Here is a 280,758-nt window from a genome sequence, read left to right as displayed (position 1 = left end):
ACAATCGCGACGGCGACGAAAAAAAATCGCAAAATTTCCGTTTCCAATCCGTTTTTTTCCCATTCGGGATTCGGATTTGAGGATTAGTAAATGTGCCCCTTAGCTTCACTATATAAGGCTTCACTATATAAGGCTAACTTACTCCCAAATCTTTGACACAAGACCTGCTGAAATGGGACAAACATAATATTTCCTGGATTTGAAGAATACACTTTGTTAAAGTACAGAGCTAAAATTGGCTCATTATATACAACACCAAGCTAAACAAGGCAAGCACAACACCCTAAAGCTCAACAAGCCTGGAAACAATATGCCCAAATCCTACTGCAACCTGGAACTCTTAGCTTGGGTATACAAAATCTTCAACCAGCATTCCCCAAACAACAAAAAGCTTAACTACATGCTGAAATGGGAGAAAGACCTTAACACAACACTCTCAACACAACAATGGTCCCAATGCAGCATGATGGCTAACAAAGGGAGCACTTGCGTAACTGAAACCTCTATCAAAATTCTCCATAGAACATACCTGGTTCCATTCAAATTCTATCCGGCATTTAACCCGCAATGCTACAGATGCTACAATGTGTACTGAGAAATGTATTATGTTATTGCTTTCAACTGGCACTAGCACTTTGCATATATATATTATATTATTAGGATCGCAGTGAACCTACGCAAGCGGTCAGCTATGTAGTGTAACCAAGCCATAAATAGGTTCACATAAGCCGGAGGTACATTAGAGCCCATTCACGTACCCTGACTGTTTAAAAAAATTAACTTGTTAGCCTTGTTGCTAATTATGTGGGGAAATATTTGTTTTGGGACAGATGTCTCTTTATATTTGCTATATGCCTGTATAGGCGCGCTGCCTAGGGAATTAGGATTGCAGTGCTTATGGGAGTTAGCCGCTAGCGGCATGATAAACGATAGGCTAATGTATGCGCATGCGGAGTTTGTACGACGCAACATTAGTGAAGAGAACGTGATGTTTGCAGAAGTGATGTATGTCCTTTAGGCTGATGCCACACGAGGCGTAGGGCTGATATTTTCGGCAAGCGGAAAAATGCTTGGCGAAAATTCAGCCCTACGCCTGCTACTTGTGCCTGCACCCGAATGAATGGAATACGCTCGGGTGCAGGCACATGTAGCCGATATACGCATGAAAACACGAGAGAATGCAAAGTCTCGCGTTTTCATGCATATATCGGCTACATGTGCCTGCACCCGAGCGTATTCCATTCATTCGGGTGCAGGCACAAGTAGCAGGCGTAGGGCTGAATTTTCACCAAACGTTTTTCCACTTGCCGAAAATATCAGCCCTACGCCTCGTGTGGCATCAGCCTTAAACTCACCTGGGCCAAGTAACAGGTGTGGGCAATATAAAAATCACACCTGAAAGCAGATAAAAAGGAGAGAAGTTCACTTAGTCTTTGCATTGTGTGTCTGTGTGTGCCACACTAAGCATGAACAACAGAAAGAGGAGAAGAGAACTGTCTGAGGACTTGAGAACCAAAATTGTGGAAAAATATCAACAATCTCAAGGTCACAAGTCCATCTCCAGAGATCTAGATTTGCCTTTGTCTTCAGTGCGCAACATTAACAAGAAGTTTGCAACCCATGGCACTGTAGCTAATCTTCCTGGGCGTGGACGGAAGAGAAAAATTCATGAAAGGTTGCAATGCAGGATAGTCTGGATGGTGGATAAGCAGCTCCAGACAAGCTCCAAAGAAATTCAAGCAGAAATTCCTGCAGGCTCAGGGAGCATCAGTTTGCCAAAATGTACTTGAGTAAGCCACAATCCTTCTGGGAAAATGTCTTGTGGACAGATGAGACCAAGATAGAGCTTTTTGTTAAAGCATATCATTCTACTGTTTACCGAAAACAGAATGAGGCCTACAAAGAAAAGAACACAGTACCTACAGTGAAATATGGTTGAGGTTCAATTATGTTTTGGGGTTATTTTGCTGCCTCTGGCACTGGGTGCCTTGAATGTGTGCAAGGCATCATGAAATCTGAGGATTACAAAAGGATTTTGGGTCGCAATGTAGAGCCCAGTGTCAGAAAGCTGGGTTTGTGTCCAAGATCTTTGGTCTTCTAGCAGGACAATGACCCCAAACATATGTCAAAAAGCACCCAAAAATGAATGGCAACAAAGCGCTGGAGAGTTCTGAAGTGGCCAGCAATGAGTTCAGACCTAAATCCCATTGGACATCTGTGGAGAGATCTTAAAATTGCTGTTGGGAAAAGGCGCCCTTCCAATAAGAGACACCTGGAGCAGTTTGCAAAGGAAGAGTGGTCCAAAATTCCCGCTGAGAGGTGTAAGAAGCTTATTGATGGTTATAGGAAGCAACTGATTTCTGTTATTTTTTCCAAAGGGTGTGCAACCAAATATTAAGTTAAGGGTGCCAATAATTTTGGTGCTTAGCCCCAATTCTACCAAAGCTCATTCACAGAGATCAAGTCAGGTTTGTCCAGGGTTGCCAACCAGGAGACAACTCTAGAAGGGCAATTAATCTCATTGAAATACTCAAGAGGCAAAAAAAACCCTTTCTCTAATTTTAAGCCTTGATGCTGAAAAGACCTTTGTCAGATTGAATTGGCTCTATTTATTTACATTACTAAAACATTTAAATCTTACAGGCCCTTATCTCTCTGCTTTGCAAATCCTTTACAGCATCCCTACAACTTACCTAAAGCTACCAGGCCAATTCTGAAAACCTATCTCAATATCAAATGGAACCCATCAAGGGTGTCCCCTAACGCCTCTCTTATACGCCCTTAGTATAGAACTACTTGCAGGCGCTATTAGATTCCATCACGATATTAAGGGGGCATTAGGAAAATCAGGCCACCACAAAGTGGCCCTGTTTGCTGATGATGTTTTATTGACCTTAATCAACCCTTTGATTTCACTTCCGAATATACACCAGACCCTATCTCAATATAGTTCATTTTCTGGATACAAATTAAACTTGAACAAAACAGAAGCTTTACCATTAAATATTCCTCAAAAACACTAGAGATCCTTAAAGGAGAAAGAAAGGTAAAACTAAGTAAGCTTTATCAGAAAGGTCTATGTAAATACAGCCATAAGCACTCACAGAAATGCTGCACTGACTTCTCTCAAAAGATTTGTTGTGTCTGTAATTCATGTGCCAGAGACACACAGGTTTCTGCTCTCTCCCATCTCCTGCTCCCCCCTCCCTCAAGAATGCTAAGAACTCACTCCCTCCCCCTTAGGAATGTGGATCTGAGCCAATCAGCAGGAAGCTGACTCCTAGGGGCACATTTACTAACCCACGAACGGGCCGAATGCGTCCGATTGCGTTTTTTTCGTAATGATCGGTAATTTTGCGATTTTTTCGGTGTCTTTACGATTTTTGCGTAAAAACGCGAGTTTTTCGTAGCCATTACGAAAGTTGCGCAAAGTCGCGATTTTTTCGTAGCGTTAAAACTTGCGCGAAACGTCGCGCCTTTTAGGTTTTAACGCTACGAAAAAGGCGCGACTTTGCGTGCAAGTGTTAACGCTACGAAAAAATCGCGACTTTGCGCAACTTTCGTAATGGCTACGAAAAACTTGCGTTTTTACGCAAAAATCGTAAAGATGCCGAAAAACTCGCGTTTTTACGCAAAAAACGTAAAGACGCCGAAAAAATCGCAAAAAATACGAAAAAGTCGCAAAATGTTCGTTTCCAATCGGAATTTTTCCAATTCGGATTCGAAATCGTGTCTTAGTAAATCAGCCCCATAGTCTTACAAACTGAGCATGTACACTTGGTCTGGGTGTCGGTACAGGAGTGAGGCATTATGAGAACTTTCTTTACACAGCTCAGCGTTTTTCTTCCTGTTTGGCTTCCGATCATCTGAACAGGTGAAATATGGGAAGACTTAAGGGCACTATTGAGACAACTGAAGGTATGCCTGCAGCTTGAGATTAACTCTTTACTAGCCTTTCCTTCTCCTTTAAGACAAATTTTAACTATGAATGGCAAACAGATTTAATCACCTATTTAGGGACCCATATCCCTGCAGTTTATGATTGGATATTTGACTTTAACGTCAAACCCCTTATACATAAAACCAAAACTAATCTCACAAAATGGGCAAAGTATCCAATCTCATGGTTTGGGAGAATATGACTATATTGCCAAAGTTTTGGCCTTTCCTTCTCCTTTAAGACAAATTTTAACTATGAATGGCAAACAGATTTAATCACCTATTTAGGGACCCATATCCCTGCAGTTTATGATTGGATATTTGACTTTAATGTCAAACCCCTTATACATAAAACCAAAACTAATCTCAAAAAATGGGCAAAGTATCCAATCTCATGGTTTGGGAGAAAATGACTATATTGCCAAAGTTTCTTTATTTGTTTGCAATACTAACAGTATCAATGCCAGCTAGCATATTAAAAGATATTCAGGCCTCATTCCATACATTTATTTGGAATTCTATTAGAGACAGAATCTCCAAATAAGTAATCATGACATTGAGTAGGCGAGGTGGACTGTATGTCCCAAATATACAAAAATACTAAGAAGCTGCACCCTTAAGACAACTTTTAACTTGCTCGGCCTGGAGATCACCTACTATTTGGGGCCAAATCGAAAACGACATGCACAGTGACTTTCAACTCAACAATATGGTCCAAAAGTGAAAAATACAAACATATTCTAGAACCTCAGAACCATACAGTGCTTTCATTCCAGATTTTAAGAGACAAAGCCCCACAACTTAATCTTAAACAATTTGAATACTTTCAACTGCGACACTTCTTACTACCATATGCAAATTTTGCAAAGACCAACCATTCAACAGCATTTAAAATCATAGCAAAAAAAGGCCCACAAAAGGGCTTGATCTCCATTCTCTACAATATCCTTACGATCCCACCGGAAGGCTCTCAGGATCTGCATAAATATATGGACAATTGGGATGCAATTCTCCCACAACCATTATCTGAAACACATTGGATAAATATCTTGGATAATGCAAGAAAGATGTCCACATGTGTCAGACAAAAAGAACACACCTATAAAATATTAATGTTCTGGTACTATACTCCTAAAAAACCTCCTAAACTCTTCCCAGATCACCCCTCAGTTTGCTGGACATGCTGCGAATGCAGTGGTTACCTGCAACATATTTTCTGGGATTGCCCCATAATCCAAACCATCTGGAAAGAAATAGCAAACCTCTTAGTTCGACTATTATCCTGTGAGGTCCCTCTACATCCTTCCATAATGCTATTGGGGAAACCATTCCCGAAAATGCTCAACAGTGGTCAAGCTCTGATAAACCAGATACTTACAGCCACACAACTGGCTATTGTAGCCAAATGAAAAACATCTGCTGCACCCACTATGACTAAGATAATCAGTAAACTCCAATAGGGAATTTGAATACGGGATAGCTACTCTCCACAACAACATTCCCCAATAACTTAAAGTTTGGGATCTATGGGAACTACAGGGCTTGGCCACCTAACCTAACTAAGCCTCTATTGGGGACACCCACTCGCCCCTTACTTCTTAATTAATTTATTAAATTAATTTAATCTAATTTGCTATTTCTATTGACCCTCTGCTTTTTATACTCTTTCAACTTACCTAGATGCCTTACGATCTAGGGCAGTGAGGTTGTGGAGAGGGCAGTGAGGTTGTGGAATGCTCTTTCTAGTGATGTGGTAATGGCAGATTCTGTTAATGCCTTTAAGAGGGGCCTGGATGAGTTCTTGAACAAGCATAGTATCCAAGGCTATTGTGATACTAATATCTACAGTTATTATTAGTAGTTGTATATATAGTTTATGTATGTGATAGTATAGATCGGTAAGTATAGGTTGTGTGTGCTGGGTTTACTTGGAAGGGTTGAACTTGATGGACTCTGGTCTTTTTTCAACCCTATGTAACTATCCACCACTTAACTTGAAAGTTATTGTTATAGTTCTCCCTTTTTCCTCTTAGAGGTTACACTACTGTTGTCTACTATAATAGTTTTCTTTGACCACTCTCCTTTCCATGTTATGATTGGTAAGATTTTTATAGAAAAAGAAGGCATAATGCATATGATTTATCACTGGAAATAATATTTTATTTTTTTCCCCTTGAAGATTGATATTTAATACATGCTTTCTTACTGCACTGTATTATGTTTTTTTTTTCTGCATAAATGGAAAATAAAATATAAGTTACAAAAAAAAAATATCAACCATTGACTTGATCAGGTTTCCTCAAACAAGCTGTATAGAGGAGGCTTGAAGATAAATATAGAGCCTTCTTCAGCTTTTTCCGGTAATCCCAAAATAATAACTGCTTGTAGCAAAGTTCCTTTTCTGGCCTTCAGGCTGAGCTTCAGGCCGGCCCCCCATCCTCTTCCTCATCCCTCCCTGGGGAGCCAGGAACCTATGCTTTATAGGATTTTGGGCTTAATTCTCTTTATTAGACGTCACTCTTGTTATTATGATCGTCACTCTAAAAAAAAGTAAATCTTGTTACAATCTTCAATTCTTACAGAATATGTATAAACCCTATATTCCCAACGATTCAAGCCCACAAAATGGAATGAACTTTGCCTTCTATTTATTACATGGAAGGCAGGGTATAAAGAAAACATGGACACAACTTAGGGTGCAGTGGAGTCTGCAGACCACAACAGGGTCCTTTACTTAGCATATAATTAGTTTATGCATGGTGAAGGGACTGTTTCAGAATACAGTTGAAATGTGCTCACCATTACATATATAGGCCTGGGTTCCCCACATATTCAGCCCAACAACTTTGAATGCAATGCTCCAGAAATGCTGGATTAACATATTTTGAGCTTAGTTAAGTTATAATACTAATAAAAATGTAGGGGCCTGACATTAATTCTTAGATAATAATAATAATTCTTAGAATAACAATCCAGAAAAAATCAAATGCAGACAAACATGAATAAATCAGCCCTTTAGAATTAGTAAATCAACTGCAAACTTGCAATACAGCGTAAGGAGAAACTCACCCATCTTTAAAATAAATCGGAGTTATTTTGAAGGTAAATCTTCTGTCCACATATAACATTTAATCCTGTATTTAATAAAAAAAAAAAAAAAAAAGAATTAAAAAGTTATAACAAATTAATCTGTAGCTGATTGTAGTAGATGATGATATGCTGCATGCTGAGCCTGCAGAGGTGAAACTGTAGTGCTGGAAGCTCATGAGAGTGTAACTACTGTGGATGCCTATTCATGTATTAAAAGGATTTGTGGTATGCCTGTGTTTTACTGCATTATCATGAAGTCAATATTTTACACAATGCTACAGCAGTAAAATTGATATAAAAAAACAACATAAGACCAACATAGGACCAATGTCAAGTGTGTAAAATGAGCAATTAGGGTTTTATGTTAATAAAATCATCTAGGGTTTAATAGAAAGCAGCAATCTCCCTATACTCAACAACACTTCCAATACAGTTTATATGCCAACTATTACTTCTGGGTTGCCCCAAATAGAGCCAGCTGGTTTGTGTGGAAAAAGCAGAGTGCAATATTTTAAGTATTTAACTACTAAGTGATAAACATAAATCATTTCTAAAGTTAGTAGAGCTGCTGTATTTGATTACTGTTCTGAATAAATGTGACATAGAACTAGGGGTCGGCAGAAGAGGCACATACCTCTGCTACCTTCCTACCCCTAGTTCTGACTTGTTGATTGAGAGCAGCGATGTGCTCCCCATTACATTGTATCATTGCTTCCACTAGTCAGACCCTGCCCACTCCAACCCCCTCATCAATTCCACTCCTCCACTCAAGGGAGGCAGGTGGGCCTTGGGAACACCTCATAGTTAGCCTGGTATTAATTCCTTCTCCACTGTTACTTTCAATTTGTGACTGTAGACGGTGTAATGTGTGCCACTGTAGCATTAGTTACATAAAAAACAAAAAAAGCAATACAAACTTGGACTATGAAGCTTCAAGTTAGCTAACTCACCTTTCATTTTCTAGAACTATTTCTTCAGAAGTCAGATTTTCTTTCCATGTATATACGCTTAATCTGAAAAAAGGTAAAGCAAAAAACAAAACAAAGATCCTTACAATCTATTTAATGTGTTGTTTGGTGCAATACATCATTAGCTGCAACCTTCAGAAATATACTGTTTAAAGATCATCTCCCACCTACTGGGTGCAGTGTCAGGTTTACTTTTCTTGCCCCAACTTGGCCCAAAAACTATGCCACCCTCCCCTAAAGCCACCAGAAGCAAAAAAACATCTTTAAAGGAGAAGGAAAGGCAAAGTCACTTGGGGGTGCCAAAATGTTAGGCACCCCCAAGTGACTTGTATCGCTTACCTTTTACCCCGGGCTGGTGCCCCTGTTGGGAGAGAACAGCACCAGCCCGGGGTACCTGCAGCGTTTCCTCCTTCCTGTATCCCTGCGCGCATGCGCATTAGAGTGAAAAGCCGAACTTTAACAGAGAAGTCGGCTTTTCACTCTACTGCGCATGCGCCTATTGTGTTAGTCGCAGCAAAACGAAGCCGGAAGGAGGAAGCGCTCGCTACAAGTACCCCAGGCTGGTGCTGTTTTCTCCTAACAGGGGCACCAGCCCGGGGTACGAGGTAAGCGATTAAAGTCACTTGGGGGTGCTTAACATTTTAGCACCCCCAAGTGATTTAGCCTTTCCTTCTCCTTTAACCCTTTTAAACTTTTATAGGCCTTTGTAGCCTTTCCTACTCTTTCTCATTAGGAAGAAGAACTGGATGTCCTTTGTGATCCCAAATGAAAATGATTATGAAATGATTATGAAAATTACATTTTGCAGTCAGAAAGGCAAATGCAATCACAGTAAACTCACTTTATACTGGAAGTATCCAAAGAGATATTTGGTTTTCCTACAAATTGTGGCACTTTTGTAGTTGTTTCTGGTGTCTTTTCCATCCTAGGAGACACCTGGTCCATTGTTAAAGTCTGCTGTAATTCCCTGCACAGATAAAGGTGTTATTTTAGTCACAGTGTAAACAAACAAAAGCTGAAAAGCAGCACTTTTTATGCTGCTTTACATTTTATGCCCCAGTCTGGTTGAGGTCTGCACTTTATAGCAGCCCTGTTCTTAATAAATCATTTCTATATTAATTGGTTTTTTTTTAACCTTTGCTTTGAAGGATTCATTTTTAAAAGGCATGACATTATACATCTGAGATCTATAAAAAATCCTGGCATTTTTTAATGTTTCACACAACTAGTTGCTGTGTTTACTAATGCCCAGTAGAACAGCTAGCTGGACTATAAGCTGGATGGTGTGTATTTGAGGTGATTACGAAGACGCCTATGTGCCTCCCCCAAACCTCCCCTCTTGGACTGAACGCTGCCCAAAACAGGCAATGCTCGATTCAAGGAGCATGCCACAGGTCTTTGGGCTTCGAAAATGAAAAGTTTTTCCAGTATGGAGAAAGGAAAATTATGAAGAAACAGTTCATTAGCTTAAAGAGGGAGACAAAGATGCACAGAAACCTATTATTATTAGTCACTTATTAGTTAACTCACTTCTTAGGTTTTGCAGAGCCTGGTGGCTTTTTGTCTGTCAGCTTCTTTTTCAATTCATGTTTCTTTGTGCTGAAAAAAAGTTTTTACAGTTAACAAAAGACAAATTAAAACTAGGTTAGGTAAAAATGACAAAGACACGATTCTGACAAAAATGCTCATAAGTTTACGATATTGTGCACTTTATAGTGAATAAGGAATTTTATTAAGTCAGTATTTCCAATAATAGTGCTGTGATAGAAAAGGGCAATGTAATCTATGTAAGGTTTTCATGGTTGTGGCCAAAATGAACAAGGTACATAATGATCTAGTAATGGCCAGCTTTATAGCTTTATCTTATCACACTTACTATTCATCAGTAGTTTGTGGTTCTTCCTGAATTTTTATAGATGTTTGTGGAATCTGTTGCTCTTTTAATTTAGAAACCACTTTGTCGGATTTAAGGTCCTCTTTCTCTTCTTTATGCTCCAATAATTTAGGAACTGTCTTTGGTTTCTGAGCTATTTTAGGTTTACCAAATGGAATCTCCTTTTGAGACAGAATACTTTTAACTTCATGAAGTGGAGTTTCCTTTATCCAATTCATAATAGTAATGCTATGAAGATAAAAGACATACAGTTATGACTTGTGTGAAAATAATTCCCTTCCCTTTCTTGTTAATATTCTATTCTGTTGTTCAATGGTCAGTGAACCCAAAGAACAAATAGCAGTAACCACTTCAAGCCAAATAAAAAGCTATATTTCAGAAACAAATAAAGGCCAGTTAAATAGACCATACTGAATATTCTAGTTTTACATACCAATTTTCTTTATGCTCCTGTCTAAAATCTTTTTTAAGTGGCTTAAAATCTTTTTCAGGTGGCCTCTCTACATCATATTTCTTTTTCTTCCTTGCTAATATGCAATGCAGGATCCTGAACAGAAATTGGTATATTTTAGGGTATAAAAGGCTACTATGCAGAAATAAATTAAACATTCTTTATAATTGACTTTATAAATTACTTAATACAACCGCTGGGTTTAAATATTAGACTTACCATCCCATTGCTATTAGTCCTGCAATTATTGAAAGTATAATTATAGTAGCAATATATAAATTTTCATTGTTAACAACTTCAGTATCTGGTATTTCATTTTCCAGTTCTTCAGTCTGTTCTTCACTGCTTTGCTCATCGACTTTATCATTGTCCTTCTGGTCATCTTGTTGGCCTGGTTTTTTAATTTTTACAAATGTATTCAGGACATCGGATGCAAATTTTGCTGCAAAACAAATATGAGTAAGTTTAGTTAAGTTAATAAAAGAGTCTTTCAATAAAATAACAGCATCCCCCCCAAGTATGTCCAATGGTAACTTCACTTCAGGTGAGTATATTAAACTATTTTGATATATAGTAATATAATATAATATATATTTTTTTTTTTTTGTATTTACCTGATGCTGGGCAGAAACAATGGAGGCAGATACAATATAGGCACATCCATACACGAAGATGGATGGAAGGCATCACTGTATACAGGCTGTTCAGTATCAATAAAATCATAAGTTTTGCTGAAGGAGAATGAAAAGTTAGAATAATTAATAACATTTATAAAGAACAAATAATAAATATATAATTTCACACAGATGGCTAAAATGAATTAAAAACAGCATGTTAGGCTAATGCATTGAATACTTTAAAGAACAGTTACAATTTTGCTTTTTCTTCTAAAAACAAGTTGTAACTGGAATAACTAAAGACAGATATATAATATTTTACCATATCTGCTGAATTGGTATTGCTTTGTATTAAAGACTACAACTTACAAATTACTATGCAATTGGCTTAATTTATTTGATTGCATTTAATCTGCAGTAGTTTGCATTTTCCCTGCAAGTATTTACATATATTTTACTAGATGTGGTAAACTTTTTCTTATATAATAGAACCATTATATTAAAGGGAAAGAAAAGGTAAACTCATTAAGGTGCATACAAGAATGGTGCAAAGATATTAAGACTAGGATATTATTACAAATAATACATAAAGCCATTACTTCACTACCTTATTCTTAAATCTCTCTTAGGAGCATAAAAAAGTTACTTACTGATATATAGTAGAAATGTAAGTAATTTAGTTTTATATAGTATTAAAATCATGTTGATGTTGACTAATCAGTAGTTAGGTGAAAAATGACCACAGGCTGTGTAAGCCTTACACACAGCTGTGATAACATCAGTGATGTCACAATGTCAGTTAATTGCTGCATACAGCTGGCTGGAACAGTAGTGATGTCATAATGCTGGTTGCTATTAGTTACAGGCTAAGGATGTGGAAAGCCTGTAATAATGTCACAGGTTTAGTAACAAACTCATACTAAACAAATAGCAGGTAGCATTTACCAATAACCTGGTTAATATCCAGGTTAATAGCATTTCAACTACATAAAGCTAACATTAAAGCAAGTGTTTGTTAGAGGTGTTGAAAAGCAATTAAGATCTGTGTTAAATAAATGATAAAATCATGCCTCCCTTACAAAACTGTGCACTAATATTACGTTGAGTAGTACAGATGATTTTTTTTACTTTTTCATATATATGCAAGACATGACATTTTTACTGTACCAACTATTTAATGGGTGAAAAATGATAAAATCCTTCAGCTTTAGCTGAAACCTGATGATGGTATTGATGCCATAAAGGGGTAGCTGATGTAGCAAAAGGGGGGTCACAGGATAAAGGCAGAGGGGTAGCCACAGGGTCAGCAATCAAGAAATCTGGATGCACCATTATGTGACCAGTGCATTTTGGGAAACATTTGTGTATCAATAGCTTTTCCTTAGAACCGGTTACTGTAACTACACAACTGAAGAGAGGATATATATATGCATACTTTTATTGCCTGTATAACTGTTTACCCAATACAGGTATGGGATCCGTTATCCAGACACCCGTTATCCAGAATGCTCAGAATTACAGAAAGCCTGTCTCCCATTGACTCCATTTTAATCAAATAATTCAGATTTTTAAAAATGATTTCCTTTTTCTCTGTAATAATAAAACAGTGCCTTGTATTTGATCCCAACTAAGGTTGCAAAACAATCCTATTGGGTTTAATTAATGTTTTATTGATTTTTTAGTAGACTTAAGGTACGAAGATCCAAATTACGGAAAGACCGTAGATTGGGAAAACCCTTGGTCCCGAGCATTGTGGATAATGGGTCCTATACCTGTACCAGCATTTTTTTTGCCAGTAGCTGGCTTGCTGCAGGTTTGCAGAGGTTCAGACATCACCCAGAACACTTAGAAGTTACAATTTACATTTTACTGGTCTTTTTAGGCCACATATCTTGTGCTCTATCAATGAATAATATCAATTCACCCAGACATGTCCCGGCTTTTATGCTATGTAATTTAGTTTTTGTACCACAGAGCATGTAGGAGACAGGTGTGCCTATTTACTATCAAAGGTCATACATTGCACCAGTGCCATTGACCATAAAAAACAGATCTTTTTTTGTATCATTATGTTGGTTTGAAAACCCAACCTACTGTTCTTCGACTTTAGCTTATTCTTCCGCTTTTTCTTAGCGCCCCCCCATCTTCTAAATGCTACTCCTCCTACAGTTTTAGACACCCAGACTCTCCACACATCTTCGCCCTATAGCGGAGCAGGTTGCTTGTGCTTTTCTAAGCGATCCAGCATCCCGTCTTTTTGTGGCGCCACCCATTGACTTTAATGGGGAATTTTAAACTGCTGCCAATCTTACAGCTTTGAGGCTACACTCACCAAACTTGAATCACATAGTCATGGGCTCAGCCTGAATGAAAATATATTTGTTGGATGCCCAAAAGTGGGTGGAGCTATGAACAGCCAATCAGATTTTACCTATTGACTTTCAATGGAGGAAATTCAACCTGCTGCCATTCTCACAGTAATAACGCTGGGGTCCCCAAACTTTGCAGAGTTAGGCACTAGGTAACTGTGGTTCACAGTTAGATAAAGTGGGCGGAGTCACCAACAGGCAATCAGATTTCACCTATTGAATTTTATTGGTTTTATGCCAGGGTTTCCAAACTTTGCCATTGGATGACTACGCATTCAAGATTTTAAAAAAAGTGGGTGGAGCCACCAACAGCCAGTCAGATTTTACCTATTGACTTTCAATGGGGAAATTCAACCTGCTACAATGCTCACAGTATTAACACCAGGGTCCCCAAACTTTTCACAGTTGGTCACTAGGGGACTGCAGTTTTGGGTTTGAAAAAGTGGGCAGAGCCACCACCATCAAAGATTCAACTGGAACAACAGGTGTAATGCAAGCAGGGCTGAGCCCCTGCATGTTTATTCAAGCAAAAACAGCAAGGGGTACGAAGGGGTACGCCCCCAAAACATTGCTGTTTTTGCTTGAATAAACACGCAGGGGCTCAGCCCCGCTTGCATTACACCTGTTGTGCCGGTCAAATCTTTGCTGGACTGTTTTTGGGAGTGCCGACTCCCAGGGCTGTGCAACAGGTACAAGGATTGAAGGAGGCAAGGGTGTGCTAGTGAAAATTATTTTGTTGCAGAGCCACCACCAGCCAATCAGATTTCACCTATTGAATTTTAATGCTAGGGTTCCCAAACTTTGCACAGTCAGTCAGGGTGACTACGTATTTAAGGTTTGGAAAAGTGGGTGGAGCCACCAACAGCCAATCAGACTTCACCAATTGATTTTTTTTTGGGGGGGGGTTTAATTTAAAAGGCTACCTTTCTCACACTATTTATGTCAGAGTTCCTAAACTTTGCAGAGTCACTGGGTAACTACGTATTCAGGGTTAGAAAAAGTGGGTGGAGCCACCAACAGCCAATTACATGTCTTTAACGGATTTCAGTGGGGAAATTTTAACTGCTGCCATTCTCACATGTTTAATGTCAGTGTCCCCAAACTTTTCACAGCTGGTCACAGGGGGGCTAAGGTTAAAGGTTAGGAAAAGTGGGTGGAGCCGCCAACAGCAAATCCATTTTCACCCTTTAAATTTTATTGGTTTATATTTAAACTAATGCCATTATTTAATTATTAATTCTAATTTTGTTAAACATTGCAAAGTTAATCACTGGGTATTTGGCCGTTTAAAGTTAGAAATAGTGGGTGGAGCCACCAACAGTCAATGACATTTCACCTATTTATTTTCAATGATGAAATGCAAAATGCTGTCAGTCCCACAATTTTTACGCTTTGCAGAGTTGGTCACTGGGGGACTGCAGTTCAACAAAAGGAAAAGTGGGTTGGGCCTCTAAGAGCCAATCAGATTTCATAAATAATTAAACTTCATTGGCTTAAATATAAAATGCTGTAATCCTCACACTATTTACGCCAGGGTGTCCAAACTTTGCACAGTTTGTCACTGGGTGACTTCAACTTAGGGTTATGAAAAAGGGGCGGGGCCACCAACCACAATTAACCTATTGACTTTTATTGGTTTAAATGTGAACTGCTGCTGGTCTTTAACTGTTAATCCTAGGGTCCCTAAACTTTGCAGAGTAAGTCACTGGGTAACTGCAGTTTCAGGTTAGAAAAAGTGGGCAGAGCCACCAACCGCTAATCAGATGTCACTCGTTGACTTTCATTGGGGAAATTTAAGTTGCTGCCATTCAGACACTATTAAAACCAGGGTCCACAAACTTTGCACAGTGGGTTTTCCTATATAATTGTGGTCCAAGGTTAGAAAAACTGGGTGGAACCAAAAACAGATCAAATTTCATTCAGTGACATCACGTTTTTTAAACCAACATGATGTTTTTTCTCTAACTTCCCTTTCTAGTTCTAACTGAAATATAATAACTCAAAAATAATTCCGGATCGGGTCCTATTGCTAACTCCATTGGTGCAGTTTACCTGCTGGTTTAGCAAGTTAGCCTGTATATCTTTTTGTTGACATGTGGAAAACTTTAGCAGGTGTAACCAATATTTGGCTGTATTAGTCAAAATGTCCAGCTAGGATAGAGCAAGGGGTACATGTGACTCTGTTTCAACAGGATGGGCCTACGCAATGTGAAAGGTACTATATAGAGGGTGTTGTGTAAATACACCTCCCACTGCCATGTATATGTAGAAAGTGCAAGAATTAATAAGGTGCATGCCAGGAGCTCTTGCTGATGAACTGAATAACAGGTGTATTGATTAGAAAATGTGAAGAGGCAGGGTTCAGCAGTTATACTCACAGACCATGAGGTATTAGAGCAAGGCAGATGGTACAGATAATATAACAGACTAGTTAGGCGCTAGTGTGGAGGATCTGGGAAAGTAGTTCTTTATCCTTAGGATATTACCCTTATTTGACCGGATCCTGAACGGCCAATGATGGTTTAGGGATATACAATGACCTGCAACCTGTATCTAAACCGTGGTCCCTACAATAAGGCAACAGTGCCTGTAAAAGAGAACTAATCCTCTATCCTCCTGGATGGAGCCAGAAACTGCTCTTACTAAATAAGCTGTGTATCTCACGTGGTTATACGTGCTGTGACACAATATAGTCTGCCTAGCTGTTCCCTCATTCACGGGGTCCCTGCTCCCCGACTTTTCCAAGGGTGCTGGTCTCCCTTGGGGCCTAAACTTCTGGGCTGGTGTGGATCCCAGGCTTCAATGAGCTTCCACACAGAACAAAATGCTGCAGGCCAAGAAGGCAGAACCCATCCTTTCCTAACACTGTATGAAAGTGTGGTAAGGTGTGGTCTAGCCTTGGGCCAATAACAGGGTATATGTTAATACCAAAAATGATACACGGGTCTTTGCCCAGTAACAGGAAAAGAAGAAATGTAGGGCTTAAAGCCATAGGGGCATATTAACCCTATGGGTCCCTACACAGGTTTTTGACCTTTACAAACCAAGAATCGCCATAAAACTGTACACTGGTGGACTTAGAGGGTATGTGGTTTTCACAACCAGTTTTGTTATCATCTACATTTAATATGCTGAAAACATTTTCACTTTAAAAATGTAACTAAACATATTAGAAGCAATATATTTTTCTACAAATGCTGAGACACACTCATTTAGGCACATAGCATTGTATTACCAACGAACGCTCCTACACTCAAAGGCCACCCTAGCAACGGAGATTTGGCGCGTTGTTCCCACACAAAAGTGCATCGCTAATTTAGAGTAAACCTCGGCATGGTTTTTGCCAAAACAAAGATGGCCGCCTGCAGTCTCATCGACCGTACAGTTTCACTCTGCCAAACCCTCAGCGTCATTCCCCCTGAGCGGCCCAGAAGATGACAGCTCTCTAAGCCTGACACGGCGCGGCTCCTCCTACCTGGTGACGTAGGAGCCTGTCGCTAGTGGTGTCATGGCTGCTCAGAAGATCAATGAGGCGCTGGAGCACCTAGCTAAAGCAGAAAAATGGTAATATTAAGGCACCGGGAAGGGGACAGAGGAGCTTGTTTGTGTATTCTCAAAACCGCTTTGCCTTTTTAGTCATGGGGGATCAGTGTGAATTTTCCCGACGTGTGGAAGGCTTTAGAGGGAAGGGCTGCTGCGCTATAAGTATTGTGTTAATATAAGGGAGTAATGACTGCCATTGGGTTATGCCGCCTCATTTGTTTCTTGTCTTAATATAGGAAACATGAATTGTATAATGAGCTTAAATTACTATTCCAAATCACCTTTCCAAATTCCTTTTCTGTCAGTCTGAGGCATAGAGAGCACTGGCACCGGCAACTTATGGCCCATTAAGAGGAAATAATATTTTCTTGTGTGACAACTGTACCCCGGGACTGTACCCAGGGTATGGCACAAATAACCAAATACTAAGAATGCAGGGAGTTGCAGGAGCTGGAGAGTTAATGGTAGGATATCCCATTATTTACCCTATTCCATCAGATGAGGGTGCTAGCCTTCCAATCACCATGCTGTTGTTATTTTGCCCAGACAATAAATATGGGCATTTCTGCTAATAACAGGTTTCCTAGCAGCAGGTATCCCAATAGCAGACCTTTTGTTGTTATTCAGTGAGTGCAGGTACAGACGGTCTAGCTGAGCCAGCAGAACCATAGCTCATGAGGTCAGCAGTCTTTCCATATTATGTGCCAGCATAAGCCTGGCTTTCATTTCTGCTCTTTTCATTTTAAAGAATTAAGTGACCATTTCATTTCTAGCAATGGCATTGTCTTCCAGTTTTTTGTTTGTATGTAAATCTTTATAGGACCAGTGTCACAACAAGAAGGTCTCTGAACTTGGCTTTATAATGAAACATAAACAAATATATAGTTCATATCACACTTTGGCAACATTTGGCTCCTGATATTATTGCACAGACTGCAACAATGCAACATCCAAACAATGGCAACCTTTCTGTGTTCTGCATTATGGTTTGTCCCTATGCCTTTGCTGCAGGTTATTGGCAGAAAGAGTGGTCAGAACCATGCTCCTAACTATAGCTCATAGCCTTCCCAGAATTGTTCACAAGGAATGCTGCATGTTATAGTTTGCAATAACCAGAATTCCACAAGTTCCTAATGGCAGGTATGCTTTGTAGGGATTGCCAAACACAGCCTCCTGTAGGTTTGGGAGAACACTGGCACTGTGAAATAGATTAGAAACTATTCTGGAAATACAGTTCTGGAAATTACAGTGTATAAAAGTACAGTCATTATGGGAATTATGTGGTTACCCTGATAGATTGATATTTTAATTGCTCTAAGTTCCATAAGTTCCACAGATTTTTATCAATGTGTCTTGACATTTTAATTTAAACTGTCATTTTATTTAACATATTTACATTAATAGTTTGCATAATAACTAAACACTGGGACTGATGAAGAATTCCCTGATAATACTGAGCCAGTCTTTCCTTTAATGCTAAGCCATTTGCATTCTGGGAAGTGCCTTTTTTTTTTTTACACTAGCCCAGCTGCTCATTTCCAATCACAAGAACTTATAAACTTCATGTATTTTTTATAAGCTATGTATCTGTTTGCTGTTAGCACTTGGGAAGTTATTTTGCCCCTGCAAAGTTGAGTTGGCAGCTGCCTTTTAGGGGGACTGACAGTTTTTCATGGTGGTCGTTCTCAATTTACTTTATGTAATCTTTGTCTATGTAAATTACAGTGCACGTAGCCTATGATTTATTTATTGTTAATTTGAAGCTTGAAGACAAGTTTTTTGAAGTGGAAACCTGATTATGACAGTGCAGCCTCTGAATATTCAAAGGCAGGTATGTAAATGTTTTTTAACAAATGCTGGGGCTGCATCAATTTTTTTGATACAATATGATGCCTTTGAAACTGCTTTACACTTGTGCATAGCTGTGTTTCATAATATACTGCATCATCAGTGTCCTACTGGGCATGAACTGGGCTGCTTGTTAATCCCTTTTATGAACCATGCTGGTTGTGCACTTATCAGAAACCACAGCACAGTCTAGTCTCACTCCCCTTAGCTCGTAACAAAGGCTACAGCTGTATACAAACTATGGTGTAACACTCACACTGCTATAAGTCCAGGAGTATCCAGAGCAGCAGATACTCATTCAGACTGCAAAATTAAAAAATATATAATGATAACATTTCAGAGCCACAGCATTCTCATAATATAAAATAAACAAATACAACTTAATATTTAAATATCACAGGCCTCCCCCATCCCATCCTGCACAGCACAATCACTTAGCCCTTTCTTTACAAAATATCTTACAGATTAAAAGCATAAGAGGAAAAAGGAAACATTCAGCCCTTTTTGGTTTCAGTGTCACATGGGTATATATCAGAAAGCACTTTCTCTGTAGGATTTATTGCTCCTGGTTCCCTCTACAATTTTATTTGGGAGCATGATCAATAACCATAGTAAGAAAACCTTAAATTTGATGATTCATCTGTGTACAATGAAGAGCTAAGCATTGTTCACCCCATTTCAGGTTACCTGCTTAAAAATGCCCTGTGGGGGTTTTTATGTGACTGGTGTTCAATCAAAACAAATCTTAAACATGTGATTGGTATTCCAAATGGGTAATAAAATTTAATTGCATCTGTAAGATCTGTAAGAGCACTGGTTTTATATAGAGATAACTGTTGGGTATTTTCAAGAAGGTAAATTGAAAAGAGATGAATATCCCTAAGGTCTTCATTAATCGGTATTACTATCCCTTAGCTCTTAATTTGTAGAAATGAATCAAAAAATGTATGATCTTCACAATATAGTTATTGATCATGTTCACAAATTAAATCCTGAATGGGATCGGTAGCAACGTGTCTATTGGATATATACCCTGAGAACGTTGTAGCCAAAAGGACTTAATTATTCCTTTTCCCTCTCATGTTTCTCATTTTTATCTACAAGGTGATTGGTAAGGGCCTGTGATGTTTAAATCATTGAGTTGTATGTGGCTCATTTTTTATTCTCTGAGAATTGTGTGGCACTGAAATGTTAACAGTAGAATTTTGCAAGGAATCCCAAGTGCCCTGGAATTGTTTGCAGTTGGTTACAGGTCTGGAAGTGATTAGTCCTGTCTGGTGAGCACCATGTATAAATCATAATAACGGATGCTAAATGCAGCGATTTTCAGTCGTAAATCATTCAGATTTAATCAGACTTACAAGCAACCTTGTGGACCAGGCGATTTAAGTCTTGAAAATACTTCTGTTGGGGAGCTACAATTATCTAACCTGAGAGTGCACTTACGGATCCAGGCAAATGCTGCTGAAATTAACGGGGCATATTGACCCTGCCATCTGCACTGAGAATCATGCTTTTATTAAATTATTAAGAAAGATGCATCACTAAGTGGGTGCCAGAATGTTAGGCACCCTCCAGTAATTATAATCTCTTACTTGAGACCCCAGAACAATGCTCTTGTTTGCTGAAAACTGCACTGGCCTGGATAACCACTGCAAGAGTGCCATGCTGCCACCATCTTCCTGTTTTCGGCTCTTCTCTGTCCCGGTTTAAATTCTTATGCGCAGCACAGTGAAAAGCAGATGAAGGTTGTGATGTGGTGCTCTTACAGAAGTACTGGCCGGGGCAGTTTTCTGTGAACAGGAGCAACAGCCCGTGTCTCAGGTAAGTGAGTACCAATTTGGCACCACCCTGTGATTATACGTTTTAGTCTTCTTTTACACATTTATGACCACATTAACATTAAACCTCACTTGTTATGAATAAGCAATGTTAATAAGATAATGTTCTCTAAATAAACAAACCCATTCCTTTCCCTAATTGCTTCCTGTGTATTTGGCTTAGAAAAGGAGGACTTGTACAGGCGGTCTGTTTGTGTGAGAGAGGTAATTTAATAACTTATCCAGTCAGATGGGATCCAATATAAATTAAAAGTCTTCTTATTTTTCACTACTGTGTTCAGCATGAACTATGTATGTATGTATGTATGTATGTATGTATGTGTATCTTCATTTATAAAGCGCTACTTATGCACACAGTGCTATACAGTAAAGCAATAAATTAATACAACTGACGGGGGTATTGCAACTATAGATTTTTTGAAGTAATAAGCAGATTGGATTTCCAGCACGCTATTTATTGAAAAGTAATTTTGAATAGATATATTTTAAATACTGAAACAATAATTTTACTTTTCAGCGGTTGCCTTTAAAAATGCCAAGCAATATGATCAAGCAAGAGAAGCCTTTTTAAAAGAAGCTGAATCGTATGAAAACAACAAAGCGTATCCTTTTGAGTGTTTAACACATATACCCTAGATTAAAGGACAATAAAAGTGTAAATTACTACTGTCAGTTGTTAGGCGCCCCTTTTTGATAACAGTCACTTGTTCTCCGGAATGCAAAGGGTCTTCACATCCCAGAATCTATTACTTCACAAGGTGAAGATGGGGTTGTATGACTCTAAGGGGCACATTTACTAATCCACGAATCCGAATCCCGAATGGGAAAAAATCGGATTGGAAACGAACATTCTGCGACTTTTTCATATTTTTTGCGTTTTTTTCGTCGCCGTCGTGACTTTTTCGTCGCCTTTACGACTATCGTATTTTGCGCAATTGTTTTCATTGCCGTCGCGATTTTTTCGTATTGCGCTATAGTAAACGGCGGAAAAACCAATCCGAATTTTTCGTGACGGTGACGAAAAAGTCGCGACAATTCGCAAACAAGTCGTGACGGCGACAAAAAAAAACGCGTCAATTTGCGAAAAATTTGCGACGGCGACGAAGAAATCGTAAAAATACAGATCATTACGAAAAAAACGCATTCAGCCGCTTTCGGATTAGTAAATGTGCCCCTAAGTGTCAGTAGTAGTATTTCTATTAAAGAAAAAACAATTAAAATCAGGGTGTCTTTTACATAAGCCTAACTGAATTTATTGTAAATAACTGGGCTATATTTTCCTTTTAAGGGTTATTGTCCTGTGTCAAACATGGAGTGTTATGCATATAGGACAGCACAGGGTCCAGTGTCTGTAGGATCAGAGGAATTGTGTTGAAGAGAATGGCTCTCTACAGAGGATCGGAGAAATGTGGGGGTTTCTAGGGGGCAAAATATAGTGTGACTGTAGGAAATCTGTAGAGCCCATGGTACATTTTCAGTCCTTAACTCAATTTTACAGACTTTTCCATGCTGCTAAGTAAGTGTTATTTTAGACTGTTTTTGAATTAAATGGAAATAAAGATACTAGCACTGATATTTACTGATTTATTTATATTTACAGGATTATTACTAATATAGAGATGTTGAACCTTTACGCTGGTTCAATAAGTTTATTATAGAAAATATGGCATGTTTAGCCATATTCATTTTTAGGATTTAGTTCTCCTTTAACTTAAGAAATACGCTAGAAATGGTGCACATTATGTTTTGGGCTTATGTTCCAGCCCAAGGCAACCACAACCCACAAGATCAGTGCCTCCAAAATGCCCTAGTAGCTCCCCATCTTCTTTTCTGCCAATTCCCACCACATACTCTGTGCTGCTGTCTGTTACTGAGCTTAGAGACTGACTCACAATATACTGTATACCGTATAAGCCGAGTTTTCCAGCACTCAAAATGTGCTAAAAAAGGAATCCTAGGCTTATACTCGAGGCAAGTAGTAGTAGTACCGGCGCATCCGTTGCGCGAGCATGCTGAAGAGCCTTGTGGTACACAGAGCACGTCACGCATGCGAGGGGGGTGCAAGTCCACATAGTGACAGGGAGAGGGTGTTTCTCCATTGGAGCAGCTTTTTTTGCACGGGGCATCGTGGGAACCGAGTTCAAGGGAAGGGCTTGTAAAGGTACCCTTTAAGGCTTCATGCATCAGAAACATCTAATGCCTGTACAGCACTATGAGATAAACCAGGGGAGACTGTAATTGTCTGAATTGGCTGAACAACACACTCTGTTCTGGGTGTGTAAAAGTTGTTGCTGTAGCTTTCTCCTGATTATTGCCATCACTGCTTCCCATAGTAAAGTTGTTGCTGAGGACACCGTCACACAAACCTAAAACTGTATTTGCTGCTGCTTCTGGCTCAACAAGAGCTGGACTGCTTGTTTTGTGATATAAATGCAATATTTCTCCACTAGATAAAGAACTTGCATTTGCAGCGGCATCCCTAGATTCTCCCACATTAGTAGTGTGGCTGCACAAAGAGTTAGAGAAATCAGTTGGTGCATTGTTCAGAGACATATACAGTTCTTTCACTGGATTTACATTGCTCACACTGAGTTCCTTGTATATGTATGTAAAATTAAATGAGATATTAACCTGTACAACCTTAGCTTCTCAATAGCTGCTTAGATTGAGCATGTGCACTGTTCTGGACAGTTCAAAATGGGGAGCCCCTATGCCAACTGTAAAGACATATATTGTTACTACTATAAGCTAGTGTAGTCAGTTTAGTATAAGCATTTCTAGGCATATTCATCTTTAGGGTTTAGTTCTCCTTTAAGGCAGTGGCATATGGGTCAGATTCCAGTGTTCAGTGCCTGTGTGATTTCAAACTCACAGGGCAGGTCGTAGAATGTGTTAAATTGATCTCCATGTTCTCAAATCAGTCGGGAGATAATCACTGGAAATGCTCACTGCTGGTTTCAGAATGATAATCCCCTAAATTCTAAGCTCTGGAAATTCAAGCCAATGCAGAAGCAAAATCCCCGGATATTTTTTAAGTTAAAACACTAGACAAAAATTGTGTTTAGCTCAAGCTCCATTCATTATGGTAGAAATATATACTGCTCATTTAACACTAAGGGCTTTTTTTCATTTATTTTTTAATTGCATTTGTTTTCTGAAAAGATGAACAATTGTGTTACTGACTTGTTTAATGTGGCAGTATTCTTCTGGTTGACTTGCACAATCTTTTATATTGCCACTTATTGCCAACATATTGTGTAACAGTTTACTAAAAAGAGGCCACAATGAGTCTTGGCCTAGCATCCCAGGAGATATTGCGTGGCACTATTAAGGGATTGACCAAGGACAGAAAGTGCCAGAGCAGGGACACATTCCTTCGTTTTTCTCATAACTTGTGAAGATAATGTGCGTGTGTGTGTGATACCAGTATTGCCAATATTTTGCAGTATTGTGCAGTTTTATTAAATGTATTTTTACTGTTTATGCTTCCATATTAATTGAGGTTCTTCTTTTATTAGAGCTTATGAACAAGCTGGAATGATGCTAAAGGTATATGTGTATACATGTTATACTACAAATTCTTTTGACAAACATCTGGTGCTTTCTGCAAATGTAAAACCTTCACCAAAAACTTGCTTGTGTTGCTTGTGATTTTTTTTAGAAAGCACAAATGAGATGCCTTCATGACAAATATGTTAAACTGAGAAAAGATGAGGTTTCTCCCATATTTTGGTTTGATTCCTTATAGTTTTCTGCCCAGCACACCTGGCCCATACCAGCCTGGGCTGTCCTAAATGGTCCAGTATTTAGATGTGCTGATCATCTGTGGCAGTTGTAGTCATTGTTTTGCTGTATGTTAACACTTTCACTTCCATCTGAATATCACCTTTATTTGTTTTAAATGTCAATGAGTTTTTGAATATTTTGTGCTGTTTTTTGGTGGGGGACTTCGAGTTTACCTTTAGAGAACTACATTTGGTTTTTCATGTCAACTTTCTAAATCTTTCAGAAATTTAGTGTCTTTTCATTTCTGTAACAAGATATATGACTGCATGTATGCAAAAACATACATGTCTTGCACCAAAATACATATGCCTTTGAAAGCCCAATGTCGCTAAACAATATTTATGAAAAGAGAGATCAAAATCCCATAAAAGTAGAATACTAAATAAAAGCATTCTTAGACTGCAGGCCAAAAGTACCAATTGAAACAGTGAAAGAGATGTGTTTACATCATTGTTCATTATAAAATCCCTTTAAACAACAAAACTTTGAACCTGGGGTTCCTATGTGACAAGAGATGTGTATATATATATATATATATAGTGAGGAACATAAGTATTTGAACACCCTGCGAGTTCACCTTTGCAAGTTCTCCCACTTAAAAATCATGGAGGGGTGTGAAATTCACATTGTAGGTGCACATTGTGGGAGACAGCATTTAAAAAAAAAAAAAAAATTCAGGAAATCACATTGTATGATTTTATTTGTATTGCACTGCTGCACATACATATTTGAACACCTGAGAAAATCAGTGTTAATATTTGATACAGAAGCCTTTGTTTGCAATTACAGAGGTCAAACGTTTCCTGTAGTTCTTGATCAGGTTTGCACACACTGCAACAGGGATTTTGGCCCACTCCTCCACACAGATCTCCTCTAGATCTGTCAGGTTTCGGGGCTGTCGCTGAGCAACATGGAGTTTCAGCTACCTCCAAAGATTTTCTATTGGATTTAGGGGACTGGAGCTAGCTAGCTGGCTAGGCCATTCCAGAACCTTAATTTGCCTCTTACAGAGACACTCCGGTCATACTGGCTGTGTGCTTCGGGTCTTTGTCATGTTGGAAGACCCAGCCACGACCCATCTTCAATGCTCTGACTGAGGGAAAGGAGGTTGTGGCCCAAAATCTCACAATACATGACCCCATTCATCCTCTCCTTAATACAGTGCAGTCGTCCTGTCCCCTTTGCAGAAAAGCACCCCCATAGCATGATGTTACCACCCCCATGCTTCACAAAAAGTTCTACTTTGGTCTCATCTGACCACATGACTTTCTCCCATGCCTCCTCTGGATCATCCAGATGGTCATTGGCAAACTTCATACGGGCCTGGACATGTGATGACTTGAGCAGGGGAACCTTCCGTGCAATGCATAATTTGAAACCATGACGGCGTAGTGTTCTACTGGCAGTGACCTTTAAAAACTGTGGTCCCAGCTCTCTTCATGTCATTGACCAGCTCCTCCCTTGTAGTTCTGGGCTGATTCCTCACCTTTCTTATCATCAGTGATAAGGGAGACTGACAGTTGTCTTTAGCCTTTCTAACAATTGCTCCAACAGTTGATCTATTTTCACCAAGCTTCTTGGCAATTGCCCCGTAGCCCTTTCCAGCCTTGTGAAGGTCCACAATTTTGTCTCTGGTGTCTTTTGACAGCTCTGTGATCTTGCCCATGGTAGTAGTTGGAGTCTGACTGACTGTGGGGTGGACAGGTGTATTTAAAGAGCTCAGGCAGGTGCTACTAATTTAGATTGAGTGGAGTAGAGGTGGACTTTTTAAAGGCAGAGTAACAGGTCTTTGAGAGCCAGAATTTTTGCTAATTGCCAGGTGTTCAAGTACGTATGTGCAGCAGTGCAATACAAATAAATTCTTTAAAAATCATACAATGTGATTTCCTGAATTTTTTTTTAAATGCTGTCTCTCACAGTGGGAATGCACCTACAATGTGAAAATCGCAGGGTGTTCAAATACTTAGTTTTTTAGTAATATAGCAGTATCTGTCATTTTTCAGCCAGCTGAAATACACCAGAAGAGGAATGTTATGTTTGCCATTGGTCTTAATCTTAGTGGGTGTTTGATTCAGTCACAACTGGGGATCAGAGTTACCAAATGATCTTAGCCTATGAGTTTTGGCATGAGTTTGGTTTTAAACAGGGCTTGATCAGACAGGATATGGTAAAAACATTTTCTCATTTATGCATTTACTAAAGGAGATGCAAAAACTCCCAGAAGCAGTCCAGCTGATAGAAAAAGCCAGCATGATGTATCTGGAGAATGGAACTCCCGACACGGCTGCTATGGCACTGGAGCGGGCTGGGAAGTGAGTAACTGATGTTTATGTTCATTTTTACAATGTTTTCCATCAATCTTAATAATCCTGCTGTTTTTGTTTTATTTTAGACTAATAGAGCTTGTGAACCTGGAAAAGGCAGTTCAACTCTATCAACAATCTGCATCTGTTTTTGAGGTGGGTTTGTATAGTGTGCCCATTACTGTAAAATGGGATAATATAAGTCAGTGTGGGACGCCTGCACCCTTAATGGTAGAAGAAAATTTTATGTTTGACTCCATGTATGTTTTTTATAATGTTAGCCTTTTGTTTGGTTCTGAGCTGAACTGATCAGTTACAAGATTCTCGAAGAAAGTCTTACTGATAAAAGGATTTCATTAACTTCAATGTAATGAAACATTGGTGTGATTGCAGCCATTATTGCTTTCAAGTGGATATTTTCTCCCATTCAGAATGAAGAACGGTTACGTCAGGCTGTGGAACTTTTAGGGAAGGCATCAAGACTTCTAGTAAGAGCTCGCAGGTAATGTGTATATATAAAGTAAAAACTTAAGTATTTTCATTTTTCTCCAATTTAACAGAATTAGCTGCATCTATACTGCAGCTATAGTAAACAATAATTGTAGGTAGTATTTTATGAATAGCTTGTTTATTTACTAAATAACCACAGTCATGCATTTTATTATTTTGTTGGTATTTTTTATGAAACAAATGATGCATCATTATTGTAGCTGTCTACTGTTGAACTAACAAGGAAATATGAGCAAGCATGGTCAGCCATTGTATATAATTTAGTATAATCAACACCTATACTTCTCTGTTTGTGGGACTGATTAACTTTAAATTGAAATATATATCTGATATATTATCCTGAGATTACTTACAGCCAATGTTCCCGCGTTTATTTTTGGATTTGTGCTAATGTGCTTTGTGCTAATAAATTATCTTTGGTGCACCCTTTGTAAACTATGTGTACATAGAAGTGAGTGGGTCAACATAATTTGAACAAAATGATGTCTTTTCAAACAAAGTTCATTGTGCCCACCACAATTTGCTGTGCTTACTGGTATCAAATTGGATGTGCTTGCATAGCTTAGGGCAGTGCTGTCCAACTTCTGGGGTGCCGAGGGCCGGAATTTCTCTAGGATATATGGTGGAGGGCCACTAATGGAAGCCAGTTTTGACCACTCCCCTTTTTTTGAACCACACCCACTTCAAACCACACCCATTTTATCACAATGGTGGTAGTGCAGCAAAAACCCAAATGCTTGGTCCTCACTGCGGGGATATCAACAGTTATTCATTTATGAAAGAATTATATTATGTCATATTATGTCATTAAGACACACCCTTAAATCCATATGCCTCCTCCACCCCTGTGGATAGCACAGCAACCCCCAGCAACATAATTACACACATTAGGGACCTACACACCTTAGGGACCATTTATTGACTATTTCCAACTACTAACAAACTCCCAGAACAAACCCCTGCCAGGTTTACCTCTCACAGGCAGCATAGGGCAGGCAGAGTATGGCACACACAGGCAGCACTCTTCCTCCCTTATGCTGCCTGTGTGTGCCATACTCTGCCTACCCTATGCTGCCTGTGTGTGCCATACTCTGCCTACCCTATGCTGCCTGTGTGTGCCATACTCTGCCTCCCTTATGCTGCCTGTGTGTGCCATACTCTGCCTCCCTTATGCTGCCTGTGTGTGCCATACTCTGCCTACCCTATGCTGCCTGTGTGTGCCATACTCTGCCTGCCCTATGCTGCCTGTGTGTGCCATACTCTGCCTCCCTTATGCTGCCTGTGTGTGCCATACTCTGCCTACCCTATGCTGCCTGTGTGTGCCATACTCTGCCTACCCTATGCTGCCTGTGTGTGCCATACTCTGCCTACCCTATGCTGCCTGTGTGTGCCATACTCTGCCTCTCTTATGCTGCCTGTGTGTGCCATACTCTGCCTCTCTTATGCTGCCTGTGTGTGCCATACTCTGCCTGCCCTATGCTGCCTGTGTGTGCCATACCCTCCCTGCCCTATGCTGCCTATGTGCCATACTATGCCTACCCTATGGTGTCTGTGTGTACATACAATGTCTGAGGTGTGAACAGATGAACAATGTGGGTGATTACAGCCTGAGCCTGAGGTGTGAACACTGCAGGGGGTGAACAATGCAGAAACTAAAAGGTGTGAAAAACACAGGGGATTACATCTTCAAACAATACAGGGGGATTACAGCCTGAATCTGAGGTGAGAACCATGCAGGGGGGCAGTTAATTTCAGTTCTGATACCATTTAAAGCTTACACAAAGGTAAGCCATCAAAGCAGCCAGACAGGTGGGGGGCCACACAGAGGGGGGTCGCCCAGTTGGACAGCACTGGCTTAGAGGATATTGCTTACAGCCTATACAGAGTGCATCTCTAGGAGGCACAGTTGAAGAAAGTCATTTGCTCAGTATAGTGTCCTTGAGAGCTGTGTTTTTAATGTATTATTGGTCAGTGCCATGCTTCTATTATATTTGTTATATTTCTCTTATGTATCTGCATCTGTATGATATTTTCATTTATGCTTTTAGATTAGATGAAGCTGTAGCATCTATTCAGAAGGAAAAGAATATGTATAAAGAAATAGAGAATTATCCAACTTGTTATAAGGTATGGATTTGGATCAAATGAATAATTTCCATGTCCTCCACACAACTATTTTTATCATTTCTCTTGTATCTATTTTTCTTGCTTATATAGCTTCTATAGATTTATAAACAAGGCTTTTATTTTGTTGCACACATCCTAACACCATACATATTAAACACTTTGTGCACATTCTGGTATCTTTATTATCATTAGTTACAAGTACAGGTATCGGACCCCTTATACGGAAACCCATTATCCAGAAAGTTCAGAATTACGGAAGGGCCATCTCCCATAGACTCCATTTTAATCAAATAATTCACATTTTAAAAAATGATTTCCTTTTTCTCTATAATAATAAAACAGTAGTTGAACTTGTACATGATCCCAACTAAGATATCATTAATCCTTATTGAAGGGCAAAACAATTGTATTGGGTTTAATTACTGTTTAAATAATTTTATTAGCAGACTTAAGTTAGGAGATCTAAATTATGAAAAGACCCCTTATCCGGAAAACCCCAGGTCCCAAGCATTCTGGATAACGGGTCCCATACCTGAACCTCTTTGAGGTCCATCCTTTGGTCAGGGCTCCTTTAGGTCATAGTGCTAAATGTTGCGTACTGGCTTCTTAGACCTTTTTTGCATGACATCATGATTATTTAAACATGTTGTATATGATAACAAAGCAACTGATTAAAACAGCTGGACAGCATTGTAATAGAAGAGGTCTGACATTCTTCACATTTTTTTGTTTTTTTTTTAAAGAAAACTATTGCTCAGGTGTTAGTGCATCTTCATAGGAATGACTTTGTTGCTGCTGAGAAATGTGTCAGAGAAAGCTACAGGTGAGTGAAAATGTTCTCTGATTAAGGTGAATATGTTCATGCACCCTTTGTAATGTCTTCTCACTGCTGAACACCTGTTTTACATATTCTTTATAAATATATGATGAAGCACTACGGTATCATGCAGTACTTCACAGATGAAGGAATAGAATTAAGCTTATATAGGGGTTTATCAAGTGGCCTGCTGTAAGTGCTAGAGCTCTAAGGGCTGTCTGCCAGAAAGTACAGGGGTCCTAGTTCCTATCACACAACTTATAGGGCATCTGAGTGACTTCCAAGTTTTGCCTCTAGCAGACCCTTATGAATACAGGGCTCTACATAAATGAGCAAAAAATACGTATATATAGAAAAGTGCTGAGAATGCATGGTGGCACTCAATGAAGTTCCCTGTACAAAATTGCTTAAAATTTTGGAGAGAAGCGATCAAAAGAAGCAGATGGAAGGTGATTAAATGGATAACCTGCATCATGCAGTTCACCTGTAGAACTTCTAAGTTCTTTAAAAAGTAGTTTCTTAATGAGATTATAAATCAATTTAGTTTGAAGTCCTATTTGTTAAAAATGGATCTATTTATTCCAAAGTTGACAAAGATTGGCAAGAAGAGTTTATGTCTGCTTGTGGTTAAACGGTATATATGGCTCTAAGATGTACATTAGGGCTGACAGGCGCACTAAGACACTGTTATAACAGGGTAGTGTATTTAATATCTTAGAATGGAATTATTAAATGCATGCTGTTGTTCCAGTATACCTGGATTCAGTGGGAGTGAGGACTGCGTTGCTTTGGAACAGCTTTTGGAAGGATATGATCAACAGGACCTGGACCAAGTGTCTGAAGTTTGCAATTCCCCTCTTTTTAAATACATGGATAATGATGTAAGTTAAAATATTGTAAATATATTTTATGAATCTAGTCATCCTCAAAATGCAGTGCTTTGCAAATTATGTGAACAAATATTGGTCTTGTAACCAAGCATTCTGTAGCTAGGCATTTGTCATATCCCAAGAACAGTCATGCAAACACCAAACATGAATAAAATCATATCAGTGGTGAGCCTTACTGCTGCACTCAGTAAATGAATACTTTGGCCTGCCTACCTCAACTCATAAAATCATACTATTTAAAGGGGACCTACCATTCAGACACAAAAAACTGTTTTTATTAAAACATCCATATCTTTTATGAAGGTATTCAAAAATCTCAGCTGTCAATCATATTGCTTGCCCTGCCTTTGTGCCTCAAAATAGAGGTGGGACAGGCGATAACTTTCCCTTTTCATTCTGCGCTTGCTAGATGTCACTGCACTCCTCTCATACCCCTTCCCTCCTAATGGCCTGTAATTGTGTATCCTGTGGATGGGTATGGGCATTAGGTCCCCCATTCTGGAGCATAAGCAAGATATTGGGGTAACAATGCAAAGCTTGCCTTAATAACAGCGTCCTCGAATGGCACCTGCCTACTTACAGCAATTGTGAATTCCAAGACTTAAAGGAAACAAGATTTAAATAGATCATGTAGTGTTGTGACATTTATTTTGCTTGATAAACACAATAGAAAGGAATTTGGAATTAGGGTAACAGCTCCCCCTTAATAGTAATAGTATAATATTACATAACAATTTTAATTGTTAATTCTTAAAAAGTTGTGACCACAATTGATATAAATATAATAACCAGTTAAACTATAAATGAATGAATGTCACTAGTGGGTATATGCCACAAAATAATCCAATGTAAAAATTCTTAGCTTTGGGAAGTCCCCTAAATCACTATATTTGCTAAAATACATAGTATTGATCTTACCCGCTCCTGTGCGCTCAACAGTCTCTGCTGTAGCGGCTGCCAAGTAACATGAACAACAAGATTGCTAAATCAGTGCTTATAATGATGGCTGCTTACCAAGGTAACCACATGGGGTAAAGACCCGCTTGGTGACCTTGCCTAATGAGTGGATAGGAAGACATATGGCTGCCTTTTGACCAATTTATACAAGATCCTATAGAAGTTAAGGCTTGCTCCAGTGTTGGGCCAGAGTTGTTTAGAAATTGTACTACAACATTATCAGTGCACACGCCCCGCTCTATCTACACTGTTACCTTTGCTGAGCCCTTTGAGGGTACTGGCACACTGGGAGATTAGTCACCCAAAATAAATGTTATGCTATCATGGGTGACTAATCTCCCCGAAATGCTTTCTTACTGGTAATAATGTAAATTGCCGGTGGTAAAACATACAAGGTGCTTTGTTTTTATGAAGTTGCCTCATGAGGAAACTTCGGGTGACTTTGAAAAAACAAAATGCTGCATATGTTTTCTGACTGGAGTTTTACAATATTGCCGGCGAGAGAACATTTTCAAGAGATTAGTCGCCCTCATGTGTCATCATCCTTAAGGTCGCCATACACTGAAAGATCTGCTTGCTTGGCGAGATCACCTACGGGTGGGCGATATTGCACTAATTTGGCCCTAGGGCGACACAATTCAATTAAAACACCAGGTATAGGCGCCGTCTGTTTGGGGACTGCATCAACGAGTTGATTCAGTCCCCAATCCAACAGAAAAACCTTCCTGATCGAGGGGCCCATCAGTAGTGCCCATACACTGGCAGATAAGTTGCCAAATAGGTCTAAAGGACTGATATCGGCAGCTAAAATTGGCCCGCGTATGGCCACCTTTAGGGAAGAAATTAAAAGGTAAATAATTATCCATTCACATCCAGTGATTCTGTTAATCTAGTGCTGTCCAATTTCTGTGGTACCGAGGGCCGAAATTTTTCTAACCTACATGGTGGGGGGCTGATAATGAAAGCTGGTTTTGACCACCCCCTTTTTTTTTAAACTGCACACACTTCAAACCACACCCATGTTATCACAAGAGCTTTTAAGACTATACCCACACTAATGGTGGTAGCACAGCAAAAACCAAAATGGTTGGTGCTCACTGTAGGGATATCACATTTCATTCATATGTGAAAGAATTATATTATGTCATATTAAGCTACACCCTTAAATCCATATGCCTCCTGTGGATAGCACAGCAACCCCGAGCACATAATTACACGCTTTAGGGACCTTATAATGACTAAATAGTCATTATAAGGTCCCTAAGGCCTGTAATTATGCTAACAAACTCCCAGAACAAACCCCTGTCAGGTTCAGCTCCCACAGGGAGCATAGGGCAGGCAGGGTATGGCACTCATAGGCAGCATAGGACAGGCAGAGTATGGCACTCATAGGCAGCATAAGGCAGGCAGAGTATGGCACACACAGGCAGCATAGGGCAGGCAGAGTACGGCACACACAGGCAGCATTGGGCAGTCAGGGTATGGCACTCATGGGCAGCATAGTGCAGGCAGAATATGGCACAAACAGGCAGCATTGGGCAGGCAGGGTATGGAAAACAAAGCCATCATAGGGCAGGCAGAGTATCTCACACACAGGCCGCATAGGTCAGGCAGAGTAAGGCACACACAGGCAGGGTAGGGCAGGCAGAGTATGGCACACATAGGCAGGGTAGGGCAGGCAGAGTATGGCACACACAGGCAGCATAGGGCAGGCAGTACCTACAGTGATACAATGCTGGCACTGCTCCTACAGTCCGTCTGAGGTGTGAACAGGTAAACAATGTTGAAGATTGTGTGAACAATGCATGGGGCCAGTTAATCTCAGTACTGATACAATTTAAACCTTACACATATGTAAGCAGTCACAGCAGAAGACAGGTTGGGGGCCACTCGGAGGGGGACCATGGGCCGGATGCAGCCCGCGGGCTACCAATTGGACAGCACTGCATTAGTTTAACATAGGTATACTAGGGAATACCTTTTTCAATATTTGAATATGAATATTCTCTCTTTTCATGCTAGTATGCAAAACTTGCTTTGAGCCTTGCTGTTCCTGGTGGTGGAAACAAAAAGAAGTCTTCTGCACCTCCATCGGTCACAGAAACAAGGCAAGCTCAAGGTGGGGCTCAAGCTGCGGAAGAGGATGATGAATATTCAGGCGGCCTGTGTTAACTTCAACCTATTGCTTCAAAAATGTGTTTACAGCATCAAGTACACCATATATAAGGAAGTTGGACTCCTGTGCGATGCTATTCAGGAGCACAAGTGATCATTTGGGAAAAAAATATGCTGTTCCACACATTCTGTTTGTTGCTGATACCATTATGTAACCAAGCAAACCGCCTGGATCGATACTGTGTCGAGGGTCAGCACATAACTCCGCCCATGTATTAACTAAGAAAAGATTTTTGGACATAACATCATTTTATTAAATTATTTCATCCTAAATTTTTCTGTGCTTCAGATCAGTCCATTTGTACAAATGTTATTAGTTGTGTTATTTTGTAAATTACTGGAAGTACGTGATTGTGTAACAGCTACAAAATATATAAATCAGATGTGGTTTCTGTCTGCATATAGCTTTGGCTGGACATGTATATAAATGAGATATATATATATTTAATCTTGTATGTTATTATTGATTACACACCATATAGTGTAATGGTACCAGAACCAAAGCCTTTCTTGGCAAAGGCATGCATATTATTCTCTTATAGTGCCGTGGCACAGAGAGGGTTTGATTGGGGGCTGCTTCCCATTGACATTAGTTGAGAACACTGAGTCGAGCGCGAGCTGCAATTATCATTGGAAATTTTGGGGTAATAAATTGATCCTAAACACTTCAATATTACTGACTGTTAATTCTTCCAGTGCTAATATCCTTATCAATTATTCACATTTATTCATCTCTCTAGTAATTTAATAAGATGAATAAAATTTTCCTGAGGTCTCCTAACCAATCGGTAAATGCTTATTCCTTTTTTTTTTTTTTCTTAGGGGCTACTGTTTTACCATTAGCCACACTCATGTTATACCTGCACTAGCTAATCTTTCATTTGAACCCTGATTACCATTCCGAAAAAAGCAGTTAATTAACTTATTTGTGAATATATTTTAAAAGCATTAATAAGTTCACAACTTTTAATTTATTTAACAATATTGATCTGTTTTTCTTCTGCATTTAAAATTAAGTTTGACATTTCTGTAGCTCTACTCACAACAGAGACCAGGGCTGTCGGACTCGATGTACCCCTTCACCCCAATGACTTGTATCTCTGTTATTCAGCCCAAGGATACATGAATCATATCAATGTGTTTGTATGACCTCTTTATTTTGGTAGAATTCACCCATTAAATATATGGTAAAACAGATAAATGTGGGATAAAGAGATGACACATTACTAATGCTTGTAGCTATAAAGCATTCCAGTTTTCAGTAGATTTTATATTGTCATCAATCAGTTTGTATGCTAATGTGTGGGAATTTCTCATTAAACCCTGATAACTCAGAGGTGTTTATTGGCAAAACAGTAAGGGTCCGCATATTTTTCCATATTTAGCACTATGGGTCCTTAAAAGTTGCTTTTCCTGCTGTACGTGTGCTAGTTCTGAGGCTGGTGTTAATCCATTTATATGCAAAATTATAGCCAAGGCCATATGAGTATATGACATAAAACAGTGCAGGCTGCATGCATTTATCAGGGCACTTCAAATATTTCTGTCTGTGCAAGCTGTTTTATCCCTTTTTGATAGTATTGTGTCATGGCTTTACTTTACATACAGCAAATAGGAAAGTCTATATGTGATTAACTGTGATCCACATCAAATGTTATGTCAAAAAGGGTTGTGGCAGCAGCAACTGATATTGCGCTCATTTAACAATAAAATGGACTTTGCTTATCTAAGATTGTGTTATCTCTATAATTATATCTAAATTACACATCACCAGCAGAGTAAGGGCAGAAGAAAGAATAGAGGGTGTATAATACAGGTATCTTTATATATACAGTGGTGTGAAAAACTATTTGCCCCCTTCCTGATTTCTTATTCTTTTGCATGTTTGTCACACTTAAATGTTTCTGCTCATCAAAAACCATTAACTATTAGTGAGAGATAACATAATTGAACACAAAATGCAGTTGTTAAATGAAGGGTTACGTTATTAAGGGAGAAAAAAACTCCAAATCTACATGGCCCTGTGTGAAGAAGTGATTGCCCCCCTTGTTAAAAAATAACTTAACTGTGGTTTATCATACCTGAGTTCAATTTCTGTAGTCACCCCCAGGCCTGATTACTGCCACACCTGTTTCAATCAAGAAATCACTTAAATAGGAGCTACCTGACACAGAGAAGTAGACCAAAAGCACCTCAAAAGCTAGACATCATGCCAAGATCCAAAGAAATTCAGGAACAAATGAGAACAAAAGTAATTGAGATCTATCAGTCTGGTAAAGGTTATAAAGCCATTTCTAAAGCTTTGGGACTCCAGCGAACCACAGTGAGAGCCATTATCCACAAATGGCAAAAACATGGAACAGTGGTGAACCTTCCCAGGAGTGGCCGGCCAACCAAAATTACCCCAAGAGCGCAGAGACAACTCATCCGAGAGGCCACAAAAGACCCCAGGACAACATCTAAAGAACTGCAGGCCTCACTTGCCTCAATTAAGGTCAGTGTTCACGACTCCACCATAAGAAAGAGACTGGGCAAAAACGGCCTGCATGGCAGATTTCCAAGGCGCAAACCACTTTTAAGCAAAAAGAACATTAAGGCTCGTCTCAATTTTGCTAAAAAACATCTCAATGATTGCCAAGAGTTTTGGGAAAATACCTTGTGGACCGACGAGACAAAAGTTGAACTTTTTGGAAGGTGCGTATCCCGTTACATCTGGCGTAAAAGTAACACAGCATTTCAGAAAAAGAACATCATACCAACAGTAAAATATGGTGGTGGTAGTGTGATGGTCTGGGGTTGTTTTGCTGCTTCAGGACCTGGAAGGCTTGCTGTGATAGATGGAACCATGAATTCTACTGTCTACCAAAAAATCCTGAAGGAGAATGTCCGGCCATCTGTTTGTCAACTCAAGCTGAAGCGATCTTGGGTGCTGCAGCAGGACAATGACCCAAAACACACCAGCAAATCCATCTCTGAATGGCTGAAGAAAAACAAAATGAAGACTTTGGAGTGGCCTAGTCAAAGTCCTGACCTGAATCCTATTGAGATGTTGTGGCATGACCTTAAAAAGGCGGTTCATGCTAGAAAACCCTCAAATAAAGCTGAATTACAACAATTCTGCAAAGATGAGTGGGCCAAAATTCCTCCAGAGCGCTGTAAAAGACTTGTTGCAAGTTATCGCAAACGCTTGATTGCAGTTATTGCTGCTAAGGGTGGCCCAACCAGTTATTGGGTTCAGGGGGCAATTACTTTTTCACACAGGGCCATGTAGGTTTGGATTTTTTTTCTCCCTAAATAATAAAAACCCTCATTTAAAAACTGCATTTTGTGTTTACTTGTGTTATCTTTGACTAATAGTTAAATGTGTTTGATGATCAGAAACATTTTGTGTGACAAACATGCAAAAGAATAAGAAATCAGGAAGGGGGCAAATAGTTTTTCACACCACTGTAGATTACACATCATCAGCAGAGTAAGGGCAGAAGAAAGAATAGAGGGTGTATAATACAGGTAAAAATACTGCAAGAGAAGCAGCAATAAGGTGGCCATACACGTTGCTATCTGCCAAACGAGTGGATGTAAGGCCACCTTAACACTGGAAAGGCCAAGGGAAAAAGCCTCTGCAATGGCCAAGTCAAAGCTTTAATCTCAATCCATTTGAGAATGTTCCAGTGTAGTAAAACTGATGTGCACCAGCATTAGCCTTATAACCTGCAGCTTGGAACAACATTGCAGCTCCATTTGCAGCAATCTCAGCTTTGCAGGCATCAGCATTCTAGCAAGCAGCTGGCATATTCAGGGTGTATTTTAACTCCCACCTTCTGTATCTCTTCCCATAGGTGCCAGTAGCTTTTAGGGCATTTTTCTCTGACATTATGGAGAAGCTTTTCCCTCAGGTGCCCAATAGGGTTGAGATCTGGTGTTTGTAGTAATTCCTGTTTCCTCTCCAAGCAGGTTTTTCACAGCAATTTATGACCAACCAGAAGATGGCATGATTACCCACACACACAGTGTAACTCTGTCAGATCAAGTCGAAGCTTTTCTGTTTTGCTTTGTTTCACCCAGTATCTATATCACACCTCTTGTAGGGGCCCCATTTGGGGTCATTAACATATTAATGGGGATTAGCAGACTATTGTTAGGGGACTAGTCTCTGCTAACCCTAGAACAATAGGTGCAAAAGCCTCATTAACATTTTATAAACAAGTGAAACACTGATTAAAGGAAATGTAAAGCCTCCCAGGCAAATTTTTCGTTTACACATCAGTGCCCCCTCTTAATCACTTCACTGACACTTGCCGCAACTTATCTGTGCCCCCATAGCATGCCCAGAACTACAGAGCTGTTTGACAGCATTGGTCCCACCTTTAGCTGTGCCCCTTCTGTTCCCAGCCGCCATCTTGGTGATCAGCAAGCAGCACATACACACTGGCACCCAAACTGGGATATTGGGTTATAATGTTGGACTGGCCCCAACAGGGCACTGGATAAAATCCCTGTGGGCCCTAGTCCTGTTGGGCCCTTTTTTCACCAGACACGTTGGTTTGTGGGCCAGATTGCTGCTGACCAGTAATCAGTAGGGGCTAGAGAAGTAGTGCGGTGGTAGAGTAGTGCTGGGGGTGGGCCTTTAATTCACTTTGTCCCATGAAGAAGGTATTTAGACCCTTCTTACAGAAGTGTAATTACACAGAAATACAGAAAACGTTAGAAAGCCCAGCTTGTCCTGAAAAAAAAAATGCATAGTTTTTCTAGGCAAACTAAAATGAGCCTTTAGGAAATGCCTCTAAAGTGAAATGAAAATTCCTGCTGATAAAATCCTTATTCCAAGACTCATGTGGCTGTGGGACTGGGTTTGATGGCACCGACAGATTTACTAAAAGCTAAAGACAAATTCATAAAAAATAGTGAATAAGGTGGAAAATCCAACAAATCTGTCTCCACTTTTAGTTTTTCTGAGTATCACCACTATTGTGAATTCCTCCCATAATGTTGGACTATTCAAAAATATTTTAAAAATAATCTTTGTAATGTTTGGTAAAGTTGATTCCTTTGGAGAAAACCAATATCATTTTGGCATTTACATAGGGAAGTTAATTAAATGGCCTCCTCCCTTTTTGGCAACAAAGCAACAGTTCCCTTATAGGGCGTGATACCTTAGTATGCATAGCTGCATGAGTTTGCATCTTCAATTGAATGCATTAGTCTTAGAAAAGCCAAAAAAAAAAAAAAAAACCCAGTGGCAATCAGATCACATTCATCACATCAACAAGCCAATGTGCTCCTCGCCCCAACAGGATTTTTGAACCTGCCTGATCGACATCTGCCCAATTTTCGCCTAGATATTGGTCGGTGGGAATGCCCAAAACACTTCAGCTGTTTTATTCTTACAGAGAGTTCCTTGTTTTTAATGCTTTTTTAATAAGGTGTCCTAATCGCCTAGTATTCCAATATCGATTTTCTGTTATATTTAACTGCTTATTGTCAAAAATAAAGTATTGAAATACCGGTATATACGTTAATATAATGTTCTTGATAATATTAACGCATGCATTTTATTTACCACTAGATGGCGCAATCGGAATATATGTGAAAGGAAATTTTAAAAAGCTGTGTCAATAAAGGACCAGTAACATTAAAAGGTGAAGACACTAATATTTCTAGGCAACAAATGTCTTATTTTATATGAGAAAGGATTTTGCTCTATAGTCCTGCAGAGGGCCATAAATGGCAAATGAACCTTTATTATCTTTTTGTGCAAGAACCTAACCCACTGTATCCTACAGATCTTATCTGTTATCTCCTGGGTAATATGTGCCTTTTGCATTATTCAACATGAATGGCTGCCCCCATAGCCACGCAGTAGCTTTTTTTAGATAAACTTTTGTGCTGATGAAGCAAGCATGTTTTTTTTTAACCAGTTCCCAGGCAATGCCTCCTGTTCTCTAAAGCTGCACTGGCCCAACACCATCTCTACTTTCTGAGCTGGATGCACATGAGCTGTTGAGTAAAAAAACTGAAGTTAGAAGCACAAAAACAGCTTTTCACTCTATTGCTTATGTGTTCCCAGCCTGAGCCACAGAGAAGACCAGAGGGGACAGGCACTAATAAAAATGCTGCAACAAGTGCTGTAAAACAGAACAGGAAGGTATAGAAATGAGGAACTGTTTGCATCTCAGGCAATGATGGATCCCAAAATTGTATTAAGTTTATTAACAGTAAAGCAATGATATAAGATACCCTAAATATATAAATAAATATAAAGCAAATATGATAAACTCTCTCATGGCTTACTCACCAGCAGACCCTTCCATTAGGCGCAAGAGCATCTATTGAGATTAGAAGAAAGAATCTTTTTCCGGAAGTGGTTGTACTGGCTGATACATTAGATCACTTCAAAAAAGGGATGGATGGCATTTTAGCCACAAATACAAGGAAATACATTTTAGCAAGAAATCCAACTGCCATTTTGGAGTCAGGGAAAATTTTTTTTTACCCCTCTGAGGCAAATTAGAGAGGCTTCAGATGGGTTTTCTGCCTTCCTTTGAATCAACCAGCAGTTAGGCAGGTTCCATTTAGACCGGAAGGCTGAACTGAATGGACATGGGTCTTTTTTCATTCTATATTACAATGTTACTGTGTTATTGCTTGGGACAATTTCCTTGTTGTGGTTTCTGCTATTTTCATCCTGTTTATTTTTGTGCTGCTTACAGATGCAAGACAAGACCATTCCTTCATTCATTATATAACATTTCAGTTTATAGAATATTCTTACATAGGATATTGTGTATTTGTTTTACTCTTCTGTAAATGAAATATAAAAGGGGAATATGATGAAAATGGCAAAAAATATAGATCATTTTAATCTCTTGTGGATAATTCTGCTTCCTGGTTTGTTATAATTTTAAATAGTTTGTTTACTTATATATTGATACAGTTCTAACCCAACATTTCTAAAAATTAAAAGAAAAGTATCAGATTCATTCCCAAAAAATTAACCTGAGGTCCAGTGTATTGATTTGAGTGTCAACTCACTTTCTGAAATCTGTTTCTGGAAATGCAGTTAGTGTTTGAGTTTTTAAATGGTGGGATAAATATATTAAGGTGCCTTTTGGAAAGCGAGACTAAATGAGGCTTATATGTTGTTGAAAGTGTTTCCTATTAAATGTGTACTTTCGCAGTTGAGCTATTGCAAAAACTATTCCGACAGTACGCCACATGAATAGGGGCTTTTGTAAAACGGAGCCCGAGACCATCGGCCTCACGACTGGGTAATGAAGTTGGTTCTATTTAAAAATACTGTGAGAAATAGTCTGCTGCCGAGACATTTACGTTGGAGAAAAAACATTTCTATCCAATGTACAATTACAAATTTAGTGCAGCTCGTCTCTCTGTTAATGTCATTAGAAATGTCTCCTTTTTGCAAGCTTGCCTTTTTTCACATAAAGATGTGGCTGCTGGGTAAAATCAGTGAAATCCAAATTCAATGATAAAAGGGAATCTCTTTTCAAATTAAACATAAAAACTAAATTTAAAGAAACACCAAACTCTCCATTCTCTTTTTACAATAAACATCAGATGCTATAGGAAAAACACAAACAAAAATGTGAACGTGCACAGAGTGGTTTTAATATATCCCTCAAATATCACCTGAGTGGAACTATTAGTCACATCCAACATTGAGCCGCCATGTTTATTTAAGATTTAAAAACATTAACACCATTGTTAACACCGTGTAATGTTCTTAGACTGGCAGTCTGGGGATTCTGGCAAATGCCAGAGGGGCTGCTGTAAGATGCCACAGACAGTCACTATTTATTGGGCTGGTGGGGGGCTATTTGGGCCTCTGTGCACTTGGAATGCCAATGCCTATTTTGAATCCCAGTCCAGGCCTCAGTATAGATACTCACAAAATATAACATTTTAAGTTGCATATTGGGTAGATATATACCTTATGAAACCTGTGTTGATTCAAAGGGAAAGTACAGTATGTAGTGTTAAAATATGCCCAAATGGCTACACACTGCCACAGGAGTATAAAGACATTTAGCATCACATTTGGTTACCCGGTTAGTAAGTAAACACGCAGTGACAGTCTAGTAGCAAAGTAGAAATATAACCCATACAATCATTTCATAAAAAATCATGTAAAATTGGCTGATTTTAGAAACTACTTCCAGTTATTGAAACCATAGATGAACGTTTTGTTACCTTGTGATCTGTCCCAAAATGCCTTTGTGCCCACTTCTCCTTTTTTGGAAATACCTTCTAAATCTTGCACTTTAAAAGTCAGGATGATTGAGGCCGTGCCCCTGAGCCATAACAGTTGCAAACAAACACGCATTTAATCCTGTCCTTTTGGGTGATGCAAGTCAGTAGTATCCTTCCTAAATGGCACCCATTGGAATGGAGATAGAGCTTCTAGCATTTAGAAACAAATGGCATTTTGTTGCAGGACAGTTCACTTACTAGGGGCAAAATGAAATAAACCATTTCTGGTGCACATCACTGTTCTTAATATACATAGAACATGTATTTTTACATCCATATAAATCAGGTTTTATTGAAATCTCTTTTACATACAGAAATTCTCTACAGATCATTGTCTAAATTTCCCTCCGTAGGTTTTCCCTGTTGCAGACACAGAAAAAGGAATAAAGTTGGATTTATTGCAACCCCTTTATCCTGCAATATCTGTAGGAAAGTCATTTCTAATAAATACAGCTAATTTTCTGCTTTCGCTGAGGACTGGCTATAGACTTAGATCTCTAGTGTTATAATTTTTGTTGAAACTATCATAGATCATCATTATCAAGAACATTCTGGTTTGTAATATTAAAATATTCTGATTTAATGGATTATGTGCCATGCTGGAAAGATACTAGAATCTGAGCACCACTGCTGGATCCCTCCCCAAACCCACACAGACATTATGAGTTTATTTAGGTGCATTTTATTCAGTTCCTAATGCACCAGCGGCCGGAAGCATTTTTCTCAGAGGGAGACTACACTATTCTTTATAGAGAAACTTCCGGTGCAGTTCAAGGTGGAGCTGAAGCTCATGCTAAACATTCAGTGTCACTGGGACACACTACATTGTTATATGACATAGTAATAGCTATTGGTACCAGTTCCTGAGCAAGGAATAGATTTACCCTGCAGGGGGATATAGGGTGAAACACCCATGCGGAAGATCCCTAAGAATATTCAGCACAGGAACTATTTGTTGGGAGCAAGGGAATGTCTATGGACAAGAAGAGGCACACAAACCCAGCATCAGCATGGAAAATGCCAGACATAAGCTAGAATACTGTAAAGGTCACTGCCATTTGACAGAACTTCACATTTGTTGAGTAAAGCATTGAGTTTCATCTGGCAGATGACTTTACAAAGGTATGATAACATTTGGCAGAGGAGGGAAGTGGGCAGGGTCAGGCAGGCAGATTGTTTGAATTTGCTAAATGATTTTAATGATGGTATACTGAAGCAGTGAGCCAATTAGAAATCAAAAACATCATCGTAATGAAACAACTAAAACCTACTTAAAAAAAGAAGTATTTTAACAAATGTAGGATTTCCCATTTGCCCTACACTTCCTACACTATTGTGTTTGTTATATCAGTAGAACCACCATGGGTGAATAACAGAGACAATTCAAACAAACACTCTGGACTGCAGTTTGATAGAATATTGATTCGAATCCAATTAATGATCGTTTGCTGATGTATATTTCTTATTATTGGCAATGCTATAATAGAAGTGTTTATTCTGCTTTTTATTATTGGGCCACCAGGTGGGAATTTAATGAGCTGTAGATTAATCACCAGAGCTCATGGGAAAGATCCATAGCATTGCTCCAAATATCTGGCATGGAAGAGTTATTTCACAAGCAATCTAATGTGTATGGGGCATATGGGACACATTGCTAAGCCATAAACAGAAAGTGATGGGTCAGTTATTTTATTGCACATATTTAGTGCACTGGGCTGTAACACTGGCCACTCTGTTATTAGAAATGATCACGGTGTTTACTTATTATCCACATATGAAAATAAATGAATATTGCATGGTTAGTCTGTGTGCTATATAGAGAATCGATGTACAGTACTTTAAAACTTTGATTTCATTTAAATGAAATCAAATGAAATACACTGATCCCAGAAAACATATGGGATGTGCAATTTATACCTGTGTCAATATGTATCACATGGGTGCAGGGTTGGCACTTTCTTTTACTTTTGCACTTTATTTCGTCAGCAGAAAACAGTCGGCATCAGCATAGGGCACAGAGGAAACTCTGGATGAGTGCTCGAAAGCAAGTGCTAAGTACAGTATTCTTTTGCTCCCGTATAACCACATACTTTGCCTTCTGCAAAGTAAAGGAAGCAGTGCCATCTCAGGGCTCAGTGCCACACTCGAGGCACCCAAGTGAGGGCCTCCCCTAGTTGCAATAGTGCTCTGCACTAGAAGAGCCAATATTCCAATTTAAAAATCAGAATTTCATCTTTACCAGAAGCAGCGCTTTGGTCACTTTTTGGGGAGCTGCCACCTAAGGGAGTTTCTCAACTTGCCTTATGGCAGCAGCACCCCTGAATGTGAGTAAGGTGCAAAGGCATAGGTGCACAAACACACCCCTTAGTGCTCATTCAGGCAGCACTTTTGCACGGGTTATGACTGCACTGTGTGCCTCACGTTAGTGTTGGGTGCACGAAGGAGCATCAGAGGGTGCAATCCAGGCCTGTCCTTATTGTCTGTCATAGGGCAGGCGCTAAGTACAGGGCCCAATTGCTGATTCATGTAAACAGTTCTTCCTTCCCTTCTAATATATATTGTGTATGTACAAATGAACAATCCATTGTGGCTACACTTAGAAATGAGTTTATAGATAAGCCTCCCAGTCAGGAGTGTGCCAGATGTATGAGCCCCACTGTTTGTCCTTTGCTTTGTGTTCACTCGTTGGCTTCACATAACACTCATTACAGAACATTCTTATCATGGCCCCAGTGTGTAGGCAGGAGGGAGGCTGTGGCCGAATAAAGGCAACGAGTTGGCAGGGTAACAATAGAGAGGATACAAAGGGCACACAACTTGCCGTGAGTTCCCTGTTCAACTGAAATGCAACATCCAAGCACCAATGTGACGGCGATGTATTCTCATATTCCACTATCAGAGTATTTAGGCACAGATTATTAGTCACAGTTTCCTATGGAAAGGTATGTAAATATTAGTAAAATACAGATTTTACCCCAAAAGGAATGCTTCATTTAATCTCCCAAATAGACAAACATTCTTTTAAGGGATCAGTAGGTCACAGGTTCTGTGTATTATAGCCTACATTTGGAGGTATAAACACATTTAGTAGATAAAAGATTCTGCTGAATTTCCTGGCACTCTTGGAACAATATCTTATCTCCTGCACTATTTATATATACACTATATATACAGCACAAAATGCACATAATTTAAGTTATAAAAGCAATGAGGGAAGTGAAAACATCTGTGTTTTGAGGCCTGTAAGGTATCACTGGCAAAGCCTTAAAGAGCAGTAGATATTGGCTGTCTGTACAGACTGACCCTACAGTGGGGACTCAGGTAGAACAGAGCTTGGTTGGGAAACACTATGAGGCTCATTATATACAATGTCTCTATATATATATATAGTGTATGCCTTGCTGTTACCAAAACTGCCTATAAGAATAGAGTAATAGTGGATTTCAAGCACTTAGAATTACCAAACCTTTAAGAAAGCCCCAGATTTTTATAGAGAACCTATGAATCTAAGGGGGATGTTGTTCTACTTGTTGTAGTGGTTTCTCATCAAATAAAATTTCAAGAATATTAAAGGGGAACTGAACAGAATGTGTGCTTGTTCATGTGTGTTTCATAATCCCCTTTTGGATTATTATACACAAATTGCCATTGCTCTGTTGAGATTAGTACCTAATGGTTTACATCAGGGGTCCCCAACCTTTTTTTTTTTTTTTTACCTGGGAGCCACATTCAAATATAAAAAGAGTTGGGGAGCAACAGAAAATAAGTTCCTGTGGGCCAAACATGGGCTGTAATTGGCTATTTGGTAGATCCTATATTGACTGACAGCCTACAGGAGGTTCTGTTTGTAAGTACACCTGGTTTTAGTGCAGCTAATTCATACCTCCAAGCCAGGAATTCAAAAATAAGCTCCAACTTTTAGGTCAAGGGGTTTGTGAGCAACAGGTTTGTCCTGAGCCACTGGTTGGGGATCTCTGGCTTAGACTGAAAGCTCTATGGGTCTCATCCTTCCTTCAACACCTGCAACTTATACTGTGTGTGTATAAGTGTGTATATTTATTTGTTCCCCCTCCTGTACTATTAGTGCATTTCTATTCCGGGCAGATTTACTCAGAGTTAACCAGATATGCTTTTGTATCAGTGAACCCAGGAGCACAAATACAAATAGTATTCCGGCCTACAGAATGAGGGTATTGGCAGGAGGGAAGGAAAGAAGTTTTTGACCTTTCTAAGACATGACATGATCCTATCTACATACCTCCCAGCATTTGAAAAATGTAAAGAGGGACTTAAAGATATGATGTGCATAGCACTGCAAAATGTTTTTCGACTACGCCCATTTATGCGGCCACACCCCCTAAATACCACTCCCATTTAAAAAAATTGGAAGGTTATTTTAATTTTGAACACATTTTTGGGGGTTTGGGGTCTTGTTTTATGTGTTATTACAATTTTGCCAATGAAGGTGAAATTGCCCTTTAAGCTGCAAGTCTCAGTTCCTCCAAGAGACCTATTTAGCTTATTAGTTACAATTGTATCTCAGTGCAGGGGTTGCCTGTTAAGTTTTCTGGGATCTCTGGCAAAAGCTACTTATTTAATTAAGTTTGAGAAACTTTGTATCTTTTTTAGCATTTAGTGCGGGAGATCAAAGGGAAATGCCCTTTTCAGTCAGAATCCGGGACTGTAGGCTGAGATTTTTAAATCAGGACTGTCCTGCAAAAATCGGGACAGTTGGGAGGTATGTATCCATCATTTGAAAAGGTCAGTATAAATATTTTCTTGCTTTTGGGTATATTGACTTGTACACTGGATTTTTTTTTTACTATTTGTGCACTTGCTATGCATTATCCATTTGGGAAATAGGTTTTAATACAGGAGTTCTTCCTTTGATTGGATACACATTTCTGGAAATTCCTGCAGTCATGGAAACAACTGCTTTCTGATTGGATTTTGGTGCCATTGCTCTGCTATACAGATAAGTGGAATCTCAACAATAAAACTATCTTTTCTCTGTGAGACAAATGAACATAACCATTCAGTTGCACTGCTTTAGGCAAGCAAAAAATGACTATGATTTTTAAAATGTAAGCAAATAATTTTTCCAAACTTATTTTGGCCCTTATAATGCAGTGACAACCTCTGTAACCTGCAGCACTTAATATCCTTCTATTTGTGTCTGTAAGTTACCCTCCCACTTACCTACAGGGCAGGGATCTTCTTTCTCGTGACTCTTTACACTTAGGGGTATATTTATCATGCTGTTCAAAAAGTAGAGGGAAGCATTACCGCCCAGAGCATTCACATAGTGGAGCAGGTTAGCTGATAGCTGCCCTGGGCCCCTCAACCACTGGTACAACCTTGATAACAGTCCCCTTTCCATGCTACACAAATGGAACAAAGGTTTCTGATGTGCTTTGTTTTCTGCCAGAATAATATTTTTCATAAATGCCCAAAATATTTACTATTCTTGCCATTCCTAGAACATTTCCTTCCACTGTTTCCTGTTTTGTTTCAATAACTCTGTGAATATTGACACACACACATATATATATATATATATATATACTGAGTGTTTAGACCCTGTAATCTAAAGTACTATGTTACTATGTGCGTAGGGGCATCTATTTTTGTCTTATAATGAGGTGAAATACATTAAAAAAAACCTCTGCATGGGACAAAAACAACACACCTGTGTTAATGAGCCCTTCATTCACTCAGAAATATTCATTTTTCCAAATGGTTCTTAAACTCTGCTGCCAGGATCCTCCTGCTCTCTCCTAAGAGGGAACCTGTTCAGCCTCAACTAAGCTCACTAGCATGGCTGCCTGTCAAGCAAAGGATAGCTTACAAAATCCTTCTGCTGACATTCAAAGCCCTTCACTCCTCTGCTCCTCACTACATTTCTTCACTGGTCTCCCTGCATGTTCCTGGTCGTCTCCTCCGCTCCTCTCAGAGCCTCCGTCTCTTTACACCATCCACACCCACTGCGCTCTCTCGTCTTAAACCTTTCTATCTCGCTGCTCCTTACCTCTGGAACTCTATCCCTGAATCCCTCCGTAGGGAACACTCACTAACTCTCTTTAAGATAAAACTCAGCTGTTACCTTCTGGAGCACTAAAACATTATTTTGCCTAGTCCTGCACTTAAGGACAAATGCCCATACCTAGTGCACTCTTACCTTCCAGTTTGTGCCTGTATGTTACCCAACCACTTAGATTGTAAGCTCTACAGGGCAGGGACCTCCTTCCTATTGTGTCTCATACCACATGGCACTTAATCTCTGTGTATTTATACTTATTTATTCTATTTATTATGACACTTGTCCTCCCTGTGTGTAATTGTGTATATTGTAAGATTGTACAGTGCTGCGTACCCTTGTGGCGCTTTATAAATAAAGTTATATATACATACATACAATGGACTTTTTCTCCTCACAAGGGGTTGAACTTGCCTGTTGCGGTTAGCTATGAGCATAAGTAAGATTATGGGGCACATTTAACAAAAGTGTGAAATTAGAGTTCACCACCGTAAAATCCCCCCACTCTCTATTCAGTCTGATGCTACTTTTAGAGGCATATTTATCAGTGGGTGAGAGGTCACTATTTAATAAATACATTCCAAAAATCCCATAGAAACAAATAGAGAGTGGGTGAATTTTACAATGCTGAGCTCTGATCTCACATGTGTAAGAGCTTTATTGATGTAGGTTGTAGGGAGGAAAAAGAAACCCTTAGTGTGATACCCAAAAGCAAGAGAGAAACAATTTATTGCCTTTCTAAGCAAAACCCATTGTGAAAGATTTTTTAAACCACACAAAATATTCGGTCCCTTCAGTTTTCTGTTATCCAGTTCATGTGCAAATGGTTATAAAATGACCGTAATGCCCTCACCCATGGGACCCAGTGAGGCAGGTGTACACAGTGTGTCTGCCAGGAACAACCATCCCCAAATGGGCGCAATCCATGTCTGTTGATTTCTTATTTATGACAAATAGCCAGATTGTGAAAAAAAATTTATTTTAAAATGGTTTCGTTGTAAGAAAAAAAGCAGCCATTGTAAATGTCTCATGTTACGTAGATATTATTCTACAAACTTCATCCATTGTCAATAAAACCTTACAGCAGTTATCGGACCCATAACACCTGCTGTGTATCATGCAATTAGGAGATCAGGAATGAAAACAGGTTTTAATGTCATTTTCAAGTACAGAAAGAAAGAAGGGTTTTAGGAAAGCAGCACAGGATTACAACATTGTAACCGGCATGGCTTAAATTTAGTGGTTAAAGACATCTGCAATATATTTATCAATTAGCAACATAGGGATATTGCCACTGAAAATAGTAGGCTTTTAGGTAAGATTCCTTTGTTTCAGTGCAAAATAACATTGTCCTAAGCATTCTGGATCTTATAGGTGTGCACTAACGAAACGTCAGCTCTCGAGTTCATTCAGCAAATGCTCACACGGTACAGTGTTTTTCTTAGAATGGGAGTCGGAATGGACCAATTCCCTGTTTCTGGAAAGGATATCTTCCCCTGTGGTCTGCAAACAAATGCATTCTTTTAAGTAGCCCTTGCTGTAAGAATGTAGGAATGTAAAAGGGAAATATTTGTTGGCTGTGCATCATTTTAGTTGGTAAAGAAGGTTGCAAAGGAAAAAACATTTGGTTTCTGCAACTCTAATGCAAGGAGGGAAGGCATAGGAGAAATACTCACAGAATTCTTTATTGGCAGCCATCACTGATTTAGAACTAAAACAGTAAGCCCTTCAAGCAAACCCTAACCCTGCCTATCATTCTCTCTGCCGTTGAGCTTTGCAATCCAAAATGTCATGCTACAATGTGTGTTTTTATTTTATGAACAACCTAAATCACCTCTAACAGTAATAAATTAAGAAAGGCCTTGTCTCTGACAGGTGATTAATGATGTTCAATAATGAGGAACCTAGAAAGCTGTTTTAGTGTAGTAAAAATGTTAAGGATATTCTTGTAAACATTATTTTGTACAGTTAAAAAAACAGGAAGCAAAATGCCAATTCCTAGAAATGCAGGAAAAGGGACATACGAGGACATGCATTTTAACCTGCTCAGATACAATTTGACAATCGGGTATCCAATTGAAAGCTATACTCATGGAAGGGGCCTGAAGGGTTCCCTTTCTCATTCTCTCGCTCAATGCTTTATGATGAATTGATTTTCCTGAGAAAAAGTTAATCATAATTGAAGGAACTTTTTGGACTGTACAAAAACAAAATAAGGCAGTTAACAAGATTGTCGTCTTTTTGTGTGTTTCAATTGTGTGTGTGCCCACAGAGGCAGCAATGCATAAATTATCTGCTTGTCACAGAGCAGGTCCAGTCACTTTCACCCCTTTGAGGCAACAAGTCTCATCACAAAGGAAACTTCTCATCGTTTTGTGCCGGAAAGGTTTTCGGACCCTGTAATGCAGAGTATTGCACATTCCAAGTGATGTCATTTCCAAAGAAGCAAATAAGAAGTCTATTCAAATTCGGTTTTCCCCTCACAGGACATTCCGTAGCGGCAGGTTGCTTCTGGGTGAATTTGTCATCTTTTCTAGAGAAACTTTATAGTTTCGGACTCCTGCCTTTTGCCGTTTCTTTCTCTAGTTCCAGAGGCAACATGAAGCCCACAGTATCCCCTTACTGGGCTCTGGTGGGAGATAAAATATCTACTTCATTGTAAGGTTCCAGGCTCTCATATGAGCTCGGAGGCTATTGTGCTTTTCAAACATTCAGATGAAGTTAACTGAATTCATTGGACATCATTTATCTTTCTCTCTTGTCCATTTGATCATAGTTTCTGGGGAGCGGTACAAAAATATTAATTTGGCATACAGGTCTTCCTCCAGTTCCAACTCTCCAGTCTCTCTCACAAGGAAAATGTCTGTGCACAGCTTCAGTATACGGTCAACGTTGGGAAGCTCCTCAAACATGATGGAGTGCGAAATTCCGCTGAAAAACTCACGCACAAACTTTCCTATTACGAGAACTACAGAGGCATATAGTCCCATTATTCTGTAAGGACAAATATAGCCATACATTAGCCAGTAACAATAACCATAGTTTTCTCTGCAGTTATAATGCAAGGCCCTTCTCAGTCCAATATAAAATTAAGGAAACCTATTTATAATGATGTTTTGTTGTGACTGTTTTGAAGCTACTGTTTAAGCAAATATTCTAATCCCCCCATCTCAATTTTTCTGAAAGACAACTCCCTATTAGACTCCAAGAGGACTGAGGCTCTAGTAACAACTGCTGAAGCCACACAGACCTTTGCTACTGTAAAGAAACACTCACACAGTTAAAAAATGAAATATATAGGGCAATGCTGGTAGCCTTTCACTTTTCCTATTCCTTTTCTTTTAATAGTAATAATGGGCTTAAAAATATTGAGTTCTGTGACCCTGTAACTTCTAGCTACAACACTTTCTAGGCAAAACACATCCCAAAACACATCCCATAAAAGGGCTCATTTACAATTGGTGGGGGCAGGTTTCAGTGCATGGTGTCCGTACCATGAGTTCCCAGAGACACGGGTTTTTGTGCTCTGACCTGTGCATTCAGCAGCACTGTATTTATGAGGGGCAGCCTACAAGAGCACGTTAATATCTACCATTCCATTCAGACACACAAGTGAGGGAGCATCAGCAAGAACATAGTATATACGAGTCCTCTTCTTACTGCCTGCCCTACTCAAAGTGGTAAGGACAGGGCTGCTTTGTGCCCACAAATGTTGCACTCTAGACTTGCACTGAGCATTAATTCCCCAACACACAAGTACTAGCTCTAGCATTTATTTAACCCTCACAGTGAATCTTTTATCAATCCTATCTAAGTATCCTTTTTTAAAGCGTAGCAAACACCATTTTTGATATTCTAGCACTGACAAATATTCTACTTACCCATAGCCTGCCAAGAATCCAAGACTTGGAGGACTGACTTTGTCACTGAAAACCCATAGTTCCAGGCCATCCTTCTTAATGAACTCTTTATGGCTTTGATTCACTACCCACCATTCTCGAACCCCTTCTGATGTGTTTTCTTTTCTTAGTAAAACGCTAATATTCACAAACTCTTGATCTGTTAGAAGGATAAATCAGGAATGTATGATTGTGCAGTACATACAGTATATATCAATATATGTGCCTTGGCTAAGCCTAATAGGCTGAAGCTATAGATGCTGACTTTGTGGAGCTGTGTGCTCCACCAACTGCTACTGCCAAAGTCCAGTAAAACCTGTAGCTAACAGCATTGCTTTGTGGCTGCAATGTATCTCTGTTGAAGTGATGGACCCACTTGTTTCAGACAAAAGCCATTTTTCATATGTGTGTATGAATGTACTAATGGTTGCATGTTGTTTTTCCTGTGCTATGAATAACAAAGTTCAGCATAAAAGACTTACTCTTAAGAAGCTGAAGGATGGGTTTTGCAGTAACATCACTTGGTGCTTTTAAACACAATGGGTATATCTTTATCAGTTCCCTGGAAAACAAGAAGAAAAAATATTTGTAAGCATATATCTTACAGAAGACAAAACACACACCCTAGAGATGAGCAACCTGTGTCTCTCTGTGACTCCAGCTTCAGTTGGATGCTGGTAGCTCTAGGTTTACAGGCTCTCTCTCCAGCCTTAATCTATGCAAGTACATTAAGAAGGTCTGGTTTAAAAATCATCCCAAACAGTTTCCAGTTTTGCTACCTCCCACCTGCCTGGAGCGAATGTAACACCTCAGTATTCAGGGCACTAAAGCATTCCATTCTTTGTAAGAATGCACTATGATGATTAGAATGTTTATGTCTGAATGCTCTTTGAGTTCTGCGGGCCCCCAATGTTCCGAGCAGCTCTATAACACCCACATGGGAGTGGGTCTTGACAATGGTCTTCGAAGGAGACCGAAACGTTGGCCTGATACATTTTTAAAATTACTTAAATAAAGAATCTTGATTTTAATTTTTAAAGGTTCCTGGAGTGCACCTGTTTTTTCCTGATTTTTTGGATAACCTTGCATAATTTGGTAGCACCCAGGTCATTCGGTCTGTTGGTGTGCTGAAAACCTTTGGATTGTATATATATATATATATCTATAATGTAGTGTAAATGGCACACACGAAACAAAGTTTGTGATCTAAAAAAATGTACCAGCACTTACAGGACCTTTATCATATTATATATATATATATATATATATGGACTACATCTGGAGTGAAGAACAGAGCACTCCCTCCCCCAACCAGAGACTCACTCTCACATGTAAACAATACCTGCCTACCTGCTATAACATCTGAAATTGCCTGAAAAAATCCAGGCTACCAAGAAAGAACAGCTTTAAACATAAAAACAGTGCAACAGCAAAATAAAAGTATGGAAAAAAGATAAAAGAGCAATAGACTGAATCAGCCATTAAATGAAAAGGCAACCATGTACTGACCATATTTGTATGGACGGTGCCCCCTCAGGTAGCAATATTTAATCATCGTCGGCACTGAACAACCCCAACTCCAGGTGGAGGGGGGTTTATCCTGTATTGGTGGATGTCATACACACCCATCATCCGTAAAGTGCACAAGCCGCGTGCCATTGCTAGGCAACACATACATACCTATTTCACATATCACTAGCAGACAGCACTGCCAGACACTGTCCAGCCATATGGAAGCAAGCCTGTCCCCAGTCTGGCCCTGGTACACCCTGTGTAGGCTTTTAGAATTGGCCTTTAGAATTGTTAATACAGTTACAACTCATGTTTTGATACCTGCAGTACCATAGACCGTACATTTTCTGTAGAGAATGTATGATCAAGAGTAGCCAATGTCATTCAAATATTTTACATCTAAGACTTCCGTCATTTCAGAATACAATATTAGTTTATTGTGTAGATGTTATTAATAACTATTTTGTGATTGTTTTTTTTGTAAACAAGTAATTTACTACATTACAATACATGAAATGCATAAAAATGAATACATGAGGCATTTAGACTTACACTGTCTTATTGGGAGATGAACTATTCATCATATCCGCAAGTTCCCTCCGAGTTTGACCTGCCAGTGATATTGTATATTTTTCACCTGTTACCTCTGCCTTAGCTCCAAGACTCACATTTCTAAAGAGAAGCAAATGAAAGGAATTGAACTGATAAGTGAGAAGCTGTAGAAATTGGTGCTTTAAATGTATGCTTTAATCAGTTATAGGATCATTATATATGCATCTGCATATATAAATGTACTGGCTTGATAACAAGACAGGCAGAAACAAATATTGGTTTGATCTCACCTTCTACATATAGATCTATAAAGCACTAAGAGAAATAGTTTCTAGCCTTTGAGCAGTTGAAAAAATAAATAACATGTCAACCTAATAAAATCAAAAGAAGTGAATAAGCAGAAGAGAAAGAGAGAGGGAGAAAAGCAGCCTGTAGCCACTTGTTGAGGATGGAAACCTTACCCACCAGGTTAAAATGACTGTACATGGTTAATTCAGGCATAAGGATTTAACGCAACATGTGAATTCCAGTGTCCTGGTGGTCTGCATTTGGCATTGCTAATCTACAACCTGATGCTTTAGATAAGGGATAAGGAATAGGGAAGGCATGGTTAGAAGCTCAACATACTTGACCTCATATATCTAGTTAGCAGAAACATGGAAGATAGGTCTGTATGAAAAAGAGTTTGGCAAATTGTAAAACAGGGAAGAAATAATGTACCTTCGAATGGACCAAGAAATGACCGCTGTGAAGTCAGGTTCCTGGATAAGTCTTTCTATCATCATTGTCCTGCTCGGAGGGCTGATGGTCCACAGAGAGTTGGAATTGCCTTCCAGTCCTGCTATGGTGATGTCTTCCTGCATATAGGATTCCAGAAACTGCATGGCAGGCTAGAAAACAGCATTTTTGTCTTAAGAGAACCCTTTAAGGTTTGCATTTTTCTGTAATGCTCTTAAGTTTGGAAGTCGAGGTCAAAAGAAATAAAATAAGGCTTAATGCTAAACAGTAGTTACAGAAAGGCTTTATGAACTAAATTGCAATTGGTGAATATTGTGCCAAGCCTTGTGATTTGTATAAAGTAGACTGTATGTAGTTGTATAGAGTATGCTTCCCTGGAACAGCGCAGCCTCGTGAGGAAATGTGTTTAATTATCCTACAGATGGGTGACCCATTGTTTTGTGTTTTATAATAACCTTTAGTATAAAACTGCTAGGCTTCAGAATGTGTTTTTTCTGGACAAATCCCTGTGCCTGATATTCTAAATTGCAAACATGCAAAAAAAATTGCCATTGTCGAATTGCGGAATTTTGCAGTGAACCCATGCCTGGTAAAAAAATTTGTCACTGTTTGCCATGTAAGAAAAAAAACTGTGACAACACAGGAACACATTTTCATCCTAAAATGATCATACCATGATGCTTCATTCAGAATGTCTCTAACAGCTCATTAAGAGCTCACATAGAAATAAATGGTGTCCAAGCATAAGTTTAGAAATACATACTAATGAGTATATTGTGGCTGGCAGCAACCCAAAAGAGATGGCTTTTTCTATATTTAACTTAAGCTCTAGGAATTCTCTTTACAGCTGTCCTGCATGCACATATACACCAATTAATTAATCATTAAGGCATAAGTAAATGTTTCTGATGTGTCTCCCCAAGTTAACCAACCAAATGGCTCCCCTTCTTGTTAATGGATGTATGTCTTAAATGAGATAAACCCTTAAGAGCGCTGATTAGAAAGCAATCACTATCAAGACCATACTTAGAAACAGTATGGGACTGTGGCACCAAAGAATCTGAGGTCAAGGGCCCATCAGCCAGAGCCCAAAAACCTTTTTTATTGCTGAGAAAACCCTGTTTATTTAATTTGCCCACTAAATGCCAATTCACTGAAGTCTATGGGAAATATTTAATATGCAGGGATGTCACAGCAAGTAGTGTTCTACTATTCTATGCCTGCACCAGTGCTCTCCTGTGAGATCTATTTGTTGTGATATTGCTACACAATGGGGCACATTTACTATGGGTCGAATCCGAGTCCAAATGGAAAAAATTCGGATTGGAAACGAACGTTTTGCGATTTTTTCGTATTTTTTGCGATTTTTTCGGCGCCTTTACGACTTTTCGGACATGATCGCGACTTTTTCGTTACCAATACGATTTGTGCGAAAAAACGCGAGTTTTTCGTAGCCATTCCGAAAGTTGCGATTTTTTCGTAGCGTTAAAACTTGCGCGAAAAGTTGCGCTTTTTTCGTAGCGTTAAAACTTAAAAGGCGCAACGTTTTGTGCAAGTTTTAACACTACGAAAAAATCGCAACTTTTTGCGCAAGTTTTAACGCTACGAAAAAATCGCAACTTTCGGAATGGCTACGAAAAACTCGCGTTTTTCCGCAAAAATCGTATTGGTAACGAAAAAGTCGCGATAATTTTCCGAAAAAATCGCAAAATACCGATCATTACGAAAAAAACACAATCAGACGCATTCGGCCCGTTCGTGAGTAAGTAAATGGGCCCCAATGTATAGGATACAGACAGATGGCAGAGGACAGCACAGAGGCTCAGACAGACAGAGTGTATACACAAACCTCTTTGTGCAATGACCAGATTCCAGTATATAGTTGCTTTGACTCTTTGACCCTGTGCAAACTGTCCCTAAGAAGCCCCAGATGGCAGCCCTATATAAGTAGCAACCTCCCTGGAATCTCCTGCTTATCTGTGGCAATAAACGTGGCTTCATTTCCCTGACCCTATCGAAACTGAGACTTCTAAACTAACTCTTTCCTATCTTTCAAACTGCTTGGAATAAATGACAACAAAAGCAGAACCTGGAAATGTAAGGGCAAAGTGCCAGGAATAGTCCCGCTATCCCCCAAGGCCTGTACTGCGTACAACTGTATATATTCTAAGCAAACAATGCAATAGAATGCAAATAGTAAAAAAAAAAACAGTACTTTTTAAAGTACAGGAAACAAAGTTCATAAAAAATCTTAAAATAGTTGAAAGTTGTGAAGTACAGGAAGAACATCTTCCATAGAGTTCATTTTAAACAAATTATTTTATTTTCTCTGTAATAATAAAACAGCACCTTGTACTTGATGGTAACTAAGCTGCATGAATCCATACCGGAGGCAACACAATCCTATTGGGTTTATTTAATGTTTACCCATGAAGCCAATGCAGTAGATATACGTACAGTGAAGACAGTGGCCAAAACTTTGTTTACTCTGTATGCAATGCAGTAGACATGCAGAAATATTCTTTATATTTTGAATTAGCATAATAGAGTAACTGAAATTGGTGTGTATATGCTAAATAAATCAGGAACAACATGACCTGGTTTTGCAGGGAAGTATAACTTAAATACTGAGAAAACATTTTGTTTTAAGAAAATATTTTAAAATAAAACCTTACAAATGAGATAAGACCTTACTCATTGTATGAGTTTATCATATAAAAATGCACAATCAATATAGTACAAGAGGAGGTTGACTTACTGTATTGCCTTTATATATATTATGTAAATGCTTAAATTCATTGTCATTCAAGCCTTGCAGCTGATTTTGTTGTGCACTCATGGTAAAAATAGGCTAAAAACAAGAAATTGTATTGCTGTTAATGTATGACATTATAAACTCTTAATAGTTAAGAGCAGATTAAATAGTTTATAAGACATTTGCAGCCAACAAAAACTCAAATCTCCTAGCAAAATGTTGGAGGAATTTAACATAATAACATAAGCTGGCAAGTCTGGTCTGGGCATGACAATATATTGGCTTAACCTGAGAGCAATTTATTTTTAGGGTGAAGGTGTGTGAATGCTATTGAGGCTATTTGATGTGGCTGTTTGCAGATATAATAAAATGAATAAATACATAATGGAGCTCATTTACCAATCAAATGCTTCTAAATTAGACCCCGATAACCTTTGTGATTTGACATAGCCTAGTGGGGGAATGCTTGAAATGGCCTACATATCACTAGCAAGCACCAATGGTGGTGTGAGTAAACTGCAACTCTGTAGGCAGAGCTGTATTTGGAAGGTACAGGAGGTGGGAAACAAGAAGTAGGGATGTAGCGAACATCGCCAAAAATGTTCGCGGACCCGTTCGCGGACTTTCGGCAAAACTCGCGAATATTCGCGAACTTTGCGAACCCCATAGACTTCAATGGGAAGGCGAACTTTAAAACCTAGATTTCTGGCCAGAAAACTGATTTTAAAGTTGTTTAAAGGGTGCCACGACCTGGACAGTGGCATGCAGGAGGGGGATCAAGCAAAAATTTCTCTGAAAAATACTTTGTAAAAAAACCGCAAAAAAAACCGCAAAAAAATAACGCCAAAAAAACCGCCAAAAAATAACGCCAAAAAAAAACCGCAAGCTATTCCTATGTATACGCAAAGGCGAAAAACCGAAGCGGAAAAACGCGGCGAAAAAAACCGAGGCGAAAAAATGCGGCGCAAAAAAAAACGCGGCGAACCCAAAATGGCGAACATCGCCTAAAGTTTGCAAATTTCCGCGTTCGCGAACACCCAATGTTCGCGCAAATTAGTTCGCCAGCGAACAGTTCGCTACATCTCTAACAAGAAGGTGTATGGCATGCTGTAAGGACAGGGCTGGCTATTAACTCAAGAAAGATGTTAGGCAGTAAGATTAAAGGAAAAATATACCCCTGAACAATGAAGGTCTGCATAAAACAGCTCATATGTAAAACCCTGCTTCATCTATAATAAACCATTTTCATATAAATATATTTTTTCAGTAGTGTTGGGTATTGGGTACTCCTATTGGGTACACTAAGGGCTGCCCCCTGGGATCATATTAAGTCACATGAGCAAATGAATGGACAAAGTTCTGTTTTTTACTCCCTCATTTCTTCCTGTTACAGTTAGAGCTGCATTGTTTCTGGTCAGGTGATCTCTGAGGGGGCAAACAGACAATCACAAAATGGTGGCTCAGGGGACAAGATGTAAAGGGCAATATTAACTGATATGTATATTCCAGTTTGGTAAGATTATTTAGTAGGTTGCTTAAAATATCAACTATCTGTTAATTAAGTATTCATTCTGGGGGCATAGGTCTCTTATAAAATTCATTAACGACCTCTGAGGCAGTGTGCAAAGTGCAATAAACAGGCACACCACCTTCTGCTCAGCTACCGCTCCCTGAAATGTCTTTACATTAGCAATAAAGTAAATCACTGATGGAAAGGCATACGCATTACTTTGCAACTTTGGAAAAATTAAGCATTGTGTATGTCTCTCCATGTCTTTCCACAGGTGATTCACTTTGTTGCTGGTGGGAAGGTGTTTCAAGGAGTTGCCCATGGTAGCAGAGGTTTAACCACAGGTTACTAATCACCCCATGAGCCATCAGCCTAAAACTGAACCTTATATTATCTTACCTGATAACCTCCAAGGGTTATTGTAATGGACACATCTAGGGGCTTGTTAGTGACCCCAGCAACTGATTTAATCAAGGACATGAAGAGCAAAGGAAACCACACGATACAAATCAGCAGAACTATTATCATTCCACCCATTCCGTATTTCACAACCTTTTTCTTCTTTTGGCCTCGTGGCTGGGGATATCTCTGCAAATAAAGAGAAATCTACAGTTAATGGACAATGAAAATGCACCATTAAAAGATATTGAGGGCAGAACATTATTATTTTAGTATAGCTATGTACATGTATACCATGTATTTTTATATACTGTGTGTAATAACTTGCTTGATCCTTGTGTTTTTTTCTGTCATGGGTGGTTTATACATTTGAAACACGACAAAGAAAGCTAAATATGTGAGGCCGGGGACTGTTGTTGTTTTTAAGTAAAGGCGTCATATAAATGCTGCACTGACCTGAGTTAAAACAAGGCACGGATAATACAAACACTAAACACAAACTGCAGGGAAACTTGGAGACTATTAGCCTAGAGGTGCAGAGAGCCTCAGATTTAAGTTAAGAAGATGCAAATCTATGGGCCAGGAATGGCAAGAATACATTAGAAAGAAATCTTGCAGGACCAATTTCAAGAAATCACCACGTCCATAAAAGCAGTTTAGGGATGAAAATAGTAATCTGTCAGAATGAAGTCAGATATGTTAACAGTTCTGGGTTGTTGATTTTATCCCAGAGGGCCAACTGAAAATGTTTTTTTCTTGTTATAAATAGAGCCTCATCCCCACCTGCACAGAGCAGGAAAATTGGTATAACATCCTGCAAAGGATAAAATGGACAATGTGCCATGATTTGTTAACATTATACTCATTCTATCATACAACAGTAAGATATGCCAGGCATAAATACATACATTTTATAATATTCCAGGTTAATGGCTCCTCAAACTCAAACACAAATTTAGCAACACTCAACTTTTGCTCAGCTGCTCTCTAGATTGGGATTCTAGTTTTGCGATCTGGTTGATATTTTCCACTTTGTTTCCCTACCCTAGCAACCAGGCAGTGGTTTAAATGAAAAACTAGATGATGAAAAGGAGTGGGCCGGAATAGAATAATGATATCATTATTAAAAAGTAGCAATGGCAGTAAAATGTAGTTTCACAGCACAATAGGATTTTTGCAGCTACGGTCAGTGTCTCTTATTTAAAAAGCTGGAAAGACGCAGAAGAAAGCCAATTATACAAAAATGATAAAAAATAAAGACTAGCTGAAATGTTGCTAAAAATAGGACATTCCATAACATTCCAAAGTTAGCTACTCCTGAACTACTCCTTTAAACATTTGATAGAGTTTATTTTTCAGTGCAAAAATACATTGAAAGAAGCTTTTATAAAAGAAGCCAACAATCACTCACAACTCCAGGCCCATCATTTTAAGTGAACATCATAAATAAACAAAATGGCTTCCTGAAAAATGGCTGCCCTGTGATAGATGTTCCTTAGTCAGTTCAATATGTGATATGCAAACATTCAACCTCTTTGTCAGAACATTTAGAAATGCTTGGGTATCTGTAAATCTGGGGAAATCTGACTGAAAGTTTATAGCAATTACTAATAAAACATCTCTAATAATTCAGGTCAGTGTATTTAAAGTTGGTTCTGTACCTTTTCTGACTCCCGCCAGCATTTTAGTATAAATATATGTGCATAAATGTCCTCTACACAGATCCAGCTGGAAAGACTGAGAGTGGTGTCAGTCCATACCCAGTCCATAACAGCTCGCAGCTCCGTAAGAAATGGAACGAGGCGAAAGCTGAAACAAGAGATCAAACATGAGTGTCAGGGGAGGCACGCTCAGTCTCCAGCTCTAAATATAATCATCAAACCTCTGCAAGCCTCAAACAATTTAAGTTATTTCACATTCATGTTTTAGGCATTATTCATTTTTATTTATTTATTATTTAGACATTTTAAATCTATACATCAAATTCTGGCTAAACTGATGTGTTATGTTTCTAACTTTCCTAATGTTTCTTATAACTTGTGTAATGTACCTATCAGGGGACAAATAGATCATCCTGTTTTGGCATTTTGCAATCGTGTCTGATTTACCATGAAGTATGAGCAAAACTGTGTTAAATTTGACACATCTGCCTCAAATGAGTCAGGTGCAACTCTTTTGATAAATCAATAATTGAATTCTAGGATAAAACCTCTACAATATGGGGAAAAAAACAAGACAATTGTGTCCGAAATTGCCCTACTGTGTCTCGGTTAAATATGAGGTGGTTGTGCTCAGTGTTGCTTAGTAGCAATACTGAAAGAAAGGATTCACTAGCTAGTGTCTGTGCTGGAATGAAGTGCTCCAGTGACAAATTTAACTGTTGAATTAATATACATTAGTAATATTTCACTGAGCAGTAAATATATTATTGCTGCAGATATGGATACTTAATAAATCACCCTCTGCGTCTAACCTTAAAGGAGGGGGAAAGGTTAAAGGAACAGTAACACCAAAAAATGAAAGTGTATAAAAGTAACTAAAATATAATGTGCTGCTGCCCTGCACTGGTAAAAGTTGTGTGTTTACTTCAGAAAGTCTACTATAATTTATATAAATAAGCTGCTGTGTAGCCATGGAGACAGCCATTCAAAGGAGAAAAGGCACAGGCACATAGCAGATAACAGATAAAACACTATTGTATTCTACAGAGCTTATCTGTTATCTGCTATGTAACCTGAACCTTTTCTCCTTTTTTTACAGCTTGAATGGCTGCCCCCATGGCTACACAGCAGCTTATTATATAAATTATACTAGTGTTACTGTAGCAAACACACCAGTTTTACCAGTGCAGGGCAACAGTGCATTATATTTTTATTACTTTAAAGCTCTTTCATTTTTTGGTGTTACTGTTCCTTTAAAACCATGTAAGCTTTATCAGAAAGGTCAATAATAAATTTGACACTCACTGTGACACTGTTCTGAGTTCTCTGTGAAAAGAAACACAGCATTCCTTTGCTTCTGTTCACACATGGGCTTTGGTATCATATTTACTCACAGCATGCCTGCGCAGCTTGCTCCTCTCTGCCCCCTCCCTTCTTCCTGCACCCCCCTTCCCTCCCTGCTGTAATCTGAGTTAAGAGCTAGGAGCCAGCAGTGTGTGACAGACTCAGCCAGGCTATGGAACTGACTTCACACCAAACTAATATGGCAGTTTCTATGTTAAAGGAGAAGGAAAGGTAAAAACTAAGTAAGCTTTATCAGAATGGTCTATGTAAATACAGCCACAAGCACTTACAGTAATGCTGCACTGAGTTCTCTATCAAAAGCAACAGGATTTGTTGTCTCTTTGTTTTTCTGTGTCAGAGACACATTGCTCTCTCCTCTCTCCCCTATCCTGCTCCCCCTCCCTCAAGAATGCTAAGAACTCACTCCCCTCCCTTAGGAATGTGGATCTGAGCCAATCAGCAGGAAGCTGACTCATAGTCTTACAAACTGAGCATGCACACCAGTCTTGGTGCAGGAGCGAGAAATTATGGGAACTTTTTTTTACAGAGCTCAGCGTTTTTATTTCCCTGTGAGGCTTCTGATCACAGGAGAAATATGGGGAGACTTAAGGGCACTATTGAGATAATTGAAGGTATGCCTGCAGCTTGAGATTAACTCTTTTTTAGCCTTTCCTTCTCCTTTAAACAGAGAGCACTTCTAGGGCTAATGCCCCACGGGGAGATTAGTCGCCTGCGATAAATCTCTGTTACTGTGGCCAACTAATCTCTTCAAAAAGCCTTTCCACCGGCAATAAAGGGAATCGTCTGTGGAAAGGCCTATGCATCGCATTTCTTTTTCAGGAAAATGAAGCGACGCATATGCCTTTCCATTGTGGAACATTATCCTAAAGCATTCTACAGAATAAATAAATTATCCTTTAATAATGAAATAAATTTATTCAGTTTCATGTATACTTGACAACACTTAGGGGGGGCATTTCCTAATGTTCGTATTTTATTTTTTTATGATTCATGTTTTTTTGCACTAAAACTTGGATTTAAAAAAAACCCAATTTTTTGTGATTTATTAACTTATCAAAACTTTATTAACTTGTCAAAACCACGAAAACCATTAATACAAAACTTCACCGTCTAAAAGCTGTCATGGTCATGTAACAGTTAATAGGCAGCTGCCCTGTTTCAATTGGAAGATCTTCTTTTGCTTCATGGTATTAGAGGTTTTCGGATTTTTCAGATACTCCATTCATTAAAAAAATGATTTTTTTTTTGTTCGTGCTTTTTTTAAAAGGCTGTTTTAATAAATCTCTTGATATTCATGTTCTTAGTGGAAATGAATTGTCGTAATTTTTAAAAAACTCTAAAACCAAAAAAATGAGAATGTTGATAAATGGGCCTCTCCACATTTTCTAACTGATTATTTCAGTTTCTGCTGCTGCTGGTTTTCAGGGAGGCTTAGCCTTTGTTAACAGACATTGATGCAATACTTACCCTTGGAAAAGGAACAGGTTGACATAATTGTAGCTTTTAGTAAGGAAGTTACCAAGCACCCGAGTTGGATATCCACAACGTATCTGATATGCCGACAATCCAAAATAAATGCACTTGACAAAATACCACAGTTGGGCAACAGTGTTCTGACTAAATTTCCTGTAAAGGCAAAGGATAGATTTCTCGAGACTGGTCTTATTGTGCACAGAGGGCAAATAAAGTACAAATATGGCTCAGTATTGGATTGCTACCTTTCTGTTACCCCTGGCAAGATGAAGAACATCCAAAAATGGATTCCAAATACAAGGATAACTTGGAAAATAACTTTTCCCATGACTGTTTTGCGAAGATACAAAGCACGATCAACAACCATGGTTCCAAACTGGATAAGCACCATTACCAAAAATGCTTCTGGGACTTGGTCTTCTGATAGAGAGGATGTAATATCTGCTGCAGCGGAGTGTTTCTGCAAATGAAAATGCATTAACATTAATGATAATGGCTGAGGACCAATATAATCATTTAAACAAATATATTACATAAAATGAAGCTGTTACCCTGTGCAGTAACTGGGAAGTCTCACAATTACAAACACACAGAAGTGTACAAGAGGACCTGTAGCAAAATTGCACCCATTGGCGGATAGAGCATAGAGCAGCTGAGCTCTGTACAGCAGAGCCCTTGTGCAACTGTGCCAGTTCACTGGAAGAGACATGTTATTAACTCCTGAGCAGGCTTTAGGTACATGGGCTTAAAGGGATTCACTTAAAGGGATTCTGTAATGATTTTTATGGTATAGTTTTTAATACTAAACTACACTGCGTACATTGCAAATATTTCATTCTACCATTTAAAGTGTTATTCTTGAACCAATGTATTTTTTTAGAAGTAATACTGGTGGGTAGGCAGCCATCTCGGGTCATAGTTCCTGATCCTGTGGTTTTACAATAACTGCTGACAGATTTGCTATTGTTTCTCCTGGAGGAGTCATGGCCAGACTTGGGTGTTTTACTATTGAGTGCTATTGTCATATCTATAACTAGTTGGAGAATGGGAGCATTTTTAGCAAGGCAGGTTTCAGGGAGCTGTTATCTTGTTACCATTCCATTGTTTTGCTGATTGCTGCTGGGGGGGGGGGGGGGGGGAGGGAGGTGATATCACTCCAACATGCAGCTCAGCAGTAAAAAGTAACTAAAAAAAGTTTATCAGAGTAAGTCACATGGCTGAGGGCACCTTGGAAACTAAGAATATGTCTTGCCCTACTTCACGTTTCAAAATTAAATATAAAAAAATCCCATGACAGAATCTCTTTAATTTCAGGAAAGCATCATCTCTTTGATAAATACACTGACTGGGGCAGGTGAACTGCAGACAAAAAACATGGCCCCATATGTAATAAAAGGCACTAAGTTTGCCCAAGTGCAGTAACCCATAACAACCAAAACGATGTTTGCTTTTAAACAGGTGACCAGCTGATTGGTTGCTATAGGTTACTGCACCTGGGCAAATTTAGTCCCCCCATGGTATTTTCCTCTTTTGATAAATGAGCCCACAGTAGTAAAAAGTACAGAACAAGACAGCTTATTTTTTAGTTTCATTCTGATTGCTTAGGCTATGTATAGAATGTATATGCATAATATACTCTATCATCTAATCGCAAGATGGAAATGGAATTTTTGCATATGTTGCTTCAAGAACTCAGCTACTTACTCCAAACGCCCAAAATCCAAAAACAATAATGATGAAATCTACAGTGTCTGCCAGGAACATCAGCACATAGACATCAGTCACAGCACTGTATTCAGGATGTATAAGATTGTAAAAAAACTGTCTGATCGGGACATAGATTTGTAGTATCCTGGAAGGGAAAAAACACAAAATATATAATATAAAGAACTATTCACCATTACCACTATAGTAGATAAAGTAACACGAGAAATTGCAGGGCCAGTTCACTATGAAATTAACTATTAGTATGAGGAAGACTGTGGTACTGTAAGACAATTTGCAATTAGTCTTTTTAATACATTATGGTTTTTGAATTATTTATTGCTCTGCAGCACTGTAGATTAGATGTTAAACTGTTACAGGGTTTCTAGAATTTTACTTACCACAGGCACTAAGCATTGGGGGCATTTACTAGTCTACTGAGTACTGAAACATTTCGGCCTCAGTGAATGCCTGTTGCAAGGTGCAGAATGTAGTGTTGTCAGGTGCAGGCCACTCTGTGCATTATATTAAATGTATATTTACGATTAAACAACTTCTTGGGCCAACCATTTTTAAATAGTATGTATTATGATTTTATCTCTCTGTAATTCCTCAATCAGATCATTCTACAAATGGATAACAAAACTAACTTCTCAGTCCTATATTGAATATGATTAACATATCTAATTATGGTTATATTAAGGTTGCACCAACAGGCAGTGCAGTGCTAATGTACAAGTTGCACTGCCTGGCAGGAACTGTTCCATTTCTGTTATATTCTGATTTTTATTTGGACATTGAAGCTTGTATTTACTTGTCATGTTACTTACGTCTTGATCGTAAATGCTTTTGCTTTAATGAGCTGTTCTCTGAGTTTTTCCAGTATAAGTTCCTTTCTAGATTTCAGTTTAATACTGGGAATGCTGCTTCCTTTTTGACTGCTGTTCCGAGTACTGGTGCTGCCTTTAATTTAAAAGGAGAGAAATGTATATGTTAATAAATATATACATATGTGACATTTGTCTTTTGTTGTTATATAGCAATACACAAATTTCATGTTATATGACAGTTCAGTATTAAGATATCTCCTGATGTAATAGAGAATATACACCCTTATTTATTACAAGCACATAATAGAAGGCTTTTGTTGAAAATACATTCTGTCTATTGTTTTACTTAATAAACAATGATAAACGGTTACATTGAATAAAGTTTTACACCCAAATCCACCTCCTTGGGTTCCTTGGAGCAACTGTAAAAGGAAGCAAAGGTGGTTAGTCAACTAACCTCCTCCAGTTAAGCCATGCTATAATGAGTGCACCCTTATCTATGAGTTGGAACACAAGCAGGTCACTATGCACAAATCATTATCTCTAATTAAAAAGATTAAATGGCTCCTGATAAAACTGACCATAGTGTGTTTGAATGTAAAAAAGACCTTGGATTGTAAACTCCATTGGAGCAACGTCTGATGTTAATTATGTATAATCTCTGTGCAACTCACTTTAAAGTAAGGAATGGGATGAGAGTTTAAGATTGGACCTAGATTCCTATACACAATCACATATAATCAAATTACTGGCAATTGAGCACAAATGCATTTTTTCAACTCAAATTAACAATGTAACTGAAGCATGTAAATTCCAATTATTGAACAGCACTTCCAAGCAATATCCATAAAAGCACCTTTTAGTGCATAATCAGCGAATCACACGGAAACACTGAATGTCAGATTAGACCCTTTATCAAGCTAATAAAGGTCCTGATCTGACCTAAACCCTCACTTTGTGATGCTCTACATATGCACTTAGTTGTAATAAAGATGATTTTATGGCTATTACTTGGAAGTGCTGATCACTAATTGGAACTGATTGAGCTGAACGGTTGCTGCTGGGTAACTTGTACTTGTTTATTAAAAGAACTGACTATGCTGACTACAACGGAAACATGTAAAAGCATATTCAGAAGTGCAGTTGGGGCCATATACTCTTACTGAAACTTGTTGATTGGTGGGGTTTATTAGGGCCTGACATAAGCTTATGTGTAATGACAAACAAAAAAGGGCACGTTTAAGGAGGCAATGATATCCGGAAAAATCTCTATCGCTAGAGGCAGGCTGCTATAAATGCTACCCACTACATAGTGGGTATACTGACTAGATCAATAGCAAACTTTGTACCTTTAATATTATAATTTAAAATACTATTTAAAAAATGCTGAAGCTTTACAGGCTGATGTGCATGGGTATAAGCTGGCAATAATCAGTTTCTGTTATTGTGTAAAATAATGAAGGGGGTGCTACAATGTTTGAGTGAGTTAGCTTGGAAAGATAAATCCATATTTTCCTATTTTTTGCCATCATAAAGTGCTAATTTATTGGGCTATTTTCACTGACCGCAGCCCCCCTTGGAAACAAGGAAATTTGTTCAGAGAGCCCTGCCTTGTTGGAAAGGGATGTATACTGTTCCTTTAATATTTCAAACATATGTAAAAGCAATATATACTATTGTATAAAGAATATAGATATTTAATTCCTTGTTCTTTACAGCTTTGGGACCTTTGAATCTCTAGCATGCAATTAATTTAGAACCAGTACACATTAATGCTATGCCTCCAGTCTGCCCAGGCAAACCTCTGCTCTAACTTCACTCTGCTCCACCCCATGCCACATTTAGTGAACCCATTAAATTTTCACCATGCAATTCAGGACAGTTTTATAACAAAGAGGACAGCTGTGTTACTCCAACTAAACAGAGAATACAACATGTTTATGTCATTAACTACAAAAGCTGAGAAAAAGATACATGTCATTGTGCATTTAATAAACAAACAGACAGAATTAAACATTTTTTATAATCTTGCAACATCTAAGAATTAGATATGCTAGAAAGGCACATTAATAGTTACCTCTTTTAGACCTGTGCGAGGAATAACTTGACCTTCGGGAAATTTGCGATCCACTGCTTGTGCTTTTTCTCCTGATAGCGGTCTTTTCCTCAGGGAAGTGCACATGGACTGACTCCACAGACGCAGCTAGATTGACAGATTTCAATGAGCCAACGGAATCCCTTCTTCCTGATGCCTCTGATATCTCTCCATCCGTGTCGTCTTTATCTGTGGCTTTTTCAGTGACATCATCTTCATCCCAAAGCCCGTGGCACTAATAATAAAATGTATATATATATATTTAAGAATGATATCTGGGGCCACTGATAATACATCTGTACATCTACTCACTAGGCCAATGTAAGAAAGATCTGTCACATATTTGCACACTGAATTTGTTGCTGTAAGTTTTTATTGTTTTTTTTTTAATATCTTTCATCTCATGACCAGTGTGAATGGGGCCCATTAGGTTTCCCATTAAGTTCCCTATATTGAGACTTGTATAGTATATTCCAAAAGGGGGGGTGTGTGGCAAATGTCAACAACATAGCTACACTTAGATACCCTAAAATAATTATCTTTTCATAAAAGTCTTTTCATGCATATTTCTTTCATATGTTTTAACTGCCTATAAATAACTGTCCTCTTAGCGATTAGAGCATAAATCTAATTTTTTTGTTGTACCTTTAAAATAGATCTATGGAAAAACAGAGCAAGCAGTTGCACCAGGTCATAGTGCACATAACCTTCTTTCTTCTCAATGCCCATTATGTTAGGTGGGAAGTAAGGTTTGTCCTTTGTATAATCCACATTTTTATTCCATGGGAAGAATCCAAATTGGAAAAAATATTTAATAACAATTGTCACCTAAAAAGAAGAAAAAATTAGGAAAAGGAAAAAAAAAATAGGAAATTTGGGCACTATGTGCCAAAGGCAATTTGTTAAAGCAAGATTTTTAAGATTTTTTTTGCTGTATTTTAAAGTACTATAGATTTAAAAGCAGTAACATACTAAAGTTCATAAAGCCCTTAGTATTATTATTATTACAATTAACATTTCATAAACGTGTCCAGTTTATAAAAGTATTCCACAGAGTTGTACAGGGGTAAAGAGGCCCCTCTCAGTTCAGTTTTGCCAAAGATATTTTTTATAATTAATATTAATCTTAAATTCTGCATAAATTGGTATTCAATAAAAATATCCACTACAAATTAACAGAAGAAAACAACTGTGACTGGTTGTCATGTGATACACTAAGGGACAGATTTATCAATATATCTGCCACTGGATGTTAACATGGAGTTCAAAAGGGTGAAGGTAAATTGTGTTTGTAGGTGCACTATGTAAAGGAGAAACATCTCCTCAAGTTGTATGTTAATTCCAGTGCTCCCTAGCATCTGTGTGACCTGTAGTTTGTACATTATTCAGCATTTTTGCACTTTACAATTTTGCTTAAAGAGATACTGACACCAGAAATTAAACCTTTTTTTACATCTATCATAACATTGTCTTTGCATGACCTTTATTTTTGCCATAAAAGTATTTGCCCAATGCTTTTATATTACCTGGCTGATCCCCCATGTTACCCTATGAGGGGGCTGCCATATTTGTCCAGCAGGAGGCCGTTAGCATAAGAAGCTATAACTGACAGGCTGAGAAGGGACAGTCAGGTTGGCTAAACAGTCAGGTTTAGGAACTTCAAGTAACAATTATTTACAAAAGCAAATCTCTCAGCGAAAATCAATCAACATGACCAATAGGTAACTTTTTATGTACATTCATATTTTGAGGAGTCGTTTTTTAGTGTCAGTATCACTTTAAGTTCATAAATGGTCCCTCTACTTTCCTCTCGGTTGTGACTCACGCTGTATAAAACAGGGTTCTAAAATATTAGATGCTACCTAACAACTTCTGCATTTTATACCTCACCCTGTGCAATATTTACTTTGACCAAATCATTTTCTTTGCCATTATCAAGTAATTTAACTATTATTCTTAAATACATTATCCACATCCACTTGGCTCAATTTCTTGGCAAAACATGATGAACAGAACAAAGTCTGGTTTCTGCTTAATAACTTGTGCCTGTTATTATTTATCGCAGTGATCACTAGATGACTGGCAAATGAAGAGTTACAAAATATGAGCAGCCATACAGAATGTTTCTTTCAGTTCTACAGAAGCTGTACTTTTGATTAGCTCAATACACTGTCTACTGGTTGACACTAGAGATGCCAGTGCAGGTTTGCAAGCAATATGAAAGCACACACTGCTTTCAGCAATACCCCTTCTGCTGCCCATAATGGCTTAGTTTCTTTACTCGTAATGCAACAACACATTGAGTGGTAAACAATAATTCTTTAGATATAGTGTGATGTGTCTATACATGGCTGCTTGTGCCAAGCAAACGTGTAAAGTCGTAATAATGTTAAAAGCTAGCCCTGCACACAGCACAAATCTGCATTTTCAAGAAAATCAAAATGAATTACACATACCTCTGTATATACAATAGCTGTCATCCAAAATCTCTTACTGGGCCTTGGGACAGAAAGCATAGCCCAAAGGAATATAAGGATGGGCAGTACCAATGTGATCATAGAAGCTGAAATCATGTGATTAAGAATAATCACAAAATAGCACACCATTTCTGATCTGGCCACCAATGTATTATACAAGGCATAAATAAGCTGCAGCGGGCGTGGTTGAGTAGTATAAAATTTTTCAGAGTCTTCTAACTCTTCATCATAAAACATTCTGTGAAAAAAGTCAGTATGAATAACAGGAAGTAAGAAAAACCTTAGTATTAATCATAGAAATGTTTTGTGTCTGAAATATTTTATATATGGAGCCTATTATTTGTATTTTAATATCTGTAGACACATAAATGTTTTTTTTAGAGACTATAATGGCAAGAAAATGAGAAAATATTCAGATTCATAAAGAATATTATACATTGTTCATGGTTTTGCAAACACCACAAAAAGTGGTTTTAGCTAAAAAAGATAAAGGGATGGCCTCATGTAACAGTTTCATGTAACATTTCAATTTGTACAGAAGCTTAAATAGCAAGATATTACTTTCTGTCAGGGAAAAGATCATCAGAGACAACCTCTTTCACAAGTGCACTTACTTGTTTAGAAGCAGCTCGCTAGCAGTCAGTTCATGTGTAAGAGGTGGAAGAATATGATCATGTAGCTTATCAGTACGACTTTCATCTGGGCTTAGAACCATTAAATTGTCAGCCGAGTCCTGAGATACAAATGTAAGTTGTTCGAAGCTGCCGGCTTTACTGTACGAAGGAGGAAGATCCCCCTCTGTAGTGGCGTACAGGGGAAATTCTGTGTCCGGAGTATAGCTTGTCCCTTCCAAATCCATGTCATATTCTTCTTCCTCGGCTTCTATCTTTGATAAAGGACTTTTGCTTTCTTCCTCCTCTTCATCTTCCACTTCCTCAATAGTTTCTGTTGTGCCCTGCCGTGAGTAGACCATGGTGCACTGAGTTGGCTCACTGTAGGGCAAAATATATTCATAATATAATCAGCAGGAGTAGAGCAAATCCATGTAAGTACCTGATGGTGGAGATCCTATCTTCTCTTGTTACCTATACCTATATGTATCGTTGTTTTGATGCAATAATGTAAAATATATACATGAATTTGAATTCTAAACAGGATATAAACTTGCTACTAATTTTATATATGTGACTGACATAGTCCATTGGCTGGCCCTAATCCCCCAATCGTGCAGAGGTAATTAGTTGTACACTATAAGAGTTTACCAAAATGGTGACAGCAGGTGCTTCTTCACTTTGCAGCATGCACCAGTTTCTTTTTGCCACAGCACAATTTTGACAAACTAACACAATTGGGACAGTTGCGTAGTGACTTCACAGAGGATATGCAAATGTGTAAGGTGCACAATAAGCATATCGTAATGAAACACCTTTATATTTCCACTTACATTGTTTTGCCACCTAAAGGACTCTGTTCCTGATCTTGGTCACTATTATGTCTATCTAAATGCCTAATTCCTAATCTTGGCCTGTTCCTGACCACATCTTGTCTGCTGTTTGTCCTGTACCCTGACCTCTGGTTGTTTCATATATTCTCTTTCTTGCAAATGATGCCTGTTATTTGGCTTCTTCTACCCTATATGGCTGCTTTTACGTTTTCAGGTTAATCTCTGTTCTGCTTTCACTCAGTGTAGCTGCACTCAGGTGGAACCTGTGCCTGTCGTCAGTGCAGCTATACAGAGCTGCGGAAGAGAGCAGACTTGCTTCTCTCCACTTGCATACAAACTACAGGATGAGAGAGAATCGGAGCCAGTGCTCTGTGTGACCAGGGCCTTAAGGCTGACTATATTGTATTGTTGTGCAGCACAAACTGAATAATAATCCAGCATGTGGTGGACAGTGCAGAGTCAGAAAGTGCAAGCCAGCTCTATCCTAACTGCTTCCCTATGCTTGTGCCCTCTCCAGCTCTCTAAGTTGCGCATCTGAGTACTGTATTTAAGGGGTAGCTGCAGGCCTCTGTGCACCAAAATGGATCATGGAGAGCTATTGCAATACAGCAAAGAAAGGAAACAGTGTGCAAAGTGCAAAAAATGGCCAACTGTGGCTTTATTTTGGCAATTTGGATTCTGACTTACTTGCTATAAATGACCCCTAATATCTGCAACAACATTCAGTCACCCTAGACTTTTCTGAACTTGGAGTGGATACTGACAATAGAGAAGAAAAGGTCACAGCTGATTTTATTGGCCCTGTAGTGCTCTGTGTCATGTATATAATAAAGGGAGTGTGCATGCATGGCCAGAGCACCCAGTACTGACCAATCTGAGGGAAAATCCTTTTAATTTCCCTACACATAGTGGGAATGTAGAATGTAATGGAGCTGTACAGGCCAACTAACAGAGTCACTGTAACCCCACAATCACCAAATAATGCATATTAGCATGTTATTTTGTTCAACTGTACTTAAAGAATGGAAATTGCAATGTATTTTTAATGAGATAAAAAATGGATTACATTTTACAGCTGTTTAACACAAAGAAAAATGATTTATAAGATTTTTTCATTAATAATATTTGGTTTCTCAATTTATTGACAACAGCAAAGTCCACATACATGAAAGAACCTAATAAAACGGTTTGCAAGGAATGAATGCTGCAAAAGTAGAACTAAATCCTGGATTCAGCGCATCACTGAGACTGTAAATAACTGAAGAAATAAATCTAATGTCTGGCGTATATTTTCAGCAAGCTTAAAATCACTTGCCGAAAATAGTGCCTCCTACCTGTGCCTGCACCTGAATGAATGGAATATGCTCGGGTGCAGGCACATGTAGCCGATATCCACCAAAAAACACGAGACTTGTATCTTCGGCGGATATCGGCTATGTATTCCATTCATTCCGGTGCAGGCACAGATAGGAGGCAGATGGCGCTATTTTCGGCAAGCGATTTTCTGTGGATAATGTATCCTAAATTATATTTATCTTTGATGTTCCAGTAGTTTATGGTTCAATATTCCACTTATCATCATTCTCTATTTATTTGAAATAGCTATTGTGTATGAAGAGTAAGCAAGCAAAGTGATATTCTGTTTTTCTACACACAGAATGTTTACTGAACTTCTGATTAGAGACCAAAAAGCAGGGATGCAAGGAAGAGACTGGGACTGAGGCTGAGACTGTGAATAAGGGATCTATTTCCTCACCATATAGGATGTTTACAGTGTAATTGCTTTGAATTATAATGATTTAGACTCAGTTGACATGCTTGTATGAAGTATAACAAGCTGTAAATGTCCATTTGCTTGTTATAAATAAAAAATAAAAAAAATATCTTTTAAGGTTATCTCCGAAAGTTAAACAAAGATAACTTAATTACACATATGGCACTTCTTTTTATTAGTACACTTGCTTAGAGCAATACCTCAACAATGAAAATATATTCTGCTTTTACAAATATTTTTAAATGGAATTTTTGGACATTCGGGTTCTGGTTCACAATATTACAATCATACATTTGGTAAACTGAAAAAATGCACAGCCGATACAAGCCAAACAGTCTCTGTACCTCAGGGCACATTGGGGCTCATTTATCAATACCGGGCACACTTGCCCATGGGCAGTAACCCATAGCAACCAATTAGTGATTGGCTTTTTTCAGCCAGTTGCTAGTAGAACAATGAATGCAACAATTTGATTGGTTGCCATGGGTTACTGCCCATGGGTAAATTTACCCAGTGTTGACAAATGACCCCCTTTGTTTCTTTAGCAACTAATGAATGTCATTTTGGAAATGCTCTGTGCAGTGTTTCTAGGCATGTATCATTGGTGTACATCACCTGTTTACCTATATAAAGTAACTATTCTAGCTTAGGCCAAACAAACTAGTAGTAATCTCAGCAGATCTCAAAGTAAAGAATACAGAAAGGAGTTATTTACATGGGACTGAACAGTTCTGAAAAGTATATTTCAGTGGGATAGTCAAACTGTAGCAGTAGCACTAAACCTTGCTCATTGCAACGGGTAGCCCTCAGCATGCTATTAATTTAGAGTGCAGCAACATTTTCTGTTCACCAGGTTCTTTTACATGCAAATTTCTTATATTATTAATCCTACAGCAAACAGTTCACTAGAACAAAAGTAAAAGTTATTTTTTATTAATATTAATACTTAAGGTTATTCTGTGTAGGGTCATAGCTCCAATGCATACATCTGTATGATTACATATTGTGTAAATATAGGTATCATTTATACAATATATGTACATATTATTGTACTGATTCAATGTGCCTATTTTTGCCTGGCAGGAGCCTAAAAAGTCTGAACACATTTTTATTTCAGTCAATATTAGAATTTAAATACACTTTTCTGTGAATACAAGAATATATTGTTTGTTTTAAAACATACATTTCAAGGTTACAGGCCAGCTTATTCAGTAGATTAAATACAAAAAATCAGACAATAAATATCACTGTGCAAACCTGTCTACATAAATAATGTTATACTGATTACAGTACAATGTAAAACTTTTGGGGGGGCTGGCACAATTGCATTAATCCCCACAAATTCATACAGGACTTACCTATGTTCAGCTTCCCAGGTATTTTATGGAGCATAGGTTAAAACCTGCCCCCCATAGCTGGCCAAAATGGATTTTTGGTTGGCAGTGAGGTCTCTGTGAGTGTTACAATCTGGTAAGTACTGTCATGGAGCAGAATCTTCTTCTTGGCTATATAATCTTCTTCTTGGCTAGACATATAATCACTCCATCCAAAAACCAATCAAACATCAGCCCCCATTTTCAAAAAACTGTGAAATACAGCACTGTTATGCCCTATAGCAGTGCTGCCCAATTGGCACCCTGCAGCCCCCCTCTGTGTGGCACCCCAGGCTGCTGTGACTACTTACCTTTGTGTAAGGTTTAAATGGTATCAGTACTGAGATTAAATAGCCCCTGCATTGTTCACACCTCAGATTCAGGCTGTAAACCCCTGTATTGTTCACACATGGTTCACTTATTCACACTTCAGACTGTAGGAGCAGTGCCAGCATTGTGCACTGTACATAGTACAGTACAAACTGTTCACCCTGGAGTGGTCATGATTAGTTACTTGCAGACATGATAGGTTGCCCTGTCTCCTTCCCTACTCTGCTGCAAAACACAGCCTGTATGCGCCATACTTAGCCTACCCTACACTACCAGTGTACCCTACACTGCCTTTGGCATCTTACCTGTGTGTTGAGTGTTCCTTTCATGGATATTTAGTGGGGGTGCTGTCTCCCTATACTCTGTTAGCATCGGGTTATTTATTTTTGAGAGGACAGGTGTGCATGTACACTTACTATGGTTCCTACTCTGCTTGCCTTGCTCTACCCTGCCTCTGTGTGCCGTACTATGCCTGCCCAATACTGCCTGTGTGTGCCATACTCTGCCTGCCCTATACTGCCTGTGTGTACCATACTCTGCCTGCCATATGCTGCCTGTGTGTGCCATACTCTGCCTGCCCTATGCTGCCTGTGTGTACCATACTGTGCCTGTCCTATGCTGCCTGTGTGTACCATACTCTGCCTGCCCTATGCTGCCTGTGTGTGCCATACTCTGCCTGCCCTATGCTGCCTGTGTGTACAATACTCTGCCTGCCCTATACTGCCTGTATATGTCATACTATGCATGCCCTATACTGCCTGTGTGTGCCATACTCTGCCTGCCCTATACTGCCTGTGTGTGCCATACTCTGCCTGCCCTATGCTGCCTGTGTGTACCATACTCTGCCTGCCCTATGCTGCCTGTGTGTACCATACTCTGCCTGCCCTATGCTGCCTGTGTGTGCCATGCTCTGACTGCCCTGTACTGCCTGTGTGTGCCATATGCTGCCTGCCCTATGCTGGTTGTGTGTGCCAGGTAGGGTGTCCTTAAGGTGTTTATGTGCTTGGGGTTCTTGCACTGTCCACAGGGGAGGAGGCATATGGATTAAAGGGCATGCCTTAATATGACATAATAAACTTCTTACACATATGAGTAAAGGGTAATATCCCTGCAGTGAGCACCAATTATTTGGGTTTTTTTTGTTTGCTACCATCCTTGATGTGGTTATCGTGATAACAAATGTTTGGTTTGCAATGGGCGTGGTTTAAAAAAGGGAGTGGCCAAAACTGGTTTCCATTATTGGCCCTTCACCATGTTCACCAGAAAAATCCAGCCCTTGGTACCACAGAAGTTGGACAGCACTGCGCTATAGTGTTCTGTTTCAACAAATAATTTTGCACTTTTGTCTGTAACAGTTTTTTTTATTTTTGCAAAAATGTCATTGGTTTGTTTGTAGCTACAATGAAACCTTTATTTTAATTTTAATTGTTATTAGGGCTGGACAACTAAAAGCTTAAAATCATCCATCTAGATAGAAAAACTGTACTTACATACTGTATAATAGACTGTCAGATTGTTGATATAATTTATTATAAATGTATATATATATATATATTTTATATATAATCTAGAAAAATCAATCCTATTATTTGAAACCTCTTTTTTTGCATAGGCTACAGTTAGTGGGCTTGTAGAATCCATAAATAATACCTAATATTAAAATTTTGTTAGGATGAAATTCACAGTTTATCCTGAAATATTAGGATGACTTGGCAACAAGTTACAGCTTGAGTTGTAGTCTAGTTACAAATCATGAACACTTACAAAATATCTCACCAAAATAGGGGGTGGGTAGTTAGCCAGTATTACTGTGTGAATGGGGGGCTTCACAATAGGAAAAAGATGTTTTTGATCAGTCAGACTGGGAAATCTGTTTTATACACATTACTTGCTAGTGTGCATTAAAAAAGCAAAATTGATTTGACAGCATACAAAAGGACATATCTATCTGTTAGCTGACATTTATAGATGCAATTTAAGCAAGTGTTTGCTTGTGGACGATCTATTGAATGTTTTACACTTCCAATAATGTAAAACAAGCAACTAAAACATGCATACATGAGCTAGAGGCCCATTTATGGGCAACTGCAGAATGTTGGGATATGAATTTAAGGCAGTTTCTTAATGAGGAAATTTACTAATCTGTGCCTATGTAAAAATTAAGCAAATGCTATGTAGCGAATATGCCATTAAGACATGCTTTATGGCCAGCATTGTAGTAAAACTGTTGTATACAGCAATCACACATTATCTTCCTTGCTTTTGCCCATATTTCTTGTTGCCTTAAATGGGAAATGGAGACAGAGGTAAAAAGTGGATGTTAATTTTATTACTGGGGCAAAAATGGTCAAAACAATGCAAATGTGAGCAAATGCTACAGCTGCAGCTTCAACCTTTTCCCTTTTTATATATATATAGTGTGCATATGCTTTAACAAAATCTGCTCCAGCTGTACAATCTGGTTACAATACTTTTTATGGCAAAAACAGCAAGAATTTTGTACTAATGGGTACAAAGGCTTTGTGGAGTATTTGTTGCCTTATTATGTTACTGATTAGAAATTTCCCCATATTTTGCTACCTTTTCTCTGTCTGCTCAGGAGGAAGCCCCAGAACAGACAGAGCAGGCAGATTGGATAAGAGGCATGCTATAGAAGGTCACAGCATTGAGCTTAATACTCACATTCTAGTGCCAAGCTACTTGAATATATTCAGATAAAGCCTCTTAAGTTCGACTTTCATTAAACTTACAGGAATAGTCAGCACAAGCACAACAGATACACAGCAGACACATTTCCCAAACATTTTGCAGTCTGGCTTCTGCAAGGCTCTCTATTAATTCCTAAAGAATTTTCAAGTATAAATGGGTTTCCCCATAGGATTTAGTGTTAGAATTAGGAGGTAAGGTGAAAATATTTAATGGAATAAAATAAGACATAATGTAGCCATGCATACAGTAGACAGACAGTAGAGTGCTGGGAGTCTGTGCTAGTCTGTTGTGCGTGGAACAATTGATTAATATTTAATTTACTGCTAAGATCTGAATACATTTTTATTTGGCTGACAGACAATTATTGGGTGTGTTTTGCCAAAGGTAAGCTTTTTACAATCACTGATTCCAGATGTCTGGATAGCTGTAAATTTTTTAAAGGATAATTTTTGCTCACTTACAAATCATTTTCAATGTTTCAGAAAACCTGACTAATTCAGTGAAGGTAAAAAACACCTTAGATATGAGGGACGTCTCATATCAACAGCGCATTTTGTTTTCTGTTGGAAGAAGATAATGCTTATGGGTAAACGTAAAAAAACAAAAGAAAACATTATTTTATGTACAGTTTTGAAATGGAGTGAATAAAGCATGCATGAATTAAGCACCTTGAAGCTATACTGTCAGCAGATGAAGAAGACATGTCCATGCTGTACATTTTACGAAGCCTAGGTCGAGCACGCTCACTTGTTTTTGGTACAGAGTCTGGTCCATCTAAATCATCAAGTGTAGATTGCCTTGAGAATAGCATGGTTGCTTCAGTGCAGCAGCTAGCAGCACAAACAGTCACAAAGACAACAATAAGTAAAACACAAGCAAAATATAATACACAGACATAAGCAATCTTACAAAATGGCATGCAACAAACACAAAAGCATATAGGCACAATGAAATGAAGCATGAATGTCATTTGCAACTAAAAAACATCTTCATTTGCAAAACTATTTCAATAGAATTTCAGTTCAAACATACAATACATTTATGGGAACTTATCACTGGATACAAACACAAAAGCTGTATTAGTATAAGAACTATATTAGGAAATCTCTTCCAAATCACAATGTAGAAACACGCAAGACACAGCAGTACCAAAGCCTGCAATTCACGTTTTATTGGTGCTTATCACAACATGAATTGCAGACTTCAGTACTGCTGTGTCTTGTGTGTTTCTACAAAATGTGAAGTTTTTTTTTTCCTACACTTCAACGGTAAAACAACTTGAAAATTCTCTACGCCTCTTAAGAGCATGTGAAGTGATGGAAAGATTTTCATTGTTTTTAATTGATCTTGGCAGCTCTGAGCTCTTGAATCCTTTTTGCCAGTGAGAAGATGTGATAAAAATTGATAAATAGAAAAAGATTTAATCTGCAGGAGAAACTTTTTTTGTTATCTTTTAATAAACTGGTCCTTTAGTACAGTTTTCCTGCTAATTTGGTACAGCCCAGCATTAGTATATACACTGGGTTCAACAAGGAAGTACAACCCACAGAAAACATTTTCGCTATGTTGTTAATATTATTAAATGAATGGTTAATCTTTAAGTTATCTTTTAATGCGGAATGGGCAATTCTTAGCAACTTTTCAACTGATTTAAATTTTTTATAGTTTTTGAATTATTTTCCCTTTTCTTCTGACTCTTTTCAGCTTTCAAATGGGAGGGGTCACCCACCCTGGCAGTCAAAAAACTTTTGTTATGGTTACTTTTTAGTACTTATCTTTCTATTCAGGCCCTCTCCTAATTATATTCCAGTCTTTCATTCAAACCACTTCCTGGTCGCTAGAGTAATTTGAGACCCTAGCAACCAGATTGGTGCTGAAATTCCAAACTGAAGAATTAAACAAGAAGCTAAGTAATTTAAAAACTACAAATTAAAATGAAGACAGATTGCAAATTGTCTCAGAATATCACTCTACATCATCCTTAAAAGTTAATTTTAAGTTGAATACCACTCCCCCCAATAAAAGAGGATATTAGAAAGGTAAGTGAACCTGTGAATGGGGGAACTTTTTCTGAACATGACTCCTGTATATTAGGAAGCACAAAGAATTACCAATGTCACCAGCACAAAGAAAGGCAAAATACTGACAAAATAAAAGCACAACAAGAGCGTAAGAGCTACTACTAATCTATACATAAACTACATTCCTCCTTAAGCAGGAATAATTTTTTTGATCAGCCATGCAACACTTCAAATAACAATAAAGTTGTACATCCAAATACAAGCCCTTAGTAACTCCAGTGCTTTTTTCATCAACATATTTTTAATGCATGGACTACTTTCTCTATAGCACAGTACAACCTCCAAACTTTGGCCTTAGCTTGTTCAGAGGCGTATGTAGAATACCTGGCCTATTCATGCAAGATATTTCTCTGCCGTAGAGATAGCTCAGAAATATTTAATAGGAGGTTGTGTAAACAAACAGAAAAGGCACAAAGAAGAAAGGTTGCCAGTAAAATTGCTTCAAAGAACGCTAAGGCTTTTGTAACTTATGAAAAATTCTAAAGTATACAGCACGTACATTCTTTGTTTTCCAAAAACACTTCTTCTTTCCCACTATCTTATTTAAAAATAATGCTCCTCCCCTGGCCATTTTTAAAACACCACCTGCACCTTTGTCTACATTGGATTTGGTGGATGTGTGAGGGTTCTAGAGTCTGTTATATAATCTTGGAGCAGCCTCAATTCACTGTAAATCTAATACAGTATTCTTTGATGGGTTATCCCCTTCTCTATAGAATGGGGATGTATATTATAACAACAAAAGTATGAAAGTGAGTAAACATGGCATCACAGGTTAAAGGTTTCTCTGCCCAAATGTTTTTGCACTTGCAATAGGAAACAGTTTTTACTTTACTGCCCAACAAACATTATAATCTAAACATTATTATCTTTAAAATCAGTTTAATTCATGTCTAAGGCAGTGTACAATATACACAGCAGAAAAACACAAAATACGCTGAGTTTATAAAACAACATCTTTGGCCAGAAGTAATAACTTTGAGGTCCCAACCTAGGAGGAAAAAGGAATTGCAAAATTAGGGAGTCCAATGTAGTTGCTAGTGAGCAACCAACACTGGTAACAGACTTTGCAGAGAGTTGAAGGTCAGTACCGGCTGGAAAACCAGAGGATAAATCTGTTGGCTGTGAATAAAAAACAATGACCTTTTTTAAGCAGGCTAATACAATACAATTTGTGCTTATACCAATTACCCTTTTCAGCGAAGGATCCCCTGTAAAGTTGGGACCTGGACAAGCCCCCATTCCTTTGAAACCTAAAACAGTTCCTGATGCTAAAAGAAGAAATCCAAAAACCCTTGTACCTTGATATGCTATCATGAGATACAGCTGAGTCTGCACTGTCCATCCTTTTACTCGCCATCTTGTCATGGCTATGGTGACTGGACGATGAACCAGGTTGGTCATCAATTCTGTCAAGTCCAGACTCTCTAGAAAGGCTCATCATTATTTGATTTTGGTAATACATGTGGATGCTTTCTCGAGTAGGCACATTGCCCTGAAAAAAATCAGAAAGACGATTAGATATGTTTCTCTGATGAGGTATGCTTCACTTTACCATCGATAAAGAAATTGTTCAACTAGCTGACAAAAGTTAAACATTCTTTGTGGTTTTGTCAGTATAATTATGAAACAGTAAGAGAGTCCAGAAGAGGATCATTTTGTTGAATAAGCAGAGTAAATATCAGCACATTTTATAAGCTCCAAGCATTTTCTTGTTAATGACTTCATATGACTATGGTCTTACTACAATATACTCTTATTTTAACATTAAAGGAAAACTATAACTTCAGAATGAATACTTAACTAGCAGATAGTTTATATAATATTAGGTGGCCTATTAAAGGACATGTAAACCCCCAGAAAAAAAAATGTAATCAGTGATATTTGTTTATTTTATTCTGAATAACACTGCAGTAATGTATATGACAATAATCCTTGTCTGTATGCCAATGCATTTTGTACCTTTACACTGTACCTATCAACATGAGGTTTAAGATGTTATGTGTAGTTTATAAGGAGCTAAACACAGAATTACCTTTTTTATCTCTCTAGTCAGCATGCAACGTTCTATGCTTAGAACTTTGGAGATATCAATATGTTCTCTTGAAATGGAGTTTAGCCAAGCCGTAAAACTATCGATTGTAGCAAGGAAGAGGACCCAAGTAAACTTCAGGATGTTAAATATTCTTTTGAAGATATTGTCTGCAAATGCAATTGTGAGGCACAATTTTATCAAACACCAAATGATTTACACTTATAAAGCAGAAACACAGAGGCTATTCCTGCAGTTATGGCACCTGGGTATGACTTCCTTAGCTTAAAGTCACCCATTTTTCTACATCATTCTAAACTGTAAGCTCCTGCTAACTGCCAGCAGCGCTGTGTGCTAGAGATAATTATGTACTATTGCAATATTTTAATTTGACATGAGAGAAAGTAGGAATCACTGTCCTACTTACTCATAAACCCATAAGCACCACGTGAAGGCTGGAGTTGGCAGCTCTGTGCTAATTACAGCCTCCAATGAGAGTCAGAAGTCAAAAACTACTAAAACGCTAAAGACAACTGGTATATTGAAGAAGTTTAGCAATACTTTATTCATAACTGCCTTGCACAGATAATTAACAGAAGTCTTTAAAAGAACATCCTGTTTAAGAAAGATAAAGACTGTCAAATGAGTATTTACATGAACCCATGGTAATCAAATTGATTTAATAAAAATCTAAATGTTCCTAGCAATGCCTTCTTCTTCTACTTTCAACTCTCTGTCATTAGCTTTCTTAACTGGTGCCTTACCAACACCATCTATATATATATATATATATATATATATATACACAGGGATGAGAAAGGTCCCGATGGGGACCGAAACGTTACGTCGGCTGTTTATGCTACTTTGAATATATGTTTTGATTTTTCACAAGAAATCCCGGAGTTGCTGGTCTTTTTATACTATATATATATATATATCAATCCAAATCGTGTCCGCACTCCATGGCTCAATATTCTGCGGGGTGCTAGCCAAAATGATGTCTGTATAGAAAATAATCATCTGTGGCCAGCACACCCTTCAATGTTTCATCAAAATTTTTTATTGTAGATATATTGTTAAAACCAACGTTTCGGTCCTTATTAGGACCTTTCTCAAGGATAAAAAAAAAAATAATTTATATATATTTATATATATATATATATATAAAATAAAGATCTTCTGTTCTGTGAGATTATCTTACCTGGGCCATCTGATTTCTTTTTTCCTTGCTCTTTTTCTTCTTCTTTATCCCCACATTCTACAATAATATCACCTGAAAATAGACATTAGTTAAAAAAAATTGCTGTAAAAAACAGCTTGGTCTACAGGCTCATTAGCCACAAATTGCTAGTTTATCTAATGTTAGGCATACATAGACAGACCCAAACAATCCAACTGAATAGTGGGTCCAATAGGGGGTCTGTGGTAAACAGATTTCAGAATTGTACATCATTTTTGTCTTTAATAAATATGGCTCCTTGTCTTGAACCCTCCCTTGTGTCACCCCATTTGAGTCAACCCATGTTCCTTGGCTCACTTATTGCATTTCTTACCTTCAGCAATGCCCTTTCGCCTCATTTCCCTTGCCTTTTCTTCTTTGGCTTCCATGCTTCTTTGCTTAAGGGCTGTTTTTGGATCAGTAATCCATGCTTGGTACAAAAACTAAACAAAACAGAGTTATTTAGAAAATAAACTATATCTGCAAATATTGTTAAACCTTAGATGATATGAAAGAATCAGAAGATAGACATATGGTAGACAGACGGCAGAGGATAATAGATAGGGAGACTGAGATAGATATCCCTAGTTTCAAGTGTGTTGAGTTACCATTTTTTTAATATATTGTAAACATCATTATCACTGATTAATGTAGTCCCAGTAACGGAAATTGTGCTAAGAAGCTTTCCAACATACATTAATTACACATTTTCAGTTACAGTTATTTGGAAATATAACTGCTATTGATTCTGAATCATGGAAGAGATCAGAAGGCTTTTGATTGGCAGACCTGTAAAGATCTATGCTAGGCTGACTTCTGCTGCATTGTTTCAGAAATAGAAGCACCAGTGCAGAAAGAGACAGAGAAATACTGATTTCAATTGCAATTACATTTACAAATAACTGCAAAATGTACATTGGAATGTTACTTAGAATTACATTTCCTTTCATTAGGAAACCTGTATTTTTGAGTTTTTAATGGCATAATAACCATAGATATGGCTACTGCCTCTTCAGTTTAAGTGAAAAAAGAAAAGCTGCATTCTTTCTGGATATCAAATTAACTGACAATGAAAGAGCTATTTTGTATTCATTTAATTTTGACTGAAAATGACTAGCAGAGACAGTAGCAGTCAGATTCCAAACAACTCTCTCCTGCTCTGTAAAGTCTCTCAGTAGCACCCATACATGCATTAGACAGCACAGGTGCCAGGGATGTATTTCCATGAGGGGAACTGCTATGCACTGCCGTTTTTATCACATGATCAGTAAACAAGGCAGCTTGCAATGCAACCTAACAGCATCAGGGAAGGCACCTGGCACAGCCTCAAGTCATAGATCTGTTTCTTTAGTGAGCAAGCAGAGCAACACTTACCAGTATTAGAGGAAATATGTGAACCGCCCCCCCCCCAAGAGCCAAAATGTACCTGCCACTGCAGATCCATACCTTGGAAATGTTCTACCAGAGATCTGGCTTTTGTGCTTTTATATGGTTAAGAAGAATACTGTGTGACACCAATTAATGGGATTTCACTGGGCAAGTATTTGTAAAATAAGGAACTGGTTCAATATCTGAATAGCAAAACTGTTTAGATTTTACAAAATATCTTCAGTTTGACGTGCTTATTTGATTGTAAATGGAATTCAGTGATGTGAATCTCCATACAAAACCGGTTTGTATGATATAAAGTTTAGCTGTGCTCTGCAGTTAGCACACTATTATTTCATACACCATTTACTGGATGTGTGTGCGTGTGTATGTGTGCATATGAGTGTGTACAGTTGGTGATATTTGCGTGAGTTCAGAAAGCCACATCTGTACATAAGAAATGTGTTTAAGGAAGATCAGCAATGTCATTAGAGATCCAGTTTTCTGGTATATTATTAAACAAAACTGAATTCTACTAGTAAGCTCCAAAGAGTTTGATGAAAACATCAATTTACAGCATACCAAACATAAGAACAACACCATATTTACATTGCCTTCCATGGAAAGAAAAGATGTTTGATTCGAAGAGTATTTTCATTGGTAACAGTTTGTGAAACAGAATAGACACTTCATTTTCTTTGGAATTATCATCTGGCTCAGCAAATGATAATCCTTGTAAAAGTTATTTTTCTTTTAATTTAGCATGCAAGACAACAAGAAAAGCACATGCAGAAGACAAGCATTCCCAATAGGCATGCACTTAATGGCATAAACACACCTTGGTCTCAGGGAAGCTGGAGTTAATACTGTTAGACTTGTTTGCAGTAAGTTTCAGGCACAGGACTTTAAAGCCATGTTGTAGCATAATAAATAAAAATGTTCCTAAAATGTGCTTGCCAAAAGTGTTTAACCTAATACCTGTGCTAGCTAACATCCAGCTCTCTAGTAGTGGCAGAACGGTAATCCCCATCATTCTTAGTTATTCTCTAGATAGCAATGTATATCAGCAGCTAAGCCCAACATCAGCCAGACAACCAAATAATGGCTGCCTCTGTCATCAAGGGCAAAGTCTCTTCATCTTGTTGTACTTTAAGTATTCTATGAATTTCAAATTATACCCACAATAGTTACTGGTCAGATAAACACATGTAGATGGCCAATACGCTAAAATGCATGAGGAGTGCAGTCCCAACCAACTAGTGGGTCAGCTGATTCGAAACTAAGGCCAAATTGATTTTTTACATTTGAGCTATCATCCAAAATATCCAAGGCAATCATGTGTAATACTGATTATTTAAAATCATCAGCCACTTTAGATGTTAACTACTAAACTGGCTCATCACATTGCTATGTGCATACAAAGCCCTATCAAAATGTCAGAAAATAAATACTGAACATCCAACTAGCTGTTTCTGCTCTAAACATAGCCATCATTGGATGAGAGCTTCTTAAACGGCCTCCTATTTTCCATATTTTATCATTCCTTCCTTCCATTTGTAAAGTCCAGGGATGTGCAGCTTCAGTCATTCAGCAGTTGAAGGCCACACAACCCCCTATATAAGTTACGCTATATGACAAGAAATATCCAGACACCATTAGTGGATTTGGCTATTTAAGGTACCCACTTGCTCAGAATGGTATAGAATTAAGCATGCAGCCATGTCCAAAATCAAACAGGAGGGTGTTACTAAAAAGCTTAGTGATTTTTGCTGTGGAACCTTCTTAGGATGCTATATTTCCAACAAGTCAAATGGCAAATGTCTGTCCTATTAGCACTATGCTTATCAACCGACAACACTTTAGTTTCAGAGTGTTAAACCATAATGGGGCTTTCAAAAGCAGAGGTGCTTAAAACTGCCAATTCCTGTTGTCCAACTATTATTTGCAAGCCTAGATAGATGAGTTTCAGTGGGGGGAGGTTTCACACTCAGGCCCAATATCTCCATGAGCAAAGTAATTTGTTGGCTTGGCTTGAGTTGCCACCACTGAATGGTAGAGCAGTGAAAACATTCTCTTGAGTGATAAATCTGTCAGTCTGATGGACAAGTCTTGGTATTGTGAATGCCAAGAGAATGCTACCATAATGATTCCTGCCTGAATGTGTTACAAAAAACAGCTTATGTCTGCATGTTACAACATGGTGCTTTCTATTTTGTGCCAATGGTTTAGAAAGGGCACTTTCTCGTTTGTGAAAATGCTTCTCCAAGCAAAATCTGTACATAATTGGAAAGCTGAAATGGGCGTGGAACAAACTGTTTGGCCTGCAAATAGCTGGCTGCACATTTAGCACCTATGGACTCACTGTTGCTCTGAAGCTTGTGTAAAACCTTGTTTCTGGGTTTAGCTTAATTACTCATAACCTAGAGGCTTTTGTCTGAACTAATAAATTGTAGGTTCTGTAGTATACAGTACTATTTGCTTATGGAAAATGGAGAACCACAGTATAAGGACAATGAAGAGACCCTAGTATAAGGACAGGGTAGGAAAGAGTAGCTCAGATATTGCAAATAATGGTTTTGCTCTATGCAGCCCATTCAAGTTTAAGCAGCACATGCACAAACAGAGATATGGGCAAATACCCGATTGCTGTCAGTGTATTCTACATGATAACTAGACTACAGCTAATTCTATAGTACTGGCAGTGAATCTGGTAGCTAGAGATGAAACTGTACAGAATGTGCGTGAATGAGATACATCTCAAAACCATGCTATTTTCCTCTGTCTCCTCTGAGTATAATTTATTTTATCAAATACTGAAATGTGTTTTTCCCTAATCCCATTATATTTGTAGCGCATTCTGAGCATATGTATATATTATACCAACTAAAGTATAAATTCTTGCTGATTTTTCCTACACAAAGAAAACATGTGAAATAAGAGACTGTGGTTTGTATTTATCTTTATTTCCAACAGCATTATGCAGTTTCTGAGTGCCATACCAGCTTCCTGAGAGAGAGAAATAACACACTGCCTACCCCTCCACTGAACGCATGCAGTTTAGTTGGACTTTAACAACAGAAACAATGGTAATGTCATGGGAATGGAAATGCCATCGTCTGCATTGTCCTCTTTAATATTTCAAAATACACTGAGTGAATGGGATATGATTTCATCATAATCATCAAATTGCCTCTTTTAAACTATTTGGAAATGGTTCAGTTGAATTAGAAATAGCCAGATCATAACTTTATTCTTGTCTTATTTTACAAAGACACCCAAACACTGTGCAGAGAGGAGATACAGAGGAGGCATTGATAGAGGATACAATACACTAATATACTACTTTTTGGGTCATGTTTTGCACACACGTTAAAAATGTCTTATGAATACCTTTGCAGCTCTGATTAAATATTGAAGAATTGTTTTAGGCAGTTTAATGACAGACTTTGGCAAGGCTATAATGGCTGATGCAAACTTTCCAATAGCTCTCTAAAAGAAGGACAAAGCATTAGCAATTAGAAGACATTGAAAAACTGAATTAATACCGAGTAAAGGTTAGTGTTATGGAACAGAAAGCTACAGGAATACACAACATATTGTCATTTAAATGCACTTGTAACACTGAAAAAGATATCCACTATCCAATGAGGGCAGTTAGTTTTATTAATTACTATTCTACACACTCTATGGCCTAAGCTCAACTTTAGTTACTGGTGATTAGACCATTTTGCATCTTCATGCATGGTAACAGTTGCTCAATTTAGTATTAGTACAACAATTAGTGACGTTCAATTACAAGCTTAATACAAATTACTTTTCCTATAACAAAGCTTTTGCTTTACAAGAGGACAAATGACATTTATCTATATTAATAGACATGATTTACCTTTGGAACCCAGGCATTGCAATTCAAGACCTGTATCCTCTATGGATTGCATTGTGTTTTCAAAAAGTAAAACTAACTGAAAACTGTTTAAATTGCATTTCTGCAACCTGCACCATTAGTGTGCTAGCACTTATTTTCTCATCTGTTTAATGTTTTCATATAAAAATAAAGTTAATGAAAAACTTTATTTTTTATGTACCTTTTGCAAAATAAAAAAATAAAACCAAAAATATTTCTAACATAAGAAAAGCTTAGTCAATGCTTTGTGCAAGCCGCATTGAAACTGAATGAATCCAATTATTCATGTCAGTATTAAATACAACTAATAGAGAATAGAAAACGGTAAACGCAAGGTGCTTAACAGTTGTCCATATATGTTGACAAGCTTCTCTTTCTAGCAAAGATCTGCCCATCGTGCATTTAACAGTATTTGCATCTACCCAAGCATACCTGGAAGGCAGATTTTCTTCTAGGCTCTTCTTCTTTTTTGTCATCCTCATCTTCTTCTTCACTGTCCGTCTCAAACAAATAATAATCACCGCTTTTCACCACTAAGTGAAATAAAATAGTTACTTGTATCTAACAACATTTTGCACAGGTGCTTTTTATGCTACAACATGGTGCAAACTATCAGTAACACATATTGGTGCATAAATATTTTTTTTTTAATAAGCAAAACTTCATATATTTTAGATAACATAAGAAACTTTCTGTAATTATCTGCAAAAAGGAAAACTGTAGTCTCTGCCTAGTGTGAAGCACAGATGGGTATTACCATGTGAAATCAGTTACATGTGCACTTATGGTAGAACTCTACTATCCTTCTTAATATAAAGTATTATTTGAAAAATACTCTACTATTCTGCACAAATAAACAAATCAGTGTCAGACTGGGCCGGTGGGACCCTGGGAAAAAAGCTGGTGGGCCCTAGCCCTTTTGGGCCCCGCTGACCCAGTCCCACTCCCAGTGCTGCCTTTGGGGGCTTGGTGGTTTTTTGGGTGTTAGGTGGGCCCGACTTTGTTGCACTTACTTGATTAGCTGGGCCCCCTTGCTGTCATTGAGCTGCAGACTTCAGAAGTGAGGGTGGGAGCTTGGGTGTTGGCAAGTTCATTCCTCTAACAGGAGGAAAAGTTAAGTCCTGGTCAAAATGCATTGGGATTGAATGGAAAGTTCAAACTTCACCCATCCAGCTCTCTGGGACTGAGACTTTAGAGATAAAAGGAGCAGTATGGAAAGATGTGTAGGGAAAAGAACTTGCAAACACAGGAGCTCCTGCCCTCTCTTCCCAAGACAGGGGCCCAGCTAAACAAGGGCAGCACTACAGGGCCCTTCTTGGTTGGAAGGTTCGAGATTGGAGCGGGGGGCCCCTGAGGTGACAGCTTGGTGGGCCCCAGACACCCCAGTGCAACACTGAAAGCATAGGTTAACTGTAGTATTGTGTAAATCAAGGCCCTTAGATCAAAAAATCTTTAAACAACTGGACTTTACCCAGACTGGTATCTAATCTTGTAACTTGTATTAATTCTGCAAATAATGGAGATTACTGAAATAATTATAGCATGCTGACTGGGCCAAAGAAATATGATAAAAAATGATAATTGCAACCATAAAACTTCACATATTTATGTGAAAAAACCCAATTTAAATTTGACTTCTAAAAATATAGCACACTATTTCATGTGAAGATAATGATCCATGTTCATAAATATGTGGCTTTTGCCCATAAACTAAAATATGGTCCCCAGTAAGCAAACAGTATCAGTGCAATTCCGGGACTGTAACAATAAACCCTAACAACCTGTGCAATCATATTGTTCAGAACATTGCCATCTTTCGTTTGCTAAAACTAGCAGTATATAGAGATACACATTACACTTTCCATATGTTTTCCAAAAAGGAAAAAAGCAGATGGCAGATGCTGTTTCTCGCACTTTCTATTGCATTCACAAGTGTCATGTCATTCATATTTAGCAGTACTAAGATATTTTGTTTTCTTTAGTTTGCCTAAAAATTCAGAAAGACCTTTTGCCTCCGGGTTAGTTGTTAAGAAAAGACCTGTGCCTTGTATCCTTGAACAGAAATGATTTATTTTATGTTTTGTGTTACAACCAAGGTTTTAAAAAGACAAAAAACAACCAAAAAAAATAAAACAAACTAAAAAATATTCAGTCAGCAAGTATACAATGGATGCCACTCCGCTGCCATTTTTACCGGACACTACCAAATTAATGGTTGGATATCAGTGGTTATATTCGGATTCCATATGACAAGTGAACCTTTTGCCCCCATCATTATAAACGCCTGACATGAATAGTCAACAAAAATATCTGTACACATTGAGTTTGCAAATAATTTTGGTTAAACAAATTAATATGAATGAATATGTTGCCAAATCAAATATAGCGCCTGACAAATAGGTGTAGCTTATGATGTGAATGCATCCTCAATAGTGAACAAAATAGGGAAAGAATACATCTATAGCATGTATAGCATGTCTAGTTTACTATATAGGGTCTGATTGAACATATTACATTTGTCTAAATTTGCATCTATTAAAAATTGTACTTTCTTTTGATATTTATGTGATAAATTGTAAAATGTTTACCATTCAATCAAATTTCTAAAATGTTCACCATTCAAAAATTGTAATTTTTAGCTACATCATAATAATGAGGGCAAAATGACATAGAACAACTTGGCAGTGGAACAGAATATTATCTACCAGTAAATACTAATTATATATGGGGATCTAAAGCAAAAAATAAACTTTAATTTTCTAGGTTATGTTTATTAAGGAGATTAGCAGCAACACAGGGCTATTGGTTAAGCATCTGTTGGACAGCCATCCAAGGATGAATTTAATATGCAAGGGGCTTCTTAAATGAGAAACCTCTGTATTGTGTATTTTGCTGCCCTCTCTGGCCGATATAAAACTGTGCTAACAGGTGAGGGAAGGAGCTACTTCTCTCTACCCCAACACAGCTCACTTTTCATTTATTAGTTCCTATCAGCAATCTCATACTGACCTAGTGCTTTCATTGACTTATGTCTGGAAAAAGCACTTTTTTATTTTTGACTTTAGATCCCTTTTAACTTACTTGAGGTGAAACCTTACTTAATTGTAGAAAATAACAAACAATGTTTCTAAAATACAAATGTGACCTATATTAAATTTTTGAAAAAAATAATTCATATATTGCTCCCAAGACCAAACTTTAATTTACTGTACTAGAACGTTCCAGTTATACAATTGTCATACACATTCAATCTCAGTAACATAAGTCACATTTGTATTTACACAAATATCAGACCTTTAAATGCTAGGTTTTCTATTATTTTATAAAATTTTGAGGACACTAGCAATTAAAGGGTTCGATAATGTAATCCCATTGGCCTATATTTACTGACCAGGGGTATGCCAGAATGCCTTCCAGTGCTAAAAGAGATGTTTACAGATTTAAGTGTACTCAGGGTAGTCTTAAATTCAAATAAAATGTTCAGGGTAAAAATAATAAATGGCTTCTTAAAGCCCTGGAAGGCTGACAAATATGGGCCAATGTCAATCTGTATGATCTCATGAGAAGTCAGGTCTGTTAATGACGTGGCAGTAGAGAAATGAAATACTGGCACAGTTTCTTTGTGACTTCACAGAAATGTTTTAGTGGTCCAAATCTATCACACAATTCAGTGATGTAATAATTTCAGTTAAAAATGTATGTTGCCCATACAAATAAAAACTCTATAAATTGCATTGATTTCAAAGGCCTTTACTTTATTTGCTAGCAGACTTTCCAGAGGACATCCCTTAACACTAGAAAAGTGAGGTTTCATGTTAAGGTGTGATAATGGTTTTTAACTGTAGAATTCTCTCTATAAAGCGGTTAGACTGGCAGATACTATGAATAAAGTCTCAAGAAAGGTTTGGATGCTTGTTTAGCAAGTGAGACAAAACAAGGCTATATAAAACTTACTACAATGTTGATCCAGGGACTAGTCTGACTGCCATTTTGAAATCAGAAATAAATCCTTTTACATTTCTGAATAAAATGAATATAACTTTAGATCACATTTCTCTGCACCTTCTTTGGTACAAGGCTGAAATTGATGGGTGTCTTTTTAACTTCAGATACTACTTTACTAGGATTTACAAGACCACAATGTGAATAAATGTCATACTGCATAAATCATGTCATGCTAATACATATGTAATTAAGTGTCAATGAAACACATTGTGGTGGTTGGACATGGGAGTTAAGTAAGAAAGACCCTTGTAAAATGATAAGTGTAATCCAAGCAAGCATAAATGATGAACTGCACTATTCTCAAACAAATAAGAACAGATCCACTAAATGTATCGTGTCAGCAAGCATGTTTCTAAATAGATTGCTTACTGATGACCTAGTTCACTGCACCTCAACCCTCTGAGAAGTCACAAAGTTGTCACCATGCAGAAAAAACAAACAGATTATTCTGGTCAAGGATATAAGGGCTAAATCCGTGTATCTGACAGATGATTGAAAAAACCTACTGGAAGCATGATCAACCCAAGGTCGCCACCACTGCTTTTTTTTGCCCTTGGCTTTCTCTTTGTCTGCTTTGTCTCCTAAAATGAAATATGTTCATACATTAATTTAGCACAGTGAAAAAAAGACAAATTCACTTTATTCAATCATATAATAAGCATGGGGAAACAACTCACATACTAAAGACAAATACCAAACATTTTTTTTATTATTTCAAAGAATCATGGCATCTGTTTACTAAAGTGCAAAGACTATATAGTAACATGGCAACATTTTTAGCACCAAAATTATACCCACACATTAACTTAAGTGCTAAATTATTCTTTTGTCTTGTTATAAGCATTTAGAATATGCATACGCATAGGAATTGTCATCACCGAGAATTGTTTTGTGATGAGTTAGTTCAATGTTATTTTTGCTACACATTTGTACTACTGCCACTGCAATAACTGGTGATACATCACTCAAATTATGGCATGATAAACTGAACACCCAATATATAACTTGTATTACAGGAAAATACTCTACTAAAACAAGCATACTAAGGGACATAAAAAATAAGTGTATTTATTGAAATCTATAAACAATTCCAAAATGTATATATCGACATATATATCATGAATATGAACTAAACACATCACATTACCACTGTGTGGCTATAATTTTAGCAGTAGGTGGTATTGTGCTTTAGTAAACAAGATGATACAAATTATGAATTATTTTGTAGATACAATGACAGGCAAAAGCATTTTAGGTCACAAACAGAATAGAAGTGATAGAAGTGATTTCCGTTTAGCAAACCTGCAATAACATATTAGATTATTTTTTGGTGAAAATGATTGCACAGAGTTTTATTGTAGCAAACAGACCACATTGTGTCTTTTGTACATTTAAAATTAGTAATAATTTTCTTATATTAGTTAGTTTATTTCCATTTGAATTTATAAAAGCACTTTGACTTACAAATTAGCAAAACTGCCCACAGAAATACCTGCCATGAGAAACTATGTTTACCTATAGTATTTAAGAGCTTTTTGTAAAATTAAGAGCAACACATATTCAACCAAGACTTCCATTTAGGTTAAATTCACAGCGCCCATGTAACAATACTGCATCGCTGGTGCTGTATATAATGACTGTTGGCTCTTTCAACAATGTCACACATTTGCTTCATTTTTGTAGGACAACATGGCTTAGGTCAAAGAAGCAGACCACCACCTTGCTACTTTGGTACAAAGGAGGAGGAATATGAAGTCACCAAGAGTCTGGCAAAAACTACTACTTAACATCATTTATCAAGTTGACACTTATTGGTATTCAACTAGAAGATCTGACCAAGCCTTCTTAGCTTTGGATCCCTTTTTTGAAATATTCCAAAATATTGAATAGTTTGGTTAATAGTAGTCTATAAATACTTATATTAATGACAAAAGGGAACTTTGTCCTGTGCCCTACAAGCCTAAAAACAGGACAAAGTCATACCAACTCACTGCTGTCTGCTACCTATATAGGATCTATTATCTATGTTTGTGACATGTCATATTCCATTTAGAAAATCTTTTCATTCACTTGGATCACCATGCATTAAGTCTGCTAAAAAGATTTAAGCAATAAATAAACCCAATCAGAGATTACAGAGAAAAAGGAAATTATTTTTTAAACTTTAGAATTATTTACTTAAAATGTAATTTGGAGCTTTTTGGATAATGGATTTCTGAATATGGGGTCCTATACTTGTACTGGTAAATTATAACTATTTACATTTTGACTATGCATTTCCCTAACAATGCTGTGGAGAGCAGTCAAATTAATGGAGCATTCATAATGCTTATACGCAAGTTTAAGTTTATCATGGCAGGTCTCTTGGGTCAACAGACTGTTCCAGTTAGGTTTTTTTCTATTTTTAATTAGCTCTCTGCTTAATCTGTATCTATTTGTATTCAATGTGATGGAAATATTAGATCTTTCTTATAAGAGAGGTAGTACAAATTATGCCAAAATGCATTTTATAGAGGAAAGAATAATTTGGTATACACAAGGAAAGTTTAATTGTATTTGTTTGTGTACTATAATTTAAGAAGTACATAAAAATGGGATTAAATTATCTTTTATAAGTCACTATTTTTTCTAATGTTACTCCTACTGTGCCCACTCTATTGTAGGATATATCAGTATATTGTTAACATAATCTGCATTTCTCCTATGGCATCATAATTAAAAGGCAGGTGCTCCCCCTTCTTAACCAAACATTGAACTAGCTACATTTTATCATTCTTTAAACATTACTCAAATTACAAATTCAAAATATTTTGAGCAGAATTTATTTCTAATACTGCAGAAGCCTATAAGAGTACAGATTTCAAAACAGTTATAGTATAGTTTCCTGCAAAGTTATAACATATGTAAAAAATAATATTTATATGAACTTAACAGTTTGCTGGAATTAGAAATGCATTTACCTTCTTCATCGTCATCATCTAGTTTTTGAACTTCTTGTCCTTCTCCATCCTGTGTAAGACTCAGCATTTTTTCTTTACCTTTTTTATATTTTTCTTGCCTGGCTTTAATGTGGTCCATCCTGGTGAAATTGACAATTGTTTTAGTTGTAATAAAAAACAAATTAATTTAGCATCAAAAATTAACAGAAACTATAAGACAGCATGTATCATCATCAGCAATTACTGTATATACTCGAGTATAAGCCTAGTTTTTCAGCACCCAAAATGTGCTCAAAAAGTCACCATGGCTTATACTCGAGTCGGGTCCCTCCAGACTAGCACCCTCTGTCCTTTGTGTGCAAATTAGGCCACTCGCAACCAGACCCTCCTGTGCCCTGGCCCGCTCCCAAATTCATCTTCATCTACCATCCTCACCTGTCCCATTCTGCACTAGACATTTCACTTTATATTCTATATAAACTATATATAGTTTTGAAGGATTTTAACTCTTTGTGTTTTAGCTTGGTTGCTGATTAAGTACTCTTAAGGTATCATTGTTGATAAAACAATTGTTTTTGTCGACCCTCCACTTACAGAGCTAGTTTACAGTTTTTATTTGAAATAAATATTTAAAAACATATACCCCACTGTTGCCTCATTTAATGTAATTTTATTGGTATTTATTTTGATGAAACTTAAGTCAATAAGTTTTTCCAGTTTTCTTAGGTAAAATTAGGTACCTTCGGCTTATATTCGGATCGGCTTATACTCGAGTATATACGGTAAGTAAATTTTACAAAAAAGAAACATATAAACTTAATACAGAATAAGTGTGAGGACAGATGGATAGATAAATAGATGATAGATAGATGTAAAGTACGTGTATATGTTAAAAAGAAAATCTCCCATACTGTCTCTTGAGCTGGTCCATAGATTTTTTTTCTTCTTCAATTCTTGCTTTTACAGCTTTTACAATTGTAGCTTGGAACAGTTCAGCACCTCTGTAAAAATGTACAAAATCAATGAAAACAGTTATAAAATGTTCATACAGATAGTTACAAATGATTGCATCGACAGTAATGGTTGCACAATCAAAGAAATAATTGCTGGTGTGCTGCCATGCATGGCCACATCAGAATAACACTTATACACATACTTTGTATTGGATCAATAACACTGTTAAGATTACTTCTCTAATATAGCAGGAAAGCTAATAGTGTTTAAATAATCAATAAAGAATAATAATAATGTACTAATTTAAAAAACAGATGTTGGGGCTTTGTTACATTTTCAATATGCATCTCAGAAGTTCATGTGCATATTTCATAAGATGAAAGAATACATATTCTGCACAACACATTGCATAGGGTTCATATAATGTGTCATTTTACATAATATAACACTGCCATCAAATGGCTTGTATCTTTATTTACATTTCTCCTGAATAAATAGAAAGGAGCTTTATTTTAGTACTACATACCTTGATGCTAGAATCTGAGATGATTTGATGTCTGCAACCACATGTAAGAAGTAATAGCTCATAAACACTCTTCTTTGCAATAAAAGGAAAGCAAAACATATACTGTCCCAAATGATTCCAGCCTCTCCGCTTGGCAACTGACAGTCAGGTGTGTTTTGGGCTAAATAAAGTAGGCAAAATATATAAATAGCATCAGAAACATATTTAACAGCAACAGGATTGTCCTGGCAATGATATAATATCACTTATGTCCTGAACTAATAACACAAAAAGCAGACTTGCTACCTGCAGAAGCAGCAAAGTGCAAGTCATTTTTTACATACATACTCATATACACACACAGGAAAATAAAAGACTATGCTATCGTAGACTAGGAAAACTATAGGCAAAACTTCCCTGTGATTAGAGATCTGGATTAAGACCAAATTGGGCCATAAAATTGGTAGTGATGCGGGCCCTATTTGTCAGATTTGCAAGTATAGTTAATAAACAGATATATCAACCAAAAGCCACCAATGGCTGTAATCCAAATTGCAGACAGCTACTAACTCTAGTTCTAGCAGGACCCTAGAGGCTCTGCCTGTACAAACAAACAAAGGTACCAAACATGCCTCAACTCTGTTTTTTTTATTTTCGAACAGATTATAAAGTCTATTTCAGTGAACACAAAACAAAAACTAAAAATTGCACCAGTAAACCTGCAGCTTTACTGCCTTTCTATTTTGTTGTGAATTGCTAAATACACTTCTAAAAATCCCACAGGAATTAATCGAAGGTGAGTTTTTGTGTGGCGAGCGCTAATCTGACATTTTGATTAATCTGCCGCTAAAGGTTAGTGTCCCACAGAGAGATTAGTCGCCCGCAATAGATACTCAATAGATATTAATCTCTCCGAAATGCCTTTTCACCAGCCACAAAGGACGACTAATCTCTCTGTGGGACATTAGCCTTAGAGTTGGACTTGCGGTGGTTTATACTTTTTTTTTTTTTGCCCAGCATATTGCTGAAATTGCAGCTAGTATAGCAATGTTTTCTATCTATAACTTTGTTTAATTTTATGGGTGATAAATCAAACTCTATCTTTTGTTTTCCCTGAGAAATGGCTACAAATGTACAAGGTTGCAGAAATGACTTTTGCGCAGACACATATCACATATCTCCTAGACCATCAAGAACAAATTCAAGTGCCCACCATTAGAACATTAGGAGGGACATTTACTAATGCTAGAATTTTTTTTTTTACAATAGTTTTTTTTTGCGCTAAAACTCTAATTTTTCATTTAAGAAAAAAACAGGAATTTTTTTGTGATTAAGTAAATGTCAAAAACACTAAAACCACTATTACAAAACTTCACCATCAAAAAACTGTTGAGATCTTCTAGAAGTCAATGGGAATTGTCCTTGGCAAATTGTAACAATCTTTTTTAAAGGACAAGGAAAGGCAAAGTCACTTGTGGGTGCCAAAATGTTAGGCACCCCAAAGTGACTTTAATCACCTACCTTGTACCCCGGGCTGGTGCCCCTGTTAGGTGAAAAGCCGACTTCTCTGTTAAAGTTCGGCTTTTTCACTCTGCTGAGCATGCGCACGCGAGCGATACAGGAAGGAGGAAACGATCGCAGCTACCCCGGGCTGTTGCTGTTCTCTCCAAACAGGGGCACCAGCCCGGGGTAAAAGGTAGGTGATTTAAGTCACTTGGGGGTGCCTAACATTTTGGCACCCCCAAGTGACTTTGCCTTTCCTTCTGCTTTAAATTCATGGTTGAAGAGGTTTTCAGGGTTTTTTACTTATAAGTCCACGAAGATTCATGGAAAACAGTAAAAAACACAAAAAATTTGTTCTGCATTTTAATTTGTTCCTGGTTTTTTCAATTCAGATCTTTAAATAAATGACTAGACATTTGTAGTTTTCGTGGAAATGAGTTTATTTATGGTTTCAAAAAACTCTAAAACCACCAAAATAACAATGCTGATAAATGGGCCCCTTCCCATGCCTATATACTGTTCTACGGTGGCCAGTTGATTTGGATTTTAAACAATTCATTGTATCATGTACAGTAGAAGACCTAAGAAAAAAATTCAGGATTTTTATATTTTATTTAGTTAAATGGTTTACTTACGGATAAAATAACCTTTCACTGTACAAGAAAGACTGAATGCCTGAATTAACCAACAACTGTCTTTGATTAAATATTCAATGTAGCCACATGCTCCTATCTGCAATCAAAAAGAAGAAAACATGTAAAGTTAAAAAAGAAACATGTAAAGTTAAAATCAAGATCAAGTGAGCCTAATATATAAAGCACAAAGGATAAATGTATATATAGTCAAATACAAGGATTATATATATATATATATATATATATATATATATATATCATTAATATAACTGTAAGAAAGGAATTTAATTGCAAGATCATTGCTATTATATAATGCATTGTGCTATCTATACCTGCTGAGCTAACAAGTACATTTTAATCATCATTATATATTAAAGTCTTCATTATACAGTTGCATTTTGACTGTACAGCAGAAAGTCCATGTAGTGTGAAAAAGTAAAAGAAAATTTTGCCTCTGAAACAATTCCAACAAAACTGGACTAATGATGCATTTTATGATTCTCAGGCTTGTGTCACACAGGGCATGCTGACTGCCAAAAAGCTGCATGTCACAATTTGCTTCAATGGAAAGTGCCATGCATCACTCTTGATAACTGATTATCTCATAAATACATACTGCTGGCATTTCAGCCAATAATTATGTTGTCAGTGGGGAGTGACTGCAAGTCGAGGTCATCAAAATCCCTTATGTGGCATAAGCCTATAGTGTTGATTGCCCTCTATTTCCAACTTACAAAATCTCATGCAAATTAATTTTCTTCTTTTGCAGTTTCACATCAGGGTAAAATTTAATAGAATAAACTGGAAGCTCTAAATATAGGTGAACTGAAACAGAACACTTACTGATAATACATTTTTCATTGTAATGACAAAAACATTGTAAGCAATCAGCCAATCCCAATAGCGTAGGATGATTCTTATAGGTTTTAACAGCAAATCTCCACCAAATAATAGAAAATAGAAGCAAGCTACCAAGTAGCCCATGCAGAATATGCTGATCCGTGTAGTTCCCGTGATGAAGATGATGGTGAGCACAAACCAGAAAAGGTAACTAAACATTATAACTTTACCCATGTCCAAATAAGATCTGTAAAGCAAACAAAATGTTCAATTATTTGAAGATCTCTCCCTAGTATTTCTAAGATAACAGCATAGAAGTATTTTACAGATTCCATTTATTAAAATAGCTGAGTTATGTGTTATGGATAGGAAAGCTTTAGAGAATACTATAGATGCAAACATTATACTACAGGTTTTAAATAAAGGCAGATGCCTTAAAACAGATTTTAAAAGAGTCTGATGTCTTTATAGCAAGTTATCATATAGAAAATTATATGAGAAAAGCAGCAGGAGCTTTAATCAGAGCACCCAGTATGACACTGCCCTAACTGTGACCCATGATAAAAGAAAATACTTTTTGCAAGTAGCTTTTGTGGACAAGAGCCACAATTTGGCAAACTGCTCGTTATATAATTAATTAAAAACTGCTAAGGTTTCCAATGCAAAGCAAGGATGATTACAAATTACCAAGAGTCAGTTTATGGAACATGAAATTCCAGAAAATTTACAAAGTTAAAAAACTAGTTGTACCCCAACAAGAATCTACCAAATGCCATTAGAATTTTTGTTCAGCGCACATAGATTTAAATGCACAATTATATAAAGATTTCACAGCTTTATTGGAATTAGTTATAAAAGTGTACAACCCAATCAGTGAGGGAGGAATATTGTGGTATGGAGTACTGTGGTTGGTCTGGGTCTGCGTGAATGGCAGAAGTGCTTATAAGGTCATTTTTCTATCATATTGTATAATTTATCCTACTTTTTTAAATCAGTATAACCTCTGAATATCGCATGCTTCTAGAAGTGATTTTGTTTAGCTTTGTAACACAAAAATTAAAAAAAAAATGAAAAATGGATGTATCTTATTTAAATGATATATTTTCCATTGTAGGAGGCAATTTCAATACATTCATTTGGATTATGGCTAGCCACCCTAAACAAAATAGGGACCTGTTTATGGATCCCAATTGGCAGGTAAAGAATCCCGGCACCAGAAGAATGCCCTTTCATCTTACCTGCAGTATATGAAATCAGGTACAGGATTATGTTGGCTAAAAGATGCAGCATCAAGGTTCATGCAAATTTCTACATTGTCACCAGCCATGATTCGAACTGCTGCCTTATTTTCTTCCTCAAACACTTCTCTTTGAAGGGACGCACAAAGCAAAAGCAAAAAATCATCTGTCAAAACAAGGAAAAATATTACTGTAAATGAAATAATTAACTTAACATGGATGCATGTTTAAAAATGAGCTGTATATTTGTTAACTAGAAAAAACACATGTAGTAATGAATTTCAACCAATACTAATAAAACAGGCACCCATGGGGCCCCCCTATGCTAGAACCAACTGGCCATAATTGTGTTCATTGAGGTAAGGCAGGGCGTGTTAGGGGGAAAATCTAGCATGACAGTGGCCAGATACCATTCTTGTTGGAAGTTGATATGGGTAGATGGACCACAAACTGCAGTGCGCTGTAACTTTTCAACACTTAATCTGCAGTGTGAATAGATCTTTCAGATGTTTACAGGTATTAATAAATGCAATTAGAACAAGCCTTTGTCTTTTTCTCCAACTGCCCCATACTTCTGAAATTCTATTGCCTCAATATCTTCCCAACAAAGTCTAGCTTCTTGAAGAGCTACATTTATAAAGACATGCCAGTACTACTACTAATTAATTATTCTCCTGCTTCCTGCTAACTGTCAACCATAACCTATGCCATTCCAGAGACTGCTGGCAAGATTGAAGGACATAGAGCATTTAATGTTTTAATTTAGTTATGCATGTATACTTTTAGCAAAAGTAAGCAGTGCTTTGACCAGACATTTCTGTCAATGTTTTAAATTAGAGAGCTGCTCACTCCAACTGAAATGGAACTGCTTCCAACACTCACTGATGAGAGGATCAATCTGCCAATAAAATAAATATAGAAGTCTGTGCAATAAGTAGGGGAGTGCATAAGAGAAAGGGTGGGGGTGGAAGAAAGGGAAACCATAAGATAGCATATGAAAACTCTATTTTAGAGAGGTATAGTAGAAGAAAAGAAAACACTGGGAGAATATAGAAGAGAAAGGGTATAGAAAAGAGGTGATCACTAAAGAAAAAGGGAAACGTGGAAAGAAGAGACCAAAGGATAAAGGGAGTGAGAGAGAGAGCATCCCAGAGAAAGGAGAGAGGCAAATAAATTATGGAAAAAGGGTGGCAGAAGGGGAAAAGAAAAAGAAAAATAAGTGGAGACAAGAAAAGAAATTTGATAGTAGAAACCAGAAAAAAAATAGCATGAAGAGGATAACAATATTTGGTATAGAAGCAACAATCGTTGGCACAGAGCAAAACACAGCAAAAGGAGAATACTATATTACTGTAGCATTTCATTATAACATGCAAGTTTGATACAAGTTCCTAATAGTTAACTCCATCTGCATCTGCTTGGTTGTACCCATTACTCTAAACAGGGGTGTGCCATCTCCATTAGTGTTTATTAAAGCTTAATACCTACTTATAAGGTATGTATGTATGGACAGCAATTATTTGCACTGTGTGTCCATCGTACACATTGTTTTTACTTCAACAGAATTTACTCCCTTATTATTATAACATAGAAATGATATTAAATACATTAAAGTATTAAAGTCTACAGAAGAGTAATAATGGCTGCCCTTATAACGAATAATATGATGCCTTTAATTGACATGCCAATATGTTTTACTGCAAGAGTTTCCATCTATGAAGGTTGGCAATAGCATGTTAGGAAATGATTCTAGGATATATCTAGCATTTATCCAAACGTAACAGTTATTAAGAACTGCAAATAAAAATTAGCAGTGATGAATTTTTCTGCATTCTAGACCAAAGTTAACCAAATGTGCTACTCATACTTACAGACAAGAAACAGAGGACTAGGCCTCACAATAAAGTCTGGAAAGTATAACCACTTTATTATGTTAGAATTAAAATTGGCTCCAGGTTGTCTCCAAGGATAGTCTGCAAGGATAAAAGGATGCAACAATTCAATATTATCATTTTCTAAGTAACAAAAATGATCATGAAAAAATGTATAGGCATAAAAAAAAACCAGATACTGAAAATTGTAGTCTGACAATGTCTGAAGGGCTGCAGGTTGATATATAGGATGTGAAATAATCTATTACCTTTACATGCAGCAGGGGGGATGCCAATACATATAAAATACTGGAATGCCATAATGCAAGCAAGAAAACAGCAATATCTGTGCCAGGTTTCTGCAATCGCTTTCCTTCTGCGTCGGTATAATACGCCAAAAAGCCAAAGTGCATGAACCATGGCAAAAAAGTCCATCCTCTGACCGATTACATTTACCGACAGTAAGAAACATGTCTGCAAAAGAAAAAACAAAAGCATCAGCTGAAAAGAGTCTGTGCTTTGAAATCTTTAACTTTTTTTGGCATTCATTGCGGAATCATAATATTTTGAATTTTACATTTTTAGCATTGTTTTCCCATGATTTGGGTGTCAGAGACATATAGTTTTAACAATATATCAGATTTGTGACAAATCCTTTTAATTAAAAGCAGTGACTAATCGCTAACTAATGTGTAATAGAAAAACATCTAACCTGTAGTTCTTGACCTGTTCCTTAACTACGATTCCCATCATCTGTTCACAACCTACTATGGGTAGTTTTAGACATCCCTAATAGAGGTCACTTTGGCTTTTCTAAGCTTAATGAAAATCAGAGCTTACTGACAAATGCTATTTCATTTTAACATTGTCTCAGATCACTAATTCTGGTTGTTTTGTCCAAAACTATCTCTCAAAAGATAATGTTACAAATTTTAGAAGGGCACATTGGAATTCTATAACATCAGGGCTTGGGCCTTTAAATGGTCATAGAATATCTTGGGGCCTTCCGAAACCCGAAGTTATTTACCAATGCGATGATTCTGACTTTTGTCATGTGGAGGTGCTACACCCATATGTTTCCCCTTATGGCATGCCTCATAACCTTTTAATTGGACATGTACAGTGGTCACACATACTACCATTTCTGACATCTTTATTTGTGCTCATGTGGACAACCCATGAACATCTGGTTCATTTATAAAAACTGGGCAAATTTGCATATGAGTTATAACTTATAGCAAACAACAATGACCAATTATTTTTTTCAGCCAGCTGCATTTAGAGTAATGAAACAAAACACCTGATTGCCATGGTTTAGCACCCAGTGTTAATAAATGACCATGCACAGTCAGCAGAATGCCTCATAAGATTCTGATTCACCTGAATAGTTGGATTTAATTCTTACCAATGTTCTAACCAGGGCCGGATTTAAGTTCTCGGCGCCCCGAGGCCGCCACCGCCCCCGCCCCCCCCCCGAGTGCGCCTGCGCGAAGCCCTCTCTCCCCGAGTGCGCATGCGCGATCAACGCGCATGCGCAATCGCACATTTAAACTCCCATACGGAGCAGTGGGGAGAGGTCCCGACTGCTCCGACTTGTGCCGCCCTAGGCCCGGGCCTTTGTGGCCTTTCCACAAATCCGGGCCTGGTTCTAACCTGCACCCCTTTTGTTGCTTTTACCTGTGAGAGGAATCATACTTATAGTTTAGTAAAATCTTCTTCTCGCTAAGCAATGTTATTAAAAAAAAAGACAGCGTTCCCAGTCAACAAGACCAAAATAGCCAAACTTTTCATCTTAAGAATGCTTACATCATTTTGTTGTGTTTCTATACTGTTTACTACAAAGCCTATAACGTTCTTTATTTATTTGGAATACTATTGCTATTACCAACTGACTTTTAATTAAACATGGTCACTGTATATTAAGCAGAGCTTACTTCCAATCCAAACTTGTAGAAAAAGTAGTTCACAAAATACTTGGCACTATTTATGAGTCCATCATCCAAGTGAAGTCTTGTGATGTCATGAAAGATGGTTTTTGTTGCAGGTGTGGTGAGATTGTTTCGCAACCTGTAATACTCCTGATGCCGGTAAATGGTTACTTCAAAAGCTAACATGGCCAACATCAGCAAATTGTTCTGTAAAATAAACAGCACATTTTAGGTAACGGGAAAGAGTATAAAGCAACAACATGGCATATTAGCATGGTATTTTGGCAAGTACTGATAGAGAAGTAGGAAAACCTTTGGTTAGTGGGGTTTATAATTTTGCCAGGGCACGCAGTCTGTTTGTACACTATCTTACTTTGACACTGATTACTGACCAATCCAGGCCACATAACCTTTAAAGATGAAAATGTATAACAAGAAAGTCTAAATATGCATACATATATATATATACATATATATACAGTGGAGGAAATAATTATTTGACCCCTCACATCAGTTGCTATCTTTTATTTAAAGTTATTTTTTCGATTTTCCTTTTGATGTGCTATCTGCCACTGTTAAAATAAACCTACCATTGAAATGATACTGTTCTGAGACTTTTCATTTCTTTGTCATTGGACAAACTTACAAAATCAGTGAGGGGTCAAATAATTATTTCCTCCACTGTATAAGGTATACAAGGATTAATGACAGACTGAATCAAAACAAAATCTGTCCATTTATATGGACAGATCGAATACGGGTAGACAATAGTGAGGGAAAATACTCATATGAAATTTGTGTTATATGAAATATTCAGTTAGAAGGTAACAATTACTACAGATAATTTGCACCGATTCACCAGTAGCTAAACCCAGTAGTTCACTGATTCTTTAGCTACGGTGTTTTCAAAACAATTTTATTCTGTCTGAATACAAAGGCAGATTCTTCATGATTCTACTGTGCAGCATGCTTCAAATATATCAAATACAAATCACCAGAGGTGGAACTCCCTACTAAGCTTTTGGAGGCATCCCAGGGCAGATCTGGGTCCTTACCAGAAAGGTTTTTTTAATTGTGGTCATCTTTGTTTGCCATATAGAAAACAAAAAGGGGGAAAAAAGGGAAAAGGAGAGAAAGTATGCATAAAGAGATATCATTACCCGCAAATAAGCAAGGAGTGGAGTTGACTTCTTTAGTCCAACCCAATTAGAAGGATCAACAGAGGAATTGTAAAGCACAGAAGAATTAAGCTCAGTTTGGTTACGTGCAGTTGTTTCGTTTAGCTGTGGCTAAAATGAAAGCAAAACAAACATGTTAAACTTTAATAATATTCAAATACAGGTTTATGATCATGCTATTTGTTGCTATTGCACTGGCTTTGCATTTCAATAATTCTGCAGATATCAGGGATAAATTCACTCTCAGGGGTATCAATTAATTGCATCCTCACCCATGTGTACTAGTTATTTGTAAATGTAATAGCTAGGCTGTCTGACTAAAACACTGTAACAGACCTAGAGGAGATCTGACATATGCTACAGTTGTTTAGAATTGCTTTTTCTTCTAAATTGTACATCACAAATAAGCCTTTTTATTCCCAAGAATTAGACAAAAACAGATGATAAAAACAACTTACCATTAAACAGTTGCTGGAAAAGGTTGCAGGGTCAATGGAGGCTAGCTGGTACAACATTTTACATATGATGATGACACATGTCCAGACTGTGCAAACACTTGATGCCAATGGCCGGAATTGTGAGTAGGGCAAAGCGAAGGCCCAGGCAATAAAAAATACATAATTGAGCAGTGAAACCTACATAAAACGAGATGAGATGGTTGGATACAGATAATGGGCCAGAAAAAGAACAATATGGTTTATGAATATGACATAAAAACTTAAATTTAAAGCAAGATCCACATAATTAATACATTATGGGAACTTTTTTTTTTTTGTGTTTTATAGCAAGGCTAAGTGGCAGCCACTAAAAAGGACTTTTCATCAATAGAAAGACATCAGACATATTGAAAACATCAGTATATAAGTAATATAATTGATAAAAAGGCACTTAGGCACAGAACAAATAATTATTTGGAAAAAACAGGAACATACACTGCCACCATAGCCGAACTACACTAATTCTCTTGAGGACTCCCCACTTGCATGGTGTCTAAATGGAATTAACAATATTCCACCATGATACAAGACTTTTGCCCACTGTGTAAATATAATAAAGTTCATTTTTTAGAAAATAATACAATTTTATAAGTAACTAGGAAAATTTTAAGAAATTATTAAAATAGCCCTAACCCATAAAAACACAGCGTGAAGTCATAAAGGCCCCCTCAATGTAACCAAATATGTGAGGTATATAAAGCATATTGGGAAAATTTTGTGGTGGGGAAAAGCAGATTAACTAAACTCATTTCCACAAAAATTATTTTTTTGCTAAAAAAATTGCTAACCAGTAATTAAGATAATGTGTTTAAACTGATGATGAGAGAGGAGACGAATATAGCAGCTTCATAGTAACAAAGTGGCAGGCCATCACTGAGTGGTAAAGTGGTACGTTTGGCAAATGTAAAGTTTGCCCACTTCTAGGAACCCATAGCAACCAATCCAAGGTATATTTTCAAACATCTGACCAGAAAATGCTACCTGCTGATTGGTTGCTTGGTTGTAATTTTAGACCCATACAGCTGTCCTCTGCTGTCTGCTTAAAGTGTGAAAACCAAAAAGAAACCATGTGGGTTTTTAAATGATATACATCTGTTAAAACATGCAAAACTATCTAAAACAGGTTCTAATATCCTGAAAAAATCCTTTGCATCAAGAAAAAGTTTAGAAAACATTAAAACCAATGCAACAATAAACCAATTTATTAGCCCAATGCTCCCCAACATCTGCTGACAGAAGACATGTTCGAGGGCCAAATGATATTACGGTAATGATGTAATGAAATGAAGTCTATGGAGCCCATGGGCAGACTAAGCTTAAAGATATGAGTTTGTAACAGATGTATACGAACTGCATAAGTTAACTTTGTGAGTAAAACAAATATATTTTCCATACCTCCTTTATAGTAAGCCAAATGATGTATGAAGAAACAATCTTTATCATGTGAAGCTCCAGAAGCCACCAAACAAAGACCTGAAACTTGTGAAAATATTCCAGAAACTTTAGGAAAAGAACCGTTAAGCGATCTATCACTAGATGCCACTTGTTCCTGGACTCTGCATAGGAATACAGAAAATACCATGTATTAGTATAAGGGTGACATACACAGTAGATGTATATTGTAACTAATGGATGAATATTACATAAGTCACACTTCTGAGCGCATATATCAGTCACTTTCAGAGCCTCTGAAGAAGCTGTTCCTCAGTGAAATGCTTCAGGTGTGTCTTCACTTCTGGTTTTGGCAGTAAGTGGATGCATAGGTGAAATGCATGAGAGAGGGAGACACTGGCAGAATCCATCTCTTTGTATTGCAAAGGTTCACTTCCATTATCTGCAGCACAATACTGAAAAAAGTGACTGATATGCGCTCAGAAGTGTGATCTATGTAAGTGCAATAATAAGTTAATCAGTGCAATAATACGTTTTATAATCTTTTTAAAAATAAAGGTGAATTACACTATGGGCGCTGCTCCTGCTTTTTAATGTCTTTACAGATAAAAGGAGTACCCTGAATACTGTTTTGAAATCAGGAATCTTGTAAGTTGCCCAGAGGAGAGTGGAGAAGCCGCATACTGATTTGTGTTTTTAGAAGTAAACACTATAGCACTTTGCTTTATTTCATTTCATTTCTTAAGAAAGCACTATAGCACCTTGTTTGGTATCATTTTATGCCTGGAGAAAGCTTTGCAATAATCACTACAGCACTTTAAAACACACAGAAAAATCTGTGTACAGACTTTCTATGGTTCTAGGCACACAGCGAATTGTGTTGCAACACCCTGGTGTTTGTACTGAGTGTCAACAATATTGAGCTAGGTTCTGTTTTTTTCCATAGACTGTGGTGCTGATCTGTATTTTGTCTTGAATTGGTGATCCAGTGGAGGAACTGCAAAACAGATCAGCAAAGGAAAAGATTTTTTTTTTTGCATTTTAAACATTGGTATACATCCTCCAGATCTTGCTTCGACTTCCACAGTTCCCCTTAACTGACATTTCTTGATGACATTATAGACAATGGAAACTGCAAGCTTAAAGTGTGGTGCAATCTTGTTATAGCCCCGCTTTGTAGTCATCAGGTAGCTTTATTTTCACATCCTCGTTCAGTTGCTTACAGGAGTTAATAGAGCTGGGCGGTATGAACAAAAATTTATATCACGGAATTTTTCAAAATTATATCTGTGTCACGGTATTTGACGGTATTTTTTAAGTATATTTAATGTATCATCTCACAATTACATCTATACTGGATACTGTTCCATACATGCAGAAAGCAGCCTATCCCAAGCACAGTGGGGCATTGCATGCAGCCGGGACACAGCACAGAGAGAACCAAATTACACTGCATAGCCAGTCATTAAATACATGTAGCAAGTTATGCTGGCCACAAAGACACATGAGCACACATATACACAAGTAACATCCAAAAGGCTCCCTTGTTTTCATATAAGCAGGGCGGACGCGGTATGTGCACTGTCAGTGGATATCTGTTACGCATTATGTGCAATGACATACGTGCCTAGCAAGCTCAGATGCAGAACGAACAGCATACAACTGGATAAGTAAAGTTGCAACTTGCCGCCCAGGCGAGAAACTCACCAGAGGAGAGCAACTGGGAGCAACTGGGAGCCCGTGGCCAAGCTCCTGACCAAGCACGACCTCCATACCAGGCGGCACTCCTGGGCGGGACGCCGCACAAGGGTCACTGTAATCAGGGCTCTCATCGCGCTCAGCAATCGCATCGGCATTTTGCTGAGCGCTGAGCTCCAGGTGCCGCGCCGATACAACGTTCCGGGTCGGCGTGAGATCAGGATAGGGGAGCGCACATGTCATTGCATATTACAAATTTGCATAATGCAAATTTATATTCTCATTTGTTCGCAATTTTTTCTGTTCACAAAATTTATTATATAATAACTATTTTCTGTTTTCCTATGTTTTAAAGTTGGCAAAATGTAACTGTGCATTCCAATTTGCAAATAAGTTGTATTTCACAAACTAGTTCTTGCAGTAGTTGTGCACTTTTCAATCACAAACTTAACTAAACATGCAATTTGGAAAGGGGCCGAAATAGTGGTGTAACTTTGGGGGCTTGTGCTCTCTGTGAATTTTTTTTCTGGGCCCCCATCCTGCCCCTTGGTTGCCTGTAACGTGCACAAAATCTTGGGTGCATTTAAGCCACTGGTGAGAATTTGAATTCAACTTTGCATTTTTAGTTATGTAGAAATACTTGGAAATCTCCTAATTACCTACCTGTTGTTGTTTCTTCTTCTTCTGATTCCTCATCCTCAGCTTCATCATCAGAATGACCTGGTTCTTTGCTATCCCCTTTATCCCATTCATCATCTGAGTCTTGGTCATGAGTTTTTTTTTCGTCATAAATTTCCAACCGCTTTTCCTCAAGCATTTCAGATTCTGTTGTTAAGTTCATCATCGTTATATCAGGCAAACTTCCTTCTGGATGCACCAATCTGTAGGCAGAGTTAATTTGCCAAAGCATTACTTTCTAGAGATTTTAGTACAAAACATTGTCTCTGTATAAGATGAATAAAATATAATAAATACAGTTAATAATGTATATAACAATCTCATGGCCAAGGATTTATGGTATGACGTGCATTCACTACTCTTAGTTTTGATGTCAATACTTAAACTTGACACATTTCCCAATGGTCAGAGTTTAAGAGGCAGAAGCATGAAATGATAATGTGTCCTATAAGGAACATTTCATAGCTTCATAGCACTTACTCATTTTGCTGAATTGGAATTTTTTGCTTGATGCTGCTCAAGAGCAATTGAAACAGAGAGAGAAAAGAAGTGTGAGAATAGAAGCTTAATACAGATTGTAATATATAAGGATATCATGCAACAAGCATTGCTGAAAAAAAAGCAACTATTGGTAACTCTGTGTTAATAAAATGGGTTTCCCAATGCAAGGTTTGGCATGACTTCTGTACATGTGCACACAACCAGACTGGTTGGGCAATTTGATATCACTTTTGCAATAACACAATTGTCAGTGCGAAAAATTAACTTAGCATGAATTTTAATATAAAAAACCCATTCTCAAATTATACAGGGGGAATAATACAGATTTCACTATAATACTGTTTTTGCAAATCACCTATTACAACCACATCATATAGTCGTCAAAACATAAAATGTAAAAATGTAAAATTGTGTGCCTTTTCAGCATTCCTTTGAAGAATACCACATGACATACAGTTCAAATCACAGAATCTATGATTTGTGGTAATATAATGTAAATTATATAAACAAAATTTTTCATGTCTTTAAAGATGTGCTTCCAACAATACATTTTTTTGCAATACATGGGGCTGTGGAATACACTGAGCAAGCCCCTCTTTGAGGCAAATCTAGACCCTACACATGCAGATAAGGAACTCAGATGTAATATCTAGTATCTTTATATATAGGTGAGTAGCATAACTAGATGTTACGGAGACCCATAGCAAATTCCATTTCGGGCCCCAAAACATTGGTAACTAGACCCATTCTACCAAGATATATTGAAATGACTTATTAATTAGGTCCTTGATGGGTCCCCTACACTCTCTGGCCCCCCTAAAACTGCAGGGTCTGCTTCTCCTGTAGTTACACCTCTGATTTAGGTAAGTATGAAATACATGATTTTTTATGATACAAATGAATTTCTTGTGCAGGGATTTGTGATGTGCAACTCAGGTCACACAATGGCTCTTCAGCCACTTAACATCTTGCATCATGCACTATATTGGGATTCGACTGAACCCCCAAATCCTTTGTTAAAGATTCAAATTAGGCTACAGAAAAAAAAATCAAAAGTTTCAACTTTCATGTTTATGTTATGAAAAATCATATGATTTTAAGGATTCAGATTCGGTTCAGCCAAGCCCATGGATTTGCCCGAATCCTGCTGAAAAATGCTGAATCTTGGCTGAATCCCGAACTGAATCCTGGATTTGCTGCATCCCTTATATTTAATACACAAGATCCATGAATCTCATGTAAATATAAAGACATTATAAGTCATATCAGATTTTCATGACCTGTATAAAATTCTCATGATTTTAAATGATCATGAAATTCCTTGTTGACTTATATATAGCCTTATATTTTATTGTAAGTGGCAGGCCAAGCCGCCCGGGTGCCCCAGGCAACACCACGTAATGACAAGCGGCTGGGCCATGACAAAGGAGAACGGACTAGGGGTAGTCAGGAGAGGCTCCTGCCTGGTGCCCCCAAATCATTGCATCCTAGGCAGCTGCCTCTTCTGCCTACCCCCCTAGTTCCGGCCCTGTTAAGGGATATCTTATTCACTATATATACAGGTATAGGACCCATTATCCAGAATGCTCGGGACCAAGGGTATTGTGGATAAGGGGTCTTTCTGTAATTTGGGTCTCCATACCATAGGCCTACTAAAAAATCAATAAACCATTAATTAAACCCAATAGGATTATTTCCCATCCAATAAGGATTATTTATATCTTAGTTGGGATCAATTACAAGATACTGTTTTATTATTACAGAGAAAAAGGAAATCAGTTTTAAAATTCTGAATTATTTGATTAAAATGGAGTCTATGGGAGACAGGCTTTCCGTAATTTGGAGCTTTCTGGATAATGGGTTTCCGGATAAGGGATCTCATACCTGTACTTCAAAAAGAGTCTGCACACAGAGCCTTTTGTGGGTGCTGAAGTCAATTAGTAACATATACATCACACACACATTTTTCAGTCTTATTATGAAGTCCCTGAGTGCATCTCTGCGTAATTTTATGGATATATCGTTTTTTGTTACAGCACCAGGGCATTTGTTTGATTTTTAAATCTGAGTGCTCTACCTTCTGGACTCCATATGCATATATATATATATATATATATATATATGATAATGATGATGATTAAAAGTTATGTTTTTTTCTTAGTAAAAATACCTGGTGTGCATCTGTATTTTGATTTTGTATATACATATATATATATATATATATATCAATCCAAATGGTGTCCGCACTCCAAGGCTCAATATTCTGCGGGGTGCTAGCCAAAATTATGTCTGTATAGAAAATAATCATCTGTGGCCAGCACACCCTTCAATGTTTCATCAAAATTTTTTTATTTTAAATATATTGTTAAAACCAACGTTTCGGTCCTTATTAGGACCTTTCTCAAGGATCCTTGAGAAAGGTCCTAATAAGGACCGAAACGTTGGTTTTAACAATATATTTAAAATAAAATTTTTTTGATGAAACATTGAAGGGTGTGCTGGCCACAGATGATTATTTTCTATATATATATAAATATATATATATATACATATATATATATATATATGTGTGTGTTTGTATATATATATATATATAACTGGAGAAGAGCAGGCACTCACGTATTTCTAGATCAAAGTGTGCCTGGGTGCAGTATACAGAGTAAATGTAGTTCTGTTGGAACAAATACCGCACTCACAGGTCTTAGTGAAAAAAATGAAAAATATTTATTGTGCAAGAACGTCAATCTAACGTTTCGGCCGTATCCACAGCCTTTCTCAAAGTGAACACCATAGTTGCAAACCCACTCTTAAACCCAAATTGGCGCCAAAGTGTAGCTGATGACGTCACACTGTGTACACATTGCAAAATAATACTCTGCATTAAGGGGTAAGGAAGTAAACAGAGGCTCCAAAGCTGCCTCTTTAGGGGGGCTCAGAATTAGGGGTAGATGTTAATATGTTTCTTAGTATTATCTTAGTACTATCCTTGTTGACCTAGTTATGACTTAAAGAGTATCTTGCCAAATACCAGAGAAATCCAAATATTTTTTATTTTTAATTATATGTTCCTAGAATTCCAACCTATTCAGAACTTGACTGATGAAGCAGTCTATACAAATAACAGATAACACAATAATAATGCAAAAACTTCCTTTTCAGTTGTGATCTAACAAACGTAAGCATCACATATATTTATAGAAAGGAGATATTTGAATACCCACCTATTTATTATTAAGTAAACTCGACCATTTACTTTGGCATGGCTACGAGATGGAAGCAGAAGAAGGCATGCAATGAGAAAATGAGTTAAAAGAAGACAGAATATGGTTTAGTATGGAATCCAGAATACAAACAAGTAAGCAGGTGCAGTTATAATGCAAGGCGGAAAGTTAGCTTTGCTAAATTAAGGGCTAATGAAGGTATGAAGAAGAAAATGTATGTATATATGGCCCTCCCTTCTCTATATGATCTCAGGGCAGTCTGAATGCTCTCTGGCTTTATTTCTGCTCTTCATACAGAAGACATTTATGCTATTACACATATATATAAACACATACATATTTCCTATAGCCACTGATATTGATGTCACTGTTTTTTATTTTTTTTTCTTGCAAAACAGATAAAGGCACATTATTCAACAGAAGCAATTATTTTTCAGCTAAAGATAATGATAATGCAGTTAATATATTAAATGGAACTCAAAGGCACATACTGTGCAGCTTAGCGCTACATGGTGTACCACATTTTTACCAGCTTATACAAAGGCACAACTGTTGTTAATACATTGTTTTTTTTATGAGTTTAATTCTGTCCACAAAGCACTTAGAGACTAAAGGCCCAAAAACTTATTCTAAAACCATATAGCAATATAGATTTACAAAAATACAGCAGGGAAAATAAGTATTGAACATGCCAACTTTTTTCTCAGTAAATATAATTTTATGGGGCTATCGACATGAAATTTATACCAGATGTCGGTAACAACCCAAGTAATCCACACATACAAAGAAATTAAAACAAATAAGTATTTAAATTAAGTTATGTGTAATAAAGTGAAATGACAGGTAATAAGTATTGAACACATGAAAAAAAGGAGGTGTAAAAAGGCATAGAAAGCCAAGAACTGCTGATATCTTTCAGTATTTAAAAAGCAATCCTGCCCCCAGTCAGTGCAAATTAATATCAGCTGGTTTGGTCCTAATTGATGGCATCTCACGATGGGTAAAAACAAAGAGCCCTCTCAAGACCTTTGCAACCTTATTGTTGCAAAACATACTGATGGCATTGCAGATGTATTTTTAAGCTTCTGAATGTTCCAGTTAGCATGTGCTATACTGTCAACCACAGCTTAGAAAATTAATGCAAAGGCCCACTGTGTGCTTTTACATCCTTAGGGCCGTGACACACGGGCCACGTTTATTAGGAAACAAGGGGGTGTATGTATTATGTATACATTAAAGCAAATAAAAGTACTGCTTCTTAAAGGAACAAGGCAAGTAACATGAGACCATGCCTTGCAACTATAGAAAGATTTATGTTTCAGCAAAAGAAAAGATCAGATCCTGGCAGAAATATAGCTTATTATGCATCTATATATTCATTGTATCAGCTCTGGCTTCCAATGGTGTAACTCTGATAACAATACAATTGTTTACTAGGATGAAAATCTGATTGCTTTGTTAGGATTAGGAAGATACTCCTTTGCCCTCTTGTGACTCATATGATTTAATATTACTATTGTTTTTAATTGCTTGTCATAAAAGAACTTGCTTGCCTGAAATAAAACAAGATCTGAGATAGCAATATACCTTGCCTACTCTTGATGGTAAGAGATATGGAGACACAAGAACTATCACAGATCTGTCCAGTGTATAAAGGTTAATACTACTTTTTATTTAAGGTAATTCAAAATAGTGTGAACATTTTTAACTACACTGTATAAAGAAGAATACAATACAAAAATGTCATAAAGTTAGCATGTGAATTTTTAAGGAATTTTAAGGAAGCACAATTCAGCTAGTGTTCTATAGACAAAATATAAACGTATAGGTTTAAAAAAAAAAGCAAATAGAAAAACATGGTTTACTTTTTTTTCCCACCTGTAAATTGTGCTGTCCTGCTTGCTGGTTACAGCCTTTAGGTCAGTGAGCTGGAGAAAACGGTCATGGAAGTAATGTAGGTGCAAAATGCACACTAACAAAAATGAGGTTGGGATAAATATACGAGTAAATAGGTCAGTCAAGTTAAATGTCTCTAAACCAAGATCTGCTAACCTGTAAAAAAAAAAAGCAATAGATTGTTAATCTAAGGTTAGCACACCACAAGCATGTAAAACAGTGCTGTTCACAGGCAATAGTCATGGCTTCAACTTCTGTTTGGAATAATTGCTTGCACTTTAGGTGGCAATAGGGCAATATCTTTAACTCTCAGGTTCCCTTCTATCCTATCCAATTACTGTAGTACTATAATGACCACTAATAGCACAATATTCACATATTACTACAGTTAGGTCCATAAATATTTGGACAAAGACAACTTTTTTTCAAATTTTGGTTCTGTACATTACCACAATTAATTTTAAATGAAACAACTCAGATGCAGTTGAAGTGCAGACTTTTAGCTTTAATTCAGTGGGGTGAACAAAATGATTGCATAAAAATATGACCCCACTATAGCATTTTTTTTAACGCAATCCCTTCATTTCAAGGGCTCAAAAGTAATTGACTCAAAATGAAGCTAACTAATGAGGAGACTAGTAAAAAATAAGGAAAATCCAAGAGGATATGCTTTAATAGGCACACAAGGAAGAAACAGAACGGGTTAACATAAGAGTGAGTGGACAAAAGAGAGAACTGGAATATAGAAAGGAAGGTAAAAGTGAACTGAACATATTATACTGGACTGCCACCTGCTACTAAAAAATTATATTACTGATGACACCTAGGTCCAGTCTTACATTGTATTTGGAACCTTTTTAGCCTAACTGCTAATAACAATTTTCAGTTTTTCCAAAACCCTTCTCTAAATTTGTGCTGCACAAAATTTGGTCCTAGTCCTATACTCTATTGCCATATACTCAATTATTTCATGATCAAATCTACTTTGTAGTTGTCAGCATGAGTTAGTAAGGAAGGCTATTCAATCTCAGCTTGCACACAAGAATTGAGATCATTAGGGCAGTGCTGTCCAACTGGCGGCCCTCCTCTGTGTGGCCCCCCACCTGTCTGGCTGCTTTGATGGCTTACCTTTGTGTAAGCTTTAAATGGTATCAGTACTGTGATTAACTGCCCCCCCTGCATTGTTCTCACCTCAGATTCAGGCTGTAATCCCCCTGTATTGTTTAAATATGTAATCCCCTGTGTTGTTCACACCTTTTAATCTCTGCATTGTTCACCCCCTGCAGTGTTCACACCTCAGGCTCAGGCTGTAATCACCCCCATTGATCCCCTGTTCACACCTCAGGAGCAGTAGAAACCCACAAATAATACCTGCATACTACAAAAAGAACATATACTGAGGCGGTACTGCAATTAAAAAGTTTTTCAATATATAGTTATTGTGCAGACTGTAGGAGCAGTGCCAGCATTGTGTCACTGTAGGCTGCCTGTGTGTGCCATACACACAGGCAGCATAGGGCAAGCAGAGTATGGCACACACAGGCAGGGTAGGGAAGGCAGAGTATGGCACACACAGGAAGAGTAGGGCAGGCAGAGTATGGCACACACAGGCCAAGTTTGGCACAAACCAGCCAAGAATGGCACACACAGTGAAAGTATGGCACATGCAGGCAGGGTAGGGAAGGCAGAGTATGGCACACACAGGCAGAGTAGGGCAGGCAGAGTAGGGCACACACAGGCCAAGTTTGGCACAAACCAGCCAAGAATGGCACACACAGTGAAAGTATGGCACACGCAGGCAGGGTAGGGAAGGCAGAGTATGGCACACACAGGCAGGGTAGGGCAGGCAGGGTATGGCACACACAGGCCAAGTATGGCACAAACCAGCCAAGAATGGCACACACAGTGAAAGTATGGCACGCAGGCAGGGTAGGGCAGGCAGAGTATGGCACACACAGGCAGGGTAGGGAAGGCAGAGTATGGCACACACAAAGGCAGGGTAGGGCAGGCAGAGTATGGCACACAGGCAGGGTAGGGCAGGCAGAGTATGGCAGGTTTTTGCTGTACTGCAACCATTAATATGGGTATGGTCATGTGATAACATGGGTGTGGTTTCAAGTGAGTGCGGTTTCAAAAAGGGGAGTGGTCAAAACTGGCTTCCATTATCGGCCCTCCACCACGTAGGTCGGAAAAATTCCGGCCCTCGGTACAACAGAAGTTGGACAGCACTGCATTAGGGTATTTAAGTTTAAGTGCTATGGTTCCATAATGAGCGAGGTAAAAGGAAGAATGTTATTAGGCTACACACACACACACACACACACATCCTTATAAATATGATCCAGCTAAACACTTACTTTTCCTTATCCAGCCCTGTCATATTCATCCAAAGGCCCGGAAATGATTTAAATTGGTAAGTGTAAATAAAAACAAGCACCAACATGGTGTAAACAACCACAGACATCCAAAAATATTTTAAAATTCGTCTCCACCATTCATAGTGCACCTAAAGAGACAAAGATAACGATTTCATCATAAAAATAAGTATTAGTTGTTCAATAAATGTGTGACCTGCATCTTATTAGAAAGGTTCATCCACATAGTCAGAGCCATTGGCTGAAACCCTAAAATATGTAATGGAGCAAATTAGGTAGTAATCCCCCAAGAGCAGTAAGATGGTGGTAGAAAGGATGTTTGTGTGGTGCATCACTTATCTATGGAGTATGTCTTTATATAGATGTTATTTATGATTGAATCAGTGGTTACATTATTAACAATCTTGTGTACACAAACAGTGAGCAATTTTTGTATATCATACCTGATACAGAGCTACACAGAATAGGAAGAGCATCATGTAGATAATTTTGTACATAACTATTTTTCCTTCAAAGCTGACAAAAAAAAACATGCCGCCACAGACATAAATCCAGTACTTGACAAACATAGCCTGCACTAGCTTTCCGAGGACCTTCATGATATCATTTTCATCCTCCACTTCTTCTTCTTCTTCTTGCACTTCACCTTCTAAATACATAATACAATTGTTACTGTTGCCTTTGCAATATTTTTCCTTATTCCAGTACATGGTGGCTTGCAGACAGAAGCTAACTGTTAATATCAACCTTACCCTAAACCTATACAAACATTATATCTCATGCAAGTTTTACAGTTTAGGTAATTCAGAATGACAGTATTAACAAAACGGTGCCAGAATGGATACAAGTACTTACAAAAAAACACAGCTATTTTTTTTTATCACTGGTGGGAATTATCCCTGCCATTAAAAAAAAATGAAAGACATAGATTGGCATAGATTGAAAGATAAGGTTATTTGACGACATTACCAAACGAATGGATCTTTCCCCAATATACCCACATTAAGATGAGTGATATATGACTAATATCGGACTGATCCAATCATCAATGATGGGGACACAGGCTGTTAGATTAAGGGCCGTATCAACAAGCTGGTCATCAATCTGCTGTCTAATCAATATTGATCAGAGTGTGTGAGCCCAATACACAAGAAGATAAGCTGTTGACAGACTGAAGGAGAGCTAAAATCTGCTTAAGGTTGGGCCACATTTCATAAATCAGACCTATGATAGAGAGGTATTTAAAGGTAGATTATACTTTATATATAGATATTTGTACTTTTGTGCATGTGCAAACTTCCCAGACAGACTAACACTTGGATCTCATTATGACCTATACAGTTCAGCTGGATCAATCACAGTTGCAGCATACTATGCCAACAATAAATATTAGAGTCTGACTCCTGGGCCATACTGTCTAACAGCATTGCAATTACACACAGTAAAAATTCATACCTCATTGGCAATGTGTTGCCCAGTTTGGCACCACTTGCAACAGTAATTTAAAAAAAAAAGTAAAATGTAAAATGTACTAACTCTCAGTATTGTTCTTCTTACCTTTGTCTTCACTTCCAACTTTTATTTCAGATAATGCTAATTCTTTTTGCTTTAATGCCTTTTGCTCTGTAAGGTGTTGTCTGAGCAAAAGCCAAAATGTAACTGTGAAAATGATCTGAAATACCAATAAAATATAATTACCATACATTTTATAATTGCTTTCAAATTCTTGTTTTAATCTGTAATCTGCACTTAACTCACCTTCGATACAAGCTCTTCGGGCTTTTTTCTCTCAAGGAGACCCATAACTTCTGGAAGTTCATCACTTTGTAAGGCTATGCTCCATATGTATTGTAATGTTAAAAGTAAATTACCATACATAACCATAAAAGGTGAACTAAGCATAGCATATTTTCTCCTATTTCGGACCATCCAGAGAGCACAAGACCAGATTAACAAAACAAAAGTCAACCAGCTGTGGTATGTGATGCTCCAGGCCTGCAGAAGGTACATACATCCAGTATTAGAGGAAGTAAAAATATAATGCAGGCATAAGCTGCAGCTACTGATGAGAAGGGAAATATAGTTAAGCAACAGCCCGACATTAGCAGCCAAGAGACCCATCTGAGCCATAAGGCTAAGGACTAATTGGATATTTCTACTTCTAAAAAGCCATACCTAGTTTTAACTTTTGACAACCACCAAGGGACAATAAACACTAATGCTCACCATTAGCCCAACAAAGTGCTACTCTATAACATATGTAGATTTTTACTTCTTACAGTGCTTATTGTACAGATATGCATTTTACATCCACTACTATGATTTGTATAGTGACTGGAGGAAGAGAGAGAACAATTTAGTCCACCTCACCTTCTTAGTTCAAGGATGAAAACATTTATTCTAAAATCCTCATCCTCTAAGCTCATCTGCTAAGGAAAAGTTCATAATACAAAGAAAGAGTGGCACTGACCACCTCCCAAAGCTTGGTGCAACAACTGGATCCCAGTTAGGCTTGCCCTTTACTCATCAAATCTATTTGTCAAGGCATAAAAGGTCAGTCTGGTGACTTAAGATAGCCATGCACTTTATGATCCACTAGTTTGTGTGGTCTAAGGTGGGCAGTGTCAGGCAAATCATATAGTTTGGCCGATCAGACTACTACAATGAAAAATAAGCAGTTGGAGCGAGAACTGCATGAATGAGGCAATACGGTTCTCGATTCAATGGGAAAAACTGTCTAATTAACATATGACCAATTTATAGGAAGATATTGGTACAGGCTTTGAAGGTAACAAAGTTTGGGATGGGTTGGAGGGCAAAACTGTGCAGCCTGTGGTTAGGGAAAATTTGTAAAGTACATTGCTGCTTTATATTGATGAGTGAATCCGTCCCATTTCTATTTGCAGAAACGGCAAAAAATTTGCTAAATGTAAAATAAAATTTGCTGTGCGCATCATTTTTTTGACACACTCAAAACTTGTTTTGTTGCACAAATTTTTGTGCCGTTTCGAGAAACATTCCGCCAATGGCGAAACCTGGGTGGGCCAATGAATTAGGGACCTGTATCTTTTTTCTTCAACTCTGGTTACGTTGGAAAAATACTACCTCATGGTGAAGAAGGACAAGCTTTAAGAAAACAGGTAAGTGCCCTTAGTGCTCTTGTGCTTGTTTCTGCAGTGTATGTATGTGTGCTTGTGTCAGTGTGTAGGAGACAGCTTGTGTTTCCCTTAATCTGTGAGTGATAGCTTATGTGTGCCAGTGTATGTTTTGAGACAGCCTGTGTCTGGGATAGCTTTGGGGTGTTTGCGCATGTCTGACAACCGATGTGTGCTGAAAAAATTTGGTGTACTGGGAAAAATATGATCATGCACTCTGCTGCACACACATCTACAAGATAGTATTTCGGCATTTTCATGAAAATGATTCCTTGTAGCTGTTAATTACACCAATAATTATAACAGCTCAAGTGCTTGTATAAACCTCTGTCTTGTGGCTCCACAGCCTATGAGACTGATCTAAGGAAAGGCAGCTTCATTATAAGCAATGGTAAACGGTTCCAGCTAAAAGTGGTTATGTAAATTACTACAATATGTATGATATAACTGCCAGCACTGGAAAATAATTTCCAGGGTCACTTTTTTGTGGTCTCTTTCCCCTGTGCCAGAGCCACCATACTGTATATCACATGCTTTATGGTTAGAACAGCATAATTTTGTTTATGCACCACCTTATATATGAGAAAGAATAATATAATGTACTAAAAATAATGTATAGGTAACATAAACTGTATAGGTTATAATATAGGTTATAGGTTATATGTACAAAGAAAGAAACATCACATACTTACCATCATTGAAATTAGTGCACATATATAGCTTTGCTTCATAATGAACTGAAATGCCACCACCATTACATGAACTTTAGTGTTTTCTTTCTCTTCTGCAACCTCTTCATTGGGTTCTTCTTCTTGCTCTTCCTCTTCTTTCTTTTCTGATTACATATGGCTTAATTATTCTCAGATATGAACTAGAATACCAGCTAACACAGATAGCCTTTAATTTATTGCATGGCAATTTTATTTATGCAATTAAGACAGTATTGCTGCCTCTCTCACTATTCTTTGTCACACAAAAGTGAAATTAGTTGAATGAAACAGCTACATGACAATATCCACTTAGATTGGAAGCTCTATGAACTCTAATACTGTACGTTGTAGTTATTTATATTTATTATTGCATGGACCCTTGTATGTTGTATTTACTGTTATGCTGTGCTGCATATATAAGTAGTGTTATATAAATAAAAATATACATGCAATATTCAATGACTGTATTTAATTTACAAAACACCATATTCTTTAATAATATAGTAAATTGGGGGCACAGAGACACACTCAGTAAGTGCAGTTAAAAAACAATAACAGTTAAATGCCTTCAGAGGAGATAATGCCATATTTCTCTGCTCATAGGCCAAAAATCATACTTAAGGGTTTATTAAAAAAAAAAACTATGGTTATTTTAAATTATTATGGTTAATTTAAAAGTCTAGACAGCACACAGTCAATTACAGCATCGGTTTAAAAATGGGCAGTTTTAGTATTGCAAGTACAGTACTTATATACTATAAAGTGAAAAAACTGCTCATCCATGGTGCAAAGTTTGAGAGCAATGTTTGGGAGGATGCAAAGGCTACAGATACTTGCAGAAAGTACATTACAAATGAAATGCATTATACAGGATATAAAAATATATTCTTACCTGAAGTTTCATCTTCATGGTCCCATTTATATTGCGGTGTTGAATACATGTCAATTTTAGTTGGACCATTTTCTATCGGAAGTGATGAATTTAGTGAACAGTAATCTACGGGAGTCCCATTTACAGTTACTAGTAAAACCTGCAGAATGGTAATCAGCAAAATGTATACAAGACATATTAAAAGCGATCCATATATAGCAATCAATATATTTAGACCATACTGACCATTTATTAGGAATATGAGCTGGTTGGAAGAACATACAAAACTAATGAAAAAAGGTGTTTATTGGCAATGCTTTTGTTGTACTACTTGGACTTAATAAAACCAGAGATTATTTTTCTGCATTGTGATGGGAAAGATGCCCCCATAAGTTCCTTATAAGCCACTCGCATGCACAGGAAAGCTTATGTGAGCAGGTAGGCTGACTTGGTTACAGTACAAATGTAAAGGGCAACAGGGGATAAATACATGCTGACCAAACACACATGATGAGTTGTTGGGAGACTATAGCCTATTCCAAGCTGACACACAGTATTTCCTATTGAAGTAGGTGAGGAGCAAATCATAGTTAGGATAGGGTTAGATATCTGGTTGTTTTTGTTTCTGAAATACTGTGACTCTTCTTACATTATATAGTTTTTTAACTCTTCATAATGTGAGCAGCCATATGGGTGAGCTCACTCTCCCACAAATGTGAGCTTAGACACATGCCAGCTCAGCTCAAGCACATGCTAACGAATGCTGGTGGTAGCATTTCCTCAGTATATTTTATAAAAACATTATATAACATTATATAAACATTAATAAAAAGAGTGTGAATTCCATTCTTTTAAAACATCACAAATGCCTTAGAGAGGCTCATTTACATAGACCCACTCTGGTTAATTGTCCCCAATTTGCCTCCAGAGGGTCCAATATGCTTTGTATCAAACAGATCAATGCTTAGTGATTGAGGGACCTTGGACAACCAATCCAGTGTGGCAGTATCGGGCACCCATATTGAAGGAGCCCACTCCATTCATTCTGAGTTGCCATCAGTGATTGCAGGGCATGATAGCATTAGTTTCTGGAAGGATTAAACCTATACCTCCTAGGCCACCCAACAGCTGCACTCTCTGTTTCCTTTATATATACAGCCCTATAAAATGGTCAGGTGTTCACCTTCAAAAACTGCAGCCATGAGCAACATGTTTTTCTTCAAATAATTGTTTCTTTAAGCAAAACCTGACAATTTAACTATTTGTAGATAGTTCTGTCCCAATACCATTGTGTGTTTGTGGTTAAAATGAATTCTTTAGCCAATGATATGTTCTTCATTGATAAAAGAAATAAAGAGAGAAAATAAAATGAAAGGAAGTAGAGGTATATACTAACATCAGATGGCTTGTAGTCATCTTGAGTCATGGACAGAAGCTGCAAAAAGCAAGCGAGAGAAATTAAAAGAAGCAAATGCAATAAATAAGCTTTCAAACAAACTAGTGATGTCATACTGTGGCCCTCTGGCTTTTGCTAAACTGCAACTGATGGCAGAAGGAGGATGACGGTGAGTGCTATTTTCTGACAAAGCTACAGAGCCACAGGTGAGACATTGCTGGTGTTGCAGTCAGGGGACTGCTGGGTGCCAGGAGCCTACTGGGAGTTGTAGGTCATTAGCACCTGGAGGGTAGGCTGGACAACCTAGATACAGAATAAATATTAAGCTTACAGTCACTCTTTTAGAAAAAAGTTCAATATGAACAACATATAAATTGAGCAGAAGCATTATTTAAAGGAATACTATAGAAGAATATTTGCATCTGTAAGCATGTTTATACCTTAAGCAGCATGAAGTGATTTTCAGCAGCTGGTAGAAATATTCTTCTTTTAACAGCAGAAAACATGGTTTCCACTCACTGCCAGTCTGCATTTAGCACATGCATCCCAAAGTATAAAAACCTTTAGATCTCTCTCTCTCTCTCTCTCTCTCTCTATATATATATATATATATAGAAAGATATAGCAGAATAATTCACTCATAGGAGCAGGTAGGTATTCCTTTAAATAGGAGGCATAAATAGGAGGCATACATGATGGAATTAGTCTAAGGCTCTAAGCATAATTAAACCAAAACAATGTGCATACTCTCAGATTACTTTGATCTGTGAAACTGCAATATTATTTTCTTTTTCCTTTGAAAAGCTAACTATATGAAGGTTTCATGTATGTGTAACTAGCATGTTTGTACATTAACTGAAGCATATTAAATGGATAGTAACACCAAACAGTGGTAAAAATGTGTTTTTCCTCAGGTAGGGCGTAAACAGTAAAATCCCTGGTTTTTATAACAAGGGTAACTTACACTTCTACACACAAATGCATTTGTATTATTTTATCTAGGGACCTGGATAAGAGTCCTGTTTGTAATTGATTTTATCTTCCATTTAGTTTCCATTAAGTACAAGGTACTGCAGAGGCAGGCCAAGCTAGCCAGGATCCCTAGGCAACATGGGCAGGCACCTTGCCCCCAACCACCCTACGCATGTGCCTGTGGGCTGATAAGTGTGCATTGACTTTGCAGGGGGAGCATGTAGCGACAACCGTCGGCAAGGGCAGGAGAGCTCGGAGCCCAGATCTTTATGTAATTTGGAACACTAGACCTGAAGTCTGCTAAAGATCATTCAAATATTAAATTTACCCAATAAGATTGTATTGCTACCAATATGAAAGCACACTGCTTAGGATAAAAAACAAGGAACTGTTTTATTATTACGAAGAAAAAATAAATCACTTCTAAATTAGAATTATTCGCCTGAAATGGACTCTATGGGGATGGTTTTCCTATAATTCAGAACTTCTGGATAATGGGTTTCCAGATAATGGATCCCATACATGCATGTCAGGTGGTTCAGCACTGAAATGCTTGACACATAAGAAGTGTATAGGTTATTCCAGTTATGTTCACTACTGCATGTTAACATAGACATCCTATTCCTGCTTCCCATAATACATCAGAAATATACACATTATTCAATTCATATACACAAAGAACAGGGCAGGTATGAAATATCAAATACTGCCAAATTTATTAACACTTTCCTAACTGTCAGATTTTTCAAAAGAAGATATATATATATATATGTCAATTCATCAGAATGTGTTCTTTGAGCAGTCATTCACCATTCTGCTCTTTGAGTTTTGAGAGCTCAGAACAAGTTTTAATATAAGAATTTTTTTGGTTTGGAGCAATGTTCCAATTTTAATGGCAATAACCAAAATTAAGTGGCAAAGAAAAAACTCTTTAAATAATTTACAAAGACGCGACACACTATATACAGTAGCTACAGTATATTTTAGTCACCTATAAAAAAAAATGCCTAAACCATTATAGCTCCCCTTTAACGCCCAACTTCCTCTGTAGGTTTTAGCCTGGAAAGCAATAGTGCATCAGCCCCAAAATACTGATGGGCTGGCCCCCATCATAAGGAGACATGTATGGGATGGTAGAGTTACTGTTTTGTTTCCAAGTAATTGCCAGTGAGCAGAAGCTGTAGGAAGAAAGCAGGAGGAATGACAGGCATATTTACCTACACTAGCAAAAATGAAGCAGGGCCTTTAAAACACTGGATGAAATTATTATTATAATTATTATTATTATTATCTAAAGAGGTAGGTTTAGATTGGTAAGAGAATTGCAGGAGAATGGTAAAGGGATAAACTCCAACCAAGTAAAAAAAGACTCCACACACATTCCCACAAGGAGCATCTTTAAAGAAAGAAAGGTAAAGAGAGAACAATATTCAAGTTGTAAAAAAAATAATAGAAATATGTATTAATATGTATAAATGCTTAGTGTATGCTTATTCCAGCTATCAAATTCTTACTTGTCTTTCATCCGTTGTGTAGTGCCTAGAGTACCACAAACTACGTCTTCTTTCTGCAGTAAGTGCTGCTGGGCTACAGTCTTCCTCCTTCTCTTCCTCTACATTCTACAGAGAAATATACATTATGTAGGTCTTGCATGGACTGGATTTATTACTAGTATTAAATATAGCTGCATTAAATAAAAAAACAGGATTAGATACAGAAAGGAATAGTTTAACAAAGATTCACTCTAATCAAGTAGATAAGACATACATTATCTTGCAATGGGGAAAAGAGATGCTGGATTCATTTTTTTTGCACCAAAAATAAAAGACATGGATTTTCTTTGATAATTTCAAAGAAAATTCACTTCCAAACTCCAAAAAGGAAACATGGGTTTTTGAACCCATTGACTTCAACATCAAAAGCTGTCTTTGCACTGCATTTGGAAGAAATTAGCAACATAGGAGGCTTTTTTTAAATAAAGAATAGTTATAGCATAGCAGGGCAAGGTAGGGCAATGTATTTACTATTGCAAAGCTAAAAAACAACAATGTAATTTTGCATTTCCATTAACCTCTATGATTTAGCAAAAAATTTCACAAATTCTTCCATGAAGCAAAACAGGCCAGTTTTGCTCATCACACCATATATGTGCAGTATGCTCAGGGTAGCTACAAGGCAGTTAAAGAGCATTAACCCCACAGCCTGCACTAAAAAACATGCATCATTTGAATATCTAATTATATTACATTCATGTAAAAATACCAATCTGGGACTCATTTTTTCTAATGTTTTGAACTATAATTACTGGAATGTAAAACCACCTATTTGCAACCAGAATCTGGACACTATATACCTGTATAACAGTTGTAAGCCATAAAGTATGCATATGATATGAAATCAGATTCAACAAGGGCTGGCCATTCTATCATCTATAAACATCAGAGAAAATGCTAACTAAGTTATGGTACTGTACTGTTCTTTAAACCAATGGGCCATTAAGAACCTGATATATTAATATTTAAGTAGTTTTTATTCATGATTTTTCTAACACTAACAGAATCCGGTCCAACTTAAGATTCAGTGCAATCCATACAAGTAAATCATAAACAAAACTAAACACTTACAATAGGTTCCTGTAGCCAAAGGCGTATGAGAGTTGCCAGCGTGTAATACAGTACTAAAAGCATGACAGGATTGGTATACTGGTTCCATGGTAGACTGTTGTTTGCAAAAAATCTCCAAGTGTTACAGCAGTCGGTTTGAACTAATGAAGTAACACCAAACAACCTGTAGGACAAAAACAATTAGACCCTCTTTCTTATTTATGGAAATAATGCATATTTCGAGTTCAGGTATGGGACCTGTTTTCCAGAATGCTCAGAATCAGGGGGTTTCCTAATAAAGGGTCTTTCCGTAACTTGGATCACCATATTCTAAGTCTACTAAAAATTAATTTAGACATTAAATAAACAAATAAACCAATATGATTGTTTTACCTCAAATAAGGATTAACTGTATTTTACCTGGGATTAAGTACAAAGTACTGTTTTATTATCACAGGAAAAAAGGAAATCAATTAAACCAGTTTGAATTATTAGATTAAAATGGAGATTGCCTTCCCATAATTTAGAGCATTCTGGATAATTGGTTTCCAAATTACAGATCCCATATCTGTATATAAAAAAGGAGTGTTTACAGAAATAACTACATGAAACTATACTGTACAGACAGTATTCTTAACCTATGGGTTAGGATACAAAAGTTACTTTTAATACTTTGGGTTAAGTTACCAGGATCCCTTTTACTGCAGTAAGGTATTCCTGCAACAGAACATTATAATTAAAATCAGCTAAACCACAACTTTGGTCACAAAGCTGATAGCTGGAACCTTGTCACCCATCACCCATCTTTGTCACCAGTACTGTCAGGCACAACCCTGTTCATCTAGTACACAGTACACAGTGTTGTGCCTGACTGTGGGGCTCAACTAGGTGGCATTTACATCAGACGCAACACTCTGTACCATGTATCAGAATGCATCTGACAGCAAAGGAGGGTGCACTCAAAGGGTGATTGAAGAATGTGAATATCCTCTTGACTGATGCTTACTTGTGGATCATTCAACCAGCACAAGGAAGGAATTCCAGGAAATGCAAAGTACAGTACAATTGAGGTGCTAAACTTATGTACTTTCTGTAAGTGTCAGGTTTCCTTGCACTACTGAGCACTACACTCTCTACCTTGCTCCAGGTCTGGACTGGGTTTTAAAATAAGCATTGGCATTTGAAGTATACAGGCTCAAAGACCCGCACAGGCCCAATAATGCAGCCCTTCTAGCATTTACCAGAATCTACAGTCCAGGCTTGCCTTGCTTGGATTTTTTCCAGGGTAGCACTTTTACTCTCTGGTTTGTGCTCAGTAAGCCAAGGTTGGAATGGTAATCTCTTCCCAGTATAGTGAATTGTCGAACATCAACTCTCCATTTTGGTGTAGCAAAAGAATTTATTTCTGTGAAAACTTGTGTATGGTTTTGTTACATTAAATTAAACCGCAAAAGGCACCTAAGGCAACATATACAGTGGTCTACAGAACCTCTGGCAGTACTTGGATAGGAAAAATTTAAAAATGGGCACTTACTGCCTCAAGTATTTTAGTATATATATCAGGGAAGTCCAGCCTGCAGCCCTCAAGATATGTTCTTCATAATAACTACCTTCTTGTCAGAGAGGGCCCAAGCCTTGTTTAATGGCAAAGAAGTTATACTGAAATCAGGAGAGCACAATATTCCACACAGAAGCTTCTGTTTAGGATGAGTCACAATATACTGGTGACCCAGTAAAACTGTCAGTGCTTCTGGAAGAATGACTAATAATTCTGGCAAGTATTTACTAATGGGTTTGAACTTTATCCAAACATTATATTAAGACTTGATTCACTTGTATGTCTAAAACTCAGATTACAGTTTTGGTAGGGTCATATACTGTGTGCGTGTGAATATCCTCTCTTTTCTCATTTTTCTTAACCACAAATCCTCTGTGGGAAGTTTCATATTCATCCTCAATAAGTTGCATATTTGTGCAGGAATCTTTTTTTATTCTTCATTATTTTTATTATTACTGAATGTTAAAGTTGAAGCTCCATACATCCAAGTAAATAATTAATCAGTATGAAATGAGTGTTTTTACTGGAACCTTAATTTAAATACATTTATCCACACTAGTATAGTTTTGAAGGGCACATGCAACACTAGCAGATTCCTGATTTGCCCACCCATGTAGTGGTCAATGATTTGAGATGTGTGCAAACCTGTCAGGAGAGAACCACATCATATACAGTTGATATAATGGAAACCCCAACCAGATTGTACTGGTCCCTTTTCCAGCTGTTTGTAGTAGCACAGTCAGCAAACAATTAGACCTTGCGTATGGCAATTTATATAATGGAAACCCCAACTAGATTTTGCTGGTCCCATTTGCAGTTGTTTGTAATAGCAGAGTCAGCAAACAATTAGACCTTGTATATGAAAAGCCCATCCCCCAAAAATGCACCAACATAACCACATAATTATTTAGCTTTGTATTTCATCTAGATAAAATCTAAAAAAAAAACCCTTCCTTGAGGAAGTCTACAGATTTCACTTTTACTAAAGTAAAAAAAAAAGTAACAGGTGCAAACAGAGAGCCTAGTAACTCTTCCCACAAATCAGTTTCTTTCTCCTTCAGTCTAAAGAGACATTCTGTTATCCAACCTATTAATCTGCTATTAAGAACACATATAAAGTATATAATGCATTTTAGTAACTTACCTGGCATAGAAATCATTTGGTGGAATAATCTCGTGAAAAAACTGCAACTGGTACAGATAAAGTCCAATTAAGTGCCCTGCACTAAATATAGCCATTAATACACATAGACAGCTGAATATCAGCGGATCAAATACTCGGCAACAGGACCACCATGTGCATAGCCCCAAAAATACAAAGAAATACACAGCTGAGGTCAAAGACGGCAACATCATGCCTGGAAAAAAATTACAAAGGAAAATTTCAATAAAATACCATTAGCAAAGCTAATGATTAAGCCTTTCAACAAACTTTTACAAATATTTTTAATGATAAAGGTTTGGAGAATAAAGGGCTAAGTAGTTCTATGCAGTACAAACCTGTTAAACCAAGTAAAATTGTAATAACTACTTTCCCAGCTGTGGTTATAATGTTGCCAATAAACTCTTTAAGTACGGATGCAAATGAAGCAATTCTGCGAAGAATTTTTAATTTTGTGCTTTCTTCAGCTGCCTCAATTTCATCCTCTTCTCCATCAAAGTCTTCCTCATACATTAACGCTTCATCCAGGTCCACCTTTCCTTCTTCTGCCTAAAAAAACAAATATAATATGAATGGCAAATGCTTTCCTTTACAAGTTCCAGAAGTTCTAAGAGAATCAAAACCCAATAACCAGTACATCAAACAAGTGATAAATTTGTCCTTAAAACAATCATATTTAATTAAGATGCACACAAAACCAGTGCTAGTTTTCCTTACTTAAAGGGGTAATTCCTTAGGTATGGGACACAGAATGTCCCATACCTAGCAACTAGTCTTCATAATTTATACTTTATAGTTTTTATTTGCTTCCTTCTAGCTTTCAAAAACTATTGCTCTGAGATCCTGCAATTTTACCGTTATAATTACTTGTTATTACTTATATTCTTATTTAGTGCCCCTCCATTACTTACTCCAGCCTCTCAGTCAATCCTCTGCCTGGTTGCTAGGGAAATTAAGACCCTAACAACCAGATAGCTGTGGATATATCAAACTGGAAAGCTGCTTAACAAATAGCTACATTTAGTGAAAAAACATAAAAATAAAAAAAGGAAGACAAATAGTAATTTTTCTCAGAATATCACTGTCTATATCAAGTTAAATAAACAATCACAAAGTCATTCCACTTCATGAATATGGTGATTTTATAGACTTTGCCGTAAAATAAACAGATATATAGACTTTGCCGTAAAATGATCATAAAGAGGCTAATCTTGAATACAACCTATGACACTTAGAAACTGGTGCAAGTTTTTGGCATTATTACATTTTGTGGGGGTTAATAACGTCAGATTGAGAAAGATAAAATAAAACTGCTGAAATTTTGTTACTCTGACTATTTAAAAGAAAAGAAAAGAACAGGTTGTCTTAGGGTGGCAGCAATACATCAACAAAAATTGGCTTTCAGAAAATTGTGCAGTTTGATGACTATTCGGGGGCAGACAACCCCCCGTAAATGTATTTTTTTTTTTTTTAAATGAAATCAGAGCACCACACCTTACTGAATTCTCAGGCATTCTAGGAGGGGAAGGTAAGTATAATGGTGGTGCTCTGTTAGTTTGTTTTTAAGGAATGTTTATATCTTGCATAAAAAGGGCACTGTACAAGCAAAAAAAACTTTTGGAGGGTTCTAGTCAATATGCCTTCCCTTATCCTTAAACGTCAATTTGTTTTAACACCTGTTTTGGGAAATCCACCATATAAGTTATACTGCTGAACTATGCTTAGCACTATTTAATGGAATGGCTTAAAGGCACTTTATACTTTCTTGCAATTGTACTTTTAAAACCTTTATAGGTTAATGGAACAAAAGAGAGGAAACTGGAAGATACTTGAGTTTAGTAAGATGTATATTTGATTAGACCACAGTTTCAGGTTTTTGTCTAACTGAAATGTTAATAGATTAATGTATAATTATTTCCCTTTACGGGAATGTGTGGATTGCATCCTCGAAGTGAAGGCAGGTGGTTACTCGTTGCTCTTAAGAAAATGTAACGTCGGGACTACAGCAATAGACAAATAGTGTGGGTTATCTGGGGCCCATCCAAGGAAGAAAATGCTACCGGTTGCAGTACTGAGGAGAGAATAGTCTATGTTTTATTTTAATGTTAGCAATAATTTCTATTTAAATGGCTGGTAACAAAATTATACTTTTTACTTAGCAATTCATTTAATCTATACTGTATATATTCAAATGTTTTATTTAAAACAGTTTGGAGGGAATTCTTTCCTGTGTGCTATAACAACAGGTGTTACACAATGTTATTTCAATTCCTAGTGTTTTGATTTAGTGTTTTTTCTAGGTAAGTTATTCTCGAGTCTTTTTTCCTGGTAAGTTATAAGTATATAACATCAGAAATCTGATCCATATCCCATAAGCCTTCTTTAAGACATTCTGGACACTGACCAGAACCCTGCATTTTAGAACATTACTGACAGTTTCAGTCTGAGCTCAATCAGCAAAAAAAGGGATACAAGACAGTCCCTAATAATTATTTAAGGATCAAAGAAGAGAGACTTAGGTAGTCACTAATGGCGCTCAGAGCTGTCAACCCCCACCCCTATTTTTTCAGGAGTTATGCAATTTTGCCTTCTCACCCCAGGTCTCCCATCAAACTACTGGTCATGGCCCTATGAGTTAAACTAGTCAGTCCAGAGAGAATATCTTTAAGATGGCCATTATCACCTTGTTTTGTCTGACTCAAAAAGTCACATGGGAATTGACTCGACTTGATTTATATGGAATTTTCTACCTGAGCACCATGGAAGCAGCAACTATAGCAAATGTTAGCTGCCTTAGTCTTCTCAGCAAAAAGTTCTATTTTGTTATTACTGATTAATAGAACCAGGGCCACTGCAATCAAAATAAAAATAACCATAGAAAACAGGGCTGGAAACACAATTAACTGTATTTAGGAGAAGCAGAAAATTTCCTAACGCATTGTTAGGCACACATGGTTTAAATAAATTGCATGAGAACTCATGCAGGCGTAGTGTTGCGATATACTTACAAATTAGACTTTGCTCATTTTGTACAGAAAAAGTAGGTGTCCCAAATAAACCGTTTTGTTATCTTTTTATATAAACGCAGCTTAAAGTGACAATGACACAAGTCCAAAAAATTCTACCAGCGCTATTATAGTGTTTTGTGAGCGGTTTACTCACATTTGTGCTTTATGTATGTGCATCACATCTGCAGTCATATAAACACTAGATTACTGTCATTTGCCCATCATACTAGCAATGTGCACAAACATCTAACTAAAACTCAATCCTGAGAATAAATCACTTCTAAAAAAGTTTTTAAAAGCTTTATCCCCTGTTTCGAAAGGCACCAGAAATGAGTTGTTACTGTGTAGTGGAACTGATTTGCTGGGAATGAGTAATTTTACTGTAGAGCATAGATCTCTAGGGAGCATTAATAAGGATGTGAAACACTGAACAAAGCACAAATTTGTTTGTTTGATTTTATTTTTATACATTAAGGGGCAGATTTATCAAAGTGTGGAATTAGAGGTCACCACAGTAAAATTCTGCCACTTTTTTAATTGTTGTATAGGATTTTTTAATGAATGAAAGTTAGAGTTCAACATTTGCTAAATATGCCTATAAATAGAAGGAATAGAGGTAACATTACTGTGGCAAGCTCTAATTTTACACTATGAAATTAATGAAATGATGAATTTGTTCCTTAGTGTTCCCTTTTGCATTTCAAAAAACAAAAATGTTAAAACGTAAATGTATATTCTGTTACTCTTTTTTCCTTTTTCCCTAGCTTCTATGACAATGTTATTGGCTCAGGTTGCAGTTTTATTCTTGTCTTCTTATCACTTGTATTATATTACCTCATATTTTGTTATCACATGAAGGGGAGCTGGCTGGTAGACTAGGGAGGTTGGTCAGATGGCACTTGGGTGTAGCTATGCTAAAATAGTTAGTATAACATAGCATCAATTCCTTCATTTTCCCATAACCTACACTAGAAAATAACATATTGCAAATTAGGAATTTCCCAGTAAAAAGAAGGATTCGACATTCAACATCATTTTAATTTTGCCATAATTCTGTTCAGTATGTTGAACAACTGGAATATTTTAATGGATGCCAATTCCATTTGCAAATTTCACATCAGAGAAGGGTGTTATTGAGGCAGCAGCAATCCATTAAAAAAGATGAGTAACTACTGAAAACACAATGGCGCACCCTGCTCAGGGTTATACCATCACAATAGAGCAAATGTAAGTGGGGAAATCAACCCTGTGTGTTTACTGTGTCATAATGAAATGTTTTGGGGACATGCCCTTTCTTGTGTAATGCAGAGGTGTTTCCCTGAAACTATGGTAATCCCCTGCACGATTTCGCGCAAATCGCCAAAAAAGACTCGCAAGTCTTTTTCGGTGATTTCCCGATATCGCCCCGCCGCGTCTGCTATCCCACCGGCGACTTACATGTTCGCCGGTGGGATGGCAGGGGAAGGCAACTCGGGGAGATTAGTCGCCTGCGAACAGGGAGTTTTGCCGCGGGCGACTAATCTCCCCGTGTGCCAGAGCCCTAAAGGTGGCTATACACTGTAAGTTCTGCTAGTTTGGAGAGATTGGCAAACAAGCAGATCTTCTCCTGATATGCACACCTATGGTGGACGATAACAATGAGCCGATTGCGCTCCCCAATCTGACGGGAAAATTAAATCTGCACAATCTAAATCTGCCCAATTTTAGGCCAGATATCGTCAGGTAGGCCTGTCGGGGATGCCCATACACGGGCAGATAAGCTACTGAATTAGTCTGTAGGACTGCCCTTGTATGGCCACCTTTAAGCCGGAGAAGCTAGGAGTAAAAAGCAAAAGGGAAACCAACCACACATGTAGGAACATCCAACTTTCAATAAGGAGGTTAGACAGGAAGATATTAAAATTACATTTAGATTCAGTTTATAGGACCAGTATTGGTTTAAACAGTCTATAACAAAAGTATGTGTGATACAGCATGGAAATGTCAGAGCTGCGATAAATCCCAGGCAGGAACACAGCAATGTCTGTCCAACAGCTGCTGCTATGATAGCGGGGGCCAGAAAAGCTATTAGTCATCACTGGGCAATTTAATTAACATTCAGCTTTTAGTGATCTTATCAGATATATATAAACACTAAAACAGAAAAATGTCACTTTTGAGAAATATACAAATACATTCAAGAAAAGCTATAATATTTTGGAGACTGTTGCCCACCTAATAAATGTTTTATAAGTCTGCAAAACACTTTTATCATGTGCAGCTACATGTGCTCTTAAAGTATTTATTATATAGTGCATATGCACATACAGCTGGGAATGCTTGTTCTAGCAGGCCTGGGGTTCTCTAGATATGGGGTCTTAGTAAAACCAATAGGATTGTTTTGCCACCAATAAGGATAATTATTAAGCCCAATGTACCTGTACAGTTTAATAATTTTGTAGCTTTCTTAATAAAAGGTTTCTGGTTAAAAGGTTTCAAAATAACAGATCCAATAGATGTACAGGTTTTACATGCTACAAGATTTTAGTTAAAGGAGTTTTTCACAATGGCCTGGTGGAGTAATCTGGTGAAAAGCAACTAATGTTCTTTTCAGTAATTTGTAATTACAATAACTTTGAAATGAAGCTTGCCGCTCCTCTCAGAGCCTCTGCCTTTTTACACCATCCACACCCATTGCTCTCTCTCATCTTGAACCTTTCTATCTCACTGCTCCTTACCTCTGGAACTCTATCCCTGAATCCCTTCCATAGGGAACACTCATTAACTCTCTTTAAGATAAAACTCAGCTGTTACCTTCTGGAGCACTAAAACATTATTTTGCCTAGTCCTGCATTTAAGGGCAAATGCCCATGCCTGGTGCACTCTTTCCTTCCAATTTGTGCCTGTATGTTACCCAACAACTTTGATTGTAAGCTCTATGGGACAGGGACTTCCTTTCTACTGTCTCATACCACATGGCACTTAATCTCTCTGTATTTATAATTATTGTATTTATTATGACACTTGTCCTCCCTGTGTGTAATTGTGTATATTTGTAAGTTTGTACAGCGCTGCATGTCCTTGTAATTCTTTATAAATAAAGTTATACATACATACATATCAACATACTATGCACTTAACACCAGCAATAGTCATGTTGTACATACAGGCCATTAATGCACCTTGATTTGCAAAGCTCCCCCCTTGATGGGACATCCCAGGCAAAGCCTGTCATGGGGAGGAAGGCAAAATATTTGTTTGGGAAGTTTCTATGGAAAGCATATAAATATATATACATATATATGGCAGAGGGTCTCTATTATGGGGTGGTTACATCAATTTACTAAAGTCAACTGGAGAACAAATCAACTGAACTGATCCATTAACTGAATTTGGAAGCGGCAAACCCAGAACCAACAGTATAAGGTGCAAATTTAACATACAGTTATGTGTATGTTAACATATGTGCAGACTATTATAATTTGTTAAGCTGCATTCTTTCTGTGGAGCTTCCCTACACCTTAATGGTGCCAATGTTCCACCCGCCACGTGCCCCCTTTGTATCTGGAGCAAAGAAAAGCTCCATTCTAGAAGCACAGAGCACAGAGCTGCTCCTAAGAATGCAAACTGCTGCTGGCTTCTTAAATATGTTTTTTTCATTATAAAGTATTGAGTTAACAAGTGTTTCTTTTTTGCCCTTACTAGCAAACCTTTCTTCCTGGTTGTAACTAAGCAATGCTTAGCTATGACCAAAGGATAAACATACACGTTAAACATCTGTACAAGAAAACAAAACTGCCAAAATGTACCAGCAAAAAGAGGCAACATGAGTTATTAGCTTATACAATATGTGTGAATTCACTCAAACACTAGCCTTGGCAATAACTTCTCAAAGTAAAAAAGACAACAGCATCCAGGGTAATTTTAACTACAAATCCATCTGTTTTATACACAACACAGGTTTTCAAGAGATAAGTAAATGGTAACAGTGTATAATAAAAGTAACAGCAACCCACAGTTTTTCAATATTAACCTGCTGGGTTACAGACAAATGTTTCACATAGGGCAGATAGTCGATATATATATCTATTTTGTTCATCAGCCTTGGTTCTCTCAGGGGTTTTTTCCCCACACCAAAACTCCCTCAGCCAATACCTCACAGACTTTCTATTTCCTGCTTCCCCTGGCAGAGAGCTCATGTGAGCCATCACTTACAGTACCTGTACAAACAGCCTCTGTGATTAATCTCTTATGCTGGGTCTCACAGAGCATTCTGGCAGATATGTACCTTCCTTTTTTCCCAGACACTGTGCCTGAAATAATTTAATTTATAGTCAGATATGGCAACTGTTGTCCAGAAACTGATCATCTAACATACTCAGAAATACAGTAATCCTCAAGATCCTGTCACTTTCCAGCATTTCTTGTCAGCCCTGAAGGAAGTGTTACACACAAACACTAGGGGGAATTTTAGGAATGGCTGGGCAAGGTGCAAATGTACCTGTCCCTCTGTGAATGTCCACAGAAGCTTTCCTGATAAATACAGTGTTGCCTTAGTTTGGTCTGTAATTATGATGGGAAAACATGTGCCACCCAGTCGTCTAACTGCCACCTAAATTGTGCATTGCTTATACATGCAAGTTAGGAAAGCCAACTCTATCCTCTGTACCGTGCAATGGGTTTTTAACCTAGAGCAAGGTGCCGAGCCCAACACTGCCCTCTAACTAAGAAGGAAGAAAATGAACATTATGGGAGTCCCTGCAGTGGGTGGCACACACATATGTACAAACAAAACATATATTATAGATTCAACATATATATATGCAAACATAATACAAATTTTATACTTTTTTTACAGTATTAAGTGTATTTTTTCCTAAAAAGTGTTTTATTGCTTAGTGAGACTAGTGCTTACACATTCATTGCACAATGAGATTAGTAGAACTGGCATTCTGATCCACCCACCTCCCTCTTTTTTTATTGCTTTGACTGCTGTCACTGGGTGTTGCATTCTGCATTGTTCTTGAACAGTTGCATTTGTCTGTAAAAATTTTGGGTTCACTGTTTTTATTTTGGGGTCTCTACTTGCCACATACTTGGGTAATCCTATACATCAAACTTTTCAGAAGACCCCTGACATTCATATTTAAAAGGTTTTATCTTTATACATAATGATATGTGGGAGATAAGATGCTGTAAAATGGAGGCTTTGAGTTGATTTGTAAAATTTCACAAAAAAACACAAATTTTAGAAGTGATTTTATTAGTTTGGAGTAGAAAGACATACTTACTGATTCTTTCTATAAATATATCATTTTTAGGGGGTTAGCTTCTTCTTGACACATACAATCCATGCAGTATGCTGTAGTATTTGCAGTAGTTTAAGTGACAACCATGCCAATTTATTTTGTATGCACTATTTATTCTGAGATCTTTACATGCCTCATATTTTAACAATCCAATGCATACAAATACCCTCAGCAATTATATTTAGGATGTTTTATCTCTGTAACTACTTACATGTCAACCTACTTCTTGCAGGCAATGTGTGGATTTTGCTGTACCAGAACTGGCAGCCATAACAGTTTGTATGCAGTGTTAGTATTTTGGGGTCTCTGCATGCCACATACTTAGTAATCCTGTGCACACGGGGCATCAAACTGTTTATACAAACCGTGGTATTGATATTTAGGATATTTATCTCTATATTAAAGAATATTAGGGAGATGATGAAAACTGGAAGATTTAAGGTAATTTAAAAAAAAAACCTCTTGCAAATCAATGCATAGAAAGGCACATTAAGCTATTTTTAATTAATCAGAATTAGTACTTTTTAAAAATATCAGGTATTGATTTGATGCTATTGATGATTAGACCAGTAGCAAAAGATACACCTTTTATTACATTTTCTTTGAGAGTCCTATATCTTGTTACAGATGAGAAATTAGACAACAATTCATTCTAAGGGGTAATGAATGCCACGACAATGGTTTTCATTGCAAATGCTGCACTGCCACCTGTATCCATGGCCACAATCACAGTTTTCAGGACATTTATAAACATTGCTACAGTTAAAGAACATATACATACCATTTCTTCATTTACAAACTGGGGGTTGTATTGTGCGTCCTCTTCAGTAACTGTTTTCTGAACTAGTTTTCTACAAACCAACAGGGTAGCCAAGCTTGCAATAAACATTCCGATATCTGGTGCAAACACGCGGATTCCATTACCAGCATCTGCTCCTTTTACACTGTAAATAGAGAGAAGATTATTATTGTATGATAATTAGGAATCACATGAAACTATTTTAAAGGGGTAGTTCACCATTAATTTACCTTTTGGTCTGGGATCACTGTCTGTATCAGGCCTGGACTGGCAATCTGTGGATTCTAGCAAATGCTGCTGCTATAAGATGCCACAGGCAGTCACTATTTATTGGGCTGGTGGGGGCTGTTTGGGCCTCTTTGTATTTGTAATGGCGGGACCTATTTTGAATCCTAGTCCAGACCTAGTTTGCATCATACAAAAAGTTAATTTAAAGGTGAACTAATAATTATTTCAGATACATAATGCTGCTCCAGTATGCTTGCATATATCCTGGCTATGTCTTGATAGAATTCTTACAAATCCTAAACATCTATAGTAATACATTTTCTCTAGGCAACCATTTCTAGAGAGCATTATATTTTTATGTAAATACATGAATTTTTTGGGATTTGTTTTTAGGATTTTTTGAGTGCAATTAATGAGTATGGATTATAAAAATTAACAGGATTTTTTCAGCATTTTCAAACAGGATTATTATTCAATTAATATAGAACATTATTTTTCAATTAATAATTTTTGATTTTTTGTCACTGGGTCTTTAACTTGCGCTCTTCTTTGAGGTTCATTGCTCCTTTTGTAGTTTACCTTGTCATGTTATTGACATTGGGAGCATAGCTGTGACATCAGGAGGTGGACCGGAGACATTCAGGGGTAGGCGTTGTGGATAGGGCTATACTATGGATGAAAACCAGACAAGTGGCAACCCTAAAACCAAATAACTTTGCTCCCCTGCATAGGTTAAAAATTATAAAGGCCCATGGATGCTTAACAAAATAAGCAAAATAAGACAGCTGTCATATATTTATATATGAATAAAACACCTCATACAGGTCATAGCCTTTTGGTAGGCACCGCAAATAAAAATGACACTTTCTCCCATTTCCAACTGCCATTAAAATTGCTTGCCACCTTGGTACACTTATATTAACATAGGTAGATACAGGCAGTACTCCTTCCTTTTTTGTTCTATGGCTTCTTATTATTATCCAGGCCCATATATTTGCAGACACTAAGGGGGAGATTTACTAATCCACAAACGCTCCGAACTTTGTTCTAATGCTCCAGGCATATTTTATGAGACTTTTGTGCTTCGCTATCGTGACTTTCCTTGGGCCAGGTTGGAGCTGCACAGTGCCATTGATTCCTATGGGAGGCTTCCAAAATCATGCACAGAAGGATCAAAGTTGGAAAAATTTTCCAGCTGTTTACGATCGTTCGGTACGAAAATTTTGTGACTTTCGGGTAGCCAATACAATATTATCGTGACTAATACGATTTTTTCGTAAGCATATTCGTGATATTTGCGATCTTAAGAAATTATCGTATCCAATCGTGTTTTCATGAATGTGCCCCTTAATAGCACTGTTCTATGAAAAACTGTAAAAGCCAAACAATGCTGGAACTATAAGATCAGTGTCAGTCTGCTATAATCTACAATATATACTACAGTTGTGAAAAACTGATTAGTGCTTCATTAAAAACACAAATTATGCGATTTTTCTTTATAAGCTTGTTGTTACAAACCCACTCCATTGAAATAACACCCAAAATAACAGGAGCACTTGGGATATAATAAAGATAGCAGTTTTTAAATCTTTTATCATAAAAAGTTATTTGAGTTAATGAAATAATCATCATGAGGCTCTAGTTTTGGCACTTCCCATGGGAATGCAGACCAGGATATGAGTAGGTGCTTGAGTGATACTGCACATCCTCACTCTGTGATGGGAAAGAGAATAAGGAAATTACATATTTTTCCTGTCAAAACACTGACCAAATGCTGTTTTAGGCACCATTACAATAGACTTCGACTAGCATCATTGTTTGGGATGATTTATCATATCAGTTTTAAAAAGTCATGGACTCTTTCAATGTATGATGAGGAGTTTTAAATGTAAGTTTCTTTTATTTTATCAGGCGCTTAAAAAGTAAAAGCTGTGTTTTCTAAAATATAAATGTCTAGGTTGTAACTAATAGAAAAGTAAATGGTCACATATAGAGAGAGAGATAGAGTGGAAAGTAAAAGTTAAGTTATAAAGTCTGTGTGGCTGCGCTATACATTCCCCGTCTCTATCCAACACTTGCAAGTGGTGCAAGAAATCCCCACAGATTTACAGCAAAGCACAACCTAGAGCAAAGATAAACGTTTTCTGCAATAAAAGAGCAAGCTGAACACTTCAACCCCAAAGAAAATATTTTTCCAAGTACTCAATAGGAAAAGTGGGATAAAGGCCACAACAAAGGGGGAGATTAGGTTCCACCAAGCACTTCAATGCAGAGTGGCTAGCATTGTTTCTCTATTGTTGAACTGTCTCTCTATGTAAAGAACTAAAGCTCAACAAAAATGAATACATAAATGCAGGCTGTTAGGTTCTTACACACTTTTGTAATAATCTTATAATCTTTTATCTGACCTTCTACAAGGTCTGATAAAGAGTTTTGGCTCAATGTGCTTGCTTGAGAAGTGCAATGATTCTGGAGAAATAATGGCTATTTGTAAAATAAATACTTTTCTTATGATTATAGGAAAGAAGCATCACAAAAGAAAGATCAATAATTGTTAAGACAAGTTATCACAGGACATGAGCTTGTGATAAAGAAGTACAGTGACAGACAGCTCTATACAATATTTGCCACACACAGAGACTGTTTTGTAGCTTCCTATAAATGGCTACAAACAGGCAAGCATTAAACCCTATTTTAGATAGCAATACTATAATGTATATGTGTATTATAGCTGTGTTATAGTTAATTAAAATTAATTAATGGTTAACTCTTGTCAAATATATAATCTAGCACAGTGATCCCCAACCAGTGGCTTGTGAGCAACATGTTTTGCTCTCAGTGTCTCCAAACCAGGTGGTTATTTTTGAATTCCTGACTTGGTGACAAGGTTTAGTTCAATAAAAACAAGATTTACTACCAAATAAAGCCTCCTGTAAGCAGATAGTGGGCGACCTAATAGCCAATCGTAGCCCTTATTTGGCACCTCCATGAACTTTTATGATGCGTTTGTTGCCCTCCAAGTCTTTTTATATTTGACTGTGGCTCACAAGTAAGAAAGATTGGGGACCCATGATCTATTCTAGCAGGTGACATCAGGAGCAGAGTTGGCCCTAACTATATAACTTACTTAAATACGGTGAAATAGTACAATGTACAGTATTACATTACAGATTTCACAAAGGAAGAAACCTTACATGTTTTCTACAGTATAAGTTTAATTTGAAGAGGGGAAAACTCATAAAAGTCAGAAATAGGTTGTATATTCTAGACAGTTAACAAATGGTCATCACCAACAGTAAAGATGATAAAAAACACTTCTCAAAATGTCTCAATACAGCAGAATTTTTCTGTGTTAGAGTGTTAAGAGTTCAGTTCAGCTCAGTATGCAACTAGGGGTAGTTCACCTTTAAATAAACTTTTAGTGGCTCATGAGCAACATGTTACTCACCAATCTCTTAGATGTTGCTCTCAGAGGGCTCAAAGCAGACGCTTCTTTTTTAATTTCTGGTTAGGAGTCAAGTTATGGTTGCATTACAAAAAAGGTCCACTGCCACAGACTCCTGTAGGCTTCAAGCCCACATAGGAGCAACCAAAAAGTGAATCATAGCCCTTAATTGGCCTCTCAGGAACATTTTTCATGTTTGTTTTGCCCGTGAATTGTTTTTATATTTGAATGTGACTCACTGGTAAAGAATGATGGGGACCCCTGATATAGATAGTGCTATTTTGAGACAATTTGTGTTTTGTCTTCACTTTTTATTTTTTGTGTTTTTTAATTATTTGGCTGTTTGTTCGGCAGCTCTCCAGTTTGGCATTTTTAATGGTTATCTGGTTGCTAGTGTCCAATATAACTTAACAACCAGGCAGTGGTTTGTAAATAGGACAAGGGCTGCCAAGAAAGATAAGTAATGAAAAGTAGCAATGACAATAAAATTGCAGCTGTTCCAGTCTGATTTAGATCCATGGGACAGCAAATATACAGAATATTCACCACTTCTCTCACCTGAATTAGAGGGGATGCCATAATTGCTCTGACGATCGTCTCTATTATGGTAACTTTACAAAAATCAGCATGGGCCAGTTAAAGCTGTATCATTTTATATCTGGTACTGTCAGGTTCTATGTAATGTATATCTAAACTAAACTTCATTTTAGAAGTAATGTTTGTACAGCTATATCTTATGTACCTTTCTGCTATATATAATAAAGCAATATCTTTGAAAGTAACTAAGTTAAGTCAATAAACCTTTCAGATTTCACTATAAGGCATGGAGATGTAGGATTCCATACTGGATACTGGCTGGACAGAACGTCTAAGTAATGTAACCGTAGCTCCCATCAGTACTTTCTTTGTGTTCTGTTTCCAGACACAGAAGCTTTATTTTAGCCTGGTTAGCCGAGAAGAACTTTGCGTACTTCCCAGACTAAACATGAATGCATGTTGTTACTCTCACAAATTGCTATTTGTCTATCAACTTTTTTTTGTCAGACTTTACTATTCAGATATTTTTAGCAAACCTTTTCAAGGGGCTGTTTACTTCAAAAAACTTATGGAAATAGTATTTTTCAATTTTCTATGTTTTACTGTTTTTATAAAATTAAAACATTTGAATTTGTTTTAGTTCCTCCCTTTCTTATAAGCTCTGATACATTAATTAATACATTTCTTATGTATATAGATATATGCCAACTACTAGTTCATTCATTGTCAAAGTTAGGGTTACAACTTAAGTAGACCCGAGGGAGCATGCTCATTAGGGCCTGAAGTAGTGATGTATGGGCCAGCCCAAAACCCACAAGAGTGGGTTTACCTACAGGTCAAGTGGGTTTAAGCCAGTATCCACACAACTTTTGCAGACCATGCCCATCCTGCCAGCAATCTTATCTTATCTTACATAATGCAGAGCTTCTGCCTTCAGACATTGGTAATTATAGATTTGTGCTTGCATGCCCCACCCCTTTTGTGACATAAAAGAGGGGAGAGGCAAGTGCAGTCTATAAATTAAGAGGCTTAGCACGTTAGGGTAGGTGCAGGAAAGAAGAGGTTAGGGTCAAGTATAAGTATCACTCTAATCAACTGACAAGAATGCTTTTAATCATAAAATATGTAAGGGATGTTCTTTTTATAGTTTTAGAGTGCTTGATTATAGAAAGGAGATTGTGGTGTTTCATATATATTTAAGGATTGTACCTCAATGTCTCACACTCTACCTGTGCCTGAAGGAATATTATTAGAGTTATAACTCTAGTTCTGGTTCTGTGCAAGAGTCTATATTTTCTATGTCTTCAATCTTCCATTAGCTATCCCTTCAGTCATGGCTATGCCTTAAATGTCAGGCTTTTTCTTATATGATGTTCCACACTCCCAATCAGTCCTATTAGGACATCCTTATCCCATACAAAGGGCCTCATTTTTTAATGCTGTTGTAAGTGTCAAAGTGCCCTGTTTCATGCTTTCCGCCAAAAGCATTTATAAAAAGAACTGTTATGCCTCACTCTACATGCAGCATGCTATGGGTTCCATGGCCCATACAGAACAGTTAGTGGACAGCATGAGGGCATTCCCAGGAACATCCCCTAGTTTGTGCATCTTTCATACATACAAGGCAAGGTTCACTAAAGGATGCAAGGTGCTGAGGAGCCATGCATATGGCAGGCAAGTCTGGACTGGGATTCAAAATAAGCCCTGGCATTTCAAGCACACAGAGGCCAAAAACTGTCCCCCACCAGCCCAATAAATAGTGACTGTCTATGCCATCTTACAGCAGCCCCTCTGGCATTTGCCAGAATAAACAGACTGGCCTTGTGGCAGTCATTATATACAGTTGTCCCTTGCACTTGAAAGTGCCACACTCTGCATAAGCACAAAATTGCAATCATCTCTGCACTTCCTCTGTATCTGGGATAAAGGTGCAAAATGTGGCAATGGTAAATGAGCCCAACACACTTTAGAGTGACAGATAAGCTTGAGACCTATGCGCAAAACAACATTTATTACTGGTTGAATGTCAGAGTTCACTGTTTGATAAATACACTTCTAAAAATCCCAGAGAAATAAATATAAAGTGGGTGAGTTTATTGTGATAAACTCTAATCTCACGTTTTGATAAATCCATCCCTAAATGTTTTGCTAGAAAACTCTATCATACAGTGGCTTGCAAAAGAATTCGGCCCCCTTGAACTTTTCCACATTTTGTCACATTACAGCCACAAACATGAATCAATTTTATTGGAATTCCACGTGAAAGACCAATACAAAGTGGTGTACACGTGAGAAGTGGAAAGAAAATCATACATGATTCCAAACATTTTTTACAAATAAATAACTGCAAAGTGGGGTGTGCGTAATTATTCAGCCCCCTTTGGTATGAGTGCAGTCAGTTGCCCATAGACATTGCCTGATGAGTGCTAATGACTAAATAGAGTGCACCTGTGTGTAATCTAATGTCAGTACAAATACAGCTGCTCTGTGACGGCCTCAGAGGTTGTCTAAGAGAATATTGGGAGCAACAAAACCATGAAGTCCAAAGAACACACCAGACAGGTCAGGGATACAGTTATTGAGAAATTTAAAGCAGGCTTAGGCTACAAAAAGATTTCCAAAGCCTTGAACATCCCACGGAGCACTGTTCAAGCGATCATTCAGAAATGGAAGGAGTATGGCACAACTGTAAACCTACCAAGACAAGGCCATCCTCCTAAACTCACAGGCCGAACAAGGAGAGCGCTGATCAGAAATGCAGCCAAGAGGCCCATGGTGACTCTGGGGGAGCTGCAGAGATCTAAAGCTCAGGTGGGGGAATCTGTGCACTGCACAAAGTTGGCCTTTATGGAAGAGTGGCAAGAAGAAAGCCATTGTTAACAGAAAACCATAAGAAGTCCTGTTTGCAGTTTGCCACAAGCCATGTGGGGGACACAGCAAACATGTGGAAGAAGGTACTCTGGTCAGATGAGACCAAAATGGAACGTTTTGGCCAAAATGCAAAACGCTATGTGTGGCGGAAAACTAACACTGCACATCACTCTGAACACACCATCCCCACTGTCAAATATGGTGGTGGCAGCATCATGCTCTGGGGGTGCTTCTCTTCAGCAGGGACAGGGAAACTGGTCAGAGTTGATGGGAAGATGGATAGAGCCAAATACAGGGCAATCTTGGAAGAAAACCTCTTGGAGTCTGCAAAAGACTTGAGACTGGGGCGGAGGTTCACCTTCCAGCAGGACAACGACCCTAAACATAAAGCCAGGGCAACAATGGAATGGTTTAAAACAAAACATATCCATGTGTTAGAATGGCCCAGTCAAAGTCCAGATCTAAATCCAATCGAGAATCTGTGGCAAGATCTGAAAACTGCTGTTCACAAACGCTGTCCATCTAATCTGACTGAGCTGGAGCTGTTTTGCAAAGAATGGGCAAGGATTTCAGTCTTTAGATGTGCAAAGCTGGTAGAGACATACCCTAAAAGCCTGGCAGCTGTAATTGCAGCAAAAGGTGGTTCTACAAAGTATTGACTCAGGGGGCTGAATAATTACGCACACCCCACTTTGCAGTTTGTAATGTGACAAAATGTGGAAAAGTTCAAGGGGGCCGAATACTTTTGCAAGCCACTGTATGTGATTTCTGATTTACATAAAAAATCTTCTGAATGGTATAATGCTAAAATAAAGCATTTCCGAGACTGCTGGAACCCTCTTTTTATTACTAAGTATGATTTTTTTTCAACTGCCAGGTTAACATCTAAGGCTGATGTCAGACGAGGCTTAGGGCGATATTTTCAGCAAGCGGAAAAACGCTTGGCGAAAATTCCGCCCTACACCTCCTATATGCGCCTGCACCCGAATGAATGAGATACGCTCGGGTGCAGGCACATGTAGCGGAAATACGAATCTTGCGTTTTTATGCATATTTCCGCTACATGTGCCTGCACCAGAGCGTATTCCATTCATTCAGGTGCAGGCACATGTAGGAGGCGTAGGGCGGTACCCACTTCTTCTGTCTTTTGTTCAAATTATTGTTTGTTTTAGTACAAATAGAGGAAAAATGTCTGCTTAAAACAAGGCTAAATTATTTCTTTACAGGGGAAATAAAGACTGAAACATATTTCCCCTGGTTGCTTAGAGCTGCTGTATGGTTTCTGTGCAAATACATTTTTATTGCACATTGATAGTTTATAATGTGAAACTTATGTGATTTCTAAAATTACAAAATGTTGTTAGTACAGTATATTTTACCGGGGAAGTCAAACATCCTTCATACAGTCTATTTTTAACACTGTTACCCCTAGTTAACATTATGGTGTAAAATGCATACACACACAGTAACATCACAAGCTCCAAGCTCCATGTCTAATAACTGTGCACTGATCTGAAATTCTGCTATAAACTTAATCTATGCACAAATTACGTGGCCACCCAAACTGAATTTTACCCTAACCTTATTATTCAACCCTAATATAGCAATTGAGCTTAAGACACACAATTACATATAATGTGTAGCGCTAGCTCCTTCTGAGAGCTCAGAATCAGGTTCAACAATAAAATGTATTATGGTTTATTTGCTATATAAATAATGTAATTTAGAAATAAAAAATACACCATAAAAATCATGACATAATCCATTTAAATGCAAAAATGCTGCTATCACGCCTTACCTATGACTGCAATGAGGGAATAGAGCAGATTAGCACAAGAGAGACAACAGCAAAAAGAGAAATGATGGATTATGTCAGAAAGTTTGGAAAACACTAGAACAGGGGGGATGGATGAGATGCCATAAAAATGAACAGAAACTGGTAGAGGAAATGTCTCAAAAAATAATAATGCCTTAAACATTATTTCTGACCCCAGAAAAGATCCTTTAACTGAATGTTAACATAATGTTATTTATACTCCAAAGATATTTTTATTTAGAACAACATTAAGAGGACAGTATTACATTTATAAAGACAGGAAAATGAATTCATGTAAAACCTATATATGTACATTTTAAATAAAGATTATATTTGTTGTTACACGTCAAAGCCATATAACCAGAGTGAATTTGTTGTCTAAGATAACACACTTCTGACAAAGAGTTTCCTACAAGCCACCGAAAGCAGGGCTACATGGATTATACCTTACTAAGAGACTTTTTTTTGGTCTGCTAGCTGTGTTTCCTTTGGCAAGTTCTGTGCTGAGTTCATTTGAACTGTTAATGGCAAAAATATTTTCACTGGAACACATTTTATAAATAATTCTTCAAATGATAAAGCCCAGACTTTGGTGTGTTACCATTAATCTCTGTACGTCATTTAAGAAAGGCCAGCATTTATATGTAAGACTAGATCTTCTTCATTAATGTAATCCATCATCATGAATGTCATCAGTATATATATATAAATTCTATATTGTATTCATAGCATCACGTAGGAATCCAATTAAGCAATGATAATTGAGCTCCTATGGGAATGGTCACATGGTCCTTTGATCACATATTTTACTATACTTGTTGTCATTCTATTCGACTTGCTTCAAAGGATTTAAATGCTGTGTGTAGAAAGAGTAGAACTGAATCAGTTTAAAAAGGCCTGACAGAATGTGAAGTTGATGCCATATTGGTACAGATGTGTACTTATGGAAGGCTTTTTAGACATGCCAAAGTGAAATATACATGCCAAAGTGAAAGCTTCACCATATGTATAAAAATATACCTAATACTTGTTGGAGAGACTGTCATAACAAAGTGGATGCATTGCATGTCTGGTGGGCCTGTCCAGTTCTTACCCCTTTATGGACGGAATTGGAGAACTGCCTTAAAAACAAACGGGATATTTAAATTCAGTTTACACTGGAACTTATCATTTTAGGCCCCAGTGTCCCCGTATAGGTTCTGCAATCTATATGGTTCTCCGCGACTTTATAGATCTAATTCAAACATAAATTGCAAGACATTGGAAATCATTCAAGATTTCTTCAATTCCACACATTTTGCAGGGGATAAAGCTTCATTACCAATACAAAAAACTTGCTGCTTTTACTATATCCTCACCAGTTTCATTTTACAAAAATTGCTGGGTTATTTCCAACCAACCATCTTAAGGATGACATATGAATGTCAATTAGCTAAGGTTTCAGTAGAATAGAGCTGCACATGCCCTTTTTCATTTGTTATTTGTTATTGCTGAATTCTTTTTTTGTTGTTGTGGAGCCAAGCAGCTTTTATATAGTATTGAAAATCAATAAAACGTCAAATTAGAATAAATATGCCAAAGCGAGACTAACATATTAACAGTATGCAGAAATTTGCCTGCAAAATTATCATGTGGGCTTTTTTTCAATACTAATGTTATGCCTAAGATTCAACTTATTAAGTACAAACATTGTCAGATATATTGATGATATTTTCATTCTTAAAACTTGGTTGGTGTATGCAAATGCAAAAGAAGGTGAAGACAGACTACAGCAGAAGCAATATATCAGCTGCTTTTAGTTAAAGTAAATATACTGATTATTAATTTATGCTTCTGGATGACAAGGAAATGCTTAAAATGGCTGTTCCCCAGAAAAAGGGTATATTGAAAATATTTAAGCATGCATTCCCCAGCAGCTTAGTATGAAACAATCCAATTTCTACAGTTTTTCACATCCGCTGTATCTACATGGGGTGAACTATGCACATTTGAGGCGGGCCAAGTCGGATAGGCGCCCTAGGCGATTCGACTGGCCACCTCACCCTCACAGCTTCCCCTCCCCAACCCCCCCCTCTGCGCATGCACAATCGCACGTAAGCTCACGTGGGGACGCTCGTAGAGGGGGAGGCGCGGCGCGCAAGGCGCGCAGTCGCTGAGCCGAGCAAGCGATCCCGGACTAGGGGTTGGCACAGAAGTACCTGCCTAGCGCCCCCTCACTGCCTATTTTGCCTACCTATTTTTTAGTAGACTTAAAAAGATCCCTTCTCTGGAAACCCCCAAGCCCCAAGAATTCTGTATTATGGGTCCTTTACTTGTACTAAACTTGGAACACCATGTTTTAACCCATAATGAAAATTTTTCCCTAGAATTCCAGTGTAACTTCAGGTACAATGTAAAACAGTTTTATATTTTAAATGCATACATTGTTTTACTCAAATAACAATGATTGGAGAAATGGACATTGACACAGAAAGCTGTGTTGGCAAGGCAGATTTCTCTAAATCAGAATTTTCACATCTCAAAACTCATATAGGCACTTCAATGAGAAGGAAAGTCATTTTGGCATTTTACTGCCAATAGATTTGCCACATTAGTGCCACCTAGAATGCTATATTTATTCTGCAGAAAGCTTTACTATACCTGAGTAAAGAGCCCTAGAAGGTTTCTCTGTTTCTTAAGATTGCAGCTGCCATTTTAGCTTGGTCTTCATATCTTCCTGCTTGCAGCTCTAGCCCTTATAGCTCAGATTATGCATTCCTAAGGGTGGGGGTGAGTGAGTTTATGAATTCTTATGGGAGGGGGGAGCAGGAGAAGGGAGGAGGGGAGAACTGTGCAGACTCCAGTCCAGAAATACAGGATTTTTCTGAGAGAGGAAGTCAGATAGCCTAAGAACATGTTTACAAAAAAGGAGACAAGTAATCCTGTGTTTCTTTTGATAGAGGACTCTGCGTTTCTGTGAGTGTTTATGGCTGTATTTACCTTTCTGATAAAGCTTACTTGGTTTTTACCTTTACTTTTCCTTTAAATAAGACAAAATCAAAACTCAATCACTTAAATTTTAATTTTAATCAATCAATGTTATATTTCAAATGAATCTTGTAAAAAAGGTTTAATTTTGCAAATACTAATCTGACTTCTACATGAACTCACTAGCTTCATTGCTTATTTTCATTGCTTAAGGGAGAAGGAAAGGTAAAAACTAAGTAAGCTTTATCAGAAAGGTCTATGTAAATACAGCCATAAGCACTCGCAGAAAAGCTGCGCTAAGTTCTCTGTCAAAAGAAATAGGATTTGTTGTCCTTTTTGTTTTCCTGTGCCAGAGACATGCAGCTCTCTCCTCTCTCCCTTCACCTGCTCCCCCCTCTCTCAAGCATGCTAAGAACGCCCTTCCCCCCTTATGAATGTGTGATCTGAGCCAATCAGCAGGAAGCTTCCTCGTAGTCTTACAAACTGCGCTTGTACACCGGTCTTGGTCTTGGTGGGCATTATGGGAACTTTCGTTACAGAGCTCAGCATTTTTTTTTCCTATGAGGCTTCTGATCATCTAAATGGGAGAAATATGGGGAGACTTAAGGGCACTATTGAGACAACTGAAGGTATGCCTGCAGCTTGAGATTAACTCTTTATTAGCCTTTCCTTCTCCTTTAAAATTTGAGTTTTGGAAACTTCAATATGAAAGAATGATTTTGCCACACATATACAATTAAAAATTAGTTTGTTTTTGCTCCTCACCTGCATACTCAGGATCAAAAGCAAACTAACAAACAGTTATATCACAAATAAAGTCCTGTGGTTCTGATCATGAAGAGAACACATGCGTCCATGTTGCAAAATCGCATGCAACTTGCGGTATACCTTTTGCCCCAGTGTTGTTATTTAAGGGCTTAACTTTCATAGGGCAGCGTTAATGACAGTATTAGCATTCTTTTCACTTGCCACAAGTTCCTTGCGGAGAGTCCACTGCCACTCTCTGCTAGGTGTGGATGGATTTTTTTTTAATGTATGGCCAGCTATAAGTATTTTTGTCTCCTCCAAACATATAAAGGAAAAATTATATCCTTTATATCCTTATCAAATACTTACATACAAACACCTGGCAGTGCATTAGCTGGAACTGAATTTGGGACCCTATGAACTGGCCTTTTTTGCAAATACTGAATGTCATACAAGTAGGATATTTTTGTAAGCAAGTGTATAACCCAGACTTTATTCTAGTAGACAACATCTAAAGATCAGCCACGTACTACACTTCCTGCTTTTAGCAAACTTCTTAAGCCATGAACCCTAAAGTAAAAAGCCAAGTACAACAATGCAGAATTACAAGGAGAAGAAGTGTATCAAATTAATTTAAAGCAAATGTTCTCTAGCTAAAAGGAATTAAAGGCTGCCTGTTCTAGAATGTTGTCAAAATAGTTTTCTCGTATGATTTTGAATTTATAATATTTTATGTTAATATATATATATATATATATCCAAATAAAATGAGTATTTTTTCTGATAACATTTTCCTGGTGTGCATCAGCATTTTTACATATTTATATTGTCTCTCTGATTTGCACCCAGTTTTTAACTCCTATAAGTGTGTGCCCCAGCCTTTTGCTATATATATATATATATATATATATATATATATATATATATATATATATATATAAAATTGTGCTAATTTGTAGTACAGTAAGATTCTAAGATTTTGCTACAATTTCTAATATTTAACTTTTTTACTCTACAAGTGATTCTACTAATTCTATATAAATATAAAAAAAGAATTGCTTTGATTCTAAAGGTAGGGCAGCTCTTGTTGCTTCCATTTGACCAAAGACAACATACCGATATATACCAATAACTGCTGCTTTGTGATGCAGTCTCTCGAAGTAAAGTAGTGCCCAGTACTCTGATAGGCAGAATTGGTATGTTATACTTAACTGGGTCATCTGTAGCACAGGGTATGTACTTTTTGCAAGAGATGTCAGTTTGCAAACTCGTATTTTGCAACTAATAAATAAATTATAAAAAATACTGGGAAAAGTATAAGTAGTATCATGAACTTTGAAGATCTCAGTCTTCAAAGATGCCTCTTGGACAGTAATGAGTAAAAATTTTCATCAGGTTTCATCGCAAAAATGCCCAGTGACTCCAATGGCTGCTAAAACGTTGCACGGAAGCAGTGTAAAAATGCCCATTGACTTGAATGTGCAATTTTTTGCCGTTTTGCACTAAGTGGCAGGGGCGTAGAGCTGGGCGGTATGACCAAAAATTTATATCACGGTATTTTTCAAAATTATATCGGTGTCACGGTATTTGACGGTATTTTTTTTTTCCATGCATGATTAGGTGTTAACCCCATTTCCTAATAAATTAGAGAATAATTACTGCAGTATTGAAAATCAGAGTCAGGCAAGCGAAGGATCGGCAACAGAAAGTCGTAAGGTAAATCAGGCAGGCTTAGTTTCCCAGGCAAGGCCGCAGACAACATAGCACAGGAGGAGGCGTTTGATAGCTTTAAATACCCCCCATGCATGCCAGAACCGGCGCCGTCAGCGCGTCGCGGACGTGCACGCTTTGACATGTACGTGCGCTTTGACGCACGCGCACCTGGACGCCCATGCGCAACGTCCCACGGACAACGGGACGCGCGCACACGCAAGGAGGCGCGCGAGACCGACCCGCACGGGTGAGTAGTCTGACACCCCGGTATTGCGGTATCTGAAAAATGAATATAGTTTTAAAAAAGAACACCGGTATTCGGTATTAAACGGTATATCGCCCAGCCCTACAGGGGCGCTGTGGTAAAAAGCTGCTCCTGGTAAATTTAAGAGCCGAATTTCCAAAATTCGGCTCTGCTATTGTAGAGAGTGCAATTGCTCCCTCTACACTAGCAATTTGGCCCCCCACTGGACCCCCTCCAGCTCTGTAAAGGTAAGCGCCGAGGGGTGGCATCGGAGGGGCCGCCTCTGGCAGCTCGGGCCAAAAAACACTCCTGCTAAGTGGAACAGGGCAGATTTACTATTCTTGGAGCTTAGTGTCCCTATAATATTACTGCTTTAATTGGAATGTTATTTGTAAAGTCACCTCTACATAGGATGTTACTTACTAGGGTAAGTTTAACGCATATGAACATCAAATAGTAGACTATAGGACATGGGTGGGCAAACTACGGCCCGTTGGGCTTTTTAATCTGGCCCGCGAGGCTTGCTGTGTCTCGCTTTTCCTAATAGAGAACGCAGTCCCAGATCGCTACTCATGCCTTCAGAAAAGTTAACATCACGCTAGACTTGGCGTCAAGACTGCATGTAAGCGCAGTGATGCAAAACCTAGGGGACTGATGAGCGGAGATGGCGTAACAGGTGCTGGCCCGTCTGTCAAATTTTAAAAGTCAATGTGGCCCCTGAGCCTAAAAGTTTGCCCACCATTGCTATAGGAAAATCACCCATTCAAAATCTCAGTTATATACATTATATGAAAATTTTACAGGAACCTGTATGGAAACACATGGCAGGCATTTACTATGCAGTCACTTCAGAAGAAATAATATAAGGGAAAAAAAAAATATGTTAAGGATAATTGGTCCAGAAACCCATAGCAACCAGATCTATTGCAATTACTGCACAATAATTTGGTAGATGAATATCTAGAAGTCGCCCTTTAAGGTCTCTGTATGTGATCTTACAATAGCTATAATAATAACTGTTTAAAGGTCAATGTTAAAGAACTTTTCGTAGAGAAGCAAAACTTATATACAGGAATGAGCTCTATTCAACAGAGACACAAACACCAGCAATGAATACACAGATATTATATAAAATATTATCTATTTCTGTTGTCATGGTTATATAACCTCTTGTAATTTGCTTTTAATAACACATTCTTCTACTTTTTCTAGTTCCATGTTCTTTTGACCCTTTCTTCTATAACAAAATTGCTGCCTTACCTTTCAAAACCAATTTGTCGTATTGCTTTCTCCCATGTTGAACCTAAACAAACAGGAGAAAAATAAACAATTTAAGTGCATTGATAGTTACTAAATTACTAATTAATGAACTGGAACATTTAAAATATTCTGCAGCATTACACTCAAGGTACTAAGAACACAACACCATAAATGGGACCCATATATATATAATAAAAAAAAAGCAAATCTACAGGTCAAGACTGATCAGAATAAACAACTATAATATACATGGTGAGAGAATATTACCCACAAAGATAATTTTACATTGAATAAAACCAAAATGATTGTTTTGCCTCCAATAATAATTCATTATATCTTAGTTGAGATCTAGTACAATGAATTATTATTACAAAAAGAAAGAAAGATATTTTTAAAAATGTGAATTATTTGATTAAAATGGAGTGTATGGGAGATGGTTTCCTGTAATTCTGACCTTTCTGGTTAACGGACTTCTGAATAACATCTACCATCCTTTCCTGCATATATATATATATTACTCTTTTTGATTGACGCTAGAATGAGTTGGGACCATTAAGATATCCTGACAGTGTCCCTTAGTGGCTGGTATTCACAGGAATTGGCATAATGGATACCAACATCAGAAATGACCACACTGGTTGGCTTGTTTTCCAGTGATCTTAACTAGTATTTATTTATTCAGCAGATGCAACGTAAGTAGACATCTCCCTTTGCACAACACTGACTAGCCTCTAATATAAAATATGAGTAGTTTAACATTTTTGTGGTCATTTTTATAGCCATAATACTTACGGCAAACACAGATAGATGTTTTATGCCTATTTATGATCTACGCTTAGAAAAAACTTAAAAAGGTTTTTTCTGTTTATTGGTCTCCTGGATAACCAGTTTCTGGCATTACATACTTCCAGACTATGAATCTAATATAAAAAAAAAGACTATCTCCTATTAATAACTACAACTGATATTACATTTCAAATCAATTGTAAACTGCAGTTTTAAGCAGTCAGAAAAACAATTGTACTGCTTCTATACAGTTAGCTTTGAAGACGGGCTTCAATTGTAATACAGATACTTTGCTTTAAACACATTAGTACCAATAAGAGGCAAAATTCTGGTGACAGAATGTTTGCATGCATTTAGCAATTTGGAGAGTAGTAGTCAGCACCTAGCCTTGTGATTAGTTAGAAGTAGTGCAGGTTCCCCAATGGCCACTTTCCATCGGCACATCCAGGTACAGAAGAACAGGAACAGCACCTCTTGTCTTTGTAAATTAAAATGCCTTTATTGCAAAGTTTTTTGGGGCAAACAACAACAGCAGCAACGTTTCAGGTCACATAAGACCTTTTATCAAGCTTGATAAAAGGTCTTATGTGACCTGAAACGTTGCTGCTGTTGTTGTTTGCCCCAAAAAACTTTGCAATAAAGGCATTTTAATCTACAAAGACAAGAGGTGCTGTTCCTGTTCTTCTGTACCTGCATGCATTTAGCAAGCCACAAACATTTACTGTTTTTCAAAATCCATAGTTTTGTTTAAATATAAGGCCATACATTGGTTAGAACCATGACATCCCATAGCCAGGAGGCTGAACAAAGTAGTCTCATAAGGATTCCTCTACTAAGATCATTTGATTAACAATTTTCATGGCATGGGTGAGGACACTTTTTTCAAGAAAATCGGTGAACAAAAGAGGCTTTAAATAGACAAACAGTAAGAGAAGGAAGGCTAAGGTATTTTTGCTATTGTTGTTTGTATGGTTACTCAATTCAATATATCAATTAACTGTAAAACTGCAGTAAAGCAATATATAAACCACTGATGAGGGAGCTGGAATACATCCAGATGAGCCATATATGTGCTATCAGTTCTTATAACTTATATTAAAAACATATCTTGAGAATCTAAGAAAGAGATCCATGCTACCAAAGCACAAACATTTGCCACTGACATTTGCATTTCCAGTCAGGAACAGGAAGCAACTGCAGATGAGGAAGGGCTTTTTGACCACCATTGTTCTCCCTGTGGGGGCTGCTACCAGCAAAACAACTTAAGTACCACAGACTAAAGAGCAAAGGTTATTATCACTGGATAGTTCCTATAACTAGAAACTGCCCTTTAGACTACAAATGTGCTATGAAGCTTTTAGTTTGTCTGTGAAGAATTATCACCATAAAATAAAATATTTCATCCCAATAAGATTAAAACGATTCTATATAACTTATGATAAAGAAATATGTTATGGGAGATTTATGAACACAGCCACAGCATCTTTCAAAAACAGATACAAATGTTTCTGCTAATATAGCTGCCCTCAGAAGCCAACCTACTAGCTGTAAGGAAATCTCAGGACACCTATGCCCAAGGCTCAACCTAAAGACTTTTTCTTCAAAGTTAATCTTTTTCAAACAGGCAGGAGAGAGGGAGAAAGAAGGTAAACTTTTGGCCTACATAGTCAAAAGTCAGAGCAGTCCCCTGCAATCACAGACCTTAAGGACAAACAGATCCAGAAGTAGTAAGACACATATTCCTAACCTTCCTATAGTCCTCCAAATTGTCAGCCCACCAAGAGGAAATCAGGCAATTCTTAACCTCACTACACCACTGGTGTTAACCCAAGACCACCAAGTGTTCTTGGACTTAGAAACTGTCAAGACCGTTGACTCCCAGGGGCAGATGGCATCACCATCAAAATATATAAGAGGCACTCAAAAGTGATTTCCCCGATATTGCAAAAGGTATTCCCTGAGGCACTAGTAAGTAATATCCTCCCACCTTCAATGTTTGAGGCAAAGCCGGGTTAGGACCCTTAATTGAGAGAGTCATACTGTCTAATTTCCCTCCTTGGCAGCAGATGTTAAAATACTTGCAAAAATCCTTGCCAAAAGGCTTGCCAAGGTCAAAACAGTTCTTGTAGGGTGTGACCTAATGGGCTTCATCCCAGGAAAAATGACTGCACTCAAACTCAGAAGGCTATTTTTAAATCTTACCTACCTCATACCAACAGTAGCACCAGAGCTGTACCAGCTCTAGATATCACTAAGGCCTTCTATACAGTTGAGGGACCTTTTTATGGGAGGTAATGGCCCCAGTGGCATAGGTCTAATCTTTACAGCCTCTGTTAAACTACTTTACCATAAGCCCACAGCAGCACTCAAAACCTCCAGGGGAACAAGGCAGGGCTCACCTTGCCCCCCTCTGGTTTGCCATTGCTATTGATCTGTCCACTAAAAAACTTGCAAATGCCCCAAGGCATGGGTCTAGCTTTCCCTGATATGGTTGCATGCTTTCTATCTGCACAACTTACCCACTCTAGGCAAATGGTACTGGAACTGGCAGAGCCACACCTGTATTATCTATGGTCTGCTCCAACACGTGCTCATTCCACCCCCTTTAGGGGCTTGCTGGCCAATGGGCTCCAGGTGGACGCACAAGCAACAACCCCCTCTTGACTCAACAGAAAGTCTAGTCCACTGCCCACCAAATAATAAATTTCAGAGCCTTACACCCCCAAACATCAGTACCAAACAATACGGAATTCCCATCTCTGGGAACTATTCCACTATTCCACTCACAATGGACTGAGAGGGACTTGATGTGTAATCAGGAAACTATGGGAGGGCAACTGATCTCACCTCAATCTCATTCGGCACTATATACTTTACATAAGGGCTCCCCAATTCCCAGTGACTGGTGCACAGCAGTGTCAGCGCAGCCCTTAGAAAATGCAATCACATCCACAAAATTGTGCTAGATATCTCAGAGTTATCCACAATCATAGCAGGAGAAAAACACGAAGGGCTGATCACTCCTGAAAAATAGGGGATACTCAAATAACATGAAGTCCCAGGATAAATGGGAGGGGGACTTGACATATCTCATGGACACTCAGTAGATACAAGCACTGCTGGTCCCCTCTCCATTACAAATATAGAATGATACAGCTGTATATTAGGCATACCTCATCAAAGAAAGACTACATAAAATTGGCCTCTACATCTCTTCCCTTTTTAACCGCTGAAACCAAAAGCATGTTACCTTACTACATACCCTATGGTCATGGAAAAGGATAGGTACATACTGGTCTATAATCCTAAACACACTCTCTAAGTAACTGGGTTTTTCCCTACCAAGATAACCTTAACTCTGCCTTCTGGGAATAACTACCCCTGTAGCACTTCCCAGCACAGATATACAATATCTCCACAAAACATTATTTCCAGCCAGGAGAGGGATTACCAGGTATTGGAAATGCCCTGACTGTCCAACTTACAACCACTGGTACAAGTGTAGTATAACAAAAAAAGTAACTATAAAAAAAAAATATCTATATATATGGAATAAATGGAACAGACATCAAAGTGGTAGACCTTCCTAGTGATGTATGGCTTCTGGAATATACACTGTGCTACCGAATGGTATTAGTACCAACCCTGTTCATACTTGCAACTGATCTACTATAAACTGACCTTGTAACTACATCAATGCTGCATATGCATATTTGTATCGCTGTGCTGTACGTTTTGTTACTTCAGTTAAAACACCAATAATCTTACCTGGGTCACAAAAAAAGATATAGAAGTTTGCAAATACAAACAGCAATGTGCAACCAGAGTGGATGCACACTGTTAAAATTACATGGTGTTAAGAAACAACAGAGAGGTAGCCCTGGGAGAAAGGTATTTTACAATGCAGTTTGTAGCATAAAACAAGGACAAAATCTGGTGATTTATGAACTATGCATACTGCGACCTGCTCTAAGAATATTGTTGCACATCTCCATTTTGTCCAGAGACCTGGTGATTCCCAATCTGGGTGCTTCCTCCAGAAATACATTACTGGTTGTGTTAGTGCCGTATTGGATGGAGAGTGGATGGAGAGTGAGGGTTTATTTTGGGAAAGTGTTTTACAGTGCTTGGTTTGACTGTGTATGCTAAACAACATTTGTATTTTAGGAATGCTATGAACGCTTTCAGAGGATTTAAGGGATTACAGCTTTTTGCACAACAGTGAAATGAGAAAACAGCTAGCATGCTATAGCTGAAATTGGACATGATCCAGGCACTGATTATGGGTGCAAGAGACACAGCTCTGTGGGCATTTCTGTCAATAATAAGGGATGTGGCCCTTTCCATGAATTCTATGAGTTAACATCATCAGTAGCAATGAAAACTTGTATAATTCTTAGAATCTGAAAATCTATGTGTGCTCAAATAAAGCAGAATTCTGACCTCATGTTCCATGAAATAGTACTTTCCGAAGCCGTAGTGCTAATTGTTTGATATGATTTATTTTGGATTCAGTTACAAAAAAGAATGCAAATATTTTAATTCCCATGAGTAGCTTTATATTACAAGCATAATTTAATAAATGTTTAGACTTTTCTCAAGCAGTATTAGGTGTTCTATGGGAATAGCTTGATACATACTGTATCTTCTTATGTACATACAATTTAGCAACTCAGTAGCCTGCAGAGATAAGAGTTACAGACTTTGAACAGTGCTTTTTCAGATTCTAGGGGTCATTTACGGTTGCTAACTGAAATAGCCACATTTTTTACGTAATGTTTTTCAGTGTCATTGCAGTCACCATGCATGCAATGCACATTTTCCCCACAATTGCAGAGTTGTGTCTGATGAATCACATGGGCACAATAGTGCTTGCATGTTTATGCTAATAGGGTATAAGTTGCATCTAGTATTTTAAGAATAATGGATGCATCACATCACTTTTTGGCATGCACTTTATAATAACGTTTGAATTCGATTAGCTGGGTGCAAATATAATACACATATTGATGCAACACACCATAAACCTTGGATCAAGCATAAGGAGTTAGGAAGGGTGACTCCCTTTTTCCCACTAAATTTTGTTTTATACCATCATTAAATACCAATCTTACTAAGGATAGAAACTATAACTAGAATTATAATGATCACCCAAAAAATATCAGTATTAATATTTAAAGGAGAATGAAAGTTCAACAAATAATTAGTTTTGAAATACTACAACACTGCCCATGGGCAGCAACCCATAGCGACCAACCAGTAGCTTTTTTTCAGCCAGCTGCAGGTAGAACAATGAATACAACAATTTGATTGGTTGCCACAGGTTACTACCTATGATCTGTGCCTCTGTCCCCCAGTAGCTCTTCATTTTCTTTTCTGCTGATTCACTGCACACAGATTAGAAATATACCTTTTGTCCCTGCAACGGACCTCGACAACGTTCTTGGGGTTCCAGCCTACTCCTTAGAAAGTTATACATTGACAATGTAAGTTTGAAAAATCAATAAAACTTTTAAAACTCAAAAAAAAAAAAAAAGAACTCCAAAGTTATTCTAAACAATTTGCTGAAAGTAAGTATCATTTCTTACAGCATTACCACTCGTATAATGAAGCGCTGTGCCACTGAAATATGTTCGCTACTTCAAATCTACACATTGAGTGTAATTATATTGCTATTTTCATTTGTATATTTCTGATTCTGATTTGATTTGCCTTCTAGCTCTAATGTGTATACTTTGTAACATACAAGTAGCCCTCTAGTTGTAGATGGGTACTATGTAACTATTAATGATGTTGCTTGTGGACTATGTTCCTAGTTTGTTATACTTGTATCATTTTGTTTGCTATTTTACTTCCTTCTTTTTCCCTTTGCTTTTGCTCTGTATATTACTTTAATATGATGTTTCATGCTTTATATATTGTATATTTTCCATTTGTGTGATTTGATTTGCACTTTGAGGTGTATGTTCTGTGCGAACTTGATGACGTCACCCCTCACTTTCCCACCACTCAGTTTAGCTGGCAATGTTTCTTGTATGTGTATCACTTTGAGAAAACTAGATTGCTAATACATTAGTCCATCTTCAAATAAACAATTTTTTGTTTGTATAAATCCTGCGAGTGTGGTTCAACTCCTTTCTTCTTTTATATATATATATATATATATATATATTTATATATATATATATATATATATATAAGGAGGAGAAGCCGCACACACAGGACTTATGCAGAAAAATAAACTGTTTATTATTGCAACAAGGTGAACTAACGTTTCGGCTGATACACCAGCCTTTGTCAACTTTGACAAAGGCTGGTGTATCAGCTGAAACGTTAGTTCACCTTGTTGCAATAATAAACACTTTATTTTTCTGCATAAGTCCTGTGTGTGCGGCTTCGGATTCTCCTCCTTGTACGTTTTTTGAACACTGCACCCAGGCAAGCCTTTTCCTTTGTTTCGTGAGTGCCGGCTGTCTCTGTTTTTATATATATATATAGCGCAAGAAAGTAAGCTGCACACACCAGGACTTGGCAAAAGTGTAATTAATTTATTTAAGGAAAGAGATCCAACGTTTCGAGCACTAACTGTGCTCTTCCTCAGGAAAAAAAACCTGTTTTTTTTCACTGAGGAAGAGCACAGTTAGTGCTCGAAACGTTGGATCTCTTTCCTTAAATAAATTTATTACACTTTTGCCAAGTCCTGGTGTGTGCAGCTTACTTTCTTGCTTTATATTTTTTGCTAGCACCCTGGGCATTTGAATTTCAATAGGGTGTGCTCCGTTCGTTCCTGTTATATATATACATATATATATAGGTTCATGAAAGTATAAGTGTATTTAAATGTGAAGCAAAGATGGACATAATAGTCACTGGCTTTTCTGTTTACTTCATGGTTTACAAGGGAAATATTTTAAAAATTTCAACTACATGTTCATTAATGGAATAAATCAATTTCAAATTAAGGAAAATATATTATTCAGATAGAACCCGTCTGTAACAGACTCACAAGTGGTGCAGACAGTATTTAATGTGAATGTGAAGTTAGTGTGAATGCAGCTTGTTACTAAAATCTTTGAAGTATTCATGCTGGTTACTTATACTGCAACAGAAAAGTATTTTTTAAAAACTGAAAGTGAAAATAAGCACATAAAGCTGCCAACTCTTACTTTCCCAGACTGAGAGGGAAGAACAGAGCCCATTCAGTATGCATGTCCTTGCTACTTTCCCCATAATGTACCCCACTGTTGCCAAATATAAAGATATTTTAGGTAACTGAGGAGTTACATGACTACATTAAGGCAGAATGCCGAATGCCAAGTGCTTTTATATAAAGGTCATGTAACTCGGAGGTGACTTTATATGTTAACATAGTTTCCCTATTAAGCATTAAATCAGTTAGGCTCAGGATACTTTTCAGCTTATGTCTAACAATACATCCAGGAAAACATGGATGCATAATAAATAAATAAATAAAAAGTAAAGTTGGTTGTGTGAAGGAGTTTACAACAAAATATAACATAACATTGCCGCAGGCAAGGGGTTCATCAGAGCATGTGACCAGGAAGGCATAAAAACCATTCATTGTCCTTTATATTACAGTTGGGACTTTTTCACGCAGCAGAATCAATGTGACTAGCAAAGTGTTACTGACTAACTGGCGCTCCAGTGGATGTTATAGGGAAAATAAATTGTTAAAAGGCAGTAGGGTTAATTTGTAAGTAACAGCTCAAGAGAAGTGTAGAATGGGCAACACAAATGTACAAAGGTACTTGCCTCCATACATGCTCTCAGCAACATATGGCAAGTGTCAATGCAACTGTTCCCCCTGCTCTGATCAGCTGTACAGTTGAACCTTAGGGAATCCTAGAGCCAGCAGCCTGGACCTGGCATTATTTCCAGGGTTCCCATAGCAGCTTGGAACCATAATTGCAACAGACTTGTAAAAAGCAAATGTGTTATTGATGCTTCATGCAGTGGCTCATTGAAAGAGTTGTTTTCTCACATGAAGAAATATATTTGCTGTATCTTGTCAAATTTGCAGATGCCCACACTGGGAAAAAAGCTCTATTGTAAATAAAACATGGCTATGTGCATCTGATTTGTGCACTTTGCACTGTGCTGCTAAATGAGCCTTTGTATATTTAAATTCCATCCCCAAGGAATGAGAGTTCAGGGCAGGTTTAAACAATATTCCAGCACTAACAGACTTCATTGTCCTATTCTGCTTCTGGAAAGTATATTTTAGTTTAGGGGTTTCTCAGGGCTTTGTCATAGTCAGCTACCAAATGCCATATACAGTAGTATATTTAGTAGGTATGAATTTCCAGCTGGGCTGTTAGGGATTTTTGTTTTACTTCCTCTGGGCTAAGCTGTGAAGATTTTCTTTAATTAACATACATTATGATGCCATTTCTAGAAAATGCTCCATTCAAAAGTAATGTCATGTTACAAGATAAAACTGATAGCAGTATTAATAACATTTCTCACCTGTTTTGCTTGGGGCACATAAATGCAATAAAACAGTGCCTCATGCTACAGTTTGTGCTAGACAAAATAATTGATGTTTGAAAAAGACAAAGCAAATGTAAAAAGTATATATTTTTCAGTTAAATTAGCGTACTACCCTTTAAGTGGTTCTTTTTCTTACATGGTTGGTTATAATTCATCTGATGAAGGCAATGTATAGAACAAATAAAAGATTAAATCAGAATATACTCTTTTAATTTATTGTGGTTTTGTATGCTTCATAAGCTTACCCCCTGAGTAACTGTAAGGAATAGGGGAACTCTTGCCTCATTAATCTTTACACAGTTTAAGATTAACAGTAGAATTCAGTAACCAAGGTTCACCCCTTTAATCACTTTATATGGGTTCTGATTAAGTAGATATGGCCTCATTTTATACAAACATCTAGATTTGATCGTCCATTCAAAAACATTGTTCTTCCCAAAGATAGTCTAGTGTAAACAAAATTAAAACAAGTTAACATCAGAGAAGTTTAGATGCATAGATACACTGCAAATTCCTGCTATTTAAAGTCTCTGTTCTGACAGGCATTATTTTATATTCCCAGGTAAGGGGTGCTTTTATGCTGGAATTTAAATGTGTGCTATAAGAAGCAAAGCAAGTTGGGTATATTTTTAATATTTGCACAAAATGACCAAGTAATTTGTCAGCACAGAAGAGATGATTGATTCACCTTGGTTGTTCATACTAATTTCCAGGAAAACTGCTCTTGCACACTCCACAAAATTGGCTTGGAAATGCAAAATAAGAAATGAAAATTCTTTTAGTTCCTGCCAGATGTCTAAATCAATACTAAAACAGGATATGAGATGTTAGTTTTTGAGTTTGTGTCCTTTTCTAACTCAGGCAAAACAATGCAGCACATCTGCCATCCGTATGTTTGCACAGAATAAGGAACAATTCAAAATAAATGGCCTAATATGTGACCAAATATAAATAAACTGGTAGACCACTGACAAATGTTGCCCCCTAATGGCACTATAGTATTCTTATCCTTCATTCTTCAACACTATAGTTCCACCAAACAGTGCTTACCTACCCTTAAACAAAAATCATGATTAAAGAGAATCATGGACTAACTTATTTATAAAACTATTCACTGATAAGGCATTTATAAAAATGAACTTATTACCCACCCAGGAGGGAAATAAAAGATGGAGGAACTATAGGAGTGAGGTGGTTGCATTCACTCCTCTATAGCTGTATCCATTACACAGTATATGGATAGGAAGTTGATAAATGCTTTACCATGCAACGCTGCATGTAAAGTAGGAACAAAACAACAACGTTTTTAACAGAGCCTGGACACAAGGGAAACCATTAGGAAAAGTTTTGTGCAAACAAGATTGGTTTGATGAAAACAACCAGCCAGGCATCATTTGTTGATCTGTACAAAATGTAGCCAATACAGCAGTACTGGGTCCCATGGTGCATAAAGATATTATTCAAAAAAATTCTGCGTGGGTAGAAAAAAATTATTGAATTTCGCCAATGCCATATGAACATTCAGAAGACTACTTTCTCACCTTCACTGGCAACAAATGAGGCACAGTTAAGGTACCCATACACGGTACGGGTGGGCGATATTGGGGAGCTTGAAGTTAAAAAAAAAAATAATCCGATCGTTTGGCCCTGGGGCCAAACGACCGGATTATGTAGGCAGCAATGGGGCAGTCGGTTCGGGGACCGCATCAACGAGCCGATCCGACTGGATTTTCTAACCTGGCCGATCGATATCTGACCTGGCTCGTTTCTGCCCCTACACGGGCAGATAAGCTGCCGAGTCGGTCCAAGGGACCGATATCAGCAGCTTTTATCGGCCCGTGTATGGGGGCCTTTAAATGTTCTCCTCAGGTATGCTTTGGGATCTATATAGCTTAACAATGCAAAGTCATTTTTCCAATGCTCTACAGAATGAAAGTGTAGTTATCATCAAGCCTTATCCTGAACTAACTTTAAGGGTAAGAACCCATGGAGTGGTTCAGTCGCCCACAATAGATCTCTGCTATCGCAGGGCCTACAATTAAGTACCCTTTTTTGGTACGAAACGCGTAAGGCTTCTTTGGCATCTTTTGTATGGATATAATAAACTAAAAATATATTTACTTTAATTGAGCTGCTTTGAAACTTTTTTTTGTGATCTGGAGTGCCTGCCTGCATTTCTATCCTCGAATTGGCTCCCTAAGCTAAAGGTCTGGAGCATGAGCACCCAGACCCACCATAACAAAGGTTAAGACTTCTACCTCAGTCACTAAAGCTGTGTTTTCTGGCTAATGGAAGCAACAAAGAGAGACAACTAATTAAAAAAAATATATATATATACTGTATATACCCGAGTATAAGCCTAGTTTTTCAGCACCCAAAATGTGCTGAAAAAGTCACCCGGCTTATACTCGAGTTGGGTTCCTTGGATCCCTCCAGCCTAGCACCCTCTCTCCTTTGTGTGCAAATTAGGCCAACCGCAACCAGACCCTCCAGTGCCCTGGCCTAGGCTCCCACTAGCAATACTTATTTCCCCTTACATCTCCTCTGGGACCGGGTCTGCTGCCAGTTTGCCAATGTGCAATGAGCGTGGGGTAGTACAGGTATAGGACCCATTATCCAGAATGCTCGGGACCAAGGGTATTCTGGATAAGGGGTCTTTCCGTAATTTGGATCTCCATACCTTAAGTCTACTAAAAAATCAATAAAACATTAATTAAACCCCATAGTATTGTTTTGCATCCAATAAGGATTAATTATATCTTAGTTAGGATCAATTACAAGGTACTGCTTTATTACTACAGAGAAAAAGGGAATCAGTTTTAAAATTCTATATTATTTGATTAAAATGGAGTCTATGGGAGGCTTTCCATAATTCGGAGCTTTCTGGATAATGGATTTCCGGATAAGGGATCCCATACCTGTACTCATATTGTTTTTGTTGACCCTCTTCTCCGCTTACAGAGCTAGTTTACTGTTTTTCTTTGAAATAAATATTGAAAAACATATACCCCACTGATGCCTCAATTAATGTAATTTTATTGGCATTTATTTTGATTATTAAAACTTAGCGGTACTGCTGCATTTCCCACCCTAGGCTTATACTCGAGTCAATAAGTTTTTCCAGTTTTCTTAGGTAAAATTAGGTACCTCGGCTTATATTCGGATCGGCTTATACTCGAGTATATAAGATATATATATATAGAGAGAGAGAGAGAGAGAGAGAGAAAGAGAGAGTGGAGCACACCCATCGCCAAAATAACAGCCCAAGAGCATTGGCTCTGGAAACAGTTTATGTGCATGTTCTAGAGTACCGCACACTCAAGGACTTTCTCTCTCTGTATATTCTATATATATATATATATACAGTCAGGGAGCATCAGTGTCAGTGCGAACTATCCGTCGACATTTAAATGAAATGAAATGCTATGGCAGGAGACCCAGAAGGACCCCACTGCTGACACAGAGACATAAAAAAGCAAGACTACAGTTTGCCAAAATGTACTTGAGTAAGCCACAATTCTTCTGGGAAAATGTCTTGTGGACAGATGAGACCAAGATAGTGCTTTTTGGTAAAGCACATCATTCTACTGTTTACCGAAAACGGAATGAGGCCTACAAAGAAAAGAACACAGTACCTACAGTGAAATATGGTGGAGGTTCAATGATGTTTTGGGGTTGTTTTGCTGCCTCTGGCACTGGGTGCCTTGAATGTGCAAGGCATCATGAAATCTGAGGATTACCAAAGGATTTTGGGTCGCAATGTAGAGCCCAGTGTCAGAAAGCTGGGTTTGCGTCCGAGATCTTGGGTCTTCCAGCAGGACAATGACCCCAAACATACGTCAAAAAGCACACAGAAATGGATGGCAACAAAGCGCTGGAGAGTTCTGAAGTGGCCAGCAATGAGTCCAGATCTAAATCCCATTGAACATCTGTGGAGAGATCTTAAAATTGCTGTTGGGAAAAGGCCCTTCCAATAAGAGAGACCTGGAGCAGTTTGCAAAAGAAGAGTGGTCCAAAATTCCCAGTGAGAGGTGTAAGAAGCTTATTGATGGTTATAGGAAGCGAGTGATTTCAGTTATTTTTTCCAAAGGGTGTGCAACCAAATATTAAGTTAAGGGTGCCAATAATTTTGTCCAGCCCATTTTTGGAGTTTTGTGTGACATTATGTCCAATTTTCCTTCTTTTCCTCCCTTTTTTGTTCTGGGGTGCCAACAATTTTGCCCATGACTATATATATATATATATATATATATATATATTCATTAGCCTGTTCAGGAACATGCACATAAACTGTTTCCAGAGCCAATGCTCCTTTAGAGGTAAGCAATAGGCCACTTTTAAAGATCTGTTTTATTTTAGTGGTTGATTGTGACATTTTTATTGGTAGCATGGCAGAATGACATGTTGTAGCTGTGTAGCTATAGTAAGTTATAAATATGACAGAGAACACATGAACATGATTTTTACAATTAACGTAAACAATTTCAACTAGTGTATTCTAAAGCTTTATGCTTAACACTGTATGGAGGCATCACACAAGTGTTGCACCAATTGCTAATGCAGTAACAACAGACAGGGTTGGACTGGGCCACCGAGGAACTGGGAAAAAACCCAGTGGGCCCTACCGGCCCTGACTTGATCCCCGCCAGGCACTCTTGCTGCTGGTCTCCCTCCTCCAATGCTCTGAAGGTAAGTTTAAATTATGCATGCTCGGGGGGGATGGGGGGTCGAATGGGTCATGGGGGCCCCTGAAGGGGGTGTGAAGGCCGAGGCTCCTTGGGGGGTGCAGGGGCCCCTGGGGCAGCAGCCCCAGTGGGCCCTGCACCACCGTATCTGACCATGACAACAGGCCAATACACAAGCTTTGCATGCACAGCACACTGCACACACAGTAGTTAGAGGGCAAGATAAATTATTAAATTCACTTTCTTACTTATTAAATTGGAACATACTTAACCACAATTTAGATCCAAAAAAAGAAATAAAAACAATTTGGATTTTAATGTTTTAAAATCATTTAATGTTTTTGGTTTTGACACATCTTGTGAATTTGTCTGCTACTGTTTTGTGGGAAAATGTAAAATGTCAAAGTCAGGTCTACTTCAGTACTGAATTGAATTCTCTACAGACACAATATGTGTTCTAAGAAAGACATATTATTCATGTTAAGAAAAACATAAAGCAAAGTGAATCCATCTGTAAATATGCGTTCCCACAAAAAAGGAATATAGTAGCTTAGGTTGAAATAGAGTTCAGCCATTTTTCAGCCATATTTTAACTGAAATATTTTTGAGATAATTATGTCAGGCATGGTCATTCACATTTCAAAAAATTGTAATTGTATTATGTATATTTTATTTGTATATGGTTTTATCCTATATTAAAAAGCCAACTTGAAAGATTTTATAACAAATACAGTATAAGCCCCAAAAAAAGCCTAAACATGTTATAGCAAATGTTATCATAATAAATTATACTTATGTTATATGCAGTAGAGTACAGGAAATGGCAGAAACGCCATTTGAAGGGGTTCTCCACCCCAAAACTGTGTATAATATTCATAATATAATAAGCCTGGAGAAGAGATGTAATTTTTAATATTTTTCACACTGAAAAATGAAAGATTGCATTTTTTAAAAAATAAATCAGTTATCCAGCACCACAGCATCATCTATTTTCATAAAATTAGATCCCTTATTCAGAAACCCATTATCCAGGAAGTTCAGAATTATGGGAAGAGCATCTCCCATAAAGTCCATTTTTAGCAACAAATTCACATTTTTACAAATGATTTCCTTTTACTCTATAATAATAAAACAGTACCTTGTACTAGATGGTAACTAAGGTACATGAATCCATATTGATTGCAAAAAAATCCTACTGAGTTTATTTAACTTTAAATTAGTTTTAGTAGACTAAAGGTCCCCATACACGGGCCGATTCTAGCTGCCGATATCGGTCCCTTAGACCAGTGTTTTTCAACCTTTTTTGGGCAAAGGCACACTTGTTTCATGAAAAAAATCACAAGGCACACCACCATTAGAAAATGTTAAAAAATTTAACTCTGTGCCCAGCAGCAGTGCCCCCCTAGTACATTGGTGCCCAGCAGCAGTGCCCCCTAGTACATTGGTGCCAAGAGCAGTGCCCCCCTAGTACATTGGTGCCCAGCATCAGTGCCCCCCTAGTACATTGGTGCCAAGAGCAGTGCCCCCCTAGTACATTGGTGCCCTGCCTACGGCACACCAGGCAACATCTCGCGGCACACTAGTGTGCCGCGGAACAGTGGTTGAAAAACGCTGCCTTAGACCGATTCGGCAGCTAATCGGCCCGTGTGTGGGCACTACCGACGGGACTGCCCGGCCAATATCTGGCCTAAAATCGGCCAGATCTTGATCGGGCAGGTTTAAAAATCTAGTTGGATCGCGGACAGCATCGACTCATTGATGCCCCCAGGGTCAAACGATCAGATTAGCCTGGATTCTCCCGATATCGCCCACTCGTAGGTGGGGGATATCGGGAGAACATCCGCTCGCTTGACGACATCACCAAGCGAGCGGATCTTAAGGTGTATTGGCACGTTAAAGGTATGGTGATCAAACTCACGGAAAAACCCTACCCGGAAAACCCCAGGTCCCAAGCATACTGCATAATAGATCCTATACCTGTACTGCCATGCTTTGCCTTTCTAATGCCATGTAGCAGATGCAACCCACTCTAATTAATATTATTACCCCATTAGTGGATTTTATTGTTTGCACTTTAGTAAATATTTTAGAAGCCATAAAATATTTTGCTGCATACTCACAGTTAAAATGTGGTTCAATGTGTTTTCTGGCCTCGAGGCTGTATACGGTAATTTGAAAGATGATGTGCAGCAGCAGAAATGACAGACTGGAAACACATAAGGATTTTAATAACCGTCCTGTATGACCTGCAGAAAGAAAACACACAAACCCAAAGTTAGGCATTTATATTATAGAAAATTACACTGACTGGAGACTGAACAACACCATGAAAAGACTTAACAGTTACATACTAAAAGATTTCACAATAATTCCATGGTATTTTTGTCAGTGATACTTTACATTGATCTCTCAGCTTCATGTGAAATGATACTCACAAAATATTTTTCAGTTATTGGCAGTGGGTAAATGATGCAGTTTTTGCCAGCTCTCTGTGATCACCTAAACTGCATGCCAAATACATTTAGAGTAACAGTAGACAGCCTAATGAGCTTAATAACTTAAGTAAGTACAGTAATAGCAAAAATAAAGGATAGAGCAAAGGGAAAATGACCCCTAAGGCAAGACCTTTTTTACCTGAAATGCCACCTTTCAGGCAAGGCAGGCCTAACATAGACAGTATAGAGTGCCAACCCCACAGTGGGCCACATTTTTTTCACTCCAGGACCCGCACTTTTTTGCTATTGAGAAACCCTACAGCAAGGCCAAAGGTGCATCAGGTATTTTTTCCACTGTTGGAGCCTGGGCAATTCAGAATAAAAGTTATGCTTTTGGATACCTTCCTTTGATTTATTCATGTGTTCTTTTAAGCTTACTTTTTAACTTGATTGAACTCGAAAGATATTATATTATGCTTTTTTTTGCTATGGCTAATGTTTTTTGTGCTTTCAATGACGTCCACCAGATGTTTGCTGTAAGTTTGATAGAGACTGCAGAACCCTATAGTGTCTAGCACCTGCATTCCTGCTGTAAAGTCATGCAAGTTCTCAACAGCACAGCAGAAACATTTATATATTTGGGCCCCTAGTCAATGATCCTTACTGACCATTTCTCTATGTGCAGCATGTTCCTTGGTTTGCAACACAACTTTACCTTGGTCTGACCTTGCTCTTGCTTGCCTTATATTGGGAAGGTATATGATTATGGTTAAAAATACAAGATTCATATATAAAAATGGATATGTGTTCCCTACAGGCAAATAAGGACAAAGGCCCTTGACCATGAAAAAAAGGCAAAATACAGCTTGAAATGGCAAACTGATATCTTATAATCTCAACACACTGTAAGAATGACATTGGTTATAATACAGTTTCAATGATTACACATTGTAAGTGATGACAATACTAAGCACTGTTATTATGATTTAATTGTACAGCATATTCATGCCTCTTGTGTATATACAGAGTAATGTTCCCCTTTAGTAAAATAAAGGTATATTAGAAGTCACCTTGAAATTCCATGACCTGTATAAAAGCATTCAGCCTTCAGCTTTCTGCATGTTCCATTTTTTAAATTGTTCTTTCAGAGCTGGTAGGACTGCTTGCTTTATTTGCAGAAACACACAGTCCTATTAGCTTCTGCAAAAACTGCTCCAATAGGGTACCACTCTATATGGAATGCAGCTTTATATGGTCATGGCACACTACTACACATATACTTATATTTTACAGTGGGGGGTAGATATATCTAGCAATATATTCAGTCCAATTTATTTCCCTAAAAATGTGTATATTTACATGTTTAAACATATTTAACTTTTTGTTTAGCAGCTCTCCAATTTGGAATTTTCGCAGATATCTGGTTGCTAGGGTCCAAATTACCCAAGCAGCCAGGCAGTGGTTTGAATGACAGGAAAAAATATAGGAGAAGCCCCAAACTAAAAGTAGTAATAGAAAGCAACAAAAACAATGAAACTGTATCCTCATGAAGCTATAGTTTTTTTTGTTTTTGGTTGCTGGGGTCAGTGACTCCTGTCATCCACAAATAAAAAAAAAAACTGACAAAACGCAAAACTACAAGACAAATATTTTATGATTTGAAAACAATAAAAATAAAGACCATTTAAAAAGTTGCTTGGTGGTGATTTTCTTGGTGATTTATTATAAAAGCTGAAGGTCTTGAAATAAACTATAAATCCATCACAAAGGTATAGAGAAAGTAATCATCAAACCATTCAATAACCGTTCAATTTATAAACAACGTTATTGTTTACAGTTAATATTTTCTCCACATGACTGCAATATGATTATGTTTCTATCTGGAACATATTAACTTACACATTAGCCCATTAAGTACTGTAAATTGGTTGCCAAAAGATGTTTAAAAATTAACAGTTGCTAAATGAAGGGTGATTAAAATTAATGCTTAAATTTAACGTCTAATTACGATCTCTCTCTGTCTCCAGTGATGTTATTCCCTATAGGCTTCTGGTGTTAACAACACAATAGCAAATTCCCTTTAAGAGTATAATTCAATAATATTTTCTACTTACTGCAGAACGGCATCTTAATATTTTATTACAGAAAAGTGATTTGCCATTACAGATCAAAGCAAATGATTTAAGAGCAAACTGTATGAGTGAGTTAAAAATTTAAAAAATAGATATTTCAGTGTTGAACTCTGAAAGCCTTATTTACAAATCCCATGGATGCAAGTGCTGGAGTTCTAAGTAGGGTACAAAACTCTCGTGCATCTTGCGCTCTTGTGCAGTTACTTCTTGTTGGAAGAGCAAAGAGATGCACGTTCCGGGAACAACCTATAGGGCAAATACAAAGTGCAAAAAACATTTGCTTTTGCACTCTGACTAGGATGTAAGCTTTGTAGTTTTTGAAGTTAATCCCTAGGAACTTTTCTTGCTAGCATTGCTCCCTCGGTTTTTTTTATATTTACATGTTGCTCACAGCTAAAAAGATTGGGGACCCCTGGATTAGGTGCAAAATTCTAGAAACTGTCAATGCCTATTTAAGTTTGAATGAAATGCAATTTGTTGAACTCTGCCCATATAGTAAAATTTGGCTTTCGATTCAGGTCAGCATTTGTTTGCTGCAAATCACAGATTAGGTCAGTGATCCCCAACCATTGGGTTGTGAGTACAATGTTGCTCACCAGTCTCTTTGATGTTGCTCCATGTGGCCTTAAAACATGTACCCATCTTTGACTTTCTGACTAAGAGGTAAATCTTAGAGTTTTTGAAGTCAACCCCTAGGAACTTTTTTCATGCTGGCGTTGCTCAACAAGTTTTCTTTATATTTAAACTTTGCTCACAGGTAAAAAAGGTTGGGGACCCCTGGATTAGGTGCATAAATCCTAGGAACTTTCAATGCCTATTTAAAAATGACACTCGCTATAAGCAAATATTTGCTTCTATACTATACCTAGCTTTTTATAGCACCTTTTATTTTATTAGCCCATATGAGTATGTCACAACATGGGAAAACATATCTATTTTATGTGTGTGTTCATATATGACAAATATCAATATAGATTTTCATCTACTTTTTTCTGGAATATGATTTTGATTCCCCAACCCTCAAGTTTAAAGTGAGTGGCATGGAAATTGAAAATTCTCTAGGTACCATTAAAATTTTTATGTGCTCTACTGTGAATCAGCTTAGTGTTTTCATTTAGTTCTGACCTGATTTGCCTTCACTGTTTATTTCCTGTGGTTTTGAAATAGAAGCAGAAAGACTGAAGGAAACAAACAAATACATACATGAATACACAAACACACAGAAATATGTGTATATCTGCCCAGATGTGTACACAACCTTTATACTGTAACACAATATTATCTGAAAAAGGCATATGACATATTAGAGTCCATAACATATGGCACTGATAATTGGCATGTTAATAAGGAACCAAATATTATTGCATGCAATAAATAATTGGTCAAAATAAAATTTTTAGAACTGGTTCTGGCAAGGTAGATAATTAAAACCCTCTACTTTCAAGCTTTGTTACAACTCTTTTGTAAGCATGAGTACCTTATGCTGGAGCATTATCTGTGCACTGGTAATCTAATTATCTGCTTTGCAACAAGGAAGAGTATTAGGGCAAATGGCTCATTTAAACCAATTGAGCAAACCACCAGAGAATCTGGCGCTTCTTACCTGCAACAATCCGGGAAAACCTGGCCTATTTGATTAACATGTGGAATATACTGGTAAACCGGGATTTTAGAATGCAGTGCCTTAACCTAGTGGGCACTGAGGGATACACCTCAGGGGGGTCCCAGTAGCAAAATGAATGAAATGATTTGCAGCAACAACATGCTTGAAAAATGCAACATACATCTAAGACACTCACAATAAGAACCTTTCCCCAGGTACATTTCCTTGTAATTAGTATCTGCTTCCATGTAGCAGGTACTCCCACAAATCCTGTCCTCAAACATGGGCCACACACTTGTATTCTTGCCAGTATCCTCACTATGGGGCTCTCAGTGGCAGACACGCTTGAGTTCACAGGCAGCTCTGCAGTGCAGACACTGACCACAGTGGCACCAGTCAACCCCTAGACAGTTTGCAGCTTGGCAGGGAAAGGGATGGGTTTCTTTCTGCACAGTCAGAGCTCCAGGCTTCTCACCTGCCATCCAACACAGACAGATGCAGAGTACAGTTTGCTTCCCTGGACAGTCTCTCTGGCTGGGGATTGTTGCAACCTGTAGGAACTCCTTTATAGTCTCTGCTGGCCTGCTATGTAGCTAGGGCACCAACCCCAGGCTTTTTCTGAATCCTCCTCTTTTCCCAGATTTCCTCTGGGGCTCCCTGCAAGCCTCAGGCCTTTCTCCCTCTTCCTAGACAATCAGATCCCTGCCTATAAACATGAATGATATCACAGGCAGAGCTAGCTAGGGCACATGAGTTGGCAGGCCTGAAAGGAATGCAGGCAGAACAGGGAAGAATTCTCTGGTTCCCTACACAAGATGATGCTGCAGCACTGCAATTCAAATGTCCCTAGGCCTTAAACCTAACACAATGGATGCTTCCAGCAGGACTATACACAACAAATTCTTGGTGCTCCTCTTTTTCTACTACGCAAAGCCGGACAAGCCACAAACCATGTTCTCAGTACCTGCACTGTTCATTTCAACCTTCTGTTGTGTAGTATTTTTCTGCTCTGTAATTAAATAAATTAAACTGGTTTCTTAAGGGAAAAACAACATTAAAAATTACATCTATTATGCAACAAATCTCCCCCAGGCTGTGCCACTCAGCAAGTAAAATTGAAAATGATAAATATATTAGCATCCCTACAGTCATCAGGACATACAAGGTTACTCATTATTCAAACATATGTAATTTTTCTACTTAACAATGCTACATAAATGATAAGAAAATCATTAATGTTTACATGCATGTGGCTATCCTTTTTGAACATTGTATAACAAGTCTTATTTATTTATTTCCTGGTTTATATATATATAGCACCAATACATTTCCACAGCACTTTATAGAAATTATTCATCATTTACATTAGTCTCTGCCCAAGCTTACACGATCCCTAAGGTCCCATGGTTCCTAAGATCTAAGGTCCCTATCACATTCACAAACAGTAGACCAGTTAGCCTGCCTGTGTGTTTTTGGAGAGTAGGAGGAAATCAGAGGAACCTACACAGACACTGAGAGAACATTACAAGGCATATAAGCAACATGCATTACCAAATTGCTGCTCCTTTAAGCCATTTTGGGACCTGTCTTAGCAATTTGTGGATATTATAGGGAAAAGACCAACAGTAATTTCAAACAAGGACTAATTAGTCTCTTGATTTGTAATGATTCACTAGATCCAGCTAATTAGCCCTTCTGTCTTAGTATAGGGAACTTAAAGAAATGTTCATTCCCAGTACTCATCCCAGCTGCTGTGCATGGGACCAGGCAACTTTATGGAGCACTTTATACTCCATGCAATTCTGGGACTAATAGCATTGCAGTCTCCTCTATTTTAAATCAATGAATACTGGATTTGCATCAATAGAGACTATGACACAAATCTACACTATGGCTACACATTTTTGAATTTGTTGTGCATAATGAACTGCATAACTGGTACAATGAATATGAACTTTAATATCCAGGCATTATAGAATAAAAAGAGTTAATCAAGACCATGAAAATAACTAATAAAATCAGCTACTAATAAACTATAAGCCAAGCCTGAGATGAAATGGCAATGTCGGAAACTGGCAAACAAAGTCAATCAGTCAGCACTACATTTTCAAAAAGTTTAGGTGAGACTATTTGGTAGTACAATACCTGCAAGAAATATTAATTATAAAAGCCCAAATTTGTTTTTTCTCTTAATTATTTCATCCTATATAATAGTCTTACAGGATAAAAAGCATCAAACATCAATTTAAATGCAAAGCTCTCAGGCCTAAATGGGCAGCTAGAAATGATTTAAGAAAATACATGATGACTTAAACTGAAATCACACTGCCTACAAAAGCAATTATACATAAACGCCAGTATTTGTAGTACTGACAACTTTTCGTATAACTGAACAGAACATTAATCTGTAGTTAGATAAATTTAAGCTCACCCCTCGTATTCTGTGACCCGGGTGCACGTAATGCCCCGAGTCCTGCATTAACAAGGGGGCACACAGTAGTCTCCATCCAGCAACCACAGCTCTAAAGTAGGATGAAACTCACCCAGTTCTTGAAGTGGTCCGGGTACCGATGCCCCAAACGCGTAGCTTGGGGGGAAGAAAGTCACCACTCCTATATGCAGAAAGGCTTGCACACTGGACAAAATTCAAAACCTTTATTCCATTTAGAACATTAAAAAACAGCCTTACGTGTTTCGTCCACAATGGACTTAATCATAGGCTCTATCAGTGAGGGTTTCAACCCTCTTTTTAAAACACACTGTTGTGTTTGAAAGTGTTGAAGTGTTGAAACCCTCACTATTAGAGCCTATGATTAAAGCCTTGTAGACGAAACATGTCAGGCTGTTTTTTAATGTTATAAATGGAATAAAGGTTTTTTTTTCCACAGTCTGGCTTTAGCCGTTCTGCATTGTTTTGGTTCTCTCTTTCCAAAAATACCAACCTGATTTAGCTTAAACCTAAACTTGCCAAAAAGTAAATGCTCCTTGATCTTGCAAATTCCCATTGTGTTTACACAACCTAATTATAACCTCTTTGGTGTTGGAATTAGAAAACAAGTAAATATATGACATTTGATGCACATGGAAATTATACTATCTATAGTTGAAAGGTTGAGGGATGCTGTGGGTGCTATATGTGAATAATAAAATCTAAACATGGAAAATCAGCTCAATATGTGTGCCTTAGAACAGAGTTGTGGGGGATAACATTAGGGCTCTACAATATGGCCATATGTGTATAAAGATTTTTATTTATTCAGGTCATGATATACACTATCTAGTAGAATTAAGTCTAAAGCAACAGGTTTCTTGAAATTGTTTCACCATATATCCAAACAGCTTCTTCAGTGGTAACCCTTAAGGGTTAAACCCTTTTGCTGGTAAGCTGCAGAATATCTTGATTGGATGCCCTATTTAGAGACATGCCTATATAGGCATAGTCTCTCTTTTGAGAACAAGTTGTATGGGGAAAAGTTGGCTGCATCTGTTTTTTTTAAAAACAACAGCATTTTCTATTATTAGCTAGTATTTGGATTGCAAAAATACTGGGTTCAGTTTTACCCAAGTGTGTAATAAAATTTTATGTTGAATGGAGGTACCTATATATTTGCATTTAAGGAGCAGTATACCTTTTGTGGGCTAGTACCACATCATTATGTGTATTGTCTGTTATCCTTAAAACATGGTGAAACATACCATGCCCTCATCTACTATAAACTGTTCTGCTAGCTGCCATCTGTTCTTCAGAAAGACAGCCACCACAATAGCCTTTTTTGATGGATACTGTTCTCCAAGCACTTGCCTTTGGCAAATTAGAGAACTGCATGTGCATCGATTGTTTGCAATAAATAAAACATGCAACACACTGGAAGTAAAAAGAAAAACCTTTGTGCATCTGATCACTTTGAAGGCCACTAAAAATGCTTTTGCTCTCCCAAACACTCTTTGTTAAATTACTGCATACCACGTGAGGCTCCCTCATAGGTGCCATAGCAGGGACGAGACACCATGCTGCTGGGGCAGTAAAGCAGACCCAACTGGTCCTTAAAAAACTTTACATGGAAACAAACATCACTCAGGCTCAACTGTGTACAAAAGCTATAAAGATGCACTAAATAGAACTCCCTCTAAGTTAAAAACTATTTTAAAAAGCTGAAAAAATTGGGAGGAAGATTACAAAGGGATGAGTACTTATGCAAGGCACTGTACAAAAGATGCTACCAGAAAGATATTGCTCAGTGCTGAAATAGTAGTACAATAAGGAGCATATAAGACTTGTTAGCCACAGATTGCAACACAGAAAATGTTCCGTGTTAGAGGACAAAAGCCACCCCGAAACACAACATTTTTAGGGCATCCTTTATGTAAGAGAACGAAGTGTGCAAGCATGCATTTATTTGAACTTTGTGTTCTGCTGTTTACAAATTGCTGCAGGTCTCTTCACTCTGAACACAAAGACCTGCTGATAAAGAGAGAGCTGCCTGTGCTAGGCAGCTCTCTATCCAAGAGAGGGCAAGAGGTGCAAGTTGGCATGCAAGGAGTGGCAGATGGTGCAGTCTTCAATAGGGCCCTCTACTAACCGTCTTCAAACTTCCTAAAATAATCCCTACAACAGCCTGCAAATGACTTGAATCTGGCTATTTTATTGTTTCCTATGGTCAAAATGACAGTACCTTGGTACAGTACTCCTCTTATCACCCTAAAACTGAATCTTCTCAGAAACATAAATTAACTGTATTGTACTGTATTGCAAAAACTGCATTAACAAATTAAATGCACATATTATATTACATGTATTGGATCTAGTATCCCATAAGCTTGGGAGCTGGGGTTTTCTGTAATCAGATGACCATACCTTAAATCTGCTAAAAATTATTTTAACACTAAATAATACCGTCTTATTTTATTTTCATTTCAATTATATGCATAAAATGGACTGTATGGGAGATGACCTTCCAGCAGCTCAAAGCTTTCTGGATAACAGAATTCCAAATAAGGGATTTACTTTGTTTATAATTACGATCAGCCTAAACATATGTATTTATAGAAACAGGATGAAAAAGCCTTTATGAACTGCCACACTATTTAGCTCAGACCCATATTCAACAACTGTCCGTTCATGCTGGCGTGGCTTCTGAAGGGACCTGCATAGTAGACTGACTACAGTATGAGGTCAGCACTCTGAATTACTTGTCAGGGATTAAAATGCAGGCTCAGTTTAATAAAAAATAATCTAATGAAGAAATAGTTCACAAGAAAGTAAAAAAGAAAAATATTGTCTAAAAGCACTGCATTCCTATGACGCAGTTTTATAGAAATATTGATTTATTTCTCAAGCTAAGGTACCTAATGTGTAGAAATACCCTATTCTCACTTGTTGATACTGAAAACAAACAGTAAACCACAGATCTATCTCTAAGGGAAAGACCAAGGCAGATCATTTTATTTTAATATGGAGTGTTACAGGTGTACAAAACCTCTTCTCTCTCCAGTTTCCATATTTTACACATATGCTCACTCTGCTTATCAGTTCTGCTTTATTACATCTGGGAAACACATGGCAACTGGCAGACAGAATAGCAATAACATCTACTTCACTTTGAGTGGAATGTTATTGGAATAGAAAATGAAAGCCATGATTTGTGATAAAAATGACTGATCACTAAAACATTAACGGATCGCTCCAACTCAGAAAGTAATGTAATATTTCTTACTGAATTCTAATCTAGTAGGCAATTTTAGGATATTTTGGGTACCGGGATGTTATTATAGATTAAAGAGAAACTAAATAGCTCATTTGCGAATATTTCTTTTTCAAAGTCCTTCCAAAGTACAAAATATCAGTGCAGTGCACCATGTCTTTTCCCCATGACTTTTCCCAGAATCCCAGTGTAACTGTGCCTGTGGCCACCAGTGCATGACACACAGATGGTACCCTGTGTTTATCACCAGGTTAAGGTATGTGTTTTGTACAGTGTTCCTTTGTGCTAGTGTGCTCTGATTTGTGCCTTGCATCTATTGCATCACAGGAAATGCAACTGTCAGTTAGGGATGTCAACCTTTCCCAAAGTCCTACCAAAGTGTCTAGATAACACAAGAATTATCTAGACAGTAGGCAAAAAATATTACAGCGCAGGTTAATGTGCTTAAGTTATTTTGTGGGCTTTTTTTGGGGGGGGGTTACATACATCATTAAAAGGCCAGAGAAATGCTTTAAGGGCATATTATTACCTGCTTGCACACGTACCGTTACATTTAATGGTCTACCACAGTTAGGAACATAGAAAATTAACAGCTGGGATAGTAAATATTATCGGTTGCTATGGCTTACAAAACTGGTGCAGAGAGGGCCTTTATTACTATAACTTCAGCTGAGTGGTTGCTCAGGTTGGCTGACAGATAAATGGAAGAGAAAGTTGCAGCCCGCATTAAAGACTTTTTTTGCCTAAATGGCTCTTACTTTTTAGTTACTTTCAAACACAGGAGAAACAAAGTACAGGGGAAAGCTGCTAAATTTGCTCATCTAGAGTTGGCATCTTATGTCGGCACTTGTATGCACTTGTAAGCTCTATAGTGCAGGGAATTTCTTTCTACTGTGCCTATGATACATGGCACTTAATCTCTGTATTGTTATACAGGTAAAGGATCTGTTATCCAGAAACCCATTATCCAGAAAGTACAGGAAGGCCATCTTCCATAGATCATCGCAACCAAGCTATAATTTATCCTTATGAGAGGCAAAACAATCCTATTTGGTATATGTCATGTTTAAATTATTAGGTCCTGATCATTCTGGATAACTGGTCCCATACCTGTTTATTTATTATAACATTCCTCCCAACATTTGAAAAATGTAAAGACAGACAAAAAGAAATGCTGTGCACAGTGAGCTGAAATTTTTTTGACCATGATCATTTTTGCCACCACACCCCCTAAATACCACTCCCATTTTACTAAATTTGGCAGGTTATTTAAAGTTTGAACACATTTCTGGGAGTTTTGGGGTCTTGTTATATGTATTATTACAGTTTTGCTAATGATGGTGAAAATGCCCTTTAAGCTGCAAGTTTCAGTTCCTCCAAGAGACTTATTTAGATTATTAGTTACAATTCCAATCTAAGTGCAAGTGTAGCTTGTTAAGTTTTCTGGGCTCTCTGCCAAAAGCCCACTTATTTAATTGAATTTGAGAAACTTCGTTCAGTGCAGAAAGGGAAATGAGGGATCCAGGATTGCAGGCTGAGCTAATAAAATTGGGACTGGTCCATGAAAATCGGGACAGTTAGCAGGTATGATTACAATGGTTATCCTCCTTGTGGGTACTTTTATACATACAATTATAAAGCGTTGCATATTCTAGTAGCTTTCTAGTAGCTCTATATAAATTAAGTTATACATATACATGTATGACCAATTAACAAATGTTTGACTTGCCTATGTAACACCATCTAATCTATTTTATTATTAATTATGCAAGCGGTACAAGAGGTGGGAGTGCACAGGAATCTGCCCTTTTTAATCTGTTGTAGAAGAGAGTAGTTCAAGGCTAGTTTCTTGAGTACTTAACTGTATCTGCACCATCATGGTCAAAATATCGGCATTTTGTATTTTAGAACTTGTTGGTCAGATTGACACTAAACATCAAAACTTCAAGGAAGATTTACAAATCTAATCACTAAATTGCACAAATGCTGCTACTGCAAGTTATAACATGAAAGCAATGATCTGATTGGTTGCTATTGGTAAATGCACTGGTGAAATGTATTGCATATGAGCCCTCATTTCCCTGACTAGGCGATATACTTCAAGATGGCTCTGTTTGATATTTATAACAAGCATTTGATCTCCTCATACAATACAGATTAATTATGAGTTTATAAAGCAAATTAGAGATGATATTGATCAATATATTTGCTTGCAGGAAATATAAAACATAAAAGGTAACATTTTTCTATTGCCAGTAGCAGCTGTACTGGGAACTGAAGCAAAGCAGTAACTATATAGTGTTGGCTGTATACTTAATATGTGACTAATAAAGTTTGATTACTTAAAATTTACTTCAGGTCATGCGGGACTATACATCCTATTTTAATAAAGTGTTACTGTTTGTAAGGTTGATTTCTGATTGCAGATACAGCTAATTTCTTGGTGTTAAATCTTACACAAATATAACATGGGGAAGCGCAAACCACGTGTTTGTAAAGGTTTTCTGTTTTCTCCCTCACTTCCTTCTGTTTCTAAGACTTGTTTATTTATCTACACCTCTCCCATTTCATGTTTAGCCTAGGGCCGCAATTCCTGTTTTTAGAGAAGTGTTGCCACTATGATTAGAGAGGTGGAAGTTTATAATTCTCTCTCTGAATATAGCTTTTCTTTTGGATTATGCACTCTCTACTGTCAAATATGATGCGATATGAAGTCACCAAAGGTTCTGTGAACCTATTCACCTCGAGAAATCTGAAATGAGTTATTTTATCTTTAACTGGAGCTGAGTGGATGTTATAGAAAAATTGTGTTATAGAAAAATCTTACTAAGGCCTGTGCTGATTGCATGGAATGTAAATTAAATCAATTTTTTCTGAAGGGTTACCCGGATACCCAAGATCAGTGTGAAAGGAACTATGTGAATGTTTATGCCAGTATGTATATATAACTTTATTTATACAGCACTACAAGTATATTGTTCTAGTGAACCAAAAGGTAGGATATAAGTTTCCTTTTGAAACGACTGAGAGTTACAGAGAAATTCAGGAATGGAATAAAATTCCAAAGGTTAGTAGCAAAGAAAAACTCAGAAAAGTCCAGTGTTTTACACTTAATTCTACTAGATACTGTATATCATGACCTGGATGAATGAGAATCTTCATAGACATGTTAGTAGCAGTATGATAGAAAGAGATGACAGTAGATGAGGATGGTATAAAAAGACAGTAGCTCAGAGAAGACTAAAGAAGATGGACAGAAATATATATATAGGGATGCAAGCGAAGAAATGTAGTTAGGAGCAGAGGAGGGAAGGGTTTGACGGTCAAGAGAAGGATTTTATGTTATTCTTTAATTAATAGGCAGTTATGAGAAAGATGCTAAAAGGGTACAACAGGTTCTTTCCTACGACAGAGAAGGAAAAATTTAGCAGGGGTGTTTGAAACTGAGAGGAGAGAGGTGTGAGTCAAGAAGATATAGGTAGCAGGTTGCTTAGGGGAGTATTTAAAAACATTGGAGACAAACATCACTGGTGATGTTACCTATCGCAACCAATCAGCAATAAGAACCTACAAGCAAAGATTGCGTACTATGGGCAACATCACTAGTGATGTTTGTCTCCATTATTAATAAATACACCCCGTCGTGTGATAGGATAAATGCAGTGGATGAGTGTTTTGGCAGTTCAGTGTTCAGTTCAGTGCATTTTTTTAAAATTATTTCACTTTTTCAGCAAGCTATCTAATTACTAGTTGCCTTAGCAGGGAGTTGTTTTAATGAGGGACTAAAAAAGGAATAGGAGAGGGACTGAATAGAGAAATAAATAATAAATGTAAGAATAACATTGTAGCCTTAAAGAGATGCTTTTGTTTTCTGAGGTCAGGACAATGACCCCCACTTGAAAGCTGGGTCAGAAGAAGACAAATAATTAAAAAGCTATAAAAAAATATATAATTACGACCAATTAAAATGTGGCTTAAAACTAGCCAATGTATAACATACTAATAGCTATCTTAAGGGTGAACCAACCCTTTAAGTGTTCATTTTGTCACAGGCCTCTGTGGTTGTCACAGACCACTCTCCATACCACCTTCAACACAGCATACCTACGGTACGGTGAAATTTGTTGACCACGCCCATTTTTGCGACCACACCACTACCATTTGACTACATTTGACTACATTTGACAGGTTATTAAAGTTTGAAGTTTCTGGGTGAAATTGCCCTTTAAGCTGCAAGTTCCTTTCATAAGACCATCGGAAAACACATATTTCCGATGGTCTTAGGAATAATTTTATGGTTGGGGGTCACCACAACATGAAGAACTGTATTAAAGGGTTGTGGCATTAGGAAGGTTGAGAACCACTGCCCTAAGAGACCTGTTTAGCTTATTAGTTACAATTGTATCTCAGTGCAGGTGTGGCTTGTTACCTTTCTGGGCTCTCTGCCAAAAGCTCACTTATTTAATTAAATGTGAGAAACAATGTTTCTAAGTGCAGGTGACTCTCGTTAAGATTTCTGGGCTCTCTGCCAAAAGCTACTTTTATTTAAATTTGTATCTTTTTTAGGTTCAGTGCAGGAGATGAAAGGGAAATGAGGGACTTTTCGGGACAGTTGAGAGATATGACACAGCAGCTACAAAATGCTCAGAACTTTACTGCCTAGGCATCTTCTTCACAGGGGGTTAACCCTGACCAGATCCAGTCTTGCTACTCCACTGTCCAAGTGCATATTATCTGTTATTTAAGTGTAAATTTAATCTAGCTCTACCCAAGTTTATGCGTTCATTCTTTCTTCCCTGTTACCTTGCATTCTTCTTCTATTTAAGGGCTCTCTGACACTTCTCCTTACTGAATGCCTAGGCCTACATAAGCTAAAATGTCTTTGCATACACACCTGTTATTACATTTGTTCCTTTACTGCTCACAGCTATCAATTCTTTCAAATTCCTTTCTGATGTGACCCAATCCTATCACTAAAATAAAAATTCTATTCAAAAGAAGCAATTTCTATACATACAATATACACTGCTACATATGTTTTACTTTGGCTGATCAAGTCGCTTTCCCTGGAGGAAGATTTTTTATTGTTCACAACAATGATATACTAGAATATTGCCTGGCTGTCTACCTCTCGTTAACTAAAACCACATACTTAAATACTACATTCCTGTACCAATTTTATGTTGATGTCTGGATTTGTCTTGCCCTTTTGCACACAGCATTACTAGAATCAAAGCGGCCTTCACCTAACGACCCTGCTTCTTACTGGAACACATCTGCATTGTAATAAAGTGCCTATCTTATTTTACCATTTATCTTTACATTAAAAGAGTACATTAACAGTGGGCACACAAATCTGGAATGATTTTAACAATTACAGAGCTTAACAAAGATATTTTTTACACTATATTTAACAATTAGATCATTATACATGCTAAAATGTAATTTGTTGTAACCATTGTAAAACTCTGAAATATATCTAAGTCTATTTAAACAAAAAAGAAAACTATTTTAAAGTTTATTGATGTTTTTGTAAAATTTCTTTGTACAAAATATATCTTTCCTGTGCAGATGTGTTCCCAACAGCAACTTTCCAACATCTCCGTGGCTGCCATCTATACTTCTTATATTTCATTAATCAGTTCATGAGCATGAATATTTTATATGGTCCAGCCAGTTTCCCTCTTTAATGTGCAATGATCTGTGTGTGTTGTCTCTTACAAATTATTGATTTGGTGGAACCATATCTGTTTCCCCACTCCCAGAATTAAAAACTGGACAACCAGTAACCCACATGAGCACATGTTGTGGGTAATCTGCCATTACAGGGTTGCCACCCAGCCGGTATTTAAACAGCCTAGCAAATAAATCACCAGATAGGGCTAGTATAGGTATTACAAATTTACTGTACTTGCTGTACTTACTGTATTTCAAAGTGAATTTGTAAGAGTGACCACCCTGCCTATAAATCCCTCCCTTTCCTGATCCTCTCTGCTGCTGATCACCCTATTATCAGAGGCCTGTCTCTGTACTGCTCATTTCCCTGGCCAGCCCTCCCTTTGCTTTGCAGGTCTGTGAAGCCAGATTAATAATATTTGCAAGTTAAACATGCTACAAGAATATTTGCAGAAGAAAGCAACAAACTAAACTGCCAATTTCATTGTGCAGGCTATGTAAGCACATCCAAACTATTGGATACTACTATACAAATATTACTATAAACATCATAATAATATTACAGATATTACTATAAACCTATTTCTTCCAAATGAGATCAGATTTAGATTTTTGTTTTTACGTTAAGATAATTTCCCCTTTAAACAAAATCTATTGCTATAAATCAGCCATGTTCTGTCTAAATTTAGTCAAATTACATAATTACAATGACCTTTCTATTCATCTTTAATTATTGCCATCTTCTCTTCCTGTTTATTTTACTACTGACTCCACAAGTGAATTTCTAAATCCCATCACTATGCCTTCAGTAACAATGATGTTTCAGCAGCAGGTATCTATTCATTCTGCACCTTTATTTCTAACCATTTTTTATTATCTAAAAGGTGCACCAATACTTTTATAGAAATGGCACAGTTCTTACTTAAAATGTGTACACTTAGGGGCTCATTTATCAAAGTGCGATCGATTCCGAATACAAAAAAATCGTATTTTTTTTAAGTTTTCATACTGTGCATATTTTTGTGACTTTTTCGTTAATTTGCGCGACTTTTTCGTACTTTGAGACAAAAAGTGTGACAATTTGTGCGACAAAATCGTATTTGTCACGCCAAGTACGAAAGTTTCGGATTCATTCAAGCTTCGCTATTGTGACTTTCCTTGGGCTAGTTTGGAGCTGTAGAGTGCCATTGAGTCCTATGGGAGGCTTCCAAAATCATGCACAGAAGGATCAAAGTCAGAAAGGTTTTCCCACCGTTTATGATTGTTTGGATACTAAAATTTTGTGTCTTTTGGATTGTCAATAGGATATTATCGTGACTAATAGAATTTTTTCATAAGCATTTTCGTGATATTTGCGATCATCAGAAATGGTCATATCTAATCCGAATTTTACCAATTTCGGGATTCGAACTCTGTACAAGTACATTACAGGGGATTATAGGTAGATGTGTTGTGTTTTCCCATAAAAGCGATCAACGCACCAGAGGCCCTCCCTTTAGATTAGAGGAACGTTTGCTTATTTATTAAAAAATTTGAACCTAATAGAATAAAACTTGATCAGATAAAACAGTGAAAATAACTCAGATGCATTGAATTCATATTGTAACCATCATTTCTATAAACTCTCCAAAAATTTACACCTGAATTGAGAAAAATCACTATATCTATATATATCTATATATATATATACATACATACATACATACATACATGCATTTAACATGATAGGTTAGGCCTGTGGGTTTAATTTAACACAATGGTGCAGATACCATTTATAAAAAAAATATTAAAACAATACAATATAAGTTAATAGGATATTTTGGTTTACATACAAACTGCGGGCCTGCCATACTGCCTCTTACAAGTTAGCTATAAAAAGCACCAACTCATAGAAATGCAGCCATTACTGCAATATAGCAAGTGCAGTGTTGTCATTGTGTACTGGCTAAACTGTATAGCTGAGTAGGAATTCATGTTCATAGTAGTACTATATACTAATAGTAGTATATAGTATGTGTTTATATAGTGGTATTGTTTCCTAGCATAGGTATGGCCTCACTGATCCTACTTAAAAACTTTGTGTGAATGAGATTAATGTATGAGATTATATTTCTTTTTTTGCAGTGCTATAAAGGTATGTAAATATTTCACGTAAAGTTGATACAGGTGTGGCATCTGTTATCTGGAAACCTGTTATCCAGAAAGTTCCATGTTATGGAAAATCCATCTCCCACAGACTTCATTTTAATCCAATTATTCACATTTTTTAAAGATTATTTCCTTTTTCTCAGTAATAATAATACAGCACCTTGTACTTAATTCCAACTAAGATTTAATTCATCCTTATTAGAGGCAAAACAATTCTACTGGGTTTATTTAATATGTATTGAATATTAAATTAGTTTTAGTAGCCTTAAAGGGGTAGTTCACCTTTAAATTAACTTTTAGTATAATGCAGACATTTTGCATTTGGTCTTCATTTTTTCAAGGTTTTTCAGTTATTTATAGTATTGTTCAGTGGCTCTCCAGTTTGGTATTTTAGCAGCTATCTGGTGGCTATGGTGCAATGTACCCCAGCAGCCAGGCAGATGTTTGAACAAGAGTTGGTAATATGAATATAGGAGGGCGTAAATAGACAGATAAATAATAAATAGTAACAGTAGCACAATTGAAGACTCATAGAGCAATAGTTTTTAGCTGCTGGGGTCAGTGACCCCCATTTAAAAGCTGGAAAGGTGTAGAAGAGAACGTCAACAATTCAAAAAATATAAAAAAAACAAATAATGAAGACTCATTCCAAAGTTGCTAGGAATGGGACATTTTATAACATACTAAAGGTTTTCTTAAAAGTGAACCGCCACATAGTGCTATGGAGATACAAGTTACAGAAATACCCCTTATCTGGAAAACCCCAGGTCCAGAGCAGAGGCCCCATAGATATGTAAGAGATCATTCCATCTTCAGTAAGTAATGAGAATCAAACATTCTGGGAATAGGCAAACAATGCACTTTTATATCAATGCCATATCAAATTAATGAAATTAAAGATAATTTATAGGAAGACCCTAGCTCTTACATAAACAGCTTCTGCAACTAGACAACAACAAACCCTGAATTATAACTTGTTCAATGAAAAGAAAAAGGCAACTGAACACAGTTTTTTAAGTAAATAGCCTGGTTTCCTCCTGGTTATAAAAATATACCTATGTAAGTTAATGTCATTCTCGGTGTGGTTAGTGGTTATAAAGATGCAGTTTAACATGTAATTTGAGTCATTTAAAACCATGTGGTGTAAAAGAGGCACCTTAAATAACCCTTATGTGTATTCAAGGTTCTGTCTTTCTTATTATGTTTGCTATAAATGCAAAATCCAGGTCTGCAAAGTCAAGTCCAATAAACTTGCAGTTTAAGAAATAGGAATATACTGTACATGAGTTACACTCCAAGTCACAATATAAAAACAAAATTCTGTTCAATTTTGTGGCAAGTAGGGATGTACCGAATCCATCATCATTGGATTAAGATGAATACTGAACTGAATCCAAACCATAATTTGCATATTCAAATCTAAGCAAAATCCCAAAAATCCTACTTCGTCAGAAAAGAATTTGTCACCTTCAGTCCTTCAGCGCTTTAAATTCACATGGCATTAAGGGTTACAGTTTGGTTTGGCCAGGCAGTGTGAATCCCTTAGAATAAGAATCCTGCAATATGATCTGGGATTAGACCAAATCTTGAACCAATAGGGACAGAACAGGATTATGGGACTAATGAGATAAATTACAAAGAAGGGTGAAGGTACATAAAGCAAAAAAAACTGGAAATTTTTAATCCATTGCAAAACACAAAGCACAGCTTGCACTATGGGGAGGTAAATTGCTTAAAGAGATACTGACACTTTTTTTATACATCTATTATAACATTGTTTACGCATGCTATTTATATTTCCTATCTCTTTCCTTATATTCCTCTATAAGCAGGCTGCCAAATTTGTGCAGCAGTAGCATTAGAAGCTATAACTGACAGGCTGAGAAGGGACAGTCAGATTGGCAAAACAGTCAGGCGTGGGTAAAAAGGGGGCAGCATTGGGGCTGCTGCCCCAGGCAGCAGAAGCCCCAGAAACACCTTTACCATTAATGAAGTTAATACGTGTACAGTCTTGGGTTAATCTGAGTATACAAAATGCAGTTGCCTTTGTGTTTGTAAATGAGCCTTCTGGTTTTTGGAATGATATAGCTGAATGTGAAAGAACTTCCCATGGAGATGCCTGCCCATCTCACCAAACAGACTGCACCATTCCATAGCAAAGGAGAACTACACAGCAATGCATTGTTGCAAAAAAACAAAACATGTACCTTTGGGTTTTCAGAGGTTCTGAGCTTATGCAATTATGCCAAAATCACAGCTCTGCCTATCTAACCAATAATACTGCATCATTCCATAGTATGGGAGAATTATATAGAAACGCATTGTTGGAAAATATATACTTAGGAGTTTTCAAAGGTGCTAAACTTTAATCACAGGCCTGCACATCTGACCAATGAGACTGTGCTATTTTATAAAACCAAAGAATTAAAGTGCAAAGAACAAAAGATAAAATATTTACCTCTGGAATTTCAGGTGCTCAGCACATGTATGCAGCTGCTTTTTTAAATTTAAACAGAGAATATATTTTTCTAAGCAGTTATGAATATAATTCACTCTTGATCCTTGCAAGCCAGTTTCTACCATAACCTCTGTATTGTTATTGTCTGTCTGGGTTTTCAAAACAGTTTTAATAACTTCTGTCCAAAAAAATCTATAATGATATTATGCATCAACTCAAATTGCAGAAACTGCAACGGAAGCGTTTTACTTGTTTTTTTTTTAACTACATGTACTATAAACAACATATTTTATACAAATCTTCCATTAGTGTCCACCAGGAGAAAAAATGCATTAACAGAAGCATTATCATTTACTACCTCGGGGAAAAAAAACATTCTTTGCTGTTGCTTTTACTGCCAGATAAGCAATTAATGGCCTTGAAAATGTTTGCGATTCATCTGAGACTCACACAGCCTTCCTAGACAGAGACAGATCCAATGCAAAATCAGTTGCTGCAGTTTTAGGTTTGATTACAGCTCCCTTGGGCTTTCCCAACATTTATGGAAACTTCTGTTTATGTAATTTGCCCACATTTTAAATCTATTACCCTTGCTGCCTCAGTTGTATATATACAAAAACACCAACAGAATGCATTTTATTGATATTATACTCTTTTAAATCAGAGAAGAAATTTTAAAACAGATAGAAAATCAGAGGGCCCAAGAGCGTCCACATCAATTAAGAAGGTTTCTGGAAGGCCTGTCTCAGTTTCAGACTTAAGGAATGACCATTATACAAAGTATATACTGTTGCATGGGTTCCACACCTGAGCAGAGAACAAGTGAAAAAGCTTGACCCTTTGCTTGCCAAGCATAAATCTCTTACATTCTGGCAGAAAAGGCTTTAACTGCCAAGGACATATTAGTTACATTCTTTGGCAGTTAGAGTTCCTCCCAAACCCCCAACCATGTGTCTGCTATTGGGGAGCATCTCCATACAGTGCCATACATCTCTAAACTGCCCCCACACTTTCTGCTGCACAAGACGCTGCAAGACTGGGACACTCCAACACACTCATCTGGCTGATTGCTGTGTCATTCATTTCATAGCCCTGTCTAGATTTCCTAATTTGAAAATATGGACAGCCAAAATGGAACTGTCCAGGCAAAAAAGAAAAAAAAGACTGGTGGCAACCCTATTAAAAACTAGTACAAAGAAAAAGTTGTACCAGTATCTCCATGTAACTTGTAACTCCATGTACTCATGGTGATTATGCACAACCAAAAGGCTGATTCTGCTACCTGTTTTGCAAATGTAACCAATGTCCCCTCTAAGCTGCGTGCTTAAGCGCACATATTTTGAGACCAGCACAGACAAGAAATTGTGGTACACACAAGGTATTTTGCATTACAACACACTGAATGCAGCAGCACAATATAGTCTGAAACCTATCCGGTATTTTTTGCTAGAGAGGGCAGATCAGGAATTGGCAGTACTCTGTTCTCAATTCTTTGAAATGACTATGGTTGAGCCTGGCTCCATCAACTTTATATAATTAAATATTTGTATATCTTATTGGTAAACTAAATATATATCTCTTTCAAAGTATATGCATGTTGCCCATTCCATTTATTAGCCTGTGCAACTCATGGATGATATAAATTGTACAAATTAGATTAGAAAGATCAGTGGAACTTTACATTCTCTCTGCTCCCTGATCCCCAAAAATAAAATAAAGCTAATTTATAATTGAGTGCAAAATTAGAAGAAATATATGGTTACGGTAATAGTTGTTCACCAAAAAAATCCCACAAACATACTAACTAGTCAGTGGCTACTTTATCTCATTAATTAAAAATAAACACATATTTCACAGAAGAAAATTAACGTTATTAGAATTTACAAGGCACTTAAGAGCCATTTCAGATTACAGCATTCAGACACATGTGAATATCTTACTGAAAACACAGTTATTTTACATTTATTCCATTTTCATAGAGATCTTAAAAACATGCAATTTGTAATCACATTGCTAAATGCAATATTTTAATTCTTTTTTTTATTACATAACATCCTTAATACTTTCTCTGGGCAAACTGTTTTTGTATATGAAATCTCTGTTCCTTTAAGTTTCATAAAATTTTAATGTTAAAATAATACTGTAAAGGTAAAAAATACTAACTACTTTGTAAGAATAAAAAATGTAAAAATTACAGAGACCAAAAATGTAAAAATTACAGAGGCCAATTGTGCTCTACCCTGGAAACAGTGTTAATACTGCCATTGATCACTCCATCTCCAATCGAGGGCTAATCATTTCAGACAGAAGCATTACAGGTACCAAGATAAACACACAGGCTTGGTGCTCACCCAGAATAAGCATACAGCCAGCTATCAATGCCCTACCTTTCCTTGCTTTTGCTGGCAGAATCGGTATTAGTAGCGGAGCTTAGATAAACATATTTTCATTTCTCTTATGCTGTTATTGGTAAAGCAACAAATACTTTGCTTAACCGCCTAGCTTATGCGTACAATATTCAACATTTAAGATTTAACACTTTATGTTACCTGACAAAAATGCGATTAAAAGAAAAAGCAACGTTTGTAATATATAAAAACTTTAAATTAAGTAACAGTAAAGGATCAATTATCCAGAAAGCTTGGGACCTGGTGTTAAACATTAAATAAACCCAACAGTATTAGTTTATGGCTAATGTAGATTTATGCAGATTAGTTGCCATCAAGTTCGATGTACTGTTTTTATTTTTTTTTAGCAAAGATAAAAATATTTAAAATAAAATGCTTGAAATAGATGGATACTAGGTTTCAGGATAAGGAGTAATTCCACATTGCTGGTTTTGTTGTGCGTCAGTTGTGAAGCTCTTATGTGTCTATGTAGTAGAGGTCCAACTTTAAAATCATCAAAATGGTGAACTAAATTTTTTTATATTCTCTTCCAAAATACATGCATGTTGCAGCCATTTCATTAATTAGCTTTTATGTAAACTGCAAGTTGATGATATAAGGATGATATAAAGTGTACAAATTAGATTAACCCTGGGAGATAAAATCTAGATAAATCCAGAAACTAAAATAAAGGTAATTTATAATTAAGTGTAGCTTTATACATTTGTAACCTAGTAAACATCATTAATAGAGATAGAACTAGAATAAGGAACTAATCACAGTGAGCCAGAGTTCATGATCTGATGTTTGATCATAGCATCACTAGTGGTTTGGAGCTTGTATTTTGTTGCAGGATTTGAATTAGTTTTATTGTTTCCTGTGGGGGCAATCCGCAATATTAGTCTCTTGACTAATAACAAAGTAACATGTGATAAGTCACCTGATAAAATTTGCTCTGGAGGAGCAGGTTCTTCATGTTGGTGTCTGAGCATTTAGGGCTGGGGCCCTTCTGTCGATATTCTTTTGCCCATTAGACTCAATAGGTTTCATGCAAATCAATGTTCAGTCTATCACACAAGCAAGGCTGGCAAATTAGCATTTCCCTAGGCATAAATGGTTGTCTTTTAAAGGAACAGTAACACCAAAAAATGAAAGTGAATAAAAGTAACTAAAATATAATGTGCTGCTGCCCTGCAATGGTAAAAGTTGTGTGTTTACTTCAGAAAGTCTACTATAATTTATATAAATAACCTGCTGTGTAGCCATGGAGGCAGCCATTCAAAGGAGAAAAGGCACAGGCACATAGCAGATAACAGATAAAACACTATTGTATAATACAGAACTTATCTGTTATCTGCTGTGTAACCTGTGCCTTTTCTCCTTTTTTCCAGCTTGAATGGCTGCCCCCATGGCTACACAGCAGCTTATTATATACATTATAGTAGGGTTATTGTAGCAAATACACCAGTTTTACCAGTGCAGGTCAACAGTGCATTATATTTGTATTACTTTAAAGATCTTTCATTTTTTAGTGTTACTGTTCCTTTAAGAAATGTATTGTGCTACATTGTTTACTTTTAGGCATGTGTGATTATATGTACAAACAAAAAACAAAACTACTCTTTTGACATAAAAAACAGTTGAGATATGATGAACATAACCTAGAAATACAAATTCAAGATGGCTGTAAATACCATTCACTCTTTTATTTTGGCGATGTAAACTAATTACTTAAAGGAAAACTATACCCCCAACAATGTAGGTCTCTATAAAAATATATTGCATAAACAATTTTCATTTCATTTCATTCTTGGGGTATAGTTTTCCTTTAATAAATGAGTTCTATGGCACTTTAGACAATGCTATTATGGCTTAGTCAGTGTAATGGCATTATTACAGCATCAGCCACCCACACCCATCTCCAAAGGATGCCCACATAGACAGCAAACTTGATCTTGAAATAGTTAAACTTACTGCATCTTCAGCAAGCAATACAGGTTTACATACAAGAATCTAACAATAAATCTGAACACTTCCTCAATGCTTCCCTTTCCCATCTTCTCTTTAATCAGTCACATGATATTTTTCAAGGTCAGTGCACCCTTCACTAAAGGATTTTTCCATTGTTTTTTTACACAGGCTTTTCATGAGATAGGTTTAATATTTTCAATGAAACATTTATTTTTGTTTGAAACCTAAAACCTGCTCATACCACAAATTGGTTGCCAGAAAAATACTCTTATTTGTATCAAGGTCTTTTAAGTAACATTCTTTAAAAATATCTAAACCAAATCCATCTGCAGAAATCTCCCATACACTGTTCTTAGGCATGCTCAAGCAGGAGACAAACGACAAACTGTCAACTAACCACTAACTGAGTTTCCCAAGATGACTCATAGTTTAGACATTTCCCAGAACTTAATCACCGTCCACCCAAAAGGTCAATTAACCCCATGGATGCTAGCATTGTCTTCGCAGCAGCATTTTTTTCCTAGGCCATTTAGAAGTTATAAAAAAGGCTTGGAGTTTGTTGGTATATTGTGCAACACACTGGCAAGCTATGGGTGAAGCTTAAAGGAGAAGGAAAGGCTAAGTCACTTGGTGGTGCCAAAATGTTAGGCACCCCTAAGTGACTTAAATCACTTACATTGTACCCCCGGCTGGTGCCCCTGTTAAGAAAGAACAGCACCAGGGTACCTGTAGTGAGCGCTTCCATCTTCCGCGTTTCTTCTTCGCAGCTACCCCGGGCTGGTGCCGTTCTCTCTTATCAGGGGCACCAGCCTGGGGTACAAGGTAAGCGATTTAAATCACTTGGGGGTGCCTAACATTTTGGCACCCCCAAGTGACATAGGCTTTCCTTCTCCTTTAAGGACCATACAGTTTTATGACTGAATAAAAGACTGATTTAGAGAGGCTAGATAACCAACATCTCGGTTTGGCTTGTAGCAGTTCTCTCCTGTATTTAGTAGTATGACTTCTTAGAGCTCATAGTTTGCTAACAAACAGCTACAAAATAACAAAGCTACTCTATATAAATGCCAATGAAATATATGCTGAAATAATAATCAACATTGTATTATATATAAAAGTCACCCTCTAATTCCAAGTTTTACATAATGGGACCAATATACTAAGGGGCACATTTACTTACTCACGAACGGGCCGAATGCGTCCGATTGCGTTTTTTTCGTAATGATCGGTATTTGCCGATTTTTCGGAAAATTGTCGCGACTTTTTCGTTGCCATTCCGAATGTTGCGCAAAATTTGGCGATTTTTTCGTAGCGTTACTACTTGCGCAAAAAGTCGCGACTTTTTCGTAGCCTTCGCGCCAAGTACGAAAGATTCGGATTCATTCAAGTTTCAGTATGGTGACTTTTCTTGGGCCAGGTTGGAGCTGCAGGGTGCCATTGAGTCCTATGGGAGACTTCCAAAATCAAGTCTGAAAGTTTCGCCCGCCGCTTACGAGCGCTCAATACAGAAAAGTCGCAACAAGATACGAGCACATCGTAATGGCTACGAAAAACTCGTGTTTTTTCGCGCAAATCGTATTGGTAACGAAAAAGTTGCGACAATTTCCGAAAAGTCGTAAAGGCGCCGAAAAAAAACGCTAAAAATACGAAAAAGTCGCAAAATGTTCGTTTTCCAATCGGAATTTTTCCAATTCGGATTCGGATTCATGGGTTAGTAAATGTGCCCCAAAGTGTCGTCCACTAGCATGCTTGTACCTATATATGCTTATCTATATTTACACCCAGAGAACACTGAGCATGTGTCACTGTCACGTCTAAAATCCAAGATGGGGAGCTCCTGTGACAACTGAAAAGACTTGGATAGTTACTGCCATAGAGATGTTGAATCTCTAGGCTGGTGCAATAGGTTCAGCATATAAAATATGGCATTTTAATCATGTTTATTTTTAGGGTTTAGTTCTCCTTTACAAAACAACTGAACCTGGTGGATGTTTGTAAGTTCCACTGTAACAGAAAGATGAGAATGATTAAACATTAACACGGAATGCTGCTTAAAATGCTTGAATGATAAAAGGATAATAATAATGCTATAACACAAGGGGGAGCACACTGCAAAGCATAGCAATACAAGAATCATGTTAATAAAGTATAGTAATAACTATGTCTGTGCAGACTCAGCTGGGATAGGTGCAGAAGTTCCCAGTGGCCACCTTATGATGGAATGCATTCTAAGATACTGTAGAAAGCAACAAAAAGGGAGGACACAAGACAAGTATCATCCCCTCTAGTTTGGGAGGAAAATATTGTGCAGCTTTTCTCAACAAATAGGGGCATATTTTATTAAAAAGGACCAGATAAGTTATTTCCAATTTAAAGCATAATATACATCTATGTTTAACATGAATCCAATAAACTGAGCTTGTGTTGGACATACACTCTCTTATGGACAAGATATTTCTTGCATGCATACTTACACATATACAGTCATATGAAAAAGTTTGGGAACCCCTATTAATTCTTTGGAGTTTTGTTTATCATTGGTTGAGCTTTCAAAGTAGCAACTTCCTTTTAATATATAACATGCCTTATGGAAACAGCAGTATTTCAACAGTGACATAAAGTTTATTGGATTAACAGAAAATATGCAATATGCATCATAACAAAATTAGATAGGTGCATAAATGTGGGAACCCCAACAGAGATATTACATCAATACTTAGCTGAGCCTCCTTTTGCAAATGTAACAGCCTCTAGACGCCTCCTATTGATGAGTGTCTGGATTCAGAATGGTGGTATTTTTGACCATACGCCCATACAAAATCTCTCCAGTTCAGTTAAATTTGATGGCTGCCGAGCATGGACAGCCTGCTTTAAAGGGAACAATTGACTTTTACCTAGTTGGGTTGACACAGTTAAAGGAGAGGGTAGGGTGAACTATGCAGAAAGGGTTAGTACAAATATTGGACCTGTTATCCAGAATGCTCAGGACCTGGGGTTTGCTGGATAAAGGACCTTTCTGTAATCTGCATCACTATAACCTATGTCTACTTAATAAAAAAAATTAAAAATGAATTGTTTTACAAGTACCAGGTTCTGTTTTATAACTACAGAATAAAGGAAATCATTTTTAAAAAATAGAATTATTTGATTAAAATGGAGTCTATGGGAAATGGCCTTCCTGTAATTTTGTGGTTTCTGGATAATGGGTTCCCATAGAACAGATCCCATACCTGTACTTCGGGAACTCCACCCAACAACAACATAAGCTTTTTGAAAAGATTCAAGCAACATAATTTTTTTTACTGTAATAGTATGGTTTGGAACAGTGACCTAGGCCTAGCCACTTGTTCTCCTGCTGATTGTTTGCTGCTCAAAATGTTGCTCGCAAGCCACTGGTTGGGGATCACTATTGCAGACCCTGATGTGATAACTTCACTAAATGTATTACAGTTGTGGGACCTGTTATCCAGAATGCTCGGGACCTGGGGTTTTCCGGATAAGGGATCTTTCCATAATTTGAATCTCCATAACTTAAGTCTACTAAAAATCATTTCAAGATTGAATAAACCGAATAGGCTTGTTTTGCCTCCAATAAGGATTAATTATATGTTAGTTGGGATCAAGTACACAGCACTGTTTTATTATTACAGAGAAAAAGGAAAAAAGCTCACTTGTAAATGTGCCAGTGTACTGGAGCAGAGCACAACTGGTGGGCAAAAGGGGTTCTTTTACAACACAGTCAATACAAAGTTTAAAGCAAGTATGATTATGTAGACAGCAAATGAAACTGCCCATTTCAGTATATTGCCACATTCAAGAAAAATGTGTATTTAGCATAAACAAAGTGAGAGAATGTAACTCATAGTAAGTAAAAAATACAGTATCTGCTTGGCACCAATATAGCACTAGACTAAATGCTTAAAATCTGTTTTGAAGGTCTCTGTGTTAAATATGTGATGCATAACATACTGTAAGGCTCAATAACATACTGTATGGCTCAATGTTCAAATATGTTACTCCCGTAAAAAGTTACATCAGGCTCAGTAAATTCTTAACCATCTTTACGCCAGGTGACTCATATAAACACTTTCCTACTACTCAATACAGTTTTTATTTTGCTAACGTGTAATTTACATTAGTGGTCATAATAGCCTGCAAACCCTTTGGGGACTAAGCATTAACATTAATAATTAAGTACACCCTATCACTGTCTTGCTGAGAGTGCTTTCATACAAACAGTTTTGTAACTGTGAGGTGTGTTGGATGAGACACATAAAAAATATATTAAAAATAGGTAGTGGATGGAGTGTACCAAGTTTATGGCCTTGCTCACTTTTGCATATGCTTTTCGCATGATAGTACTATATATATATATATATTTATATATATATAATGGTATCGTGGACAGTTAACAACAGTGGTGTAACAGCAAATTTAATACAGGCCAGCAAAACATTGTTAAGTTGGCAAATTATATACGTTCCAGGGACTTATGTCAAATATATTATACATTTTTTGTACATCACCAGAGGGCTCTTGCAGAAATTCCTTATCATGGCGGTTCTATTGGTTGGAGTTACAGTTGCCAACTTTTTGGACAGCCTGGTTTTTAAAAGGACTGTCTGGGTCAAAACCACCTGCCCAGTTTTCCGAAATTTACGGACTCTCTGAAATTGACGCTGTGATTGGCCAGTCACTGCTCTGCCCCCGTGACATCGCCATCCCATCCAGGTAGTGCAAATCTCCTGTGTTCCCTACTTATGAAGTTGACAGCTTTGTACATCTGAACTGATTCAGACTCATTCCTGTAGTATCAGCTTCTATTACAGATGTAACCTCACTTTCTGCTAATGTTTCCCATAATTCCTAATTTAGTTTAGAACCAGCAGCCATGTGCATAATGAGTATGTGCAGTGTCACTGGCACTTGAACAATACTCCAGCAAAATAAGAAGATGAGAAGATGGGTTGGTAAATTAAGCTCAGTATATATAGTATTTTTAGCCATAAGTGTCATAAAGCAACTTTTTTAATCTGAAGGGAAAAATATTATGTCAATGCTTAAATGTATCCCCTGAACTGCTGTACTAAATGGTATGCATATGATAATCTTTGCTCTATCTGTTCAATGTAGTGTAGCCAGCCTAATTTCCTGTTTTGCCCAGGTTATTGACCCCTTACTGTGAGTATAAACAAAGCCTGGCACAATACACACAGTTGGCCCCAAGTCCCCCTGTAAGAGCTGTGTACTGTCCTATATGCAGAATAAACTGGGTATGCTCAACAAATGGTACCCCATTGACCCAGCAGTATTAGCTTTGTTTTGTTCTATCACAATTCATAGCACGACTAAAATGGCCCATCTGGAATTGCATGTGATTGTCCACTTCTGGAAGATGCCTTTGTGGTTGGCTGAAAAAATCAAGAGCTGTTCCCATTCTGGCTTACAAGGTGGCTACCTAGAATGGAAAATCACAGAGACTGCCGAGCTGCAAGCCATCACAGCTGTACCCACCTTTTCCAGTGACCAGCAGTAGCAGTGTCCAATCCTGGCACCCTCCACAAGCAGAACCACTAAGTGGAGGCTGGCTACTGTAGAAAGTCTGAGGAAACCTATAAAGTTGAAGCTGCAATAAAGAGCATCATTCCCAAAAGGAGTTGTGTGTATGAGTCCTAATCTATGACAATGTCCTTGCATGGCCCAACACTTACAATAGGCTTTAAGCAAACATTTATTTAAGTTTGTGTTTCAGTGCCACTCAGGGGACCTCTCTAAATACATTCAAAATTTCTTCAGAAAGGTTCCCTGAGTGAACCAAAACCCAGACTTGAATAAATGTTTGCTTAAACTATTTGTCAAGTCTTTTGACTGCTCCCTGCTATATATGAATTATATATAATACATCTTAATAATAAATCATTTAAAGCATATATAAGCCTTGTGAGTACGGTGTATTTTGGAGACTGAGTTACTGTTTCTGCACTAGGATACTGTGGTTCCTTGTTACACCCCTAAACATTGTTGATCTTTTTGTAAAACCATCTTTGAACAAGTAAGTGGAAGAAAGAAAAAGAAACACATTATCCATATAGCACCATGCTAATGGTTATTTATGAAAGCCCCTGATCAAACAAGATTTCTGAGCTGGTACAGGATAGCATCATATTAGTATATAGGCTATTTCAGAGGCTATTTACTAAAGAATAAAGAAATTGTAGGCACCACCCCCCCCTAGTGCTCCTATTAGCAGAATTCTGCACTAGCCCCGGGGGTTCATCTTTGCAAGTGATTCTATTCCTGTTTCTTTCTTCTCGCTGGGTGCGTGTACACAATAGAGTAAAAAGCCGATGGCAATCAATGCTGCTTCTCCCATCCCTTGCCATTCACTTACACATTTATAAGTGGCAGGAGCAACTTCTAGCACTTCCTATTCTGATTCTTTGTGTTTTAATCACAAAGAATAAAGTCAAAATACTTTAGGCCTTATTTATAAAGTGCAGGAGGACATTTCATTTTAGTTGCCCTTTAAAAGGACAGCACCTAGTGGCTGTAAATCAATTGTGTGCTAAAGCATGTGAAGAATGCTGTACACAAAGAAAACATATTTTGACTTTAACTTACTAAACACTATATATTTACTTAAATATATTTATGTAAATTATTTCAAATGAAAACTAAAACATGTATAATGTAGTATTATATAATAGAAATACAAAACAATAAAAAAAGAGTATTATTTGTAGTTCACATTCTAATACAAAGCCTTGGGTTTGGTGCCATCTTCATGCCATAGAAAGAAACAAAGAGAAGTAATTGCCCACAATATAATTTCTATAATGTATGCCATGAAAGAGCCTTCAATATTTAAGAATGTCTCCTAAATGTATGGTTCCCGGGATACCAGGAAAAAACCTGGTGGGCCCCGGCAGCCCAGACTCGATCCCTATTACTGCTCCCCCGGCTGCTCCTCCCTCTGATATGTTTCACTCTTCAGGGGAGGTTGACGGGCAGGTGGCAGGGCCCCTGTGGGGGGGTTAGGGGGAGCGGCGGGGGACGTGGACAGCGGGGGCACCTTGGGGGGCACCCCCTAGTCCGACCCTGTGTGGTTCTCTATTGTGCTCACATAAAGAGAGCACATACATGGACATTTCTGCAGCCTGAAATGCTAGCATAAATAGAGACATGTATACAGAAGACAGAAGCTGGGTAGGTTAAAAGATCTGACAATAAGGGACAGATTTATCAAAATGCACCCACTTTGTATTTATTCTTATGGGATTTTAAAAAGCATATTTATTAAATGGTAATCTCTAATTTTACTTATTGATAAATACACTTCTAAAGATCCTGTGGAAATATAAACAAGAATAGGTAACAGGAGCAGAGCAAGGGGGCGTGAATGGGGGGCGGCCTAGGGGCGGCTGGATTTGAAATCCGGCACTGAATAAGGGATAAAACCCAGTTAAACAATGGGAAATAAAAGCTTTACTGCCCTTTAAATGTTTAATGCTGACCAGTGTACATATTACTGAGGTCTCTGAAACAGTCCTTAGTCAATGTACAATGTGGCTAACCAAAATACACTTTATAAGCATATCACACATGAATATTAATGTTAAGAATGCCTCAAGACCAAAGACCGACACCAAGCAATTTAGCATGATGACAGACTACTTTCAGGTTTCAAAATATGCAAGTGATCTTTGCAAGTGATTCTATTCCTGTTTCTTTCTTCTCGCTGGGTGCGTGTACACAATAGAGTAAAAAGCCGATGGCAATCAATGCTGCTTCTCCCAACCCTTGCCATTCACTTACACATTTATAAGTAGCAGGTACAACTTCTAGCACTCCCTATTCTGATTCTTTGTGTTTTAATCACAAAGAATAAATTTAAAATACTTTAGGCCTTATTTATAAAGTACAGGAGTACATTTCATGATGACAGACTACTTTCAGGTTTCAAAATATGTATGATTCAGATTTGTAAGTGTTTTTTCTACTGTGAGTTCCTACTATTATTTTTTATTATTAAAACCTGGTTATAAAGTGGCAACATATTTCACAGCGCTATTCAACATGTGGGTATATACACATGAAGATTATATATGAAACAATAAAAAACTGAAACATGCAGGCGATAAAGAGGGCCCTACTTAATAGAACTTCTAATCTAAAGTTCCTAGTCTAGCCTGGTTAGTAAAACATGTTGGTCATCTTTTTCAAAATGCATCTTACTGCCAGATTTGCAATGTTTTTAAGCTGCCTGAGAAAGTCTGTTTTGTAACTTCTGGGGCCTGGACCCCCGCAACTGCCCTTAATGGTGCAATAATGATTTATCTATGTTTAAAGTAGGATATGCTAATATGGAGCAATAAAAATGGATGACAAAAGACAGAATTAAGGGCCTGCAAAACTAAATATTGTGGTGGGGTGTGTAATACTTGCAAGTTGCCAGGTTACAAAATCAAAGCTAAGGGGCAGATTTATCACAGTGTGAAATTAAACCTCACTGTAGAAAAACTCTTTTCTATTCATTCCTGGGATTTTTAGCAGTATATTTATCAATGGATGAAAGAGTTCACCATTTGATAACACTTCTAAAAATCCTGTAGGAATGAATAGAAAATAAGTATTTATGCAGTGAACTCTTTTGACACTTTGATAAATCTGCCCCTTAATAATAGTATGCGAGCAGACCTTTAATACTCTTTCATAGCAATGCATTACATAAGCTGAGGCGGGTCACAGGCAAACATTCTCCATTATAACTGTGATGCTACATTCTTGTTCCATAAGAGCTGATGCAGGTACCTTATGAATGAAACATGGCTGCTAATGCACAAGTAACATCCAGCAAACATCCAGACAAATCTCTGCTGTTCTTGCCCAATTCCAGCAAGACAACAATTGCAACAATTTAAGGTGGCCATACATGCACCGATATTATCGTACGAAACCTCGTTTCGTACGATAATCGGTGCGTGTATGGCATGTCGGCGAGTCGACCGATATCGCAGGAAGCTGCTGATATCGGACGACTCGCCGATCGGACCAGTTTGAAAATTTTGATCGGGCGCCATAGAAGGCGCCTGACCAAAATTCTCCCTTCAGAGCTGAAGCGGCAGAAGGAGGTAGAAATCCTATTGTTTCTACCTCCTTACCTGCCGATTCAGCCCTGAATGGTGTGTGGCGGATCTTACGATGTTTCGTGCGACCGATGGTCGTACGAAACATCGTCAGATCGCCACGTGTATGGCCACCTTTAGTCTTTAAGCTACACACTGTTGGATAATTACAGTATGCATCTGCATGTACCATATAACAGATATACCTTTTATCTGCTTAAGATTTGGCCTGACCTGCCTCAAAGCAAAACTTTACTTTTTTACCAGTCATTTTGGCGTTCACTTCCAAGCAACTCCAATAGCTTTTGTCCAATTTAAAGAGCTGCCAGCTGGTTATCTGCCTAGGCATATGGTTTCTTGTTGGCTTACTATATTTCCTTTTCATGCATGTGGGATTCCAAAGGAGTAAATGCAGTGCAATATTAAAAACACACCAACTGCTTCAATTATAGCATTGAGCTGTGAACAGCTAGTCAAATACCACATATGAAGAGATTTGGCGTAAATTCATTAGAAAAAGCTCTTTAATCCCTTTTACCTTGTGTGTGCTGAGGCTGATATTACCCATAATGCTGCAAACCTAAAATCTATATCACACAAAAAATAAGTTGAAATAAATGTAAGTTTAGCTTTTACAATAATTTGGCTCATTTTTCAACATTGGGCAAATTTGCTTGTGGGCAGTAAATCATAGCAACCAATGAGTGACTTGCTTTTTTCAGCCATCTGCAAGTAGAACAATGAATGCAACCATTTAATTGGTTGCCATGGGTAACTGCCCATGGGCAAATTTGCCCAGTGTTGACAAATGACAGTGTATGTCATCCAACCTACTGTTCTTCAACTTCAGAGGGACAGCCCCCAAACTCTCCACCCTTTGTCCTGTAGTGGAGCAGGTTGCTTGTGTTTTTCTTAGCGATCCTGCTCCCCGTCTTTTTGTGGCGCTGCTCTGAACACCCCAATCTTCCCGTTGATTTTGACAGGGAAGATTTTCAAACTGCTGCCACTCGGTCACCCCAAATGAAACAGTGACATTTGTTGGATGACCCAAAGTGGGAGGAGCTAACATAGTGCTGGGCGGTATGACCAAAAACTTATATCACGGTATTTTTCAAAATTATATCGGTATCACGGTATTTGACGGTATTTTTTTTTCCCCATGCATGATTAGGTGACCACCCCAAACACCCCCCCCGCCACCCCAAACACCCCCCCATCCTCACCCCCCCACCACCCCCACCACCCCAAACACCCCCCCATCCGCACCCCCCGCCACCCCAAACACCCCCCCATCCACACGCTAAAGTGGGTGGAGCCACCAACAGCCAATCACATTTCTTTCATTGATTTCAGTGGGGAAATATTAACTGCTGCCATTCTCACATGTTAAACGTCAGGGTCCCCAAACTTTGTACAGTTTGTCATTGTGTGACTATGTTTTAAGTTTAGCAAAGTGGCCAGAGCCAACAACAGCCAATCAGATTTCATCTATAGACCTTCACTGGTTTAAATTTAAACTGCTGGCAATCTTTAAATAATAATACCAGGGTCCACAAACTACAAGGTTAGAAAAAGCGGGCGGAACCCCAACAGCCAATCAGATTTTACCAATTGACTTTCATTGGGGAAATTCAACCTGCTGCCATTCTCACACTATTAACGCCAGGTTCCCCAAACTCTTGGTCAACAGGGGACTGCAGATTTAGGTTTGAAAAAGTGAGCAGAGACACCAACAGCCAATCAGATTTCACCTATTTAATTTTATTGGTTAAAATTTAAAATGCTGTAATTCTCATACTATTTATGCCAGGGTCCCCAAACTTTGAAGAGTTAGTCACTGGGTGACAATAATTCAAGGTATGAAAAAAGTGGATGGCACCACCAACAGCCAATCAAATTAATCTCATTGATTTTAATGGGGGAATTTAAACTTCTGCCATTGTCATACGTTTAATGCCAGTGCCCCCAAACTTTTCACAGTTGGTCACTGGGGGACTAAGGTTAAAGGTTAGGCAAAGTGGGCAGAGCCACCAACAGCCAATCAGATTTCACCCATTGACTTGTATTGGTTTAAATTTAAACTGCTGACATTCTTTAAATATTAATGCCGGTGTCCCTAAACCTTGCAGAGTTAGTCACTGGGTAATTGCAGTTCCACATTAGAAAAGTAAGAGAAGCAACTAACTGTCAGATCAGATGTCAGTGGGGAAATTTAAACTGCTGCCATTTTGACACTATTAAAATTAGGGTCCCAGTATTTGCACAGTATTTTACTATATGACTGTGGTCCAAGGTTAGAAAAACTGGATGAAGCCAACAACAGCCAATCAGATTTTAGTCAGTGACTTCAAATGTTTTTCAAACTAACATGAAATGTGTTCTTAAACTCTTCTTTCTAGTTTCCATTATTTCTCCAGAGAAGAAGAAGAAAAATATGTTCTTATTGTGTGTGGAGTTAGTGACAAAAGAGATTCATTTTTGGCATTAAACTTGAAATTAAACAATTCCAATGATCAATTCCTGCTGTTATGCTAAGTATCTAAACTGTTCATGTCCATCAAAGAAAACAGTGTAAGTTCAGATAATCATAAAAATTAGAAAAGAAGCTGTTCCAATGCTGATAGTCAATCCTCCTATTCTCCATTCTCAATTAATGTCTTCCACATTGCCCATCAACTTGTTGGTTATAGTTTAACGTAAAATTCAGAATACGGTATGCTAATCCACATAGAAATTAGAAGAGAAACACAACATTTTTAAAATAATATTGGGCTTAAGCAAAGCTACAGAAAAATGTGTGTTTTCTGAAAGCTAAAGGGAGGTTTATGACTCCTTTTCACACAAACAAAACAACAGCTGTCACGCAGACTTTGAAGGAAAATTTACAGTATCCTGAGGATGTACTTACTATATTAATAAAATATGAAAAGATTTGAGAGTGGGGTAAAGCATGAATAGATTATGACACCTAACAGACAAAAAAGAAAGCAATAGAAACATGTGAGAAATATTGGTGGAATCATAGACATGAGAGGCATACTGAGATCTGAGTTTGGGAACTCTGTCCTAGGTGGAGTTATATCAATGGGGATGCCTGGAAGAAAATTGTCCTGCCACGTATTGATCCGACCATAATCTATATTCTAATGACTGAACTCAAATGTGGGAAAAGTTTGCAAAACTGCTCATCCAGACTAGCTGCACAAGCAACACTCATGTTTAAAATAGGTCAAATAGCTGATGGCAGCCTAAAAGCTTACTGGGGTAAACTTTGGGTATCTAATTATAACATTTTTTGATTCATATAATGTTGACACTGTTTTAATACCTTATTATAAGCATAGACAGCAAGCTGGTTTTGCTGGCCAAATCTAGTATGAAGTATAAAGATGGACTTGAGAAAGCCTTAAATGTTCATTGGCACATGTCACTCCACCAGTCACAACACAAGAGTAGAGTCCATATTGCATTATCGTAAAAAACACCCTTTCCAGGAAATTTGCTTGCTGTATCTTCTCTCTGCTTGTGTAACGTGCTTCCCTGCTTAACAGCATAAGTCTTTAAAAACCCATACACTGAACCCTTACACAACACATTTGCATAAACCAAATTCATCTTGTATCCAAAGTAACAGGTAGAATTACAAACAGGTGCTACACAATAGCCCTGCTTACTATAGTATGTTTTCTAATTGAATTTAGTTATTATATAAACAATTCTGCTTTCATAGAACCTTTAACTAAAGCAAACTGAAATAAAGCAGGTTAATTGAAATACTTTGACATTCGCATTAATTATGTATGATATTTTCTAACAGAGACCAGTGGAAAAAATGCAGTTCCATAACAGAGTCACAGAGAGCTTAGAGGTAGAGGAAAATACTATTTTCCAGTTGGAATGATTTTGTTTTGAGTAATGTGCCTGAAATGTATGGGTGCCTATTTACTATACGTTGAAGTTTTTATTTTTTTTTTGCCAGATTGCAGAGATTGCCAAGATTGTGTAGAAGTCAATGGCAGATGTCCCTTCCCTTTCCTGGATGATCCTTCTTTAGCTTCAAACTTTAGAGGTTTCAGATTTTTGTGTGAACATTTTAAAAAGTCGTGTTTTTTATGCGAGAAGTAGAAAAATTCTGGAACTTTAGGATTTGTCTCGCGCTGACTTTTTTTAGTTTAGGCTTTTTAGTAAGACATTCGTGGAAATGAATTTATTGGAATTTTGTAAGAATAAAAAAAAAGAGAAATGTTTAAGTAAATCTGCCTCCTTGGGGCAGATTTATCAAAATGTGAGTTTAGCACTTAATACATAAAAACTCACCCACATTCTATTTATTACTATGGGATATTCAGAAATGTATTCATCAATGGGTAAAATCTAGATGTCGCCATTTGATAAATACACTTCCAAAAATCCCATAGGAATGACTAGAATAAGGGTGATTTTTTATGTATTAAGCGCTAAACTCACATTTTGATAAATCTGCCCCTATGTGTAGGTATTACAGAAAAGACAGATTTACTAAAACTCTTGATTTTCTAATTTTTTCCTTTTTTTTAATTAACTAATTTCCATGAATGTCTGAAAAACCCCCTAAAGTTGGAAGGGAAGGGACAAGTTTTAGCTGCCAAAATGAATTTGTATTTTTAGCAGTTTTGTTGCATAGTAAATCTCAAGCTTTTTTTAATTTTAATCATAGAAAATATGAAAATACAACCATAAGTAAATGCGACCATAAGTTCATAAAGGGTTTGAGTGCACTGCACAAACTGAAACAAGTGACATCACATAAATTATTCCCTTAATCCAGCCATTTCATGTCACACTATGTGGTTATACCACATCAAGTTGCCGTGTAGTCAACAGAGCAGTCATTCAAATGGAAACAGGGCAACAGAGCACATGTTTACATCATAAATACCATTTTACTCTGTATAATACAACGGTATTGAGCTAATGGCACTTAATGCATTTTCTCCACCAGCATAAATATACAGATACAACCAACTACAACGCCATGTGTGCAATGCAGTAATGAACTGCATCTCTCTGTCACTGAGCACATGAGGTGGTTTTTAGCCAGAAAATGCAATTGGTTGTTTTCTGTCATGCCCCCCCCCCCCCCCCCCATATCAATATGTGAGTTTGGAGATTAATACCTGTACATAAAAACTTACCCAAGTCATTACTATGGGATATTTAGAAGTGTATTCATCAAATGTGAGTTTTAACTTTCACCTATTCATAAATATGCTTCTAAAAATCTGATTGAATGAATAGTACATGGGTTAGTTTTTATGTATTAAGCTCAGATATAAAAAAAATCTGCTCCTCAGTGTTTAACCAAGGAGATAAACAAGAGCTAATGTTATATTAAGGTTATGGTATTACCGGTCCTTTAAAAATCCTTTATGCTTGGAAAAACTTGAAATTTTTCAAATGGTGTTTAAATTACAGTCATCAAAAAAATACACACAAATTTTAGTTACATGATTTACATTTAAGGGTTGTCTAGGTATAGTGATTTAAATCCCATTGCAGAGGCTGTGGTGGGACCAAATAATGTTTTTTTTAATAAGGTCCAAGGACTGGTCAAGTATAACCAGTACCCACTTACTTTTGTTGAATTTGATTTTTAATATGAATCATTAGACCAAAGCTTCAGAATGTAATTCCATTAGTCAAACTCATCTCTAACAGAATTTTTTGTAAGGTGAATAATGCCATGTCACCTTGTGTAAAACCAAGCATAGAGGGAGGGACACCGGTGGCCGGGGAAGCACCAACAGAGATTGAGTCTGGCCGGGTCCAACCGGGTTTTTTCCTGGTGCCCTGGCGGCCCAGTCCAACCCTGTATGTGAACATGTAAGCAAGTGTAAAATTCTGTTTCAGATTAAAACAACCTATATAAAAAGATGTTTGTAATGATATAAAGAGAATTTTAGGCATTAGTCCATAGAAAAAAGTTGGTCGGATTTGGGTAACACTAATCATAAGCAGACTGCCATTAGATTACCATCTATAGTCTTTAATGGGCTGTACACCCCCATGTTCAACATGGGTTCAATGAATAGGGTTACAGGTGAACATTTTAGCATGCGTTAAAAATATTATCACTTCTTATATTTGGAGAATTAACGACCAATTCACAAAAAAGACACTTGCCTGAATAAATGGACATAACGCTTTGCAATAATTGAGATTTTTGTGCATGCGATATGAGTAGTAATACATGCAAAATTACTTTGATGAATAGTTACTTAATTAGCAAACTCTTTTTAATGCATAAAACTATGTGTTAAGTGTTAATGACCTTTAGTGAATCGGCCCCTTGATGTCCTATACTGCAAGTTCTATGTATACAGTAAAAATAATTCTTACCTTGCATTGTTATTTTGGTAGGCTCCGAAAATAAAGGTATAAGCAAGAGGTAGATGAGGTAGACAAAAGATATTCCATTGTACCGGAACATGCACGCTGTTGAAATAAAAAAAGAATGTTATTTTACATTTAACTGTTATGTGTGTCAGTAATATAGAACAAGATCTTCACATAACTCTATAAATATAATATATAAAAAACAATACAGGTACTGGTATGGGACCTGTTATCCAGAATGCTCAGGACCTGGGTTTTTCCGGATAAGGGATCTTTCCGTAAATTGGATCTCCATAACTTAAGTCTGCTAAACATCATTTAAATATTGAATAAACCGAATAGGATGTTTTGCCTCAAATAAGGAGTAATTATATCTTAGGTGGGATCAAGTTTTATTATTACAGAGAAAAAGGAAATAATTTTTAAAAATTAGAATTATTTGCTTATAATTGAATGTATGGGTGATGGCCTTTCTGTAATTTGGAACTTTCTGGATAACGGGTTTCTGGATAAGGGGTCCCTTACCTATATAGGAATACTGGTATCTAGAACATGTTACCCAGAATGCTGCAAATTACCGAAAAGCTATCTCGCATAGAGTCCATTTTAATCAAAATTATTATTTCCTTTTTCTCTGTATTCATAATACAGAACCTTGTACTTGATCCTGATTAAGATATAGATAATCATTATTGGAGGCAGAACAATCCTATTGGCTGTATTTAAAATTAAATTTTTTTTATAGGCAAGGCATTGTGATCCCAATTACATCAAGATCCCTTATGGAGAAAACCCCAGGTCCCAAGCATTCTGGATAACATGTCCAATATCCATCCAACTGCTCCTCTTACCAGCAGCAACTTTTAATTCTGTTGAATGGAAAATGCCTGACCAAATGAATACACATTGCTACTCACTTCTCATTTATTTAAAAGTGTTGTCCAGTTCAAACATAAAATGGTCAATGTTTTGTCCCTTGAAATGCCATGGACTGAAAGTAAATTGTAAATGCCTTCTTGTTCCGTTTAAGTCTACAGTACTGTTAGAAGTCTAGAGTACTGTTGGGCCTCGTGCCAGCAATACTGCCCTGTGAGCAAACACCCTTTAAAATGAAACCCAGCACTTGACAAGAAAGCAGATAATAAATTAATTTATAGAAAGTTAGATTAAGAAAGCAGTAAAAATGTGGTGTTTCATTTTATGATTTCATGGTTTCACATGGTAATGTCATGTTTTCACAACTCAAGGCATTGACAAGATTTGTCATCAAGTTTTCAAATCTAAAGGCCCTTTTGAAAACCATTAACTCTCTTTTTTAAAAAAATAGACACAGAAGCCTAAGAAAGGCCTACAAGGATTTACTGTCTGACTGGTTTTATTTTTATATTTTTTTAGTAATCATTTTTTAATTCTTGTAAACTGACACAAAAAAAGTTAAAGGGATTCTGCCATGATTTTTATGGTGTACTTTTTATTTCTAAATTACACTATTTACATAACAAATAATTCACTTTACCATTTAAAATTACATTTGTTTTAGTTGTAATATTGGTGCAGGCAGCTATCTCAGTACATTGTGCCTGAGTCTGAGCTTTCAGAAAGAGCCAGCACTACACATTAGAACTGCTTTCCAGTACCTCCCATATGATTGGAGGAGTCCCAAGCTGGACTTGTATTTCTTACTATTGAGTGCTATTCTGATATCTACTGAGAGTTGCTATCTTGCTACCTCCCCATTGTTCTGCTGATTGGCTGCTGGGAGGGGGGTTATATCACTCCAACTTGCAGTGCAGCAGTAAAGTGTGACTGAAGTCTATGAGAGCACGGGCCACATGGTTGCGGCACACTGGGAAATGAAGAATATGGCTAGCCCCATGAAATGTGAAATTTCAAAATTAAATATAAAAACATCTGTTAACTGATGGGTTTTGAAAAAAACATGTTTTCCCATTACAGTATTCCTTTAATATATAACAGCAGTAATATTCATTAAATGTCCTACTTGGCTGAATGTTCTACTACGATAAAATACAAAGGTATATCTCTGGTCACTTGATGGTTAATAAGGGGGTAAATTTTCTAACATTTAGCACACTTGAATTAAGGTAATACAAATAGGTCATATTATTTTTCCTCTATCCTTTTTAGATTTCAAGAGGGATGAAGTGAAAATGTAAAGTGTCCAGACTTAACAGACACTTGTAAGGGTTACTTATCCTTTTTCAAATTTGTATTTTTTTTTCAGGTTGAATAAACTGAAATTTTACTTAACTAGTATGTTTGCTTATTTATTAGAAAACTGGAATATAAAAAACTCAAATTGAATTAAGCTGTAAAACAAATGCATCAAATTTGTATTCTAGTAATTTTTAATTAAAAAATGTCAGTGGGCACTTCTGCTCCTAACCATTCTGCTTATTTCATGGTCATTACCTATTTCTGTATGGAAACAAAGAGGAGAAATAAGTAGGACAGATTATAGCATGTAAAAAAAACTACAATAAAGAGATTAAACAAGAAGAGGAGGAAAAAGTTTGGAAAGTAGGTATAAGGTTTTCTGGTAGACCACTGGAATCATAGTCACACATTTGTTCAAAAAGTGCCAGCATCTAATTCTGATCAGTATCAGACTGGGTTCCCGAGTGTCCACCAGAGAACTAGATGGAACTAGATGGAAGTTTTGTATATATGCTCAAGCTGGAAATAAAAATTGGCTTATTGGAATTTGTCTAGACCCTGACCACCTGTTGATCCTCTGGATAGGCCAGTCTGACACTGTGACATTCAGGGCCGGAACTAGGGGTAGGCAGACAAGGTAAGTGCCTAGGGTGCAACAGAGATAGTACCTTAGCTACCTGCCTACCCCTAGTTCTAGCAACACACACATCTCATCAAACTCCCCGCTCCACTTCACAACTCTCCCCCACTCTGCTCTCTATTTTTCACAAAAGGCTAAATATTTTAAACGAGTGCTAATAATAGGAGGATTACATATCTGAAATAAATACACGCCAAATATTATTGTATATAAGGAAGATACAATGTACAATAACGCCAATGTTTCTTTCTCAGGGAGGAGAAATTGCTGGATTTGCCATTGCGTGAGTACTGATATTGTAAGTTGTTATAATGCATATCTTGATTTGAACTAAATATTTAACATGAAGAAAAGCACAGGTATTGGACCTGTTATCCAGAATGCTTAGGACCTGAGATTTTCTGGATAAGGGGTTGTTCCATAATTTGGATCTCAATACCATATCTATTAAAAAAAACCTCCAAAAAGGATTAGTTATATCTTAGTTGGGATAAAGTACAAGGTACTGTTTTATTGTTACAGAGAAAAAGGTAATGATTTTTAAAAATGTGAATTATTATTATTAAAATGGAGACTATGGGGGATGTCCTTCCCGTAATTCGTAGCTTTCTGGATAACATATCCTATATTTCTACCAAAGAGTAAGAAAATGTTAATAGTTTCTTTTCAGGCCCTGCCTGTCTGATTGTTCCACAGGCTTCAAGTATTTATTAGCGCAAGCATACAGCACTAGATTAAGAGGCCCTTTCACGCATATTGACCAAATAAGTAAATCTAGCTCTAACAGTAATTCCTCAGTGGAAAAGCACTGGTATTCTGATAATCCCACCAATAAATATGCATTAAGTATACTACAAACTATACAGAAAATGTGGTAAATCGGAAATGAAACAGGTGTAGCTTTTGTGTTACAGGAAAACTGCTAGTGTCTAACAAAATGTATTAACAGTGTCTGGAAATGAATGCTATGATTCTTAAAGAAATGTGTGGGAAAAGCTTGTCATATCTGTTATATTTTTGAAGTATATATATATATATTTTTATTTTTTTTATTTTTATTTTGTCTTAACCTATGTGGAGATCATAAAGAGGGTGCATATTTTACTGCATATGTCGACAAAGCAACAAAGGTCATTTATAAAACAGAATGCAGTGTGTGCCATTTTTTTTGCACACAGCATTCTGCTCATTAACCATGGGTGCAGTACTAGTGGGGGGACATGTAGGCATACCCATGCCTGCTCATTAAATTGCTTGGCACTCATTTGCACTGAGCACTATTTTTTTAACCCCATTGTTTTTTGTCTACTTTGGCTATTTGTCAAGTCTAAGACATGCAGGACTTGTGTATGTGAATTTTTTAGGTAATGTGCTGAGTGCGGTAAGCAGTATAGTCTGTAGAGGGATTCAACACAGAATGTATCATGATACTGCTCATATTAATACTCACAATTCTGCTTATAGGATGGGACAACTCAATACTTTTTCTGTAGACAATTAAGATAACATAAGACTTTTTCTATCCTCAGGTGCCTAAATGCTTTCTCCTTGTCTAAGCCACCTACTTCATATTAGATAGTAAATTAGGTTAAAAAAGCACACACATCCATTAGTTCAAACTTATACTGTACTGTATGTCATTATGAACCTGCCTAACTGCTACTTAATCAAGAGTAAGGCAAAATTTCTTCTGAAGCCTCTCAATTTCCTTTAGAGCGGAAAAAATTCTTCCTAAAAAAAGCCACCCAACCCCTTCTTGAAGCTATCTAATGTATCGGGCAGTACGACTGATTTAGGAACAGAATTCCACAACTTCACAGCTCTCACTGTAACCATTTTCGAATATTATGATGGAACCCCTTTCCTCTATTCCAAATGAATGGAAGGGCCTAAAGGTAACAAAGCATTAGAACGTTTATACATAGTCATATCCCTCCTTAAGCACTACTCCTCCAGTGTAAACAACCCCAATTTGAGATTTCATATACCCTTTACCATCTTAGTTGCCATTCTTTGGACTCTCTAATTCAATAATTTACTGTTTAAACACTGGAGAGCAAAACTGCATAACATCTCTGTTTTTCCCACTATTTATATATGTAACAATGTGGAATACATCACTCATATATTTAATGCAGTTTACAATTTTTAGATTTGGCTGAATTCTCTATCCTCCATTAAAAACTTTCAGCTGAACACTAAACCAAATCAAAGGCCTAATCTACATATTTAAACTAAGTCCCCCAAAAATTACATAATCTGGATGGATCCCTAATATTCAAAAGCTATTTCGACCTACACGCCCCCTACCCGTCCCCTTACTTGTGCATCAATCGGGCAAGTGGAAGATGTGGCAATGAGGCTCTATCCTTACTGCCTGCCCTATGGCATACAATAAATAGCCCTAATGGGTGTTTTTGATGACTAGATTGTATTCTGGATTTGATGTGTTGATGAAAATTAATTTGGCACAAATATAGAGGATGGTGTATAGATGCAAGTACCTCTACGACTGCATTATTAAAACAGGCCCTAAGGTTTACTGTTTGCAAAGAGGCAGTAATAATGATTCTCTGGATGTGAAAGCTAATTGCTTATTAATTCCTATGAATAAATGACAGAAAATTCTGGCTGTAATAAATATGCAGCAGCAATACTTCACAACCAATAAATTAGACTTTCTCTGATATCCAGGTCAATAAAGCTATTCAGAGCTGTCGGAGCTAGAATACTTCCTGCCGTCCCAGGCAATCACTGGAATAACAACATTTACATAGTGAGAAAAAGATTTTCTCCCAGACAGAGTCTGGTTTACGCTGTATTTATCAAATAAAATTTTACAGAGGAAGTCATCCTCTTCCTTTGAAATAACTACTGTAATAATTTGTAATTTGTCATAAAAAAGGAAAGTGCCAACCTGCAGACGTTTGTATAAATTAGAGCACACTGCTCGTTAGTTCTTAAGATGCCACGTTAAAATATTTGATCCATTGCGGAAAAACGAGTCATACAGAATGTTTCTCTTAGTTTAAATATAGTAGAGGAGAATGGGAAGTATCAATAACAGGTCTGGGTGCAATTTCTGTGTCTACCAAATGTTCAGCTAAATACAATAAAATTTCTTTTGCAACTTGCAAATTTTCGCCAAACAACATGCTTATAAGGTATAAACTAACTTGATCTTACAAGGAACACACAAAACATTTAACAGGCTGAATTCAATAGCCTGTGCTTTTCCAAACTTGAAAGTTTTAGGCAACTTCCCTCAGATAGTAAGGGCTTTATGTGTCATTCAATATCTTCATAATATTTCTGGCCTCTAAGCATCTCAAAACCTAGACAGCTATTCGGCAGCCTCCACCTGGTGTTGGTGTTTAAAAGGGAGGAATGGTAGTTGCATTCACAGCAATCAGGAGGCCACTGGTTGGTAAGCCCTGATCTAAAGCAAGAGCTCTTTGCCAATAGCTGACAGTGCAAAAACACAAGGCATTAAGAATCTTGGTAATAAACCAAGGGTTTTCAATTGTCCTGCTTTAATATTTAAACCCCATTCCCACTTTCCTGCAGAGAATGCTGCCAGCAATGTAATACCACTCTCCCTCGTCTTCATGAACTTTATAAAAATAGATTTCTGTAAGCTTTTACAGTTGTCTCCACTATATTATGTATCCTTCTTGGCAGAATCCCTTCTGTAAAGTTATTTGCATTACCATGAAAAGAATCAATTTGGCCAGCTATATTAATGCAAAAAGTACTCCATCTAATACAATGTATTTATTGCATGGACCTCTTGCCAGCTGTTTAATTTGCAAACAACAACTGTATTTAGAATATAAAACATATTTTTATTACTCCAGGTGTGTGCTCTTATTTGTATAATCACAAAAGAGCCTCTTAATGTAATTGAATATAAAACTGTTTGTAAAGTGCTAACATGCACATAATTGCCAAATGTGCAGTCTACATTCATAAGGGGCTATTTAAAAAATTCCACACACAAAAATTGGGTGGAAAGGCTGCAGCTTTATTTATTAAAGGGATACTGTCATAATTTTTATAGCATACTTTTTATTTCTAAATTACACTGTTTACACTGAGATAATTCACTCTGCCATTTAAAGTTTTATTCTTGAACCAACAAATGTACTTTTTTTAGCTGTAATATTGGTGTGTAGGCGCCATCTCAGTGCAGTGTGCCTGAGCCTGAGCTCTCAGAAAGAGCCAGCGCTACACAACTACTTTCAGATAACCTATTGTTTCTCCTATTCTCGTGTAACTGGAGGAGTCCCAAGCCGGACTTGGATTTCCTACTATTGAGTGCTATTCTGATATCTAATTGAAAAATATATATAGGGGGGAACACGAGACAAAATGCAAAATTTCTGCAAAAAAAGTGCTTTTATTTTTATGCCATACACAACATGTTTCGGGCCTCTTTCGTGCTCTTTATCAAAAGGGCCCAAAACATGTCGTGTATGGCATAAAAATAAAAGCACTTTTTTTGCAGAAATTTTGCATTTTGTCTCGTGCTCCCCCCTATATATATTTTTCTATGCAGCTCTATTGCTGGGGGTTTGATGCATGAGGTCTGGAAGGCTCGGCACAGAGGACCTATCTAGTCGAGAATACTATTCTGATATCTACTAGAAGCTGCTATCTTGCTACCTTCCCATTGTTTTGCTGATCCGCTACTGGGAGGGGGGTGATATCACTCCAACTAGCAGTGCAGCAGTAAAGTGTGACTGAAGTTTATCAGAGCACAGGTCACATGGCAATTGCTCCTGATGAAGCGTGGCGGACACGTGAAACGCGTAGAGCTGTTTGTGATACCCTTTATTAAAAATAGTCCTGCTGCAGTACAGGCTACTTGCAATATTTGGAGTTGTAGGCACAACTCTTTCCCTTTAGTTTCATTAACTTTTGAAACATATTGCACTATTTTGTATTTGTATTTTTATTTTTCATGTGCTTTCAACACATCAGTTAGATAAACATGAATAAGTAACTCAATGTTAACATTAACACTTGAACAACCCAATACCAAGCCTGTGACTAAGCGCCCACCTCTAAACCCCCACATCTCTTCTGCCTCTATTCCCCCAAGCCTAGCCCCAGGCTTGCTCCTCCTGAAAACACCTGTCCTTTAATCTATTTCCCCTCCTTTTGGCTACCCACCAGGGGAGCCCAACCACAACACCAATGCTGCAACTTTTATGCTCTCCCAAAACCATACTTAATTGCCGGGCAGGTGAAATGCTGTCTTCACTCCTGCTGTCCACAAGGTAAAGGCTGCCTCTTCCTTTTATCTGCCTATATGGCCTACCCTTACTTCCTTGTCTCCAGCCTCCTTACAAACTACATCTTCCATCACCCTCGATCTATTACACTTAAGCAATTCTTCAGCCATGGCCCCTGCTGCTCCACCTGTCCCAGGCTCACTTTTTGAAAACAAGGTGTACACATGTTTTGCTCGTTTGTTAAGGTGGAACATAGCAGAGTTACAGATTCTCAGAGTTAAAGATTCAGAAGGGAATATAAAATGGTAGAGAAGGGGGCCAAAACTTTCTCTGTCTTATATTCACAGCAGTATAAGGGTGTAAAATGACACAGTGTATTGGGGGGGGGGAGTCACAGCCTCTCCTGGTTTTTTATTTTTAAACACAGAAATAGGAAAATGTGCCCCAACACCTGAAAAGAGTTAAATACATCTAATGGGGTCAATTTTATAAAAAGTTTTAATTAATCCTTAATAATCAGTCCTTGTAACTCAAATCCATTTTAGCAGGCTTCATAGGTTCCTTAAAGTACAAACATTTTTATATTATCTCAAGGGAGAAATAATTCAGCTGTCATAACACTTATTATTGAAGGGATATTATTATGCTTGTGAACTATAGATCTCTGTCAGCAAGTATAAATGTTCATTGGTGTTATTCATTCTCATTATTCATGCTAAATTGCACATAAAATAAATGCACACATCAATCTGAGAATGTTCATTTTGTTCACACCTTCTTATTCTTCTTTTGCTGAGCATAATCACATTGGCCATAGGACATACATACAATACCCAATGTCATTATAGTTATAAAAGAAGCAGACAGGCTCTGTTTTGCTTTTGCAGGAAGCAACTTAATGTATTTAATCAGCCAAAGCAATCCAATACTTAAACTTGGCAATTTCCTTTTTTTTCTGCATTTTTAATCAAAATATAACACATTTGAAATACAACTGGGGATAAATGTTTGTGCCAGTTCTACTCTGTGGCTGTACTGAAATCATACTGAATATCATTTTGACTCATTTATTGCTCAAAGTATGCCAAGTAAATGCACAGGCAATATTATACATTCTAGCACTTTTTGTCTGGACTTAAATTACCAAAGCTGGCAGAAGCTGAGTTGAATGGAAAGAAGTTCACAGATTGATGCCATTCACTTGTTGAGCTTGTGGTAGAACACAGTAGTTTAAAAAATTGCTCAGTGACATACATTATTGTAAAGCACTGCGCAACTTGCTAGCGTTAGATAAATAAATGATTATGATAATTAAGTAAATTAAATATGTAAAGCACAAATGTACAAACTTTCTAGCTCCAGTTAAACTACTGCAAAAGCCACCAACTACCAATGTATACTTGGGGCAATAAACAAAAGTTTGCCTGCCCAGATGTGGGTCTGTTGTTAATACAGAAGCAGTGGGTGGGACATTGCCACAAATGTCACTATGGTTTTACAATTATACAATAATTGTAATAAACATTTGAATTATATATATTAACTTTGCTACAGGTATGTTAGACGGTAAAATATGGCTTCAGTGTGGCAACTTTATAAACATACTAAGAAAGTAAAATAATACAAAAAAAAATCAAAAAGGCTCACAATGTGTGAATAAATATGCTCAGTACTTTTAAATAGTACTAAATCCTTATCAAGAGAGAGAAACTGACATTTGTGCAATACTGAAATCCCAGATCCTGCTAGAATACAACTTGAACTGGTTTGCAGCAAGCTACAAGAAACAAGCATTTAAAATCAAGAAGCCAGGAGCCCAAGAAAATTGATTTTAACATTGATAAAGTGAAGATCTGTTGAGAAGCTTGTACCAGTCTGAGTTTCATCATTATCAACATAATCATCATCATCATCATCATTATTTTAATTATTATTAAGTGCTGGCAATTCTATTTTGATAATTTTGTTTCTCCATAATGTTGTGTCTTCTATTTGGGTCTTCAGTTTTCTCAGTGGCGCGATCATGATAATTGTGATTCATTCTATCTATCTTGATACTGGCCCTTCTGTTCCTCTTTAATTGGTTTCTTTAATGAAATGGCTCTTCTTATAGTATGTCCAAAATAAGACAGCTTTAGTCTGGTGATTTGTGCTTCAAATAGAAGATCAGAATTTATTTATTCAAGGATCTATTTGTTTTTTTTGCTGTCCACTGTGCTCTTGCCAAAACCAAAGACATGAACATTTTCATTTACTGGTTATTTTCAAAGTCAGACCCTCTCTTGCCAGTAGCCTTTCAGACTAAAATGGCCCTTTTCCTAGGCTACTGGCCAGTCTACCTTTGAGTGGGAAATAGCTGAGCAATATAAATGCTCTATTTATTTCAGATTTGCAACATTTTATGTTAACAAAACCTTTAATATTGAAACTGTAAGTCTCTGATAATTTAAAGATATTGTTTTAGTAAGTAATTCTGAAAGCCACACACACAGACGTGGAATTTTTGTGGGAAAGGAAAGCAATACAAACCTCTTACTTTTTAAAGTAGCAACAGATGTTTCACCTGTGCACAATTAATCCATATGTATAGCTGAACCTACAAGTGATTTATTACTAGTACTAACAAAATGATCCCTTTGAGTTGTAGACACACTTGACATATATACATTTTGGTAAATGTCTTATTTATTCAACTACCAAATGTGACCATTTAGTTGCATAAAGTTAATAGGCAGCCACACAGCATTAAGAATTAAATGATTAAATGTTTTCTCAGACAATAGATGCCAGAGGCTTTGACTATAGAGAGACCACAGCTCTCCAGCCCCTGAAAATGTGGGCACCCGTTGGGAACTATCTGCAGCAGACAGGCACAGGGGGCGGTAAGAGGTAGGTGTGTAGGTTGCTGTGTACTGGGCCCCTCCTAAGATTTTTTTGTGGGGCTATCTAGTACCACATCCTTAAAGAACAGTAACACCAAAAAATTAATTAATTAATTAAAATATAATGTGCTGTTGCTCTGCAAAAAACTGGTGTTTTTGCTACAGAAAAGCTACTATATAAAAAAGCTGCTGTGTAGCCATGGGGGCAGCCATTCAAGCTGGAAAAAAGGAGAAAAGGCACAGGTCACATAGCAGATTACTAGTAGATAAGCCCCATATAATTGGGGTTTATCTGTTATCTGTTATCCCAGGCTTGTACTGAATTGCTGGCCTATCAGTGGTCAGTATGCAAGTAAATAAAAAGGATACCTTGCCTGTGCATTTGCGGTAGCACATAGGAGCAAGTTCACTTAGATTTCCCCATGCATACACAGCCATATGGTGGGATTGTGACCATTGTTCTGTGCCATTTTCCTATTTGCATTTTATAAAGCAGTGGAACTCATAAACTAGGTTTTATATTACAAGCCACACCAAAGGGTTACACAACTACAACATTTTTCTCATATACCTCACATTATGTCTCCACATGGGGACATGAAAGATTGCAATTACTACTTTGTATGACTGTCTCTATGACAATTTTAGCTGCTGTATCTAAACATACATGTCATATACATAAATAGTTGTGTGGAACTCTAGTGAACAGTCAAAACAAATACCCTGGCAACAAAACTATTTGCCCATATTGCCTTAAGCAAGCAATTTGTTTTTTACATTATTTATTCTAAATATAAATATATATATATATATATATATATATTAGTGGGTATGTCAACTGAATGTATTTTAAAGGCCTAATAAGAAGGCCCAGAGCACAATAACTAACAGGTCCAATCCTGTGAGTGACCTGAGTTTGAATGCCTAAAGAAGGCCTAGAGCACCATAACAAAGAGATCCAGTCCTGTGAGATAAAAACAAACTAACACTCGCATATAGAGAGAAAAGTTGGCTTGTAGCAAAAGACAATTAAAGGCCTCTATTTAAACCAGGGTCTTTAAGTCTCTTTATGGCAAGGCCTTTATTTTCAGTCATCGGCACCTTCTCAGCATATGTGCTTTCTGGTGTCCCATTATTGTTTTTTGGAAGGCTAGAACTGTTTTCTGTGAGTATCATCTGGAACCTTTTAAACTTTGTGTCATATTGCTTTGGAATTAAACTAAAGCTATACCAGCATAATAAACCCCAAGGGTTTCTCCATCCTAACAGCCAATATTTTCTATTATTCTATCTGGTGCTGAGAATAGCTGTTGTAATTTTCTAAGACCTGCTGCATTAAAGGTACAGTATACCCACTTTTTTCAACTTTTGATCTTTAGATTTTGTACTGAACATGAGTGCAATAAAGAGGGCTTGTGCTGAACATACTTGCTGCCCACTGTTTTGCCCATTACCAAAGCAAACATTGGGACCCCTGCTAATAAAACAGTTACAACAAAGAGAGAAGGAGGGGTATACTAGTTCCATATTTGCCCTGTTAAGCTAAAGAAACAACAAAAAAACATGGATTTCTATAATTAAAAAATAGGCAAAAGGTATGCTCAGCACAAGTTATCTAGCAAGATATGTAAGTTTTATTACTAGGCGTCTATCATTACCCAACTATACCCACTGTTTAACTGTGGATGGTTGTGGGCTAATCCACTTCAATGCCACCAACCTTTTTGCAAGTGATTTAGTTTTATTTAGGGGGCCACAATGTCTACTAAACCCAGTAAACACATGTCAGGAGATAAGACGCGAGGCAGCAGGGCTAGATTAGAGAGGTGGCCCATGACTTTAGACCAAAAACCTTAAATTCTAGTCAAGACCATAACAGGAGGGAAAAAAAATTCATTGTGAGATTGAGACCTTGGGCAACTTGCATTAGATACACATCCGATGAATTATTATAAATTTATTATTCTATCCCTGTTGAAAATTGAAGATATAGAGATCATCTGTCACATCTTCCCACATTTCTTCCTCAAAATTAAGTATCAGCATTCCATTTACTCTTAATTTTCACAAATAGAGCATCTAAGGAAGATGTTGACACTTTGTACATATAAGATACCATGTCATATCTCCCAACATTTGAAAAATGGAAAGAGGGACAAAAAGAAATGCTGTGCGTAGAGTTGGTAAAATTTTTGACCACCCATTTTTGTGACCACACCCCCTAAATACCACTCCCATTTTACTAAATTTGGCAGGTTATTTAAAGTTCGAACACATTTCTGGGGGTTTTGGGGTCTTGTTTTATGTGTTATTACAATTTTGCCATAAAATGTGAAATTTCCTTTAAGACCTTAGCTTATTAGTTACAATTGTATCTAAATGCAGGTGTGGCTTGTTAACTTTCTGGGATCTCTGCCAAAATCAGGAGATCAAAGGGAAATGAGGGATTTTTCAGTAAGAATCCGGGACTGCGGGCTGAGCTGTTAAAAGAGGGACTGTCCCGTGAAAATTGGGACAGTTGACAGGCATGCCATGTTTTTAGGGCTCAGGACCCATATTCTGTCTTCAGGGGCAGGGTTTGAGTAGAAGAATACCCATTTTAAACCCAGAAATTTTGCTCTTGACATGCAGGACAGTGCATTTTCTCTCTCTACACAAGCCTTCCTGCCCCTGCTCTTACTCAAGATGGCAAAAGAAAGGACAACACCAGGTCTGCCTCTAATGCTGGTTTAATAAATAATTCAATTTTAAAGGGAACTCCACTCAAATACAACTTAAGATCTTTGAAAAGAAAACATAATGTCAAGAAACTTTGAAATATACATCAGTTTAAAAATATGCAGCCTTTTCATAGTTTTTAATGTAATAATATGGTTTGGAACAGTTCCCTAAGCCAATCCCCCTGTTCCTGATGATCTGGCTGACTACTTTGAGACGCAAAAAATAAAAAAAATAACAGTAGTTGACTGTCCTCAGCCTGCATCCTCCAAATACCACAATTCACTGCACACATGATGTCAATAAGGAAAGGAACATCACAGTGCAATGCATTGTGGGCAATGTAGTTTCTGCTTACACTTTGTAACATCAATGTTTTATTCCCTTCTGCCCTGCCAGAAATTCAAATGATGCAGTAAGAGAAGACCTGTTTTGCAGCTGGATTTCAAGACATTAAAGTGGTACTTCTTCATACTTTTTGAAGGAGCAGAATACAATGATAGCATACCTCATTTAAAAAAGGCGACAAAAAGAAATGGTACAGGTAGCGTGGTTAAAAAAATGTACAAAATTTGTCAGGTTAATTAAAGTTTGAACACATTTCTGAGGGTTTTGGGGTCTTGTTTTATGTGTTATTACAGTTTTGCTAATGAAGGTGAAATTGCCCTTTAACATGCATGTTCCCCCAAGAGACCTGTCTATCTTATTAGTTACAATTGTGCAGGTGTTGAGCATTCTGGGCTCTCTGCCAAAAGTCTACTTATTTAATTAAGTTTGAGAAATGTTGTATCTTTTTTGGCATCCAGTGCAGGAGATTAAAGATAAATGAGGGACTTTTCAATACCATATAATTTATTATTTGATGAGGTGATAGGGAAACTGGGAATTGTAGCTCAGCAAGTGGGAGAGGCACCAACTAAGCACACTGTGTTTTTGTTGGTTGAAGCACTGCTGCCCAAGTAGCATACCATGTTATTGTAGTTGGGAATGGAAATGGCTGTGTGAATCAGGAAATTGTCTCCCAATTAATAGGGCATTTGGGAGATTGCTATTCACAGGGTCAAGCTCATGGAAAGGCCATGTAGGGACACAAATTCAATGTGAAACTCATTTAATAGTGCTGCTTTACAACTGTTTCTGAAATATGAGCCTGAATGGTCATCATTTGCTCAGTTCAAGGGATGAAATGCTTAAGCTACAGTGTTTTCTGCTGATGCTACAGTGCTTTCCTCTCTTTCAACTACAGAGTAATGTAAAATAAAATAAAAGTCAGTAGTGGGAAAAAAGATAAACAATGTGAACAATTTTTTCTTTGTAAAAACATTTTGTTTTCAATTTTTTTTTTTTGCTTTGCATTTATTTAATATAAGTTTTGTGAAAGCCAATTGTGTCATCCACCGTCCAGTGTAAATTGTGGCAGAATGCAGTGTATGTAATAATGCTTCTTGCTGAAATGTCATTTATCTTATGGAAAGTAACACTACTTCTTTGTGCAAATAAAGTTTGCAATGTAATAGCTCTCCAGAAAGCACTTTTTTTATCCTGTTCAGGATCTTCATTATAATCCCTCTTTAGTTTGTTGACACATGTTGTATTTAATGCACTTACCATTTTATGATTCGTATTATTATTAAAGATTAGTGTCCCACAATTTTCATAATTTTGCCTTTATAAAGGTAAAAAAATCAAAACTTAACTAAAAATAGGTTACATTGATTTTAAATATTTTCGTATTAATGTGTAAAGCAGAACAATCTATTACTGAATGTAATATTTTCTTATTCAGTCAATTAATCATAATGATTTCATTTTTGCATAGGGATGATAATTTGAATACAGATTACTGCTACCCAGAAACCTGTTATCCAGAAAGCTCCAAATTACCAGAAAGGCCAACTCCCATAGACTCCATAATAAACATATATTTAATTTTTTTTTAAATGATTTCCTTTTTCTCTGTAAAAATATTTAAATTGTTTGTTATTTAATTTAAATATATATTATCCTCTAAAAATTGTACAGCTACTTATTTCCATAGTGTTTTGTGATGGTTCACATTTCACACCTGCTGTTAACTTACAGCATGTTATTCAAAGGCCTATTCTTAACAAGTTTTTAATTGGTCTTTATTTTTTATACTTACCCAAGCAACCAAAAAACTATTGCTCTGTGAGGCCCCAGTTTTATTGTTCTTGTTACTTTTCATTCCTCTCTATTCACTCCCTCCTCTATTTATATTTCTGTCGCTCTTTCAAACTACTGCCTGGTTGCTAGGTTAAATTGGACCCCAGCAACCAGATAGCTGCTGAAATTCAAAAATGGAGAGCTGATGAACAAAAAGCTAAATAATTCAAAAACTACAGCTAAAAACAAAAATGAATACCAATTGCAAATTGTCTCAGAATAGCCTAATTGCCTCTCAAGTTAATCTGAAGGTGAACAACACCTTTAAATTTAAAATGTAAGGTTTGACAAACTAGAAAGTACCTCTTTGTGTATTCTAATGCTCTCTATTTGCACATGCTGGGTTACACATAAAGACTGCAATAATTAATTTTCTTTTTCATGTTTTCTGATCTCTATGTCAAATTGAACTACAATAGTATACTTGTCAGCTTCTGTAAATGTTTTGTATGTCTATACAAGTATGTAGGAGTTAGAATCTTCATTGCATCCCAAACTTTTATTTCTCTTCACAAGCTGACATATCTCACATATCTGAAAGCAGCGTTGACATCTGCTACACATTGTAAAACAACACAAATAAAATAAATAAAAGGCCCTAGCAAGTTACAAAGGAATGCATTCAGTGGATTGTTTTTCTTTACAGATTAAAAACACACCAGAGCACACACAGCAGAGCAAGCCCACAGGCCTCAAAAGAAAGCTCCAGGTTTCTCCCTCCTTGTGTCACTATACTTAATAATAAGTGCAATCGCTGAGGTTAGATATCCCAAAACAAATTACTGGGCAAAAAAACATACAAATGTCAGGCTGCCTCTTTCAGAAGGCAGCTTTTTAAAGTTGATTCTCCAGGACAAAATTAGCAGCTTTGAGTTAACAAAGTTAGTTTTCAGCACTCTTTCCATCTGAATAAATGATATACCAGGGAAACAGCAGATTCAGAAAACGAAATCTGGACCATAGCGGGTCAATTTAATTTCAAAATGAAGAAAAGGAAGCAAGTGTAACTTATGAATTATGCTGACAATGGGCTATGGCTAGTGTTGCCACCCAGCCTGTTTTACTGCCCTAGTCAATTAAACACCAGTTGTGGCCAAGACCAGTACTATGAATTTACCAGAAAAGTATTTGCTATTAAATTAAATCTTTCCAGCTGCTATAACTGGATCCACCTATCCATGTGCCCGATCTGTTCAAACCTGCCTATGGGTTCTTCCTAAAAGTACAACCAACGAATGATAGTCCACTACCCCTAGCCAATTAGTTCAAAAATGTTACAGCAATAGCAAGAGGATTATCACACTGGAGAAGTAATAAAAAAAAAGGACTAAAAAAGACCGAAGCCTGAAAGCCTAAAACTCTAAACGACAGTGTCCCTTTAAGAATACTTTGGCTGTTTTGGCTTATGCAGATTTTTACTCACAATACAAACATAGAGCCAAAACACCCAACATCACTCTACTTGATCCCCTAAAACAATAAATCTTAATCTATTGGGTAATATTTCGAAGCTCTACACATACATTCCTGCTGTAATACTATCAGTCAGTGTTGCAGTCATCAGTAAATCATACGTCAGAAATAATTACGTCAAATTTCCTTGTGTCAGTATGAAAAGAGAGAGAGAAGAGTAACTATTACATTACACACAGCAATAATTATTCGTTTAAGGAGTGTTTCTATATGGGAACCCCTAACTTTGTCAAAAACATATTATCCCAACAATTCAAAGGAAGGCATATACTGTATGAATGGGGCAAAATAATAGGTACAAAATTCACTGATGTTTGAAATCAAACATCTTAGTTGTGTGGGTATTAGACTATTGCCACATTACCCTGTATTCAAGGCCAGAACCAGGGGTAAGCAGAGGAGTCACGTACCTAGGGCGCAACAGTCAGGGGGAGCTAGGCACATACCTCTTTCGCCTATTGCTATTCTGTGCCCTTGTCCTCTGTGACCCACCTGTCTGACACTTCCCCCCCCCCATTTTTCAGAGTGGCCGAACGCGCACTTGTTCACACACGCAAATGCATGCGCGGACACTATCACCATGGCCCTGCGGTGCCTGTATTAAGGAAATTGATGCTCTTGGCACAACTGCGATGCTCCCACATCTGCAACCGGTGCATTTCTTTGCAAATCAAAAGCAATTGCACAGAAGTCCATATAGCATAATTTCCAGCCTTTGTGGTGCAAGCAATGTCTGCACCCAGTTCTTCAGACGCAAGTGTGCTGCGCCTATTGACACTGAGCATAAAGGGAATCCTGGAGCTATTACCTGGTTAGAAAAGTGGTGGTAGTTCCAGAGTTCTCCTGTGCCATAAGACACAGCAGCACTTGATTTCTAACGGAAAACTGGAAGGACTGAGTGGCACTGACCACAATTATAGGGAAGTGCAAGGAGCACATTTTCATGCAAGTACCTTTAATGAATGTTTTACATGCAAACAACTGTGCTTGTGGACCTGCATAAGCCCTTTTATGTTGCTATTCCTATATTATTTGTAAATGGCTGAATTAACTTGTACATGTGCTAATGCTCTGTAAAGGTAGCTTTAGAAATAATCTGCTCTTGTCCAGGTCATCAAATGAGATCTCTGTCTAATTTGGACAGAGATGGTGGGCCTGCCTGACTTTTTGTGTGATCCAATGATGGAAATACTCAAGGAGGTCAGTTCAGCAGGGCCGCTGCTGGCCAAATGGGTGCCCTAAGCAGAAATTTACTTTTGTGCCCCCTCCCCCAAATATTACAGAAGTAAAAATAAAATAATAAAAAAAACACCTACTATAGGGGCCCCACACACAGTGCCCCCAATATCCCCCATAGACAATGCCCCCATAGTAAGTGCCCCCAATTGCCCCCATAGATTGAATGAACTATCCAGGACAGCGGGATGCACTATAAAAACCGGCGGGACAGTTACATAGTTACATAGTTGCATAGGGTTGAAAAAAGACCAGTGTCCATCAAGTTCAACCCATCCAAGTAAACCCAGCACACCTAAACCACACCTACCAATCTATACACTCATATATGTTATAATATATAAAAACGATTTTTTGGAGCAGCTGGGATGGTGCCCCCCTGGGAGTTGGTGCTCTATGCAGACTGCATACTCTGCTTATAGGGAGCGGCGGCCCTGCAGTTCAGTATCATAATCTGTGGGCTGCATACACAGGCCAATGTGGTCCTCAGCAATCCAGATGGACCACTTAGCCTTGAAAGATATCAATTAAGAAAGCCATCAAGGTCCCATACACTGAGGCTGAACTGAGAGTCAACATTTGCTTTTGCATAGATCATGTTCCCACCAAGGGGTTAAATTTGATGGACTTAATAAAAAGAAATATACATCAAGCTCATATGTAAAGGCACATAGCAAATAAAAGAAATTACACATGGCAATATAGCAATAGTGTTTAGATGCCTTGTAAGAATTAACATTCACAATTTAACATGAGCCTAAATAGGTTGCATTTTCTGCAAAATGCCCCTGGGCGTTCATCATTTCTGCAAAATTACTAACTAAGCAAAACATAAGGTTACCCTTTTGTATTTTGCAGCTAGTGAGCAGAGCGGAGTTATTTCCTTTTCTTTAAAATGCCATCCAGTTGGCAACCCTAGTAAGTAAGTACAGGTAGGGGATTTGTTATCCAGAAAGCTCCAAAATACAGGAAGACCACCTCTCATAGACTCCATTTTAATAAAATAATTAAATGATTTCCGTTTTCTCTGTTATAATAAAACAGTACCTTGCAATTATTTTTTAGTAGGCTTAAGGTGTGGAGATCTAAATTACAGATAGACCCCTAATTCTTAAAAACCTAAATCCTGAGCATTCCGAATAATAGATCCCTCCCTGTAAATGCAGTATTAATATCTTTAACTTTAACTGTAAATATTTGCACATTTTAACACCAAAGGTAAAGAGTCCAACCAGAGAATTAACAGTTCCTTCCACTGACTCTCACATTACAGTCTTGAAATGTATACTTTAGGTTAGAAAAAAAGGTTGCAAAAACTCTTTGCTCAACAAATTTTGTTCAACAATTGCTTCATTTTTAGTTTGGGTCAGGCAAGGGGGCACAGACTGAGCTATAAATGTCAGTTAAAAGATGATGGTATGTAGCACTGGAGTGTGAACTGGGGTCAAAATGGAATATAAAACTTAGTGTAAGCATGTGACACAGACATATGCCAAAACTAAGAAAAAAAAAAGTACTTTCCTGTTTTATGTACTCAATTTTAGCTACTCTTTCAATAGCCAAGGTACTACTAAAATGTCCTGATAATGCAGAGACCTTAATTTATGGGCCGAACATCATACTGTAAAACAAGACAGCTCAGTATTTCTGAAATAAACACCTAGTTTCAAATAAAAAGAAATTACCAAATTCATTAACATCAGTTTTGCAACCCTTTTTTAAACTATAGCATGCAGCAAGCCCTGGTACTACCAAATGCAGGTAACCAGCTGTTAATAGGTTGCCAACCCTGTCTCAGCTAAATATCCAGCACATTAGCAGTAACTATGCCAGAAAAACAAAAAGATGATGAATTGCTCAGCTGAGATAACATTTCAGTGACATCCCTGCCTCCCTTTATTTACTGGGCATTTTAAAAAGAGCCTCCAAAATGTCTCTGACATTCTACAGTACAAGAAAAAGAGCGAATAGAAAAAAATGTGTTTTAATGAGTCAAGCCTAATGTTAATTCACTTTATGATTACAATATACACTGCAGCCAGGCTTCTGAGTCTCATAACAGAGTACGGACACAGTTCAGAGTGCAGAGCTATGAAACATGTGGAAAAACACATGTGATTTTTATTATTCCCCCTCAGGTTGTGAGAGCTGGCCCCTCCTCAACAATATTGGGATGGGTGCGGAGAAAAGCTATTTAGCCCAGCATGACTTGGAAAGAAAGAGGCTCAGGAGTGGCCTGCTAAGGTAGTGCAATGTCTTCCACAGAAAATGCATAACTGCTCAACTGCTTTATATATAGGATCGGACTGGGGTGTGCAGGGCTCCTCAAATGCACATACATTATACTTATCTTCGGCACGATCTGGGGGAGGGAAATCAGCAGGGGAGCAGCAGTGGGCATTGGGTCAGGGTCGGGTTTTATCCCGGTGCCCCGCTGACCCAGTCCGACATTGTTTATATAAAAATATCAGCTTACAAAGTAGCTAATAAGGGCTGCAGGGCAGTTGAGGTTCCAGCTGCGTGCTGCCCACTCACTAGTATGGGATTATGTGTGTCCAGCTTCAGTTTTACTCTTTCCACCTTTCCTGTATCAATATCTTGGTATATTTGATCAATTAAAAAAAGAATATTTGAAAATACTATGGGAAAGTCTTATCTCTGTGCATTCTGGCTGGGTTACAGCAAATACTGAAATGTAAGGTTTCGTAAGGTTATCCTTCTGTCTGCTGTTCATGAACTTTTATTAAAGCCCTGCAGGCTAATTCTGAGCTTGTCAACACTTGTTTGAAGGAAGAGATATGCTGAATGCACAATACACTGATAATATTTGCCTGCGTTTGTTTTGCACTGTTATTTTTTGTTGTATTGTGGGTATTTTGGTAACAATGTGGTATGGTGTTAAAATTATACATTTGATATCTGTTATGTGTTTACTCATATATACAGTATGAAGTCTGCCTAATTCGTACGTAGGACACTGCATACATTAGGTGGTCTTAAAATCTTTGTTTTGTACATAGACTGAGATGTTTTATTTTTTCATTCATTTGCAGATGTTACAATCTGCAGAGAAGGGTATTCTCTCCAAAGGTCTAATTTCTGAAGTTTTTTAATCTAAAGACACACAGGGAAAGCTTACCTGCTTATGAAAATATTGCACATTCACTTACCTCAGACAGGTACTGAGACTAATGCAATGTGTACAATTTAGATGCAAATTGCTATAAGGGCCATTTGCTATCTGCAGGGCAGGATACAAACATCTTAAAACGGCGCAATCCATCGTGTTTTTTGCACTTTGCTGCCTTATGGCAGAATTGCCTCAGACCTCTGTGTTCCAAAATGCTGACCTCATGATTGGCAGTGCTTTATTAATGAGGCATTTTAGCTCTGTCTCCTAACTTGTGCATCATTCAGCCAGCATAAGGTACAAAGCACAGGCAGACCCCAACTGGAAGTGTTCTCTTAATAAGCAGTAACAGGCATGCTTTTGCATCCCTTAGGGGCACATTTACTAACCCACGAACGGGCCGAATGCGTCCGATTGCGTTTTTTTTCGTAATGATCGGTAATTTTGCGATTTTTTCGTATCTTTTGCGATTTTTTCGTATCTTTTGCGATTTTTTCGGCGTCTTTACGATTTTTGCGTAAAAACCCGAGTTTTTCGTAGCCATTACGAAAGTTGCGCAAAGTCGCGATTTTTTCGTAGCGTTAAAACTTGCGCCTTTTAAGTGTTAACGCTACGAAAAAATCGCGAGTTTGCGCAACTTTCGTAATGGCTACCAAAAAGTTGCGTTTTTACGCAAAAATCGTAAAGACGCCAAAAAAATCGCAAAAAATACGAAAAAAAATCGCAAAATTACCGAAAAAGTTGCAAAATGTTCGTTTCCAATCGGAATTTTTCCAATTCGGATTCGAAATCATGTCTTAGTAAATCAGCCCCATAGTGTTCTTGCACTTTTGTCTGGGTTCTTTGTAAATTACCCCTTGTGGTTTTTTTTATTCACAATGCAGCATTTTACACAGAATTCTTTGTGTTTTGCCATGCAAGTTAAAGCAAAGCAATGACCCTTTGAGTGTCCTGCTTTTTTGCTACCTCACTGTCACTCAATGTTTATATATATATAAATATTGCCCTCTATCAAGCTCTATGCTTGTCAGTGCCATGGTTTTTAGTGTTAGGTGTTAATCATCTGAAGGCAGAGAAACAATTGAGGCCTAATTTGACACAGTGGGTAATGATTCATTTGCACAATGCTAAATGTTTTTTCTAAAAATTAGACAGTAATAATAGATGCGTTGGCAAAGTCACTGATTGCTGACAATGCAAAAGCTGGAAGTTCACAAATAAGCCACCAGCAAAATGGTTACAATTGAAAGCTAGCACTTTGGGTTTGTATCAACATACACATTTTGACACAATGAAATTAAACAGAAAATACAAAAATATAATTGGCACAGACATATAGCTATATATATGTATACAAATGACAAATGTACAGTATTCATTCGGTACACGACTTACACAGATGTGACATTTGAAATAATTTGCAACATTAAGAAAGCACAGTTCCTATACAGACAGAAATACAGTTGCTGTAAATTAGAAACAGATGAATATGTAGTAAAAATGTTGTTTGGAAGTTTTCCAGAAACGTACACAAAGTTTCTTGTTATTGAAAATAAAGTGAAAAGGGGGTTATTGCTATTAACATACATTATGTTGGCTCTTACACAGATGGATACACAAAAGCAAATCTAAAGGATTCCTGGGAAATCTATTGCACATGTCCTTTGGAACACAGGAAGAATCCATGAAAAGGGGAGATATAAAAAGTGATAGCTATTTTACTTTAATCAACCTATAAAGTATGCCCTTTAAGAAAATGCATTCCCCCAGTCCATTATGTTCTATACCACCGAGCATACCTTGGTTTTTGGGAGATTCTTAGTTCCACCTGAAACATAACTTTTTAATAAAAATTCCTACTACTTGGTCCTGACTAAATGTATTGGGAAACAGAAAAACAGACTGAATCCAGAAGTATAAGAAGGGTCAGTCAGAGATGTAATCCAAAGTACAAGTACAAATCTTCACAGGCAATGATCAGGGATATTCAAAGGCAATAAACCAGAGTATAAGAGTAATAATTGCAACCAAGAACTTAGCAGTACAAAACCTACTAGGAAGGATTGAACCAGGTCCTGATGGGCTGTATATATATATATTATATATCTCAAACAAATAGAGGATATATATATATCAAACAAATATGCTGATATATATATATATATCAGCACTACAATGCTACTGTGTTGTGCCCATGCAAGTAAGATGATGTCACCTTAACCTTATATGTCGTATACTTGGAAATACCCTCGCTACAATGGAAAAAAAATGTATTCATGTGTATTCAGAAAAAACACAAGTGAAATAAGGGAAACATTTTCTATCAACATACTACTCCTTAAAGAGTAGGGGGTAAACTCTGCTTTTCTAATAGGGCAGGTGTTGGGAATATAGTATGTATGGTTGGGGGGGATAGTAACCATAGCCTTTTATATTAGGAAGCCCGGTGATTTCTACAAGCATAGACAAATGCTAGCTAATCAAGGTCACCATTCCATGTAGAAAAAGCATATGTCTTTCTCCCAAATGAAGTAAATATTTGCTGCTAAACCTCCTTGTAGTTCATTTTTATTATTCATACACCCACTCCTCAGATAAATGACTGCTTTGCCATGAATTTGGAAAAGTAATAAGACTACAACAAGAGAATACTCAACACCTGCACTTCTGAATTATTTTATTAAAATAGTTTATGGAAAATGGCTGTAATTTGGAGCTTTCTGTATAACAGGTTTCCAGATAACAGATCCCATACCCGTATATTGCTAAATTTCATTCATATTAATATCAAGACCAACTTTGCTGATATCAGTCAACTTACAACACTATTAAATCTAATTCATGGATGCATATGTGAATGAATATAAAGGCTATGGGCCCGATTCACTAAAGTCCGAAATAAGGAGTGCTATTTATAGCATGCGTTAAAAATCTTATCACTTCTTATTTTTCACTCGATTCACTAAAAGGACACTTGCAGAGCGCAATATATTACGCGCGTAACCATTACTTTCTGAAAACCACCATTTCCCTGAAAACTGGAGGATGCATCACTCTAGGGCCAACATATACTTGAAAAAATACGACTGCAAACTCCATGTTGTGTTGGCAATAGCTCATGAACCGCAATTTTCTTTAAGTACCGCCTGCCCCAAGTAGGGTTAATATTCACACAGATTAACACGATATTTTGCACGTTTAACGCTTCATATGTGTTTGTGAATCATGCGTTAGTACTATTTCTATTCGCTAATTAACGCAATGTGGTTTTTTTTGTGCATGCGATATGCGGATTAACACATGCGAAATAACTTTGATGAATCGGTACTTAATTATCGCATGCTTTTTAATGAAAAAAACTATGCGATAAGCGTTATTGACCTTTAGTGAATCGGCCCCTATAACGCTTATCGCATAGTTTTTTTCATTAAAATATGTCATTGTAAGATAAATAACGCCAAGAACATCGCTTCTTAATTATGACAAGTGTCCTTTTAGTGAATCGAGCGAAAAATAAGAAGTGATAAGATTTTTAACGCATGCTATAAATAGCACTCCTTATTTCGGACTTTAGTGAATCGGGCCCAAAATGTTTTAAGCATGCTCAAAGTTGCATCAGGAAGCTTCAGTAGCTTTGCTACTGAGTATGCTGTTGATTGAGTTTTAACTTTTGTAAGGGTCAGACATGCAGGGCAGGTCTTAGCTTAGGTGCCACACTAAACCTATCACCTAAAATAGACAGTAGTAATATAGAACAATGTCTGAACTGGATGATCACAGATGTTGAAACAACAAAGACATTTTTATGTCTGAAAATCCAAAGCTGCAAAATTAGAATTACAGTTAGAACTTGAAATAATCAGTGTTAAGTAGAGGTAGGAATGTATGTATGTATGTATGTATAACGTTATTTAGAAAGTGCCACAAGGGTACGCAGCGCTGTACAAGCTTACAGAATACAAAATTACACACAGGGAGGAAAAGTGATATAATAAATAAATACAATAAATATATATATATAAGTGTCATGTGGTATGAAACACAGTAGGAAGGAGGTTCCTGCCCTGTAGAGCTTACAATCTATGTGAATGATACAAATAGGTCCCCTACAACATCTCAGGGCTCAGCATAAATGAAATACCTGAGGGCACTTTTAATTAGGAGAAAAAAACATTTATTGTTCAGGCCATGAATAGCATATATGGATGGAGAAGTTTTATGATTAGGCCCAGGCTGGTGACAGGAAAGCCAAAGTGTGAAAATGGGAAGAGAATACATCAGGTAACACTGTTAATAAAAGTACAGTTTTCATTCAAATATATTTTTTATGCAACCAAAGGGATGTCTTTACATCTGGACTTCACTAGATGGAATTTAATCAAACAGATTAAATTCTGTTTCCCAAGCGATGTAGTTAATTGTAATAGCAAAGACATGACCTGGAGCAGATTGTGGAACATATCATAAGCTACTATAGTGCAACTGCCAGGCAAAGCTGAAAAAACAAACAAGGCAATCACACTTCCAAGATACAGCCTAGAGAACATATCTACTGCCCAAGAAAACACTAGAACAACTTCACATGGAGAACCAGATGAGATGTAGGATGGAATTCAGTAGTCATCAAAGAATATTCAGAGAAAAAATATGAGAAAAAGAAAAAAACAAATCAAGAAGCAACATCTGTAAATAAACTAGTTAATTAAAGAATATTTAGTGCTGCATAATGAAGGTAGATAATCACAAAAAGGAAAGGCCATGGAAGTCAATGAAGATATTACAAGCAAATGAAAATAAAAACAGTCAAAGTGTCTTCCAATGATCCAACAAAGCTGGAAACCCATGTAATAGCTGACAGTTTATTCCTAAAAACAATCTGAAACACATAAATAACATTATTCTAATATCATTTAACAAAGACTAGAGTTGTACATTAAAAAAAAGAAAAAGCTAGACATACAAGTTTCAAGGGGGCCAAGGAAAAAAGATATTTAATTTAAGATTGTTGGAAAAAACAACAACAACAACTTTCTATATGTTGATTAAGCAAAACTTTTAGCTAAGAATATGTAAGAACCATAAAAGTAAAGTTAAAGAGCATAGTGACATATGACAACAAGAAAAACAGATAACAACTTATACTAGCACTTGGTAGAACAAAGCTGTTCAGATAAGTCTATAAAAGCAAAAATCAAAAATATTCAGGCTATAGTTTTTTAATGTAACTCTTTATTATTGTAAACACTAAATAATGAAAAAGTAGGACATAAAAATAATTTTGTAATTGGTGAACACTTTTGAGAATGTTATGATGACATTAAATTAAAATTTATGTTTAAGTTTTTCTTGTTGAATTGAATCTGGCCCTTTATGAGAATATAATTAAGTCCCTGCAGTGGCTACCTATAATACACAAAGTTCAATCTTCTTCAACTCCTTTGTAAAGCAATGTTGCACCATACATCACCTCTCTAATTACCAAGTACACCCTCAGATGTAACCTTTGCTGTGCATATAACCTTGTTCTCTCCTCTTTTTTTTGATGGTACAGGTATAGGACCCATTATCCAGAATGTTCGGGACCAAGAGTATTCCAGATAAGAGGTCTTTCCGTAATTTGGGTTTCCATACCTTAAGTCTACTAAAAAAATCAATAAAACGTTAAGTAAACCCAATAGGATTGTTTTGCATCCAATAAGAATTAATTATATCTTAGTTCTGATCAAGTACAAGGTACTGTTTTGTTATTACAGCGAAAAAGGAAATCAATTTTAAATATCTGAATTATTTGATTAAAATGGAGTCTATGGGAGAAAGGCTTTCCTTAATTCGGAGCTTTCTGGATATCGGGTTTCCGGATAATGGATCCTATACCTGTAGTTATGAACACTCCCTCAAATTAAGGACTTTTCACATAATGCCCCCATCCTTTAGAACAGGGGTGTCAAACTCAATCCCATAAGGGGGCCAAAATCAAAAACACAGGCTAATTCGCGGGAAAAATGTTTAATTAATATACTTAGTAAGATACTAAGGGGTATATTTATCACAATGTGTAAAAAGTGGAGTAAGACATTACCGGTGATGTTGCTCATAGCAGCCAATAGATGCTTTGCTACTGTTGAAATCTGATTACTGATTGGGTGCCTTGGGCAACATTACTGGTAATGCTTCACTCCACTTTTTACACAGCATGATAAATCTACCCCTTAGTCTTAGTTACTATGTGAGGAAAATGGAAATTGATCAGGCTGGATGGTCAGACACACTCACCAAGGGTCACATAAAACAGCCGGATTTGGCCCCGGGCCTTTTGTTTGACATATATGCTTTAGAACTTCCTCCTCTGTAGTATTAGAAACTCCCAGGCCTGTAAATGCTTGTATAAATCCTTGCTTTTCATCCAAGCCTATATTTTAAGCCCACTGCGACTTGCCCCCCTTCCTAACCCCCTTACTTATCTGCCACATACACTAATTACTGTTTTATTGTTTTCCACTATACACTCTACAGCTTAGAACTCCTTTACAATGCAGCATGCAAAGTTCAATGTCAAGCACAAGTTGCTATGTTTTCTTCCACAATACTGCATTTTTTCCCCACAAATCCACATTAATTGTGGTCAAGAGATGGCAATCTACCTAATGCAGTTCGAAACAATAACACAAAAAATAGGCACCTGTGCTATAATGTGAATAGGACCAAACTCTGCTCAAATTCTTTGGTGTTCAGATGTTGTCATTTCTGGAACTCGTAACCAAAAAAACAACTTTGCCCAATTCTTTACAGACAAGTTACAATTGTCGCAGGCCTCTCTGGAAACTCTTCAGCTACAACCACCTTCAAAGTGGTGGTAGCTCCAAGGGTCCCCTACATCAACAGGCACATTGCACGCAATTTACAAAAGGAGATGAATGGCAGGAATGGCTTTATATGCAAGCACCTTTGATGAATGGTATATATTTACACAATCACTGCTGCAAAATCTGCACAACATCAGCTAAAATAGTGCTTTGTAAACAACCACTCTTGACCAACAGGAACTCTATATCCACGCTGCTTACCACCACCTATGTCTCACTTCTTATCCTCTTTAGTAAGTTCTTGCTAGCAGGGCCCTCTTCATATGTAACTGAGACAATGTGCATCGTCTCTGGTTGAACATTTCTGTTTGTACATGCAAACAGTTGTGTCTTGTGTTTGTATGCCCGTACTTTGTAAGGAAGACGCTTTCACTGTTCAGAACTGTGGTAAGTTCTGTTTTTGCACATTGATATATATGCGCCAAAGCTGTAAGTTATATTGAGCTACTGGTGCTCTCCTGTCCATGTGCAATGTGCATTGCAAGCAGAGCTAAATATATGTAATCCTTTACCATTCATGCATAATGTCATCACACCAAGAATTACATTCAGCTGTGTCAGTACAAGTGATAAATTATACATTTTGGCTGAAAAGTATTAGAATTGAAATCTAAACAAACTCTATACAACAATACTATATGATTACATGTATTTGAAATCCTAGAAAAAATTGTTGCAAAGTAGACTGCAATATACTCTAATAATATTATTATTATATGTAATATGTATATAGTACACCACAGTCTAAAAGTCTGTTCTGTTTCAAAAATATAGACACAGAGCAAGCACTAACTTATTTTACAAGTTTTATAATATTTTATACCAGGACAGTTTTCAAAATCTTCCTTAAAGGGACACTATACCTTTAAAAATTTTGATATAGATGTGTCTACTGTAAATGAGAACTAAACTTAAAATCACATGGCAAGTTACTATGAACTTCCCAGTGATTTAAGTCACTTACCTCATACTGGCAATTTTAGGTTTTGTTATCCTTTAATTTTCCTGCAGTCTAAGCAGTAATACCCTATTGGACAGGCTGGCAACAAGCTACCTAATCATCTGCCAGAGGCTTGTATCTGTGTTATATTCCCACTTTAAGAGGCCAGAAAGTGACATGGACTAGAAGTCCCAGGTCTAAAAAATATTCCTATTTCCTTATTTTTTGGATTTCTACAATTGTATTTGGTTGCAGCACAGAGCAAGAACTAGGAGCTAAAGCTTTTTTCGCAAGTATTTTATACAAAATTCACCAACAATTTTTTATTTTTTCCCAGGACTAAGTTATGGCATTACTAGGAAAATCTAGCTGAAATCTCTAATGATTAAAACATTCGTTGTATGAGCTTTTACAAATTCAGCAAGCAAAAAAACAACAACATGATAATGAATTTCTGACTGTTGTGATCTCCTGCAAGCCCCATGCTTGTAGGAAAAAAGGCTCTAACTGCCAAGCACATAGTACCTACGTTCTTGTGTAGATAAAGGTTTCTCTTTGCACTGGCAAAGAGAGTCAGGAGCCATGACAGCCCCCTAAGCCATACCTCCAAACATTTGGAAAATGAAAAGAGGTTTAAAAAGAAATGCCAGGCCTATTTTGTGACCACACCCCCTAAATACCACTCCCATGTTACAAAATTTGGCAGGTTATTTAAAGTTTGAACACATTTCTGGGGGTTTTGGGGTCTTGTTTTATGTGTTATTACAGTTTTGCAAAAAAAGTGGAAATTGCCCTTTAGAGATCTGTTTAGCTTATTAGTTACAACGGTATCTCAGTGCTGGGATCTATGCCAAAAGTTACTTTTAAATTAAGTTTGTGTCTTTTAGCATTCAGTGCAGGAGATCAAAGGGAAATGAGGGACTTTTCAGTAAGAATCTGGGACTGGGGGCTGAGCTGTTAAAAGGGGGACTGTCCTGTGAAAATCAGGACAGTTGGGAGGTATGCCCTAGGAAACAAGATTAGGAAACTGTCATGTTGGTCTTGTGACATGTTTGTCGCACGGCCAAGCTCCAAGCAGCACTTACGATCAAATCATGTGTCTGCTGCTTTGCCTTCTTCCCTCAGTGCCCCCACCTCACTTCCTGCTGAATAGCACTCTGCAGCCATAGACCTCCAGCTATAAGAGCTTCCCTCTTACATACATACTGCATACTTTGGTATATCTATGCATATTGGGCATCAAACTGTTTAGTAGACCTCTGGTGTTCATATTTAAGGTGATTTGCCTTTGTATGTAAAAAAATGTGTGAAATAAATGCGGCAAATTGCAATGTTTTTAGGTGATTTTCAGAAATGTAAAAAACTATTACTTTAAGAAAAGCTTTGCAGTCTGGTGCAGAAAGAAACACTCTGGGGCTGATTAATCAAAGTACCCCGAAATGGGTAAAATAGAATTGGATACGATAATTCCTAATGATCGCAAATATCACGAAAATGCTTACGAAAAAACATATTAGTCATGATAAAATCCGAAATCCACGAAATTTTCGTATCTGAACGATCGTAAACGGCGGGAAAACCTTTCTGAATTTGATCCTTCTGTGCATCATTTTGGAAGCCGCCCAAGGAAAGTCACGATACCGAAGCATGAATGAATCCAAAACTTTCATAACTTGGTGCGACAATACGATTTTGTCACACAAATTTTGTCGCAAAGTGCGAAAAAGTCACGCTAAGGTATGAAAAAGTCGCAGAAAATACACACAGTAAGAAAAAATATGAATTAGCTGTATTCGGAGCGATCGTACTTTAATAAATAGGCCCCTCTGTGTTGCTGTCACTTACCTGAACTTAGGGACTGACTCACAATATACTGTATATATAGAATATAACTGTCACAATACAAGGCTGATTAGCAATTAATTCAGATTTGCATCACATGGCTCTGAACTCTGACTCTGAACCCAGTACACGTACACACAATTAAATTAAACTTTCCAAAATTTGTAGTAGCCAGCTAGATTTCAATTATTTCATCACAAGGAGAATAATGGGGCACACACACAAAAACTGAAGACGAAGTGAATGAGGCCTGTTTGAACACAAATTAAATTGTATCATTTAAGCTTCTACATTCAAGCAACTCCTAGAGTTCATTTTCAAACTAGAGCCCTTGCCTCTCACACACCAGCTGTCAACACCTCCCACACTTCAATACAGTAGGTAAATGTCTGATCGACTAAAACTGCAGCTGCTGGATTCATCCTTTGTTTTCTTTTTCTTTTGGAAATAATGACATGCTGTCATGTAAACAATGGAATCTGTTAGTTATGACAAAGAGTAAACAGCACACAGTATGCTGAAGTCACATCACTGACAGATTAGATGGAGATATTTTATGTAACTCAACAGATATGCAATAATAAATGTTATGCATGATGGGGAAAACATCCTTAGAAAGTCACTGCAGGTACATACCTTAAACCCCAAGGTACAGATAGGTGAGGTAGAAACACAACTCCCAGCATTCTTTAAACTCATCTAAAGTTTTGGTGTTAAAAATACTGGAAGCTCTTTTGTTACATCATTAACTAACCAAGCATTGCCTATTCCACTTTTGTAGAATTTACATTTTTCACTACTACCTTTCTTTTGCCTGCAGTGTCCGTATCTATATGATGAGAGTATCTAAATTTCCAATAAATATCACTCTCCAGGGGTTAATGTAGTTGAGCAATACTCTTCCTTCCTTCTCCTTTTGATGAGATCCCGGAGCAGTTCAGCGAAAAGCCTGCTTTTTTGTTAAAGTTCAGCTTTTCACTCCACTGCGCATGCGCCCGGGCCAGTGCAGTTTTTTCCTAACAGGAGCACTGGCCGGGGTTTCAGGTAAGCAATTAAAATCCCTTGGGGGGGTGTACCCCCCAGTGATTGTAACTTTCCTTCTTTAAAGCAAGCCCCTGCATAGTGTCCCTTTAACACTACAGAATACAATGTGAGTTCCTGACCGATGCTGGTGAAGTTCAGCTTTATAAAGCACTGTAAAAGAATAAACACATTTTTGAAAAAGAAGAAGTCTTGCTTATATGTACACATATTTGTCTTTGTTCCATGGCTCTGAGATGTCTATTCTTATTTGCAATCTATGGTACAGTTGGGACTGCTGTAGGAGGCCCAGCAAATGTAAGGCCCAAGGGAGTCAGTGAGCAGTGTTTGGCCCCCAGGCAGGCAGCACACTATGTAGGCCCTGGTGGTCTATATGTATAAATAACCAACATTTGTTATGGCAGGCCTGTGTTCATTTGATCTCAAGAACCCAAGGTAACTGCTAAAAGCATGACACCTAAGGCTGGTGTTTAAAGTTACAGCACATCAAAGGAGCTCTAAAAGACCCAAGCCTCAGAATTTATCCGCAAAAGCGTAAGCGTTTAATTATTTATTTCAATAAAATATTATTTGAATCCAATATATAAAATATTAGCTTATTTAAGGACTACATCTTACTATGAGCCATGAACATAGACATCCCAAAAGGAACTCAGTCTAAAGGTTGCCATACACGGGGCAATAAAAGCTGCTAATAAGCCAAGACAACCCCTAATCTTCTGTGCATAGGGCATTCAGATGGGTCTACCCAACCGATATCTGGCCAAAAATCAGCCAGATGTTGATCGCAAAGTTTTAAAAATACGATCATGACAAGGAGCAAAATAGGTTATTAATAAGGTCCTAGTCTTGACAGTCCATATCCTATCAATATGATCTGATCGTTTGGCCTGAAAGCCTGAATCACCCACCTTTGATATAGGGAAGGGATCTTTTCATTGTAGCAGATCTTTAAACATCTGGCCAGCTTAATTATCATGATGATAAGAGAAGTAAATGCAAATATATTATAAATGTTCTGCAAGTTACAACTTTTACTTCACCATATTTACATTAATAGAACATAACTACTGCATTTACATATACTTTCTGCAGTAGAGCAATGACAAACTTTGGTGACATACAAATATACATATAGTGATCCTGTAGCTGGACCTATTAAGCATTTATGGCCTCCTGCTCTAATAAGTTTAGGACTGATCTGCTCTGCTGTTTACACAGAAAAAAATAAGTAAGGGTTGTCGCCTTCTCCAGACACATGCTGTATTGAAAAAGCAGTTGCCAGTGAACCAACTACAGCAAATAATTCTACAATGCCCACATTATTGGGAACCTTTCTAGCCCTGAAGGCTGCCATAAAACACCTCATAAACAAGCTCAAAATTCTCAAAAGATTTTACATGATTAAAAAGTCTCCACCCTTCAAATATAAACAAAAAGAAAAAAATAGATTGCATCTCACATACGGCAGCACATGTGGTTTAAGACCACAGAAAAACACAATAAAACCAACGCCTCCTTGATTTAGAGAGCCTCTCACTTTCCTGGGATTTGCAGGGCAGCCAAGCACTCACAGCACCTGCAAATACACTGGGTGGAGAGACAATGAGGCTCTTTCTTTTGAATATTAATAGTCCATTCAATTTTACAAAAATGTGTGATCAGCAATTTGTATTGCTAAAGAATAAAAGATGTAGTCATAACAGTGCTGTCTGATGTACTAGTGGAGATTACAAATGCTTTCTGTTATAGTTGTACATAGGACGTATTAAGGGGTGCAGGCACAGATACTGATATTTTCTGTAGGCAGATCAAGATCATGGACCCATGTCTCAAGACACCAGGCAGGGGGAGATGTGGAAATCACAAACAAATGTTATCATTTTTATAACAGAACACCGCTACTTGGAGTAACTTCTCTCAACTGTATCTTGATTTGAAGACCCCAGAAGGGTCACTGTTTAGATGAAAGTAGGTGAGAATTGATATAATACATGTAACTGGGCCTGGTTGGAGCAAATGGGGGAGTAGTCTAAAGAAGAAAACAAATTTGAACAATGTGATCAAACTGTATTTTCAGTTATCTCCATTCAAAGTAATTTGCATTTAAAGAACAGATTCTTGCAATAATATACCAGCCCACCTAGTTTTTTAGTGTCAATATCCCTTTAAGTTCAACCTTTTATGTCTATATCAAACCTGCCTAACTATTAGTTGATCCTTAGGAAATTCCTGACTCCCAAGATGTCAAATCAGATCAGTCCCTATTTACAATAACCCTGTATTTTCTCTCTTACTAAAAAGCCATCCAACTCCTTCTTGAAGCTATCTAATATATCTGGCAGTACAACTGATTCAGGGAGATAATTCCTCATCTTCACAGCTCCCTTTGTAATGGAACTTCCTTTCTTTAAATTGGAATGGATGCCCTTGAGTCTGCTGAAAGGACCTACTGGTAAATAAAGCATTAAAGAGATTATTATATGATCCCTTTATATATTTATAAATGGTTATCATATCCCCCTTAAGCACCTCCTCCCCAGCGCAAACAACCCCAACCTGGCCAGACTTTTCTCATAACTGAGACTTTCTGTAGAGTTACCCTCTCTCTATCTCAATAATATCTCTTTTGAGCACTGGAGATCATGCAAGGCATATTTTATATGGGGCCTTACCAGCACTCTGTAAAGTATCCTGGAATATCTATGCCCCTTTTAATATAGTTCAAAACTTTGCTTGCCCTTGCAGCTGCCGACAGCTATTGCTTGCAACAGCAAAGTTTATTATCTACAAGGACTCCAAGGTTCTTCTCCATTATGGATTTGCCTGCTACAGTCCCATTAAGGGTATAAATGTACTTTATAGATCTGTAAAGATCACATCCACTGTAACCCCACTGTCCAACTGTTTCCTAACCTCATCATAAAAGGCAATCATATTTGTGTGGCCTGACCTATCCTTCAGAAAGCCATGCTGATTACTGCTTATAATGCCAATTCTACAAAACATATTTTTGAAAGTGATCCCTTAACAAGACTTCAAATATATTGCCCATGACATCTGTCATATTTTCTGGCCTACAATTTTTAAATATTGGAATAATATCAGATTTCCTCAAATCCATAAGTACCATACCAGATAAAAAGCCATTCTGAGAAAATCAGAATTAGAGGCCTGGCTAAAAGTGAACTAAACACTCTCATGAAGGGTGTGTTCCATCTGGCTCTGGCGAATTGTTCACATTCAGACTTAGTAACCTTTTATGTACCATATCATGCATTAACCACTAACTAGATTGAGCTGAACCATCAGTGTCCCTATCTGGTGGGTTTTGAAACTGACTCCTCAATCATATACACTGAAGAAACTTTTCTGTATACATTATAAACCATATATGATATAATGAAGCCACACTCTCAAGCCACATCTTTTTACTATTAATATATTTAAAAACCTTTTTGGCATTAGTTGCAATCTGTTCCTAATTTTTTATCTTTACCTTTCTAATTGCTGTTTTAGGGCCGTGACACATGGGGGGATTAGTCGCACCGCTACAAATCTCTGTTGTTGCGGGCGACTAATCTCCCCGCAATGCCATCCCACCAGCTAGAATGTAAATCGTCGGTGGGATGGCATACGTGGCGCCGAGATTTACGGATGTTTCCTCTCAATGCAACTTTGGCAAATCGTGGCGCAACTTATGCCATCTCACTGGCGATTTACATTCTAGCCGGTGGGATGCCATTGTGGGGAGATTAGTCGCCCGCGACAACAGAGATTTGTTGCGGCGTGACTAATCTCCCGTATGTCACGGCCCTTACAACTTTTGTTATGTGTTTATATCTTGACATTTCTGTAAAGGTCAGCTAAAATCATATCTAACAATTCATTTACCAATGATACAGGCACTAAGGAGTACACAATTATAGCCATTAGGGCCCATACATGTCGTATTGAAGCACTGACAGAGCTCAAATGAGTGCAATCATCTGTTAACATATATTGTAAAAGTTCAGTCCCTCTCAGGAATATTTTAGTCTATGCAGCTTTTGCCATTGGTTTATATTCTCTTACATAGTTATTATGTATGAAAAGCAAGCTAACTAAGTTTCGAAAGTGCTTGGTTCAGCTTTTCTTTGTATTTAACTCATACACCATGCTGGTTGTCTTGTGCAATGTCAAAGTCATAACTCTGAACATTGGAGAACAGAGTGGAGAGCTGAGAGAGTTTATTTTCTGTTCCAGTCAATGAACCTTTCAGGTATCAGTTCCTTATTACAATATGTACACAATGTGTACCAACATACAAACAATCAATGCAGCACCAAATATTCTACAGTCATTTTCCTAGAAAACTACCAGACCTGTGACAAGAATTAACAAGACTGCAGTTTCTAATCATTAGCATTGTAACGTAAGACTTTAATTAGTAACTAAATAATGTTTAAACAATTCCAGCACTAAGTGTACAAAAGCTAATTTACCACAAACTCTTGTTTGCAGCAATTCCTGGCACTTCATGCATTTTTCATTGCGGCTAGTATCCTGTTTAGAAAAAGCTCCTGTTGGAAAGTAGCAATAAAAGCAGACACTCTTAGGCAGAATGTCTATGTGCTTAAAGAGATGAATTGTAGATCTGTGATTAAGATGCAAAAAATCAAATGTAAAATGTGCTGAGTTTGTTCCTTTCTTGTTTTGTCACACAGTGGTGTTTTTTTCTCTTAGGTCTTTAATCCAGTGAGCTTTTACATGTAATTTTACATAATGAACTTTTTGACATTATACTTGAGCTCTACATAACCTAACCTCTTGCCATGAACTCAATGTTACTATTGTCTCCTACCCGACATAACCTTGGTCTGTCTATGTATTCTGCTCACTTCTAAAATTTGACATTGTATTGGTCAACAAGCTTCATCTTGTCCACACATCTATTTAGAAGCATCTGACAGTTCCAGCAGCACTTGGGGAGCACGTCCACTGGTACAATAAGTCTGGTGGCATTCAAGCAGTGAAGGGGTAAGTCAGAAGTTAAATATCATGTCTGATAAAGAAATCAATTCACATGTAGAGGTATAGCCTACATTTACAATACCTCCTTCTCTTGCTTTATTCTTTATACCCAAGCCAACACAGCACAGAGGGGCTTAGGAAACTAAAGTCAAAAAAATTTAAAGGCACAATTGAATTTTTTTTAATCCAATATACAGGCCCACAAGCCCCAAATTATTATTATTATCACTTATGTATATAGCGCCAACATATTCCAGTGCTTTACAGTGATTATACATAATTCATAAAATGTATTAATTTCTTTTGTAACATTATATCCCCTGAAACAAGTTAATATTGGAAACTCAAATACTACTGAAAGAATATAAGTACCTCGAAAGATTACACATGATTGTATAAGACATTCTTTTCTTGGTATGTATCGCCCAGTTCTTAAACAGGCCCAGCAGATGTTTACTGAGGAATGTGGAAGCTCCTGTACCATAAAGTTGCCTTAACTCATTCACTTCCCTTCACTCTGATGTACAACAGAGCACTTTTAACAAGGTTAATAGAAAGGGCTTTCCCTTTGTGATGACACAAGATACACTGATGATGATAGCATGCCACTGGAATTCTGCATACATAAGCCTTTTTGTATCTGCTTATGAGCATTCTTTTACTAAGTGTAAAAAAATTACTAATACTTTAGTTTCACTTATTTTTTCTTTATTAATGTTTAAGTGTAATGTTTTAATTGTAAAATAGGTATATTATCTATACTATGCAAATCCTTACTACTGCTTAAAAATAATGTAGATTATTCCTTGGGTTCCGCTTGCCGAAAATATCAGCCCTGCGCCTCGTCTGACATTAGCCTTAGAGATTAAGAAACCATTATTTTAATACAAAGCAAAAGTCTTTTATATATCACATAATTGTATGTAAAGTTTAGTTTATTGCTGAATGGACTTCAGGAGGGGCTTGATTCAAGCGAAATAGTATTAATTGTTGTATTCACCCAATAAACTAAAACAGATCTTTTTTTTGCATAAGCAATTTTCTAATATACACTTTACAAACATGTTGTTTGGAAATGTAACCAGTTTGTTTCTTACTATTCCCTCCTCTGTTTCCCAGACTACTAATATCATTAAAGGGGAACTATCATGAATGGGAATCTGCTTAACTAGGCTCAGTTCTGACAGGCAGCTTGTGTTCTGAGCAGAGAGAAGTGGGAAGGTCCAACCATTCTTGATTGGCATCTAAAGTTCAACCCCCACCTGCCCATCTTTCCTATAAGATAGAAAACCTGTCTGACACCTAGAAGTATTTTTGAGAAAAACATGAAAGAATTATATCACTTTCTTTTTTGAGCAGCAGCAATCAAGTTATTTAGCAAAGGTCCTGCAAATTAAAACATAGGTCGCACGAACGATCGCAAATCGCCACGTGTGTGGCCACCTTAAGTGGCAAACAGACTGATAACACCCTGGAATTGTGAGCAATTGTGAGTACATTTTTGTATAACCTAATATCGTTCAGTTTCAATATACTAGCAACATGACTTGAATCAATCCAAACAATTACCTCATTTAAAATGAAGGTGATTTCTTTTGCATACATTTTTCCTTAAACACACAGTAAGGTAGAACATAAAGCATTATGCTGTTCAAGCATAAGACTTTACTGCAAAAATGTACAGCACAGACAAATATTTTAATCAACTATATATTATAATATATAAGCTCAGGAAAGTTGAAGCAATGATAACAGCATCACTTGCAGTAAAATCCCACAGCCTTGTTTTCAATCCATACATCAACACACCCTCAAATTCTCTGGCTTTTTTTCACAGATGACATGTTCAGAAAAAGAGTAAAATGAAAAACATTCCACAACAGATAAATGTGCTCAGAGCTGTATGGTATGGGTTTTCTTATTGGATGAAAAAACATTCCACAACATATAGATGTGCTCAGAGCAGTATGACATGGGATTTCTTATTGGATGCTTTGTACCATAACATAGAAAGCAACAATATACTAGTTATGATATGATATTGTACTTTACATTTTTAAATGATACCAATAACCAAAGCAACCTGCCATTTGCTGACCTTTAGGAAAGGTTTTTTTTTCCAATTCTCTTTAATCAGAGCAGATGATATCAATAGAAATACAATAAAGTACAACAAAAATAATAGAAGAATCCCTATCTGCTCTTTCAACAATTTTTTTTATAGGCGCTCTCCACATGTGAGTGCAAACTAAAGGAAGTTACAAATGGAATTAACAGAAGCATTGCAGAATAGAAGGAATAGTAGCAGTGCTCAGTGAAAGGTACAGAAGCATTGTAGAATGGAAAGAATGGTAACAGTGCACAGTGGAAAGGACAGAAGCAATCGGAATGGAAGGAATAGTAGAAGTGCACAGTGGAATGGACAGAAGCATTGCAGAATGTAAGGGATGGTAACAGGGCAAAGTGGAAAGGGACAGACACATTGCAGAATGGAAGGAACTGTAGGAGGGCAAAGTGGAAAGGGACAGACACATTGCGGAATTAAAGGAATAGTAGCAGGTCACAGTGGAAGATACAGAAGCATTGAAGAATGGAATAAATGGTAACAATGCAGAGTGGAAAGGACAGAGGAATTGCAGTGCAAACTGGAAACGCAATGAAAGAATGGATGCAGTGCAAACTGGAAACGCCGAAGCATTGCTGCATGGAAGGAACAGAAGCAGCGCAAAATGAAAGAGCAAGAATACAGTCAATGTTTTGCAATATTAGGCTAATAATATGTCCCAGAAGATGTCCAAGGTGAACATTGTACCCAGAGATGTCACTAAAATCAGTTAACCATATGACAATAGACAATATTGTAACTGCCCAATGCAGTTTTCCAGTCCTCAAAGGCAAGACAATATTTCACAATATTTGGTTAACTAATGATACTGAGATGTGTGCTATTATTACTTAAACACAGGGATGCTGTTGCTCACATAGTATGAGTATGAGATTGTTATACAGTTTAGAAGGCATAAAATAAATTAGTTGGCTAAAAAAAAAGATCATGCAAAACCTATGTATAAGGCAAAATTGATATGACCCCATCTATATTAACCTGTTCCAGTTATACACAGTAAAGTAAGGAAAGCTTTGTGACCATTGTAAATAAATTATTCAGTAAAACTGAGTCCACTGCATTACATATATAATACCTAGCAATGAACTGTAACATAGCTAAGGCTATTGCTATTTCATTGGCAGCAGCATGGAAAATGTCCCTTGACAGTGTTAAAAATAGGAGGGATAGAAAGCTGTACACTGTACTTACTGTACAAATGACATTTAGAGGAATTATTATAAAGCTCTGTGTATGTAAATGCCTCCAATTTACAAGTCATTTTTAGCTTTATAATAGTATTTGTTAATTCTATTTTGTGTATATTAACCAGTTTTCTTTATTATCATTGGGTGATTACATATTTTCTTAGTTTTCTTGGTAAAAGCCTTTTGCGACAAAATAACATATTTAAAATCAATGTTAAAGGAAAAGTTAGACAAAAAAAATAAAATATTGCATATGCATTTACATATAATATACTGCTCTGCTCTGTTGAAAATTGTGCATTTTCTTCAGAAACACTACAGTTATGGGAACTGGTATCCAGAATGCTCGGGGGTTTTCAGAATAAGGGAACTTTCTGTAATTTGGGTCTCCATACCTTAAGTCTACTAAAAATCATTTAAATATTGAATGAACCCAATAGGATTGTTTTGCCTCCAAGAAGGATCAATTATATCTTAGTTGGGATCAAGTGCAACGTACTGTTTTATTATTTCAGAGAAAAAGGAAATCATTTTCAAAAATTAGAATTATTTGCTTATAATGGAGTCGATGGGAGATGGTCTTTCAGTAATTCGGAATTTTCTGGATAAAGGATTTCCGGATAATTGATCCCATACCTGTACTATGTTTTATAAAAAATAAGCTGCTGTGTAGCCATGCTCGCAGCCATGTAAGTTGAATATGGCAAGATTCACGGCTCTCTGCTCTGGACTACAGAAAAACACTTCTCTCACATAAAATAGAACAAGAAATTGCTTGTCAGTGCTGGCTGAACATATAAAAATTTAGAATGGGAATAAAATATTATACTTATAATGGGGAATAAAGTTCAAGCACATTGTAGTTAAAATTCTACACCTATTTCAAACACATATGCAGCACACAACATTCATATGTGTTTGAGGCAGATACAGAATTCCATTTACTAACCGTTGGATTTTTTGTTTTTTCAAATTCGTATTTTTAGCCCTAAAAGGAGAAAAAAGTTGTGACTTTTTCGAGATTTACTATGCATCCAAACAGCTAAAAATCTGAAGCTGGCAATTCACCAGCTTAAACATAGAGTGACCATGTAGAAGTCAATGGCAAATGTCCCTTCCCGTTTCTGAAAGATCCTTCTTTTGCCTTCGAACGTTAGATGTTTTGGATTTTTTAAGCTGTGTTTTGTGCAACAGTTTTTTGGCCAACAATTCAGTTTGGATTTTTTGTAAATGTCACAAATACGTGGAACTGAGTTAAGTCAAAATTTCAAACATAAGAACATGAGAAATGTTAGTTTTAGTAAATCTGCCCCTACATCTCAACTCCATTCTACATTCTAAATATATGGCCCATGTTTGTTTTTGCGTTCAGGGGGTGCAAAACACATATGCACTGAATGCATTTTACTAGCAGCCATGCTAGCCATATGGATCATTTATGGAACATTTGAATGTAGCTGTTGCTCCAGAGTCCCAACAGCAACCATTAATATTAGACACAATTTCCCTTCACACCTGTAATCACCCTGGAAATATAGGGGAAAATACTGCATTATGGATATAAATATTATGAAATGTGTCTGAACTTGCACTTTGGACACTGACCTGCACTTAATAAATGACCCACATTAAGTTTGCCAAAGTGCTGTTACACATAGGAAACAATAAAATTGCTTTTAAGCAGGTAACTAATAAATGCTACCTTGCGGGTTGGTTGCTAGCACCTAAGCAAGTTACTTAACATAAATCTACTGTCAAGAAACAGTACTGCATGTATGTAAAGCTGACAAAAGATTGATTTCAGACAATAGGCTGATCTTTAGACATACATAGCAATTTACTGGTGGCCGCAGGACACTCTGGACTTTCAGCAAGGATGTTACTTGGCATCCCTGGACCCTCTGATATACTCGTGGCTGGGGGAAAATCCCATGTTATTTCTAGGTCCTCACCAAACAAAGTAGCAAGGTTTGTTCCATCTGTTGTCATGCCACTGACATCTAGCTCTAGCTCAGTTCACTGGATGAGTTTCTGATCAGCTTGTTAAATTATAAATTAATTAAAACAAAAGTAAGTTGATACCAGCTTAAAATGTAGAGCCCTGGTTCTTCCTTAATTATGGTCTTGATCTTGAAGCACACCAGCTATCCTGTAACTACAGATTTTAAATACTTGCTTTTGATCCTGACTTGTTATCCTGCCCATGTTACTAATCTGCTTGTCTGCTACCGGTACTTAGCCATGTTCAAAATGGCAGACAGTAAATGATAGGCTAAATGGCAGCAAAGCCCTATGTGCCATGGGTCAAAGATCATTTCAAGACTGTTCCAAATGTATTTTTGATCTTGCTCTGACTTTTGCACAGCACTGTGACCCTTGCCTTGCTGTCATCTGTTTTTGCTACTGCTTCTCCATGGTACTTGTCTGTTCCCTGCTGCTTGTTCTCCAAATGCATTATTTCTGGAGTCTTCTATGGCTCAGCCTGTCTGCCTTCCTTTGATCTATGTTATGGCTGCATTACACCTCTTATTAAGAGGTAGAATACACTCTAGTTAATATCTAGTTTATTTGTCATTTCAAATACACAACAGATGTTACCAAGAAAATGCATACAGGTTGCTCTTTTTGACCTACAGTTCTATAACTTTTTTGACCCACAGTTTTAAAAGCAACCATGGTTCAGTGGAAGATATGTTTTCCTCAATAAACTATGTTTATTTAAGCTGTCTTTTCCCATCTGTGGTTGCAGGCCTCCCACTAACTATAGCACCTTTGTATAACAACAAATCATGGAGAGGCTGCAACAGTCAAAGCATTCCACTGCAAAACTTTGCACCTCTGCATGGGGTACAGTGGGGCCTTAAGTTATGAATCATAAAGACCTTTATATAACTAAAATAATACTGACACCTGATTCTCTAACATCTCATTACATAAATGAGGGGGTCCTCTCTTTGCTTCTCTAACAGACTCCTTGCCTTAGATAGCACGTTATCAAGGGGGCAAAAAGCTGCCTCTGGTACTTTAAGGGTTGAATTTACATTTTTTAAACCCATTGTACATTATCATCATTATCAAACAGGAAAGAGTCTGCCCAAAATTGTTGCCACAGAGTAGGTAATACAGAATTGACAAGAATGCCATTGTACAGAACAAATGTTAAAACAGCTCAGGCCCTATTTCTCATACAAGAAACTCCACATTACACATGAACTAATTTCACTGAGAAGGAGCACAGTAGCGCTGAATTATACTTCTACATTTTGAAATATATTTATGTTTGTACATTTTTCAAGCTCAAATGTCCTTTGTCAAGCTTGTGGGCAACAAACAGCAATGAATACATTTCACAGAGCTGAGGGCTCTGACTAGGCTCTAGGAAATATCATCATTTAGCCGTGCCTATCTGAATCTACAATGTTTACAGTATTGTATCGAAATACATGGTAGCTGACAAAAAAAAAGGTCTGGAACTTTAAACTTGCCATTCTTTGTATTTATATATTTATCGTATGCATGTTATATTCTAATTAATTTTAATTACACACTATTTGTCATTAAAAAAAATATTAAACAGAAATAGATATGTGGACAATCAAGCTAAGCACTCTGTTTACTGTATGCTGATTGAGGTGAGCCACAACTTGATTTGTTTATCTACTAGTGAGAATTTGCAACTTTAGAAAGATAACACACAGCAGAGAAAATGACGCTTGATCCCTCTTTCTGCCATTTTAGCTTCAATATTTGAACAACCTTAAATACTAATATAATCTGATAAACAACATATTTTCATCTAGTGTTCATTTTTAAGTGGCAGAATCTGCTGTCTGAATAAGAGATTCAAATTGGTTAATCTTAGTGAAAATAATAACTGAGGTCAACTGATAAAGTTTTTAACTTGTTCAAATGTCGACTTTAATTGCTTCTTCTGGATATCGAGCACGACTCTGTATTTAGATCATCAGCAGAACGAGGACAGTGGACCTGTTGTATTATCAATAATGTATCTTTGTATCTTTGCCAAAAGGCGAATGTAGGAATTTTTGTGAAGGGGTTCTCTATAAAAGTCTTTATATGTTTTCTTGGTGTCGTTTCAGAACCATGCAATAAACTACTAAACGGCCCAAGGTTACCATTTGATTTCTTAATAAAAGGCTATAAAAGTAAAACAGACTGTAGAATTAGGGATCTGGATTACTATTGATTATAGACAAAATACTTAATGTATAATAATGACATTATGGATATTATAAGTCACCGAGTAGTACCATGGCCATATAAAAGAAGGAGGCTGAAAACACAAGTTTCAGTGAGTCTGTGATAGGAATTGCATCATTAAGCACTGATTATAACTGATTACATCACTGATCACATCACTAAGCACAATTTATAAGGAAATAATATGCAGGATATTCATGGCTCTTTTGTACTGCATTCATATACTCTTAAGTTATATTTCCTTTATCTTCTAACACAGTCCCCAACATTTCTAAACCACTGGTCGGGGATCACTGTTTCAGCATCTGTGATGTTAAGGGCTAATATATAAAAAGTAAATGCAACAACATAAGACCATTATATTATTTATTTTTATATTTATTATGGAATGGATAGTAAAAGAATAAAAGGGTCATAAATCATAGACAAGATGTTGACATGTTCTTATTCCGTAGTAACAAAAAATATAACAGCAGATTAGCCAGGTACACAAGCAGGCATCCTGAAATTCTCCATTTACAGCTGCAATGGTAAACCAGGACCGCATTCAGTGTGGCAACACCTAATTTAAATTATTCTCCCAGTTTAAAACCATTACTATAAGTTAAATACATAAAAGTAAATAAATACTAATGACCAATAGTAATATAATGTAGAATGGTATATATTTATGATGAATAAAGAAGAAACTAAATATATTCAAAACATATTTAGCTCTTCAACAGGTGAGGAGGCCTAAATTTCTTTTCTGTTTTATGTTGCCATAAAGATGTTTTAATAAAATGCTAGTAAATTTCCTATCAATTAGTCAGATTTTTTTCTAAATAGTGTTAAGAAAAACAGTTTATTTAAAGTAACTCATATTTGAAACTTGAAAAATGAATAAAACTTCACATCACAAATTCCAGGAAAAAATCTTGACAACCAATCAAATCCTGTTCATTTTCCGCCTGCTGCTTTGCTGCTCAAATATTAAGTTCAAATGAAAATTGCCAAAAAATGACTTTTTCTAATATTTTAAATATTTGGCTCATACAACAGTTCACAGATTGCCAACATAAATGTGTAGAAAAAAAACCTGCAATATTTCAGCCACATGATTCTACAACATTATGGCACATTTATTACATGTAATTGACTTTCTGTTTGACACTGAATGTTCACTTTGCACATTACTTTTAGAATGTAATATTTGTTTGGGCAGCCTGATGAGAGTTTCTCTTATGTGCTTATATTCCATATATCAATGAATCAATAAACAGGTTTTTGTGAGCAAAAAAAAAAATATATAACTTCCAGGCACAAAATCCCCAGGTGTAAATGAGTGGAAGAAGTTTCTTTGCCCAAGACTAGTGTAGCCTGCAGTAATGTCTTTTGTTGTATAGATGACTACAAGCTGAAAAAGAAAACTCAGAATAAGATCTGCTCATGTAATACCAAATTTCACCTTAGCTACTGGGCATCTATGTTCTCAGGTAATGTTAAGAAAATCTTTTTTTATTAGTTCTTTGTCATCAAGATCTTTGTACACAACAACATGTATCTGTACACATAGCAACATGGTGAAGCAACAGCTTTGCTGGGTACCATAGTAGTGAGGTAACAGTGGACAAAAACTACAGAGCTACAAATACAGTAGGAGAAGAAGGGGGAAACCAAATTTAGCACCATACTCCAAGCACCTTTATTTATTCAACTTATGTTCCTTAACTTTTCCACTTCTGTTGTTTTTAAGTCAAATGATTTGTAAGTGCCAAGGAACACTGGACCTCAACACCAAGGGTTTTCTTTACCAAACAGCAAAGAACACTGATTTTGCACTTCACATACTGCATTCTGTAAGAGTGAGCATTACACAGGTACCCCTTGGACACCCCCAAAGCTATGGAGCACTAGTCGCTGCAAGGTGCTAAAGATCCCCCTGGCGTAGAAGGCCCTTATAACTTAGTAGTATAGGGCCCTGTAATCACTAACTGGGCTACTGGGCTCTTTTGTGGGCCAGAAACAAGCCAGTTTCCAATAAGAATCTGCTTCCAGTAGATTCTAAATAGACTTGGTCAATCAAGGATCCTATAAAAGGGCTCCTAAACATGGGCTTTTTTTTTTGCATTTAGAAACGCATTTTGAGGGCATAAGATATATATATACTGTAGATATATACAGATTCGGACTGGGGGGTGCAGAGCCCCTTCCAGGGCTTCTTTTGGCTAAGTAATTTAATTACAGGATGTTTATTAACTTGGCTACTGTTAGGGCCATGGCCACAGGGAGATTAGTTACCTGCAGTTAAATCTTGGCTACCATGGGCAACTAATCCCCCCGAAATGCCTTCCCACCGGCAATAGAGCAAACCGTTATAAAGGCATTTCAGGGAGACTAGTTGCCAAGATTGGCAAATTGACCAGATTAACCACAAGCAACTAATCTCCCCATGGGCCATGGCCCTTATAACCATGGACTTGAATGATGTCTTAGGATTTCTAGGAGAGAAATGTGTTCTGTGTTGCAGTCTATTCTAGTCTATCCATATAATTATACTATAGCATGACCAAATCATAAATACGCAGCAGCACATAACACTAGTATGCAGTGTTTTGTACTTGAAAAGAGCAATATTTTAGGTTACTGTCAGCCAGAGAATGAGCACATAGCATTAGCCATTTTTATTGATCATTATATACATAGAATCCATTGATGTCTGGCAAGTGTAACTGTCTTTTTAAAGGACACAAATAGCATTAAATATTTAACAAAGCTCCACTGAACACGTTTCCTACAATCGTATTGTATTGGTACAACATTATTATTATCTGAACTCTGTTCCAGAAGCTAGGGCCACGACCATATCAAAATGTACAAAATAAAACCCACATTGATTTTTATGCCTTTTGCAATGTAGGACTTTGACACTGAAGGTAACGTGATGGCTTAGAACAGCAGAAAAGGATACTGACTACTTTTGTCAAATTAAAAATGCAATGTGTGTCTGCAAATCTATGCTTCTGTCCTGGTGCTCCCTTCACTCAGACATGGAAAGTATTTGCCACCTATTGCTGCTGGGGTTATAGAGAATAGATAGTTAAAATATAATACAATAATTTTATGTAATTCCCTAGAAAGAAAAATGTTAGTAGCAATCAAGACTTGTTCTCAAGAAGATGCAGCCACACTACACAGAAACTTTTGTTTAAAACCATGCTCACTTATTTGAATTTCCCATCCCCAGAAAGTTATTTTAATAATTGCTATTGTTGCTTTGAACATAATAAGCCATTAAGCCACAATGTCACATGGGCCAATGCAGTACACAGAGAGCAGCTAGATACAATAAACATTTCAAGGATTCATCAGTAGCGACCCAGAACTCATAGCTGGATTTTTTCTGTTTAAAGCTGTACAACATAGAGAACCAAAACAGAGCACTTCCATGTTCTAGAGTGCAAGTACCAGTTCTTTCCATGAAGACAGCCAGATATATTAGGCATTTCAGGAAGTCATCAACAGTGATCCAGAAAAACTGCTAGCTGGATCATTTCTGCTAAATTCTGTGCAAGATAGTGCACCAATCTATTAGCAAGAAAAGCCACTAACTGCAAGGTCTAACTGGACAGCCTTCAAACCACAATTAAACAGTAGGATGCTTAGGGAATGGCCATTTAAAAAAAAAAAACAAGAATCCAAGATTCAAGGCTGTCAGGCACCAAACTGCACAAACGGCTGCCATGTTCTTCATACTTTGCACCAGTGTGGAGTGCATGTACCTGTGTTTTTCCCATTAATACAGCCCCTTAGTGCTTTGGCACTTACTTGGATGGCCTTCATAAATGTACTGTATATAGTTTTAGGCAAAACTAATTACACAAACTGCAGTTTATTTTTAAAGATGAATTGATCAATGCATTTATTTTGCAAGCACATGTTCAATTTTAGGGTTGATGATGTGATGATAATATACCATAGTACATGGTAACTGCTGTGGGTCATTTTCCACTAAATATTGGCAATGCACATTTTTGCTCATAACTGGCAAAGAACAATGGCTTGCTTTTTTCCTGCTTATATCAATGCAAATTGACTTATATATTAATAAATGGGCACACCAACACACACAAATATATATGTGTGTGTGTGTGAATGCATATACATACTTGTGCATACTACTGTTTAGGTATTTGCACACACTTTTAAATATATGTATTGATCCTGCTGTGTATATCTTCTCTTAAATTCTCCAATATGTACAGGTATGGGATCTGTTATCCAAAAAGCTCAGGACCTGGGGTCTTCCGGATAAGGGATCTTTCCATAGTTTGTATCTCCATGATTTAAGTTCACTAAAAAATAATTTAAACATAAAATAAACCCAATAAGATTGTTTTGCTTCCAATAAGGATTAATTAAATCTTAATTTGGATCAAGTACAAGGTACTGTTTTAATATTACAGAGAAAAAGGAAATCATTTCTAAAAATTAGAATCATTTGTTTAAAATGGAGTCTATGGGACATGGCCTTTCCGTAATTCGGAACATTCTGGATAATAGGTTTCCAGATAAGGGATCCTTTACCTGTACTGCATATACCCAGACCTCCTCAATTTATACATGCAGCCCTATACACCATATAGTATATACAGTCCTACTTATTTCATACTTACACCTCCTATATAAACCCCTATCTAAATATGTACACTTATGCCTAATCACTATATACACACTTCTTTATGTATACATCAGATAAATACCTATAGCAGGAGGTTCTTGCTGGAATCAGATTCCTAGGAATAGGAAAAGTTGAAAACATTTACTAACAAGGGTAGAAATACACATTGGTGCTTCATACCCCCCAACTGTCCCGCTTTTCGCGGGACAGTCCCGCTTTTTATGGCGTGTCCCGCTGTCCCGGATAGTTCCATGAATGTCCCGCATTGCGGGACATTCATGGAACTATCCAGCACAGCGGGATCCGCAGGCTGGAGATGTTCCTTCTTAGTCGGCTCCTTCGTTATGCCTCTCCTTGCGCTGCGCGACAGGCCCTTTTATAAGGTTGCGCCTGTGGGTGTGACGTCATTACGCACGGGGCGCAACCTTATAAAAGGGCCTGTCGCGCAGCGCAAGGAGAGCCATAACGAAGCAGCAGAGGAAGCGCCTATGGGAGGTGGGAGGTAGGAGGTACAGGGTGCAGTGGGTAGGGGGCACTGTGTATTGGGGGCACTGTATTGTGGGCTACTGTGTATAGGGGGCACTGTATTGTGGGCTACTGAGTATTGGGGGCACTGTATTGTGGGCTACTGTGTATTGGGGGCACTGTGTATTGGGGGCACTGTATTGGGGGCTACTGTGTATTGGGGACTCCTGTGTATTGGGGGCTCATGTGTATTGGGGGCTACTGTGTATTGGTGGCTACTGTGTATTGTGGGCTCCTGTGTATTGTGGGCTCCTGTGTATTGTGGGCTCCTGTGTATGGGAGGCTACTGTGTATTGGGGGCTACTGTGTATTGGGGGCTACTGTGTATGGGAGGCTACTGTGTATTGGGGGCTACTTTGTATTGGGGGCTACTGTGTATGGGGGGGCTACTGTGTATGGGGGGGCTACTGTGTATGGGGAGGCTACTGTGTATGGGGGGGCTACTGTGTATTGGGGGCTAATGTGTATTGGGGGCTACTGTGTATGGGAGGCTACTGTGTATTGGGGCACTGTGTATTGGGGCACTGTGTATGGGGGGGCAAAACTGGTACTTAGTTAAAACTCACTTATAACTGACTGCCTTCTCTCTATATTTGTATTTTAATGTAGGAGTTGCTATATTGTTTTCCTTAGGTCGTTCAGTATGAGGGTATAGCACATTTTCGTCTGCACCCGCCATTTGATCTATATAAAAGGAGTAATTTTTTTTAAAATGGGGTGTGGTAATTGGGGCGTGGTCAAAAAATTTTGCCGCGCTGCGCGCGCCAAGTCTTTTTGTCCCTCTTTTCATTTTTCAAATGTTGGGAGGTATGGTGCTTTAGTCCAAAGCAACCAATAAGCAAGATACCAGCAATTAACTAGTTAGCTGAACTGTTAGATTGTGCATCCCTACATTAAACATTGTATGAACACATTATGTAACATTAGGCTAATGCCAGACATTGCATCGGCCTGAGTGCAGACAGACTTGTGCTTGCACCCAAACCAAAGCTTGCTTCCGGGTGCAGGCACAGGGAAAGACTGATGCCAGAGTAGGAGCTGATTCATATGTAAATACAATCGATAAGTTTGTCAGAAGAAGATTAAAATCTGAATTTGTGTGGCCACCTTAGCCTTAGAATGTCAAATTTAAACACTACAGTATTTATTATGAAACCGATATTTAACTACATTAGTGTGCTTTATATTGTACTGATATAAGTACAACGTGATAGTTTAATCATGCAGTACAGGTATAGGACCCGTTATCCAGAATGCTCGGGACCAAGAGCATTCCGGATAAGGGGTCTTTCCCTAATTTGGATCTCCATACCTTAAGTCTACTAAAGAATCAATAAAACATTAATCTGTACTGTTATAGGGCAGACCCCTCTATACTCAGGTTACAGTTTCTAAAGCTATCCCTTACAGGTTTAGCCCCTTTGACCACTCCCCTTGGCAGACTATATAGTGTCTTGCACAAGGAAGTGTTTTCCTCTTTGGCTGCTGATCTGCTACCTGAAGCAGAGCTCCATCGAGCCTGGGTACAGATCCGGCCCAGTAAGCCACTATCCATCCAAATTAAGTCGGGGACAGGGCCCCGTGAATGAGGAAAAGTCAGTATAGCAGCATATTTCATAGCACCCTCTAGAAGTGGTGAGTTCAGACAGAATTATACAGAAAGAGCAGCCATTTGCTCCATCCAGGATAATAGCAAAGGAGTAGTCTTCCTAACAGGCATTACTGGCCTTAGATTAGGGACACAGAAGTGCTAGGGAAATAGGTTAGCAAATATGCCTTGCCCTAACCTCCAAAAGAGCATGGGACTATGCCGGTGAGCTTTCCTACCTATCACTCTGTTGTTGTTCTACCTGCCCAACCTCTTGATGAGAAGGGATACACAGGGGAGCATCATACTTCTGCTATTTATCCATCTTTACCATCAATTGTATAACTGCATACTGTGTACCATCTATTAAGTGAGTATCGAAATACCCTGATTACCTTTGTCTTGGAAAAATAAAGTACTATCCAGTTAATTCATAAGAATCCTCTGGCGTCCATTTATCTTTATTGCACCACACTACTGCAGCTAGTTGTAGTTCAACAACCCCTCAGCTCCATTATATACCTCCCACGTAGCAGAGGCCCACTCCTGTGCATTAAGGTCGCATGTAACACATGCTCTACAGCACGCTACAAGCCTGGGTTGGCCATATTATAGCCAAATAGGAGTTACACCAATAAGGATTATTTATATCTTAGTTGGGATCAATTACAAGGTACTGTTTTATTACTACAGAGAAAAAGGAAATCAGTTTTAAAATTCTGAATTATTTGATTAAAATGGAGTCTATGGGAGACGGGCATTCCGTAATTCGGAGCTTTCTGGATAATGGGTTTCCGGATAAGGGATCCCATACCTGTACTAGTTTTTGCTTTAGCAGTGCAGAAAGCATCAACCGTTAAAGGAACAGTAACACCAAAAAAGGAAAGTGTTTTAAAGTAATTGAAATATAACGTACTGTTGCCCTGCACTGGTAAAACTGGGGTGTTTGCTTCAGGAACTAGTGCTGGGCGGTATACCTTTAAATACCGAATACCGGTGTTTTTTTTAAAATTATATTCATTTTGCATATACCCCAATACCGGTGTGTCAGGGTACTCACCCGTGCGGCCCGGTCTCGCGCCTCCTTGCGTGCGTGTGCGTGTCCCGTTGTCCGCGGGATGTTGCGCACCACGAGCGTCCAGGTGCGCATGCGTCAAAGCGCACGTACATGTCAAAGCGTGTGTGTCCGCGACGCGCTGACAGCGCCGGTTCTGTGGGGGGTATTTAAAGCTATCAAACGCCTCCTCCTGTGCTATGTTGCCTGCGTCCTTGCCTGGGAAACTAAGCCTGCCTGATTTACCTTACGACTTTCTGTTGCCGATCCTTCGCTTGCCTGACTCTGATTTTCGTTTTTGCCTGCTGCCTGCCCAAGACCCTTCTTGCCTGCCTCCGACTACGTTTTCTGCTTGCTGCCTGCCCAAGACCCTTTTGCCTGCCTCCGACTACGTTTTCTGCTTGCTGCCTGCCCAAGACCCTTTTGCCTGCCTCCGACTACGATTCTGTCTGCTGCCTGCCCAAGATCATGCATGGAAAAAAAAAATACTGTCAAATACTGTGACACCGATATAATTTTGAAAAATACCGTGATACAAATTTTTGGTCATACCGCCCAGCTCTATCAGGAACACTACTATAGTTTATATAAATAAGCTGCTGTGTAGCCATGGGGGCAACCATTCAAGCTGGAAAAAAGGAGAAAAGGCACAGGTTACATAGCAGATAACAGATAAGACACCATTGTACTCTACAGGGTTTATCTGTTAGCTGCTATATAACCTGTGCCTTTTCTTCTTTTGAATGGCTGCCCCCATGGCTACACACCAGGGTTTATATAAACTCTAGTAATGTTTCAGAAGCAAACACAAAACTTTTACCAGTGCAGGGCAGCAGTACATTATAGTTTAATTTCTTTGAAATATATACATTTTTTGGTGTTACTGTTCCTTTAAGCTTCCCACACAAAAAGCTGTGTGCCTCCTGACCCCTGCAGTAGTATGTATAGGAGATGTGACAACGCTTATTAACTTTCCAACCTGTCACAATCATCTTTTAAAATACACTCATGGTGTTTTCCTTTTTAATTCACACCTTTACCAAAAAGGGATTTGTAATGCAAATGCTGCTAATTTACAACATATAAAACACTTATGGAAGGCTGATTCTGAGTTCTTCTTAATTACTATGAGGCCCATATACAAAATGTCATAAAATGGTTTAAAGCACAATAAAGCTTTGTAAAATTGGTTAGGCCAGAGTAAAAAAGATCAGGTTCTTTAAAGTAATGCGTATTGCTGATGTGTATGTAACCTATGTAATAATTGTTTGCTACGCAAATTGCAGGTTTCAGGTTCTAGCGTGGTCATTTTAAATCAGTTAATCTTTTGTTTTCACTGCATTGTACATAATATGACTATGAAGATTTTCATTCATCCAGGTCAAGGTATATCTAGTATAAATAAATCTAAAGCAACTGGACTTGTTAAGTTATACATTTTTTGCAATCACAGTGAAATGTAAATTGTGGGCAAAAATTTGCAAATGAGATTGCAATTTGCATGAGCATGCCCTCTGTGTGTGTTTATTGTGCGCAAATATAGTGCCGATCTTCCCTTTCTGAATATAGATGCGCAATTTGTGAAATCAGTTTAGAATTTTTTTTCCCACCACCAAAGTTGTGGCACAGAGTATGTGCATAAATATTTGCAATTTGCGAATATGCCATATTTAAAAAGCTATTGCGGACATTCTCACTGTGAAAATATTTGCAATTACATTTGCACATATAAATGCCCCAGTCTTGTCCAGCTTTATAAATGTAAACATGGGTAGGGCATATATGTTCACTGTGCGAATAATTCTGCGCTACGTAAATTTTAATGACACCCAGTATGTGTGTGAATTCACAAAGCATAATGACAAATTGGTGTTACAATAAAATGTTAAGTAAAATGTTCTTTTATGCCATAAAATCATTATATAACAAATTCACAATTGCCTGGCTGCCTGGGTGTGGCTTAATAGCACAAATATCATTCACATCACACCCTGCCCTACTACAGTTTTCAGTGTAATTTCCTTATCAGTCATACAAATGCACACACACTTGGTTCTGGCTCTGGAAGAGTAAGCTCAACGTCCTGAAACAAGCAAGGAAATCTAGAGAAGCTCAAGGTGAACAAAAAGACTCCATAAATAGTGTTCCCATTGGGATTCATGCCAAGACCTCCAGGGTTGGGGAGGCAGAATTGCTAACCACTTATTTGTGTTTTGTGGATGGACATTGAATCTATAAAACATCTAATGACCTAATCATGTTTTCACATTTAGCCTCTCATTATATAGCTGTTTAGGATAGCTTACATTACTGATTTCCTTATATTTTTGTTCCATGCCATTTAAAAGAAAAAAAATTGATCCATCAAAGTTTTTTTGTGCAATCTATTTATGTTCACAACCACAGTACTGAAAGCAATCAATACAGCTGTCTGATATTGCTGGACAAAATAAAATAAATGGAAATGAAGAAAAAGTTGTAAATTACCAAACATAAATGAATGAATAGCAAAATACTTGAGTTTAAGAAAATCAGATAAAAAAATGCTCATGTTAATGAGGCCTTAGGTACAGAAGGTACTGCTTGGTATGCCTAACCTTTGGGAATCTGTATTTTGTCTCTCCAACTTACAGTAAGGTCCACAGCTTCCCTTGTAAGAGACAAACAGCAGCCTTTTTTAAGGGCTTTCCACAATGTATCTGTTTATAAATGTATTTACAAAAAAAGCTATATTTATCTGAAAAGGTAATATTTTTGCTGTAAGAATATCACAGAAAGTATTTTGTACAAAGAAACCTTGGCTGTGTACATTATTGACAACCATGTAACTGTTGGTGCTTAAAAACAAGTGTGTATTTGTCGACTCATTGCCCTGCAACCTTATCTGAACTCATTTGACCATACTGAATAATGCTGAATCTAAGAAAAAGAGACACAAAAAGGGTTGTTGTGTTTGTAAAATGAAAATATACAGTTACAAAGCAAATGAAGCATAACAAACCCAATTACTTGTATTTTAGTTATTTATTTCTGATGTATTGCTTTCGCCTTTTTAAGAAAGCAAAATCAGATAAAGCAAAAGGAAATAAGTGTGATAATGCATGTACATGTTAACATCTGTACACTGGCAAGCTAACAAATAGAGGATCTGAGGAACAGCCAAGGCTTATTTTTGATCTCTATTGTCTCTTATGTGTTGGTCTAGCATGCCATTGCAATACTTATGCAGATTATACACTGTAGTTTTAACAAATGCCTTTGGTTCCAATAAACAGAGAAACATTTGTGGGTTTGAATGTTAACAGCAACATACATACACCAAAAAAACAAAAATTTCACCACACCCCAAATGCTCTGACATATATACATATATACTTTCCTGATGACAGACATATTTTATCCCCATCACTTAACACCTCTTTTTCCTTCAGTCACTTCAATTGGAAATACAGGGCTAGTCTCTGAAAATAGATATTATGATCAGTGCTTTTTTTCCCTTCAGACCAGTGTGGTTTTTTAGTAATGTATTTTTGTTTACTGAAACTGAATCCAAACTCATTTGCAGCCTTATCTGCTGGCTGCACCCTGACTTATAGAAAAAGTGGCGTCTGCTTGAAGGGAGGGGTAAACAGCCCATTATCAGCTGCAGAAAGCATCCAAAAGCCCAAAGTCAGAGGCACACACTCTAGTACATTTCCGCCACTGCTCAAATACATTCAATAACTCGGTCGTAGGGTTCATCTGGACACGGCACACATCAGTTAGCTGGGATTAAAGTATGCAAGGCATGTGTCTTCCAACCCTAACAAGCACAAAATAATTTGGTATGTTATAAAGGCTTAGGGCTTGCATTGCAATTTTACTGACTTTGATGTGCTTAAAATACCTTAGTTTTAGCACCGTTTAATCATCCCGAAATGCATTAAGGATTTCTTTCATCTAGACTACTACTTATTGATGTTTAGACTGCAAAATAATAGTGACATAATGAATTATTAGGTGACATGCCTTTCTCTCATTCAGGGGATCCCTTTAGATCATACCCAAATAGCAAGATTGAACACATTTTACCTTGACACACCTTGGAAATCTTGTGGAGGTGTAGTTCTCATCTAATACTGACAAGATCAGTTGTATGGAATAAATCATCCCTCCATAATGGGTACCTGCTTTTTCCATATTAATCATCACAATCATTCATTGTGTTGTGTTTTGTAAATGAATCCCAGAATACTTCATAAAATTGGAAAAATACAGAAAGACATGAAGTAGTGTTAAACAGCAGGTAACAATAGCCAGCAATGACAAAACACATTCAGGCTTCATCCTTTTTCCATACACCACTTGCCAAAATGTTTGCTTGATGTCCTGAAAATGGGTTTATGTCAGTATTGTTAACTCTCAGCCAGTGAAATAAGCAGGACCCCATTCTTGAAATTCTTTATCATTCAGGCTTATACTTTTAAATAGATATATGAGCTCCATAAATAAAGTACTACAGTCCATTTGATGATGAAGGCTTATCAATTTGTTTGACCTGTATTTGAATTAGAGCCATAGGCTGCTTGCAATCACATGAATAAATTCCAGTTACTACTACTAACCAACACAAGCCCAGCTATAACTTCAAAGGTTGTCTTAGTCAAACACCCCTAAAATACATGTTATAATCACCAAAAGGGAACTAATAAAAATGTGAAATTCAATATTGATAGTTACACTGTTGTCTGTTTGTGGTAAAGAGAAATATTCCCTTTCACAACTGCCTTTTTTCTATCAAACCTTTCTACATTAATGCATTTTACCGTAGGGGAAATGACCTTACAGGAAAGTGCACAGCTCAATACAGCTTTTGCTCTTCAAATCCAGCAAGGTTAAAGAGCATTAGCAGAAGTTTGAATTGGTCCCAGCTAATAAATAAATGATAATCATACAGGAAGAGGAGGTTGTTCGCTATTGGAGAAAACGGTAAGAAAGCCTGTGTTTTGCCCTGGACGTGAGTAACTCAGCAGTGTCCATGTGTAGTCATTTTTTGGCTCACAGGATGGTTAGAGCTTTCAAGCGAAACACAACTGTGTCAGACAAGTTCTTGGAAATGTATTATTCGAGAAAATGGGGGATAAGGGCAGTGATTAGGTCAAATCACAGGAAGTCTGGCCGACAACCTCCAGCCAACCTGTAAACCTGAAACCTTACAATACAGAATAGAGAAATGGACTATTCAGCCCCTGCACAGATGTTGTTAATTGTGCTTAACAACGTGTAGAAAAAATCATACGGTGAGTTGGACCAGTGCTGCTGTCCTTAACCCCCTCGGTGCTCCTCCTAAGTACATTTCCATTTGTGCTCTGCACACTAGAAATACCAATTAACTTCCAGATGTTACGCTGCAATTTTTTGCTTCTTGATTTTCCTTCTGTATTGCTGAGTTTAGAATAGAACTATTTTAAAATGTGGGGCTTACTGAGAACTGTTGAAAAAATGGGGCCTGTTCTAAACGTTAAATGCTACCAAAAAGTGTCTTCTTTGGCTCAACGTTGACAAGTAGAGCAAATTGTCTTTATTGTAATAATACTGCAGTTTGTTGGGATATGGTAAAGCACAGCATTATTTGGATACCTGCAACACAGTATTACTGGAAAACCAATTAGAAAACAATCCAGTGAATATTTCAGTGATACTTTTTATATTCTTGTTACCGAACAGAGGCAGGGTGCATATCTTAGAACCTTTCAGAATATGCTTTGAAATATTAATGTTCTTGAGAACTGCGCTAATCAGCTACATGCCACTTCCGTGCATGCATTTATCTCCTTCTTTTATCTCTTGCTGAAGCCAATTGGCAAGATTAGAGATTCCATAGGCATTATCATACCACAGAAAATGTGGAAACACTGAGTATAGAATACATCACTAGGGATTATATAATAAAAAATGAAAGACTTTAATGAATGCTATTTAGCAATTTAGTGTCAAGAAAATCTTCTGTTTAAGGTGGCCTTTGTTACACTGGAAAAGAGGATGAAGACCGAAAGCAAAAAAAAAAAAACTGCCCTAAAAACCTATTAACGTGAGTTTTAATTTCAAATATGTTGTAGAAGCTGTAACAAATGGCCAAGATCTAATCATGAAGGGCAACCTGAGGTTTAATGGTATAAATGAGTGTAGTGCAACTTATTACATGTAGAGGAACAGTTATATCTTATACAGCATTTTGGAGGGTTGGATTATATTTAAATGATTATGTCATCCAGTAAAGTCTATGGAGCCTCGGAGCAGACTAGGGGCCATAAGAATCCTTTTGAGGGCCACATCCAGCCCATGGGCCTCCAGTTGAACAGCCCTGGTTTAAATGAATGTCTCTGGATCAGTCTCTTGCCAACCTGCAATTCTCTAGCTCAGGGATGGGTAACCTGCAGAGATCCAGATGTCACTGTCCTGCAACCCTCAGCACCACCCAACACATAGCTGAAGGCTAAACCCCAGCAACAAAGACTGCGCTAGCTGCCCCGCTGTCACAACTCCCAACACCTAACTGTCCATCAAATGCAGCAAGTTTTACCAGTGTTAGACTTGGCACCACTGTATGCAACAAACAGTAAACATAATTAACCATGGCATCCATAAGCAATATTATGTATCAGTTGAGGAACAAAGTACTTTGATGTTGCCCTACAGAAGACACTAGTTAGCAGCAGGAAAAGCAACACTAGAAAGAAGTGCCCAAAGAAAAACACTAAACTGTAAATATAGGATTAGGGAACATTACAAGTGTGATGTTCTTGTGTGCCTTCACTGGTAATAAGGCATTCTAGCTTCTGAAGGCCATACCCAAAGCTTTAATAATAATTATAATCAGTATGAAGTCATGTACCCATTGTATGGGGGGCTGTAGGGTACTAGTGCCATACTTTATATCTGGGGAGAGGAATAAATGGGCACTGGGGCAAGCAAGGATGGCCAACCTGCCGTCCCCTACAATTCCCAGCATCTTCTGAAGGTTGAAACTACATTGGGTGAAGGTGAGCTTGTTGGGAGGAGAGGCTGCTTGCTTAAGAAAAACTTACCTACAACCAGGCATAGTGGGAGAAGAAATCTGAAGATGAGCCCACACACCACTTCCGATGCCATCGCGTCTGATTAAAGCTCGAGTCGCGATTAAAATCACAAAGCAAAAAGCGGTTTGCGCCTGCTACTAAATTCCCATCACCTCAGTGTCCGGCCAAGTGCGCAGCTGACACCGTTTCGCATCGTTTTTGGCTTCACCTCCTGTCACCAGTGTCCCGGCATCTCCAGCCGCTCGGACCCCAAGCACAGCGGACTCCCCTTCAGCCGGCGCAAGAATCTATGGCGCTGCGCCCACAAGGGCGCACTCATGGCTTCCCATAACAACCATAGTCCGACAAACTCTTCTCAACAGCAGTAGGAACGTCTAAAGGGAGTGTGAAGGATAATATCTGCTTTCCTTCTATCCAGAAAGTCCAAGCACCCACAGGCTGCAGGCACCTCACCTTATCTCCAGGGGGACCCCCTGCTGTCTGGCAAAGGTAAGCGCATCCTAAGACCGACTTCTTCTCTCCATTGCCCACCAGAAGGATGAATTCCGCCCAGCGGATCTCAGTGAATGCCACAAGGTATCTGCAGTGACTGGGCGAAACGAGCTGCAGTTTGGTAGCACAGAAGCCCCTGGACACCACCACACACCACTTCGCCGGCTTCGCTCAGGAGCCTTCTGCCACACTTCCCCACCACCTCAATGAAACTTTGCAGACCCCCGCCCTGTACGGGCAGGGCGGTCGACCAATAGTAACGGTATACCAGAATAGTTTGGGCCAATCGGATAACGAGTTGGGAGGGGCTAAGGGTCCTGCTCATTGGGAAAGGAATGAGTAGAGCTGCCAGTGGGACTTCTCGCTTACTGGCCGTGCGTTTAGGTGTGGGTACGGGCCTTTGCGTGTCGCTCTTCAGCACTGAGAGAGTTTCAGGTAGAGAATTCCAGTTCAAGCAACCTCATAAATACAAGTAGCGGAGACAATAGCCCACATCAGCAGACAGTATAAAGGTTGGCATTGCCAGACAGATGCTCTGGGCTGTATTGACGATTGCGCTAGGTAAAGCACAGCTGCGTCTCATAGCTACTGAAGGAAACCGATGGAATAGAAGGAGTACAACTCTAGCTGCGGGTTGGTCTTCTGAGCCCGAGAGAGGCTTTTGTGCGTCTTTTACATTGGGTATTTTAGATTTTTGGTCGGTTGCCCAGCATCTCCAGTACCAGAGTGATCCATTCGAAAAGGAATTTAGATACCAGTACAAAGGAGATATTGTATTGCAGTTTTAATAAATGGGCAATTACCCAGGGCCCAACAGGCTGAGTAGTGGGGGGCACCATCATACCTAAGACCCAGTTAAAATTTCTTGGGGCAGCTGTGGGGGACCACACTGGGATCTTTGTCCTGGGCCCACTTGTACATTAACTAGCTCTGATTGTACTTACTAACATTCATTATTGAACTGCAACCCTGTGATCTGCTCTCAGCTTTCTTAATGCTGGCCACACACACACCAATATAATGTAGTTTGGTGTCTACCAACTATTTCATGTTCAGAACATCTCCTGATTCGTTATTTTTAGGGCTTATCCTACAATTTCAGTCTGAAAGTTTTAGATCGTTGCATTTAATCAATCAAACCAAATGTTAGTCAAAAGATGACTAAAATCTGAACGTGCATGGCCACCTTTAGTCTGGAAAAGTATTTTCATTCTATCACTTTGGAATTGATGATCCAGAGAGAGCTTTAAAAAAAGTAATTTGAGTGCACTGATTCCCACTGCGGGATGTGTTTTGCTGCATATTTAAGGATATGACATTACATTAAAGGAGAAGGAAAGGCTAATAAAGAGTTAATCTCAAGCTGCAGGCATACCTTCAGTTGTCTCAATAGTGCCCTTAAGTCTCCCCATATTTCACCTGTTCAGAAGATCTGAAGCCAAACAGGAAGAAAAAACGCCGAGCTGGATAAAGAGGATTCCCATAATGCATCTCTCCTGCACAGACTATGTGACCAGGACACTGTAGGTGGCGCATGCGCAGTGCTCGATTTTAGTGAGAGAAGCAGGCGCGCTCCCCTCCCCTGGCCTCTGTGACACACAGACACAGAGAAGCACAGAAGCAGGCAAAGAGCAGGCAAGCGCTGGTGCGAGCGGGGAGGGGAGGTTGCGGGGGGGTTGATTGCCACGGGGGGGCGGGTGTGTTTGATCACCACGGGGGGGGGGGGACTGTGTGAGCGGGTTGCAAATACACCTAAGTTACAAGCCAATTTTTGGGAGATGTGACGATTATTTTAAAAAATAAATTTGGGGATTTGCTTTGGGCAAGGGAGCTCTACACTATATTAAGGGCTACAGTAGTAGCCTTTCCTTGCTCTTTAAAGCACAATGATATGTAAGAAGGTTGAGCTTGTTTAATGAGACCTTGAGGACTGCCAAAATCTATTTATTTGTTGGTTATTCATGCATTTATCCAAAATCTGTGCCATGCATACCAAACCTGGAGTAGAATTCTACACTGTATACACAAGTAAACATGTATGTTTATTAAAAAGCAATATTTAGTGTCCCCCAAGTAAATGTTGAGGTTGTCTCTGCTCCTTCCTGCAAGTGAAAGTGGTGCCTCGAGAACTTTTTACATTGTCCCCTTTTTATTCCAGTTGGTTTTTAGTTGAGAAAATGTATTTGCTCAGATGAGGTGGGCCCTTGTCACCTAGGTAGATGTCACAGCCTTAGTTGTGACCATTTTGACATGCGCACCATAAAGTTTAATATTCTTTCAAGTCAATCTTTAAAGTAAAGCTTCTTTATTAAGCTTTATATTAACTTCATATTCCGGAGCGTCTTATACAGCGAAAAATACGGTAGTCAATAGAGATAGAGATATGCATACAGTATGAACAGAAAATGCTAAAATACAAAAAATAAACAAGGACAGAATTACAAAAAAGCAAAGAATATAACATCAAAGTATATTGTATATAACATTAAAGTATATTGAACATGAACAGATATGGCAAGTAGGGTTGGGAAAATCATATTTAGATCATTGGTGTATAATGATATACTGTATGTATATGCCCTATGTCTCTTGTGTACCTAACAAATACCCCCAAATCTAAATAAAAGGCTTTGTCAAAAGTCTGAAAATAATTAACCCATAAAGGGCTAACAAAGCCATTCCATTTCTGAATGAATCTATTAACTGTTAAAACAAATTAACTAAACTAACTAAAACAATTAATTGCTCCAACTAAACTATTAAAGGAGAAGGAAAGTCATTTTGGCATTTTACTGCCAAAAGATTTTTAACATTAGTGCAAGAACACTATATTCTGCAAAAATCTTTACATACCCAAGTTAAGAGTCCTAAAAGCTCCCTCCATTTGTTTAAGATTGCAGCTGCCATTTTAGCTTGGTCTTCGTAGCTTCCCGCTGCAGCTCTAGCAGTTCGTAGCTCAGATTACACATTCTGATGGGGGGGGGGAGCAGGAGAAGGGAGAGAGGAGAGAGTTGTGCAGACTTCAGCCCAGGAATTAAGGATTTTTATGAGAGAGGAAGTCTGATACCGAAGAACATGTTTACAAAAAAGGAGACAAGAAATCCTGTGTTTCTTTAGATAGAGGACTCAGTGCAGCTTTTCTGTGAGTGCTTATGGCTGTATTTACATAGACCTGTCTGATAAAGCTTCGGTTTTACCTTTCCTTCTCCTTTAAAACTATTTGACTGACTTAAGATTAAACCAACTTCAGCACATCACATACTTAACTTGTATAGTGTACTGGTGCTGACTGACCCTAGTCAACTCCATTCCAATGGGACACACAAATGAAAGACCACGTGTATTTTGGCTTGGGCTATCGCAGTACATTTTTTGAAAAGCAGAAAACAAAAGCTTATATTGTTGGTGTGTATTTATTGGTTTGGAAAGCTGTAGCTAATGTTTATGTTGTTCCATGCAACGGAAAATGATGAATGACATGTTAATGATGGGTAAAACTTCCTTTTGCCATAAAATCGACTTTGGGGTTTAAATATGAAGCTTCACTCTTGTGGTGCGAATGATCTATTAACTTACCACCACTTTTAGCAGAACTAAACCTGCCCAGACAGGTGTACAGTACTTTGCTGCTGAATCACTTGGATGAGTGACATGCTTATTAGGTTCTTTTACCTCACGTGTTAGCTTAAATCTGATACCCCCAGAATTCTGAAACCTATGTCTTATTCACCTCTGCATTTTTCGTTTAAAGTTTATGTGATCAGTCAGTCTAGTCAGATCATGGAATAATGCATTTCTCAGGCAGCTACATCCCTTCATACACGTTGCAATTGGCTGCAAATATAATTTGAACTTGTAGCCTATAGCCAATCTAAGTGAACAGAAGGATTAGCTTAAACAAATTGTCAGTGGCTAATGCTGCACATAGTACTTTACTTTTTAAGTAAACGTATTGTGAACAAAACGCTGAAGCCTGATGGAATCAATGCTTAGAGGGCTTAGTTTAGTTTCAGACCGGCCATTAATTATGATTTTATAAGATTTCCTCTCATCTTTTATGGTAAAGCTGATGTAATTCCAGTGTTTAAAAAACACTTGTGGTCTTAATATGGCATGTATAGGGTCCCTTTATCTGAGGTTCTTTCTTTGTGCACCACTTTACTATTTTCCAGATACCACAAAGACTGAACTTGACTCATTCTTTGCATATACTGAAGGGTGTGACATACTCACATCATTCTGTAATGATGTGTGTATGTCTCCTCAGGTGACCCATTAGCAAGGGTTACAAAAACCACCTGTTATAGAGCTCACATGAGCTGTCATGCACAGCATCTATGCTTAACATCCTATTTTAACCCATTAACTGACTACAGTTTAGAATCTTTATTGGGAGGGGGTCTGTCTGACTCAGCAGTGGGGCAACATATGAGACCTTTGTCTTCTAAGGTGATGGAATGACTCAGATCACCCTTGTAATTATACCAAGGTTCCATATGATTTTTTGATAAGCCTATCCTTAATTACAAAAATCTCTGGAAAACAAATGGCTCTATGCACACTGAACCTTTGTATTGATATATTCCTTGGCACATTGTTACCACTAGCTTTTATAGGTTAATATGAATTAAGACTTTGGCTTTCCCTTCTTTTCTTTAATGAACTAGAATGAGCACATTAATGAAAACATTGTTTATTTTTGTAAACAAATAATATTCTTGGGTAGTGAGTTAGAGGTGACTGGTTGTGTTGCTACAGCACCTATGTTTGTAGCATTCCATTTTGTCATGTTGCATAGATTATTTAGCAACCCCCTCATATTGAGGCCACCAGAAGCTCTCACCAGAAGCTAAACAATAAAAAACACACTTTGCAGGAATGTCAACAGGTTTGATGTCCCGTAGTCCAATATGAGAGAGGAAGTCTGATACCAAAGAACATGTTTACAAAAAAATAGACAAGAAATCATGTGTTTCTTTAGATAGAGGAGTCAGTGCAGCTTTTCTGTGAGTGCTTATGGCTGTATTTACATAGACCTGTCTGATAAAGCTTCGGTTTTACCTTTCCTTCTCCTTTAAAACTATCTGACTGGCTTAAAGGAGAAGGAAAGGCTAGTAAAGAGTTAATCTCAAAATGCAGGCATACCTTCAGTTGTCTCAATAGTGCCCTTAAGTCTCCCCATATTTCTCCCATTCAGAAGATCTGAAGCCCAACAGGAAGAAAAAACGCTGATCTGTGTAGAGAAGATTCCCATAATGCCTCACTTCTGCACAGATCATGGGACCAGGACTGTTGCTGGCGGCGCATGCGCACCCCCCCCTAGCGTCCGGTTGCCTTGGCGACCACTGCCCTTATAAGTGTATGCATGCGTGTATGCAGCGGCAGCTTGGCACAGAAGAACAGACAGCCGGCAAGCAGGTGCTGGTTGGGGGAGAGTCAAGCGACGAGCTGACTGTAGCAAGCGAGCGAGCGGGGGGGTTGACAAAAGGAAGCGAGCGGGTGGTGTGTGACAAGAGGGGGGTGGCTGGGGTTGTTGTGCAGACAAGAGGTAATAAGACGTGTAAGAGACAGGTGCTGGTGGGGGGTGAGACAAGGGGGGAGCGGACCAGAGCAGCTGCTGGGGGGGGGGGAGACACAGAAGGACGCGGGGTGGGGGCGCATGGAGGATGTTGGGGGCGCATGCGAAGTAGAGACAGTGAGGGAAAAGGCGTGGGCATGCCTTATTAAAGATGGCAGTGCCGTTTACTGAAACAAGTATGTAGCATGTAGCAGGTGTATCTCTGTAAATCTTTCATTAGGCAAGACAGAAATATAGCGTTTTTACACAGCAATAGTAGTACTATTTAATAGTGTGCTTAATAGATTTTGACTTTCCTTGTCCTTTAAGATTAAACCAACTTCAGCACATCACATACTTAACTTGTATAGTGCACTGGTGCTGACTGACCCTAGTCAGCTCCATGCCAATGGGACACTCAAATGAAAGACCACCTGTATTTTGGCTTGGGCTATCACAGTACATTTTTTGAAAAGCAGCAAAAAAAAGCTTATATTGTTGGTGTGTATTTATTGGTCTGTTTATTACGCCTGTCGCACAAAAGGGCCTATAGTTATTGTTATAGGCTGTATAGAGCTCTTTTTTCTCCATAGGAGAGAAGCCCTCAGTTGTTATCAAATTAATTACATGAACCTTTTTTAATGCAAATACATTTTTACTTTTTTGGATTGCATTGCAAAGCAAACTTTCCCTGACATATTCTCCCTCCTCATCCAAAAATGGTAAATATTTTCATCTTAAGTTATTGCAGTTTATGTTGTTACTGAGAAGAATGATTTGTCAATTTAATATTAACCTATAGATAAGTAATAAAAAGGTTTGCTTATATATCTGGTCATTTTGTGTTCTTTACTAAGAGCATAAGCACTTGATAATGTTTACAATAACTTCCGCAAACAGGAAAGTGCAGCAGAAATATTTTAGTGTTCTACTGCTGTCTACAGTAGCACTTTGCAAGCCTAATACATTGTTAATGTTGGCAGCACGTTCCATTAACATGTTTAATTGGAAGCAATGCAGTTTTCAACATCTGTATATAGGACAGACAGTCAGCTTATTCATTAAGGAGTAAATTAATATACTGGCCCAAATATTGGACACTGAGCGTAACTTTCATACAGAAAATATATATATATAGGAGGATAAATGATGAACTGTATGCTGTAAAAAATGATAGAACGTGTCCACAACTCACCACAGAAGAAAGGAGGCTCAGGTGCTCCGCTCTGAGCCTTCAGCTAGGGGAGCGCATTTTACATAACGCATAAGGCAATTGTCTGATTGTGGTACTTTTAATGAAGAATTCTGCCTGGAAAAATGCTTATCGAGTGCCTGTGAGAGTGTTCTGTGAGCAACAACATAGTTCCTGGAAGTGTGGATATTTGTGTTGCCTGACCTGCATAGTTGTAAACATCTATTCTGGAAAATGTGTATATAATAATTCACTATAACACACTGGTCAAGGCTAAGTATCAAATTGTGACAATAAAATAATGTGGACTTTTTTCTCTCTTGATGTTTGATTATAGATAGATTTACAGAGGTCCACTAATTCAGTTATTTCTAATTGTTTTGTGTTTTGTCCAGCCTTCTGTAATGTGGCACAAACCCAATGTGTAAGAGTAGAAAGAAGCCTACTTAAAGCTTCATCCTATAATGTTGAATGCTTAGAGTAGCCCTGACAATAAATATATTGTGAGTATTGAGAATTATGTAAAAATTGGTATTGGTATAAATTGACCACTGCCTAATTTATTAAAAAGGACCTGTCACCCAGATATTTAAAGCAATTTAATAATATAATAAGATCTCTTTGCAAATTAAAAATGAAACCCTAGTTCTTTTTTTTTCAGTTAAAACATCCATACCTAATAAATGTATTTAAAAATCTGAATTGTCGATCATATATAAATAAATGTTAATAATAATAATATATGCCTCATGCATCCAGTTACTTGCCATTTAGAAATTCCTAGATTTCACTGCATTCCTCATAAACCCCCTACCTACTCCTTGTTTATAATTGTGTATCCTGTGCATGGGCATCAGGTCCCCTGTTCTGGCACCTACACAAGATTTTGG

The 280,758-nt window shown here is 37.6% G+C and overlaps 2 protein-coding genes across 10 annotated transcripts; one reads left to right on the top strand and one right to left on the bottom strand.

Annotated features, from left to right (window-relative positions):
- Window positions 1-16,823: 16,823 nt before the first annotated feature.
- Window positions 16,824-34,398, top strand: napg (N-ethylmaleimide-sensitive factor attachment protein, gamma). Its single transcript, NM_001114035.1, is given in 12 exon segments — window positions 16,824-16,892; window positions 18,635-18,702; window positions 21,078-21,162; window positions 22,059-22,076; window positions 24,079-24,109; window positions 26,549-26,658; window positions 26,739-26,805; window positions 27,081-27,151; window positions 29,208-29,286; window positions 30,030-30,109; window positions 30,855-30,984; window positions 33,973-34,398. Coding segments are annotated over 12 exon segments (945 nt in total). The 5' UTR covers window positions 16,824-16,836; the 3' UTR covers window positions 34,123-34,398.
- Window positions 34,399-49,390: 14,992 nt separating this feature from the next.
- piezo2 (piezo-type mechanosensitive ion channel component 2) lies at window positions 49,391-273,331 on the bottom strand. Of its 9 annotated transcripts, XM_012965359.3 has the most exons (56): window positions 272,637-273,331; window positions 212,836-212,931; window positions 172,941-173,066; window positions 156,839-156,881; window positions 140,993-141,155; window positions 132,254-132,464; window positions 131,898-132,111; window positions 129,217-129,379; window positions 128,107-128,211; window positions 125,621-125,659; window positions 124,246-124,384; window positions 123,336-123,478; window positions 121,247-121,483; window positions 121,046-121,160; window positions 119,932-120,137; window positions 119,471-119,619; window positions 117,096-117,269; window positions 115,218-115,259; window positions 111,976-112,008; window positions 111,481-111,698; window positions 109,123-109,283; window positions 107,689-107,865; window positions 107,213-107,341; window positions 106,059-106,259; window positions 104,394-104,598; window positions 104,125-104,226; window positions 102,254-102,419; window positions 101,019-101,262; window positions 100,176-100,272; window positions 98,059-98,218; window positions 97,490-97,579; window positions 96,600-96,718; window positions 94,146-94,220; window positions 90,067-90,167; window positions 89,121-89,219; window positions 84,697-84,805; window positions 84,345-84,416; window positions 83,147-83,313; window positions 82,413-82,606; window positions 79,699-79,860; window positions 72,015-72,392; window positions 71,380-71,638; window positions 69,569-69,751; window positions 68,906-69,158; window positions 66,829-66,961; window positions 65,999-66,146; window positions 64,540-64,754; window positions 64,289-64,447; window positions 61,457-61,604; window positions 59,796-59,984; window positions 57,890-57,982; window positions 55,114-55,283; window positions 54,394-54,513; window positions 52,812-52,891; window positions 52,312-52,489; window positions 49,391-51,424 (listed from the first exon to the last, which is right to left on the bottom strand). In XM_012965359.3, exons 1-56 carry the CDS (start codon window positions 272,698-272,700, stop codon window positions 51,172-51,174), a joined length of 8,469 nt encoding a protein of 2,822 aa, XP_012820813.2. In that variant the 5' UTR covers window positions 272,701-273,331; the 3' UTR covers window positions 49,391-51,171. The 9 variants fall into 9 exon arrangements, with proteins under 9 accessions (XP_012820813.2, XP_012820816.2, XP_012820815.2 ...); XM_012965362.3 differs by lacking the exon at window positions 79,699-79,860; XM_012965361.3 differs by lacking the exon at window positions 89,121-89,219.
- Window positions 273,332-280,758: the final 7,427 nt, after the last annotated feature.

This window comes from Xenopus tropicalis, chromosome 6 (genome assembly GCF_000004195.4).
Source record: "Xenopus tropicalis strain Nigerian chromosome 6, UCB_Xtro_10.0, whole genome shotgun sequence".
NCBI lineage: Eukaryota > Metazoa > Chordata > Amphibia > Anura > Pipidae > Xenopus > Xenopus tropicalis.
The sequence above is the reverse complement of the archived record's forward strand: the minus strand, read 5'-3'. Positions and strand labels throughout refer to the sequence as shown.

Coding starts and splice junctions, on each gene's coding strand:
- piezo2 (XM_012965359.3), bottom strand. CDS start 272,700: ATGGCATCGGAAGTGGTGTGTGGGCTCATCTTCAGATTTCTTCTCCCA. Junction 125,660..128,106: donor ACACAACGGATGAAAGACAA/GTAAGAATTTGA, acceptor TGCTTTTTGCAG/CTTCTGTCCATGACTCAAGA. Junction 109,284..111,480: donor AGAAGAAGAAACAACAACAG/GTAGGTAATTAG, acceptor ATTCCTATGCAG/AGTCCAGGAACAAGTGGCAT.